General features: G+C 40.3%; 2 protein-coding genes, 2 long non-coding RNA genes and 1 pseudogene across 10 annotated transcripts; 4 read left to right on the forward strand and 1 right to left on the reverse strand.

Moving 5' to 3' along the window:
• Positions 1-6,398: 6,398 nt before the first annotated feature.
• On the reverse strand, positions 6,399-6,791 carry LOC131828041 (small ribosomal subunit protein eS24-like; annotated as a pseudogene).
• Positions 6,792-12,246: 5,455 nt separating this feature from the next.
• On the forward strand, positions 12,247-114,952 carry TPD52 (tumor protein D52). Of its 6 annotated transcripts, none has more exons than XM_059166155.1 (8): positions 12,247-12,480; positions 91,076-91,191; positions 96,221-96,369; positions 97,885-97,986; positions 99,091-99,117; positions 106,655-106,696; positions 108,174-108,222; positions 112,262-114,952. In XM_059166155.1, the coding sequence occupies exons 1-8, from the start codon at positions 12,462-12,464 to the stop codon at positions 112,379-112,381; spliced, it is 624 nt and encodes a 207-aa protein (XP_059022138.1). In that variant the 5' UTR covers positions 12,247-12,461; the 3' UTR covers positions 112,382-114,952. The 6 variants fall into 6 exon arrangements, with proteins under 6 accessions (XP_059022138.1, XP_059022136.1, XP_059022133.1 ...); XM_059166153.1 differs by lacking the exon at positions 12,247-12,480 and adding an exon at positions 30,193-30,312; XM_059166150.1 differs by lacking the exon at positions 12,247-12,480 and adding an exon at positions 76,435-76,695.
• On the forward strand, positions 12,570-20,080 carry LOC131826677 (uncharacterized). The gene is made up of 3 exons (XR_009351701.1): positions 12,570-12,649; positions 16,391-16,459; positions 17,740-20,080. It is a non-coding gene; the product is annotated as an uncharacterized LOC131826677 (long non-coding RNA).
• Positions 114,953-117,161: 2,209 nt separating the features above from the next.
• Positions 117,162-228,001, forward strand: MRPS28 (mitochondrial ribosomal protein S28). Of its 2 annotated transcripts, XM_059166157.1 has the most exons (4): positions 117,162-117,418; positions 139,460-139,641; positions 206,630-206,689; positions 227,716-228,001. In XM_059166157.1, the coding sequence occupies exons 1-4, from the start codon at positions 117,203-117,205 to the stop codon at positions 227,879-227,881; spliced, it is 624 nt and encodes a 207-aa protein (XP_059022140.1). In that variant the 5' UTR covers positions 117,162-117,202; the 3' UTR covers positions 227,882-228,001. The 2 variants fall into 2 exon arrangements, with proteins under 2 accessions (XP_059022140.1, XP_059022141.1); XM_059166158.1 differs by lacking the exon at positions 206,630-206,689 and having other exon boundaries at positions 117,164-117,418.
• LOC131826676 (uncharacterized) lies at positions 124,936-127,362 on the forward strand. The gene is made up of 2 exons (XR_009351700.1): positions 124,936-125,604; positions 127,124-127,362. It is a non-coding gene; the product is annotated as an uncharacterized LOC131826676 (long non-coding RNA).
• Positions 228,002-288,358: the final 60,357 nt, after the last annotated feature.

Below are 288,358 nucleotides of genomic sequence, written 5' to 3' on the forward strand. Positions count from 1 at the left end.
CATGCTTTATAGATTCTCTAATTCAATCTTCGTAAGCAATCCCATGATATAGGCGAATTATTCTCCACATTTCACAGAAGAAGGAAATAGATTAAGGAAGTCCCTCCCCACCCCCGTTTATGAGTTATATCATAGTCCGTGGTGTGCTGATAGCGACAAGCACTCTCAAAAGGGGGAGGGAAAGCTTTGATTTGTAGCATTTACTAGTTTCCATGGCATTAATATGGTCACCTTCAGGCTATCAAGACGAAGTCCCTGAACATAGAATTAGGAAGATATGGACAAAATTTACCAGCTCTATATCTTGAAGATCACTCACACACCAAATACTACCATATCCAACTCTTCAGTGGTCATCTCCCCTTGGATGCCCTCCTGGCTCCTCTAGTCCAGTAGATAAATTATACCTTTCTTACTACTGACAATCTCCGTGAGAATCATTATTGAATGCAGGAGAAGGAGACATAGAATTCTGATTAATATGGTAGTCAGAACTGTGAAAGGTGTGAGACTTTCTCCTGCTTACAAGCTAGCAAATTAGCCCGCCAGAGTTTTGTGGATGTTGTTACAATATTCCTGGATCAGAGACCCAGGGCTTTATTATTCATAGGGAAACAGTCTGAGTCCTGACTCCCACGGGGTGATGTAGAGTCCCGCATGTACAGTGGGTGGCATTACAGGAGAAGGAACCTGAGTCGGGGCACCCAAACCTTATACAGGCAGTAACCTTGTCTGACTTTTGCCTTCAAGGAAACCCTATCCATCTTAAAAGGCTGTAAGCAAACCTGCCCTTTGCTTCAGAGGAAAAACTCTCTGTCTTCCAAGACTGCTCACTATATAATCATCTTTGATTATAGAGATGTGTAGAAACATGAGAGACTCACAAAGAGGTTTCCAATGAGTATGCCACTCGGTTGGCCACTCTGATTAATCTCACTTACAGAGGTGAGGGCTGAAGCCATCCATTTTTATTTTTTTGAAGATTTTATTTATTTATTTATTTATTTAAGAGCGTGACCACAAGCAGGGGGAGGGGCAGAAGGAGAGGGAGAAGGAAGTAGTAGACTCCTCGCTAAGCATGGAGCCTGACCCCAAGCCTGACCCTGAGCCTGACATAGAGCCTAAGCTGGGGCTCGATCTCTTGACCCTGAGATCATGGCCTGAGCCAAAATCAAGGGTCAGATGCCTAACCCAGGCACCGCAATGAAGATTTTATTTTTAAGTAATCTCCACACCCATCATGGGGCTTGAACTTGTAACCTTGAGAACAAGAGTCACACATTCTACTGACTGAACCAGCCAGGCACCCTCTGAATCCATTTAATCTGTCTCACACAACATTTAATTAAGGCTATGAGCCACAGCATTCCAGCTTCAGCAGAATGGGGCCAACCTGCAGTGTCGACCTCAATCATACCCCTAGGATCCTGGAAACAATTAGCTGAACAAATTCCAAAAGCCATCAGGGTGTATCTTACATAGCTTTATGGCTTTCTTCTTTAGTTTCTGTATTGATTTTTCCACTTGGCCCAAAGTATTAATACAGGTGCAGTATTAGACATCATGCAGGCTCTGCCTTGAGCTGCAAAGAAGACATCTAGGGCAAGACTTCCTCGACAACCCTGGCCAAGGAATTGAAGATAAGCTGAATGCTGTCGGGAGCCACGGTGTGTCAGAGATCACCTCAGCTGGAGTCAAGGACAAATTTTGAATCACTTTTTCTAACTGGATGACTTCCATCACAGGTACCGCATCAGTAATAAGCCCGTTAACCCTCGGGAAATTTTCCTGAAGTTATAAAGTCTCAATTTGGAGAGATTTCTGCTGTTGTCTGAGGGTTACATGATCTACTTGTGGTGTTTCCTTAAATACTTAAAGGTCTCTTATGATTAATGGGCAAGTCAACACGGTTTTTGGAGAGAGGCAAGTTACCTCCTAGCTTCCATATAAGAATCATAGTCCCAGGGGTGCACGGTGTGTTCCTGGAAAGAAAGTGCTGTTTATAATTTTTTTGTACTCTAATTTTTAATAAAGATTTTATTCATTCATTTGAGAGAGAGCATGTGTGCATGAGAGAGAGCATGGGAGGTGTAGGGGCAGAGGGAGAGGGAGAAGCAGATTCCCTGCACAGTGGGGAGCTCCATGCAGGACTTGTTCCCGGGACCCTGAGATCATGACCTGAGCCGAAGGCAGACGCTTAACCGACTGAGCCACCCAGGCATCCTGAAAGTGTTGTGTATAATTGTCGAGATCGGGAAGTGAGACCGACACCAGTCAGGGAACATGGGCTGACAGGCCAGCCAGTGCAGCCCCCCAGCTGACTGATGGGCTTCAGGGTTCCCAGTTCAGTTCTGTCAAGGTGTTATTTTTGGAGGGACTGACTAAGAGCGGTCTGTCCAGCCTACTCAGTTTTCATCCGACCAGGCAAGTGGTACTCTTCTGCCCCACTGATGACGGAGTGATGCCTATAGAAGTGGGAGTGAAGAAGACAGCCAGAGGTGTTGACAGGGCTTTCTTGCCTGGGAGGTATAGAAACTGAAGCCGTCTGCTGCCATTTCCAATAGGCTTCTTCTTCTTCTTCTTCATTTTTTTTTTATTAAATTGATTTATTTATATTCAGAAAAACAGTATTCATTATTTTTTCACCATTGGATTAAAGGGAATGGCGCCCTAATGGTTAGAGCCCGAACGGTGGGGGGAGGATGTTAGACTCAACAATTAAACCTAAGACACCTGCAGAAGTTTGGGAGTGGACTTGTGAGGAAGGCTCCAGGTGCAGTTCTAAAACATAAAAACCATTAATGTCCTTCCTCTCCTATGCCCCTTGGATCTTAAATGTTTATTCCACTGCCAAAAAAGCAATGTGCTCCATTCTTTATTTTTATTTATTTATTTATTAAATATTTTATGTATTTAATTGACAAAGATCACAAGTAGGCAGAGAGGCAGGCAGTGGGAGAGTGGGGGAAGCAGACTCCCGGCTGAGCAGAGAGCCTGAGGTGGGGCTTGATCCCAGGACCCCGAGATCATAACCTGAGCTGAAGGCAGAGGCTCAACCCACTGAGCCACCCAGGTGCCCCTATGTGCTCCATTTTAGTAGCTACAAATTTGCTTTATGAATCATCCTTTACCTGTATTTACACCTCTCATGCAGAAGGGGCAGAGGCAAGAAGGGCAAGAGTATTTTGTTTTAGGTTCACAGCAAAATTGAGAAGAAGGTACAGAGATTTCCCATAGATCTGTTACCCTACACATGCGCAGACTTCCTATTATAAGTAAATTTTGCAAAATGTACAGAGACCCATTGCCTCCCTACTCTGGGCCACATGTCTAATGTAGGGGACGTGATGAGCGGTGTACTCAAACAAGTGGTCATTAGCTTTATGATCTAAGTCATGTTAATCCAAAGAGATAGCTACCACTTTACACACTTTTGTGTGTGTGTAAAGTCAAGATATTACTAAGGCCAGGCTGGCTGCCTTCTGAATACACCATTTGCATTTCATCTGTGAGGCTCGGTGGGTCCTTCCTACATTGTTAGTCATTGATCCACGTTGACCCTCCTCAAACTGAGAGGTATCAGGGGAAGAGTCCCAAGGCCTCGATAGGTCAGGCATTCAGTTTCTATAGGAGCCAAATAATTGTTTCTGTTGCTCCTAGTCAGAGGGGCAACAATTCCAAGACCAAAGGTGTATCTTTACAAAGAGGCTGTCTCCCTTTGTCAATGGCTGTCATTGGTGAAATCATCAGAGGGATGTACCGCAAAAGGTTGTTACTAGGGTTGTGTGGTTCCAAGGGAACTAGTATGTCTAGCTTTTCTCTACCAAGATAATTCCCTCTGAACTTCATGTTCATTCATAGTTCAAGCATGTGATATATCCTTACAGATTACACAGCGTCACTGGAAAACATGACAATACATTGAAAAGCCCAAAGGGTCCTAACCAGAAGAACACATTAGCTTCTTTTCCCTACTTTGAACCATGCCCAAAGCTCATTCGCTTAATCAGGACTCAATTATGCCCCAAATCTACTTCATTCCTATTATTGGCAGTTATGTGAACCAGTAATTATCTTTTTTAGTTAAGATACCTCAAGTTGGGTTTGTTTGTTTGTTTCTTTCTTTTGTTTTTTAAAGATGTATTTATTTATTCTAGAGAGAAAGAGAAAGAAAAAAGGGGGAGAGGAAGAGGGAAAGAAACCCAAGCAGACCCCCTCTCTGAGCAGGGAGCCTGACACAGGGCTCCCTCTCACAACCCTGAGATCACAGCCTGAGCCAAAATCAAAAGCTGGAAGCCCAGCCGACTGCGTCACCCAGGCACTCCTCGAGTTGGGCTTCTGTCACTTGCAATTAGAAGAGAAGTGATGAATACAGCAGAAACCTACAAGATATGCTAAGAGGTATGGTTTAAATGTTGAAAGCCATGTGCAGTCATACAAGTGAAAGATTTTCATCCCACGATTGATATGGTCAGTATATTCGGCTTTCTCTGATTGGCACTACTTTGGAAACAAGGACAAAAAAGAAAATAGGAAAGCTGGCAGTCATTAACCAAATCCCGACGGTTCTTGTGTTATTTGCTGTAGAGGTTGTGATTTGGCTTCCTGAACTGGTTGTGGTTCAGAGTTCTATTATCATATATAATCTGACCATTATCCATTTCTATACTCAGTCTCTCAGGCCCCTCTTTTGGTCACGTTTGAGAAGTTAACCAACACGGGGAATGCTTGAGATCCAGATTTTCACCCCATCTCCAGGAGTGAATTGTCCAGTCATGTCCATAGTCAAGTGTATTGAGAGAACATCTGGCAAGAGAGTGACTGAGAAGATAATTTAAAACATGAGAAAATATAGTGGATTAATATCACGAGCACTCTGACAAAAACAGGAACAGTTATTGCTACTTGTAAGATGCTTCAAAACCAGCAACCCCCATTGGTCAACCCAGGAGAAGAGAACAAATCTCATAGGTCTTGAGGATCAATCTTAGAAAGCCAAGTAGCTTTATTCCTTCGCAGGATGCATGGTCTATTTATCTTGCCTGTTTTATCGACCCAAGTGCAGCAAGAAGTATTAATGATAATACAAATGACCCAGGCCTACTCAACAGGGAATCTAGTTATGCTATAGTCTCTCTCCACTTGTGCCAAAGAGTTGTGACTGATCCGTATTGCATCAAGGGGAGAGGTGGTATTATTAATAACTTTTGTCAGAGTTGGTGATAGGCTTCTTACCGTCTTTTTTATTTGTACAATTCCCACCATTGGAAACATGGCACTCATTGTATGTAGAAGGAACGAGTCTTCAGTAAATGAAGGCAAGTCTTCGTTGTCCTCTCATCTTCTTAGAAGTCAAAATTCATCCTTATTCCTTTTACTTTAAAAATGACCCAATTTTTTTTCATCTCTGGAAATTGCTGGATCTTTGTCTTCAGTGTTCTGCATTTCATAAGTACATGCCATGTACTGGGCCCTCAGTGAGCCCTTCAAATCAGAAAATCATGGCCTTCCGCTTGGAGAAATTCCTATTTTTCTGGTGATTTCGTTCTATTTCCTCCATCTCTCTTCTGAGCTCCTTTTTTTTTTTTTAAATGCTGGATTGCTGGAATCTGACTTTTAATCTTCTTATATTTTCTCTGCTATTTTCCAGTTGTTTGTTTTTTGTTCTACTTTCTAGGAAATTCACTTGACTTTCTATTCCATGAAGTGACTTAACACAAATGTATCAACATACATTGATGAGGGTCAGAAAGGCTAACATGAGTCTTACTGAGCCCAAGTCAAGATATCTAGAGGGCTACATTCCTTTCTGGAGGCTCTTGGGAAGAATCTTTCTTTCCTTATTGAGGTTGTTGGCAGAACTCAGTTTTGTGAGATTGTAGAACTGAGGTCTGCATTTTCTGGTTGCTTGTCAGTTAAGGGCTTTTCCAGATTCTAGATGCTACCCATATTTCTTGGTTCATTGGCCTCTTTCCTTCATCTTCAAAGCCAGCAACAATGAATGGAGTCTTTGCCATGCTTCTAATCTCTCCTGCCTCTCCTTCTATTGTGGAATCTCTTGGTCTTCTGCCGGAAAATTTCCCAGCTTCTAGGGGTTCATGGAACTAGATTGGCCCCACCTAATAATCCAGGATAATCTCCCCATCTCAAAGTCCCTAATCTTAATCCCTAGATTTTGTCTAGGTTTAGGATGTATACATCTTTGAGAACCCCAAGTCTAGCACAGGATTTTTAATGTCCACTATAATATATTTAATTTCCAAGAACTCTTTGCTCTTTTTTTAAAGGATTATTTATTATTATTTATTTATTTAATGTTTTTAGTTTATTAATCCTCTCACGAAAAGTCTGCACAAGCACCACAGATAAAGTCACTCCTTCTGTTGTTCAATCTCAGCTCACTTTTTGCCAGTGCCATCATTGGCTTTTGCAGTCCCCCTGACTTTCTTCCTTCTGTTTCTGCGTTCCTTTTGTTGTTTTCTTGACATCTTTTTCTTCCCATACAGGCCATGTCTTGTGAGTCACTTTTGGGTTCATTTTTCTTTGCATAATCCAAGGATTCATCAATCATGCCAAAGCCAGTTGTCCTTCCACCATCAAAATGGACTCTGAATCCAAATATGAATATGACATCTGTCATGGCCCTGTACATTTTGGCTAGTTTTCCCCCAAATTTCTGTCTTAGGTATTGTTGCCTTCTCAGGGTGAAGGACATCAATGACCATCTGCTTCTGCTGAAGTAGTCAGCTGGTCATGAACTTCCTGGTCTGGATAGTTCCTGTGTTGTTCATGATGGTGGCTGAGCTTCAAGCAGGCAGGGAAGGAAAGGGCAGAATTTTTTTTTTTTAAGATTTTATTTATTCATTTGACACAGAGAGAGAGAGACCACAAGTTGGCAGAGAGCCAGATAGAGAGAGAAGGGAAAGCAGGCTCCCCGCTGAGCAGAGAGCCCGATGCGGGGCTTGATCCCAGGACTCCCAGACCATGACCTGAGCCAAAGGCAGAGGCTCAACCCACTGAGCCACCTAGGTACCCCAGGAAAGGGCAGGATTTTATTTATTTATTCGAGAGAGGGAGAGAGAGATAGCTAGAGAGAGCATGAATGAGGAGGGAGAGGAAAAGCAGGCTCCCCACTGAGCAGGGAGCCTGACCTGGGACTCGATTCCAGGACTCTGAGATCATGACCCTAGCTGAAATCAGAAGTTTAACCAACTGAGACACCTAGGTGCCCCAACCTAATTCCTTCTTAGGTAGACTTTCAACCAATCTTCCCAGTTTGAACCCCACTTTCAGTAACCACAGGTATCTGGTGCCAAGTCCTGAGGTTTTTGGAAGTTCTGTAGTAGAATTAGGTTCTTCTTGGCTTTCCCCACTGCTAGCTTAGCAAACAGCTTTCTCAGATCTGCGAGATTCATTATTATCTTGCTGTAGCCTCTTGAATCCTCTTTGTCCTTGTGGACTTATCCCTTTATTGTAATTTTAGTAGCATGGGGAGGAACTAAGAATGAATGAATGTTCATTCAGACCACTGAATTATGACTTTAAAAGGGCGAACTTTATGGTAGGTGAATTATATCTCCATAAGATAAAATTTTAAAGTGAACAGATGTGGGCAATGTGCCATCTTTCTCCCAATGCATGCCTCCTAATTTTAGAGGTGTGACTCGTGAGCCCGAGGAGCCCAGAATGGTGATGGTTTTAAGTGATTACTTTTAAGTGAGAGTTCAGCTAAATCCATTCAGGTGTTCTGAGTCGTATCTGGCCTTGCAGAGTTGTATTTTTGGTGAAAGTGACACAGACTTCGGTTCCTCAGCCCTGACCTTGGGCACTTGCCATTCTAGCCTACACCATTTCTAGAAGAAGGGCACTGGTGCTCTAGAAAACTAACCATGCTTGCGGGGATGAAATGAACCGCAAGTCACTGAGTCAGACGCCAGCTGAAAACTGTACAAATGTTGTTAGTCACTTCGTTATTGAATCCAGATGTGATGACACAGTTTATACCCTACAATAGTCCAAAGGATAGATGAAAATATTTGAGAACAGTGACGGCAGAGAGTCTAGGGCAAAAAGGACTGTGGCTCCCCTCCCCACCCAGCTTCCATGATGTAATTTGATAAACACACAAAATTCAAAATGGCTTAAAAAAACAATACAAGGAAGATTAAGTGGTTTATGGCTTTTCTTAACATAGCCCAGATCAATAAAGTGAGATCACTTTCTGTTAACATTCAGGGATTTACACGTCTATCTTCCATTAGCACGAAGTGCTCTTTCCTGCCAATACCCATTTTTACACGTTTTAAAAGATCTTTATTTCATACTCACAGTCAGTCTTTTACATGGCTGAGAATACAAGATGGTCACGATATTTTGGTAAGCAATTAAGTCTTAATTACCAGACATCAAATCAGTATTTCTCCAAAACCTGATTTTGATTACTCGGGCTTCTGAACTCTCCCCAAGTATATGTATCTAATTTATTTGCATGGTTCAAGCATTAAGAGTCTGTTTTTCTGTTGGAATATGATCACTTTTTCAAAGTTGTGGGGCCATATACCTTTAGTTATTTGACTAATCAGGGAGCCTAAACTGCCTTTAGGAACACTTTGGATTGAGAGAGTTGGCAAATAAAACAGGCCTCCATGAAGAATTTCAGATAAATAATGAATAATTTCTTTTAGTATAAGCACGTTTCAAGTATTATAATGGATATTCTTATACTAAAAATTTTTTTGTTGTTTACCTGAAATTCACATTGAACTGGGTGTCCCATCTCTTACCTGGCAACCTTAGACCCAAGCTACTGGAGACACCCTTGTTGGGGACCCAGGCTGTAGAGACTGTGCAGGGTGAGTAGTCCTTGGTACCAAGTGATCACACCCACCCATTCCTGTACTTTGTTCACAGACCAGGCACTGTGTACCTGCAGCTCCAAAGTCTCCCATCTAAACCTATGTTTTCAGGGCCTTTTCCCTTTTCTCCAAGAGAGTCCTTTTGAGTGCAACCCTAGTTCAAAGGTATGACCATGGGGTGGCTGATGGGAAAGCACGCATAAAGCAGAGATATGTGACTAAGCTGTTCACACAGAGAAGCATGCCATGCCCACATGAACCTGGGACAGAACCCTAGGTGAAAAGACAGAGCCCGAAGAGAAAGCCAGGGCCCTCCATTTGTACCCTTGCTCCAGGCGCCACAAATGTGAGGAGTGGGTCTCAGAGAGCATCTGACCACGCATATATCTGGTGGGCGTTCTGCTGCCCTGCTGATGGGGAAAGGGTACAATGAGGGCAGACAGTCGAAGTTTCCACTTATAATGCAGAGCTTCTACTTCTATCCTTTCCGATATTCTCATTTGCTTCAATTCATCTGCTTTTGGGGAAGTTTCCTTGCATACATTTCACCAATGGATAGGTATTTGGGGAAACAAAAAGTAAAAAAAAAAAAAAAAATTCCATGTCATCATTAACAACAACACTACAAAGTAAATCTAGTGTGTCTCCCCTGTACTGAGTGAGCATTTTTTTTTTTTTAAGATTTTATTATTTATTTGACAGACAGAGATCACAAGCAGGCAGAGAGATAGAGAGGAGGAAGCAGGCGCCCCCCTGAGCAGAGAGCCCGACTGGGGCTCTATCCCAGGACCCTGGGATGATGACCCAAGCCAAAGGCAGAGGCTTTAACCCACTGAGCCACCCAGGTACCTCCTGAGTGAGCCTTTTAAGGGATGATCCAGCTAAATGCACCCAGGTGCTGTGTTTAAGTGCAAGCTATTCTCCAGAGGTTCCTCAGAGTGCTAAAACGTAAGCTCTGTTTATATCAGATGTAACATAGTGTGAGTTGTAAGTACATACTCTGTTTGCCATGGGGAAAAAATTAAGTAGAAGGAAGACATAGGAGAAAAGCAGGCTTCTGTGGAAATATCATGTACTGGGTTGTTTATGGTATGAACAATGCTTATTTAACCTCATAGAGAAAATTAAGTTAGTATTTGCCTAAGGTTTAGGATTGCAAGAACCCACCTATGTTGGTAAAGGCCAGGCAGGAATTTTTAAATGGTACGTTATATCAGTCAGGATTGCTTTTGGCTCCACATAGAAAACCAGCTATAATGGCTTAAAAAAAAGTCATGCATTTATGTTATTTTTGTAAGAAGACACTCCACAATGCCACTGAAGACCCGGATTCTTTCTGCCTTTCTACTCTGCCATCCTTGCTTGTGGCTCTCTTCACATGCTTGCAAGATGGCTGCTGCCCTGCTAGGCAGGAAGGGGGAGGGTGAAGAGCAAGAGAAGACAAATCTGTCTCCTTTTAAAATGATTTCTTGAAGGTTTCAGCTAGCTAACTTGGCTCATATCTCATTGGTCACTAATGCGTCAGAGAGTCATGCCCAGCGGCAAGGGAGCCTGAAGTGACCAGTGAGTGTTTCAGCAGGACATACTGCTATCCCAAACAATATTTGGGTTCTTTTATGAAGGAAAATGGGAAAACTGGATATTGGCTAGGTATCAGCCATCTCTGCCACAGATATGAACAAGCATATACATTCTTAAAAAAACAAAAAACAAAACAACCACACACATAAAACAAGGCATTTTTTCCTTCCAACATACAAATAAAGTCATCTAGCAAATTAAATAGATTCAAATAGAATAAATACTATTTCAACTAACACAATTTTCAAGTGCTATTTATGTGTCCACAAGTTAGTCCATACATTGAGAGATTATCTATCCAGATTTTTATCTCTGTACAATAGATTTAAACAGCAGTTAGTAAAAAATTCTTTACCACATTATAGAATTTTCTGCCAATGTCAAAATTTACTTTACCATTAGATATTAAAAATCATTTTTTAAAAAGCCTCTCATTGTGCCTCTTTGTTACAAACCCTAGATTGTTACTAGATCCAGTATGCCTTGTTTTAAAATTTAAACCTGAAAGCTATACTTACAATGTTTCTTCAATGCATGGTATAATTAAAGGGATGAAAAGATGCTCCAAATGATCCTCAACCTCCTCTAGCTTATAAACTAATAGGTTCTAACTTAGTAGGGCTGTGAAAAAGTTAAGACTATAGCCAGCGGCTGGAGAGATGAATGCCTCCTCTAGCTTATAAACTAATAGGTTCTAACTTAGTAGGGCTGTGAAAAAGTTAAGACTATAGCCAGCGGCTGGAGAGATGAATGCCTCCTCTAGCTTATAAACTAATAGGTTCTAACTTAGTAGGGCTGTGAAAAAGTTAAGACTATAGCCGGTGGCTGGAGAGATGAATGACGGGTGAGTGCCACAAGAGAGAAGGCCGAGCCCCGTGGGAGTAGGAGAAATGAAAGAGAAGATCTCCTCTGGTTGGGGTCCACAGAATAAACTTCACGGAGAAGCTGGAGATGCAGGCAGGAAGGAGCTAACACTTCACTTACAGTGCAGTGGCATGGAGGAAACGTGGAGTCGTTTCAGGTGACTATGGATAATTTTAAAGCATATTAATAAAAGCCTAGTGCGTGTGGAGTACTTTATCCTATGCTGAGAGAAGAAGGTCAAGCCAGAGCCTCCAGGTACATAACACAAATGTTAAGTTGTCTCACTCGCAGACCTAGATGGCCTATGGAGATGACGTACCGCTTCAGAACGACATACTCAAAGTGGCATCATGGAAAACGAGTAAATGCAAAAACCACTTTGAAAACAGAGCGCGGATGACAATGATTAAAAGTGTTATTGCTGGATCTTCGCACTGTTGATCAGTGACTATGAAGCCTTAAAACGCATTCCTAATTGGTCTCCGAAAAACCCGCACTGTCTGAAAAGAGAGATTCTTTGTAATTTTCCCCTTTTTGCTTGTTTCGCTGGTTATTGAGGATACCAGCGGATGTTGTTCTGGCAGCAGAAGTCTGCAAGTCTCTAAGGGAGCAAAGAGCTATTGGCATTTCTGAGTAACCTTCTGGTGTTTTCTACTGGGTAAGTACGCAGGAGCAGGGGCTCGCGGAGGCAGAGAAAGGGCAGCTTCGCTGCCTCCCAGGAAACTTTTGATATTATAAATAACTTGAGGGCGGGACGCCAACGCCGGGCGGGTTGGCGAGCGCTCCGCACGCCGCCTCCACCGTGGCTGCCACCTCTTCGCCACCCTTCTCCTCCCTCGCGGCGGCGGAGTTCCTCCTGGGGCGAACCGGCCGGCCCAGCCCTCCCAGCCGGGCACCGCCCGCCGCGCCGACGTGGCCGAGCGCACAGGTCGGCCGGGTCAGGTGGTTGGGTGACGCCCCGGGAAGGCGCTCCCCGCCGAGGGCGGGCGGCGCCGCCGCGCCCGACGCCTCCGGGGGAGGGGACTTCGCGGGAGTCGCGGGCGGAGGCGAGGAGGAGCGCGGCGCGGCGCGGCGGGCGGGCGAGCGGGCGAGCGTGCGATCCGAGCGGGGCCGGCAGCCGGTTGCGGAGGCGCAGAGGACGCGAGGCGGCGGGCGGGAGACATGGACCGCGGCGAGCAAGGTGAGGGCGCGGGGACGGCGGGCGCGGCGTCTCCGGGATGGGCGCGGGCGCGGCTCCGGAGGGCGCGCGGCTGGGCGCGGGAGCAGGTGCACGGCGTCGCCAGCCGGCGCCGGAGCGCGAGCCGAGCCTTCTTCAAGTTCCATCTTCCGGATCGGGTTCCGGCATTCTGGTGGGGCCCAGCCGCAGGGAGCGACTCTGGCGGGCGGAGCGGGCTGATGGGGCCGCGAGTGCGCGCGCGCGCGGCTGTGTGTGGATGCGAGAGGGGGAGAGAGATGCAGACCGAGAGACCGAGAGACATAGGGGAGAGACCGAGCAGGGGGTGGGGAGGGAGAGAAGGAAAGAAGGTTCTGGGTGGCGGCGAAAGGGCCGGCCAGGCTGGCGGAGTCGGGGCTGCGGACCGTGATGCGCTTTGGGTAGGAGGCGGTGAGACGGGAATACTGTGCAGCTAGCTCTTGTAACTGGTGGAAACTGAGGAACTGACGACAGTGGGTCGTTTCGCCGCTCAGGATGGGAACATGACTCCCCCCCCTGCCCCCCACACTATATTGAGACTTTCTGCCCTCGTCTAGGTAACGTGGTTAGGATCTTTGGTGGCGTCTGAGCCTATGGCGATGGTTTTGGACGTATACGTGTAATATGGGAGGTGTTCCTAAAAAATGTCCTGGTGGTTATGGGTTTATTTTGGGGGAAGGGAGCTTTTCATGGTAAGGGGCGTCTTTTACTCATCAAGGTGAAACCCATAGTCTCATCATTACTGCCTTGGATGCATTTGTTTCTGAGAACAGGATCTTAAGTGAAATTATCTCCACTAGAATTATTGTATAAGAGAGATGTAAACAGGAGGGCATGGCTTAAATATTTAAATATTAAATATTTAAATGTTGCTTCATCGTTGTGATAATAACCCAGTAACTGTAATACAGATGCGTGGCACGCTTTTCATTTTTTTTTTTTAAAGATTTTATTTATTTGGGGGGGTTGGGCACGCGCTAGAGCGAGGATGGGGGAGGGGCGGGGGAGCAGGAGAAGCAGATTCCTGCTGAGCAGGGTGACCTGTGCTGGACCGGGCTCCCGGCTTCATCCCAGGACCCTGGGATCATGATCTGAGTCAAAGGCTGACGCTTAATGTACTGAGCCATCCAGGCGCCCCGCGTGGCACGCTTTTTGAAAGATACACATAAATGGTTTAAAAAAAAAAAAGGTAACAATGTTAAGGTAAATTTTAAGAAGTGGGCATAGGAATTGCTCATATTTTGAGTTCAAACGCAACAGTTTTCATTTTTGCTTATTACTCTTTGCATTTACCTTTATACATTTTATGTAAATGAAGCCATATTCCATATATATTATTTTGTATTTTACTTTTGGTAAGTTGTAGGGATCTTTGGAACTTCCAGCCCATTCTTTCCCCCCACCCCTCAGATTGATCTTACACTTAACATATGAGTGCCTATATTGTAAACATTATATACAATATGTAACTTATATATGTATATATGTACGATAAGTAATACATTATATATTTTTTTATATGCATCCATGTTGTTTAGATTTAAGCTTATTGAGGTTAGAGGCATGTATTTCATCTTTGTCCATGGTAGGGTGACATCGTGATTTGAACATGGTAGATATTTAAGTGTTTGAGGCAGAAAGCTCATATCAGATCTTAAGTATATTGTTAGGAGAAGGCCTAGGAGCCACCATGTAAGCCAGAATTATTCTGTCTTTTAATGAGGGTGTCCGGGATGACAAACGTGTGAACATGCGTATTTGTATCTGCCTTACATTGTCATATTGAACGTAATGGTGTTTTTAGAGTAGCTGTGTTTGGTACTTGTCAAACCAGATTAAGTAGCTGTTTGAGTAGGTGAATGGAGCGACTAATTTTATTAGATTTGGTGTTCTTAGTTTGGCTGGTGAGAATCACAGTCATTAGTACCTCTGTGCTGATGACACCTTATGTGGTTTTTGTAGGACTAGTTTTTCATGTGTGTGTTTAAGACATATTTTATAAGTTCTTTGGCTTATAAGAGGAGCCTTTCTGTTTCTAACTTTCAGATGTTTTCCTCAGGTAGTCATGTTAGTTCTTGTTTTTAATTGTCATTCCTCGAGGGCAAGGGAAATCCATCCTCTTAAAGTGGGGAGTCTGAGAACTCAGCTCAAAATGAAAGATGAGTCACCTGCTTCAGGAAGGTCAGCTGGCTCCCTCAGCTTTGCTGTGTTGCAACCATGTGGCCTTCCCTTACACTTCTGGTTCCATGTGCTTGTCTCTTTTGCATATTCACCTTTTTGTTCCCATGGCACAAAGTAGGTGCTCAGAGATGTTTGTGGAGAGGCACTTGGGTGGCTCAGTTATTAAGCATCTGCCTTCTGCTCAGACATGATTCCAGGGTCCTGTGATAGAGACCCAAGTCGGGCTCCCTGCCCAGTGGGGAGCCTGCTTCTCCCTCTTCCCCGTCATTCATGCTCTCTCTGCCAAATAAATAAAATCTTAAAAAAAAAAAAAAAAAAAAAAAAAGTTTTTGTGGACTGCCAAAGATGGAAAGGAAAAGTGACCAAGAGCACCTTCCGGCTGTTGGAACCTCTGATGTTCTCCCTTGGTTCCCACTTACTCCTGTTCTTTTTTTCTCTTCTCAGTATTTTAAAGGAGCAGAACTCCGTGGTTAGGCAGAGAAAGTTGTTAATAAGGTTGTGCTGGACTGGGAGGGTAAGTTTATAGGTGAGGTCTTTGAATAAACAGAGTGATGGCTCAGTCTTCATTGAATCCATAGTGAAACTTCTGGCTTAAAGGAAGAGGAATTGGGATTGTAAACCTGCGTGTCCATTATCAAATAATGCTGGCTGAAAGAAGGTGTATGAAACTCTTTGATTCTCTCTTGAATTATGATTTTTGTAAAGTACTTAAAGCCACATAGGAACATGTTAAGATTTCTTTAACTTTTTAGTATGCATGGAGTTGGATTTGTCTGTGCCCTAAAAAAAACCCCAAACAAAACCCAACAAAGCCATACAACTCTAGATGTAAAATAAAATACCCGACCTCTTGTCTTAACTGCATTTTTTTTTTTTTTTTAAGATTTTATTTATTTATTTGACAGAGAGAGATCACAAGTAGGCAGAGAGGCAGGCAGAGAGAGAGGAAGGGAAGCAGGCTCCCTGCTGAGCAGAGAGCCCGATGCGGGACTCGATCCCAGCACCCCGAGATCATGACCTGAGCCGAAGGCAGCGGCTTAACCCACTGAGCCACCCAGGCGCCCCTTAACTGCATTTTTTTAATTGAAAATATCTCCATACATATGTGAAGTCGTCAAAATCTTTCCTTTGCTCCCTTTTTTATTTAACAGAGCTATAAAGTTTGAGAAAGGTTTTCCTTGTTTTATATAATGTGTTCTAATGCTCTTTAGTATCTGGCTAGGATTCTTCTGTTTTGCCCACCTTCTCCTGATCCAGACTTTGTACACAATATTCTGCTTCTATTGAGAGCTTAGTCCATGGTAATTGATTTGAAACCTGCCTTAAAAAAGTAAAGATAAATAAATAAAAACACACCATAATCTGCATTATGCCTCTTAAGAGTTTCTACCCAGAAACTAAGCATAACACATTGAATGTGTGTGGTGCTTCTACTTTGAAAGTGTAGAGTAGCGTGCTAACTGGAGGGTACATTGTGTAAAAAAAGAAAAAAAACCCTGGCTTCCTTTTATGGTGCTGAATAAATATTTACACTTCATTTGTGTCTTAAGTTAGTAATAACCTATAGTTCAGCACTATATTGAAGTGGTGATCACCCTACCCGTTAGTGCATTTTATCTGTGTTTGAATTCACACATCTCTCTCTCTCACACGCACACACATGCACGCACATACACACACACACACACACCCCAAAACTTTTTTTTTTTTTTTTCAGGGAGAGAGGGAAGGCTACTGCAGCCAAAAAACTGGGAGAGGAGAAGGCTGCAGGAAAAGTAACACAATGGTATGTCACTGTAATTTCAGCGCTGTAGTTATGCCTTCAAAAATAATAGAACTGTGAGATGTCACTTACTTTAAAGTAAAATAAATGTAGAGATGAGTGGATAACCGTATGGAGGGTATGCTTGCAGATCTCAGGGTTTGACCCACTCCAGTTCTGGGTTTCTTTGGTCAAGTCTCAGCTTCCATCCATATGGTGCTAATGGGTTTGTTGTTGGAATTCACTTCCTGCATTTATTTTTATGCAGTTGCTTGCCTGGTCTCTAGGGCCCAAGCTGAGTGGTAGGAGGGGTTGTGATCTTTAGCAGGATCTCAAAACAGAATAATCTATGCACACAATAAGAGCAGATGTACTCATTATTCGAAACCAGAAAGAACAGCAAAATACCCTGAATTTATGTGTTTCTAATCCTTTTGTTGTAGGCTAAGATTATGTTATTTTCCTTTGGGGTTCATTATTTCTGTTTTAATTGTTGACTGTTGTGAAGTCTCTCTTCTGAGACTCCCAAATTTTATTTGCATTTGGTACAGAAACCATAATCTTAGCCATGCATTTTTATTAGAAAAATATCCAGTGGATCAAATGATTTAATGTTTGGGTGAAGTTAAAAAAATGTTTAAATTAAAAATACTTTTTGGAAGCTGTGACTCTTTTAGAGAAATTGGAAAACAGAGAAAAAGAAAAAGTCACCTGTAATCCTACTGTGAAAGATCATTATTAACTGCTTTATACCCATCCATACATCTATGTGTACTTTTTTCTTTTCTTTTCTTTTCTTTTTTTTTTTTTTTTTAAGATTTTATTTAGGGGCACCTGGGTGGCTCAGTCGTTGGGTGTTTGCCTTTGGCGTGTGATCCTGGTGTCTCTCCGTATTGAGCCCCGCTTTGGGTTCCCTGCTCAGCAGGAAGCCTGCTTCTCCCTCTCCCACTACCCTTGTTTGTATTGACTCTGTCTCTCTCTCTCTCTCTCTCTCTGTCAAATAAATAAAATCTTAAAAAAATATATATTTTATTTATTTATTTGACAGGACCCGCGAGAAAGGGGGAACACAGCGGGGGAGTGGGAGAGGGAGAAGCATTTTTCCTGCTGAGCAGGGAGCCCCATGTGGGCCTCCATCCCTGCACTCTGGGATCATGACCTGAGCCAAAGGTAGATGCTTGATGACTGAGCCACCCAGGCACCCCTCTGTCTATCCTTTTACACAAGTTGCAAAATAATCTCTTATTGAATATTTCATTTTATATGAAAAAAAAATTTAAAAGTTTTTATTTTATTTACTTAAGTGATCTCTACACCCCACATGGGAACTCACAAGATCAAGAGTGGCATGCTCTTCAACCCAACCAGGCAGGCGTCCCTTGTAACTCCTTTTTCACTACTGTGACCAGGTAAATAAGGCGTTTGCTCAAAATTGAAACTGACTAAAAGGTTGCAAAATCTAAATTTTCCTCCCATTCCTGTCTCTCGGGGCGGGGGTGAGGGGGCTATTTCCCTTGGATAGCAATGCGCCATTTTAGCAGGTTCTTCTCTTTCCTCCCAGAGATTCTCCGCATGTAGGTATCCATACACTTACTTGAATATATATGTGTATGGCTGTATTATATAAACTGTAGCACACAAATCCTTTAGCACCTGACTTCCTCCACTTAAATACAGTGTATGTCCTAGAGATTATTCAGCATAGTGTTACATAGAGCTGCTTCTTTTTTTAATGGCTGTCTGCATGTGCACCATGTTATGTATCATAATAGGTGATGTTTGACTTGTTCCCTATTGATGGCCAATTAGTTTTCCCCTGATAATGTTGCTTTTAAAACAAATCTGCTGCAAATCAATTTGTATGCAAGTCATCCGATAAATGTGCCAGTATGTCTGTAGGAAGGATTCTTAGAAGAATGTGACTGTTCAGTTTGGATAGTGCGAAATCGTGCTCCGTAGAAGTGGTGCCAGTCCTACCCACCAGCAGTGTGTGGGCATCTGCTACCCTCCATCATTGGGCCTGGGTGTTGTCACACTTTTTCTTCTCTGCTTATCCTATATGGAAAGAGGGGTTTCTTAGCATATGTTTTATTATATATATTTTAATATGAAGGTGGTTTGGTAAGTGTGAGATCTAGATTTCATTTTTCTGTGAAATGTCCGATCATATACTTTGCCCAATTTCTGTTTTGTTCTTTTTTCCCCCTCGATTGCATTATGTAACCCTTTCTCCACGGTATGAATTGCTAATGTATTTTTTCTTCCTTTGTCTTTTACTCTTTTGACTTGATAGTGATTTTTTTTCCAAGTGGAAATACTAATTGATGGCTGTTGGCATTTTTAGCTTCTAGCTTTTGAATCATTCGTAGAAATGCCATCCTCACTTTGAGTTTCTGTTTTTATGGTTTTATTTTTTACATTTAAATCTTTCATCCATTTGGAGTTTATTTTGATAAAAAGTGTGAGGTATGAATCTTAGCCCTGCCCACCATTGGCTACTTAGCTGCCCAATACCACTCACTGAAAAATGGATTATTCCTGTATTGATTTGAAACACTACTGTTCTCATACACTAAATTTCTGTTTTCTTTTCTTTTCCGTTGATCCATCTCTGCATTCCCAGCAACTAAACTAAGTTGTTACAGCTTCATAATATGTAAAAATACCCAGAAGGGCTGGTCTCCCCTTTACTCTGTCTTTCTTTTTTTAAGTAGGTCCCGTGCCCATCAAGGAGCTTGAACTCATGACTCTGAGATCTGGAGTCACATGCTCCTCCAACTGAGCCAGGCAGGCATCCCTCTATTTTTCTTTTTATTGTTAGATTTTTTCCTAGCTATTTTTGCCAGATTCCATTTCCAAATGAACATTAGAATCAGATTGTCTGGATGAAAATTCAACAGAAATCCTGTTGGCATAGCTTTTCTCCCTCTCTTCTCTCTGTCCCCATTCCCATCCCCCGTTTCTCTCCCTTCCTCCTTCCCTCCCACCCTCCTCTCTCTTCCTTCCTTCCTTCTCTTTTTTCTTTCAGGAAGGAGTGGGAGGGGCAGAGCAGGAGAGAGAGAGACAAAATCTTAAGCAGGTTCCACACCCTGCAGGGAGCTGATGCAAGGCTTTATCTCATAACCCTTAGATCCTGACATGAGCGGAAACCAAGAATTGGTTGCTCAACTCACTGAACTACCGAGGTGCTCCCCACCAACAGTTATTTTTAAAGGGACGTGGGGGGTGCCTGGGTGGCTCAGTGGGTTAAGCCTTTGCCTTCGGCTTGGGTCATGATCCCAGGGACCTGGGATCGAGCCCCACATTGGGCTCTCTGCTCGGCAGGGAGCCTGCTTCCTCCTCTCTCTCTCTCTGCCTGCCTCTCTGCCTACTTGTGATCTCTGTCAAATAAATAAATAAAATCTTTAAAAAAATTAAAGGGAAGAGGGAGGGCATGAGGAGGGAAGCAAAAAATGCATGAGGGAGGTTGAAAGGGTTCTTATTTCTCTGCATCCTCAGCAACACTTGTTATTCTTTTTTTAAATTTTATTTATTATTATTATTATTATTTTTTTAAAAGATTTTATTTATTTATTTGAGAGAGAGACAGTGAGAGAGAGCATGAGTGAGGAGAAGGTCAGAGAGAGAAGCAGACTCCCCATGGAGCTGGGACTCTGGGATCATGACCTGAGCCGAAGGCAGTTGTCCAACCAACTGAGCCACCCAGGCGTCCCTATTATTATTATTATTATTTTTAAAGATTTTATTTATTTATTTGACACAGAGAGAGAGAGAGACGGTGAGAAAGGGAATACAAGCAGGGGGAATGGGAGAGGGAGAAGTAGGCCTCCCTGCTGAGCAGGGAGCCCGATGTAAGGCTCCCCATCCCAGGACTCTTGGGATCATGACCTGAGCTGAAGGCAGATGCATAACAACTGAGCCATCCAGGTGCCCCTTATTTTATTTATTTATGTTGATAGGAGCTATCCTGATGGGTGTGAGGTGATAGCTGATTGTTTTGATATGTTTTGATAGCTGTTTTGATATGCACTTCCCAGATGATGAGTGATATAGAATTTCTTTTTATATGCTTCTTAGTCATCTGTATGTCTTCTCTAGAGAAACTGTTGAAGTCCTTTGCCCATTTTTTGATTGGATTATTTATTTTTGTTATTGTTGTTAAGTTGTAGGAGTTCTTTATATATTATGATACCAAGCCCCTATAAGTTAAGTGGTTTGCACATATTTTCTCCCATTCAGTAGGTTGTCTTTTCACTCTTGGTTGTTTTGTTTGCTAGACCGATGTCATTACCTTAACAAAAAAAGTATTATGTACTTTACAGGGGAAAATGCCGTCTCTTTTTGTTTAAAATTTCTCCATTTACTAGAGAAGCTCTATATGTTATTAGCCATTTTTCTTCCCTGCTTGAGATTGTTACTTGCTCACCTTTTACACTTGGGATATTAGTGTGTTTTGGGCCTTCTCATCATCCCTGCCTCATGCTCTTACTAAATCTTTGTGTTTTGTGGCACATATTTATTTTTCCTGTTTTTATTTTCATTTTGGTTATGTCGGACCTTTATAATGTTTTTACTAACAAAATACAGTATTAAGAGCAAATATTTTCTAGGTGACATTTTTTTGGAGTAATTTGCATGGCTCTGAGTAGCTTTCAGTTCTTCCTTCTCTGTGTCTTTAAGTCTTCTCTCTTATGACACTTTGTAATCAGTACTAAAAATAGGGGTTTTAGGCAGGACTGTTAATTTACATGCCTCAGCTTATAGGCATGGTGTATTTCGTGTTACAGCTGTGCAAAGATAAATGTCAGTTTAAAAAAAAATATATATATATAGATAGACTGTGATCTTGATAAAGTTTTGGATTGGGAGTTTACTGTTGGGATCAAACTTCACCCATTGTATTCTAAGCTTTGTTGGAGGCATTGTGGTATGAAAAGGAACAGATGGTTCAATCAATGGGGTATAGGTATAAAGATAGTAGCTTATCCAACCTACTGGGATCTGTACTTGACTAGAAATAAGGTATCACTAGAACAGAAGAATGTTCTTAACTATATATTCCTAGCACTCAGTCAACTGTATGTTGCAGGCACTCCATAAATATTTGTCCTGTTATACATAATTAATTGGAAGGATTTCTAGCATAGATAGAGTCAGATGGGATTAGATAGAATGGGTAAGGATTAGGGAAGGATAATGGTTTGGTAGGGAGACAAGAATATATGTTCAAAATATGCTTGTGGTTTGGGGCGCCTGGGTGGCTCAGTGGGTTGAGTCTCTGCCTTCAGTTCAGCTCAGGTCGTGATGTCAGGGTGCTGGGATGGAGCCCCGCTTTGGACTCTCTGCTCAGTGGGGATCCTGCTTCCCCATCTCTCCGCCTCGCTCTCTGCCTACTTGTGATCTCTCTCTCTCTCTCTCTCTCTCTGTGTCAAATAAATAAATAAAATAAAAATCTTTAAAAAAAATATGTAGTTTTATATAAAAATCACTGAAAATCTGTAAAGAGAAGCTAAATTGGTACTTTATTTCTGAAGTATGTTGACTGTGTGTGTAGACATATACAGATAGAGGAAGAGACAGTGAGGGTTACATTTCTGTTCTCTAAAGCATGCCGAATGTAGTGCTCAATAAATACTTCCATAAATACATTTCCTCTGTTGTTCTACCAAAGCTTAAATGTGTCCTGACTTTAGGAGGCATGGATGGTCTCAATACATTTTAGAAGTTCTCTTTGAATACAATTGAGAAGGGTAAGGGATCCATGTTGACAGTGGTGGAAAGTACATGCTACTAGTTTAAGCAGATGAGAATTCTGCAAAGAGAGAAAAATGCAAACATTTTGGCCATTGGGGCACTTAGCAGAAGGAAGACCAACCTATCATTTTGTTGGTGTCAAGTGAATATATCACTTTTGGTATATCACTTTAATTAGAACTCAGAATGATATTGGTAATGATGGTGATACCATCAGCTGGCTTTTGCAAAACTCTTATTAATTTTCTTTTGAGTCTTGTAAAGCTGGTGGGTGATCTGTTATTAATGAGGAAACAGAAACTGAGTGATCGTGTCTTCCCTGTACATTGTGCCAGATGAGTGTCATGAGTGTCGTGTGGTGAGTGTCGTGAAAACTTTGTCCCATATCTCTTGTCTCTAAGAGAAACACCAGGAGCCCCAGAAAAATTGAAGCTACATTTGTTAACCAGTTTAAAGTCCCACGGGTACTTCATACTTCTTAGAATCCCCCCCCCCAACTAATTAAAATAAAAGTGGAATCTGAAGGGACACAGCTTCAGCCCTGCATTATAATTACCTGAGTTTTCCAGCTGGGGTTTTTACTGCATCATTTTTAAAAATACTCCTCCTGCTCCTCCTAATACCAGTGATAGCGTTTGCTGAGTATATTTTATATGCCAGGTTATGTTCTAAATGCATTTTTCTGATACCTTCATAAGAAACCCGTGAGCAGTGCTCTTAATATCACTGCTTTACACAGGAAGAAACAGGTGTAAAGGGATAGAAGAAGAACTTTTCCAGGGGCAAACAGCTCGATACAGACATACCTGGGTTTTAAATTTGGGATATTCCGCTATAAAATACATGTCTTTACACAGCATATGATACCACCTAAAAGTTACATGCAGTCTCCTTTCTCCTTTCAAAGGTGTGGTTCAGAAGAGCACCCTGGTCTGGGCTTAGCCACAGAAGGGGGGCACTGAGGGGATGTATCTTTGCCAGAATATGGCTGTGTGTCTGTCCTTATGCAGAGGCACTGATTGTAAATTTTTAGGGCAAGGAGTGCTGGACTTGAAGTTTATATCTGGGTTCAAAATTTGGTGTCCTCATTTTGTGGAGAATGAGATGCTGGATAAGTCACTATACCTTCTGGATGCTGATAATACTCCAGATATCAGAGAAAATTAAGTTAAAATCTGTGACTCGCTCTTGTGCTGAATAGCATTGATTCTGAAATTGAATATTTGGTATTTCCATAAAAGGCTCAGTTTGTGGTTTCCGGTTCAGAGCAAACATTTAATTTATTTAGGGGCAAACATGGTAGGATGCCTGTGCTCAGGCTTATGGGCTAGAACAGAGAAACAGACAAGAGAACTAGGTCCCTTTAGTGAAGTGGGTGTTATAAGGGGGTGTTGTATAATCCATGGAGGAGGAAGTGAGCAATTCCGGTTGGGTCATCAGAAAAGATCCCTGGGGCACCTGGGTGGCTCAGAGCGTTAAGCCTCTGCCTTCGGCTCAGGTCATGGTCTCAGGGTCCTGGGATCGAGCCCCGCATGGGTCTTTCTACTCAGTGGGGAGCCTGCTTCCCTCTCTCTCTGCCTGCTTCTCTGCCTGCTTGTGATCGCTCTCTTTGTGTCAAATAAATAAATAAAATCTTAGGAAAAAAAAAAGATTGCCAAAGTACGTAACCTTTGAACTTGGACTTGAAGGTTAAGCAGGGTTCTTTGTAAGCGGTGAGAGAAAGAAGGATGAAGAAGGGAATTTACGGAGGAGAGTCAACATGGGCAAAGGTGCTGTGGCATGAAAGGGCAAAAAGGTGTTTGTGAATCCTCAGAAATTCCCTGGATCCAGAATCTTGGGTTGTCACTCAGATTTGGGGCAGGTGGGGGTGTGAGCAGTCCTGAGTGCCAGGATCAGGAATCAGGACTGTGTTCTGTAGGTGATTAGTAGGTGGTTAGGTCCGTGGGAGTTCAGCTTTTGAATATTAATTTGGCATTGAATAGAAAGTACTAGCAAACCAGGTAAAGGGTGTCACTATATTCCTAGCTGGTGTTAGCTTTAAGAAATAAGACTGTCAGTTATTTTACCAGCAGAAGGGGTTTATTTGGAAATAACAGAGAGAATTGCAACCCAGTACAGGTAAACTGTGGCAAAACCATTGGGAAGTCCACCAAACAGAGGAGAGGAATACTCTTGTAGAAGTGGGAAGCTGAGAATACTGTCATAAACAAAAATTCTATTGGAGTAAACTGGGAGTACTGTGAAAAAAAAATTTATTTGTTTTAGAGAGAGCAAGCGAGAGAGCAGGTGGGAGTAGGGGGAGAATCAGAGGGAAAGGGAGGGGAAAGACAATCAGACAGACTCTGCCCTGAACACAGAGTCCTGTTCCATGCTCGGTCCCACCGCCCTGAGACCATGACCTGAGCTGAAGCCAAGAGTCCGACGCTCAACAGACTGCGCCACCGATGCACCCCTAAACCGGGTGTTCTATTAAACTGGCTTTCCACTGGCTCAGCTGGGACGTCTCTCATTGGCCAGGCCCGTGGGTGGGTGGGGGGGCTGTAGAAGGAAGCCTTCCTCTTCCTGCTGGGATAGTAAAATAGTATCTGTATGCAGGGTCCTGTCTCTAACTGTTGGGTGTGCAGTTGACTCCAAGAGTGGTAGGGCGGGAGGCCTGGGTGGCTCAGTCAGTTAAGCGTCTGCCTTTGGCTCAGGTCATGATCCCAGTCTCCTGGGATCGAGTCGCACATTGGGCTCCCTGCTCAGTGGGGAGTCTGCTTCTCCCTCTCCTCCTGGCCCCCCAACCCTGCTTGTGCTCTCTCACAAATAAATAAAATCTTAAAAAAAAAAAAAAAAGAGAGAGAGAGAGAGAGGATAGGGCAAGAGAGCTCCCCCTGCCCATCCTCCCATTTTAGGGAGGTTTCCTTTTATTAATTTTCACACCAGAGGTGAGGGTGCTGGATTCCTGAGAGATGGCTGTGTGTCAGATGTCAGGGGTGGAGGGGATCTGGGGGTAGAGAAGGATACAGAGGGGCTTTCAGATCGCATGGAAAAGGACCTGGGATAGAAAGTCTAGAAAGAAGAGCAGATGCAGGGAGGGAGAGAATGAATTTAGTTTGGGGTATGTCACATTTGAGGTCTTTCCAGTTGCCTGGAGCTGCATTACAAACCATGTTAAAACCCAGTGGTTTAAAATAACAGCCTTTATTATGGTCCTAGATCTGTCATTTGGGCAGGGCTTGGTGCGGACAGCTTGTCTCTGCTCAGCCTCAGCCAGGGCAACCTGAGGTATGAGACGGGATCATGAAGGCGTACTCACTCCTGTGAGGGGCCGTTGTACTGGGAAGACCTAAGTAGTTGGGGCTCCTCGGCACCTGTCTCCGTCTTCATGGTCTCCACAATAAAAGCCAATAAGGGTCTATCTGATGATGGTTATTCGCTTGCCTGTTTTGAGTATTGCTTTCTTGCTGGAGACTGTGCCGTAGACCAGACAGCGGGCAGCCTCTGGATGCCCAGCCTTCTGGTGTGCAGCCCAAGGGCCCCAAGGTGTGACTCCTTACAGAGAGGCAGGCAGAAGCTGCTTGGCTTTTTATGACCTCGGGCGACACTTCCTTCCCCTTCTGTAGCTAAGGCCAGCCCGTATTCACGGAGGGGGTAGTGGGGGAGTTGGGGGTGCGAGTGGTGGAGGTGGTGGTGAGACTCCAATTTTGGTGGGAAGAGTGTCCGCGACTGTGTGTGTTTCAAAAACCACTACCCAGGTCTCCTGGGACGATTGTGTGGATGGGCTGGGGAGGGAGATACGGATCTCTAAGAGGAGCCGGGCAGGATATCGAGGTTGGGGAGACATGTGCTACGGGAAGCTGTTAAGTTGCTGAGATGGCCCAGGAAGAAAAGTGGGGTAAAATGTAAGCAGAACTTGGATGTGAATCTTTCAGGGCCGGGAGAGGAAGGTGCAAGTTAAGCCACAGGGAGTTCTACTTTGAACGGCTGTGGAGAGGCAAAGTGGAAGGGGCAGAAGGAGGAGATACTGGCTGGTACTGAGTCCCCACAGTGGGTAATGCTGAGAGAGGTTCATGCTCCGTGGGGAGTGGTGGGGTGGGCTTTGCTTGCCTGTACTGAGTGTTGGTTTTTGTTTTGGAGTGCAGAGAGGGTGGTGGTACTTTGACCTTTGTGCGCATTTGTAAAATGAGAGAAAAAGCCAGAGAGGCCTGGGAGAGTAATAGGCTTTGCTTTTACTGTATATGTCACTGGTTTTAGTTAAGATGCTTTAAATGCAAAGTGCATTTTAATAGTCGTATCCTAGAGTTTGACCTTCAAGGAGCTCAAGTCTGTGAGCAATAATTCACTTTAATGGTAACAGCCTTGCAGAGAGTAAGTGCTTATTAAATATTTGCAAAATGAAAGTGCAGTATTCTCCATTCTCTGGGTGCTAGGAGAGCCAGAGAAGCAATTTTGCCTAGAGGTGACATTTGAGCCAAAGCCTAGTGAAGCTGTGATGATTATCATTATTATTTTTCTTAAACTGGTGATTTCTCAGGGCAAATCGAAGTTGTGAGTGCTCGCTTTTGTCATGGAGTGTCTTTGCTCTGGGATTCGTGTGTGCAGCGTGTCTGGATTTGTCAAATATTCTCTCTCAGATTCTCTTAAGAAATGGTTTTCAGTCCCGAGCGGCAAGTCCCAAACTGGAGTCCATCAGCTGTTTCTCTGGGGTTATTGTTGGAAGGGAAACCTACATTTCAGTTGATTTTTTCATTGATTTTTAAATGGAATGCTCATTCCTTCAGGGATTAAGTGAAAATTTTGATGAGTTGTAAAGATAACGTGACAGATTTCTCATGGTTTAGGGACTTGTATTTTTCCCAGAATTATGATCTGTTCTCAGACTTCCTCTTTTTAGCTTCCAGAAGGGACTCCAGCCCCGGGAGTCTTGCCGTTTTGCTGGTTTGCCTCTGGCTGGGGCTGTGGTCACTGCAGCTGGTCTGATGATGTTTTCCTAGTCTGATTATTCTATTTATAATGGCAGCTGTAGCTGTTAAGTGTGAAAAGCCATGAACTCTGCTGAAACAACCAACTTTTCAAAGTGCACTAGGTACTTTGATAATTCCCTAAAATCCAAAGGGAAGCATAAACCTCAAAACACACCTGTCTTTGAGCTCCCCTCTGTTTTCTCCTGGCATGCTGCGTTTTTCTGTGGGTCTGCCATCCAGCTTTGCTATTTCCCCTTCCTTCAGCTTTTCTCTCTTTTCCTGACTTTTTTTCTTCACCAAATTTCCATTTTCATCTTCTCTTTTTATCTTTCCCCATTTTGGACTATAAAGTGGTGCTCAAGAATTTTGTGGTTCTTGTTCTTTTTATTTTGCTTTTTTACTTAAGGGATTTCATGGATTTATTCAAGATATTTTATGTTTCTTATTAGTGTTTGCTTTTCTCCTGTGGAAATAAAAAACCCCCAAGAAACAGGTTTCCTAGTTTGTTCATTTATTATTAATTAATTTCATTGCTATTGTGATGTTAATTTAGCGCTCTCTTTCTCTCTCTCTTGACATGTGTGTAATGATTCAGAGCTTAGAAAAAATCTTTGAAATTATTAGTCAGGAATTTTCAAAACTCATACCTTATTAGTTTAATTCTTTGGGTTTGTGTATGAATTCTGGGCAAAGAAGAAACATTGAGAGGCTACGTAATTTTTAAAATTTGATGAAGAGGAACTTTTGATTTTTCTTTATCGATAAATTTAAGGAATTGGGAGTTGGGGGTGCGAGTGGTGGAGGTGGTGGTGAGACTCCACTTTGGCTGAACGTGATTATTCAGTTGCAGTTCTAATCCCATGCCATCCCAGCATTTGGACATTTGTCACATTGTCACTTCTACTTTGGGCTGTGGACGTCTTGGCCACCAGCAAGTGCTCCAGCTACCTGAGCTGAGGAAGAGGCTGTGGGGTGGGCGGCCCCGCTGCAGGGCTTTTGCCCACATTGGCGTACATGACACTGCAACAAAGAGCCCCCAGGCACTCTGGCTCCTAGGGTCTGTTCACCCAGTCACCCTTTTGCTTTTGGCAATAAAAAACAGTTTTGGGAAATTTTTGTTTTTGTTTTCAAGTAGGCTCCGTACCCATTGTGGAGCCTGAGGTGGGACTTGGACTTGAGCTCACCACCCTGAGATCAAGACCCGAGCTGAGATCAGGAATTGGGACACTTAACTAAGGTGTTAAGTGAGGTCCCCCAGGAAGTGGGGAATTTTTAATATATGTTCATTTTCCCATTAATACCACTACCTCACAACTGTATTTCCTGTGCTGAACAAAAGAAAAATTTTATGGGGCCCTTCATGGTATGTCTCGCCACAAAGAATGTGGTGGTTCTGCTCTTTTCTTTAGAGGCTGGAAAGGTGATTGGAAGGGAGCAGATGGTGAGATGGGGATGGTTTGGGCCTTTTAGCTTTGGAAGAGTTTGAAATTCTTAGTTCTTTTCAACCTGTATTCAGTGGGAAGGAGGCATTTTATTTGGCAGTGATGCTCTTAGTCTACTCAGTGTGCCCCTGGTCCTAGCCCCAGTTCCGCAGGTCATGGCAGCAAATGCCTTAGTTGAGCCTTCCTTCAGCTCTGCTCAATGTACTCTTCCTTTTCCATCCTACCAGTGAGGGAGTGTGAAGTGTGGGGGCCTTAAAGAATTACCCAGTATCCTCTAGTTTGCAACATTTAACCACCTCTCAATCATGTAGAGAGATTTTATTTTATTTTACTTTAATTAATTAATTAATTTTGAGAGAGAAAGAGAGAGTATGCACTCCCTGGAGGGGAGAGGGGGAGAGAGCATCTCAGGATCCAGGGCTCCATCTCAGGACTCTGAGATCATGACCAGAGCTGAAACCAAGAGTCAGATGCCTAACCCACTGAGCCACCCAGGCACCCCCCGAGAGGCCTTATTTTAAATGGATTTGTTACAGGCATACCTTTGCTAAAATGTAGATTTATTTAATAATACCAAGTCTTCACCGTACGGAATTTTGCCTGCGAATCTTCGTGTTCACCACAGATGAGTGAAATGTCTGCAGGGCGGTCTAGCAGAGGCTTTGGGGCTGTAGTTACAGTCTTGTGATTGCTGTTTTGGGGAGAAGTCCACGCTGGGGTGTGGACGTGCTGGAAAAGAAGCATTCCTCTATCCCTATCTGGCTTGCCTGAGGAAACTTGAACATCTTTTGAGAAATTAGTTTTTTTCCTTCCAGCAGAAGCCAGTGGGCAGCCCCCTTGGGGCTCATGGGGAAGCAGCTACGGCTGTCACTCACTTCCTTCAGTGACCTGGCGTCTCGAGATTCAAGCAGCTGTACGTAAAGTGTTTAGTATTTTCCTGTGCTTTGCAGTAATTCTTTACAGTTTTTGGCCCATAAGTTAAACATCATCTTCGTGAACAAAAATGTATAAAAGCAAAGCACTAAAACATTACTTCAAAATAAAAAGGCCTAGCGACCCCTGTCATATACAGCATCTTTCCCCCACATTTATTTGTTTGGTGTCTCAGCGTCATCCTTTCTTTGAAAATACCTGTTAATTTAGGGAAAGATACACTAAGGGAAACATAAGCTCATTTTAATGAAAGTCAGAACCCAAGTCCAGACCTCATTTCCTGTATTCAGTAATATGTGTCCACTGGCCCTCCCCCTCTCCCCTGCACACACCCTGTCCAGTCACTATTCAGGTTCTTAATCACAAGCATGTCCTTGAAACACAGGCTGCTTTCTTTGGCTGGCCTTCAGGATATCAAGTTTCCTCTGTTCAAAGGGAACCCGAGACCTGCTTGTGCCTGGCTTCTTTCACAGAAGAGATCTTCTTTAAAGCTGGATTTGCCAGTCGCAGTTTTGGTTATTACATGTAGTTGGTGTTTGTGGGGGGACGGTGAGTGTCGAGGAAGGGAGTTTCCACAGCAGAATTTCAGACCTTGACCTGGTAGTGCAGCTGCCTTAGGTTGCTTCCGTCTGCCCAGGCGCATTTGGCTTCTGCCTGCCTGACTCTGTCAGTCACTGTTGCAGGCTGGCCTGGTCCTCCCACCCCCACCCCTGAAGATCAAGGCTAGCCCCTCATCTCCAGATGGAGCTGGAGCGGAGAGTAGGGGAGGACCTGCTTCTGAGATGCGCAGCGGTGTGGGGAGGTAAGGGGTAGAGGCAGGTTCCTGAGTGTTCAGAAATGTTTGTTCTAGAAGCCTCCCCAGGAAGGTTTCCTAGGGTTGCAGCATTCTGTTTTCGAAGACCAGAGAGGTGCAGGCCTCTTGTTTATACTGCAAGCTGCTCATGGGTAAATGCACAGGCCTTCTCTGACCCATATTGACACAAAGGCCATTCTCTCCTGTCTTGCCTTTAACTTGCTTCCTAACTCATTTAGGAATAGATCTGTCACAGTGGGGGCGTATTACAAAATGGTCTTGTCATATAACTTACACCTTCCATGGTGGTCTTTTTCTCAAGTTTTAAGTCTCTTCACTTCAGAGGTACATCGTTTTTTTCTCTATTACTGTTGACATAGTGTTAAATCTTTTCTTTTAAAAAAATCAAGGGGGCGCCTGGGTGGCTCAGTGGGTTAAAGCCTCTGCCTTCGGCTCAGGATGATACCAGGGTCCTGGGATCAAGCCCTGCATTGGGCTCTCCGCTCAGCAGAGAGCCTGCTTCCCCTCTTTCTCTCTCTGCCTGCCTGCTTGTGATCTCTGTCAAGTAAACAAATTAAAAAAAAAAAAATATATATATATATATATATATATCAGATATTTCTGTTATATGAGGCTATAACTTTTTGCTTCATCTTCTCTAGGTAAAGAACCCAAGCTTCTTAAATGGATTTAGCTAAAAATTTGGCCTTGTTAAATGAAGGAAAAAAAAAAAATTGGCTGAATAGTGGGAGATGAGAAGGAAAACTCTGCTTGCTTTCAGGCTAAAAAGAGATGATTTTTCTCTGTACCACGGAGAAGCATGGCCCAGATAATTGAATGGCACACAGCTGTTTCTTTGTAGGTCTGCAGTCACTTTGAGCATGGGGTTTTGCTTGTGTCAAAGAACAAGTAGGTTGTGATGACCTCACAGTATCCAAGAGAATAAGAAAGAAAGAAACCGAAGAAGCTGATGTTCCCGAAACCCAGGACTGAGAATGTACTCTTATTCTGCTTTTACTCTCCAGCGAAACTTGAGTACTTGTTATAGAGGGTGAAACTTCTACTTAATGTTTTATCACAAAGCTAAGGTAAGAATATCTAGGCAGTTTCCGATGTTGGCCCTTTAAGCTTTGTAGGATATGTATCAAGGGTGATCCCTGCATTTTTGACATCAGATCAGCTATATTCTCACTTAAAAAATTTAGATGTGGGAAATCTTTAATTCTTTATAAAATACCACTTGTTTTTATTCTTAGTTTGGAACATAACTTGTAGCAATAATAGGAGATTAAAAGGTTATTTCTTATTGTCATCTCTGAGCTGAAAATTAAGTATATCTAATCCTATTTTTATATTACAGGTTTCCATTACCTTATTTTAAAGTGGATTTCAGAATACACTTGAGCATTTATGTTCATGAATATTGACAGTAGTGGTTGATTTTACTTCGGTGAAGTTAATGAGAAATAAAATACAGGGGTGTGTGTGCGAGAGAGTTTATGCATTTCGGAGGTTCCACAACCTGGAAAGGAGATGTCAAGGCTTCGAGGGTTGGTGGCTACTATCATTTGTCCCTAACATTTGTCACTTAGATTTTAAAGCCCTCTTTCCGGTCTCCTGGGGACTGGGAGAAGCATTGGCCACTGCGGTGTGTGGGGCCAACGAATCAACAAAACAGGACAACAAAAGACTTTGTGACACTTGAGCTTTTCCAAAACAATGTCTGCATTATTCTTTTTTTAAATCTTTGGTAGGTGGCTGTCCATCATACTAGTAGAGTTGACTGTTGTGCACTCTCTGAGCTCAGCCTGAGCTAACTGAGACTCTAGTGAGAGTTCTGGAGTAACATTCATACTTCACTTGTGTTTCATGATTTTTGTGACCGTCAGCATTTCCGTGGCTCATAGGGAACCTCCATTCTCCTATTCTATCAGCTTTTCCTCTCCCGTAAGTGCATGCTTAGCCATTTCTCCAGTCCCCTCCTAGTACCTAGAGTATCTAAAAAAAAAAAAAAGTCACTTTGGATTATGGACGCAATGCATGGATATATTGTCCTTTCAACAGAAGGCGGGGTGGGAGGGTGAGAGGATTTAAAGATATTCCTTCAGAAACCTCAGTTATGAGAGTCCCATCCTTTTCTTAGGGACCTGAATACAGACCTGTGTGACCAGCAGTTCTCAGGCTTCTGTTTGCCTCCAAGGGCTTGCTGAAACAGACTGCTTTACTTAGATGGCTGATTCAGTGGGTCTAGGGTGGGGCCTGAGAATTTGCATTTTTAGCAAGTTCCCAGGTGACGTCAGTGCCGCTGGTTCTCTAACCACACATTGAGATCACTCATAGAATTGATTTTTTGCCTATGTGTGACTTTCAAAAAGGCAGATACTCTCATATCATATGCATGTCTATATTTTTCATCCGCTCTGTCTTGTGGAGAGCTTTCTGCATTACAACACAGTGATCGTTTCTCATTCATTCATTTATTTTTTTAAGAAGAGAGAGTGTGAGGTGGGGAGGGAGGGACAGAGGAAGAGACGGAGAGAGACTCTTAATCAGGTTCCATGCTTAGCTCAGGACAGAGCCCGATGTGGGGCACGATCTCATGACCCTGGGATCATGACCTGAGCTGGTCAAGAGTTAAGACACTCAACCGACTGAGCCACCCAGGCGCCCCTGTGATCATTTCATTCTTTTTAACTGTTGCATAATGTTTCCAACTATAAATATGCTCTAACTTCTATTAATGGGCATCTTGGTTCTTTACAGTATTTTTTTAAACTGTTGTGCATAAATGCTGCACTGAATGTCTTTGTTGATTCCTCCTTGAGGCAAGTATGTTGGTTTAGGATAATATGGGGAAGTGAAGTTGCTGAGCATGTATATATTTTATTATTTTTGTTCTGATTGATAATGTCACCCTGATTCCTTATGATGTTCACCACATTAACACCTAGCCCTGAGTAATTTGTTTTATTATCTTCCCAAGCTGGGGCTAAACCAGAGTTGCTAGGAAAATTGTAAAAATGTGCTGATTGGGCTCTTTGGAAATTCAGCCTGAATTGGGCTTCGGGCTGCTGGCCAGTATTTTTTCACTTTTTGTAGACTTCCTAAAACTGATACTCAACTCTTTTTTCCACTCTCAGTACCCTTGATGGATAAGAATTGCCCTCAGTAACAATGGCTCACTTAGTCAAGTTTCTAGAGGACATAGGTCCAATTGTATCTTTTTATGTGACATCGTCATTAGACTTCTCCGTTCTGGATGTTCTGCCCTCCTGTCAGGCTCTACATGTGGATAACCAGTGTAGCATTTCTTGTGTCTTCCACTTTTCTAAACCAGTTATTCCTCTTTTTCTGCTCTGCCCTGGGGAGTGCCATGTGTTGAGTGAGTTTGGCAGGTTTTAGGTGAGGCTGCATTCACGGATGGGTGGTGGGGAGTAAGTTTGTGTTACATCTCAACCCTGTCTTTGCTAATATGACTGATGAAATAGATGGGTAAAATTAAAATTAGGGGTGGGGAGCTCACACTGGGTTGTCAGTTCCTTGTTTTGCCAAGTCATTAAAATCAACCGACATAAAGCCCTGCCATCTTTTTCTAAGTGTGTGATTTTCAACACCCCCTCCCCCCTCCCAGATCAGGAAGGACATAATCTGAGTCAAGGGCGTTACTTTAAAGTTCAGTTTCAAAAAAAAGTTTTTTTTTTCCTTTTTGGCTCTGGCAAGTGAAAATGTTGATTGAGTGTGGAGTGGTCCTAGTACATAGAGGAAGCTGACATTCCTTGAGTAAAAACATGTGAGGTCTGCAGGAGGCTTTCCTAGTTTGTCGTGCTGCTAATGGTACTCTCCAACGTGCCTGCTGGATGTGGGGTTGGTCCTCGACTGTGCAGCTCTCCTGAAGGAGAAGAATTCTCAGGATCCTTGGTCACCTGTTAGCGCTCTTTGAGCACCTGCTCGGCGCCAGGCACTGAGCAAGGTTCTAGTTAAAAAGAAGCAGAGGAGGGAGTTCTTGAATTTCAGCAGCTCCCAGAGAGGCTTGCTTCGTCTATACCATGCAGACTGCTTTGCCGTGAAGACATGTTCAGATTTGTATGATGACAGCTGTCCTGTGTGCTCACAGATCGCTTGCCATCCACATCTGCTGAGATCGGTCACTTTTGGCTACGAGCTGTGCTTAGACAAGGTTGCTCTTGTATCTCTGAGCATCTTGGGAGCATCTCCTTTGAAAGACAGGAAACACTCTTGTGAGTGCATCCAAATATCTCTTACCTACTTTTGTGCTTTTTTGCTTTGGGATGTGAAAATACCCAATAAATGGTAACGAAATTTGTGCTGATTTTAACAGCAGGGCTCCCCCAAAATAGAGTGAACCTTCTCCTCCCCTAGGACAACTTCAGCAGAGCCCGAGACAGTTGTGTGTTTGGAACCTCATGTGGTGTGTGGAAACAAATTAAAATATTACCCACAGCGTAACTCATTACAGTGTTAATTCTCTCGAAACAACCAAGATCTAAGGGGCTTATTAGGTTTTAAATAGATAGAGTGCTTTATTAGATTTTTTTTCCTGTTACGATTTATTGGATGAGATGCTGAAGAGATTGAGATGACCTAAGAAATTTGAAAATCCTTCGGTTTGATTAAAGTGCACTGAACACTGTGTGGAAGGCAGTTCCACAGCCTCAAGACCAGTTGTGGGTTTATTCCAGTGAACCTGATAGAAAAAGTATCTTGAAGAAAGGGCACTTGGTTCTGAACCATGTGTTCAGCCCATAAAGTTCCCCACAAGACTGCTATCCTGAAATCTAGTAAATATTTAATATGAGGGGAGGCGTCTAAGGCTTTTCCTAGTGCTAAGGGGCTTGCTGCCGTTGCCATGGAGAAGCTGGTGCTGGTCTCAGCTGTGTGACCGACACTGCAGGCCCTTCAGGAAGCGGGGAGCGGGAGCGGAAGGTCACTGAACCTCAGTGAGCTTGGAGAGCGCTGTTGGTTCTGATGAGTATTGATCTGTTTGTTTCTGGTATCCCATACTGTAAAATGTCTACCGTTTTGACTGTTCACTATTTTTTAAAGTACTCGTTTTACTTGGGATTTGGTTTCCTGTTGTAGAATCTGAGGCTTGTATGTTGGTAAAATTAGGATGTAATTTAGTTACTAATTATTTGTATTGTTATCATGATATTCTTCACAAGAGAGAAGAGGATAAAATACTACACAAAACATTTGCCTGACAAGGATTCCTTTCATTTGAAGAAGCATAAATGACCTGGTTGGTTCTGACTGTTCCTTGAACTTTTTTTTTTTTTTTTTTTAAAGATTTTATTTATTTGACAGACAGAGATCACAAGTAGACGGAGAGGCAGGCAGAGAGAGAGAGAGAGAGAGAGAGAGAGAGAGAGAAGCAGGCTCCCCGCTGAGCAGAGAGGCCGATGCGGGACTTGATCCCAGGATCCCGAGATCATGACCTGAGCCAAAGGCAGCGGCTTAACCCACTGAGCCACCCAGGCGCCCTTTGAACTTTTTTCTTTAAAACTAATTACAGAATTTATTATATATAACTTAAATGTTGGAGTTTCTTCCTTAGAATTCACCTTACAGTTAGTCTACAAATAAACTGTGACTTTTATGATTGTTTAAAAATTTAATATGTATATTTCACAAATGTTATGAGAAGATAAATAACATTTTTTTGAAAAGTTTTTTTTTTTTTTTCCTTTTGCCTGCTCTGGTGCCCAATGTGGTGGAATATACTAGAATCTTAATAAACATTTAACACATGTGCTTCATGTTGAAAGTGAAACCATCCAATCCTTAGTAGGCTTTTAATCTTTATATACTCTTAGTCCCCAGAGTAGGTTTTTGTGATGCCTGTAGATTTTAGAAATGAAAACTTTTAAGTGATTGATCAGTTGGTTGCTTTTAATGTGGTGGACATTGCTAATTATGAAGCTTAAAGAAATAATTAGCCTGGACTGTGCTTATGGGTGGCCTCTTGCTATGTTTTAATGAGTTCTGGTAAAAGTGAAAATATGTGTTCCAAAATAACCAGACTTTTTTTTTTTTTTTTAAGATTTTACTTACTTATTTGAGAGAGCAAGCCAAGGGGAGGAGGCAGAGGGAGAAGCAGACTCCCCGCCGAGCTGGGAGCCTGAAGCGGTGCTCAGTCCTAGGACTCTGAGATCATGACCTGAGCTGAAGGCAGATGCTTAATTGACTGAGCCACCAAGGAACCCTCAAATTAATCATACTTTTAATTGGGGCTGTATAAAAGTGAATTTGAAGGTTGTCTTTCCAACCCTAGATCCTCTCTCTCTCTTTTTTTTTTTTTTAAGATTTTCACAAAAGATAAACATTTCACAAAAGATAAGCCCCACTGGATCTCAGCCTTGAAGAGTTTTTATAGGAAAAGAATATTCTTCATAAAAGTGATATGGAGATTGCCTTACATAGGGTAATAAATTCATGTGTATTTTTTTTGTTACCTAACATACCCTAAAACTTAGCAGCTTAAAAATTTAGAGAGAGTATTTTAGAGAGAGAGTGTGGACAGGGGAAGGGGCAGACAGAACTGGAGGGGGTGGGGGGGGCGGTAATCCTCAGGCAGACTCCCCACTGATTGCCGAGCCTGATGTAGGCCTCCATCCCAGGACCCTGAGATCATGACCTGAGCTGAAACCAAGTGTCCGCTGCTTAACTGAATGAGCCACCCAGGCACACCACCTAGAGCCTCTTTCTCAGGATTTACAGCAACAAAGGAAAATAGAGATGACTTGACTTTGGGTTCTCGTGTTAGGGTTTACATTCTGCGATTTTGGGCACAGCTTGTGAAGGCTGGCTCCAGTGAGGGGAAGAGAAGAGGATGAGATAAGCAGCCTTCTAGATGTTTCACATAAACTTGTAGATTGTCTCATTTAGTCCTTTGGAAAGCTGTCTTCGTAAGTTATAGTAATTTACCGGTGGGAGATGTGCAGGCCCAAGAAGTGGATACTTCCTTCCTTGGTCTTACGGTTCCTAAATGTGGAATCAAGATGCAAACCCAGATGGGTCTGCTTCCCAGGTTCATGCTCCGCGACCGCTGCCATCAGCTGCTGGAAGCCTTTGCTGCTGACTCGGTGGGTGGTGGTCTGTTGACTCCTGAACTGCCTGCTTTATCTCACTTCCTCTGTGAATGTGTGAACACATGTTTCCATCAATTATTCCTCCTCCGTTCCCTTCTGGTGGGGTTATAAGAGAGAGTGTAGGGGTGGGGAAAGGAAGGACAAGTTGAGTTCTGCCCAGGACCAGTTTGTTTTTGTTTTGTTTTGTTTTTGCTTTCTTCCTCTTTCTCAGACTCGCCCCATTTTCCGAATGCAGTAGCTGACGACAGCAGGCCTCTATACAGTTAATCAAGTCTTTATTACTGGGGATCAGCTCAACCCTAACTAATGTCCAGTAATATCTCTCCCTAGTTTTTTTTTCCTGTACGTAGGTGTGGGATGGCTGAGAATCCTTGATTGGACTAGGCCAGACTGGGGTTAATGAGAAGATAGAGACCTCCTCTGTGCTCCGGGAGCTAATGGCTTGTGTGGGTTGCAGACCTGTGAGCCTTCACTGCACCATAAGACAGACTGACCTCATTGTTAAAGTGACTCCCTCAATTTGAATTAAGGGAAAGGAGTTAGTAATTCTGGTGAGGGAGAATCCAAAGCATTTTCAGAAAAGATAAGCCCCACTGGATCTCAACCTTGAGAGTTTTAATAAGGTTGTCCCAGGAAAGAATATTCTTGATAAAAGTGGTATGGAGATTGCCATGAATAAATTCATGTGTATTTTTTAGTTACCTAACACATCCTAAAACTTAGCAGCTTAACAAAAACAAAAAACAGAAAACAAAAAACATTTGTTACCTTACATAGTTTCTGAAAGTCAAGGATCTGAGACTGGCTGGCTACGTAGTTCTGCCTCAGGGTCTCTTGAGTTTGTAGTAAAGCTGTTGGCTGGAGCTTTAGTCATCTCAAAGCTTGACTTGGGTAGTCTTCGGCAAGAAGTATCAGTTTCTCACTCCATGGTCCTTTCCATAGGGCTGCCAATGACCTGATTTTCATTGATCCTATAGGGGAGAGAACCCAAGAGCTGTTTTTCATTGGTCAGGCAGATGGTCTCCCATAAAGGTGTATGACTACCAGCAATCATTGAAGCCATCTTGGAGGCCATCTTGTGGCTCACTGTAGGGATGGCCTGGTGTGTAATGTGTGTGTGGAAAGGGGCAAAGCCTCTGTACCTGGAACTTAGACAATGAGGAGTGATATCTGGAAAGTGAAATTGATGTCGATACGGTGTGAGTTCCATGAGATTGAATGTGATGTGGAATTAACTTTCAAACAGTATAGTCTAGTAGGAGAGTTACATTTTGTAGGTAGGTATAACCCCAGGTGGAAGGCAAAATGCGTACAGAGGTATGAGTTACAAATACGGGAGTTCAGATTTGCTAGCCGGAAGCAGAGTCAGATTTGTAGGAGAGGTGGGGTTTGTGTTGGAAGGAAATGGTCCAGGTGTTGCTCATATTGAGGTCCAGCTGTGAAGTTCATCTGTGCCTCACAATACTGTGGACTGCTGTTAACATCTTGATTGATTTATTCTTCCTGCCAGGATGACAGAACCTGTAGTCATTACTGGATTTTAACGTTAAATTTGAAGTAACTTCACTAGTTGACTTGATAATGTTGACCCCTCCAACTTGTTTCTATTTTTGAGCAAGAATGGAGGATGATAGAAATGTTTACTTGCTTAGGGTACTGTCCACTACCCACGTTTTATGTCGTATAAAATTTGTTGCCGGGGCGCCTGGGTGGCCTAGTCAGTTAAGCATCTGCCTTCGGCTCAGGTCACAATCCCAGGGTCCTTGGATGGAGCCCAGCATCGAGCTCTGTGCTCAGTAGGGAGCCTGCTTCTCCCTCTTCACTCTGCTTCTCCCCCACCCCACTCAACTCTTACTCCCTCCCACTCTCCCAAATAAATAAATAAATAAATAAAGCCTTTTAAAAAAAATGTGTTACCATATGTAACCAGTGCATATAACAATAGAGTATTGTGGGGAATTGTGTGTGTGTGTGTGTGATGTGTGTATCTAACTGGGCATCAGTGTTCTGCGTCCTGCACTGTGGTTGTTTTCTGTAGCCATACGGAAGCCTCCACCCTTGTTACCGACAATAGATTACTTTTCAGAATTCATTCATTTCTTTAAGACCATTAAAGCCTTAGGGACTAATGAGTAAACCCCCTAAATACTACCTTACTGTTTGAAAAAGAGTTAATGTTCCTGGAAAGGTGAACTATTTTCTCTGGTTAACAAGGTGGAGCCGGGTGTTCCCAGTGGTTCAGGCTATAATAAGCACTTGGTGAATAAGAAACGATGTTATTCTGGAGACAACTTTTAAGTAATTAGAATTTTACCTCATTTTAATTAAGATTTTCTAACTGTCACCTGTCTCCCCAACCGCTGAGTGAGGCACAGGTACTTCTTGTCAGTCAGGTTCTGTGACTGACTCTGAGGGTGACCTCAGGAGAACCTAGTATTTGGGTTTAGAGAGGGCTCACGTTCTCTCCACCAAACAAAGAACACTGAGAAGAGGCCATGGAACCAGTCTGTGTGTCACAGCTGGACGAGTAGTGACAAAATCTCCAGGGCCTTCTCGTAAAACAAAGGCATGTTTTGTTGTGTGGGGAGCATAAATAGGCTTTTTCTCTTTTTTCTTTTTTTTCCAGTCAGATGTGAAATTGGAATAGCTTAATGGTAACACACAGCCTGCTCGTCGAGCTGTCCGTGCACCTCTCCCGTGAGAAAGTGTGGGTCCAGGAAAAGTGTGGGTCAGAAGAACTGGGCTGCGGGACCCACCTAGGAGACCGTGTGGGTCAGGCACGTGTCCCTGAACTTTAGGCTCCTTCTTACAAATGCTCTGTTATGCCTATCTAGAGGCTTGGAAGGATAGAAAAAAAGCCACTGTATTTGAGTACTTTTAAAAGCCATGAGGCACTATCCAGATACACACTACTCTTTATTGTTGCTTGTTATTTTAGTACTTGTGCTGAATTATTTCCCCAAGGGAAAGCTTTACCTGTCCTTTAAACCGCATGGCCCCAATGGTGGGTAATTATTAACTCTGTTAATCTGGATTACATACTGTACAGTCTTTCGATAACATGAGCATTTATCATTTTAAGTACTCAAAGTTTGCAAGTCTGAAACTCAAAAAAATTATGTTTTTCACAACTACTACTCTAGATGCTGATGGGTATGGGACTTCTTTTCGGGGGTGATGAAAAGTTCTCAATTTAAATTGTGATGGTTTTGGGGGGTTCCTGGGTGGCTCAGTGGGTTAAATTGGGATGGTTTCACAACTGTGGATATATGAAAAATGTCAAAAAGTATGGTTTTTATTGTATGTGAATTATTTGTCAGTGAAGCTGCTATTAAAAAACAAAGCACTGTCCTTAAATGTTTCCTACAAAAATCCCATCATCTCCTCCCTCCCTGCCAGTGTCCTGGACACTGTTGAGTTGAAATCATCCAAGTAGTACAGTGGGATGAAGGTAGAAAAAGGGGCAACAGGGGTGAGGGTAAAACCCTGGGGGGTGAGCTCCACAGGGAGGGCTGGGGAGGGGGTTTGGTTGGTATCTGGGGGGACTTGTGGCAAGATTTGGCCCTGCGGTGTATGTTTGTCAGGCATAGGTCTGGAGGGAGGAAGGAGATACTCCACCAGCGAGTGAGGCTCTGGCGGGGAGGGGCCGCAAATAATCATGGAAGCCGGTTACATGTGTCTTGGGTGTGAAGTTGGGAATGCTGGTATTTTGCAGTGCAAATTCTGGTGACTTGACCTTCAAAATCAGAAGCCCTGTGTTGAGGGAGTAGGCTTAAGGCCAGAGGATGGCTGCGTTTTGAGAAAGTGGGGCAGAGGGGAATTCACGGAGCCATAGATTCTTAATTTTTAGAGTGTGTCGTTGAGTAGCAAGGTGAAGAGCCCTGTCAGGTCCTCAGAGGAACAAAAGCCAGGCAGTGAGGTGAGGCAAGAAGGCGGAAGCCAGGCCCTCTAGGCAGCTCCCAGAGATTTGGTTACAAACTTTGGGAGTGTGGTGTTCAGTAGCCCTTTGGGTTCATTTTTAGTTTTTTCACTTGTGTATTTTTATTTTTAATAAATTTTGTTGAGTATATTTTCGATTTTCTAGATGCATATAGTCTTGTGTTTGGTCATAGTGTATGGAAAGCCTTTTCAGATGTATGATTGCCAAGCAGAAACTGCTCTATTTTGGTCTGGCACCTGCAGAAGCAGACTACTGAAACTTAAGAAACCACATTTTGCTGCTTAAGGGGCATTCAGGTTATCTTCTTGTTGAGTTTTATGCAATGAGGTTTCAGACTAAGGTTTCTGTCACTTTAGGTCTCTTATTGTTCAAGACTGTCACCTTTTGAACACTGTCTTCTGAGAAATATTTAAATTCTGAAGGACAGGGCTAAGCCCTTTGTTAAGAGACAGTATTCACTAGTACAGTAATTAACTACTATGATGATCCTCCTTCTGAAGGCTCCTGACCAACTTATTTTCATGTTTATGGAAAGTAATACATGTTCAAGGCAGAAGAATTCAAACAGTACAAAGGGGAGTACAGTTAAAATCAAATCTCTTCCCCCGTGACTCATTTCCCAGAGACATGTGTTGTCATCAAGCTCCTTGGATGTCCTTTAAGAAGTGGGTAATGGTAAATGTATAACCATTTAACGATCCAAATGAGAATATGTCATACACATTATTCTGCACTTTGATTGTTTTACCTAACACGTATCTCCTTGGATGTTTTTCTTCATCTAACACAGATGGATAAATCTTTCTTTTCTTTTTTAAGAAACAGCTTTATTAGTTAAAAACAAAAACAAACAGGGGAGCCTGGGTGGCTCAGTGGGTTAAGGCCTCTGCCTTGAGCTCAGGTCATGATCCCGGGGTCCTGGGATTGAGCCCCGCATCAGGCTCTCTGCTCAGTGGGGAGCCTGCTTCTGTCTCTCTCTGCCTGCCTCTCTGCCTACTTGTGTTCTCTGTCAAATAAATAAATAAATAAAATCTTAAAAACAAAACAAAACCAAAAAAACCAAAACCAAAATGGGGGCACCTGGCTGGATCAGTCAGCTAAGCAACTGCCTTCAGGTCAGGTCATGATCCCAGAACCCTGGGCTTGAACCCCGTGTCTGGCTCCCTGGCCAGGGGATAGTCTGCCTCTCCTTCTCCCTCTGCCCTTCCCCACTGCTGGTGAGCTCTCTTTTTAATAAATAAATAAAATCTTAAAAAAAATAAATAATAAAAACAGCTTTATGAGGTATAATTTGCAGTAAATAATTTCTATATAATTTTGCCTTGAAATTCAATTGTTTAATGTGTGCAATTCAGTTTTTAGTAAACTTACAAAGTTGTAAAACTACCACCACAATCCAATTTTACAACCTTTCCATTAGCCCTGTGCCTGTTTGCAGTCCTGGCCACCACTAACGCACTCTCTGTCTCTGTAGATTGATTTTACTCTTTTTAACTGCAACCAGTGGTCCACTTTGTGGAAGTACAAAAAAATGTGTTAAAGGTCTCTGTCCAAGCAAATCTAGATTTTTGCTGATGTTTTATTTTGCTGCCTCCATACTTCCTCTTTAAAAAAATTTGACAAGGTTGAAAATTTTGCTGTTGAGCCAGACTTGGTAAGAGTGAGAAGGGGATTTTAGTGAAAGTTGTTTATGGATTTTCCAGTCATTAGCTGGAGGACTGGAAGTGTTTTAGGGCCGGGGTAATTATCTGTATTTGAAAAGAAACTGCCTGAGGTCATCCTGGATTAGGTGGAAGCCTAGGCATTAATGCATATTTTATGCATGTGAGGAATTGGAAATCTTACTTACATGAGACTGAGGGGCAATTTATTATTATTTTTATTTTTCATTGTCTCTAAGTAGGAGGATTTCAGGAGTAGCTGAGTGTTCAGGGGTATATCTTAAGATATATTTTCAAGCTCTGTTTTGGGACCCACTATTGGGTCATGGATTTTAACCAACTGTTTTTAAAAAAAAAAAAAAAAAAAAAAAAGAAGTGGAACAGAATAATACCAAAATGCTATGCATGCCATGCACACTATAAATGGTGAACATTATTTCTGAAAATTCCGTTTTAATTGTAAATTGTGTGTGTTTGTATGTGTGTGTGTATTTGTGATGTAAACATTAGAAACATCAAAAAGTCCATGCCCTAGGAGTTAGTTTTTCAATTTCAGTTAGGGGAACAAATAGATTATATTCTGGCTTTCTCTTCATTTGAGCTGCACTAGAACTCTTCCTGGGGCAGACAGGATGAGAGGCCTGAGGGAGGGTGGTTCATTGAGATGAGCATTTGTTGGATATTGTCTGGAAAGGTGAGCCAAATGGTCTGGGAGAGTAGGAGATAGAAATGAAAATGTTCAAGGAAATTTCCTGTGTGACCACTTTTCTCTATCAAAATATTGAATTGCTTCCAAAGTTCTAATGAGGAGGCTTTGAATACATTTTGGTTAGTTTATCAACTATCTCATTCTGGCTTTTTTTGAGACCGGTACATTTATCTAGACTGAGGAAAACTTTAGAACAATTATGTTTGTTGGATCTGGTGGTTGGAAGTTAATTAAAGGTCCTGTACTTTCATCCCTGCTGTAATCTCTCCAGTGTCTCTTCTCCTTACTCTTGCCCTCATCCTGCTGAAGGGGAATTTATTCTCTTGCCAGGCATCCCCGTTGTTCTCCAGCTTCTTCATGTGGAGGACCTTTAGGCTTCCTGTGTCTGTGGTTTATGGATTGGGCAGTTACGTTCTCTATTTTTGTGTGACTCATTTCCTCACAACTTACCAGCTTAACAAATATTTATTATGTCAAGAATAAGTCAGGAATTTTGGAACAGCTTCTCTGGGTGACGTGGCCTAGGTCACTCACTCATGAGATGTGGTAAAGTTGAGGATTGGGGTAGTCATTTAAAGGCTGAATGAACAAAGGATTCACTTCCAAGAGGGCTCACTTATATAGTTGTTTGCCGAAGGCCTTAGTTTCTGCCTGCGTGAACTCTGGTGTGGATCTGCTTGAATGTCTTCAGGACAACCCTCTGTGGGATCAAGAGAGGCAGAAAGGCAGAAGCCAGAATGTCTTTCATGGGTTGTGGTAAGGACCAAAGGAGGGAATACCTGTACATCATGTAACAGTGTCTGGTACATAGTAAGAACACAGTGTTTTAGTTGCTGTTCCAATTCTTGAAATAATTATGACCATGAATTAGGGTCCATATGTGTCTATTGTTTCATCAACTGTATGGAATACTATGTATAGGGAAACTGTTTTTATTTGTTATTTTTTTATATTTGGAGGACTTTCCCAATCTCCATTCCAACCATAACTTCTAGATCCCTGTGTCTAGATAAGATAATAAAGACTTAAGTCCTAAAAAAATAACAGTGGTCTTTTTTTTTTTTTTTTTTTTTTTTTAAAGATTTTATTTATTTATTTGACAGAGAGAGATCACAAGTAGAAAGAGAGGCAGGTAGAGAGAGAGAGAGGAAAGCAGGCTCCCTGCTGAGCAGAGAGCCTGATGCGGGCCTTGATCCCAGGACCCTGAGATCATGACCTGAGCCGAAGGCAGCGGCTTAACCCACTGAGCCACCCAGGCGCCCAATAACAGTGGTCTTTTTCTTTGTCATTCTTTGCTGAGTTTTAGCTGTTGATGTAAACATTAGAAGCTGTTGTTCCCCCTCATCTCCCAGTTTATTCCTAGTAGTACCTGTACAAGATCTATGTGGTTACCTCAGTTTGACAAATATAGAGAAAAAGGACCAGAGAGATGCGATGATCTGTCCAAAGTCACATAGCTAGTAGGTGGTGCAGCTAAGACTTGAGTTGAGCTTTATGAATTTATCTTCTTTTCCCATGAGCATCAAAGGGTATGTATGGCTGGTTGAACTGCTAGAATCTGAACACCATGAAGTAACTCAAAAGTGGCATGGTAACTAATTACTCGGGGTAACTAATTACCAGGTTATGTTTCACACCTCTTTTCTTCCAGCCCATTGTTAAGTTCCATTGGTAGAGGACTTCCTTATGTGGCACTGTATCTCTTTAAGCTCTCTGTTCCCTCAAAGTTTCTGAAGCAGGGGACCTGTATTTGTGGCTCTGAATCAGTAGGGGGTGGCAGAGAACAGCAAAAGAATATCTACTTTCAGATCCTGTCCTTAAACACTTTGAGGGTTCCTTAACCCCCTTCCCTCTTGGCGCCTCTCCCATCCTCAGCATGGGGTATTGTCCATCCAGGCAGCACTAGTCTGTGGCCCCTGGTCATTGTGTTGTGTCTGTGTGGAGATTGGTTTACAGATCAGTTTGCCCGTAGGAACCTGAATCCTCACAACAGTAGTCACTGTGGTTTCAGTGGTCAATTATGGAACATGTACCATGTGCTAAATGACTCGCCAACATGGAAGGATTTGATCCTATGAGATTTTTAGTCCAGTTTTATTCATGAGGAACTTGAGGTTCAGAGTGTTTACGTTTTAGAATTTCACGCCTCTAGTAAGTGGTAAAGCCGAGTTTGCATTCCTGGTTTTTCTGACCTTACAGCGCTGTTCTTAACTAGGATGCCGGATTGCCTATTCACACAAGACCTCTCCCTAGACCATAGCATTTCCCATCCATCTCGACTCTCATGCCATGGGTAGGTGGTTGCCACAGGGAGTAGCTGTAAGGGCATGTATGGCTGTGACTAGCCACAGAGGACCTGTGCTTTCTGGGTTAAGTCTACTCATGGGTTCTCACTGAAGGATACCTGGTCCCAAGGAAGATCGGATGTGGCCAAATGTCAGCACTGTTGTGCGGGGCTAGAAAAGATGAGCCTCTCAACACTGGTCCAAGCACTTTTTTTTTTTTTTTTTAAAGATTTATTTATTTTAGAGTGAGAAGAAAGATTTGTGATTCAGTGGTGGGGGCATAGAGGGAGAGAATGATCAAGTAGACTCTCTGCTGAGCAGGGCTCATTCCCACAACCCACGAGGTCATGATCTGAGCCAATATCAGGAGCCTGAGGCTTAACTGATTTGCCTTCTTCCCCTGTTTTTATTTTAGAACAGTGGTTTGAGGACGCTTGCTATCCAAAGCTATCTGTTGATAGTACCAACTTTTAACTCTGGAAAATTCAGCTAGAGTCTGATCCTGGTGTAGTAGGAATGGAGGATTTTGGAGACCTATTGATCATTTGGATACGGAAGAAGAGGATTTCACCTGGATACTAGTTAATATTATCAGATTAGTACCTAAAAGTGAGCCTGTCTTCCTTAGTGTACGAGTTAGTACTTATGCTAGGTATTTTGCTGTGAAAAATGTATACTGGGATTAGCAAAGCTTATTTATCAGAATAATAATTTTTTTAATACCAAGGGAAACAGAAGTTGGGCAGAATGGGATCCTTGGGCTGGTCAATCGTCTGTTTCTCCTGTAGTAGGAAGTCATTTTGGAAATCTCGGTGAGTCTGCTGAGTCTTCCTTATTATTCCAACACTATTATTTCTTCTTGGCCTTCGTTTCCTTTTATTTACACTTCTTCTTTAGGTGATCCTTCTCTAAATGAATTCAAATGCCGTTCAGTCAGTGACTCCTGAAAGCACCACTCCTTTTCCCTTACCACCTTCAAGAATTTCTGGAAGACTCTATGTAAGTGGGAAGGGAAAACAAAACAAAACAAAACAAAACAAGACACTCTAAGGACTTGGGAAAACTCTGGGGGAGCTTTGGGAAAAATAGTTTTTTCCTCAATCCCTCCGTCCGTCCTCCTGCCCCCTCTCTCCCTTTCATTCGTTCATTCGTTTGTTCTTTGGGAAAAACAAACAAACAAACAAACAGCAACCCCCCCCACAACCCTTTTATTTGTTTATTTATTTTTAAGTAGGTTCTGGGTCCAATGTGGAGTGTGAACTCATGACGCTGAGACCAAGAGTGCATGCTCTATCTACAACGGAGCCAGACAGGGACCCCAATCACTTCCTTTAAAAAAAAAAAATTGTTTTTCTTTAGCACTTAGATTGAATAATCATTTATTTTGAATGGTGAAAATAGGTTTTTGGTTTTGTTTTGTTTTGTTTTTAAAGATTTTTATTTATTTGTCAGAGAGAATGAGCACAGGCAGACAGAGTGGCTGGCAGAGGCAGAGGCAGAGGGAGAAGCAAGCTCCCTGCTGAGCAGGGAGCCCAATATGGAACTCAATCCCAGGATGCCCAGATCATGACCTGAGCCGAAGTCAGCCGCTCAACTAACTGAGCCACCCAGGTATCCCTGGTGAAAATAGTTTAAACATGATAAATGGTTCTTTTCTTGGTTAACAGAATCATGGAATCAGGTATTAGTTTCCTGTCCTTTAATTGATACTGTAGTGAATTGAAGACTGTTTTTGGGAATAAAATATTCCCAGTGAACTGGATTAAGGTCAAATTCTATCTTGAGGGCAGGCAAGGTTCAACTAACCTCAGTTAGGTATCTCTAAACAGCCCATCTGGTCACTCTACATTTTAATGTTTGACTCCTACCATTACTTCAGGCTATAAACTGGAAAATTTTTTTCTTGTATCTTGCTTGTGATTTCTAGCCTTCATATCGTCCATCTTAACCTAAGAAGGTAACTTAGAATCCCTGCTGTAGGCAAGAAGTCTGGAAGGAACAGCATGTGTAACATCCTGAAGGTTAGTAACTCTTTGGAAAACTGCTCACCAACCAGGATGGTTAGCACATAGGTGCTGGGATTGGTATGCAGAAGCCAGAGGGAATAGGGGGCTAAGGGTCTTATGTGCCACATGAAGGAGTAAACTTTTTCCTAAGAGCGGTGGATAGCCCTTGTAGAGTTTTAAGCTGTGCAGTGACATGATTGGGCTTTTGTTTGCAACTCAGCATTGCAGAACGAGTTAGAAGTTTTTACAAGTGGTAAAAACGAGCCTGTGATATAGACTTTCTTTGCTTTACTTTGTGTCAGTTCTTGCCCTTATCCTTACCCCCTTCTCATTGTGTCTATGCTGAACGTAAACAACCTTTGCAAGCCCCATAGTCATTCCCTCTTCCTTTCAGCAGATGCTCTTGCCTCCTTTTCACCCAGATTTGAGACGATCAGATGTAAGCTCCTCAGCTTTTCGCCTTTAAAGCTGAATCTCTTTCCCTCTTCAGAGCATGTGTGAGCCATCCATCCTCACCCAGGGTAAGCATACAGAAAGAAATACAGCAACAGAATTGGGATTTGAGAGATACAGGGGAATTGCTGCCACTGCAGACCCTAGCTGAAATCAGCTCTGCAAACTATGGAACATAAATTGTGGTTCCTTTGGGAAAAATAAGACAATGACATAAAAAACACGAAGACAGAGTACAAGAGCAAAGAAAAGCTACTGAGCACTTAGGTATATCCCAGCCAACAAATTCTGGTGTTGACATTACTGTCTGTTTGGCATTCTGTTTATAGTACACAGTAATTTGTTCGTGTTGGTACCCTGTCAGATCTTGTAATGCTTATATGCAAATTTCTTTTAAATTTAGTGGATATATAACTTTTAAAATAATATTTAATATAACTTAAATTTTCTAAACACAAATTACACATTATACACACATTACATACTCCAGTGAAAAATTTGTGTAATATTTTGTGTGTGGTTTGATTTTTAAAACAATAGCAATTATTTGAAAATTGTTCTTTTTTTTTTTTTTTTTTAAAGATTTTATTTATTTATTTGACAGACAGAGATCACAAGTAGGCAGAGAGGCAGGCAGAAAGAGAGAGAGAGAGGGAAGCAGGCTTCCTGCGGAGCAGAGAGCCCGATGCGGGGCTCGATCCCAGGACCCTGAGATCATGACCCGAGCCGAAGGCAGCAGCCCAAACCACTGAGCCACCCAGGCGCCCCGTTCTTTTTTTTTTAAGTTCATGTTCTGAGTCAAGCAGATAGGGGTCATAGGAACAATTAAGAACTTTTCACTGGTAATAAACTCATGTATATTTGAGATGAATAAGGAGATGAGAATGAGGAAGTGTTAAAGAGGGAGGGATCTTATTTATACATTTTAATTATCAATATAAATGAAGGAATGTATCAGCCAAAATTTACTTGCTAGTTACAGGACATTCAAGGAAGCCTCAGAGGTTTAAAGTTTTATAAAGGGGACATCTGGGTGGCTCAGTTGGTTTAAGTGTCTGCCTTTGGCTGTGGTCATGATCCTGGGATTGAGTCTTGCGTGGTGCTCCTTGCTTAGTGGGGAGCCTGCTTCTCCTCTCCCTGCTTGTGCTCTCTCTCTCGGACAAACAAATAGACTCTTAAAAAAATATAAAGTTCTATAAAGGATTCTATAATTTATATATTTTTTAATAGTTGGAATAGAATAGTACAAAGGATGTAGTCATTCTGGTAGTATTCTGTCCTTCCTTCCTCCCAAAGAATCCAGATGGAAAAATGATCTGGAGAGATTTAGAAAACATGAAAGGGTGAAAAGGTAATTGTTTTAAAAATTATTACAAATTTGGGTTAGGGGCCTGGAGGAAAAAGAAATGTGACTTGGTAACTAAATAGAAGTATCTGCCATAGAACTTTGCTTTTTAAAATTTTAGCAATGTTACCATGTTTTCATATTGGTATTTCTAGCAGTCTCACTTTAAAAATGGAATCAGGGGGTGCCTGGGTGGCTCAGTGGGTTAAGCCGCTGCCTTTGGCTCAGGTCATGATCTCAGGGTCCTGGGATCAAGTACCGCATGGGGCTCTCTGCTCAGCAGGGAGCCTGCTTCCTCCTCCTCTCTCTCTGCCTGCCTGTCTACTTGTGATTTCTCTCTGTCAAATAAATAAAATAAAATCTTAAAAAAAAATTGTTAAAAATGGAATCAGGCTCTTTCATTCTGTAATAGTTTTCTAGCGGACATAGCTTTCCTTACTCCCTTTATTAATCAACAGTGCTGTAAAGGAATACCCTTATATATGATGTGTCTAGAGTGACAATAATAAATTCTTAGAAGTAGAGTTGTTGGATTATAAGGTCTGTATATTTAACATTTTTATAGATGTTACCAAATACCAGCAAAAAATTTACACTAAGTGTAAATCTTCGGTAGTGAATTAGAATGCCTGTTGTCTAACATTCCAATATTATCAAACGTTCCTGATAGAATTTTTCTTTTTCTTGATTTAAATGACTTTTTTTTCCTTTTAAGATTTTATCTATTTATTTGACAGAGAGAGAGATCACAAGTAGACAGGACAGGCAGGCAGAGAGACGGGAGAGAGAGCAACTTTAGTTGCCTCAGAGAGCAGGCCCCCTGCTGAGCAGAGAACCAGATGTGGGGCTCTATCCCAGGACCCTGAGATCATGACATGAGCTGAAGGTAGAGGCTTAACCCACTGAGCCACCCAAGCACTGCAAAGGACTTTTTTTTTTTTTTTTTTTTTTTAATATAAAGGAAATTAGCTGTTCGGCTCACATAGTCCAAACACCTGTCCATTTGTTATTTGACTTTTGGCTTTGTTTATGGTAGTTGTCACCAAATAAAAGTTTTACATCTTCATGAAGTAGCATCTGTCCATCTTTTCCCTTATGGCTAACGAGTTTTTTTGTCATTTTAGAAAGTCCTTTCCACTCCAAGATTAATTTTTAAAAATGAGGGGAAAAATCCACCTATAATTTCTTTTGTAAATGGAAGAAATAAATGGAAGAGATGTACAATAAAGTATTTCTTCCATCTGGAGTATTTTTGAGTGTAAGGAGTTATGGAGGTAGGGATCAAGTTTTATGATGTATCTTTTCTTGATGGCTAGCACATTGTCCCCATCAATAATTACTGAATCAGCTGTTGTTTCTTTGCTTCTGCAGTTAGCTATCTTGATGGAAACCAGTAACTTATCTTTAATTATTGATAACACTTCTTTTTTTTTTTTTTTAAAGATTTTATTTATTTACTTGAGAGAGAGACAGTGAGAAAGAGCATGAACGAGGAGTAGGTCAGAGAGAGAAGCCGACTCCCCATGGAGCTGGGAGTCCGATGCGGGACTCGATCCCGGGACTCAATCCCGGGACTCGATCCTGGGACTCCAGGATCATGACCTGAGCCGAAGGCAGTCGTCCAACCAACTGAGCCACCCAGGCGTCCCTGATAACACTTCTTTAATGAATTTGTTTGCAGCACATTGAAATTGATGTGAATAAAATGTGTATTCAGGACTAGCATGGCTCCATTTTTTAGGTAGAGAATTTTAGTTGCAGAATTTGAGAAAAAGAACCAAGAGCTCTGTATCCATGCTGTCATACATATCTTAGTTTATAAGTAAGTAGATTTTGTGACTAAGTGACATTCTGTCAATTTTTTTGTCAATTTCATTTCACAGTTCTTTTCACGCATTAATGAAATGATTGTCAAATTACCAAAATCTGTGTAAATGAAGTGAACATGCAATAAGTAGGAGGAATATAATCTATCAAAAACATCCAAGCCAAAAAGGCAGAAAACAAAGAAAGACCATTCAAGCCATCACGTTGGAATTGGAGAACTAACAAGTATTGAACTGTTTTAAGTTGAACCAAAAAAAAAACTGTTTAAATTTATAGTTAGCTGATGAATCAAGTAGATTAGTTGATAATGGTTTCTAATTGTGAATTCTTTTATTTAAAGTCTTTTTGGGGGGATGTCTGGGTGGCTCAGTCAGTTAAATGTCTGCCTTTGGCTCAGGTCATGATCCTAGAGTTGTGGGATCAAGTCCTGCATGGGGCTCAGCAGAGAGAGCCTGCTTCTCCTTCTGCCTACCTCTTCCAGAGTCCTGGGATTGAGCCTACCATTAGGCTCCCTGCTCATCGGGGAATCTGCTTCTCCTTCAGCCCCTCAACCTGCTTGTGCTCTGTCTCTCTATCTCTCAAAGAAATAAAATCTTAAAAAAAAAACAAAAACCAATTTCTTTTAATATGCTGTCTTTTTTTTTTTTTTTTAAAGATTTTATCTATTTATTTGACAGAGATCACAAGTAGGCAGGCAGAGAGATGAGGTTGGGGGGGGGGGAGCAGGCCCCCTGCTGAGCACTGGGGCTCATCCCAGGACCCTGAGATCATGACCTGAGCTGAAGGCAAAGGCTTAACCCACTGAGCCACTCAGGTGCCCCTAATGTGCTGTCTTAAATGACAATGTTCTAAAGAATTTAAAAGCAGATTATTAACTTTTATCTTCAGAAGCAGAAGTATTGGGTGCGTCTGCCTTCAGGTCAAGTTGTGGAACCCCTGTTGGGCTCTCTGCTCAGCAGGGAGTCTCTCTTCTCCCTCACCCTCTCTCCCCTCCCCTCCCCTGCCTCTGTTCTCTCTCTCTTTCTCTCAAATAAATAAGTAAAAACTTAAAAAAAAAAAAAGAACACTTAAAAAATACTGTATTTTATTGACTCCAAAATTGGGATCGGTACCATAGTAACATCTGAGATTAGATGAAATGCCTTAATTTTTTTAGCCTAAAATTTGCTAGAACTTTTGGCCTGCTAATTAATAACCACTTGGAAAAAGAAACACCAGGATTATGTCTCCCTTCCATTTGCGCTGGATTTGCCTCTTCTTTACCCGGGACTCCGTACTCTTCCACATTCTTGTTCCCCTTCAGCCTCTTTCTTGAGTCTTTGTTCTTCCATTCTTCATAAACTGTTACCTCCTGAGTCAGTAGTTTGTTTGTTTGTTTGGTTTTTAAGAATTTTTTTTATTTACCTGAAAGAGAGAATGAGTGCAAGGTGGGGGAGGTGCAGAGGGAGAGAGGGAATCTCATGCAGACTCTGCACAAGCGTAGAGCCCTGCTCGGGTCTTAGTCTCACTGCCCTGAAATCATCACCTGAGCCAAAACCACTGAGTTGGACACTCAGCCGAAGGAGCCACCAGGTGCCCCAGGAGTCCAGTGGTTCTTAATACAGTTGCACCTTAGGATAGCCAGGGGAGCTCTTGAATGACTGATGTTGAGAACCATTGCCTTAGCCTGTGGAACATGCCAGTACCCCTTCTTTCCTCTGTGGTACGGTCTAGGTGCCACCCCATCTGCTGTGTGGTTGTCCAGAGTGGGCAGCTCTGACAAGTCTTCCCTCCTCACCTTTTGGTCAGGTTCAGCTCGTGTAATGAGGCTTACTCCTCTCACCACTTCCCTGAAGTGCTGTTGCTGAAGCCAGTCCCTGCCTGCCTGCCCCTGATTTCTCCTTCCTTATTTGACTGGGCAAAGGGAAGAGGAAGGGAGGGAGGGAGAGAGAGAGAGAGAGGCAAATCAAGAAACAGACTCCTAGCTGTATAGGACAAACTGATGGTTACCAGACAGGAGGTCGATGGGGGAATGGATGAGACAGGTGATGGGGAGTAAGGGGAGCACTTGTGATGAGCACTGAGTGATGTGTGGATACCTGATACCTGAAACTTACATTACAACTAATATTGAAACTAATATTACACTGTATGTTAACTAACTGGAATTTAAATAACAACTTTAAAAAAAACCTGTTTTCCCTGCCACTTTGGATATTCTTCCTCAGAGAATTTCTCAAGTGTTCAGCTGCCTTTCTGTGCTGCTGATTTCTTGGTTATTCTCCTCAGTATCAGGATCTTGTTTCCACCTTCCCGTTTAGCATATCTACTTGGATAACCCATGAACTTGACGAAAATGGAATTTATTTTTCTTCAAAGCTGTTTAACCTCCCATGTTCTTTTGGCACCACCATCCATCCAATTTTCTATGTTTAGAATTCTGAGAGGCGTCTTTTTTTCTTTTTCTCTCTTGCCATGCAGTCATCTAATAAGGGCTGCAAATTTTATGTCATAAATATTTCTCAGAATTTGCCTTTTTCTCTCTCACAGACCACTGGGGTTGCTCCCTAGCTCAGGTCCTCATCCTCATGTGGTTGCTATGTGGTCTTCTGACTGGTCTCCCTTTTGGCTTGTCTGTGCTTGCTTGCTTTTTTATCCTGTCCTCTGCTCCTGTTCTTCACGGGCTTTGGCAAAAGTCCAAAGGTTCCCTAAACCTTACTTTCTGAACTAGCTAATTCACTGATTGTCCTTACAACTGTCATGGCCTTGTTTATTGCCATTCGTTCAGCCCTGACCCTGCTTCCGATTCAATGCCTTATTCCTTCTGTGCACTCTAACTTGGTTTAATCTTGTTTTCTGTTTCATTTTGAGATGAAGTGAGTTGCAGTTAGCCTAGTCCTAGTAAAAGAACTCTCGTGAGATGTTAGTGAAGTAATTTATTTGATTTTCGGGGCGCCTGGGTGGCTCAGTGGGTTAAGCCGCTGCCTTTGGCTCAGGTCATGATCTCATGGTCCTGGGATCGAGTCCCGCATCGGGCTCTCTGCTCAGCAGGGAGCTTGCTTCCTACTCTCTCTGCCTGCCTGCCTCTATGCCTACTTGTGATCTCTCTCTGTCAAATAAATAAATAAAATCTTAAAAAAAATTTATTTGATTTTCAGTTTTCTCATCTGTGAAATGGTAATGATGATAACACATCATTGCCAAGGGATTTTTTTTTTGAAGGCTTACTTGGGATAGTGTTTTTAATACATAAGAGGAATATGTAAAGTAGAAAGAATAATAATGATAAACCCTAATTCCTTTATTATCAATTATATAATTACTAATAATTGAAAAGAAGACCTTCCACTGTGTTTTATTACCCATAGCTCTACAAACTCAGTTGGAAACCAATGAAAATCTTCCAAATAAATAAAAAAAAAAGGATAAAGTCAGACTGGAGCCTTGTCTACAAACCAGGCTGCCCGTCTAAAAGGGGACAAAAAGCGATCAACCAGTGGTTATGTCTGGGCTTGGTGTATTTTGAAATTAAAATCAGGAGTTTATACTGCAAATATAATCTCAGTAGGAACTCCTTGTAACAGAGTTCAGCAGGCCGGGGAGATTACATTGCATTCTTCCCTGTGGCTCCTGAAGTTTCAGGGGATTAGTGTGGCTGGTCTCTGGAGTTGGCTCCTTCTATACAGCGTACTTGTTAGTTTTTACAGTAAAGTGTTTATGAGGATTAATGACTGCATTAAGTAAGAGTGAGCCTAAGACTTTCTGAGAGCTCATTATAAAATCATATAGTCAAAACCTCCACTCTGTGTGACTTTCACCTTTGAATTGAATTGAATAATGTGACTTCTTACCCTGCCAGGGAGAGGAGAAGCTGTCATTTCAGGTGTACTTGGGACTCCTCTCATGTCTTGCCTTTTCTCGGGCTGTGAAAGAGTGGTAGTTTTTCTCTGTTCACCTTAAATAACACTTAGTATTCATTCATTCATGAGAGAGAGAGAGACTTCTTCTTCAGGAGAGGGGCACAGGGAGAGTGAGACTCTCAGCAGGGCCCATGCCCAGTGTGGAGCCGGACTCGGGGCTTGATCTCTTGACCCTGAGATCTTGACCTGAGCTGAAACCAAGAGTGGGGCCCTTAACCAAATCAACCCCCAAGGTGCCCCAAATAGCACTTGGTTTTCAATTGATTATTTGTTTTTAGTGGGAAATAGAAGAATGTTGATCTTAGTTATCTTGGTAATGATCTTGTACTTAGCTGGATATATTCATAAATTTGTGTGGATAGAGGAAGAACAAACCAACATGAATTTGAATGTTTCTTTTAGTGCAGATTTTTTTTGTTTTTAACACCACATTAGTATATCTCTGTTGTGAGGCATATGGTTATTGAAGAAAACCTGCTTACTGAAAAATATTTCCCTGAGTTTTTTAGCTGAAATAATTATAAACATTGTTTTATATTGTTCACTGAAGAGGGTCAGATGACTGTTGATGAAAATACAAACCATTTGGGGCGCCTGAGTGACTCAGTCGATAAGCATCTGCCTTCGGCTCAGGTCATGATCCCAGGGTCCTAGGATCGAGCCCCATTTTGGGCTCCCTGCCCAGCGGGAAGCCTGCTTCTCCCTCTCCCACTCCCTTGCTTGCGTTCCCTTTCTTGCTGTGTCTGTGTCAAATAAATAAATAAAATCTTAAAAACAAAACAATACAAACCATTTTTAAGATTACAGCTGCACTTCACTTGTATACATATATTGTATTTAAGTCCCATTAGTAACTTTTACAATAAACCTGTAATCTAACCCATCCATTTTGTTAAAATTTTAAATTAATTTTAATTTTATTATGTTAAGGTACCATAAGCTGAATTGTTATTATATGTATATGCAAAGTAGGTAAGCTTCCATCTGTTGTAAATATTTTCTTGCCGGCTATGACTTGTCTTTCAACTTAATTGTCTTTTATCGTAACAGAGTTTAAATTTGTATGGAACCAAATTTGTCAGTCTTTTAGTAACTTTTGGATTTTTTATCTTAGAGAAGCCATCACTTACTATGAAAATAGTTTATAGTTATAGGGTAGAGTGTTACCCCTACAGTTTTTCTAACATTTTCATTGGGCATATTTCATATGGAATTTCTGGTGTGAGTTAAGGAACAGTTTATCTTTTCTCTGCTGTACTATTGTCCTATATTAAATTCCTTTGTGTACAGAGATATGTTTCTGGACTTCAGATTTTTCACTGATCTGTATGTTTATTCTTAAGCCCATACTGTGCGGTTTTAATTACCATACCAAACTCATACTCTTTTAAGTTTAAAAAGTTTACATTTTCTTTTATATGGTATAAAATGGATTTTCAGTGAACAACAAGGGATGAAGTAAAAACTGAAATTCTTCTTTCTTTAGTTAATTCTCCAGAGTCTGATGGTGATTTGTTAATTAATCTTACGTTTCTTGACTTTTTTCCCCAGAAAATTTCTGTCCCTGTTCCAGCAAACACACTTGCCATGGGTAAAAATGCATACAAATGGGTCATACTATATGTACTATATAGTATTCTTTACCTTGCTTTTTAAAACCTATAACAACTTTGGGGCACCTGGGTGGCTCAGTTGGTTAAGCAGCTGCCTTCAGCTCAGGTCATGATTCCAAGGTCCTGGGATTGAGCCCCATGTCAGGCTCCCTGCTCAGCAGAGAGCCTGTTTCTCTCTCTCCCTCTGCCTGCCACTCTGCTTACTTGTGCTCTCTACCTCTCTGTCAAATAAATAAAAAAATTTTAAAAAAAACCCAAAACCCTATAACAACTTTATTGGGATAAAATTCTCATGTCATACAACTCACTCATTTAGTGTACAGTTCAGTGTTTTTTTAAGTATACATGTGTGCATTCTCTAATACAATCAGTTTTAGAACATCAACCCCAAAGATACTTCCTACCCATTAGTAGTGACTCTTTACCCCTGCTGCCCCAGCCATAAGCAGCTATAACCTACGTCCTACAGATTTGCCTGTCCTAGACATTTCATAAAAATGGATTTATACATATGTGGTCTTTTGTCACTTGTCTCTTTCTCTTAGCCTCTTTTCAAGCTGCATCCATGATAGAGCATGGATCAGTACTGAATTTCTTTATTGTCAAATAATATTCCACTATAGAGATATATCACATTTTATTTATCCATTCATCAGTTAATGAGCATTTAGAGCTAGTTCTACTTTTGGCTATTTTGAGTACTCCTGTATATTTGTGTGAATGTATGTTTTCATTTATTTTAAGGGATATACCTAGGATTGCAATTGCCGAGTTATCTGGTAACTCACTGTTTAACATTTGAGAAACGGCTAAACTGTCTGCTTAAGTGACTGCACTATTTTACATTCCTACCAGCACTGTATGAAGAATCTAGTTTCCTCATATTCTCACTAATACTACTTAGTACTGTCTTTTTGATTACAGTCATTCTAGTAGGTTTGAAGTGGTATCTCACTGTGGTTTCAGTTTCCATTTCACTGATGGCTAATGATGTTGACTTTTTTCTGTACTTACTGGCTATTTGTATATCTTCTTTGGAAAAATGTTTATTCAGATCCTTTAAATTGGGTTGTCTTCTCATTGAGTTGTGAGAGGTTTTTATATATTCTAGATACAAGTCCTTAACAGATACATGATTTTCAAATATTTCTAACCATTCTGTGTCTTGGATTTTCACTTACACATAGTAGTGTTCTTGAAGTATAAAAGTTTTTATTTTTTATTTGGATTTATCTTTTCTTTTTTTGCTTACACTTCTGGTATCATATCTAAGAAACCATTGCCTAATCCAAGGCCCTGTAGTTTAAGTCTGTGTTTCTTCTAAGAGTTTTATAGTTTAAGTTTATATAGTTTATATATATATATATATATATATATATATATATATATATATATATATTTTTTTTTTATTTAACAGACAGAGACCACAAGCAGGCAGAGAGGCAGGCAGAGAGAGAGGGGGAAGCAGGCTCCCTGCCCAGCAGAGAGCCCGATGTGGGGCTCGATCCCAGGACCCTGGGATCATGACCTGAGCCAAAGGCAGAGGCTCAACCCCCTGAGCCACCTAGGCGCCCCTAAGCTCTTATATTTAAATCTTTTTTTTTTTTTTTAAGATTTTATTTATTTATTTGACAGAGATCACAGGTAGGCAGAGAGGCAGGCAGAGAGAGAGGAAGGGAAGCAGACTCCCCGCTGAGCAGAGAGCCCAATGTGGGGCTCAATTCCGGGACCCTGGGATCATGACTCGAGCCGAAGGCAGAGGCCCAACCACATAGTATTCCATAAAATGTTTTTGACCAATAACATTTATAAATAATGTCTTAAGTAGTATTTTTAAACTGTATTTTGGTGTATTTTTGGTGATACTGTGTGTCTGAGGGGAAATTTTTAGTACTTGATTTGCTGGGTAAAAGGGATGTTGTGTGTGTTACGATCAGTATTAGTTATTGACAGATCTTCCTGAGTTTGCACTCAGTGCGTATTAAAGTTGTTTTGAGTCTTGCCAGCACTGAGAATGATGTAACTTTTGTCTTATTTTGATTTATACTCATTAATGAGATTAAGGATTTTTTTTCATATATTGGCTATTTATATTTCTCTAGAACTAATTTTATATCCATCACTTTTTTATTGGGTTATTGATCTTAACAAATGTTTGTTACATTAAGGGAATTAGACTTTGTGAGATGTCCTCTAAATATGTTTTCCCTGTTCATAGTTTCTTTTAGACTTGTTGGATAGCTTTGTTCTGTAGATGTTCTATATTTTTGTGTGGTTATATTTATCTACCTTTTCCTTTCTGGTTGTGGCTTGTATCAAGTTCATGTCCTTAACTACTGTTCATTGCTGCCTCCTGTGTTATTAGGCTCTGTTAGGCTTAAAGAAACAGATATGCTTGGTTTACTTCAGTTGATGGGTTTTATTGTAAAAATTCATAGAGAATAGAAGAAACCGTATCAGCCAGGTAATCAGGTTGTGATGTTGGGACATAGAGAGTATGGGAATTAGTGAATAGTTCTCTTCTCTGCAGGTAGATTAATAGGATATCCAGAAATTGTCTGCTTGGAGTGGACCTTGTTATGCCATGAATTCAGAGAAATGTTTGAAAAAGCCACCACTTCAGAGGCCTTGGAGAATGGCTGAAACGTGTGATGTTGATGGTTGAAGCTGTATTGTAGGGCAAAGCATTCCTGAAACCAGTGGTATATGAACAAAGGCAAATGCTGATTCCCTGGATTTCTGAGTCTGATTTAAGAGGATTAAGGATGGGGAAAGGTTAGTTAGTATCCAGAATTCTTGAGAGGATGCTTGGACTTTATATGATAACCATTGGGGAGCTACTGAAAGGTTTAGAGTTAGACATTCATTTAATAAATATTCATTTGTGTCAGGCACTGTTCTAGGCACTTAGGGATATATTAATGTGCAAAATAAACCAAACGAGTAAAACAAATTATTCCTCCTATGTAAGTTATGTTCTAATGGTGGGAAAATAATCAATACTCATTATGCATAGTAAGTATGTTATGTAGTGTGTTGGTTAATGTTTGCTATTGAAGCATTAAATAGAGCAGAATCAAGGAGCGTTGTAATGTGTGTGGGGGAGGGGTGGGAAAGAGCATAGTGATTTTAAATGGGTAGTCAAGGTAGGCTTCAGGGAGAAGGTAGCACATGATAGAATCTGGTACTTCATTAAGGAGAACAATCTAGGAAGCCAGGTTCTTTGGCACTGAATGGAGAGAGGGGTTGGAGAGTCTGGAGGCAGGAAGACCACCTGCATGGACTGATTCCATGCTTTAGTTGGAAGTGGAAGTACTTTTCCATTTGGTTGTGTATCCTTGTCCCTTAGCAAAGAAGTCCAGTAGTTACCTAGCCTGATAAGCTCCATTTTGTTTTTTTTAAGTTTAGGAGTGATACGGTTTCTATAAACTGATCTTTACTACCAACAGTCCAGTGTTTCTTTAAGTGTATTCATGAACTTTCTATATCAGAATCATGTGGGTTACAAGTTAAAAATGAGGATGCCGGGGCACCTGGGTGGCTCAGTGGGTTAAAGCCTCTGCCTTCGGCTCAGGTCATGATCCCAGGGTCCTGGGATCGAGCCCCGCATCCGGCTCTCTGCTCAGTGGGGAGCCTCCTTCCTCCTCTCTCTCTCTGCCTACTTGTGATCTCTGTCAAATAAATAAATAAAATCTTTAAAAAAAAATGGATGCTTGGGCCCTACCCTAGACTAACCTTGAAGATAGGATAATGGTTAAGAATGGAAGCATGAGATAGTCTGTTTGGGTTCAAATTCTAAATATGTCTCTTACTTAGTTCAGTCATCTTGGGCAAGATAGATAACCTTTCTGTGCCTCAGTTTCCTAATCTGTAAAATGGGAATAATGATCATGGTACTGATAATATCTGTTTCATAGTGCTGGGAGGATTGAATACATTAATTTATGTGAAGCATTTAGAACACTGCTTTTCACATTGTAAGCACTTAGTTTTAGATACAATTGTTTTTGTTTCTGCTGAACTATAATCTCTGAAGGTGAGGCCAGTTGTAATCTCCATCTCTTGTAGTCACCTTGCGCGGCTCATTTGCCCATGTTCTAGAGGATATAATGTTAATACTTCCAAAGCTATAGTAATAATGTACGGTGATTTTTGTTGGAATACGAGTCAATTAATGTTTTAATTTTCCAGATAGAGTGGTTTATTAGCAACAGATGCCATTGTTTATGGGGTGCCTATGCTAAGCACTTTGTAGGCAGTTTGCAACAGCCCTGTGGAGAGAGGTAGGTATTAGCACACTTTACAGATGAGAAAAACTGAGGCTTATGCTGACAAAGAAACTTGTCAAAGGGGAGACAGCCAGTGAGCTGTGGAATTGTGATTGATGGCCCCCCTCTGCCTGACTCCAGAGCACTTGCCCCTTCCATAACATATCTTCCAGTTATATTCAGCCCTTTTCTTTTGAAAATGTACACTTTACAGTCTGCTGCATTTCTGTGGCTACCTCCAGCTCCATAAAGACCTCGGAACTTGTAGCCCTGGCCGAGGCCTTCCCTGCAATATTGTGAGACACCCCGAGTTAGAAATGCCCAGCTCCGCTGTTCCCTGACACCTGGCTTTCCCAAACTGTGACGTGATACATGGTTGATGTTTTAAGCTGCTGAATTTTGGAATCATTTGTTTAAAAGCCTTAGATAGTTTTTTGTCTGAAGTTCTGAGATGCACCTTCCTTTCCAATATCTTGGAGCCCTCAGCTGTCACACACATGTGTTTCAACATGTGGTTGCCCAATTTACTTCTATTTTGTGCTCATTTGTTGTCTAGATCATCTCTGCCTTCTCCCTATGCCCCCACTAAGTATGTTGTTGGCTGGCTTCCTGGTGCTAAGATACATAGAATACAAAGCATAGCACTGTAGTACTCAGCACAGCACCCAACAGACAGCTGGCTAAGCAGGCCGGGAGGAGGTAACTCTTGCCCATTTCTGAGGTGCCGCGTGGGGAACCGTTTTGTCCCCAGTAGCCTGAAGGAGCCCTGTTTCGGGGAGTTTCTCCATGAAGTGGCTTCTAGTTTCTGTTATAGAAACTCTATTGGTTTTTAGCTGGAAGTGCTGTCTGCCTGCTTTTCTCCCACTGCTAGTTCTGAAGCAGCAGAGTAAACTCTATAAAGAGAAGTCAGTTGGAACAGTGTTTCTGTTTTTGTTAAAAAGTAAGAGAATGTGGCAGAGAAAAACCGTCAGGGCGCCGATCAGCTTATTTAAAGCCGTCATCTTCCGATTGAGACAAGTGTTACCATGGTGTCTGGTCTTTTCTGAGCTGGTGTCTGTGTGTCATCGCGCCCCGTACGCTTACTGCCTTTGATTTCTGCTTCTCAAAACTCAGAGGCCAGATTCCTCCGGAGGATTATCTCGCTAAATCAAATCCTGTTATGGAGGAGGATCTAAATTGGAATTGCTCTCTGTTTTGATCAGCATGCTGGTTAAATGTTTAGAACCCCACTTATTGGACATCCTGGGGTCTCCCCTGCCTCCTTAGAAACCCACAGAAAGCTACAAGGGCTGCCAATATTAATTGTATCTTTGGGCTGTGATGGGTCTGCCATCTTGCTTGACTGTTTTTACTGAATTTTGCCAAGAGGAAAAGACTGAGGGTTTAGTGTGGGCCTCAAACGTGGTGTCTTACTTCTGTATTGAAGTTACCGAAGTAATTCTGTTTCTGTTTAGTTTTAAGAAATGTGTTAGACCAATAGCTAGTTTGCGAGCCACCTTTCACCTGTGGTACGGGATTCTTTGAAAATGCAAGTATACCATATATTTGTAGCTCTTTGGCTAGGAAGCTGATACTCAAACCACTTTTTTTTTTTTTTTTTTAATATATGAGAGGAATTTAACTAGACTGCTCAGGTGATTGTTTACTTTACATTAATAATGGAGTTTGGTAATTAAGTCATTTCTTGCATCATGAGCTCAGGCCTGCCCTGGAAACTATAAATAAGTGTGCTTTGTGGGATGGTCCTTGAGATACTTTCGAAACCTTGGTGATAGTCCAAGCAGGTGAGTTTCAGTGCCCTTGGTGTTCTCCCCTGGGCAGAACAGCGAAGTAAGTAAAACATGTTTGTTGTTGTTTTTTTTTTAAATTTAAAGTAACAGATGATTTTTGTAGTACAGTCATAGGTTAACAGAAATTGAGCAGATAATACAGAGTTCCCATATCCACTTTCCCTTCCAGTTTCCCTTATTAACATCTTGCATTTGTGTGGTACACATTCTAACTATTAAACAGTATTGGTACATTATTACTAACTAAAGTCCACAGTTTACATTAGGGCTCACTCTTTGGGTTGTGCATTTCAGTGGATTTGGGCAAACACATGTCATGTATCCACCATTACAGTGTCAGAGTCAGCTCCACGCCCTGCAGATCCACTGTGCTCTGCCTGTTACCCCGGCCTCCTCTGGAACCCCTGGCAACCCCTGATCTTTTTATTGTGTTCCTAGTTCTGGCTTTTCCAGAATGTGATACAGTTGGAACCATACAGTATGGTTCAGACTGGATCTTCTCACTGAGCAATATGCCTTAAGTTTCCTCTGTGTCTTTTCATGGCTTTATAGCTCATTTCTTTCTTTTTTTTTTTTCTTTTTTTTTTTGCTGCATACTAGTCTAGTGTCTAGATGCACGAGTTTATCCATTCACCTGATGGACATCTTGATTGCTCACAGTTTTTGGTGGTTATGAGTAAAGCTTCTGTGACCATCTGTGTGCAGGGTTTTGTGTGGACCTAAGGTTTCAACTCATCCATGTAAATACTAGGGAACTTGATGGCAGGATCTGAAATGGGTTACTGGCCTGGTGATGATGCCCTCTTGTTCCCTCGTGACTGTTCTCTCACTCACTATGGCCTCCGTAGTGGGACAGCCTCACCAGCCTACCTCTGCCAGGATCTTCTTGTTGTTCACTAGAAACATTTTCTGAACAAGTAGGGACACAGAGGTCTTGATTGTGTACTCGGGAAAGAATATTTAAGATGTTTAATACTATTAAGTATTAATATTAAGATTTTTATGAATATTAAGATGTTTAAATACTTCTCACTCATGGTAGCTATGTTCCCATCTCTCTGCCCAATTGCTCCAATTGGAACTTCTTTTTTTTTATTTTATTTTATTTTATTTATTTATTTGACAGAGAGAAATCGCAAGTAGATGGAGAGGCAGGCAGAGAGAGAGAGGGAAGCAGGCTCTCTGCTGAGCAGAGAGCCCAATGCGGGACTCAATCCCAGTACTCTGAGATCATGACCTGAGCCGAAGGCAGCGGCTTAACCCACTGAGCCACCCAGGCGCCCCCCAATTGGAACTTCTTATTTTAGTCTTTCTGGTAGTAATTTCAAGTGTGAATGACTGTCTCAACCCTTAAAATTATATGATCTTTTTTTTTATTGTGGTGAAATCTGTATCTAACACAAATTTGTGATTTCTATCCACCAAAAGCACATAGTTCTGCCACACTAATTACATTTAGATTGCTGTGCAACCAACAGTGTTTTCTAAAACTTGTTCATCCAGGGATATATGGTCGGTTTAAAGTTTTTAAAATTTTTTTTAAAAGATCTTTATTTATTTATTTGACAGAGAGATCACGATAAGGCAGAGAGGCAGACAGATAGAGAGAAAGGGAAGCAGGCTCCCTGGTGAGCAGAGAGCCTGATGTGGGGCTTGATCCCAAGGTGGGGCTTGATCCCAGGAGCCTGGGATCATGACCTGAGCTGAAGGCAGAGGCTTTAACCCACTGAGCCACCCAGGTGTCCCTGGCAAAATATTTCTATTAGCTCCCTCTAAATTTTGCTGTGGTAAAGACCTCCAAATATCAGTAGCTATCAGCAATCTTTATTATTTATCTAACCTCATGTTAGATAAATATCATTTCGTTTGGCTGGAGCTGAGTCACATGGCCACATCTAACAGTAGGGGAATGTAGTCTGTCTATGTGTGCAGGAATAAGGAAATCTGTTCAGTGATTAGTCAGCAATCTTAGCCATATTAAGTACAATTATTGAATCATACACATAGCTCTTTATTTTGATCTTTCAGGGACAATAGAACAGAAATTGCCTGATTTCATAGTTCTGGATACTTCTTTGGGAAACATTTTTTCTACCGTATGCTCCTTTCCCATTGCACCTTGGATTATCCCTTCCTTTTACCACTGAGAGAATTTACTGGAATGAATAAAATTATATGCTGTTTTAAGAAATAACTGTTTGGTAATGACTTTTTCTAAAAACGAGTCAGTAAGAAGCCTTAACGGTAAGAATGGTTGTTACTGAGATACTTAAAAAAAAAAAAAAAAAAAAAATCCCTGTTTGGCCCTCAGTTTTGAATCAGAAGACTGGCTTACTTTCAAAGTCTTCTAGTTACCGATTTGGTTTCAAGGTAATGGGCTGTCCTTGAATATACCTGTAGCATTGGTATTCTGCTGTTGTCTTGAAAAAGGAAAATATGTGAAATTTGTAATTAGAGATGCAATATCATGCATTAGCCAGACTAGCAGGTTCAGATAGAAATGCTATACATTTTAGCATAAGACTATTCCTTAGTAATAAAATTTAGGAAAAAAATGGGCAATATTTATGCTGTGTGCTCCCCCCATTATAATTAGAAGCAGGCTCAGTTGCCTTAATGTCTGGCTTGGCAGTAGGGTATTTTGAGCATGCTTGGTATACTCTGCCATGCCTCTGCTTGCTGATGATTGAAGTTCATACTCAAATGTTAATTTTCAGTAAGTGCCTACTATTCTAAAACAACTCTCATTCCCTTAAGGAGAAATGTTTCATTGGAGCCTCTAGTTGCTGAAAACAGCCGTGTAAGCATCGTGGAAGTTTTTCCAAATTAAAATTTGATCCACCCGTTCATTTATTTGTTTCAGGGTTCTGACGGTCGGTTGTGTTTATAGACCCCTGCGGAGCTCTGTCAGCAAACTCTGTCAGCAAATGGGAAACATGTTGCTTGGGCGCAAAACCTCTTTATCTTCCCATACTCTAACCATAGAGACCACCCTGCTCTTACATACATCCTTGGTACTTACTCTTGGATGGAATGGTCTTCCATCCCCTTATTACTGAGCCATTGTTCTAGACTGGTTATAATATCCTAATTCCAAACTCGGAGTAATTATCCTCTTGAAAAGGTTCGTCAGTTGTACACCCTGTCGTGACATAGCCCATTTGTCTTCTCCAAACCGGCTTGCTTTGTGCACTGTTAGAATAGCTGGAAAACAAATCAACACCAAAAAGCAAAACCCCTTTGGCTACAGAAATCTCTTATATTTAAAAAATGTATATTTGAAAAGTGCTAAGGCCATGTAGAGTGACAAGTATTTAGAATTTGTCCAATCTTTTATCCTAAGGCCCCCTTAGCAGCTGGTATCTAAAGCAGGCTTCAGTAAACACCCAAGGTTGTCCAAAAGGCAGAGTCTCAGACCCCACCCAGACCTCCTAAGTCAGAATCTGTTGCTTAACATGGTCCCTGGGTAGTTTGTGAACATATTAAAGTTTGAGAGGCTCAGGTTGGAGACCTTCTACATGAGCCTATAATCATAGAAACCACTCATCATTGTGAGGGGCCATCAAACTTGAACTCAAACTGTATTTATAAAGTAAAGTCTGTATGTTGGAAATGAATTACCTGGGTATATGATACATGTTGAGCTACTTTCCGTTGTTTTCTGGTGTGCTAATAATGAACTCTCTTCAGTCTGAGGGCAGTAGTGGCAGCAACATGTCCTGAATGGATGAGAGATGACCTCATTGAAAGAGTGAGACCTTTTTGTATATTTTGGAGTCTGACTTCTGAATCCTTGGTGATAGAAAATTCAGGCATTCTTCAGATTTCTCAACAGGTTGTGGTGTTCTCAGTGAAGGGCTCACCCAGAACCTATGTCTAGAGAGGAAATGGAGTCTCACTGTCATTATATAAGTGTAACTCTGTCTCTCTCTCTCTTTTTAAAGATTTTATTTATTTCACAGAGAGAGAGGGAACAGAAGCAGGAGGAGTGGTAGAGGGAGAAGCAGGCTTCCCGCTGAGCAAGGAGCCCGATGCGGGCCTCAATCCCAGGACCCTGGGATCATGTCCTGAGCTGAAGGCAGATGCTTAATGACTGAGCCACCCAGGCACCCCATAACTCTTGCGCTTTTAATATGTCAAAAAACATTTTTTAGGAAGAAAAAAGGGTCCCTGGCTTGTCTGTTGGACATGAACTTCAATTTCAATTATTTTAAGAGAGTAGGAAAATGTTCACCTAGAATATTAGCTCCTGCCACATGAGAATTTCTTTGCAAGTCAGTGGGGTCAAGTACATGGCTTTGTACTTTGTCAGAACTCCTTTATCACTTAGAGTATATGCATTGAGGTCTCAGTTATTTGAAGATTGTTTGCTAATTTATGCATTTTTCTTCTGGAGAGGGGGTCCCAGAGAGGATGGTGTTTTCTTGTACTGTGCTAAAATGGACTTTTCTCCTCTTAGGGTAAAAAAGTAAAACTAGAGAGAGTAATGGCATTTCCATAGGGGAATATTTCCTAAAATTCTCCTGTGGTTTCTAATCTGAGGGCTGACCACCCTCCTTCCCCCTGCTCCCAAGGGCTAGCATTTGTGGAAGAAAGCCAGAATGATTCCTTTTAGAATTGAAGCCCCCCCCCTCCCCGCCCCAATCCCTGATCTGCCTCCTGAGTCTCTTCATCACAAACATTACAAACACACAAGCCCTACCTTGTCTTCTCAGAGTTCCATCCTTCTTCTCCCTCCACTGGCCTCTACTTATCTGTCAGGTACCATCACTCTGGCTAAAATTTCCTTAAAATAATCCCCAGGATACCCAGGTCCAGTGACTTCTTTGTAAGTCTCTGTAACATTTGGTCTTGTCCACTTCTTTCCTCCTGTTGTCCTTGTGATGTTGGTCACTTGGGTTTCTCTTCCATGGTTTTTGCTTCTACAGAGCATTAGAGCCAGACCACCCAGGTTCAAAACCAACCTTCACCGTTGACTAGCTGTGTGCCCAGGGGAGTTAATTAACTTCCATGTGCCTAGTTTTCTCATATATAAAATAGAGTCAAGGAAAAAATCCTTCCTCATAGGGTTGGTTGGTAGGAAAGGCAAAGAAGAATGTCTAGCGCATAGTTAAAGTTTTCTAGGGATGAGTCGTAACTGTTGTTTCTGCCAACACCACCATCATCATCACCATTGCCATCATGAAAAGGCATTTCCTGCCCCTTGCAGCTTCTTTGATCTGCTTCCTACTTGCAGGTATTCCTGCCTTTTTTCTTTCTTTCATAGGTCTGCTCTTCTCTTCGGTTTTTCCTTGATGGTTCTGGGGATTCCCACATGGATCTCTTTATCCTTGACCTTTTTCTGAGCCCCAGAATCCAAGAGTTTACCTTCAGAAATCTCCTGAGCAATATAAACCAAGCTGCCAAAATGGAGCTCATTCTCTGGTCATCTAGAGCATCCCACCCTCCTTCCACGGCTCCTCTTTTGTCGTCCTCTTAATGCAGCCCCCAACTTTCACAACTCCTGGTGGGGAGTCGCCAAGTTTGGTCTTTTCTGTCACGCCCCGGGGCATCCAGCTGGGTTGCCATACCTGTCTATGATCCCTCTGTGGTGTCTTGCAATGTGTCTCTACTTTTCTGTTCCCACTGTTGTTCCCGGGAACATACCCTTTGTCTTTTTGTTCAGGCTGCCGTAGCAGGTCATCTCTAATGGGGTGGCTTAAACAGCAGAAGTTTCTTTTCTCGCTGGAGACTGGAAGTCCAAGATGAAGGTGCCAGCAAAGTTGACTCTGGTGAGGTCTCTCTCTTGGGCTTGCAGATGGCTATCTTTTTGCTGTGGCCTTATGTGGCTTTTCCTCTGTGCGTCTGAGCTTTCCTGGTGTCTTGGCCTCTTCTTGTAAGGATACTATTCCTTTTGGATTGGGCCCTATGACTCCATTTAACCTTAATTAGTTCCTTAAAGGCCCTATATGCAAGATACAGTCACATTGGAGATTAGGGCTTGAAAATAATGAAATTTGTGTGGGACACAATTCACTTCCTAACACCCTTGCTGCTGCCGATGGTCTCACTGATTTCCCATCTCCTCTCTGTAATCCATCTTCATACGGGGGCAGGAATGATCTAAAAGTACAGCTCTGACCCTCTCCCTCCCATTGCTAATAACTGGAGATGGCTCCCGTTGCTTTGATGCAGTGTGAGGGGGATTACTGCTAGGAGACTTGAGGGCAGTGTCTCTCGTTTCTCAGTTCCCTGCATTCACTCATCCGGAAGTGGAAGAGTTCCCACTCGGAAATGGAAGAGTTCCCACCCCATGGGGCTGTAAGGATGATATAAATGCAAACCGATAGTTGTTTTATTATTACAGAAAATCACGTTCACATTCCTGAGCCTGCCATTTAAGTTCAGCTCCTCCCTCACTGTTACTCCGAGTGTGGTCCTGTGTGCTTTTTGGGTTCCCTCTTCCAGTGTGGGGATTAGGTTCCCCACACCCACACTGAGCAGTTCTCAGACACACCAGCAAAGTTTCCAAGAGCTCAAGTCAGTTCTGACACTGTCTACCCAGAAATAGCTGTCACTCCAGTCCCTTCAACCTCCCCCAACCCCTTTTAGATGCTGGTTATAAGCCCCAGGCTGTTATCTGTGCTTCTGACCTGGCCTTCTACACATTGGAGGTTCCATTTACCTCCTCCTTAGGTCTGAATAATGTGCTAGAGCAGCTTACAAAGCATAGGGAAACACATTTACCAGCTTATTAAAGGGTATGATAAGGGATATGACTCACCAGCTTGATGATGAGATAAATAGGGTGAGGTATGTGAGAAGGGCATGGAGCTTCCACGGTCTCTCAGAATGTGGCAGTCCTCAAAGCCATGCGTTCACCAGCCTGGAAGCTTTCTGGGCTGGGTCCTTTCCGGTTTTTGTGGAGGCTTATTTGCCGTCCTCAAGATCGTGTAAGGCTGCCCTTATCTGATTGAACCTGCAGGTCCTCCAGCCTTCGCAGTGGGCGTGGTGGGGGGGCGGGTAGGAGGGAAAGGGCCAGCCCTCTAATCACGTGACTGGTCCTTTTTGGCAACTCGCAGCTCCCTTTGGTTGGGGTCCTTAATAATGAGAGATACCCATTTCACCTTTAAAGCTCTGTCTGAAGCATTTTCAGGAACTGTGTCTGAAGACCAAACACATGTGCTGGGTGCTGTGAATAACCAGACAGGTATTTCTCATATCGCACGTGCTCGCATCCTCCATCACCTGGAGCCTGTTTGTGACATGGACTCTGCTTGGTGATTACATCCTCAGGTCATTTGAATGTCATGTCTTGGCTCATCGTCTGGTGCTTAACCAGCTTGCTCCTGCTCCAGGAAGGACTCAGGCTTTGGAGGCCGATCACCTGTTTGCAATTCCAATACTTTAACGAATAGGTTTTTGTTTTTTGTTTCTTAAGATTTTATTTATTAGGACGCCTGGGTGGCTCAGTTGGTTGAGCAGCTGCCTTCAGCTCGGGTCATGATCCCAGGGTCCTTGAATCTAGTCCCGCATCGGGCTCCTTGCTGAGTGGGGAGTCTGCTTCTCCCTCTGCCTGCGCTGCCTGCCGGTCCTTCTGCTTGTGCTCTCTCTCTCTCTGACAAATAAATAAATAAAAATAATTAAAAAAAAAGATTTTATTTGTTTGATAGAGATCACGGGTAGGCAGAGAGGCAGGCAGAGAGGGGGGGGGAAGCAGGCTCCCCACAGAGCAGAGAGCCCAATCCCAGGACCCTGAGATCATGACCTGAGCCAAAGGCAGACGCTTAACCCACTGAGCCACCCAGGTGCCCCCAACAGTTGCATGTTCTGTGCATATTCATTGACTGTTAACATGTTACCCCATCTGCTTTATCATTCTTTGTGTACGTATATGTGCACACACAGGATAGTTTCTGAATCATTTGAGAGGAAGTTGCATGCATCATGGCCCTTTACTCCTAAATCTTTTCTGTTTGTATTTCCCAAGAATTAGAGATATTCTCTTACCTAACCCCAGGACAGTTTCAACTTCAGTAAATTTGATATTGATAAAATACTTTGATTGAATCTGCCTTTCCATTCCAGTTTTTCTAACTGATAGCAGTAATGTCCTTCATAGAATTTCTTTTTTCCTTTTGGGGCAGGCCTTCAGGCAGACTGGAGGGGGCACATCCGTGTTGGGGTGGGCAATCTGCTTTACTCCATGTCTACCGATTCCAGTGTTCCTCTCATCCGCAAACACCCTTGCCGACGTACTACAACAGTGTTTAACCAAATCTCTGGGTATTTTGTGGCCCAGTCGGAATGACACACAGAGTCAAGCATCACATATGGACTCCTGGATTTCTCTTTCCAGTGATTTATAATCCACTGCTATTCTTAATTCTATCAGTGATGAAATTGTCATATATTTGGCCAGCTGGAGCTCCTTCCAGCTGCCTGCTGTGTCACTGTGACATGTCCTCAGTGTCCGATATTAGTGACCTGCCTCTCCTACTGGTGATGACATCATCTGTCTGTGTGCCCTGTAAGGCCCCTCCAAGTGAATTGTTGTATGTGTTGGGGAGTTTTTTTTTTTTTTTTTTAAAGATTTTATTTATTTATTTGACAGAGAGAAATCACAAGTAGACGGAGAGGCAGGCAGAGAGAGAGAGAGAGAGGGAAGCAGGCTCCCTGCTGAGCAGAGAGCCCGATGTGGGACTCGATCCCAGGACCCCGAGATCATGACCTGAGCCGAAGGCAGCGGCCTAACCCACTGAGCCACCCAGGCGCCCCGTGTTGGGGAGTTTTTACATCAAGCTCTCCCCTAAATATCCCTTGAAATTAGGGAGAACCTGCTCATACATATTTGAGTGAAGTATTAATAGGCAGGTAGGAACTTAATATTCTTTATAGTCATTTTTACTTACTCCATTTTTATTTGCAGTAACATGAGTCATCTAATGGGTTACTGTTCTGTAGTATGCATCGTATTGGCTGCCCTCAATTAATTTATGAGCTGCTCATGGACTCCCTCTGCTGGCAATACAGCACATACACACTTTTCTGGGGTTGTAGGATAGATCTGTTCTGCCCATTTTCTTTTGGTTGGTTTCTCTCCGATTATTACACAGTTATGGCTCATACAGTACAGACCCTTTTGGAACCTGATTTATTTACTGAATGTATAAAAAAGATCATTTCTTATAAAATCCGTACATTTCTACATCATCATGTTAATGTTTGGATAATTTCCACTTCCGTGAAATAAATCCAGCATTTAAATAATTCAGTGTTAGTAGGCATTTGTATTTATTTTTTTCCTATTTTAGATAGCACCAAAATGAACATTCCTCATACTTAATGCCACTCACGTGTTACTTACTAAGTTGAGCTTGATTAGTGGGTAGAAATGTGACAGGTGTAAAAATACAGAGAAGAGATATTCTAGTTTGAGAAAATGGCCTAAACCAAGCGTAGGATGTTTTCCAGAAACAGGAAAATCAAGTTTGGCTGAAACATGGGGAGGCCATAGTGGGAGATGGTAGGAAAGTAGGTATTATGGGACTCTTTCTAATTCTAACCATAAGTAAGCAGAATAGAAATGTGCTGGTTTCATGGGACGCCCCGGATGGCTGGGTCAGGGGGCTCAGATGCTGCTTCTCCCATCCCTTACTTGTTTCATTTCTCCTTTCCTCTCTGCCCAGACTTGGCAGTGGTTCTCTCACCTTTAGGCTGGAGGAGAAAAGAGACCCTTGGCCCCTCCCAGCAGGCATCGGATAGCTCAGGTTACAGGCATTATTGCTTTTGTCCATGACTCATCCAGTCATCTTCAGGGAAGACCTGTTGTAGGCACTGTCTGGGTCATCCCCGTAAACCAGGGGGCCAGGCTGCGTGCCGGTGCCAGATCTGAAGCCCAAGCCTAAGACAGGGAGTAAGTCGGCACTATGGTAGACAGTCCCTCATGGAGCAGGTTACAGGAAACTCCTCAAGAGAAAGAGTGTTAAATAGAGAGCCCTGTGGGCGTCTTCCCCATATGCAGGCATCTTGCTGGCTGGTCTGCACCAGAACATTCCAGGTGGGTCTGAAGTAGGGTGTGGTCAGTGAGAGAAGACAAAGAAAACGGAAAGCAGGAAAAAAGTTGGATCAACAGCTCCTGGTGGTGCCTCCTTATAGAGCAGGAACACTGGGCAGGGATTTCTGTGAGGTCAGGCCTTGGGCCTCCTCGGGATGGCGCATTTAGGGATGGGAATATGGTCAGGAAAACTGGTGAATTCAGTTTTAGGCTTGTTGATTTTGAAGTTCTTCTCGAATACCCAGTGGAAATGTCCAGCAGGGCAGAACCAAATCTTACCTGGTTTTTCCTACTTTGGGCCAGTAGTTCCAACAGTTGGTGATGACTAGTCACAGATGCAAAGGCTTCCCTCCTTGTTTGGGCTGTGCCAGCAGACACTTTCTGAGTCCCCGCCCTTTCAGCCTCTACCTGTGGGCAGCCTGCTGTCCATTTCCAGAGTCATCTTTGTGAAACATTTTGTTTTGTCTGAACCTCGCTCAAACACCCTCAGCAAATTTTTGCTGCGTGTTCTGTGAAGTATAAAAGTTGTCACTCCAGGTCTTTAACGGTTTGTCTTCAAGCTACATTTCCATCTTTTCTGTCTCACCGCTTCCTTCTACTCCATACACGAATCTTGCATCAACTGAATTTTTGCCATTCCCTTAATATGTCCCATGCTTTTCCCACCTCTTGGCTTCTGTTTTCACTTTCCTTACCTGCTACGGTGCCTTGACTGGGATCTGACTGGAGAACAGCTGATTCAGAGAGACAAGATGTTATAGCAAGATTGTTCCTAAGCAGGTAGGGTAAAAATTGTAGACGGCACGTAAATTCTCCATCCTCATATTGACAAATACGGTGTGCAGCGTCCGCATGAGCCATTATTGGCTTTCTTCATGCCACATTGATGAGAGCCCAAACTTCAGAGTAGGCGTCACCATAGAAAATGCAGTGCCTGCCCAGAGGGGGGAGGATGTGGAGGCACAGGGGGACTGGCAAGGGGACATGTCCCCTTCTGTGTGCTGCAGCTGGAGCGAGTGCTGGGACGAGGGATAGAACCTGGGAGGGCTTCTAAGAAAAGGTGGCATTTCTGCCTGAGTCTCAAAGGTTGAAGGACTTCAGAAGGCAGAAAAAAGGTAGCATCGCAGGCAGAGGGTGTAACATGGATGTCACCGCTGAAGGTCAACGACATGGGACATTTGAGGGCTAGCGAAAAGTGTGGAGGTGGCTGTGGCTTGTGTTGTATGTGTGTCTGTATTAGATTTTGGTCTTAGTTTGGGCTGCTACAATAAATTCCTATAGACTGGGTGGCTTATACCAAGAGACATTTATTTCTCACAGTTCTGGAGACTGGTAAGTTCAAGATCAAGGTGCCAGTTGATTAGATTCCTGGTGAGAGCTCTTTTTCTGGTTGGCACATGCTGTCATCTTATGTCCTCACATGGCCGAGAGAGAGAGCTCTCTCTCTTCGTTCCAGGATGCTAATCCCATCCTAGGGGATCTTCTCCTGGCCTCGTCTGAACCTGATCACTGCCCAAAGGTCCCACCTCCTACTACCATCACTGTGGGTGAGGGTTCAGTATATGAATTTTAGGGGACACAAACATTGAGTCCCTAAGACTTTCTACTGACATTCAGTCCCTAAGACTTCCTACTGCCTGTGGCTCTAAGAAGAAGAAGAAGTATTGAGAAGAACTGTTTTTTCTACCTGTTACTTAGTGACCAAATGTAGAGGGTATTCATAGGGCCAGAGGCCAGTCAACCACACTCTAGGCCAGAGATGTGATACCCATCCCATGCCCATCCCATCGCAATTAAGAGATACTTTGGGTTTTAAGAAGCCAGGCTATTCATTTTTTTACAATAATAATAATCATAATAATGAAGAAACCATTATTTTCCATTTCTAACTTAACAGCATTTATAGTTGCAAATTCTGGTAAATTTTAGAAGAAAAAGGCAGATTTTTTTGTTGTTGAAAATAAACTTTTAAAAACTCAAGATAAAGTCTTGCCAAAAATAGAGTACAACATGAGAAACAAAATAGAAAATGAATCCTAAGTTGAGATGAATGTAGACTGTTTTGGTGCAAAGATGTTGTATACAGTAGACACAGATTTGTTTTTTTAATGACTGAAATATTTTAGGTTTTGTATTTGCTTCCAATCCAGGGAGAGTGTATTTTTATCAGGTCAATTTGCAGAGGTAGAATATGGCCTTTTTTGGTTAATGCTGTGACAGACCATTGCCCACCTAGAGAAGGATTGCCTTTATTTTTACCTCCTTAATAGTAGATGAGCCATTCATTCAACAGCCGCAGAACCTTCCAGAGCTACCCCTTGAGCAAAGGCAATGGTTAACACAGAAAGAATCTGCTAATAGACTTGTGTCGAAGAAGATGAATTTGGTGACTTAGAAATCTTGCTTCCAAGGTCCCTGAGACCCAGGCACTCTGCAGGGCGTGGGCAGCGAGCGGCAGTTAGGCGGCTCCTGCCTGTTTTGGAGCAGGTTAATTGCAGACCTTCAAGGGTGTGGCCACACACCGGGAGGGGGCCAGGATCCTGGGAGCTTTCCCTTCAGAGTTGATTCGTCTCTCGGATGTCTACGTCAGTAAAACCCCGTTTTTCCAGGGAAGGAAAGGGGAAGAACGAGAAAAGGAGGGAAGGGGGGAGGACAGATTGAAAGTTTTGTTACACTAAGCCAGACGTTACTTTAGATAAAGTAATAATGGAAACACAGCTTTATTTCTAGAGGAAGTTGTACTTAGGAGGCTGATCGCTAAACCTGGGAGCTTGGCTTTTAGGACTCTGTTGTAATCCAGGATGGAAAAAAGTATCACCCCGATGGCTTTTGTAGGAGATTACTGACTGGTAATCCTTCCTTGTCCTAGAAGATTAAGTCCGCCCTGGTGTAGTTGTGGTCAGCTGACCGTTTATTAAAAAAAAAAAATGTGGTTTCTTGTAATTGTGCCAGTGTCTGACGTTTGCTTGGACTGTTTGTACATCTGGAGATACTGGTGAACCTGGCCCTCCTTTGTTTACCTGTGAAAGCGCCGCTCCCCTGTGCTGGTGGGTCCATTGTTGACTGATATTAACAGCAGGTGGTGGATAGAGCCCTGAGGGTGCTCCAGATAAGTCATTTATTAAACAGACTTGCTTGTCCTAAGGGTGCAAAGGCTCTGAGAAGGAAATAGCACACCGGGGCCAAGAAGCCAGGGTCTTCAGACCCTGGGGTTCCTTTCTTCAGCAAGGTTGCATGGGACTATGACCAGAGCGACATTCAACTGAAGGGTCCCAGGCACTTATAAAACGATGCGTTCTGCGTTTTTCTGGAGTGGACTGTAGAGAGATGGATTTTGATGAAGATTACCAGTCCCCGTTTGATTTTGACACAGGAGTGAACAAAAGCTATCTTTACTTATCTCCAAGTGGAAATTCGTCTCCATCCGGATCACCTACTCTTCAGAAATTTGGTAACTATTAATTTTCTAAGGTTAAATTTGTTGTAACAAAACTTGGACACGACCTGGGCTTTGTTGTCTTTAAAATTATTAGTGTCAAGAGCTACCATGGTGTTGCTGTGTTGAAACTAGTGAAACAAAGCTGTTGCAGAATCCAAGCAGAGAGAGATGGCTCATTAACTATTTAGCATGTGTTTATTTATACATAAAACTTTGATTTTAAAGGTGGTACTTGATAGACACTAGAGTTCTTCTGATCACTTTGAGTTCATTGAGCTGATAAATCACAAAAAAGGGAGAATTGGAAGGTCTTTGCTTGTGGCCATCGATGTATGGTTTATTAAGGACCCTTCTCCCCTAAGTTTTGTCTTTGTTAAATGAGGCTTAGGCATCTGAGGCCCTGATGGTGTTTAAGGCCCTGCTAGTGGACGTCTTCGATTTTGTTCTGGAGTCCTGAGAGCAGCAGACAGAAATACCTAGGCAAGAGATTTTTTTTTGAAAAGAAGACCTCAGTGTTGCTGTACCTCGGGAAGCAGTCATTCTTCACAGGTGTCAGTATGACCTCGTTCTGAAGGCCGGGTGCTGGCCGGGAAAGTCTTCGTTTATACTCACACAGGGCAGCAGGAGCCCGACCATGTCCTCCAGGCCAGTTCGCTCATTCTACAGGGAAAGCCTGGAGACCACTAGATGACCTACTCTGAAACTTACCAGAAGTAAGCAGATTTTCCTAGAAGTTAATTTTTTCCTTATTAATGAACAATAGGTTTTAAGTTTACAGAGTGGATCTTTGAGAAGGAAGCGGTAAAGGATGCAGCAGGAAACATGCGTCTTAAGTATTTTCAGTTGTGTACATGCCGACAGTAGAGAGTGTGCTGAAGCCACATTCCTCTAACCATTATTTGTAGCTGTAGTGACCTTTGGGGATGGTTTGGATTTCCAGGCGGGGAAAAAATGTTGAAGATACCAGGTTAGAGCTGGTTTCTAAAAGTGGGGACTGGGAAGCAGCTGTTAGCAGTTGGCTGGGAAGCCCTCTCCCCTGCTGCCCTCTCCTTGTCCTGGGGGCCCACCTTGGACCTCTGTAATGTGGGGGATCTCCCCTATGTGTGGCCCCTAAAAGGATGGCATCCTCCATCCTAACTAATAAATCCTACACATAGAAAATGCCTCAAGAGCAACACACGGAGGATGCCTGAGTGGCTCAGTTGGTTAAGCATCTGCCTTTGGCTCTGGTCAGGATCCTGGAGCCCCAGATTGGGCTCCTTGCTCTGCAGGAAGCCTGCTTCTCCCTCTCCCTGCTTGTGCATGTGTGCTCTCACTCTCTCTGTCTCTGACAAATCATATCACTCAGTGTTTAAAAAAAAGAAAAAAAAGCTACACACGATAGGTAGTTCGAGGTGGGCGGCCGAGTAAAGCCCAGGTGACAAGGGGCCATGGAAGCAGATATTGCAGTTCTGTGACTTCAGGTGGATTTTGGTGATTGTGCGCAAGGGTTTGAGATTCATGGAAGGATTTGCCTAGCTTGTTCTCGCTCTCTTCTACTCTCAATTTATCTCTTTTCACCTCCTTTCACTTTTCCGAGTTGCAGTAATTTCTGCCTTTGGATGTTTTCTGTTAAAGCATTTGGGAAAGTTGACAATGTCTCTAGGCAGATTTCAAACAATTTTCTTTCCAATCCCTAATAGCAGTGTAGGAGATTGGGCTCATGATATTAAAAACAAAATTATATATATATATATATATATATATATATATATATATATATATGCATATGCAAGTGAACAACCAAAATGTACCCATTAGTGCTCAAGTTTAGAATTTGCTTTAATTAGAAAAAAGGAGGGGGAGAGAGCATTAAAACAAACAGAAACCACCCAAAGCAGTCATTTAGTAAGAACACCATGATCCTAAAATACCAAATAAAAGAGGATCTAGAACAGTCATCAGCCGGCTCTGTGCCCTGGACCCCTCAGGGCATAAGAAGCCTGCAAATCTCTCTGAGGTGTAGATGGAAGGAATACTGTGTCTTGGGTGCATTTGTACTCTTTGTATTTCTAAGTAGGAGCTCTTAGGACAGATACATTATAAATACATTTAAAAGTTCCTGTGGCTTTTGGTCACCATACTTTTCTTTTTTCCTCCTTTTTAAAAAAAGATTTATTTATTTTAGAGAGAGCGAGCAAGCTGGGGTTGGGGGAGGGTAGCAGAGGGAGAGGGAGGGAGAATTCCTTGCGGACTCTGAGCTAAGCGCAGAGCTCTTCACGGGCTCAATCTCAGGACCCTGAGATCACGATCTGAGCCATCAGGAGTCGACTGCTAATGGACTGAACCATCCAGGTGCCCCCACTGTTCATCTTCTTAATCAGCAGACAAGTAGTGCACAAAAGGGACCGATGTTAAAAGGAATCCTACTCAGAAGGGTTGGGAACACTGATCTGAAAAGCATATTCTTTGATACTTATCCAGGCCATCGTGGGGCAAATGAGAAAGTAATGAGATTTAATCTGTGGGCAGAATGTTCCTAAGAAGCAGTCTGAGTGAAGGAGGGGATGAGGGCCAGTGGCTAGAACAAAGAGAGGTCTTTTATTAGGGATTTTTAAACTCTTTGATAAAACCAGCCCACATCAGAACACCCTACAGGTCATGACCCACAACCCTCATCAATACCAATACCCAATAACCAAAGCAGAATTCTGTGGAAACAGAACTCATCTTGACTATTCATGATACACCCTGATGATATCTTACTATTCCATTTGTTCTTTTTAAAATGCTCATTTGGGGGGTGCCTGGGTGGCTCAGTGGGTTAAAGCCTCCGCCTTTGGCTCAGGTCATGGTCTCAGGGTCTTGGGATCTGCCCACGTTGGGCTCTCTGCTCCACGGGGAGCCTGCTTTCCCCCTCTTTCTCTCTCTCTCTGCCTGCTTCTCTGCCTACTTGTGATCTCTCTGTGTCAAATAAATAAAATCTTTAAAAAAAAATGCTCATTTGGTATTGCTCAATGGATTTCACAGCCCATGGTTTGAAAAACTGATTTATAATTTTCAGAATCTGGAATATTAAGTTCCATTAGGGATGTCAGTCTTTCTTGAGCCACTGTTCTTCCCTGCTGCCTGAGACAGTACCTGACATCCATGGCTCAACAAATGGCTTGATGAGTGAATGAAGGAAATGAAACTGACAAGGACTAATTCACACTCTATCTAGTTCATTTTCCAAGTGTGAACATGGAGGCCAAGAGAGGTTCTGTGAAGCCTCCATGTCACGGAGCTCAGTCAGCCTGCATTGGGTCTCACACTCATCCCTCGGTCTTCACGCCAAGCCAGCGTTTTGTTTTGTTTTGTGTTTTTGATCACACTCTCCTGGTCTCTTTGGGGATGGATATTACGGAACAGGTTTATCATTCCAGGTGTAATATTTCCTTCATCAGGGGCTTTACCGCATATGGTGTACCAGGTTCATTCATTCTGTCTTGGACTTGCCGATTAGCACAGCTGTTTCCCGCTGGTGTCCTTTGCTGCATTTTCTCTTCCTTTCAGTGAACGCCTTTGGAGAGAATTTCCCAAGCCCTGATTATGTAGAACCATTCTTCCTCTTAACATTTTTTTATTTTTTAACACAGAGAAAAACATAGCCCTGTTGTATAAAACACCTTTGGTTATTTCTAGTGACTTCAGAAAATAGGAACAGGAGCCATTTAACAATGTGACATTTTTAGTTTTATGCTGTCATATTTGAAATTCTAAAAACATGGGGGAAAAAATCAGACTGGAGTTCTCTTAGCTCAGAGTCCTTCTTTCTGTCTTGTTTTATTATGCTTTTTGGTTTCTACTCTGTGTTGTTCTCACTTCTTTTTAGGGAAGTCATGATTCTTGAAAGTTAGGCATAATTAATTGTGAAGATGTTAAACAGTAAATGTATGGTTTACAAAATAAAAATCAGCAGAATTGAAATTATGAAGAATTTCCTTATTCCTGCAAAGGAAATATAAGAATGGTAGTGATTTCCTCCTTGGGGATCCCCAAATTTCTCCATGGCTGACCTTTGTTCTCTCTGTGGAGTGTCCTAGTTACTCATTTTACACTTGATTGGGGTTGGGAGGATAGGTGGTTCTGAAGTTATCAACTGAAGGGCGCCCCCCTCCTTTCTATGATGAAAGAGATTTAAGGGTCAGTTCAGGAGTTTCTGGAGGAGGTGAGTAAAGCATTTGGAAATACTAATGTGTTCTACCTTTCTGATCTTTCTTCCCTCTTCCATTCTTTTGGTGAAGTTTGGAGAGGGTGACCTTTTTGGGTGGGAAGTTGACTTCTCTTCTGTTCAGGGCCCTGATCTCTGAGAGGTGAGTTTCCTAAGCTCTCTGAACCCCTCTGGGTCCCAGTTCTCTTTTCCCTTTTGGACCCCCCCACCCCCCGCCTCAGCGCACTTCCATTTCTCTCTAGTGGCCCTGACGCTGCCCAATTAATCTCCCAGGTTCTGGTTCTTTCCCCAAACGGAGTGGGTCAAGTTTCCTCAGCTTTTTGTTCCTGCTGCCTTGATGGACGGCAATTACTCATCTCCTTTTTCTCTCCTACTGTTGTACTGTTACTGCCACGGGTGAACGTGGGAAAATTATATCCTTAAGAAATATAAAGTGTTTATGGCCTGTGCTACTGCATCTCCTTCATTTGAAGATAATCCGTGTCAAATAGCCGGTGTCCCATACCTCCCTGGCATTGATTCCCTGGTTTCCAACCTAGGGCAGTTTCACCCCCTGCAGGCATTCCGGGGGCGCCACTGGAGCCGATTCTGAGGTGGATTCTGAGGTGATTCAGGTTGTCACAACAGCAGTTGGCTTTGGGAAGGGAGGGGACATGCCCCCATGCCACATGGGATGAAGCACAGGAGAGCCCCCTCCACAAAGAATTACCCTGCCCAGCATGCCCCTCGTGCTATGGTTGAGAAGCCCTTTGGTTTTGGAGTTTCTTGAAAGGGGTCTCGCTTGTTTAGGATCTTACTTTGCTGTGGAGATCTCCAGATATTCCTCTGCCCCTGCTGGAACTTCGTTGCATTTGGAAACACAAGCTCCAGAGAATAGGGACCCCAAGCACAGACTTACAAGAGGAGAAATAACTTCATCTTTTGATCTTGTTGGATAGACCACTGAAGACATTTTGAACTCTATGTTGTATCTCTTTGTGTCTCCAGGTTTTAAAAAGGCACGCATGTCCTCTTGTGCCTAAGGAAAACAATCCTTAGAGACTGAAGTTTTTTATTCCGACCCTCGTCCTAAAGCCCTTGTTGCCTCTTTAAAGACTGTGTAAGAGAGGTGTATACGGTTTTATTTCCTAGAGGAACTGCTAGGGCTCGATTATACTCTATCAGATTCTCTCTTGGGTAGGCCCAATGTTAACTAAATAGCAAATATCTTAGACTCCTCCTCTGCAACGTCTTCCCTCCTAAGTGCATATCTTGGGAGCAGCGGACATCATATTCTTCCCTCTGGAGTATCACTTGTGTGGCACCCCCCCACCCCATAAAGGCCTGGTGCTTTTGGCTGTGAACATACTTTGTAACATTAATGTATATGACCTCCAAATGTAACAATCTTTGTATAGATTATGTATGAGACAGAAGTTGTATTTCTTTAGAAAAATGTCATTTCATGTGTTTTATTTTTTTAAATTTTATTAAAAATTTTTAAAAGATTTTTCTTTGTAACAGAGATAGCGAGGGAACACAAGCATGGTTGAGCTGGAGAGGGAGCCTGATATGGGGCTCCATCCCAGGATGCTGGGATCATGACCTGATCCGAAGGCAGACACCTAACGATTGAGTCACCCAGGCACCCCTTATTTTTAAAAAATTAAAAAAAAATTTTTATGTCTGTTTTCAATAGAAAAACCTGTGTAGGTGAAAGCAGTGAAGTGAGAATGAGATATAAAACAAAAAGTTCAAGATATAGGGACGCCTGGGTGGCTCAGTTGGTTAAGCAGCTGCCTTCGGCTCAGGTCATGATCCCAGCGTCCTGGGATCGAGTCCCACCTCGGGTTCCTTGCTCGGCAGGGAGCCTGCTTCTCCCTCTGCCTCTGCCTGCCATTCTTTCTGCCTGTGCTTGCTCTCTCCCCCTCCTCTCTCTGATAAATAAATAAAATCTTAAAAAAAAAGAAAGTTCAAGATATAAGGTAGACAGTGAAGAGAGACAGCGTTCTTACTCCAGCTCAACTGTGTACCTTCCTGTAATTGATTTATTCCGAGAGGGCTAATGAGTGTCTGTGTACCCGTTACTGAGCTGGCCTGAAGATGCAGGATCGGAACATAGCGCTAAGGTCAAAGGTTGCCCAGGCCATCAGGCTGTGTTCTAAGTACAGTCGACATTACAGACTGTTATACTCAGAGCAGGGCCTGGGCATGGATGGGATCCAGGGAAAGGCTCCAAGATCAGGAGACACTTAAAACTGATTTATTGAAATGAATGGGAATGGAAATAAGGAGTGGGTTTCCAGAAGAGAAAATAATATGTGCAGAGACATTAAAAAAAAAAAAGAGCATGGCCATTGGAGGTTGTTGTACAACATCATGAATGTTGTTCACGCCACTGAATTGTATGCTTAAAAATGGGTTAGGATGGCAACTTTTATGTTGTATATTTAACCACACAAAAAATTAAATGGGCAAAAAAATGTATGGGAGGCACTTTATTTTACCTTTTGAATTAATGCATTACTTTAAAAAAGAAAAAAAGGCATGTTTTTGTAGGAACTGCAGCTTGGAAGATGTGGTGAGTGTTGGGCAGGTAAGAGCAGTTGGGGGGGATTGAGTAGGTAGGGTGGGCTCCAGACTGTCAAGAGCAAGAGCCTTACTGGGAAGTGGGAAGCTCTAGAATGATTTAAGGTAAAGAGTGCTATGGTCAGAGTCCTGCCTTAGAAGTTTACTCTGGTAGCAGGGTGGTGAGTGGATTGGAGGGACCGACCATGAGGGAGCTTTAGGGCAAGAATCTGAGCAAGAAATCGCCAGAGCCAGAATAAAGGCAGGAGTGGTGAGTTTGGAGGGGCTTGAAGTAGATGTCTGGGGGAATGAGATGAGGCCATATCTCAGCAGTAAGAAAAATCCTGGGTCGTGTTATAGGAGAGGAGATTCCAGACCAGGGTTTGGTGCTGATGCCTTTTAGATGTCACATGACATCATGATTGACAGCTGTCATGTTGAAGATGCAGGGGAGACACCGATGATGCCAGGTGACAGGGGAGATGGCAGATGAAGGAGCCTACGAGCCATGCTTCATGGGAAGAGGCTGTCGACAGGTAACTAGGAAGACTTGTAGCATATGGAAAAGTGGGGCAATTGCACATCCTTACTGAAAACCTAATACCTGCCCACTCTTGATGTTCACAGTCCTTTACGCTGCTCCACAGAAACCCGGAGAGTCAGGTGGTAATGTGTGTGTGTCGTTTTTAAATATGTAATGGGTTTTGGGGGAACAGGGACAGGGCTCAGTTTCCTAAGGCTGCCATAACTAAGTACTCTAAATTGAGTCACTTCAAACAACAGACATGTGTTCTGTCTCTGTTCTGGAGGCTCGAAGTCTAAAATGAAGGTGTTCCTGGGGCTGTGCTCCTTCTGTAGGGAAATCCTTCCTTGCCTCATCTAGCTTCTGGCGGTTGCTGGCAATCCCCGCCTTCTGTGCCTTCTGCTGTATCCCTCCGGTCTGTCTCCATGATCATGGGGAGTGGTTCCTGGGCTTCTGCTTGCCTGTGTGTCCATGTTGTTCTCTCTAAGTTTCTGTGTCTACATTTCCTTCTTCTTGTAAGGACGCATTGGGTTAGGGCCCAGCCTAATTTACTGTGATTTCATCTTGACTATATTTGCAAAAAAGCCTGTTTCCAAATAAAAAACACATTCGAAGGTCCTGGGGGTTAGGAAATGAAATGTGTCTTTTTGGGGGACACAAGTCAACCTACAGAGCCATCTAATTTCAAAGTTCATGGCTTCAGCTACTCTTGAAAAAAAAATCTCCAGCCCCAATTTCCTCATCTTCTTGAATAAAGTATTTAAATAAAATGATGCAAAATTTTTTCAGATCTGAAACTTTATGAAAATGGCTAAAAAGTTTTTGAATGATAGTTATAGAAAGTCTTTTTTTTTTTTTTTTAAGATTTTATTTATTTGTCAGAGAGACAGAGAGAGAGAGTGCACAGGCAAAGTGGCAGGCAGAGGCAGAGGGAGAAGCAGGCTCCCTGCGGAGCAAGGAGCCCGATGTGGGACTCCATCCCAGGACACTGGGATCACGACCTGAGCCGAAGGCAGCTGCTTAACCAACTGAGCCACCCGGGGGCGTACCAGTTATAGAAAGTCTTGAAAAGTAGTTGATCTTAATTGGGTCAAGGGTCAAAGGTGAATGGAAGGGCAGTTGGGTGGGTGCTCCAGTGTGAGGTGGGACGGGCTGCAGCCATAGCCCGGGGCGGAGGGGTGCTCACCAAATCCTAATCATGCTGTCATTGTCATTGTCGGTTCAAAATTTGTATTTAAAAAAGGCTTTTTTGCTTCTTTCTCCAGTTGAAATTTTTGGGAGGATATGTCACGTAGGTGGGTATGCATGGGACAGGGAAGAAAAACTTGGTTTGAATAAATCTTTAATTGGTACATCAGTCCAAATAAAGCATTATCAAATGCTTTGTTCTTGGCACCGTGAGTAGTAGCAAGATGAAAAGAGGACGGTGGGACATCAGGACTTTATAGTCTGACCTAGGGACGTGGTCAAGACTGAACTCTTTTTCCATTCTTCCTTGTTCTTCCCCACCACGCTTGCTCATCACACACATTTCCGCTGCCTCCGAAGACCGAAGCACTTTGTTTTCCTCCAATTACCAACAAGTTCTCAGAAGCGTGGGATATTGTATTTCATCTCTTCCAAGGCACTGTGGATTTTAGCATGTACCATTAGAGTATTTGTTCATTAAGGGGAAAAATTGCTACAAGTTAAAAGCCCAAGAGACACTGATTTAATTCTACTTAAAATTTTGTATGCTTATTAACACTCTTTTCGATTTATTCAGACACATGTGTTGACCATGACACTCCCGTTCATGTATTTTTTTTTTTTTAGAGTAAACCAAATTACCGTTTTCCTGCAACACCTTCCCATGCATTGCCTAGCTTACTGGAATTGCTTTTCTGCTGGGAATAATCCGTGTCTCGCTTTATTTTCCGCACACAAAATGTTGTGATGCAGGCTTTCTTGAACGAGAGGTCTGTGATGTTCTCAGTCGCCGACACCCGTTTTGCAAATTTTGGAGCACGTTTCCCGGGTGACAGCTATGCCACAAGGACTGCTTAATTGATTGGCTGTTCTTGAGTTCCCAGTTGTAAATGTAAGGGAAAAAACTGTTTTAGGATTGATGGGGCGTGATCCCGCGGTCTGTGTTCATCTTCCCTGTCACTCCACTGGCGGTGGGCCTCTCACCTGGGCTCCTAGCCATTCCTGGCACTTGGTGGGCTCTAGGCTCGCTCTCCACTGCAGAACTCTTCAGGGGGAGACAGGCAGACTCTGCACATCTACAGGAATTAAGGAGGTGGCTAAAATAGTAACAACCAGAAGGAACAAATTATCCCCAATCTCTGATCACTTGGGCTCTGTAATGGTATCCGTGACCTCCAGCTGGGGTCCACACGTGCTCTTACACCCTCGGGGGATGTTGGAAGCCCCCTGGAGAGGAAGCCCCAGCCCTCTGCTTCGAGCTTGTCCTTTGTCCTCCCTGCTCCCTGGAATTTCTCTAAAAGAAAGTGAAGGAGGGGGCGCCTGGGTGGCTCAGTGGGTTAAGCCGCTGCCTTCTGCTCAGGTCATGATCTCAAGAGTCCTGGGATCCAGCCCCACATCGGGCTCTCTGCTCAGCAGGGAGCCTGCTTCCTCCTCTCTCTCTGCCTGCCTCTCTGCCTGCTTGTGATCTCTGTCTGTCAAATAAATAAATAAAATCTTTAAAAAAAAAAAAAAAAAAAAGAAAGTGAAGGAGCAAGAGTTTGGAGTCGGAAAACCTGCATTTTTAATCTCACCTGTGATTCTGGGCAGATTACTAACCGCAGAGGGTCACACTTTCCTGGTGGGGATAAATCGTACTGCTTTCATCAGGCGTTGGTTGTAAAATGTTTTTTTTTCAAAATGAGATAATGTGAATCTCCCTGGTTGGTGGATTAGATCTCAGTAAATATTGATCAGGGCGCCTGGGTGGCTCAGTGGGTTAAGCCGCTGCCTTCGGCTCAGGTCATGATCTCAGGGTCCTGGGATCGAGGCCCGCATCGGGCTCTCTGCTCAGCAGGGAGCCTGCTTCCTCCTCTCTCTGCCTGCTTGTGATCTCTCTCTGTCAAATAAATAAATAAAATCTTTAAAAGGAAAAAAAAATATATATATTGATCATATGTTGTCCCTCTTTGCCATCTTTGAAAAACAGTTTTCCATCAGATTCTGAGAACTATTAAAATTAATGATTGAATAAGAATTTTTTGGGGAGTTCTTACGGTTTTAAGTAATTACATGTTAAAATGTTCCTGTTTCCCAACTTGTGTTGTGAATTAGAAGTCAGTATTTTTTTTTCTCCTAAAGCCAGACTCTGCCTCTACAATAAATATTGCACTCTTGCTGAACATAGGGGGAAATTGGATAATACCTAGAAAAACTAAGGCTCTAAGTTTGGAGAGACTATACATTTGGAAGAGAGATTGCTTTTGACCTCCTCTGCCAGGTTCTTTTCCTTTGTATAGAGTCTATTTTTTTTTCTTTATTTTTAGAGATCTTATTTATTTGACAGAGATCAGAAGTGGGCAGAGCAGCAGGCAGAGAGAGGGGGAAGCAGGCTCCCTGCTGAGCAGACGGCCTGATGTGGGGCTCTATCCCAGGACCCTGGTTCATGACCTGAGCCAAAGGCAGAGGCTTAACCCACTGAACCACCCAGGTGCCCCCTTTGTACAGAATCTTAAGTATTATTGCTTCTAGGTCTCTTACAGGTGTGAGCTTCAGCCCCTACTCTTGTCTTCATCTGTCCTTTGGAAATCAATGATTTTAAGTATATACTTCCAAATCAAGCTCAGTTCAAAATTGTAACCCCACCATGCATTCAGGTGTGTTACTGTGGGCGAGTTGCTCTGTAAGCTTCAGTTTCCTCCTTTGGAACTGGCAGAACTCTGCATCACAGAAGTGGTGTATGTAAGTGATGTAATGTGTTTGGACCACTTAGTTCAGATTTGTATATTATACATAGAATGTACTCTGGTGGTGCTGGCTGTGGTTATTCATAATTCTCTTAAGTCGTGATGTTATGTTTTTGTTGTTTTGCCACTGATTTCGATATCTGCCTTTTTTGTTCTTGTTTTGTGTTCCTTAATTTTTTCATCCCTCCCCACCCTGTTTGGTTACCCTACAACAAACCACACCTTAAAATTGAATTTTGATAATTTGCTGCCACCTACAGGCTGATATGGAAAAAACCAGAACCTGTAATTACTAGTGATTGGGAATATAAAATCTCAAGGTTATCTTGATGTCCTGAAGCCAGCTGTGGACAACTACATGTCCCCCTTTTCTGAGACGTTTGTTTTCCCTGGCAGCCTAACTAAATACTTGGATAGTATCAGAATCTCCCGAGATTGTTTCTGGAATTGGGCAGCTGTGCATAAAGCGTTATTAGTAATTAGATATTACGTTTTCCCCCTTAAGCAGACTTACAAATTAGTATTTATTAAAAAAACATGAAAGAGCCTTTGTTTTTTAAGGTATTGTTTAGCACCAGAGTTTTTTGGGGATTTTTTTTTTTTTTTTTGAGTCCTGTTCTGGTTGGAGACTGGAGAAGTCTGAACAAAACCTTAAAAATAAAATAAAGAATGTTTATAATTAACTCTGTGTGGTTCTTACTGTATTGTCATATACGATACTGCATTGTCATATACGATTGCTACCGTATACTCCCATCTTCAGTCTTATACTGTCTCGTCACGTAATCTGGCACAGGGGATATGTTTGCAAGCACACACGGGCCCTTCTCAGTGATTTCTGACGATACATACCTTATCCACAGTTTGATTTGGCTGCAGTTGGAGTATGAGGGATCCAGTGGAGCAGGGGGTAGGTCCTATAAGGCCTGGGTGCTAAACAATGGGGAATTTTGTCTGGAAAACGACAGGGAACCAACCACGAAAGGATTGGAAGCCAGACAGTGACATGATCCGATTTCTATCACAGAATTCTCTTGGGCAGTCTGAAGATATTTTAGAGGGGGCCTGCAGAAGCAATTACTCATTGAGCTTTTTTTCCATCTACAGATTGTACCTGTCACACCTGGTCTGTGCATTAGAAAGCTTAATCATATTCTGTTTCCACCTCTAGTTCGTGTTGTTTTTTAATTCTCTTATTTGTATTACTTTTATTCCTTAAAGTGTTCTGTAAACACCTTCCAGATAGGCTCTCTTTTGGTACCGTTACGCTAGTGATGATAGCTGTTACAATTATTAGGTGCCATTAGCAGTTAATATGTGACAGACCCTGCAACAGGTGTCTTTGTACCCTGTACCCGATGGACATACAGGCTGTGTCATTGATGCGTATACTTTGAGGTTTGCCGTGGTGCTGGCCGCTTGTTGAACAGCGAGGTTATTTTCCCTCTTTCCTTTCCTGTGCCTGTAAAGTCCATCATCTGCTGCCTGGCATCTTGATCTGGGCGGGAGAGCACATAGCTCTGTGACTGAGCTAGCCTGTCTCAGAAATAACCTAGGGGTGTTGGGAATCTGCGATTGCTCTAATGCCCACTGACAGAAAGAGGCAAAGAGCAGGAAAAGGAGGAGACGTTTCTCTGGTCCCCTGTGCCAGAAATCTGTTGCCAGAGGAGACTGAAAACCCAGACCTCTGAGACATGGAAATGCACACACAGAGCTGTGACTAGGATAAGGCAAGGGAGGCCAGCAGCCACCTGCCTTAGCTGTAAAATTTAAGAGGGCACCAAGATGCTCTGCGATCGAGACCAATAATAGATTAATGCAGTTTTCAGAAAAATTAGAACAAAAGCACAGTGAGCAAAATACTGAACTTTTAAACAGAGACAAGATCAAGAATGGTACTGTGCAAAGCCATTTTGGAGCCTGAGGTGGAAGGAAAAGTCCATGATACTGAGCGCATTTAAAATTTTGATATTTTGTTCATTATAGATTCTTTGAATTAACTTTGATTTTTTCAAAATATTAAAAAAGTATTAAAAAAATTGGGGGGGTACCCCCTTATATTTTGCACTCAACATTTGGGGGGCTGCTCATGGACCCGTTGCATGGGTGACTGGGGAGATGAGAGGGGAGAGTTGTTGAGGATCAAATGCCTCCTTGGCCACTCAGAGAAGTTCTTAAGTTCTTCCTGAAGGACTCCTAGTGGTTGGCTCTGTGCCAGGGGAATGGCTGTACCTTGTTGGTCTTAAATAATGTGGAAAACTTGTATGTTGCTGTTGATCATTTCTGTGTACATTGGGACTTTTAAAGGTTATCTGGGTTTTTATATAGATATATATGTATATAAAAAGACATATGTATAATATATATCATAATGTCTGTGTTACAGATATATACCTATAATATATAAAAATAAAGATACATATAAAAAGACATGTATAATATATATGTCTGTTACAGATATATACTTATAATACATAAAAATAAAGATATATGTATATATTTTTTAAAGATTTTATTTATTTATTTGACAGATCACAAGTAGGCAGAGGCAGGCAGAGAGAGAGTGGGAAGTAGGCTCCCTGCTGAGCAGAGAGCCCGATGCGGAACTCGATCCCAGGACTCTGAGATCATGACCTGAGTCGAAGGCAGAGGCTTTAAACCACTGAGCCCACCCAGGCGCCACAGGAAGGTGTTTCCTACCTCCACTAACAATGGAAAGAACTGTAATAAACTTTATTTTTAAAATTTTTAAATTTCTGTAGGTGTTGAGTTTGTTCAGTTCTTGACTAGATTAAGTGCTAGATTTGGTTAGCAGAGGAAGCTAGAGACATTTACAAACCCCTTTCCTTGTTAGTGTGAATTACTAGTCCTGCTGATTTACTAGGTTAGCATTAAAAGTCCTGGCAAGATCCCATTCACGGCCTGCTCTGACTCTTCCACTTTGCGGTAACTATATTGTGACTGAGCAAAAGAACAGAAGCTACGCCATTGCTGTATTTTCCAAATTCATACTTGGCAGAATAGATAATTGGGTAGTTTTTTAGTGGTAGCTCAGACTTTTGTCCTTACAGGAAAAGCCAGGCCATTTGAAGGTACAGAAAGTTGATGTGTGGGTCCAGTCTAATTGTTTTATTCTCGCGGGGGCAGTGGAGGAGCCTAAAGGAGCATTTTACTTCACATACCTTACAGACATTTTTTTTTTTTTTAAATTCCAACCAGGTCTGCTGAGAACAGATCCAGTCCCTGAGGAAGGGGAGGATGTTGCTGCCACGATCGGGGCCACGGAGACCCTGTCAGAGGAAGAGCAAGAAGAGCTGAGAAGAGAACTTGCAAAGGTCAAGACGCATTCCTTTTGGGACTTTGTGCTTCGCACTCACAACCTCATTTGTGCTTCTCAGGCACATGGTAACATCTCCTCCTCTGTTCCAGGGGAGAGAAAGCAACATACAGTGACCTGTCCTAGAGCTCTGGCATTGGGGAGAGGAAATAAAAGAATGTGATGCTTTCCTGTGAATACAGATATCTACTGGGTGAAGTGGGTCTGAGAAGTAGTCGGGAAGGAGGAGCACTAGTGAACGTGACCTGGGGGGCCCCACTGGGTCTAACACTCTTGGCTTTTCAGCTGCATCAGTGCCTGTGTTCTTCCCTTCGCTGTGCTGTGGATATACGTGGGCTCTTCCAACCTTCTTTCCCTCCCTCCCTTTCTCTTTCTCTGTTATTCGTAAAATTAACCGTTTGAAATCAACCACAGCAGTTAACGCTTTCACAGTCTTTTGCTGCTGTCACCTCTGTGTAGTTTCAAAAACGTTTCCATCACACCCAGGGGAGACCTGTAACTCATTAAGCTGGGATCCTCATTCACCCCCGCCCTCACCCGCTGGCAGCAATAACCTGCTTTATGCCTTGTTTTCTATGGATTTACTTCTTCTGGATATTTTATTTAAGTGCAACCATACACGTTACCTTTTGTATGTGGTGTAATGTTTTTGAGGTTCATTCTTATAGCATGTATTGTGAATTGGTACTTAACTATTTTTTTAAAAAGATTTTATTTATTTATTTGAGAGAGAGAGAGAAGGAGACACACACCCAGCACGTGTGTAAATGTGATCTAGGGGAAGGGGCAGAAGGGGAGGGAGAATGACAAGCGGACTCTGGGCTGTGTGTGGAGCCTACACCGGACTTGATCCCATGACTCTAAGATCATGACTTGAGCCGAAATCAAAAGCTGGATGCTTAACTGACTGAGCCCCCCAGGTGCCCGTGGTGCTTTATTTTGAATGATAGTCCATTAGATGTGTGTACCACATTTGTTTATCTGTGTGTCGATGGAGGTTTGGGTAGTTTCCACATTTTTCCTATTGCAGATACTCAGCTAAGAACATTTATATAAAAATACTCGTTCAAATACCTATTTTACCTATAGACCGTTGGGTATATACCTAGAACTGGAATTGTTGCATCAAATGGTAACTCCATGTTTAACTTTTTTGGGGAACTGTCAAACTATTTCCCACAGCAAGGATGCCATTTTTCATCCCAATCAGCAATTTCTCTACATATTTGCCAACATTTATTATTCTCTTTCTGATTATGGCCATCCTAGTGAGTGTTAAGTGGTGGTATGTCATTATAGTTTTGATTTGTATTTCCCTAGTGACCAGTGATATTGAACATTCATGTGCTTATTAGCCATTTGTGTATCTGCTTTGGAGAAATGTCTGTTCAAATCCTTTGCCCAGTTTTTTAATTGTTTTTGTTGTTGAGATATAAGAGCTCTTTTCCTATTCCGGATATTAGACACTTTTATCAGATAGATGATTAGCAAATATTCTCTCCTATTCTATATATTGTTTTTTCACTTTCTTCATAGTGTCTTAATGCACGTAAATTTTAAATTTTGATGAAATCTAATTTTTCTTGAGTTGGTGGTGCTTTTGGTGTTATATCCAAGAATCCCATTTTCAAAGCTCAGAGCATGAAGATTTACCCTTATGTTTTCCTCTAAGATTTTTAGCTCCTGTATTTAAAATGCCTTTGATCTGTTTCAAGTTAATTTTTGTTTGTGGTTTATGGAAGACATCTAGCTTCTTTCTTTTGTATGTGAATATTTAGTTTCTCCAGTGTGCCTGAATGAATGCTCATGGCATCCTTGTGAAAAATCAGTTGCCATTGATGTAAGGGTTTATTTCTGGACTTTGGTTCTATTACATTCATCTCTGTGTTTAACCTTTTGAGAGTACCACACCATTTTGATTATTATAGCTTTGTGGTGAGTTTTGAAATTGGGGAGTAGGAGTTCTTTACCTTTTTCTTCTTTCTCTAAATTGTTATTTAGGGTCCTTTGCAATTTCTTATGAATTTTGGAATCTACTTTTCTACCCCTGAAATGTGCCCTTGGGGTTTAGATAGGGCTTTTATTAAATCTGTAGCTTGATCTAGGGGCGTATTGGCCTCTAAGCAATATGGAGTCTTCTAGTCACTGAACATGGAATATCTTTCCATTTATTTAAGATGTCTTTAATTTTCCTTTTAGCTGTGTTTTGTTGTTTTCAGTGTATAAGTCTTGTATTTCCTTACATTTATTCCTAAGTATTTTATCCATATGTTATGGATACTAGATCCTTATCAGATATATTCTTTGTGCCTTAAAGATCATTCTTTTATATATATATATTTTTCCATTTTTAAAATGTGTATTATATATATATATATATATATATATATATATATATATATATATAGTATATATACATTGACTTAAGGAATGGTAGCTGTGATGTACTGAGCTAGGTATGTTGGCAGCACAGTCTAACCAACAAAAGTGGGGAATGCACTGGGCCATGGTTTTGTTGTTTTTTTTTTTTTTTTAAAGATTTTATTTATTTATTTGAGAGAGAGTGAGAGAGAACATGAGTGAGGAGTAGGTCAGAGGGATAAGCAGACTCCCCATGGAGCTGGGAGCCCAATGCGGAACTTAATCCCGGGACTCCGGGATCATGACCTGAGCTGAAGGTAGTTGTCCAACCTACTGAGCTACCCAGGCGTCCTGTGGGCCATGTTTTGTTCAGTAAGATTGACAGTGGTCTTTCTCTCCAGCTGTCATTAGGGAAAGGGAAACTTCAGAGGAGTGTTAAGGGGTATTTATCTTTTAAGTCTGTTCTTTGGAGTATCTGATAAGTTGGAGTTGGGCTAGAGAAAGAGGTAGTGGAAAGCTAATAGTGTGCAGTGAGAATTAGCCAGTAAACTGAGAAGTGGAGCCCAAAAACCTGGGTTGAAATTCTGGTTCCTACATTGTTAGTTTGATGACTTAGGGCAAGTCATTGAACTTACTTGATTTTGAACCTCATGCATTCATTGTTGCCTTTTTCTTTCAGAGTCCACTTAAGTGTGACTTCCAAAACTGGTACAGAATGAGAGGTCCTGTCTGACAAGCACAGAGGTCATCTTCATTCTGGACCTGCATTCTAATTATTGCCCTCTTAAGAACTCCCTCTGGGGAGCTTGGGTGGCTCAGTTGGTTTAGCTTCTGCCTTTGGCTTAGGTCATGATCCTGGTCCTGGGATGAGCCCCAAATCAGGCCCTGCATCAGGCCCCACATCCCCTGCTTAGCTGGGAACCTGCTTCTCCCTATCCCTCTGCCTCTTCCCCCAGCTTGTGCACACACTCGCTCTCAAATAAATAAAAATAAAATCCTAAAAAAAAAGAACTATGTTTTGTTTTGCTCGCCACTTCGCTTTTGATTCATTCTTCTCTCCTTTTCTTGAGTAGTATTTTTATTTTGTGTTCTATAAAGATTTAATCAGTGAAAACAGTTTATTTAACAATGCTATATTTTTAAAAAGTTCATTTTATTTTTTAAATTATTTATTCGGGAAGAGGAAGAGCAGAGAGAGAGGGACAAGGAAACTCTTGTCCAATGAGGGGCTCACTATAAGGACCCTGAGATCATGCATGACCTGGGCTGAAACCAAGAGTTGGACACTTAACTGAGCCACCCAGTTGCCCCCATCGTATGTTGATTTCAAAGGCCATGCTGTCTTTGGAATCATAGAAGTGTGAGGTTGAGGCTGAGAATACGGCTTTGCAACAAGCCATGAGAAACATCTTTTGAAGGGTCTTGAATATTAATGACTATCCCACCCTTTCAACTTCCTGGGACAGAAGGTCTCTTCCGAGTGAGGTCTCTTCTCCTTGTTGGTCTGCCTCTTGCCCTCTGTTTTTCTGACTCTGACTTTTTTTCTGCTTCATAAGTCTTTTCTGTTCTCCCTAGCTTCTGCATAGAGTTTTGTCCTCCTCATCTATTTAAGCTATTGTATCTCCTCATCTCACTCTGCCCTGCCTGTACTTCAGGGTTTCTTTATCCAAGTCTTTCCAGCTTCTACTTCAGTGTTAGCTCAGTTTCTCAAACTGGATTTCTGAATGAGAGAGCCTGTGATCATGGAGCATCTTTTATAGCAGGCCCATCACTGGGTGGTGGCCGCTCATTGGGTTGGCTGTCCTTGGGTCAGAGGCCTCCCTCTAACTGTGCAGCTAATTAAGCCTGGTCAGTCAGCATCAAGGGGGTCCACACGGGACTTCTGGGGGGCTCTCTGGTTTGATTTACTTACAGCTGTGGCTTTGGCAGGCCCTGGGATAGTCATTTCCAGTATAAACTCATATAAAATGTACAGGAAGGTTGGATTTCAGTTTGACTTGGCTATGGATATTTGAGTGGAGAGTGGTTTGATTTGGTACACAAATACAAATTTTGTGTGCATTCAAGTGGAAATGTCCAGCTGGAAATACAGACCAGGGGTCAGAGAGTGGATGGCAGAATAATTTGATTATTGTCTGTGTGGAGGTTTGAGCCCTAAGCTTCCAGGAGATAGCAGAGTAAGGAAGTATAGAGAGAGAGGAGAAGCCTAAGGACAACTCAAGATAAAAATACAAAGAAGAGGAAAGAGGGGTACCTGGGGGTACCCTCGGTTTGTTAAGCGTCTGACTCTTGATTTTGGCTCAGGTTGTGATCTCAGGGTCGTCAGATAGAATCTGTCATCAGGCTTCACACTGGATATTGAGCCTGCTTGAGAGTCTCTCTCTCCTTCTGCCCCTTCTCTCTACTTCCATTTGTGTGCTTGCTCTCTCTTTAAAAAAAAAAAAAAAAAGAATGATTATAAAAACAAAACAGAAAAGAGAAGCTCTACAGGAGAGATCAGCATGTAACCAGTTAACTTAACAACATGCTGTATGTTGTTTTTAAAGAGACAAATGAATCAAATGTTTTTAAATGACTCCAGAATTTTGAGTACAGTTTTGCACTAATAATCTTCACTTTTTGAATGACTCTTGCTGTATTTTTGCCCCATCTCCCCTTCCTCATAGGTAGAAGAAGAAATCCAGACTCTGTCTCAAGTGTTAGCAGCAAAAGAGAAGCATCTAGCAGAGATCAAACGGAAACTTGGGATCAACTCACTGCAGGAACTAAAACAGAACATTGCCAAAGGCTGGCAGGATGTGACGGCAACATCTGCGTACGTTCCCTTGATCATAGATTTTTCTAGAGAATGTAAAGGATGCTTTTGCTCCTTTTGTCTGGGCAGGAGAACTGAAAGGAGATGAAGATGCTTCTGTAGCTCTTCTTTGGACTACACAGGGCTCTCCCGCCCAGTCCTCAGGTGCATCTGACTCTTCTCTAACTCTGGTCTTCCACACTGTTCTAGGGGATAGAAAGAAAACCAGCCTTGTCTGTGAGCTGAAGTAATAACATTTAAGTTCCAGCAGTGTTGTATGTTGACTTGCTGGAAATGCGTCAAGTCGTCCTCAGAATGACTGCGTAGGGTGAGAGGTGAGGTAGTCAGAGAGAAGGAAACAGGATCAGGGAAGGTCTGAGGTCACAAAACTCAAAAATGTCAGGGCAGGATTTGAACTATGGGTTGACCAAGTACAGAGCCAGTCTTTCTTCACCCTTCTTCTATACAGCGCAAGACTCGGTTCATCACCTCCGGTGGGTGCTGGTGGCAGAGGCCCACCCCTCAATCTTTTTGTCTTTTTGATCACACAGATTTTGATATGGCGTGACCATCATGCCGTTTTGTGTCCCTGCACACACAGGAGCAAGCTTCTAGGGACAGATTCTGAAGTGCGTTCTTTACTGTCTGTGTCTTCGTTCCCGGCGCTGAGCTGGTGACCAACGCAGTGAGGCTGACAGCATCCTGACAGGAAAGCTCTAGGTGCCCGCCCCCTTTGAGCCACTTTCTCCTACAGAAGTCCAGGGAACTAGTCTTTTGACTGTGTATCACCATAAACTTTTGTTTTTAGTATTTCATCTTGATGGGATAAGTAAAAATGCTGGAGCATTCCTCTCTGTAACGTGAGGATCTTAACCTCTTTGTGGCTCTCATATTCATTTGTTTTTCTTTTCCCTTCACTAATCCCTGAATAGATGGGAAGAGGGAGGTGGTCAGTGATAGCTTTAGGTTCTAGCAAATACCACAGTCAGGTCATGTTCAGTGTCGCACCTTTTATGTACTCTGCCCAGAGTCCCCAAGTCCTTATTCGGTAGCTCTGCAGACCTGCAAAATTAAAAGAAAAAAAAATTCTTGATAGCCCATACAATTTATTTGAATAATAAAGTACACTTGGGCCTTACCTTGCTTCTAATCCCTTTTTAGGACATAAAGTTAAAAAAGGCATGGGAGGAATTTGATTTCATTTTTGTTTTCTTTGGCTTCAGTGGAAAAAGCCTTTGGCTCATTTTCATCTCTTCTCCTGTTTTTGCCCTGTACCCTGATTTCCTTGGCCCTGTCTTCCTAGGCCTCCTTCTGTGTGGCCGTCCCAGGGCGCTGGTGAAGACAGCCCACCAGTGAGGGGTAGGAGTCTGGTGAGGGGGTGACACCCCCGGTGGTTGGGAAGGAGTTTGGATGTTCTGAAGACAAAATTTGTTTTAATTTTCGAGAGCTCTCTGAGAGGTGGTGATTGTGCTTTAAATAATTGCTATTAGAAAATGGTAGCTTAACTTTTCTTTGTTCTTTTAAAATTTAACATAGATACAAAAAGACATCTGAAACCTTATCTCAGGCTGGACAGAAGGCATCAGCTGCTTTCTCATCTGTTGGATCCGTCATCACCAAAAAGCTGGAAGATGTAAAGTATGTCCTCATTTCTCTTTGCTCATTAAGTAACTGAGGCAAATTGAAGTATGTTGTGGTTGTGTTTACCTCCCGACTTTGGCTGTGGCTAATGCTGGATTCTCTTTGCGAGTGAGGGAGGCCACTCCTTCAAACCGGACCTGCAGTTGGGCCTAAATTATTTTAGGTGGAGCCTTCCGACTTTGAGGCATAGCATTCAAAACAGTCATCTTACGAGTACATTTAAGGTTGTTGGAAAATTCTGGTTGTGTACTTTTGTCCTTTTAGTCCTTCCTGACCATGCAGGGTAAGTATGTCTCTCTTAGTTGCAAATGTGTGGTTGTGGGCCGAGCCTGTTGTCCCGCTGGGGACACGTCCAGGAGCACTGCCTGCACGCTTCGACTGAGACCTGCCTTCAGTTCTGTGTGGGACACTGTTAAACACCGTGGTGTGGTGACAGCGTGCTCGTCTGTGTACTGATGTGTACTGACTTGTAAGCTCTCTCTCCATCCACGCTTAGGCCCAAATCTGGATATGGAGCTTTGCTTTTCATTTTGCATTTATATTTTAGATGAGTCTGCAGAATTTTTGTGGCAATTTCGATAAAATCACTTCACAGTGCTTTTGTGTGTCCCCCATCGTGCCGCCGCCCCCTGCCCCATGTCGATTAGAATAGCGCTGAAAGTGACAAACATGGTTTACATTTGCTGTGCTTCTGTTGGCATGAAGATTTTTTTGTTTTACCAACCAAAACCCCAGATTGCATGACTTTGTGTTTTTCATTTGCGGGGAATGTAGCTTTTACAACCAGAATTTGGTTGGTTGAATAAAAGTTTGGCAGTCAATGTACTTATGCTCTATATGAGAAAACCAAATGACTTGCTTATTTGTATCTGGACTATTGACATTCTAAGCATTGTGTAATAAACATAGCTTACTGGGATTCTTTGGACAATTGATACACATCTCACAGGTGCTCTCATTCCTTTTCACGCCAGCTTGTTTGTATTTTACTGCAGAGTCCAGTTAAAACCTTAACACAACTCTTAAAAAGTAGGTTATTTCATTATTGTAGATTTACCAGAACTTCCTTTCTTTTTTAATGCTTACTGTGGCTTCTTGCAGATTGCAAGCCTTTTCACATTCCTTTAGGTAAGGAGAGCTCGAACCATCCCTGCAGCGCAGCTGGTGTCTTAAGACAAGTGTGCTCACATAGATTATCACGCCACGTTGGGTGGTTGTTTGTCCACGATGTACTTTTTCTTGCGTTTGGAGTATCTTTCTCTAGTGCATACCTATTTTTAAGGGAGGGTTTCTTGTATCCCATGGGTAACGGATAAATTAAAAGAATAATTTGACACCGTGGTTCAGGGATATGGAAATGATTTTGACATTTCTTATTTATTTATTTTTGGCGGGGGGAGGTAAAAAGAAGCAGCTTAACCATGGCATACAGAATTCCTCCCTTTTAATGTCTGACTTTGTTTTTGATGCTTTCATTTCTTTGGTGCTTTTGTAAGGATGTTGAAATTCTTCACGTGGGTCCCATTAGGTATCTGTAATAGACTACGTATGTACGCCTCATGATGTTAGCCTCCCATCTTATACAGGTTACTCGGGATATTTTTTTTAGTATGGTAAAATATACATAAGGTAAAGTCTCCCACTACTCTGTACTTTTCCATACTGGTTTTTATTATCTTATAGTTTTTACTGTTTTTTAATTTCGTTCTTAAAATATACACATAAAGAGATTTCATGGTTGCAAAAGGAAAAATCATCTACTAGGCTTAAAAAAAAAAACACTTTAAAAAGATGTCATCCCAGACCATGCCTTTTAGAAGAAATCTTTGTGATGTTGAACAATCCTCTCTGTCTCCCATACAGACTGTTTTATCCAGTTAATAGAGAAAACAAAGTTGGAGGGAGGACTTTTAGAGAGTAAGCAGGAAAGGCAACATGGTAGTCTTCATCTCTGTTCCCGTGAATGCGAGTTATCTTCTCAAGTATTCTGTCTTCTTAAGTAAGGAAATATGTACTTAGAGCTGAGGTCTTTCTGTCCTAATGACACTTGGCCCTGGAATTCAGAGAAAATCATAGGGGTAAATAAACTCTAAATGCTGAGTTATTTAGCGTGAAAATAGTGCTTTAAAAAAAAAATCAGCAGTAGGAGGTGATTCTGTATCTTTGGTATTCAATTAACAATGTCCCAAGTGCTCTAGGCAATCTGTTAAGACCATTTTATCTCAGGTTGTTTGGGTTGAGTGATATTCAGTCACATAATCCATTCTGCTAACATGAGATTGCATTTTGTGGGACAGGTCCAAAGAACATAACCACAAATCAGATACGGTTTTTATATGGAAAGACCTTAGAATCTTTGAGTGGATGGAGTGGGGGATTTTTTTTTTTTTTATCCTTCAGAGCCCATGGTTCTTGGTCATGGTGCTTGGAAGAATAAAGAGGTAAACCAGATGAAGAGTGGTGGGCAGCAAAGCCAAGTTTGTTGAGTGAGAGTCAGTTTTACTGAGGATGAGACAAAACTCCCCAGGAGGGAGGAGACCCGAGAGGGTTATCGTTGGGAGTTTCTACGTCTAGGGGTTTTTATGAGATGTTGGGTTGTATTATTATTATTATTATTTTTTTAAAGATTTTATTTATTTATTTGACAGAGATCACAAGTAGACGGAGAGAGAGGCAAGCAGAGAGAGAGAGAGAGAGAGGGAAGCAGGCTCCCTGCTGAGCAGAGAGCCTGATGTGGGACTCTGATCCCAGGACCCTGAGATCATGACCTGAGCCGAAGGCAGCGGCTTAACCCACTGAGCCATCCAGGCGCCCTGTTGGGTTGTATTAATCTGGTTAATATGCACCTGTCATCCAATCAGGTTTTTGTCCATATGCTCATTTGCCTATCAGGGAGTTGTTCTCGGTGGGAAAGGGTGGAGGGCTCCTTCCAGGGTGTTGTAGAATAATCCTTTTAGGAGCCAGCCCTGGCCCCTGCCTGCCTTTCTTCTGACTTTCCTTGGTTAATAATATAGCATGTATTGATATGTGGAGGTTAAAGTAAGGGTTTTGATTAAAACTTGGAAATTTAGAGACATGAGATTATCTTCTAAAAGCTAAATTTTATAATTTTCACAGGTTAAAAGTTGGCTAAAGTCACGTAAATCATTTCTAGGCCAAGAAGCCCTGATCGTAATCTGATTTAATGTGTTTGGATATCATAAAAACATATGAAGACATATGTACTAGAAATACATAATAGAAAACCTCTAGAAAGAAAGACTACATTTTTTAGATCAGTGAGTCCAGGGAACCGTACTGGCCCCAGAAACTGTTCAGGAGAGGGAACGTGGAAGTGGGTGTTGACGGTTTCAGTCCCAACAGGGCCTTTTCTCCTGTGGAGACTGATACAGCACTTTCTGCCAAGTGCTGGAAATAGCTGGTTAATCCTGTCAACTACCCTTTGTTTTGAATCCCTGCTTACCCAGCAAGCCTGAGGCGATGATTTCTCTCCCTGACTGGATTGTGGATGATTTGCTGACGTGAATTAGATTCGGCAACGGTTTTTATGCCACATTGTCAGTTAATAAATTGGCACTTGGGATTTAGAAATTTGTCTTACACCGGAAGTGGGTGTGTGAGGAGGACGAAGCAGAGGAAATAAGAGAGATGTAGAGATCTGTTTTGAATGCCCTGAAAATTAGGTGTGGGACGGCCAGACATGGGGCAGGGTAATGGGAGGCCCTGTAGGGACAGCCAGCTCCCCCCACCCCCGGGTGGTACATTCATATCCACCCCTCTCCTGTTTACTTATTTTCTACACATACATGCTGAGCTTTGACTCATGATTTTAATTTTTTGAGAGGTATTTTGAAAGCGCCTTCTCATTTTCCTTGGTGCCAGTATTAAACCTCAGTTTTTAGTATTCGAGTATAGTATAGTAATTCAGTAGTCTCTTTATCAGTACCTTTGATATATGAAGGAGGAAGTGCTCATTAACTTTGCCCTTATTTCCAAAGGAAGTTTCTCCTTTTTATGTGTGTCTTTCTTCATAAAAACCTCTACATTTTTTTTGTGGGGGGGGCTCATTAAAGTAACTCCAGAAAATTCTGTTTTGCTGAAAATTTCCACCACTTAATGGGAAAAGAAATGACATCTTCTCTCTCAGAGAGTGCTTCTTGATTAGAATTTGGGAAGCTTTATTGAACTTTTCTCCCTTTCACGCCCATATTTCCTAATTTCAGTTACCACAGTCATTCATTCATTCATTCTTTCATTCAGAAGTATTTGTTTGAATGCTAGCCATGTGCCAGCCCCTGGTCTGGACTGTGTGGTTCGAGTTCCCACTGAAATAATGGTACAGTGTGAAAGTTTTAAATATAATCTAATGTGAAATAAATGTTAACGTGTGTTTCCATTAAAGTCCTCAGTAGTAGTAGTAATAATAATGGTGAATTAATTATGCTCCAGGCAAGGCTCTGTATAGTCCCGCTGAAGGAGGTGCTGTTATTTATTTATTTATTTATTTATTTATTTGATTGAACAGAAGAAACAAAGCCATCGAGAGATTAAGTGGCTTCCCCAAGGTCACACAGCTAAGTGGTTGAAGGCTGAGACTTGAACCCCAGCAGCACCCTACTTCTGGAGCCAGCATTCTTCTTCTCTGCATTGTTTTGCTTCCCCAAAGCCATGATGGTTGAAGAATATGTCCCTCTAGGCACTGCCCGGTGGTTACCTTGGTTTATCACTTTCAGTCAAGGAATTACCAAGAGGGCAGAACGGAATAATACACAGATAGCGCGCCTGGCACATAGTAAGCATTAACTGTTCACCCTGCCCCTCCTTTCTCTGTGTCCTACCTACTCCTTCCTTCCTCCTCATTCCTCCTTTTATGCCGCCTTCTTCATAGTGATTAGGGGTGAAGAGATCAAGTAGCTGGGTAAGAAACAAGGAAAATGTAAAAAAAAAAAAATTCAGTCTTTTGAAAGAATAACTTTTCTAAAGTAAGAGTAAATACAAGATTGAGAAGCATTTAGTGAGAACCTGGTTGCCATATGGTTTCTTTTTTGGTCAGTGTTTTGAGGAGCCCAGATTTACATTACTACTCTTGATACTACACATTTAAGGGTTGCCATTCAAGATGGAAAAATGTTAACAATATTTGCTGTATGGTTGTTAACTAATCCTCACAATGTATCTATTAGAGACCGCTCTGGCCTCCCAGCAACATGGCTTTTTGCTTCTGAAGTTTTCCATAGTTAAACTTAAGTGAGATTGGAGATGTTAGGTAAGTTGAGGCAAGTTGAGCTTTGTGTAGCTTTCCATAGGGAATCTAGGAGAGCAAGAACAGCTGCCCTGGGAATTACAAACTAGCCACCAACAAAATGGAATTTCATCTATATGTGGATTACAGAGAAGTTCAAATAACTGAGTAGATTTGAAATCGCTGGGTACTCTTTGTACTCCCTATCAACATGGCTACCTCAGATGCAGGGAGACCCACACTTTGTATGAATCTGTGTTACTTTGATCTCATTCTTTGTTCAGTGAGTGTATTTTTAACCTTACTGTGAAATACAAAACCTAAAGAAAGGTGCTCACAACCAAATTCAGCTCTGTGATTTATCACAAAATAAACACTTTATCATTATCACTTCCTTGCTTTTCCTTATGTATTCCCGCATAAATATTAAGTATGTGTATTCTTCCCTTTGTCTTTGCGGCTAACGGCTAATGGAAGTTCAACACTAGCAAGTAGGACCCTGAAGGCCTTACAAGAGATGCTACATTGTTTCTTAGATTTCTCAGAGTGATTATTTTTAACATTCTTCAAGTCACACTGCAGAAATCATTGGGGCCGGTAACGTAAGTGCCCCAGATTGTCAGCTTCTGACTTGGTTTTCTTGGAAGGATATTGGTAGTCCTTTCTTGTAATAAGTGTAAAAATCAAACATTTAAAAAGTTATCTGTATTTCCAATATTATTGTTTTCTCCTGTTAGCCTTATTTGTCAGTTTCCCTTTTTCTTCCTGACGTCTCCTTGCATTGATGTTCCACTACCATCTATCTACTTTCTTAATCGGGGGAGACCCCTTGATTAGACTCATGCGTAGCTCTCCACTGCCTTCTTGTTTCCATTCTCCATCTCCTGATAATTCCAGGTGACTTACAATTCCCTTCTTCAACTTTTAGGGCCCCAGGGCTGATTTCTTACATGTAGTATAATCCTGAAGTAACTTGTGCTCCAGATGTTGAATTTACTACGATTAACTTGATGCACTTAGAATGCATTTTATGATTATTTCTTTCACTTTGCCTTTGACCCCATTCCCTCTTAACTAGCTTGTATGTTCAAGGGGGCACAGAGCTCCCCAAATGACCATTGGAAGGAATGAGCTTTTACATGGTGCTTAGGAACAGTGGCTAGGATTAGCTGTGGACTTCTGAAATTGGCAGTTTTGCCACCTAATTCCTCATTTTGTCAATAGTGTGAATTCAGTCTGTGAGTCCCACGAACAAGCAGTTTATCACACATTCAGCTGTAAGTCTCCTCCTTTTGCCAGAATTTGGTAATTTCTGCCAAAATGAATGTTCTAGCGAAGAGTCTTGGTTATGAGGAGCAAAATATTGTGTAAATTAGCTGACCTAAGAAGGGGAATGTTCTTCACAGAAAGAGAATCCAAGAAGAGGAAAGGAAGCAAGTCCTGGACCCACCCAGACTAGGCGTGCTGATTGGAAAGCTGGTAGAAATCAAGGTCGCTTCCAGAAACCAAGGAAACCACTGTTCCTCTCCCACCCGCTCCCCCCCTCCCCCTAACCATCCCCACATGGTCCTCTCTCCTTCCTTTCCTCTACCTCCCTCTGTGCTTCTGTTCAGTACTTTTTTGGGAACTCGCTTCTTTTGCTGTCGTGCAGCTTTGCCCTTCCTGGTCCCATAAAAGGTCTTCCTCGACACCTAAGCCTGCATTACTTTATTAGCTCACGTACTTAGCCACTAACTGACCAATGGCTTAGTGTCCTAATTACAAAATCCCAGGATAAGAAAAGAACCTTAATTGGTCTCTTCTTGCCCCCCCCCTTTTGTTCAGCACAAACAATTTGTAGATGAGCAGGAGGTTAGTTGTGGTTGGGCTCCACTGATCCAGTTATCATCACTTAGGATGATGGAAAGTGGCTGAAGAAATGTGATTATGCAGACAGACTCTTTAGAAGTCTATCGCAAACTACTGTAATTAAAACAATTAGAATTGTAAACTAAGAGGGATGATTTTTATTCCTCTTTGTCCTTCAAATATGGATCCAGCCCACTGCAGTGGATCAAGGAGGAAAAGAATTAGCAAATTCCTCTTAGAGAATAGTCTTATATCCAAGTTATCTACCACTCTTATAGTATAGAGAGAGTGGTGAGCTGTATGGCTCTTTGCTTCTGTCATGTACGACATTAAGTATGAATGTCCAAATATTTTACCAGTTATTTTGATTGTGAACTGCAAGCATATTTTGATTTATGTCAAGATCATACTTCCATGTCACTACATATTAGTGCAAAACTAGATTGCGGGAGCTTCTTTTGAAACGCATTATCATTTGTAAAACAGATTTTTTTGAGAAAACTAAATCACACATGCAATATTCAAATATAATTGAGAATACCTTGGACTGTCCAGCTTAACCACAGGAAAGATTTCCTGCCAAAAGTGCTGTGCCAGTGATCAGAATATTTCAAGGACAGCAATCATATCATCAATTTACAGTGACTTTGTGAGCCATAATAGTAAAGTACTTTCATTTTGTGAGGCGGTCTCTATGGGAGATGGCTGAGAGTAGATAACCTTGAACCTGGGTGGTCAGTGAACCACATTGCCCTAGAGAAGGAAGCTGGTCCTGGTAAAACAAAGGACCAGATGGTATTTGAATGACCATTAAGAACATTTAGTTAATGGGAATGAAATACAAGTGTCTCTTACTAGAAAATTAATACTACTACTAAGGAGTGATCTCTGATCTGACTTGAAGTTGTCAAATAGGTGATTTATTTTGGTCTGATCACAAATCTGTGGGAGAAAGGCAGCTGCTGGAACCCTTCTCCAGCCTCATTTGTGTGTGTGTGTGTGTGTGTGTGTGTGTGCACGCCTCTTTGTGTGCTTCGTTTTTTTGTTTGTTTGTTTGTTTTTTTGAGGGGAGGCGGTGAACATTGAATTAGGAATCAGGAAGACCCAGGTTCCATTCTTGATTCTACTATGACCCTGGGTAAATCATTTAACTTCTGAGCCTTGGTGCTAGATGACCCACAGTGAAAGCACTGGAGTTTCCAAAGTGCTATAAAATGTAAGGTTGAATTATTAGTTCTATCAACCTATGTGATTTAAATTGGCTCATGAAGGAGCACCTGACTGGCTCAGTCCGTGGAGCATATGACTCTTGATCTTGGGGTCATGAGTTCAAGCCCGTGTTGGGTATAGAGATTATTTTAATAAATAAACTAAAAAAATTTTTTGAAAAATTTTAAACAAATTGGCTCATAAATAAAAATAAATTATTTTGGGAATGACTTTGATCCCCTCCACCTCAAAAAGTAGATTAAGTCTTCATGGTGCCAAAAGAATAAGCTTCTAGAAAGAAGGTTTTTATCATGTCTAATCACAGTACTAATTTCATGTCTATCTCTTTTTAATGCTGCCTCTTAGTATCCGCTCCATTCAACATTCAATTAGCATGCCTGCTATGAGGTAAAGTATATTTTTATAAAATGTACTTGATCTTACTTAGTACTTATTCTTTACTTAGATGTTGAACTTGAACTGTCCTGAAACAGAGACCTGGGGTTCTGCTCTACGTAAGCTGAGTGTCCATATCTGTCAGTTTTCATTCACTCTACGTGTGATGTTAAGAGGGTATGAGAGATACATTCAAGATTTGTGATTAAAAAAAAAAAAACTCTTATATTTTGAAAACCCATAATATTGTTTCATATCTTTAATCTGCTTTATTGAAAACATGAACACGACTCATCTAACGAAGCTGCTTTTTCGCATCTCTAATACGTGTCCCACCACATCTGCCTACATTAGCTTTAATTGCTCCTCTTCTCTTCCATCCTTCCAGTTCCACTTCCCTCATCCCACCGTGACATTTGGAGCCAGCTGTGATTTAATTGTATAGTCCACTTTCATTAGGAAACCCGTGCAAGTGGCATATGTTATTACTACGCTTGCCTCTCTAGGGAGGCAGGGGACTTTTAATCATACATGCTTGGCTAAACTTGTAGCAAACTTCAGAACTACCAGGAGAGCTTGTTAAAGCCCCTTGTTGGCTGGGCCTCTCCTCTGGTTTCTGATTTCTGTAAGCCTGAGGTGGGACCTGAGGACTTGGCATTGCCAACAGCTTCCCAAGAGTCACTGATGCATCTGGGGGCCCGCCCCTTGCCACTGGCTGCCCATCCCCACTGTGGGAGGGAGGAGACCTCGTATTCCCTTCTTCACCTTTTCCATCTAGGGTAACATGAAGGATATTTGAGGTCAGGTGAAGTCTGGCAGTTTGGAAACCCAGATGTGAGCAACATAGGTGCTGTGATCCTCCGTAATTAATACAGATGAGTGGGAAGGCCTGTGAAGGCCTGGGATCCGAGTGCTCTGTCCCCCGGGGAAGCTTTGTGATGTAGACGAAACCACATCTCTTCCTTTCGGTCTCCCTTTCTTGGTCTCTAATGCTGCTCCCTGGAAACCAGGATCCCTGTTCATGGAAACTTACGTGGTCTGCTTGTCCTGCTTGGGGATGTGGGTTACTACTGTAGGACTCTGGCCAGGCAACATGGGAATTTAAACTCGAGTTTTAAAGTATAGTACGGTCACCAAAGGTAAAGTGGCATGACTAGATGGGTGAAATGACAGAATCGATGTTCTAGGTGCCTTTGTTCCCTCTCCTCACACATGTACTGGACTCCAACTGTTGTCCCGTATGACTGAGACAGGCCGTTTGTGGAACTGAAGGTGGTGTTGTCAAAATCTTAGACCCGAAACGGATCATTTTCCCTAGTAATGTCCTACCTAATGATTTGTGTGTGTGCCTGCACACACATGTACAGTTTATCAGTCTCTTCTTTGACCGAGAATAATGGTGAAGAGGAATACAGTCAACTAATGACGCCAAGCTAGTGAGTTTTATTCAGTGTTTGTAATAGAACTCTGTTTTTCTTTCTCTCCATAGAAACTCCCCAACTTTCAAATCATTTGAAGAAAAGGTTGAAAACTTAAAGGCAAGTAGAGACGAATAGTGATGTCTTACTTGGTACCTTAATTTTTTAATTTTTTTTGCTATGGGTAAATTATTCTCATTACTCTTTCTTTCTAAAAGTATTTAAAGAGCCTTAATAACTTTATTTACATTATTATGGGTGATATATTCTCTTTTAATCCATTTTTTGAGTGTATGTTGTAGCATGGCAGAAGCTAAATGCTGAAAGGAAATGTAGGATTTAAAAAGCAGTAGTACTCGAGAACTTTGTGTGACTCAAATACTTTTATAACCAGATAAAATTTAATATAAATTTTATTGTAGAAAATTAATAAGTACATTACAAAAGCACAAAAAGTAAGACACAAAAAAGTTGGTCCTATCACCTAGAGTCAGCGATACGTATGTAGTAGAACTATGCCTTTGTGCTTTAAGAAGGAATTAACCAAATACCACAACATTTTCCTGTGTCATTAAATATTCTTCCTCAAAATTAGGTTTAATGATTGCTTACATGTACCCTCTGACAGATAGTGTTTGTTCAGTCCTCAGTTATTAGACATTTAAGATAATGATGGGGATGCCATGGTGATCATTATTAATGATGCATGGTTTTATTTTTTGATGGCTTTGATTTCAGGGAAGGTGGGCATTTTTCCACCACTAGCTTTCTTAATTTGTAAATTATATTATTTTCAAGATTATATTCAAAATTATAAAATCACCAACTCAGGATTACCAGTGGCCAGAAAGGTTGTCTTAGGTCCCATCTACTGCCCAGCCCTTCTCTACAAATTTGTGCAAAGCCAGTATTAACTTTCTTCTTAAACTAAATCTGTTAAGTACTGTAGATGTTTTTAAGGATTAAAGGCATTATCTTAAACCCTTTATATAAATCTGCTTAAAAACAAATATTCAGATTCAGTCTTTCAGAATTGTAACTGGAGTCACTTATTTCTAAATGCATCTTTTTTTCTTTCCTTTTTCCTTTTTTTTTTTTTAAGATTTATAATTAATTAATTAATTAATTAATTATTTTTTTAATAGAGACACAGTGAGAGAGGGAACACAAATGGGGAGTGGGAGAGGGAGAACAGGCTTCCTGTGGAGCAGGGAGCCCAGTGCAGGGCTTGATCCTAGGACTCAGGGATCATGACCTGAACTGAAAACAGACACTTAAGGACTGAGCCACCCAGGTGCCCCTAAATGCTTCCTAAATTGCAGAAGCAGGGGATACTTATGGAATAAAAACCAAACACTCTTCCAAGACCTGGATCTTTTTTTCTTTTACAGACACAAATACACACCTTTTCTCTTTCTACATAAATGCATAAACATTTTTCAGAAAGAATCACACTGCACAGACAGTCCTATAACATTGTTTATTCAGCCCCCACTAGCATATGTACTCTATGATCCCACAGACACAGACACCTGTTCCTTTTACTCACTGATGCTTCTCAAAGGCCTAGAATAGTCCTTGGCACATTGAAGCTGCTTAATACTTATTTGATGAGCAAAATGTTTATCCTAGTCGTTCTTCTAGGTCAGTATGAGACCTGCTTTATTCTTTATAATGCCTAGTCATGTATTTGAAAATAGACTGTACATTGTCGAAGTCAAGGTTTACTAGAATTCAGTTCTCACTATTTGAGGTCTGTTGTGATAAGCCTCGCCTTGAAATCTGCCTTAAGCATTAGTTTTTGAAATGACTGGTTGGAAAACCAGACAACTGTATTCTTTTGCCATTGAAGGTGAGGAGAAAAGTCCAGGTCATATACTACATACTCTCCTTCTGAGTAGATTTAGCTTCTATAAATTGTGGTGAAATTTGGCTTTTGAGACATGACTAGGCACCATTCAGATAAAAAACTTGTAATTTTTTTAAAAAGTGAAGTTTATGAAACATAACCTCAAAAGGCTGTAAAATATGGTTGTATGCTTGGGACGTAATTTAGCTAGATTACATTTATATTCAATTAAACATCAGGTCTCCATGTACTTAGGTTTAGATTTTGGATTGATTCATGGGTCTGAGATTATTGGGCATTTGCTATGTGACAGGGGTAGGCCTCAGAGATACCACAGTGAGCAAGAGACAGAGACCCTTTCTGTAAGATGGGTAGACATTTGAATGGTCAATGAAAATAAAGTGAGGTCAGGTGCCATGACAGGGAGACTCAGGGATGCAGTGGGACCAGTAGCAGGAATGTCTGTCTTGGCCTAGGGGGGAAGATAGGGAAGGGCTTCTCACAGGACACAATAATATAAATGGAGGCTTTGAGGTTGAGGGGAATGTTTGCAGCTTTGGAGCCCTTTTCAGGAATACCAGGAACTTTGCTGTGCTTGTAGGGTAGTGAGCAGAAGATGAAGCTAGGGTGATGGGTAGGCCACACTAAAGTATTTGGACTTGGGGCAATGGGACGCCCTTAATGGATTTCAAACAGTGTGGGTAGTGTATGCTGTGCATTTTGGAAAGATCACTGGTGCCCTGCAGAGCTGAGGGAACGAAGACTGGCGTCAGAAGACTAGTTAGGACAAAGGAATTATGCCAAGATGGTGGTGGGGTGAGTTAAGGTAGTGCCCATGGGACAGGTTTCAGAGATGTTTAGAATTTAGAAATGACAGCTTGAAAGTCGCCCTTGGATTGGATGTGGCACAAGAGAGAACGATCAAGGATTCTCTCCCAGGTATCCGACTGGGCCAACTAGGTAGCTGCTACAGCCAATTAAGGTCTTAAGGAAGAATAGAGAAAGGACCAGTTGTGGAAGGAGTCCTGCATTAGACGTGTTGAATTGCAAGGGTCTTAAACTTTTCCTGTAATAAAGGAGTGTGTTTTAATAAATTAGTAAATATGCAGTGGACAAAAGTCGTGCAGATTTTCCAAACAATTTAGGGATCTTTGATGGGAAACCAAAGAGAGTGAGAGAAAATTTCAGCTAGATTCCAACTGATAATGTGGCTAGTCAGTTACGATTCAACTAAGAGCAGGGGCAAGTTAAACCTACCGTGAGTTGCTTTGTGGGTTTCTGATTAACGTTTCCTAATATTAGTCAGCTGTCCCGTCGGGCAGTAAGGAGATGTAACAGAGAGCATAGATAGGTCAGTGTTGTTAAGGATGAAATGACATAAGGGTTTTGAAAAGCATAAAGTATGATACAAATGTAAGGCAGACCTATTCATACAGACAGATGTTCACTGACAAAATTTCAGGCCAGATAAATTGGAGTAGTGCTTCACACCCTGTAACTTGTCTAGGAAGCCCCTGGAGATCTCTAGAAGGAGGTGGGGAGACTGGGCTGAGCCTACATGTCTAACAGGCTCCCAGGGGGCACTGAGTCAGTCTGGGGATCCTTGCACCACACTGTAAGTAGCAGCACATTAGGTTTTATGCTGTAACTGGGAAAAACAGATCAATTTCTTTGCTTGTCAGATTCAGTAGTTCTTTTCTTTTTTTTTTTTTAAGATTATTTATTTATTTATTTGACAGGCAGAGATTACAAGTAGGCAGAGAGGCAGGCAGAGAGAGAGGAGGAAGCAGGCTCTCTGCTCAGCAGAGAGCCTGATGCGGGGCTCGATCCCAGGACCCTGGGATCATGACCTGAGCCGAAGGCAAAGGCTTTAACCCACTGAGCCACCCAGGCGCCCCAGATTCAGTATTTCTTGAATGAATGTAGCTGAATGAACAGTCTGATGGAGCTAAAGTGTTTTCCAAATATAGACAGACTTCCAATAGATATTTGAGAGTAATAGGTCTTTAGAAGTTTTTTGGACAGATTTTCCTGGGAGGAACGATGAGCAGATGGGAAAAAAGAGGATCGGTAGCATCTACCAATCTGAGTATTCCCGCAGAGGACCCTGCACGGCTTTCTGTTTAACTGCGCGGGAACACCGCAGCAGTACTTGAATTCCGCGCCTATATGACCTTCGCTGGGCTAGCAGGTTCCAGATGGATTTGATCCTCAAAGTAAAATTTGAGTTACTTTTTTGCAGAGTCAGCTGAGTTTATGTTTCATGATGTCTTGTCCTTTTTGAACTTTTTTTTTTTTTTTTTTTTTAAGTCTAAAGTAGGGGGAACCAAGCCAGCTGGCGGGGATTTTGGAGAAGTCTTGAATTCAACGGCAAATGCCAGTGCTGGCGCCCCAGAGCCTCTTCCCGAACAGATGCAGGCGAACCCGTGAGGCCCTCACCTTTGTTCGGCTACCCACTGCCAGATGCTGCAAGCAAGATCCCAAGCACGTCTTGTCAACAGTCGTCGCCGTGAATTTCCACCAGTTGTGCTTTCACTTAGCTTTACGTATTCATTTGACCAAATAGTTTGTGGGTTGAACAAAATAAAACTATCTTCACTCTCTAATGTGCATTTAAGGGCCCTGATTTAGGAAACACTATTATAAAAAAACAATAACAACAACAACACATGTAATCCCTGGGGATCCTCATTAGAATGATCTAAGAAGCTTCAGGTTATCATACTGCTTTCCTCCTTTACAAAATTGCTGTGGATCTGGGATGCCACTTTGATCTTTGTCTTCAATACAATTTTCTTGTCTCCTTCTTGAACCTCTGCGTATTTGATTGTTAACTAAAATTTTCTTTAAAATTTCCTGAATCCTGGTTATTACAAGTTTTGGCACAATTTTCTTTAGCTCCAAGGGGAGAACGACCAGCTACAGAAAATGTTTCTTGAATAAACATTGTTCTGGTAGAAGGTATCTTGTATCTTGTGTGTCTGAAGACAGCAGACTAAGTATAAATAAATTAGCTCGACTTCCAGTTTGTTACAGTTTGGTAAGTGACGACATGTGTGGCAGTTCAGAGTCCTAGGTGACTTGAGAGCAGAACCCTCACATTCTTGTCACCAATTGTGATAATAACCCATTCAGTGTATTTGTTATTATGCCACTTCTCTTGACTTACTTGTCATGAGACTAAATTTCTAGTTTCAGAGTAGGTTGCAAAATAACATTTTGATTCAGGCTGTCTCCTAATTACCAGTAGGTTGGAATAGGAACACTCATCACCTGTTCCATTCAAAAGCTTGACCATTGTTTAGATCTCAGTAGCTGTAAAAATGCTAAAATCAATCACATTAGGGGGAATGTTGCTGTCTTCATATAATTCATTTAGCACCATTTAAAAATGAGCACACAAAGTTGTATGACTAATATAACTTGAAAAGATTTTATACTAAGGGGTTAGTGGTAACTCCTGAGGATTTAATGCATAAGTGATACTGTAGACATTGCCCCTCTACTTTGAAAAAAATGAACCAAAGCCTCTAGAATTATCTGCATGGAGGCCAAGGTACTTTCTTCTAATTAGTTACTTATTTGTCACTATGACCTTTCATTATTCCGTGTATGGTTATGGCCTATAATGTTGTATTTGTTATTTATCAAGCTGTAATTGTTTTCATATTGTTTATGCCAAATGTTAATTGCCAAGCTTGGAGTGACCTGAGGCTTTTTTTTTTTTAAAGCATGACTAGATTTACTTCAGGATAAATTATCTTACGAAAACCAAATTTGAAAAGCCACAAGTGTTGGTTGTTATAAGTAACACGCTGCCATTCTTGATTGCTAGAGTTTTTGTTATAGCATTTTAGATGCAACCAGAAATAATGCTCTATTAAATGTGAAAAGCTTAATAAATTCTGTATATGAGTCGTATAGGTCTCAATATTTATTGTGAGACCAGGGGTCTGGAAACAGCTTGTATTAAATAATCAACTGGTGTCTATGCAAAGAAACAAAACAAAACAAAAAAACAACAAACATAACTTTTTTTTTTTTAACTATCTGCTTTAAATCACTGCTTAATGGTGTTAGACTAACATATATATTATTTCCTTGAAGAGACTTTAAGGCAGTTGCCCAGTTGTTGAAGTGCTGTCCTGGAGGACTGGATCTGTAAAAATTTGTCTTTTTATAGAAATACTGTGGTTACTCATCATAACTGTTAAATTATTTTTTTTCCCAACCAGTCTTTTTTTTTTTTTAATCACAAAATCCTCTTTTCATCACATTGTTTTTTGTGTCCTGCCCTGTTACTATCTTTCACCTTTAGCTGAGTGGAATATATTCAGATCTCTGCTTTATAATGAGAAATGATAGACTAAGGAATGGAAAACGGGATGGTACTATGTGGGTACTTGGTGATGGTCATGAAAGAAATTGGGAGAATGGCTTTTCCAGACATCTACCTTTATTTAATTTCAAATGATTTAATCTTTTGCAAAGAACTCTGCATCTTAAAAGTAGTAGTAAAAAGTAGTGAAAGATTGAATTTAGACAAACATATGGAGGTAGAAATACTATTCAAAGTAGTCATTGTGGAAGATTCAATATTATGAATTCACAGATATTTAAGAAATTTGGAACACAGTGATTATTAAAAATACCAGAGAGGTCCTGGTCACGCTATTGAATTTTGTGTTTGACACTGAAAGAAAACAGTAACTTGAGAGTGAAATCTCAGATGTTCAAGTGAACAAGTGTGAAAGAAGGAAATCCCTGAAATTAACCCATGGAGTTTGTGGAAAATAAAGCAAGAGTAAATTCCAAAGTAAATTATGGAAGAGAGAATTCACTGCATTATTCTTTTAGTAATTCAAACTACTGAAATAGAGAAGGAGAAAACACCTTTAATTTGGAATCACTGTTTCTGGATTTGTTTATCATGAAATGCACACTGTATTTTTTTTTCTTTTTGTATAGTATTTGAAAACAATAAAAATTCTGTAATTTGGGTATGGGTTCTTTTTGTATGTATTATGTGTCAGGGAAAGAGGTGAGTCCATTATTACAACTTTTCTCCAGACACTTGGAAATTTAGATATGGGAAAAAACCCGTAAGTAGCTCTCTGGAATTAGTGTATCAAAACTGAACAAGCTACATGTTTATTCTAAGTGACTATTTGGTTTATGTATGTAGAGATGCTGCATAAGGTCCCATGTCAACACCACATGTGTTTCTTTATAGCTTTTAAGACCCAGATGAAAAATCAGATTTTCTTGCCCATACCAAAGAAACATTTGGTGATTAATTTGCGACCGACCTATTGTAATTGGATTAATTATAGAGACTGTGTTGGGTTAGACTTAATATAAAGCAGTTACCACTTTTCAGTAAACCTGCAATCCTTATACAATTAATGTCCATATTATTCAGACTCTGAAATAAAAATGAACTAAAATCAGAATGAGTGGAAACAACTCTTAGTTTATAAGGGGCAGCAAGTACCTACCACTGCCCGGGATTTCGTATTTAACATAAATGCTACTTGGTGACTAAATTTCTTGCCAACTCTCATACACAATTTTGATTATGGAGTGAGGTGGTTTGGTAGTGTGATTCTTGTAATTTGGTGGTTTTCCTAGCATACAGTGAAAAACACAACACCAATTTTGTTGGAATATTTGTAAGAGGGTATGATTTTTTGCTTTAACACTCCATTTCACCATGCTTTGTTCTTTTTGGTTTTTAGGATCAATTCTCTAAGCTAATGACTTGGCTTTATAAGTGAGGAAGCTAAATCAACCTTAAATTGATGTGCCAGAGGTCAGGATTACAGTCAGAACTAGAACTAAGGGGTTCATGAGGTCACTGGCCAATGCTCTTTACAATTTACCACTTTTTCCTGAAGGGAAGTATAAGTAGCAATTGCCACAGATAACAAAAATGTCTCGGGTAAGACTTCATTAATGGTCAAAGAAAATAAATGGCTTAAGTGCCAAGAAGGGGAACACCCTGGAGTAGAATCTTTCTTAAGCACCCTCGTGAATTTATGTAAGGATTACCCTAATTGGCTAGTAGTACTAAACTGCGTGGTGCATAAAATTACACACCGTTCCAAGGTTAATGTGGAGAGCATGAGAAGGGGGAGGGTTAGAGGGAGAAGCAGACTCCCTGCCAAGCAAGGGAGCCTGATGGGGGACTCAATCCGGGGACTCCAGGGTCATGACCTGAGCCGAAGACAGTCGCCCAACCAACTGAGCCACTGAGGCGCCCCTGTAGTCAGATACTACTAAAAAAGGGCTGTGGTCACATAAAAATTACTTCTGTCAAAATACTTGCAAATGAACTGTAAAGGGCCTTGTCATCTCCCCTAAAATAACTGTGGATTAATATAAAACTGATAGAAGATAGATGGACAGCTTAGTTTATCAACACTTGGTTTTGAAAAGGGTGGGCAAATTCTGGGAATTAACATTGACGAGGAAAAGGGAGAAAATCATGAATGAGGGTGGGAGTCTCTGGTGCACACTCCGAAATGTAATTACTTAGAAGGAATTGTAGCTACCTACAGGTGACAAAAACGTCTTAGATTAATTTTTGAATGTCAGTGGATCTCAGAAGAGGCTGCAAAAGACAAACTTGGACCCAGGATTTCACACAAGTTCACTGAACCCCACTGTGTGCCCGGTGTCAGGGATCCAACAGCCAAGAGTTTACAAATTTGGGAAAGCAAAGAGAAACGGTGTTAAGTAAACTTAATAGCAATTATGCAATAAGCAATTATAGCAATATTAAGAATGCTAAATGGTGCAAAGGAAACCCGGGGAATCCGACAATGTGTTTGGGGTTCCAGTTCTAAATAAGGTAATCACGGAGAACCTCCTGTCCGAGCAGAGACCCGAAAAACAAGCCTTGCGGCCATCCGGGGTTAAAGCCCATGAGGTGGGGCTAGCACGTCCCAGACGTAATACCAGAATTTGCAGGAGGACAAGGGCCAAACGATGCTCTGAGGAACGAAATTCCTGCAAGTCAAAAACACTTTCCATGAAAAACCTAGCAGATCGCAGCCAGTAGAGGACCCCTAGGCACCACCGATATAATTCACCGATTCTGGTATAACCATTTCTCCGCACGCCCGCCTACACAAGCGGCATTACACTTCCGGGTCGCCCGCGCTCCGGCGGAGGGTGGACCATTCGTTGCTCCGCCCCGTGGCCTGCGCGCCTGCGGAGAGGTCCAAGGTCAAAGGTTGCGGAACCGTCATGGCGGCGCTGTGTAGGACCCGTGCCGTCACTGCCGAGAGCCAGCTCCGGCGAGTGTTTCTCCTTTCTCGGCCCTGTCGAGGCGCAGGCACCGAGAGTAGCTCCGGGAGTGAGAGTTCCGATTCCACAGAGCCTAAAATGCGCCAAGGCGGCTTCGCGAGCGCTCTGGAGCGGCATTCGAAGCTGTGGCGGAAGGCGGAGCTCGGGGAGAAGACCGTGAGTGGCGGGAGCTCGCCGGAGACGCGTGGGACCCGGCTGTGGCTGGGGTTTGAGGGGAGCCCGGGCGTGGTGGGTGGCGTGGGAGTCGGGGCGGAGCCTGGGGTAGGGGTGGAGCTAGGATCTGGGGTGTGACTTGGCCTTGCGGCAGGCTAGTCCGAAGAGAGCTAGGGGTTGGTGTTTTTCTCCATTTGTGGTACTTCAGTGCGGGCAGGTACGTGCTGGACCTGCGTTGTCCGCACTCCTTTGCGCCCATCTTCCTGGGTGAGTGCTGGACGGGAAACCAGCAGGGAGCGCTGCCCGTGAGGCGGTCTGGGGCGACTCCTGGGTCTCAGAGACGAAGTGGACTCACACCGGGGAAGGACGGGGTCTCTGCCGGCTAGTTTTTTAGACCCAGGAAGTTCCAGCATGGAGCTTGGCGTCTGGCGTGCAGCGCTCTTTATAAATACTTAATTCAGTGAATAGTTGAAAGAGAATTACTGTCTCTGTGAACTTGAGCAGATGAGTTAACCGGTCAGTGCTTTGCTTTCCTTTTCTGTAAATGACAAAAAAAAAAAAAAAAAAAAAAAAAAAAAAAAAAAAAATTCCACATGTTTCAGGCGATACTTTGTAAAAATAGGGTAGAATTACTGGATAAGTGAAATGGAAGAGATCGGCATAAATACGAGTCACAGTTTTTTATTAGATTCAATAGACATGAAATTGGATGTTTGGCAGTGTTAAATTGTATAAAAATAAACGCTCTCAATTTCTATGCGCATTTCTTTGGAGACCAGCACCCAACAGTTCAGAGCCTGGCAGTGTCCTGGATTATAGAAAACTACCAGGAATTTAGTAGTAATTGTTAATAGTTACTAATGGCAAAACTTTCCTAAAATCCAAGGATTAGAAGAAGCCCGTTTTATTAGTTTTCTATTTGCTTCCATAACAAGCTACCACAAGTTTAGTGGCTTAAGACAACACAGGTTTATTATGTTTAGTGCTGTAGGTGAGAAGTCTGATTGATGTGTCAGTGGGCTCCAGTCAAGGTGTTGGAAGGTTTTGTTCCTCTCTGTAGGTTCTGGGTGGGATCTGTTCTTTGCCTTTCCAGCTTGTAGAGGATGGATGCGATCCTTGACTTACTGCCCTCCTTCTATCATTTTTAAAGCCAGCAACAGTAGATTGAGTCCTCACATCATATCAGTCTGACCTCTCTTCCAGTTACAAGCCTGTTGTGATTACTTTGAACTCACCCAGATAATGCAGAATAATCTCCCTGTTTTAAAGTTAACCGATTAGCAACCTTAATTCCATGTGCAATTTAATTTTCCTTTGTTATGGAAGGTAACATAATCACAAATTCCAGGGATTAGGATATGGACATATTGGGAAGGGGGGTGCATTTTTGTCTATCATACCTGAGAAAATCATAAAATTCTAAAAGGATGCTGGTGACTGACCTGAAACTGACTAATAGATGGATTTAAATTCATCCTTGGTGGATGTGAAGATTAAGTGTGGTAAAGTAGGAAATGTATAAATATAATTCACATTTCCCTTCCCCAAAATACATTTATAGGTAAGGGATTTCCTTATTTCTCATCTTCCAACATTTCTCACTTACACCCCTTCCTGCATGCTTTATTACCACATTCCAGACACATTCAGAAACTACCAGAAAATAATTCTCAACCGCTGAGTTAATTGTGGCAAGAGTGAAATTACAACATCATAGGTAGACTGTTTGAAACGCCATATGGCGATCATACTTGGGGGTTTCACATGGTTAAAAATGTTTGTTTACTGAAGGAAACAACTAAAGTATTTGAGCATGATCTGGATTCCATTGCCTTCCTTTCCCTTTGGTTTTTCCAAGAGGAGGCTGGAGTGTTTCTTGGAAGTCCAGCACAGCTCTTAGAATTGTTCATTCCAGGGGGAGTGGGAGAGGGCGAAGCAGGCTTTCTGCTGAGCAGGGAGCCTGATGTAGGGGTCAATCCCAGGACTCTAGGATCATAACCTGAGCCGAAGGCAGACACTTAACCACTGAGCCACCCAGGCACCCTGAAATAATACATTTGAAATTGCTCTCATGGGCGCCTGGGTGGCTCAGTGGGTTAAGCCGCTGCCTTCAGCTCAGGTCATGATCTCAGGGTCCTGGGATCGAGTCCCACGTCGGGGTCTCTGCTCAGCAGAGAGTCTGCTTCCTCCTCTCTCTCTCTCTGCCTGCCTCTCTGCCTACTTGTGAGCTCTCTCTGTCAAATAAATAAATAAAATCTTAAAAAAAAAAAAAAAAAAAAAAGAAATTGCTCTCAGTCCAGGGACTGCTGCAGAGTAAGCTTTAACTTAGTACATTTTAGCTTTGTGTCCTCAGCCATTTCTCCTCCAGTCTCCTGTCTTCAAGGAATAGTTTCACAGAGAGAGATGCTTCCAGGATTGCACAGTTCTTTGAATGAAATCCCACTGCTTTCCTAAATAATTAATAAAAATTAAACTTTAAGTTAAAAAAAATGTACATGCCATTCTGTTTTTTTCTAATTTAAGGTCATTTGTGATCATTAGTATGTTAACTTGTGGTTCCTGAGTAACATGTGCATACTTCAGAATAAAGCTTTTCCTGGCTTTTTACCCCACTAGAATATAAATTTCAAAGGGTAGAGACCTTGTCTGTCTTGTTCTGTTATATCCCCAGCACCTAGCACAGTGCTTGACCTTTAGTGGGCACTAATAAGTGTTTGCCAAATGGGTGAATGAGTGAATAGTACACATAGTGCATATTTGAACTTCATTGTACCTGGGCTGTCTTTGTTTTCCTTCTATATTTTTATTTAAATTCTAGTTAGTTAGCATGTAGTGTAGTATGGCTTTTAGGAGGAGAATTTAGTGACTCATCACTTACATCATTACAGGTGCCCGCCTTAATAGCCATCACCTATTTAATCCATCCCCTACTCACCGCCCTCTATCCACCCTCAGTTCTTTATCATTAAGAGTTTCTTATGATTTGCTTTCCCCTCTCCCCTCTTATTTTCTTCCCTTCCCACACATTCATCTGTTCTGTTGCCTAGATTCCTAATGAAATCATTTGGTATTTTTCACTTAGCATAATACACTCTAAACCCATCCTTGCAAATGGCAAGATTTCATTTTTTTTTTTTTTAAAGATTTTACTTATTTATTTGACAGAGATCACAAGTAGGCAGAGAGGCAGGCAGAGAGAGAGGAAGGGAAGCAGGCCCCCTGCTGAGCAGAGAGCCCAATGTGGGACTCGATCCTAGGACACTGAGATCATGACCTGAGCCGAAGGCAGCGGCTTAACCCACTGAGCCACCCGGGTGCCCCAATTTCATTGTTTTTGATGGCTGAGTAATATTCCACTATACCACATCTTTACCCATTCATCAGTCATTGGACTTGGGCTCTTTCAGTGGCTTGGTTATCATTGATAATGTTGCTATAAACATTGTGGTGGATGTATCCCTTCCTATCTCTAATTTTGTATCTTTTGGGTAAAAACCTAGTAGTGCAGTTGCTCAATCGTAGGATGGTTCTACTTTTAAGTTTTTGAGGAAGCTCCATTCTGTTTTCCAGAGTGGCTGCACCAGTTTGCACCCTCACCAACAGTGTAGGAGCCTTCCCCTTTTCTCCATATTCTTGCCAACATCTATTGTTTCGTATGTTAATTTTGCCTGGGTTGTCTTTGAATTGAGATGTGTATTATTGCTCACAAACAGTTGTATAGCTAAGAATAGTACATATTTTAGCATTTACATATTAGCATATCAGTTAGGTGTGCTTGTCCAGAATAATAATTGAGGAAGAAACAACTTTAAAAGTAAAGAAACTGAAAATACCAAATTAATTTTAATTAATTAAAGGGTTTATTGGAGTTTTTAGTGGTTTTCTGACTTATATTTATGATGATTAATATGAGCAGTTGAGAGATGTTAAAAGAGATTCAACTTTATGAAGAAACTTCCACTTTTTGAAGTTTCTGGATCTAATGAATTGGAGAGTATCTTGAGTTTACAAGATGAATGAAGTTCATCTTTGTTGTATGGTCAAAATTTTTGAAAAAGTATAAAAATAATATTTGCTTACTGTAAAAAGAAAGTTCAAGTAGCATTGAAGATTATAATGGAAAATGTAAACGCCTCCCATTCCTTTTCCTCACTTTTCAGGCTGGAGAATGTATTTGTTTTGTTTTTGTTTTTGTGTTTGTTTGTTTCTTTCTTTTTTTTTTTTTGAATAGCAAATGAGATCATAGGGAATAATTTGAAAGTGTTTTTGTTGTTGTTGGTGGTGGTTTTTTGGGTTTTTTTTTGAGAACGAGAAAGCAAGGGAGGGGTAAAGGAAGAGGGAAAGAGAATTTAAGCAGGCTTTTTCCAGTGTAGAACCCAACATGGGGCAGGATCTCATGACTCTGAGATGATGACCTGAGCCAAAATTAAGAGTCAAATACTTGGGGTGCCTGGGTGGCTCAGTGGGTTGGGCCTCTGCCTTCAGCTCGGTCGTGATCTCCCGGTCCTTGGATCGGCCCCACATCCGGCTCTCTGCTCAGCGGGGAGCCGTCTTCCCCCCCTCTCTATGCCTGTTCTCTGCCTACTTGTGATCTCTGTCTGTTAAATAAATAAAATCTTAAAAAAAAAAAAAGAGTCACACGCTTAACTGACTGAGCCACCTTACAGGCACCTGTAAAGATTTGATTTGATTTGATTTGATATGATTTTTTAAAAAATTTATTTATTTATTTGAGAGAGAGAGGAAAAACCGTGGAGGGAGGGGCAGAGGAAGAGGGAGAAGTTGACTCCCTGCTGGGTGCAGAGCCTGTCAGGGGGCTCCATCCCAGGACTCTGAGGTCATGACCTGAGCTAAAGTCAGACACTTAACTGAATGAGCCACCCAGGGGCCCCTAAAGATTTTATTTTTAAGTAATTTCTACATCCAAACACAAATTGGTTGGTACTGTTTTGAATTATATTATTCCTGTAGAAGAGTATAAGCTCTGGACTCAGTTTTGGTTTGAATCCTGGTTCTTTCGTCATTTACTAGCTGTGTTTTCTTGGGAAATTACTTAATATCTCTATATCTTCTTTTCCTTTTTCTTGAAAAAATACTTTGTCATGAGGTTGTTATGAGATTAAATGAATTTATTGTTTAAACACTTAGCATAGGGGCACCTGAGTGGCTCAGTGGGTTAAGCCACTCCCTTCGGCTCAGGTCATGATCCTGGAGTCTCGGAATCGAGTCCAGCATCGGGCTCTCAGTTCTGCAGGGAGTCTGCTTCTCCCTCTGACCTTCTCCCCTCTTATACTCTCTCTCTCTCTCAAATAAATAAGTAAATAAATATCTTTAAATAAAAATAAATAAATAAACACTTAGCACAAATGCCTGGTGCTTAGTAAGCACTCAGTATAGTTTAGTTGCTATTCCTGAGAGTTGCTGCTTTTAGGTAAGTATAACTAGGAATATTTTTCCTTATTATATATGTGTAATGTATATTACACATTATATATATATAATTATTATTACCTCATTGAAAAAAATTTGCTTGGTATTCCATGGTATGGATGTAGCATAATTGATTTAACCAGGCCTTCATTAATGAGCTTCTAGGTGGTTTTCTGTTTTGTTGTTCTTTTTTTTTTTTAAATACAGACTGTGCTGCAGTGAGTATTTACATATTTTTTGCATGCTTATGGGATATATGCTAGATCGAAGTATCCAGGCAATTGAGGGTGGTTTTTTTTTTTTTTTTAAGATTTTATTTATTTATTTCACAGAGAGAGATAGTGAGAGAGGGGACACAAGCAGGAGGAGTGAGAGAGGGAGAAGCAGGCTTCCCACTGAGCAGGGAGCCTGATGTGGGTCTCGATCCCAGAATCCTGGAATCATGAAGGCAGACACTTAATGACTGAGCCACCCAGGAACCCCCAGTTTGAGTTTTGATAGACAAACCTGTTTGTACCACCTCCCTCTTAGAGCACATGACAATGCCTGTTTCCTCACCTCTATCCATGTGGGATATTTTTTTCCCATGTGGGGTATTTATGGATATTGAGCTGTCAAAACAAAATACAGAAATTGGGAAATAGGGTTGTTATTCCTCACCACTGATACCAACTTGTGCTTTTTAAAAATTAATAATTATTTTAATTAACATATAATGTATTATTTGCCCCAGGGATAGAGATCTTTGAATTGTCAGGCTTACACACTTCAGAGCACTCACCATAGCATATACCCTCCCCAATGTCCATAACCCAACAACCCTATCCCTACCCCCCCACTCCCAGCAACCCTCCGTTTGTTTTGTGAGATTGAGTTTCTTTTGGTTTGTCTCCCTCTCAATCCCATCTTGTTTCATTTTTTCCTTCCCTATCCCCCAAACCCCCCACTCTGCCTCTCAACTTCCTCATACCAGGGAGATCTTATGATAATTGTCTTTCTCTGATTGACTTATTTCGCTAAGCATAATACCCTCTAGTTCGATCCACGTCGTTGCAAATGGCAAAATTTCATTTCTTTTAGTGGCTGCATAATATTCCATTGTATGTATGTGTATTCCATTCCATAATATTCCATTGTATGTATGTGCATATGTATATGTATGTGTATATATGTATATGTACACATACATATACATATGCACACACACACACACACACCACATCTTTATCCATTTATCTGTTGATGGACATCTAGGTTCTTTCCATAATTTGGCTATTGTGAACATTGCTGCTATAAACATTTGGGTGCATGTGCCTTTTCGGATCACTACATTTGTATCTTTAGGGTAAATATCCAGTAGTGTGATTACTGGGTCATAAGGTAGCTCTACTTTGAACTTTTTGAGGAACCTCCATGCTGTTTTCCAGAGTGGCTGCACCAGCTTGCATTCCCACCAACAGTGTAGGAGGGTTCCCCTTTCTCCGTATCCTCCCCAGCATCTGTCATTTCCTGACTTGTTAATTTTAGCCATTCTGACTGGTGTGAGGTGGTGTCTCGTGATTTTGATTTATATTTCCCTGAAGCCGAGTGATGTTGAGCACTTCTTCATGTGTGTGTTGGCTATTTGGATGTCTCTTTGCATAAATGTCTGTTCATGTCCTCTGCCCATTTCTTAATTGGATTATTTGTTCTTTGGGCGTTCATCTTGTGCTTTTTATGAAAATAACTGCATTTTCACATTTTTTTGACTTCATAATAAGCAAATGCTCTAAATTTGAACCATAAAATAGACTTATCCTAACAAAATACTACCTTTATGACATATATTTTGGGGCTCTATGTAATTTTTATCTATGCATGGTTTCTGCTCAAAAATTTTTCTGTGTGGAAATAAATAGTTCACTGTTACCCAAACAAATCATTGTTTCTTTATCTTTGCTCTTTCCCCAGGAATTAGTTTCCCTGCCTGCAAATTCTATTATAAAAATCATCTCTTCCATTAGGTGTTTATTGTCTCATTAACCAGACGAAACTCCTTTCGAATGTCCTGAAGCTTTGTTTTATATTCCCTTTATGGTACACACACAACTCTTAAGTTATATTGAAGTCATTTAAGAACTCGTTCTATCCTGTGTTTTAGATTGTAGTTCCTGGAGATCAGGGATCATTTTTTATTCACCCTTTATATACGTTAGGGGTTGGATATATATTTGTTGATTTATATTTGTTGATTTATATTAGTATTAAGCCTGTACATTTATAATATCTTGATTGGCCAACTACTGGATTTAACAATATATATGTATAGTCAACTATATAGGTTGAAATTTTACCTGTTGATTTCATTCTTATCCTTAGAGTGCTGACTTCAGTGTGTGTATGCGCACCTTGGAAGTAAGTGATTCTCAGTACGAGCCAGGCAGGTTATCCTCCAGAGGAAACTTCCCCTGCAGACAGGAATTTAATGAAGGCTGTTCATCATGAAATACTTATCCTAAGATTTCACTGAATCTACTAGCTAAAGGAATCTCAAATTTAAATGACCTGAAATGCCATTGTTTGGTATGCGGGTTTGTAGGTGCCATATTCATTCCATGCTCACTTACCCATTTCTGTTTTTCTTTGGTTTATTACCTTTATTACTGGTTTACACAGCTATCTCTTCAATTAGTTTTTTATTTGTTCGGTTTTTCAGGGTAGGGACCAGTTCCTCTCACTTTTGTAACCAACATAACACATTCTTATGTTTAGAGGACTAGGTAGGTATGTGCTAAGTATATTTTTTTAACTTAGATACTTTTCCCTCTTTTTTAAATTTAAATTTAAATTTTTAATTTTTTTATTTTTTTAAAGATTTTATTTATTTATTTGACAGAGAGAGAGAGAGAGATCACAAGTAGGCGGAGAGGCAGGCAGAGAGAGGGGGAAGCAGGCTCCCTGCTGAGCAGAGAAGCCAATTCGGTGCTTCATCCCGGGACCCTGGGATCATGACCTGAGCTGAAGGCAGAGGCTTAACCCACTGAGCCACCCAGGCACCCCCTCTTTTTTTTTTTTTTAAAGAAATACTTTAAAACCTCTGATGCTCTTGTGTCACTTAGACAATAGAGATTTGTAAATGTGTTAATAAGTCAACTGAAGCTCTGCAATAGCAGATGACCTATTTTATAGCCACAAGGTGGCAATAGTTGAGCAAATAATTGGTTTTCTGCTTTGTGACTAATACTCTTTCTTAACGGTAGAGGGTAGCATATGACTTTTCAGCACATTGGAAAATGGTTTGCAAGGCACTACACAGTAGAACATTTTATTCTTTTAAGATAGAGAATAACATTTTACTATTTTAGTTTATGTAGAATACTGGTGTTACAAGACAGTTTATAGTTTTATTTTAGCAATATATTAGGTTTCATGCAGATTTTTTAAAATGTTATTTTTCACTTTTTCATGGATATTTCTTATTGATATTTTTTATTTCAAGATGCTGGAATGTTCCAGAAGGCAGAATATATGAATCAGATATTTTATCCTTTCAGAACACTAGAAAAATCCAACATAAAGCTTATTTAAAGGATTTGTTTTAATATGAAGGGGAAAATTCTTATTTTTAGTGTAAGTTTTAAGCCTACTAAGTTCATAAAGTAGCAATATTCTACAGTTTTATTTAACTTGTTTTCTCACTATTTTATATTGACAACTTTAAAAATTATCCTAATGCTTTAAAAAGGAATTATGTAAAAGTATGTTGAAAAATATTTATGGTTTTAGCTGTGGTGCCAGCTGGTTTTTACATTATGAAATTCTAGGTGAGTTATCCCTAAGTTTGTAAGAAAAATATTTTGAGGTCTTTAGTTTCACAGTGGAGTCTTAACATTTTCAAAGCATATTTAAAGAAAATTACCAGTTAATATAAAAATGTTAAAAAAGTGAATTGAGGTAGGTATAAATCTCTAGGGAAAAGTCAACATCTGTAATATAAATAATACTATACATTTCCTAAAAGAAAAGATAAATATAATCTGAATATATCCTGTAGGTATTTTGTTTCATGGATGGTCATATGATATGATCATACCCTGTGAGAGTCTTTTATGACTTCCCAAGTCAGTATTAATGAATCTTTATTAATCAGAAATCTCCATTCTTTTAAGGTGTTTGGGTTTTATTTTTCTTTTAAAGATTATATTAAAATTTCCTCTTTTAATTATATACTAATTTAGAAAATGTTTTAAAGTGTTTTTTAAGACTTTATTTCTCCTTTTTTTTTTTCTTTTTTTAAAGTAGCTCCATACCCATTGTGGAGACTACCGTAGAGCTTGAACTCAGCAGCCTGAGATAAAGACCTGAGCTGGGATCAAGAGTCGGACATTTAACTGACAGAGCCACCCAGTGCGCCAAAGAGTTTTTTATTTTAAGTAATTTCTCACAACCCCAAGATCAAGAGTCACATGCTGTACCAACTGAGCCAGCCAGGAGTTCCTGTAGTGTAATATTTTTAATAAAATGACTATGCCCCTTAAGTTTGTTTTTATCTGTTGGCATTAAATAATAAAGGAAATAAAGGAAACTATCATAGTTGAGTGGAACGTGGTTTGTAGGGATTTGGGAATAAAACTAAACAGTTGATTCTTTTTGGGTTTTGCCTTGTTTTTTTCAAGCATTCTGTTCTTGGCCACTGGCAGATAATGAATGGTGGACTTCATTCTCAGAAGTCAGCAGTTCAGCAGCTCCTCTCTGGTCAGTTACCCAAATTGAAATGTTGGGTTCTATCAGAAAAGATATGTGTACACTAGTGCACAGTGTTTATCCCAGAGAGATGAAAACTCATGTTCATATAAAAACTTGTACATAAATGTCCATAGCAGCTTTATTTGTAATAGCCAAAAACTGGAAATAGCCCAAGTGTTCTCCAGCTGTTGAATGATAAAGCCAACTGTGGTCCATCCATACTATGGAATACTACTTAGAAGGAAAAAGGAACAAACAATTAATACACAGAACAACTTGAATGACTCTCAGGAGTGTTATGCTGAATGAAAAAAGCCGGTTTAAGACTGTTAGTGACATTCTTGAAATCCCAGAATTATTGAGATGGAGAAGAGATCAGTGGTTGCTAAGAGTTAGAGGTAGGGGTGGTGGTCAGAAGGAAGATGGGGAGTTACAGAAGGGCAACACGAGGGATCCATGCAGTGAAGGCACTGTCCTGTAACTGTGGTTAATACGTGAGTCTTCACATGGGATAAAGTTGTGAAGAACTAAATATACATACAAGTAATTGCATATAAAACTGGTAGAATCTGAATATTATTGGTGAATTGTATCAATGTCGGTTTCCTGGTTGTGGTATCTTATATGATCTTAGATGTTAACCTTGAGAGAACTGGGTAAAAGGTTGGAAGGGATCTCTATGTATTATTTTTTTTAATCACATGGGAATTTACAATGATCTCAAATAGAAATTTTTGTTGTTGTTGTTGTTGTTTTTTGTTTTTAAAGATTATTTCACTAGTCTGCCAGGCCCAGCACTGGTAAGATCAGTGAATTCCATAGTCATGAGCCCATTATCACACATCATTTCTTATAAAATGATTTCTTTGGTTAGAAGCTGCTGTGTAGAATACCAGGACAATGAATAAGGGAGTCTCTAAGTCTTGACCGAAGCTTTGTGGGTAGGAAAGGCAAATCTATATTTAGAGTAAGTGTTTATTCCAGTGATCATATATCACTGTCCTTTCGATATAGAATAGCCCACTGTAACCTGCAGCCAGGTAGCCATATGATAATTTCAGGGAATGATGCTATATTGGAAGCTTGCTATTGGTCTCTCCTGTTGGCAGATTGGTCATTTAGCAGTGGCTATAGCTAAATCAGTATGAGTCAGTGTTTCTGAATGTTTCTGAATCCATGTGTAACCTCCATCATAAAAATTCAGGGACTTGCCACCTTGGTGAAATTTTTCATTGGCTAACAGTCTGGGACATGTTGAGATACCCCCTCTACCACTGAGACAGAAGCACATCCCTGCTGCTGAGCGGCTTTTATTTTGAGTCCATTTGTGGGGACAGGAATAGCTGGGGAAGGAAATTGGCATCCATAGGACTGATTATCATCCCCTGATTATTCACATTCCTTCTGCTGAAGAAATCATTACATGTGACTGATTTATTTTCTCACTCTGCCTATTCAGGGAAAACCGTCCACATATCTCTTTCCCAGACCTTGTCTTGTCATCTATTTCTCATTCATGTCCCTTCTAAATCCCTGACCATCCAGCAAAATCATTAGTCACTTTACACAAATTACTATAGATCTGTATTTTAGACTGTCTTTCCTTCCAGGCAAAGCCATCAAGTACACTGCTCACAGTTCTGCCCACTGGGGGGCTGTTCTTTTACCACTGTCCTTCAGGACCGCTCCAACTCTGCATTATGATTCGCCTAGAGAGGTCTGGCAAAGTCTCCATTCTACATCTCTTTCTGCTACAGAAACTTGAAACACTACCACATCTGCCAGGTCATAAACCCCAAGTGATAGAGTAGCTTGCCTGGTAGTCTGGGCCTATTGCAGAGCTTTGTCTTCTTCTGAGCACCCCCCTCAAAACTGGCTGCTTTTTGTGTTACTTTGGTGAAAGGGTTGGAGAAGAATGTCCAAATAAGGTATTTGTTGCCTCCAAAATCCAAAAAGACCCAGTAAGTACTGTGCGTTGCTCTTAGTGGGAAAAATGGGCATCTTGACATGTCCCAGACCACTGGCCTCCTAGGAATTTCACCAAGGCCCAGCATTTTTGTGAGACTTACTTCCCACCCTCCGGAATACATGTGTCTAGAGTAGTTGCAGTTTTCTGCTTCCGGGTCCAATAGGTTTGTGTGACACACCAACACAATATCCAGTGGAATGAAATGGCAAAGTCCTTTTCGACCAGTTTGACACAGAGCTGGTGAATTGGTATAACCCTGAGGTGTGTAGTCTTTATTAGCAGATCTAGAAAAAGAAAGCATTTTTCAGATCAGTTAGTACATACCAGGTGCTGGGGGATATTTGATTCCCTCCAGCCTTGAAATCACATCTGGAACAACAGCTGCAGTGGGAGTTACCACTTCATTAAGTTTGTGATAATGAATTGCCATTATCTAGGACCTGTTGGTTTTCTACAGGGCCACATAGGCAAGTTAAGTGGGGATGTGGTAGAAATCACCAGCCCTGTATCTTCTAGGTCCTTGGCACTAATCCTTGCGGTGCCTCCAGGAATGTAGTATTGCCTTCAATTTACTTGTACTTTAGGTAGGAGAAGTTCTGGTATTTTCCACTTCTCCTTTCCTACCTTAATAGCCCTCACTCCACAGATTAAGGAACTAAGGTGGGCATTCTGCCAGTTGCTGAGTAAATCTATTCCCATTATGCATTCTAGAACTGAAGAGATAACCACAGTGAGTTCAGGGAATGGGCCTGAGCTCAAACTCCCATTAATCATATGACTCCTCCTCCCACCCACTCCCCCTCTCCCTCGCCCCGCCCCCACCATAAGCCTCTATTCTGAGTGGAAGCAAATTGAGTCTTTAAGAGTCTTTAAAAAAAAATTTGACAGACAGAGATTACAAGTAGGCAGAGAGAGGCAGGCAGAGAGAGAGAGGAGGAAGCAGGCTCCCTGCTGAGCAGAGAGCCCAATGCGGGGTTCTATTCCAGGACCCTGGGATCATGACCTGAGCCGAAGGCAGAGGCTTTCACCCACTGAGCCACCCAGGCGCCCTTGCAGTGCATTTTTTAGCAGATTCCTGAAAACATGTTTTGACCATCGAGTTTGTTAAACATTGGAACATGGGTAACAGAAAAGGGTGGTGCCTTGGATAGATGGAAATTGATTTCAGAAATGTCTTTTTAGAATAGTCAGGAAATACATCCATCCTATGTATTTGGCTTCCAGGAACTAAGATAATATATTCATGTAAACTTTTTTAATAGTGAACATAGCAGATATCTCCTTTTCTGTCTCAAAGTAGAGCAAAGAAGACAAACATTTGATAATTGATTTTAAATGTGATGACTGTTATTAAAGAAGTTGCATAGTACTACAACTAGAAGATATAATACTAAGTGAAATAAGTCAGAGAAAGACAGATACCGTATGATTTCACTTATGAGGAATTTGAGAAACAAAACAAATGAACAAAGAAAAAAGAGACAAAAAACCCCCAAACAAACCCAGATTCTTAAATACAGAGAACAAAGTGGTGGTTGCCAAAAGGGAAGTGGGTGGGGGTGGGGAAAACAGATTTGTGGGATTAAGAGTACGCTTACCATGATGAGCACTGAGTAATGTATAGAACTGTTGAATCATTACATGGTGTACCTGAAACTAATATGGCACTGTATGTTAATTATACTTCAATTAAAAGAAAGAAACTGTATAGGATCTTAGAACATGACATTTAATTCAGTTTTAGAAGTGTCTGATATCCCAGAATGGTTGAAAGTACAGTTCTGTGTATATATCTCCATGCCTTATCTTTTGGTCAGGCAACTTCTGTCTTATTAGAAACCTTTAAAGCATCCTTTGGTCCCAGATTGTGTCCATCTCTCCACTTGCCTCCCAGCATCTGTGAGGGTGTGGCTCAAGCTCATATCAGAGAGAGGGACAGACAGCCACTGATTATCCAGCCTCCTCCTGTAATTCCGTTTCTCCCTGTTGAACATAATTATTCTCCTGCTACTATGGTGTATCTCTATTATAGAGATTTCTAAACTTTTTTTTTCCTTATCATGCCTCTTCACTAAGAAATCGTTGAGCAGGGGCACCTGGGTGGCTCAGTGGGTTAAAGCCTCTGCCTTTGGCTCAGGTCATGATCCCAGGGTCCTGGGATCAGCCCCACATCCGGGCTCTCTGCTCAGCAGGGAGCCTGCTTCCTCCTCTCTTTCTGCCTGCCTCTCTGCCTACTTGTGATCTCTGTCTGTCAAATAAATAAATAAAATCTTAAAAAAAAAAAAAGAAAAATCGTTGAGCATATGTTCCAATATGTACTAGGAATTTGTCCTCATTTATAATGTTTATTACTTTAGAAAATCCTTTTTATATTGTAGAATATTTAAGAATTCCTATTAATAAAATTTTTAGTTATCAAATCCATTTTTTTTCTTTTACAAATGAGAAGACAAATTTAAGACCTACAAGTTCCTCAAGATTTTTTAGCTATTTATTGGCAGAGTTGGTCATAAAACTGAAGTTTCTTGAGTATTTCTGTTATTCTGCTGTATGTCTTCTTTAAGTTTTAAAATAATGTCCTATCTACTTTTTAGCTTCCAAAGCAGCTTGCATTTAAGAATCACTGTTTAGCCATATTATGTAGTTTTGAATAGCAGGTATGGTACTTGCCTGTAAAGTGTGGTAGTTGGACTAGTTGATATTTCATGTTTCTTTTAGCACTAATAGCCTCTAATCCAAGCTATACATTAAATGTCCTCATATGCATGAAAGTTATATATAGTTAATATACATTGAAACTTTAATGCAAATGACAGTACAAACAAAAGGTTGATACCCAGGATCTATAATGAACTCCTCAAACTCAACACACACAAAACAGGCAATCATATCAAAAAATGGGCAGAGGATATGAACAGAGACTTCTCCAGTGAAGACATACAAATGGCTATCAGACACATGAAAAAAATGTTCATCATCACTAGCCCTCAGGGAGATTCAAATTAAAACCACATTGAGATATCACCTTACACCAGTTAGAATGGCCAAAATTAACAAGACAGGAAACAACGTGTATTGGAGGGGATGTGGAGAAAGGGGAACCCTCTTACACTGTTGGTGGAAATGCAAGTTGGTGCAGCCTCTTTGGAGAACAGTGTGGAGATACCTCAAGAAATTAAAAATGGAACTTCCCTATGATCCTGCAATTGCACTCCTGGGAATTTACCCCAAAGATACAGATGTCATGAAAAGAAGGGCCATCTGTACCCCAATGTTTATAGCAGCAATGGCCACGGTCGCCAAACTATGGAAAGAACCAAGATGCCCTTCAATGGACGAATGGATAAGGAAAATGTGGTCCATATACACTATGGAGTATTATGCCTCCATCAGAAAGGATGAATACCCAACTTTTGTAGCAACATGGACGGTACTTGAAGAGATTATGCTGAGTGAAATAAGCAGAGAGAGTCAATTATCATATGGTTATTTGTGGAGGATAACAAATAGCATGGAGTACATGGGGAGTTAGAGAGGAAAAGGGAGTTGGGGGAAATTGGAAGGGGAGGTGAATCATGAGAGACTATGGACTCTGAAAAACAATCTGAGGGGTTTGAAGTGGCGAGGCGGGTGGGAGGTTGGGGTACCAGGTGGTGGGTATTACAGAGGGCACGGATTGCATGGAGCACTGGGTGTGGTGAAAAAATAATGAATACTGTTATGCTGAAAATAAATAAATTTAATTTAAAATAAATAAATAAATTTAAAAAAAGAATACATGGACTTCACATCCTAGATTTTTTATAATAAGTAATACAAAGAAAAATTAGTCCTATGTAGAAATTATTAGTTAGCACTTGATATGTTTATTTTGAAGAACTAATATCTCTATATAATGTCACTGTAAATGTGTAAATTTATGTTAGTATGTACATAAATATGTGTACCATTATTTCTTTTTTTAAAAGATTTATTTATTTATTTTGGCAGGGTATGATGGGGGTAGAAGGGCAGAGGGAGTAGACACTCCACTGAATGTGGAGCTGATATGGGGGCTCGGTCTCATGACGCTGAGATCATGAGCTGACTGAAATCAAGAGTCTGATACTTAACCGACTGAGGCACCCAGGTGCCCCTTTGCACCGTTATCTTTAACTACCTATCAGATAGCCAGTATTCCCTGAAATTTTATGGGTATCATGAACTCATATGTGCAAAACTAACTAACTCTGTTACTGTACTGCTCTTACACCTCATTCATGGCTGCCTTTCTGCCTTACTTTCTGTAGCCAGTTGGAGGTCAAACATCTCCTGTGCTATTTGGTAAATGTCTCTTTTTTCCTTAGGCTATATTCCTATGGCCACTGCTTCGGTGTAAGTCCTTTATCATCTCTATCCTAGCTAACTGGAGGAGACTCTTAATAGTTCACTTTTCATTTTCCCTCTCTCTCTGGTCCATCTTACATACAGCTATCAAAGTTTTCTTTTTAAAACAAGGAACAAGTACTGTTACCCCATTAATGGCACACCTCTTTTGAATCCAATGCCACTTAGCCTACAGTACAAGACTCTTTACAACGTAATGTGAGGGTAAAAGTTGTTTACAGCAAGTTTTTGGCCCCTAATGTCCGTTATCATGTTGGCATAACTCTGTATTCCCTACCATTTTACATATTTTTACATCAAGGTTCGAATAGAGCCTGGTACATGACAGGCACTCAATACTGAACACATTTAATAAAATAAATTAAAGTGATACTGTTTGCTATATTTGTAATCCCTTCACCTTCCCCCATTCCACCAGGACAGTCCTGTTCAACTTTTAGGCCTCAAAGGGAAAAAATGGTACAGTAGAATAACAGGGATACTTAGGGAATCTGAATTCTGTGACTAATTCTTAAAGGAAACAGTCACCTCTAAGGTACCTGTTTTATCTATTACAACTTATAGCTTTATAGAAATATTTTCCATAACCAGGGTTAGACTGAACTCCATGGTATACCCAGTGGGTGACTGTGTGTCTACAGCCTGTGCTGTCTGCATCAGCATAAAAGGAGTTCACAATGTTGTTGTCAATGTGGATTGAGGCTACATTTATTATTTTTAGACAACATTTGACAAGTAAATGAGGAATTCAGAAATGGTTCTTGATTATGATTTTTGAAGGAGAGCTTGTCTGATTACTTGACATAGCATCCAAATAGAATAGTAAGTGTACAATTTAAAAACAAATTCAGGTTAATCCAAGGGTCTTAGGCTTGTGGTAAAATTATTTCACTTACAGAAAATACATTGACTTCTACTGTGAAATGAAGCAAAAATAATGGAACATAAAACAGTATTTAAAATTCAAACAGTATTTGAATTTAAAATCTCTTTTAAAATATAATTATTCATACCCTGAATAGCCAAAGCAATCTTGGAAAAAAAAAAAAAAGAACAAACCTGGACACACCAGTCTCTGGTTTCAAACTATATTACAAAGCTATAGTAATCAAAACAGTATGTTATGGGCATTAAAAACAGACAGACCAATGGGACAGAATAGAGAGCTAGAAATAAACCCACACATAGATGTTTAGTTAATTTATGGCAAAAGAGACAAGAATAAACAAGGGAAAGGGATAGTCTCTTTAGGAAATGGTGATGGAAAACTGTACAGCCACATGCAAAAGACTGAAACTTGACTACTGTCTTTCAGCATACACAAAAAAGTAACTCAAAATGTATTAAAGACTGTGAACCCATAAATATCCTAGAAGAAAACATAGGTGGTAGCCTCCTTGACATAGGTCTTGGTGATAATTTTTTGAATTTGACACCAAAGGGAAAAACAGCAAAAGCAAAAATAAACAAGTGGGACTACATCAGACTGAAAAGTTTCTTATAGCAAAGAAAGGAAACCATCAGCACAATGAAAGTCATCCTACTAAATAGGAGAAAAATATTTACAAGTCCTATGTCTGATAAGAGGCTAATATTCAAAATATATAAAGAACTCGTATAACTCAATAGCATTCTAAATTCTAAATAGACATTTCTAAATTCTAAATAGACATTTCTCTAAAGAAGACATATGGTTGACCCACAAGTATATGAAAAAATGCTCATCATAGTCAATCATAAGGGAAATACAAAGCAAAACTACAGTGAGATATTGCTAGCTATTATCAAAAAAATAAGAAATAACAAGTGTCGTGAGGATGTAGAGAAAAGGGAACCCTGTACACTGTTAGTGGCATTGTAAATTGCTACAGCCACTGTGGGAAAAAAAAACGGCACAGAGGTTTCCAAAAAAACATTAAGAGTAGAACTACCATATGAGCCAGCAATTTTGTTTCTGGTGTTTATCTGAAGAAAGTAAAAACATGAACTCAAAAAGATGTATGCACCCCCATGTTCATAGCAGCCTTATTTATAATAGCCAAGATATGGAGACAGCCTAAGTTTCCTTTGATGGATAAATGAAAAAACTGTAGTATGTATATGTACAGATACATATACATATTGTATACATATATGTGTATGTATATATAATGGGTATTGTTCAGTCATGAAAAAGAAGGAAATCTTGCCATTTGCAACAACATTGATAGACCTTGAGGGCATGATGCTAAGTGGAATAAGTCAGACAGAGGCAGACAAATATGTATGATCTCACTTACATGTGGAATCTGAACAAACAAAAAATAAAAACAAAGCTCATAAGAAAAAAAGCTCGTAGATACAGAGAACAGATTAGGAGTTCCCAGAGGTGGGATGGGGGGTGGGGGAGTGTATGGGGTCAGAAGCTACAGACTTAAAAAATAGGTCAAGGGAATGCAACATGTTGACTATAGTTAATAATACTGTGTCATATATTTGAAAGTCCTAAGAGACCAGATCTTAAAAATTCTCATCACAAGAAAAAAAATTATATTGTAAGTATATATGGTGATGGATGTTAACCAGGCTTATTGTGGTGATCATTTCACGGTGTATCTAGATAACACATCATTATGTTATATACCTGAAACTTTTATAATGTCATCATATTATATGTTGATTGTGCTTCAGTATAAAAATAATTATTCATAATTTTATGAAATTTCTGTTTTAATTGGACCATGGCTTCAACTGAAAGTCTTCCAAAGGTGGTGGTGGGAGAGAAAGACGAGGAGGAGGAAAAGGAAGGAGAGAGAGGAAGGAGGGGCTGTCAACCACCGAAGTGGGGTGATGAGAAAGCAGATTATAGGAAGAAGAGGAAAAGACCGTCTTTGACTGCAAGCAGGATGAGACCCAGAAGCTGATACTCTCCTTTGTCTTTGAGCAGTGCTCTTTTCAGCTACTCTGGTCAGAGCCTTTATGGGTGACATAGTGGCTCCTAGTGGAACTTTACAGTAGCAGCTCTTGTCCCTGCTGGGTTGGTGTGACTCTTTGCGCTACCTCTAGAGGGCAACTCATAGCCTGTGCCTGCGTAGAGTTTGTTTTGCCCTTGGCTCCCTACAAAAAGAGCTATTTTTTTGAGGTGCTTAAGTATCTTTAATATACTCTGTGGAGTTCTAAAACTAGTGGTATGGCTGAAAGCGTAATATTCCTGCTACCTTTTCAGCTTTGTTTGGCATGTAGATTTGTTTTTGGTTTAGGTGAGCACTTGGGTGCACAGGATTCCTTCCCAGTGAGTTTTGACTCACTGAAATCTGTCACGATAACCTTCCTGCGTCTGAGGTACTTGGCATCAGCCAAATGTTTTGACTTTCTTTTCTTTTGACTTTCTTTTTCTTGAGGCAGAGGTCATAAGTTTTTGGTCTTTGGGTCAGAGTTTGTTTTACCAGATTGATAAAGTAAAAGGCTTTTTAAATTTTTATTTTTTAAAAATATTTTATTTATTTGTCAGAGAGAGGAGAGAGAGAGTACAAGCAGGGAGAGTGGCAGGCAGTGGGAGAGGGAGAAGCGGGCTCCTCGAGGAGCTGGGACCCTGATGTGGGGCTTAATCCCAGGACCCTTGGGTCATGACCTGAGTTGAAGGCAGGCGCCTAACTGACTGAGCCACCCAGGCATCCCTAAAAGGCTTTAAAAAAAAATAAACATGGCAAAATTGGGAATTTTATGTTCATACGTGGATTTCTGGCTTTTCTTGGAGAATCAAAAGATGTGGCAGCCCTGGACTCGATTTGCGGCTGCAGCTGGAGCTGTCGTGGCTCTGCCTTTGAGACTGGTGCATATTCTGCTGCTCACCACATCCCCACCCAGCCTTGCATCTGAGTTTGTAATCCTTGGAGTACTACATCCCTTAAAAATGAGTCATAAAATGGTTGTATAGTTTGTAAAGAAAGCATACTATCAAACTCTTAATAATTCTCCCTGAAATAATAGATGTAAAAGTTATTCCAAATATGTGATGTAGGTAGATTAAATTGTTAGTATTCTTCTGTAATTAGCTCTCACAAACAGAAACTTAATAGTTCCCTTAGTTTGAGCCAGAGAATGCACATACGACACCACACACAAATTAAAGACAAGTAGAAGGTATAAGTCTGTACTCATGGATTTCTGAAAAACCATGTGTTTGGAAAAAAATTTGTAAGTTAAAAAAAAAAAAAAGGAGTCTGCATTATAGGTTCAGTCATACCTCAAGTACATTCAATATGTAAAAAGACTCCTAGAAAATGAGCAGCACAAAACAAGAAGCTATTTTTCCTTTGAAATTTTGCGTTAGGAAAAAGAAGAAAATTATAACAAAACTGTTTAAAAATACTATATAGCAAGAACTTATGTTCATCCTGGTAATTGAAGGATCCTTAATCACTTTTATCTTAATCTGTATTTAAACAACAACAACAAAAAAACCCCTTTTTTGGGCTATTTTTTATTGAAGTATAATTAACATACAGTGTCATATTAGTTGGGGTATATGATATGAGTCAGCAGTTCTGTACATTAATGCTCATATGATAGGTGTACTCTTAATCCCCTTGATCAGTTTCACTCATTCCTTCCCTCTCCTACTTCTCCCTCTGGCAACCACCAGTTTGTTCTCTTTATTAAAGAGTCTGTTTTTTTGTTTGTCTCTTTATTTGTTCATTTGTTTATTTTGTTTCTTAAATTTCATATATGAGAGAAATCACGAAATTCCACATAAGAGTGAAATCATCTGATAATTGTCTTTCTTCTTCTGACTTATTTTATGTAGGATTGTATGCTCTAGGTTCCATCCATATTGTTGAAAATGGCAAGATCTCTTTTTTTTTTCTTTTGTAGCTGAGTAATATTCTGTTGTATATTTATACTACATTTTCTTTTTCCATTCATTTGTCACTGGATACTTGGGTTGCTTTTGTTGTAAATAATGCTACAGTAAACTTAGGGGTGCATGTATCTTTTCTAATTGTTTTTCATTTTCTAATTGGTTAAATTCCCAATAGTGGGATTAATGGATCATATGGTAATTCTCTTTTTCATTTTTTGAGGAACCTCCATACTGTTTAGTTACTCACACTAAACTTGAATTTGAAGGCGTTCCCCCCCCACCCCAGATGATCAGTATTAGGAATAAAGTTAATCACCTTCTTGGATGCCCTACTCACATGCTCAGACTCTGAGCCCCCTCTGTCCCCATGGTAGGAGGTTTTGTCTAAGGATAGTCCTTACTTTGCTCATATTCCAGATTCTACTCTGAGCCATGACATTAGCACCATTTCTCATAAGTACTTTTCTTGGTTTCCTCTTCAAAAAGGAAAAGGAGGAAGAGGAAGTTGAAGAGTATATCTAGTTTTTTCAAGGAAAATTCCATTTAAATATTTTTTTCGTATTGCCACAAAATATAAATATACAGCATGTTGACTTTTAGAAGTTTCCCCTGTAAGATTTTATTACATCTATCATATTATACCTTTATTTTGAATTACATGCATATAAATCTCTCCTCTTTTTTTTTTTAGGGCTCTCCAAAAAATGTGGAATCCTTTGCATCTATGCTGAGACATTCTCCTCTTACACAGATGGGACCTGCCAAGGATAAACTAGTCATTGGACGAATCTTCCATATTGTAGAAAATGATCTTTATATAGATTTTGGCGGCAAGTTTCATTGTGTATGTAGAAGACCAGAAGTGGATGGAGAGTAAGTAGAATCATTTCCAGGTGTTTTGAGAGTGTTGATAAAAGTCGAGATACCTCAAAAGTATTATTGAACTTTAATTGGTGATTTGCTAAAAGTCAGAAAATATGTTTTATTTCTCTTCATTATGTTAGTTAGGGAAGGTAGGTGGGATTCATGTCATGTCATTTTAGTTACATTAGGCTAAGTTCATATCTTCTCAAAGCAGCGAGAGCACTTTTAGGGAAGTTATTATCCTGGTAATAAACTATTCCCCGCCATGAAATTAAAATAGGCTTTATAGTGATCCATATTGCTCAGGCCATTTTACGTGTAATCTTTTTTGCTTCTTTCTCAGTTCCACAATCTACTGCTTCTCAGAGATGCCTCCCTTTCTACTTCTTTATGCTCCTTTCCTCTCCTGCTACCAAATTCCAATGCTTTATCATTTTCTTTTCTTATTTTGCATCTATTCTCAGAATTATAATCTTCCCTATTAGAGAACAGAATTCATTCTGTTTATAACTCACAAATAAAGATACTTGTGAGTATAAATATGCACTGGGGAAGCCATTAAGGTAGGAGATCTAGGAGTAGCATATCAAGAGTGAAAGGAGATGTGGAACTAAGATTCTGGGATTGGAAAACAATGGTAAGCAGTATAGAAATTATTTTTCCCATCAGTTTTTATTGTGAACATTTAAAAAATTTCAGTATTTTTGATACCAGGATGCATCTTAGAGTTGATATGTCATTTTAATTGGCAATGTTTTTTATTCCTTTTTTTTTTTGTTTAAGATTTTATTTATTTGTCAGAGAGAGAGAGTGCAAGAGCGAGCACAGGCAGGCAGAGTGACAGGCAGAGTCAGAGGGAGAAGCATGCTCCCTGTGGAGCCAGGAGCCCAATGTGGGACTCCATCCCAGGACGCTGGGATCATGACCTGAGTTGAAAGCAGCTGCTTAACCAACTGAGCCACCCAGGCGTCCCAGTGTTTTTTATTCTTAATAGTACATAAAGTAATGGTGACTCTAGTACTCATTGGTGTCTTAGGATGAATTACAGTGATTAAGAAGTTTGTGATGTTTAAGAATGAGTCATAGTGTAGAGATGAATAGGGAAAGAATCTGCTCTAGATCTAAGAGAGCAGTTATGAAAATGTGTATGTGTTGCTTCTCTGCTGAAAGTTCTGGGTATCTAAAGGTCCAGTTGATAACTGGGCTCAAATGATTCGGAGACATAAACTCATTCTCCCTGAATCTGAATTGGACCTGACAAACTTAATACAAATTTCCTCAGATCAGTGGCATGTGAATAAATATTTAATAATTAGTTCTCCAATAGAAAAGGCCCAGATTTGCCAATTCTGTGGTCTAAAACACTCCCGCTGTGGCCAGTCCTTTTTTTTCCTTTCTTAAAGATTTTATTTATTTATTTGAGAGAGAGAGAGAGAGAGAGAATATGAGAGGGGAGGTCAGAGGGAGAAGCAGACTGCCCTTGGAGCTGGGAGCCTAATGTGGGACTCGATCCCAGGACTCCGGGATCATGACCTGAGCTGAAGGCAGTTGCTTAACCAACTGAGCCACCCAGGTGACCCCTCACTATAGCCAATCTTAAGTTACCAGTGTAATGCCCTGAGTGCAGAGTTGGGAATACATGTACACAGTCAGCTCCCGCTGGCTCTAGCACACCACTACCTCGGATAATCACAGGCTAAACAGTAAGTGCCATGAACCAGGTCATACCTAGGAAAGAAAATGGGCTGCTTATGCTACCTCACATTGAGAGGTAATGGCTCAAGATAGCTTGTCTTAGTATCAAATAACATACATGCTTAGTCAAAAATAGTAAGAACTCAAAAAATTTCTAAGTAGAATAAGTCTGTCAATGCAGATATTAATAGTGCCTTTCTATTGTGTAATGGGTCATTGAAGGGATTAAATCAGGTAATGTATGTAAAGACTTAGATTGGTGACTGGCATTAATAAACAATGCTACTATTATTACTGTTCTTGAAATCCTGGTGATTTGGATTTCTGTGAAGTAATGATGACATTACTCAAGAATTCCTGTTGAGGGTTTTGCAGGAGGCAAGTGTGAAGATAGGTGGTCCTTAAGTTATCCTTCAAGAGAGGCGTCCTAAGCTCTTGGATATTGTCAGTAGTGGTTGTGGCAGATCACTTTTCATTAATAGAAAATATGTCATTTTCTATATTTAAAATCGAAGTACTGTTTTATTTTATACAAAGAAATCTCATCTCCCTGCAATTGATAAGCTTTCATCATGCTCCCATGGGTGATACTCAGGTGCAATGGCCATATTTATTCTTTATTTTCTTTTTTTTTCTTTTAAAGATTTTATTTATTTATTTGTCAGAGAGAGAACGCACAAGCAGGCAGAGTGGCAGGCAAAGGCAGAGAGAGAAGCAGGCTTCCTGCCAAGCAAGGAGCCTGATGTGGGACTCGATCCCAAAACCCCTGGGATCATGACCTGAGCTGAAGGCAGAAGCTTAACCGACTGAGCCATTCAGGCGTCCCGGCCATCTTTATTCTTACAAGCTGACCTAACTTGCAGCCAGAACATCAGTATTAATTTTACAAAAAATAAAATTTACAGATAATTCTGCTGAATTACGAGCATTTCACCAGCTCAGTCAGATTTATTACAACTTGCAAATATAGCATACGTGTTTCCTTATGTTTGTGGTTAGAATTTCGTTCATGATATTTCTTTCATGGGTATTTATTTCTTTGTGGATATTCTTTTATGTATACTGTTTTTTCCCATTTTGTTAAAATTCTAAAACATCAATTTTTTTTCATTAAGTTATATGTTTGAACATAATATTACAAAATGCCTTAGAAACTAGAGTTTCTGATTTGATTCTCAGACGTTATTTCGTACATCACAGAATTTTAAGTATCAGTTTTTGTGATTAGATATTTCTCTAGTAAGTACCATAATACGGTTTGAATTTATTTTATGTACAGTATAGCTTTAAGTGTTTAAATACTAGAATTTGTTGCAATATTTACTGTCTTAATTTTTCATTGAAAACTATACATATACCACCGAAGCACATGTTCTGTTACAGAAATTACTATATAGTTGAAGCCCTCATCTCCACATACATTCCTGCCAGCGAAGCAATCTGTTTAACAAAAGATTTTTGGGGGTGACATGGATGGCTCATAATAGTTTTTCAAGTGAATTGTCTAGCCTGTGGAGCGGTCTCTGTATTAGAGTCTTTTTAAAATTTTTTTACGCATTTAGCAAAGTTAAATGCTTGCATCTCTTTGTTTTTTAGTTACCTACAGTAGTTATTTTTCAACTCCTGCTTACATCTGATTGCCCAGGACCCAATCACTCTCCGCAGAAATTCCCACTTCAACTCCCACATCACTCACAAAATCAATACATTTATGGCTGAGGATCACGAAGAGTGCAGGAGTTGATTTATTTGTTCATCCACCCATTCACTCATTCAGCAAATGTTTACTGGACCTCTTCAGTTTGGCAGGCACTTTCGGAAGGGCTGGTAAACTAGTCAGACTAGCTCTCTGTTCGCATGAAATTGGGGCAACAACTTCTACTGGAGGGACGGAGAATATATAGTAAAGAAGTACACAAATAGGTTTTAAAAATTGGTAATTACATTAGTAAAAAGGGATAATGTGACAAAATATCTGGCAGGTGGAAGATAATAGTAGTTAGGAAAGGGCTTTTATTATTACTTCTACTGTTGAAATCTGAAATACCCTCAGAGTGCATTTTTGTTAATTCTTCTAATGGTAAACAAGAGTCACGGCTTAAATTCTATTCCGCTCTGGTCCTACAGACTGGTAATGTTATTTCTAATAATGTGCTAAGGGGAGTAGTGTACTTTAGTCAAGATTTGGCTTGAATGGTTTGGTTCCTTTTGTTCCCTTCCTATCTGTGTATATACATACCTTAATGGCTATGTAGGTAATAACTACAACTCCCTCTCTGCATACATTGTTTTCTAGGGAGAAACGTTCTATCTTAGCAAATCCTTTGTTGTCCAGTTTTTAATTCATCATGGAAAGGTTTCTACTCTTCCTAAAGTATTTTTTAAATTTCTTGATTTCTATATGTAGAAGTGCTTAGGTTCTTTCCAAAACCCTTCCCTAGGTCTCTTATAGTTACTTGTCACTTACGCTTTGAAAGTATTGAGGCACCTGGGTGGGTCAGTTGGTTATGTGTCTGACTCTTGATTTCGGCTCAGGTCATGATCTCAGGGCTGTGAGACTGAGCCTCACGTCAGGCTCCATGTTCTTTCTTTCTCCCTTTCTCTCTGCCTCTCCCCTTCACTCTTCCCTTCTTAAAAAAAAAAAAAAAAAAAAGGTATTACAGGAAAGTGTCAAATCAGCTTAGTTACTGTTTCATTTACTTTGCCTTTCTACCTGTATCCAAGACAAAATTTGTGGGTGGGAAATATTTTATTTAGATCTATGTGTTGTCTTTATAGTTGGTAGAAAGATGATAATAACAAATGAGAAAGTAATGAGATCGAGCTAGGTCTCTGGTCATCCCCTTTTCATATCTACAAGTTTAGATTACATGATTAGATAGAGCAGCTTTTTGGGCTGGACACATGTTTACTCTCCACCTCCATGATGTCAGGCTGCCTCTGAGCAGATTTTAGGGGGGTGACTGAGTAAGGGCATAACTTCTTGCTTTGGTACATTTACTTAAGAGCCTAAAAGTAAGATGCAGATATTTTGCATAATTTGTTCATCATTCATCAGCCTGACCTGCTTTTTTAAATTCCTTTTGAGAACCATTTTTTTCTCTTCAGTTTGACTTCTGTGTCATTGAATCTGTTTTACTTTAGGACAGTTTCAGTTAATTAAATGCAAAGAAAAATAAGTCAAATTTAATAAAATACCCAGTTTGGCAAAATGTTTTAAGTTTTTCATTATTTTTAAGATTTTTTAAAAGTTTAAAATTTTAATTCCAGTATGGTTAACATACAGGTTTATATTAGTTTTAGGTGTGTAAAAAGTGATTCAGTGATTCAGTATATTACTTAGGGTTCATCGTGATAAGTGTAAACTTTAATCCCCATCACCTATTTCACCCATCCCCCACTGACCTTCCCTCTGGTAACCATCCATTTGTTTTCTATAGTGAAGAATCTTTCTTGGTTTGTCTCATCTCTTTTTTTCCTTTTGCTCATTTGTTTCTTAAATTCTGTATGAGTCGGATCATGTGGTATTTCTCTTTCTCTGAGTGACTTATTTTCCTTAGCATTATATACTCTCTACTTCTATCAGTGTTGTTGCAAATGACAAGATTGCATTCTTTTTTGTGGCTGAATAATATTCCACTGTGTATGTATATACCACATCTTCTTTAACCATTTATCTTTCAGTGGACACTTGGGCTACTTCCATAATTTGGCTGCTGTAATACTGCAGTAAACAGGGCTGCATATATCCCTTTGGATTAGTTTTTTGTATGTGTGTGTTTTGGGAGTAAATACCCAGTAGTGCAATTACTGGATTGTAGGGTAGTTTTATTTTCAGCTTTTTGTGGAACCTCTATACTGTCTTCTCCAGTGGCTGCAATAGTTTATATTCCTACCAGCAGTGCACAAGGGTTCCTTTTTCTCCACATCCTCAACAACACTTGTTTCTTTCATTATTGCTTTTAATATAGTTCATGGTGTTTCAAACTCAGAGCAACTGATAAGAATCAGAAATTATTTTGGTTAACCGAATATTCTAATTAGCTAAGTGATAGCCTTTTAATAAGTTCTATAGCTTTTTTGTTTTGATACTTGTTTTTTATTATACCTTGCTCTATTCTCAACATGGGGCTTGAACTCACAACCCTGAGATCGAGAGTCACATGCTCTACCGCCTAAGCCAGCCAGGCATCCCTGATGATAGTTTAGAGGAACACTTTCAGCCTCTGTCCCAAGAAGCTCTCGAGTTCTGCAGAAAGGTTTCAGAGACTCTTCTGGGGTAGCCGGGAAATTAGACCCTACTTTCAGAGTGGCTCCATCTTCATTTTATACATTACAATTCTGGAACACTTTGTTTAAAGAGTCAGGGAACACCTGGGTGGCTCAGTTAAGTGTCTGACTCTTGATTTGGCTCAGGTCATGATCTCAGACCACAGATATGCTCCACTGAGAGGGAGTCTGCTAGATATTCTCTCCCCCGCCCTACTCTCTCTCTCTCAAGTGAATAAATAAATCTTAAAAAAAAAAAAAAAATGTGTATGTGGGAAATGGTATATTTCTACCACAAAAAAAAAAGTTTGAAAAATACTTCTAAAAGAAAATTCTAGAAAGACATTATATTAATAGTCACAGTCATCAGAGTATAAACTATGGTATTTAAGCATGAATAATAGTATTGTGATCCACTTAGACTGAGTTGCAAAATAGAAATAAATAAATTCAGAGATCTTGGAGGTGTGGATGGGGCCTAATTCTAACAATACCAACCTTAAAAGTTGTAACCATTATATTGTTTTTCTTTCATGTCAGATTGTGACTTGAAATCAGAAATCAGATTATGACAAATTTGAGCGAATGACTCAGGCATTAACTTCTTTGGTAGTTATCATTGCATTAACTGACTTGCTAAATTAATCAACAATTTTCTTCTCTAAAACCCACTGACTGATACCAGCATTGACTGGAAAATTAGAAATCGGTGGTCCTCTACAATATCTGGTTCTTTCACTTCTTCTGTTCAACTATATCTTTAGCTAAAGCTACTTTTGTTTGTTCCCAAATCTGTTTATTTTATTTTATTTTGTTTTTTTATTTGACAGAGATAGAAACAGTGAGAGAGGGAACACAACCAGAGTGAGTGGGAGAGGAAGAAGCAGGGAGCCCGATGCAGACCTCAATCCCAGGACCCTGGGATTGTGACCTGAGCCAAAGGCAGACGCTTAATGACTCCGCCACCTAGGCGTCCCCCAAAACCTATTTATATTGTTAAGTAATTTTTTGAATATTGCATAAATTAATAAAATATGAGTATGGAAAGGATTTTTGTTCTTAAGAAAGGCTAATTTTAATGTTTTGGAAAGATCCTCATAAAGGAGAGGTATTTTTTAAGAAACTATTATTTAATTAGTTTGGGCAAGTAAACCATAAAGATGGGGAAGGGGAATCGTAAAAGTCTGGAAGGAATTGCTTTCCAACTGTCTTTCTGTTCTTGTTTTACTTTAAAGTGGCTGATTCTCCCAGACATTTTAGTAAGGGTATTTATTGCTTATATAAAGAAATCAGTTCAGAGCTCCAGTGAGTGGACCTCTCCTCAGCGAGAAGGCCTGGACCTCTATCAGAGTATTTGCATTATTTGCTAACCTAATGTCTTCACAGTATATGTGTATGCTTTTTTAATGAGTTCTCACTTTAACTTACTTTTCCATGAGCCAATCTAAAGTCAGAGGGCTTCACTGTGACTTAAAAACATAAAGCTCTTACCTGTCTCCTGCCCTTTTTTGAGACATTTTTTCTAATGTTATTAACACAGCACACAAGTTCACAAAATTTGTCCTAGTGTGATCTAAGATTGTTCCCTTTCCATATTCCCATCTGATAAACATAATAGCTAGTTTTTTTGAAAACCTACATTGGCACTCCATATGTATTGTCTGATGGCCTTTCTGGAAAACAGTATGGAGGTTCCTCAGGAAGTTAAAAATAGAGGTACCCTATGACCCGCAATTGCACTGGGTATTTACCCCAAAGATACAAATGTAGTGATCCAAAGGGGCACCTGCACCCCAATGTTCATGGCAGCAGTGTCCACAATAGCCAAACTATGGAGGAAGCCTAGATGTCCATCAACAAGTGAATGAATAAAGATGTAGTATGTGTGATAGGTATATATGTATGTGTGTATATACACACATACATACACGCACACTCAACGGAATGTTAATCAGCCATCAAAAAGGATGAATCTTAGCATTTACATCGACATGCATGGAACTGGAGGGTTTTATGCCGAGTGAAGTAAATCAGTCAGAGAAAGAGAATCATTGTATGGTTTCACTAATATGTGGAATATAAGAAATAGCGCAGAGGATCATAGGAGAAGGGAGGGAAAACTGAATGGGAAGAAATCAGAGAGGGAGACAAACATGAGAGGCTCTTAACTATAGGAGACAAACCGAGGGTTGCTGGAAGGGAGGTGGGTGGGAATAGGGTAACCAGATGATGGACATTAGGGAGGGCACGGGTGATGTGATGAGCACTGGGTGTTATATACAACTGATAAATTACTGAACTCTACATCTGATACTAATCATGTACTTATATGTTGGCTAATTGAATTTTATTTTATTTTATTTTTTTTTAAGATTTTATTTATTTATTTGACAGAGAGAAATCACAAGTAGACTGAGAGGGAGGCAGAGAGAGAGAGAGGGAAGCAGGCTCCCTGATGAGCAGAGAGCCCGATGCGGGACTCGATCCCAGGACCCTGAGATCATGACCTGAGCCGAAGGCAGCGGCTTAACCCACTGAGCCACCCAGGCGCCCGGCTAATTGAATTTTAATTTTAAAAGAAAGTACGGGATATTTTCTCCATTTTCCAAATGAAGAAAGTGAGTCTGTGAGCATAATATGCTGCAGTGACCCAACTGGTAATTAATAAGGCAGGGATTCAAACTTGAGGCTGTGTGTATCCAGCACAGCCCTTGAATGTTCTTTTCACTTTACTGTGCTGCTCTCCAGATCCCACAACATATAGTTACTAAGTATCATAGGACCCTCTGAAAATGGTCTCACATATGAGCCAGTTTTTATACCAGGGACCCTGAAGACAGTGTGGTGGGAAGGCTCTGTGGGAGGTCTGTTGAAGAATTGTAGGTAGCCTGTTATAATATCCTTGGTTGTGGTGTGCATGATCTGATATGTTTGGGTAGAGTTACCACTGATAAAGTAATGATAGTGGGTCCAGGCTTTGTTTCAGAATACATGCATAACATAATTATGGTGAGACCTGTAGTCACAGGATCTGGTTAATGTCTGACAGTGATTGGAGCTAAGAGTCACCTGGCCTGTTATTTGGGAGTGCTTATTTCAAAAAAGTTTATTTTGCAAATTGTAGAAAGTTGACTCTTTACATGTTAATACTCAATTTTTACTTCTTTAAGTGAATTTTTAAAAATTAAAAAAAAATTTTTTTAAATGTTTTATTTATTTATTTGACAGAGGGAGAGAGAGATCACAAGCAGGCAGAAAGGCAGGCAGAGAGAGGTGGGGGAAGCAGGCTTCCTGCTGAGCAGAGAGCCCCATGCAGGACTCAATCCCAGGACCCTGAGACCATGACCTGAGCCAGAGGTAGAGGCTTAACCCACTGAGCCAGTCAGGCACCCCTCAATTTTTAATTCTTTGATTCTTTTTATCAAATGTGTCATCTACTTTCCTTGAACCTTGTCAGACCTAAAGTAGTTTAACCTGCCTTTTGGTCTTTGCTTTTGATGAACCAAGGTCATAAATATAAACATTAATATCTGTGTTGTATTATAATTCAAATATATAGAACTATTGCTCTTTAACTACACAACACTCCCAATTTTGTAGTTTTTGTGTTTTGCCTTTAGATGTCATTATTCTTTCTCTGCTGTTTTACCTGTGTCTCCATTTTTAGCTTTTTTGAACTTTTTAATTTTCTTCTTCTAATATTCTGATGCCCATGAAATTGATCACCAGATTTATTGTGCTTAAAATAAGAGCAGCTGGTATTTGAGGATGACCTCTCAGCTTCTTCTGTAAGTAAAGTGTATGTGCTTTAGCAGATGGACTCTAACATGTGTTTTGACAGCTTCTAAACTCCTCTGCTTAGTTCTCATTGGGTTCTGTGGAGACTTGATGTCACCAGATTAGTAACTTCCTGATAAGTGAAGTGTAACTAGGATGGGGTCTTGCCTGTGTTGACTGCGTGTCCACTGATGCCTTTGATAGGGATTGTCACATCTCAGGACAGTGTTTGTTGAACTAGTCAATGTGCTGAGTGTCTTGAACATGAGTATTTATTGTGGTGGAGACTTTAGCACCTCCAGTAGGAATATTAGTGAAAATAAGATGGGATTACTGGACCTCAAATACTATTTGAGTTGATATCAATTCTTAGATACATTTGTAAGTAAATGGGTAAATTCCCTAAGAGCATTATTAAACCCAGAGTATTGTCTTCTATAGCATTGCTTAGTTTGATTGGCTTGAAATGTACCTGTAGTGCAGTTTGTCATTCTCAAGAATTAAGCTTTTGATTTTATTATTTTTATTGTTTTATAAATTGAGTTTTTATTTTGATTCCAGTATATTTAACATACAATGATATGTTAGTTTCAGGTGTACAGTGTAGTGATTCAGCAATTCCATACATCACCCAGAGCTTATCACAAGTGCCCTCCTTAATCCCCATCACCTGTTTCACCCAGCCCTCCACCTGCCTCCCCTCTGGTGACCATCAGTTTATTCTCTATAGTTAAGAGTCTGTTTCTTGGCTTCTTTCTCTCCCCCACCCCCTCTTTTTTTCCTTTGTTCATTTGTTTCTTAAATTCCACATATGAGCGAAATCATATGGTGTTTATCTTTCTCTGACTGACTTATTTTGCTTATCATAATACCCTTTTGCTCCATCCATGTTGTTGCAAAAGGCAAGATTGCATTCTTTTATATGGCTGAATAATATTCCATATATATCACTCTTCTTTATCCATTTTATTTTTAAATAAACTAGGTCATGTGCAATTTTTCACTGAGTCAGCAAGCATTTAACTAGCAGCTGTCATGTGTCACCTCTGTGTTTAATGCTGTTGATGTTCAAATTAAAGACTCCCTGCTTTCAGGGGGTCTGATTCAGTTGGGGATAGAGAGGTAAATCAATATACATTACACTGTGTAAGTTCTATTTACTGTATCCTACAGGATTGGAAAAGAGGGGATCAGTGATTCTGTTAGGTTGTCAGAAAAGGTTTCCCAGATGAACTAGCAATTGAATTGAGTTGTAAAGGATGAAGAGTAGGAGATACAAAGTGTAACAAGTGCCTGCACTTGGAAAAGTTTTAAGTGAGAGAGAGCCTGCCTTTCTGGGAACCCAAGTGGCTTACTTGGCTTAAGTTGAGAAGAGATGAGAGAGTGGGGAGATGGGCAGGAGACAGATCTTCAAGGGATTTATATATCATTTTTAAAAACTGGGGTTTTGTTCTGAAAGTGATAAAGAGCCATTAAAACACAGACTGGGTTTGTGTTTCAATGAGATCATTCTGGCAGTGCTGTGGAGCCTATATTGGAAGAATGAAATGAGTTGGGCCAATAAAGAAGCTTCCGGAAAGAAGTGATGAGAACATTAATTAAGTCTGAGGGTCAGGAGAGGAGACTTGCATTAGCAATTTAGGAGGTAGAAGAACCAGGTCTTGGTGATTCAGTATGGATAGTGAGGTTGACATTTTGGTGTTTGATTTAAGACATGAATGACTAGATAGATAGTAAGTCTGGATGTATTGGGGAGGTAGAGAAGGGGAATGGATTATATTGATATTTTTGTATGCTTTGAAAAATAAAAATTTAAATGCCCAGATTTAGGTCAGGTTTGATTCTCTCATTCCCACTCATTGTCATACAACTACTGATTAGTGTCAGTTAAGGAACATTTCTCTTTTTACTGAAATATAATATCCTTGTGGTTAAGCCATGCTTATATTTATGGCTAGAGAGCCAAATTCTCTAAATTTTATTTTATTGTTATATTTTAATTTTGATTTTTCAAGAATTGTATATATTTCTCTAAAATCCTTAAGTCCAGTTTTACAAATGAAATATATTTATTTATTAACATGTTAATGAAGATCACGTCTCTTAAAGCATTATTTCTACACTGGCATCTCTATCAAAACACACATGATTGACAGTTCTGAAAATCGAAGAGTTTCAAAACAAGCATGATTGGCAGTTCTAAGGTAACTAGCACGTGCACTGAATATTATTTGTACTTTTGTTTGACACTAAGGTGGAAAAAATGAGCTAATTTCCCAGTCTTTGTTTCTATTTCAGGTTGTATGATATATAGGGTCAAATAAAGAGTGGGTGGATATTGAATGTTTCAAAGACTGAAGTTTTCAAGGTGTGGTGGTGGGGGAAAAGAGAAAATAAGAATTTGAAATAAGTGGTTTTCTTTTTTCCAGAGGACATGGTACACAGTTGAAAAGTATGAATGTTTTGAAATAGATTTGTGATTGAAAATCATTCTATCATATTTTCTTAACAAAGCTCTGCTTATTATTATTATTTTTTAGGATAAAAGAACTTCTATTATATTTAACTTCTTAGTAAGAAGCCTTAAGAATACGTATAAATTATAAAATACGATCCCAGAAGTGTCTTAGGTTCATGAAACACCCATGTCCTCAGGCTTTTTGAATAGCATTAGACTTAAAAACAACAACAAAACCAAACTCACAGATAAAGAGAACAGATTGGTATTTGCCAGAGGCAGGAGGTAGGGGGTGGCAAAATGGAGGATGGGACGTCAAAAGTACAAATTTCCAGTTATAAATAAGCCACGGAGATACGATATATTGCATGGTCACTATAGTTAATGATACTGTGTTGCATATTTGAAACTTGCTAAGAGTAGATCTTGAAAGTTCTCATCACAAGAAAAAAATTTCTTGCATAATTATATATGGTGATGACATTAGCTAGACTTGCTGTGGTATCATTTCACAATATATATGAATATCAAATTATTATGTTGTACACCTGAAATTAATGTTATATATGTCAGTTATTCCTCAGATTAAAAAAAAAAATGTTTTTAATGAAGAGTATTAGAGGTTCTTTTTTCCCCTCTCAGATACATGACATGTTCTGTTGGATTGATTTGTTCTATTAGATTCTATTTTGATTGATGTGCAAAATTGATTTGCTTTGTATAGCATATTCATGTATGTATAGCTGCGTTAGCCCAGAGGTTGTGTATAAACTTATATGTCTAATAGCTTTGCCATATATGCCTTCCCAGAACTGTAAAGGTTAAAAGTGAATCTGGAAACTACTATGGTGGCTGCTTGTTAAGGAATGCGAGCAATTAAGTGTTCCCGCAAAAGCTTTGAAGTTAATATCTTAATAGGATGAAGAGGAGAAAAAGTCAAGGCTGCACTCCCTACAATTGGTTCAGGCTGTAGTTCTATTGACTTAAGAATAAGAGTTTAGAAAAATTAAAAGCTATTTTCAGTAGAAAGTGTGAGTTCTACTTTAGTGTGTAGAATTTTGTTTTAATTTAGATTGCCACTTTATAACATGTAGAAACTCTCAGGGACCCAGGAGTTTGTATTCTGTAATTTGTGGTTAATAGTAAGAACAATAATAGCTAACATTTGTTGAGCCCTCTATGCTAGCACATTACTGAGTTTTGTATGTATTATTTAATCTTTTTATTACTCTATGGTACATGCTTTTAGAATCTTTATTTAAAAGACACGGAAGAAACAAAGGCTATAGAGATTTCAAGTCATTTCCCCAAGGGTAGCAGCTAATAAGTAAGCAGACCTAATATGATATAGCTTCTTACGGTTCATCACTACTTTATACTGATTAAATACACTTCCTGGGTGAGTATGTGTGTGTGTGTGTGTGATTTGTTAATTTTTTCAGCAACTATTTGTTGAGTATCTTAATTACAATGTGCTGAATGCAGTTTAAATGTACTGTATTATGTCTTTAGGAGGAAGCGTGCATAGGGCACAGAGGAATACAGAGGAATATACCGGGATAAATGCCTACATGAGTGATGTGGTCAAGCACAGAAATCAGAGGAGAAGCTGGAGAAATGAAAGTTGAAATGGTTTCATAAAAAAAAGGGCCTCCTCAAAGAGAGGAAACTTTAGCTAGAGTCTGAAAGATGGGGGAGGGGCATTAGGAGATGCATATTAAGAAGACATCTGTGGGGAAAAATCAGGAGTAAAGGCATGGCACTGAGAATGAGCTTGATGAGATCGTGTTAGTTATCTCTACCTGTGAAACATGTTCCTCCAAAACTGAGTGGCTTAAAACAATAAAAATTTATTCTTTCCCACAGTTGCTATGGGTCAGGAATCCAGGAGTGTTTTAGCTGAACGGTTATGGCTCAAGAGTTTCTCATGAAGTTAAGGCAAAACATTGGTCAGGACTGCAGTCATCTGAGGGCTTGACTGAGGCTGGAGGATATGATGCCTTGGTGGTTCCTTCACGTGCCCGGCAAGTTAATGCTGGCTGTGGCCGGAGGTCGCAGTTTCTCATCACATGGACTCTTCATTGGGCTTTGTGAGTGTCTTCACAACATAGTAGTTAGCTTCCCCCCGAGTGAATAATTTAAAAAAGGTTGAGGTGGTTGTGATACCTCTTATAACCTAGCCATGCATTGTCACTTCTGCCTTATTCTGTTCATGAGAAGCAAGTCACTAAACCTAGTCCACACTCGAGGGGAAGGGAATTAGTTTCCACCTTTCAGAGGGAATTGTGTACAAAATATCTGTACATATTCTGTATGTTGTGTACATAATATCTGTACAGATACAAAATATCTGTATACCATAGTGATCAAGAGCCCATGGCTTGGTGAAGTTTTAGAGGGGTAAATGTAATACTTGCTTTGCTAGACAAGCAAGCATCCTTAGAGAATATTCTGAATTTCAGGGGCACCTGTGTGGCTCAGTTGGCTAAGCATCTTCCTTCGCCTTGGGTTGCGATCCCAGGATCCTAGGATCGAACCCCTTTTTGGGCTCCCTCCTCAGCCTCAACAGGGAGCCTGCCACTCCCCCTGCTTGTGCTCTCCCTCTCTCTGTCAAATAAATAAATCTTGAAGAAAGAAAGAGAGGGAGGGAGGGAAGGAAGGAAGGAAAGAAAGAAGGAAGGAGACCCTGAATTTCAAGCTAAGAACTTAGGACAGAGGAAAGACAGCAGAGTGGCTTTTGGTTAGTGATATTTTTGTGCAATGACATCTGCAGTGTGTGAGACGGAATGGTTGCCGCAAGGACGGTTCTGAGACTGTCATAGTAGGCCAGGCAGGGGCTGGCCCAGGGTGAGGAGAGATGGGAAAGGAAAGCTAGGAAGAACTGTTCACAGAAATGACTAGTGCTTGAGGTTTCCAGCCTAAGGGCCTAGACAAACAGAGGTCACAGCAATAGGAAGTTGGGCAGAGTTACTGTTCACAGGGCAGGACATGGAGCTCTGTTTTAGACATGTTGTGTTTTTCTGTAGAGATTTAGCCACATGGGATTGGATTGATGAAAAATTAGGCTGTAAAGTAACAATAGAGCTAGAATTAGCAATTCATATTGGACTATAATTTTCTATATCTTCTTTTATCAGCAAAAATGAAACAAAAAAAAAAAAAAACAAAGGCAACAGCATCAGTGCAGACTTGTGTTTGCACTACATTAAGGGAGGGGGACTGACTTGAAGAAACCTTGCAGTGTTCAGGTTCGGGTATCTTTAGAACTGATAAAGCTTTATTTCTCAAAGTGGAATACAGATAGAGCAGTAACAGATGAGATCCTGGAGAAGTTGCGGAACCTTGCGGGGTATATTCAGTAGATGTTTGTATTACTCGACTTGGACCAGAGTTCTCAAAATTCTTTCACTCGCTTTTAGTAGACTTCCTATTAATTTACCTTCTTCACTCTTAGGCCTCTTGTTCCTCTCCTCCTCCTCCTTAGCAGATAACTTATCTCCTTCTTTATTGAAATCAAGTTCATACATTAGTTTAATCCATATGAAACTACTATTTTTTTTTAAGATTTTATTTATTTATTTGACAGACAGAGATCACAAGTAGGCAGAGAGGCAGGCAGAGAGAGAGAGAGAGAGAGAGAGAGAGAGGGGGAAGCAGGCTTCCTGCAGAGCAGAGAGCCCGATGTGGGGCTCGATCCCAGGACCCTGAGATCATGACCCGAGCCGAAGGCAGCAGCCCAAACCACTGAGCCACCCAGGCGCCCCTGAAACTACTATTTTTTTAAGTAAAATTGTTGAATATCTGATTCAACTTAATATCCATGGATTTCCTATTCTTTACCTTAAATCATCTTTTTCTAGAGAATTTGATAAAATTTGAAACAATTTTACCTTGTTTCCTCTTCAAACTATTGTTCTATTCCTCCCTGTTCCCCAGATTGCCCCTGTATTCCAGATTTCCATTAATACCTCGGGTCAGCCCACCTGGCTTGCCCTCACCATCCTACTAACTGCACATGTCCTTTTAAATTTGGTAGTGCCCCAGGCATGTGCCCAGCAGTTTGCTCAAGCTCTCTCATAGTCCACACCAGTGGCTCTTCCCTTTTCTGAAACTGTCACATACCTTCATATTCTTGGTGATTCTTCTACTTCCCTGATCTTTTTATACATTCCTCCAAAAGTGCTTTATAAAATTTTGGGAAGAAAGAAAGTAAGGCGGAGATACGGTAGTTTTGGGCTTGTCTGGGGAAGTTGAGGAGGGGATATATCAGGAAAAACATAGGGGTGGAGGACAAGGGGCCTTGGTTCTGATTCTATATCATCATTGAAAAGGACTTTATAGGGGGCGCCTGGGTGGCTCAGTGGGTTAAGCCGCTGCCTTCGGCTCAGGTCATGATCTCAGGGTCCTGGGATCGAGCCCCACATCGGGCTCTCTGCTCTGCAGGAAGCCTGCTTCTCTCTCTCTCTCTCTCTCTCTCTCTCTCTGCTCAGCAGGGGGCCTGCTTCCCTTCCTCTCTCTCTGCCTGCCTCTCTGCCTACTTGTGATCTCTGTCTGTCAAATAAATAAATAAAATCTTTAAAAAAAAAAAAGAAAAGCACTTTATATGCCTGTAAGTGGCCCTTACAAATGTCTCCATTTGTATGTATCCCTTTTTCTTTTATTTTAATTGTGAGTAAATTAGGAATTCAGGTTCAACATCGTCCCATACTTGAAAATACAATGCTTTGTTTTTAGCTTGTTTTAATTCTTAAGGAAAGATTTTTCCATAAATATACTAGTTAAATTTCTTTTAAAGTTTTAATTCAGAACCTTAATTTTGGACCTAAAATAGAATACTTTGTATTCTTTTTTAAAATGCAAATTAGTATTAAATAGGTATAATTAAATCCTTAATTAGTACTGATTGAGCACATTATAATGTTCATGTGGATTGTATGCTACTGACTGTGTCATTTTTGAATTTATTAAGCAACTACTCTTTCCTGGATGTATTACCCTTAAAAGCATTTTTCTTTACATATACTACTTTTTTTGATAATAGGATTACCAATTACTTGTTATGGCATGTAGTAGAGAGAACTGTCCATCTTTCAGCATGGAATATGATTTGAGGTTATTCGGCTTTGGGAATATATTGCTGTGAATGCGTATATCTTGAGACTCAACATTTTTGCTAGAGTTAACCTTACCTGAGAACTTTTGTTTTACTCACCATCCATTTTGTTTTGGCCTTTACACTATATTTACTTTTTATTTACTGGGACAATATGATGTGCTCTACTGGTTTAGAAAAGTTAACAGCTAAACATAAATTCTTTAAATCTCACAACCTAATCCAGAAACTGATTTTCTTTTTCTAATTGTAATTGCAAATATTTTAGCCTGACTGTTTCCTGAATGTAATTTATTTAGAAACTTTAATTTTGAATTTAGCTTCTTTTTCAAATACTGTACCTTTGTCATGAATTTTTAAGTTCTTTGTTTCATGTGTTTCACTGAAGGAAAAATCTGAAGTTTGAAGGAAAATGTTCCAGAATTAAAGCTTAGCATATGCTAATTTGTGATATAAGTTCTATATGTGTTAGTAATGGTGATGATGGTGGTGATGATGATGGCTGATTATAGCAGCAGCCACTTCCTGATTTTTAGAACTGTTATGAATGTCTCTCTCCAAAGGAATTTTAAGTCACTTTAAGAAAACAAACATATGCTATATCTTTTGGCAAAAATAATTTTTAAGTGTCTGGCATAGTGCCTTGCAGATTATAAATTCGCCATAAATATTAAGTGTTTAGCTAACAGTAGGGTGTTGAAATTATTGGTTGAGATGTACTATTCTTAGTTTTCTGTTGGTGTTGCAAAGGAACAGAAGTACATTTGTTGAGTAGATATAACTATCCCTGTTTAAGTAAAGTAACAAGAACTGTTAAGAAGAAAAATAAAAGTAATGTTGAATTCAGTGAGAATTTATTATTTTCCAGAATTAGAAATCAGCAGATATCTGTTCTTATCTTCAGAGTTGTCAAATATTGTCATAATCATTATAGTCACTAATTATCACCTGTTAGCTTTTGCCATGTTTTGTCGTTTGTAAGTGTCATTGTGGTTTAAGCCTATTGGCCTTGAAATAAGAATTCCTGCACTTGAATCCTGGCCATATGACGTATTAATTGTGTGATCTTGGACAAGTTACTTAACTTTTTGGAGTCTCAGTTTTCTTGTCTTTAAAATGGGTGAATGAGGGGCGCCTGGGTGGCTCAGTGGATTAAGCCTCTGCCTTCGGCTCAGGTCATGGTCTCAGGGTCCTGGGATCGAGCCCCACATTGGGCACTCTGCTCAGCGAGAAGCCTGCTTCCTCCTCTCTCTCTCTCTGCCTGCCTCTCTGCCTACTTGTGATCTCTCTCTGTCAAATAAATAAATAAAATCTTAAAAAATAAAAATAAAAATAAAAATAAAATGGGTGAATGAGTTGATAGGACTTCCCTCAAATGGTTGGTATGAGAACTAAAAGCAGTTCTCATTAAGTACATAGCACATAGCAGAAGACCTGACAGCCTGTGGCTTAGACATATAGAGGCTTACTTTTCTTGTTGAGAATTCTGGATGTTGATGGCTTTGGGGGTTACTTCAGCAAGTTGAACCACGTCAGCACTGGCTCTACGTTTCTTGAATCCTGGATGCAGTTAAGGCTGCGGGTTTACATATCTGTACTCAAGAGAATGAAGAGAATGGGGTGGGCCTGTTAGCTTCTCTGTCTTTTTTTGTCAGGAAAACAAAAGCTTTTTTAGAAATCTCTTCCATACTTCAGCCAACCTTTCTTTGATCGAGCTAGTATAAATTGGCCCTTCCCTAGCTGCAGGGGAAGCTCCGAAGAAAACAGGCATTTAATCTTTTCATAGTGCGGTGCTGCAGGAGAAGAGGGGAATAACTCTCCTGTTACCTAAGCTGATGGGCTCCGCCCCGTTGCCTGATCCACAGCTGTTGAGTGGTGAGCTGAGCTACAGATCAGCCGTGTATACTGTACTTCAGAGGCCTGTTTCTCCAATTCTGCCCCTCAAAACAAAACAAAACAAAAAAACAAGACACCCACATTACAAGCATTTGAATAAACATTATCCAACATCTACATAAATATGGTTTTTCTTCTTAAAATTCTGTATTTTTCAGAATGAAAATTACTTAATCTCTTTAGGCTGACTGAATAAAATAAAAATATAAAACAAAATGGAAATTAGTAACCAAATGTTTTGTCCATTAGGAATAACTTCTATGATATGTTTGTTTCAAGGAATTTCTGATAACATTTTTCAACTTTCTGTGGTAAAAAAAAAACAAAAACAAAAACCCATAATATGTAATTAAAGTAATAAGTTTTGCCTCTTTCCGTTCTAATTATTATGTTTTAACTCATGGTAAATGAGTTTGTTCTATGCTCATTTCCTAAGGGGTGGTTATCCACTGATTTCATTTTCTGGAAAATAAAATTATGTCACAATTCTTGGAAACTGCATATTTATTTATTTTTTTGTTTTGTTTTTTTCAGAAATGGGGGTGGGGTGAAGAGTGGGTGAAATTAAGGTCATAATTCAAATTCTCTATTCAGTCCTCAGAGACATAACCATTGCTTACTCTTTTATTTTTCTTGTTTATATTTGAGGTAAATTACACTGAATTTTGTAGAGAAAAAAGGGATAAAATAGAGTAACATTTTGAGCTAGGCAACATTATCCACATTTTGTAGGCAAGGGGACTGAGGCCTAGAGAAGTTTGAAATTTAGGCAGAGTCAATAAGCTAGTACACAGCAGAGTTTGGATTGGAGCTGGACCTGTGCCACAGCTCATTGTGAGCCTGAAATCCTGAACAGTCTCCACTTAAGATAGCTCTTTCTGTTTCTTTTAAAATATTTAAGTGACATGTTTATCAAATCTGATATACTTCTATATAATCCTTTTTTACATTTCAACAATTTTTTGTTGTAATAATCTTTTGCAAAATAATTAAGAAACGTAATTAAATATAAGTCATAGTTTATCTTAGGCCACAATTTTCTGGGTTTTTTTTCCTACCAAATCATTTTGCCAGAGATGTTATCAAGTAATATTTATCTAAGTTAAGCTAAATTCAGCCACACCATTGTCAACTATGAACTGTCATTGACTAATAAAACAGATGGACTGTTAACTGTTTGACCTTTCTAGTCTGAATTTCAAAATATGTCTTTTCAACTAATGGCATTGTGATATGTCTATCTACAATTCTGTGTGTAGAGCTCATTTTCAGGTTCATTTTTTTTAATTGGATAATTTGCCAGGCAAAATATTTATAGTTACTTTTTTATAAGAAAAAGGAAAGTTTAAAGAAGTATTTATACATTTATCATTATAAATATCATTAAATACAAATACTGTATTCTTTTACATTAAAATTTTGTCTTACTAAAAATGTATTAATTTCTGCAAGTTTTTGTTCTAATTTTACTGTATGCTCTTCTGTTTATTATAAAGGTACAGTATTGACCAAACCCAACCCAATTAATTCTGTTGGTTTCTTCATTTTATTTTTAAGATTTTATTATTAAGCAATCTCTACACCCAACATGGGGTGTAGAGATCAAGAGTCTCACATTCTATCAACTGAGCCAGCCAGTCACCCCCAGTTTCTTCATTTTAGATTAATACTTTAATTCACTTACTCTGTGTATTAATCAATACAGTGTCAAAGCTAATATTCTTCAGTGATCAAGCCAAATTGCTAAAATAATATTATGTTGTGTTTCTGTTGCTAATTTTTTTCTTTTTGTTTTAACTTGTAAAAGTAACACAGTCTCATTAAAAAAAAAGGTTGGGGGGTGTGTTCCTGGGTGGCTCAGTTGGTTAAGCGACTGCCTTCAGCTCAGGTCAATATCCTGGAGTCCCAGGATCAAGTCTCACATCGGGCTCCCTGCTCAGTGGGAAGTCTGCTTCTCCTTCTAACCTCTCCCCCTCATGCTCTCTCTCTCAAATACATAAATCTTAAAAAAAAAAAAAAAAGAAAGCCAAAACCCCCAACTCAGAAAACAAACCTGTGGGAAATCCCCTAAGTAAGATGATTTTAAAACTTCATAGGTCCAGATTTTTATGTGTGGTGATGGATGTTAACTAGACTTATTATGGTGAACATTTTGCAATATATACACATTGAATCATTATGTTATAGACCTGAAACTAATCTAATGTTATATTTCAGTGATCTCAATTTAAAAAGATACTACTGAAACTCTAAAACTAAAACCTTCATAGGTCCACAAGTCCTTCCTTCCAGTCATTTCATGTAGACGTGGATTGTGTATGGTTTTAATCATATACTCTTAAAGAATTTTGGATCATGAGTTTCTCAATATTATAGCCAGGCATTTTTCACTGGAAAGGATACTTTTGTATTTCACTGAATATAACACAATTTCTGTAAGTGTTTCTGTTTATTAAATATTTAGGTTGTTTCTTCTTTTTGATTTTTCATTAAACATTTAAAAAATTTTTTATTTGACAGACAGATCAAAAGTAGGCAGGGAGAGAGAGAGGGGGAAGCAGAGAGCCAGACGTCTCACATCGGGCTCCCTGCTCAGTGGGCTCAATCCCAGGACCCTGGGATCATGACCTGAGCTAAAGGTAGAGGCCTTAACCCACTGAGCCCCCAGGTGCCCCTGTTTCTTCTCTTTTTATCTAATGACATAGCTGTAAACATCTTTGTGGATAAAACTTCTAAGATTATCTTTTTATAGAGGATTAAGTGGAATAACTTTGATTAAGGTTGATATTTTTCAGTCTTATGCAAACAGATTAAACACTTTATATGTTTATTTATAGGATCTTTTTGTAAATTGTCAGTTTTGTAGGTTATTTATCTGTTGAGATTAAAGTGTCTTCTTGATAAATGCACGTGAGCTTGTGTTTTTTAAGATTTTACTTATTTATTTGAGAGAGAGTAGTGGGAGGAGCAGAGGAGAGAGAGATAGAAGAGCAGACTCTGAAGCAGACTCTGTGTTGAGCATGGAGCTGACTCAGGACTCAGTCTCATGATGCAAGAGTGTGACCTGAGCCCAAATCAGGGGTCAGCTTAACAGACTGAGCTACCCATGCACCCATTGTCTTTTTATTTTAAAAATACTGTTTATTATAGAAGTGATTGACACTTCTTGCAAAATACAAATTAAGATAAACTAATCGAAGAAAACAAAGATCACCTTGTGAAAACATTTTAATATCTATACAACAAGGTTCATAACAAAAAAAAATCTCATTTTTGAATACCATTTAATAACTACTTTCCCCCAATAGATCTATAAATATGTCATAAACAAAATCGTTAAAGGCTACCAAGCCACCCGGGTAACCCCTGAAATCTTCAGATTTCTTTTGGTTAGTGAAAGCAGGTACTAATGTAAGTCTTTGGTAAACCAAAGTGAAGTGATGTAAGGCAAATTTTTGCATAGTGTAATGTAGTGTATGATAACAGTGCATAGCCTGTTATTTTGTTTTTCTTTTTTTTTTTTTAGATAATCTCCTTGATAAACTATTTATCACATGTATTCTGTCATTTTCTGCTTTTTTTTTTTTTTGAGTGAAATAGATTAGGAAATATTAGAATGCATTGTACAGAGCAAAACTATTACTTTTAACAACTTATTTCAATTGTGTGCATATGTATGTGGAAAGGGATCTCTGTGAGGGAGTGGGATTATGATACAAGCTGTTTCTTACTTGGGTAGCCACCCTTTACAATCAGAGATTGTAATGGTGAGGCCAAAGGCAATTATGGAAGACTGTGACTACTGCTGACGAGAAAGGACAACGTGGCTGGTGCAGCAGTGTGATGAAGGTTCAGATTTCTGGGTACCAGCTGCCTGTATCTTCTGAGGATCTTAACCCTTTCTTTCTGCTCTGTCACCCTTCCTCTTGGCTATTTGTCTGCCTGCTGCTGTTCCAAAGCTCTGGACTGTGCTTGGGAGAAACACCAGTAGGGATTAGTGATGCTTGACTAAAGTATCCTCCAGTCTCTGCTTCATGCGTAGTACTCCTAGATACCAACTTGCCCTAGCCTTCCTGAAGCACACCCAATAGATAGAAGCAAAAGCCCCTTACTGTCCAGAATATACAGTTTACAGCATAATTTATAACGTTGTTGTTCCTAAATTGCATACTACAAATCCATTGGGACAATAATTATTACCTTTACAAAATAGTTGTAGAAGCTAGCTTTCGTTTTCTTTTCCAAATCAGTGTATGCATTTACTTTGCCCTGTTGAGCACCCATCAATTTTCCCCCTTCAAGGTAGTTTTTTTCTTCTAATGAATGAAAGTATGTAGATATTACCTAATTAGATAAATTCTAATTTAGTTTTGAGAAAATTTAATCTGTTCTTTTTTATTCATGTTAAGATTTTCCAGTATTTCAGAATGTTTGACATATATCTGTAGCCCATGTATAATATTTTCATATGGCTTAAATAATAAAGGGAATACTTACTACATGGTAACCCTTTTAAAGCTATCTTTCTGTCTGAACTCTGCATCTGAATTTCATGTACTAATAGTTTTGTTTTTAAAAAACATTTATCAATACTCATTTTTTCCCTTCATTTACCTATTAACAGAAAATAAGGAGTTTGTATTTATGATTTGATTGCTTGTTATGATTTTTTAAAAAAGATTTTATTTTAAGTAATCTCAACACCCAACATGGAGCTTGAACTTAACAACCCTTACCTGAAGAGTTGCATGCTCTACTGACTGAGCCAACCCAGATGCTCCTGTTGTGAATTTAAAAGCAAGAGCTTTTTGAATGGTGGGAATGTAAAATGTTCCTTAAATACCTAAATAGAGTTACCATATACCTGGCAATTCTACTTCTAAATATATAATAACAGAAACAAAATGAGGTTATTCATAATAGCCAAAAGGTGGGAACAACCCAAATGTCTACCGGCTGATGAACTGAAATATATGTATGGGTCCATATGATGGAATATTATTCAGTCATAAAAAGTAATGAGCTACATCCCAATACAACATAGCTGAACCTTGAAAACATTATGCCAGGTGGAAGATGCCAGAGTCAAAAAAAACTACATGGTGCATAATTCCATGTATATGAAATGTCCAGCATAGGCAAATTTATAGAGGTGGAAAGTAGATTAGTTGGTTGCTTAGGTGTGTGAAGATGGGGAGAGGGGCTTAAGTGCCTACTTTAAATGGGTGAATTTTATGGTGTGTGAATTATATTTTAAGTTTTTAAAAAAGGAGTTTTGGGGGTGCCTGGATGGCTCAGTTGTTAGAGCATGCAACTGTTGATCTTGGGGTTGTGAGTTCAAACCCCCCTTGGGTGTAGAGATTACTTTAAAAAAACAAAACAAAACTGGAAGTAAGATAAGAACTTCTCTGTGCAAGAATGGCAACATAAGGGAGTCAAAAGACAGTTTCTTTGTTCTGCTTTGTGAACTTGAGCAAGTCATATAGCCTCTGTGGCTCTCCTCCTGTTGTCTTGTTGATTTTTAGAGCCTTCTCAACTCTAAAATCCCTGATTTTAATTTGGGGGGAAATGATCTGATTACAGCTGTGAACAAATATGCACTCACACACACTGATTGCTCTTAGTCAATGGTTTCCCAAATTGCAGGCATGTGGATTCAGTAGGACTAATCTTGCTGTCCTCCTCTCCCTTATCGTGGCTTCTAAAGGAAAGTCCATTGTTTGTTTATATTAAAGGCAGCATTTTCCCAACATTACTATACAGTGCAGTTTACCTCATTTTTTAGCCCAAACAATACATGTGGTGCCACTGAGTCTACTGTGTAATAGCTTTAGTTACTTCTTTATAAAACATGCTAAGAGTAGCCCTTGTTCCGTTGTTAGTCAGAGTATCTCAGCAAATAACCACAGACTTTATTTATAGCAATGTATGTTTTGGATTTATAACATTTTATCTGTTGTAGACATAGTATGTTATTTGCTTGGTTACTTTATAATTGTGATAGTTTCATGCCACCCACTATAGGTTGTTCTGCAGTGGTTATTCTAACCACAAATTAAGGAGTTATTTTTCTGTGGTTCAGTTATACACAAAGATTATATTGCAGGAGTTGCTGGAGCCCAAGTTCTGTAAACAATTTTTTTGGAAGAAGTCTTTGTCTAAGAGACTGACTAGATTGTTGGTACTCAAAACGTTAAAGGAAAGACATTGGAGGAGCAAACCCAACTTGCCAGTGATGACATTGTTGAACGTTGTGCTATAAAATGTCAGAGGAGGAATTTGCCAAGTGCTCTTGGTGTTGGTATATGGCAGCAACCTTTTCAATAGAACGGATTTTAGGAATTGTCCTGTACCTAGAGCTTTGTTTTTAGGCTCTTTGAGATAATAGGCCTACTTGAGAGTGCATTGAGGCACAGTGTCTGTCTAGGAAGATTTATAAATGTATGCACATGCATACATTTTGTATTTAATATTGGAGGGTTCACAGATTCCCCCAACACACCCATTAACCGTTAGAGGCCCATGAACCTACGTTAAAACCCATGATCTGGAGGTCTGGGAACAACATAGATTTTCTCTTCTGGAGTCACTAATGGTGATAATTCAGAGGTGGAGCCATCTGTTCCTTATGGCAGTGTATAAGGTGTGCAAAATGTTGCTGACCTTGTTGGAAGATAGCAGTTGTTCCCATGATAAACAGCATTGGAGTGCCTCACACCACCCTAGCTCTTTTGTTTACTGCTGTATCTAAGCCTGTGCAATAGTAGGTGCTCCATAAATATTTATCGAAGGAATGAATGGGTTCTGCAGAAGAGCTCATTTCACTCCATGTTGTTTCTACTCTTTCTTAATAACTGATATTTTAGAAGCAGAATAAGAAAAATTAGATAGGAGTGTAGCTCATAATGATGTAATATTACAGCAGATGCTCATTTTGCATTTGAGCACATAATTAGCTTTCCTGTTTACCTCTCACCTTGCACAACTGTGATTTATTTTTCTTTTATTGTAGACGACCAAGTTTTTCTATCATTCTGTTCTATCCATGTCAACTATTACTTTGGTAATTAAAGAAAAAGCGGGCTTTATAAGTAGCTTTTGTACTCTTTCTCATTATTTTGAAAACTACAGGAATTCTTGAAATATGTTTTTGGCTGAAAGTTTGGTTTTTGGAAATTTTGTGCTGTGAGAACGGTTTCATTCCAGACTTTTTAGTTCTCTTTCTATAAATTTAGAAAATAATGGCCCAAAGCTAGGGTCAATATTTCCTTTCTTTTTAGAAATTCAGGTAGATATCTAAGATTCCCAAGTTGTTTCTGCTTCCCTGGTGAATGACTTCAAAAGATTTCCCGTGTAAAGGCCTTTTTTTTTTTTTTCTTAAGTAGGTTTAGTACATCATCCTTAGTCACCTTTTGAGAAGTGAAAATAAGTTATATTGAAACTTATATAAATTTTTTTTCTTCTAGTTTTGTACTACAACCAAGAAAGAAAATTCTTAAATTGATTGGCTTAATATGAAAGGCTGGTTCATAGTACAAGAGACAGGAATAAGTTTTAAACAGAAAGCTAGTATTTAATGACCAGTTGCTATACTCCAGGCAAATGCTTTACATGCATTAACTCATTAACCCTCACAATTATGTTGGACACACACTGTTTTTATTCCTCTTTTACAGTGGGGGCAACTGAAGGCACACAGAGGTTGAGTAACTTATCCCAGGCCACCTATTACTTACTTGCTCATTAGTAATTTGCAGAGCCTAGACGCAGACATTTGCAGTCTGGTTGTAGAGTCTGTATGCTTAACCATCACACTAGACTGCCTCTTAACTTCTGTAATCAAGAATGAATAAATGTTAGAGGCAGTCAAGGAAGGTTTCACAGAGAAGGTCACATTTGAACTGATTCCTGAAAAATGACTAGAAGTTCCCAAAGGAGAGAAGAAGGCAGAAATATGGATAGCTAGCAGTACTAAAGGGTTTTGTTTTGAGAGAAAGGCCAGGAAGGGAGAATTGCAGGGTTTGAGAAGAGAAGGGTTAGAAAGGTTGGAATCAGATTGTGAATTGACTCTATTCAAGGGGTTGGATTTTATATTATAGAGCAATTCCATAACACAAATCCAGAGATTGATGCTGGGCTGGTTACCTCAGAATCTAGTGGGAAGTTCATTAAAAAGGCAAATTCCTAAGCCCCATTCTAGAAGACTGATTCGGAAAGTTTAGGATGAGAACTAGGAATCTGGATGGCTCAGATGGGCAGGCATGCTTAGGAGCTCTGCTGGGGTGTGAGGAATCAGTAGAGACTTATAAACGGGGTGTGATAAGGATAGGGTTTTGCTTTAAAATGGAAATTATCAAAGCTAGTACAATACATGAGATTTAGAAGCAGGAAGAACAGTGGGACGCCTGGGTGGCTCAGTTGGTTGGATGACTGCCTTTGGCTCAGGTGATGATCCCGGAGTCCCGGGATCGAGTCCCGCATCGGGCTCCCAGCTCCATGGAGAGTCTGCTTCTCCCTCTGACCTTCTCCTTGCTCATGCTCTCTCACACTCATTCTCTCTCAAGTAAATAAATAAAATCTTTAAAAAAAAAAAGAGGAAGAACAATTTCAGAAAAGAGATGATAAAATCTTGAATTAAGATTATGGTATTGTCGGGGTGCCTGGGTGGCTCAGTGGGTTAAGCCGCTGCCTTCGGCTCAGGTCATGATCTCGGGGTCCTGGGATCGAGTCCCGCATCGGGCTCTCTGCTCAGCGGAGAGCCTGCTTCCCTTCCTCTCTCTCTGCCTGCCTCTCTGCCTACTTGTGATCTCTCTCTGTCAAATAAATAATCTTAAAAAAAAAAGATTATGGTATTGTTGATAAAATTGAGGGGACTGATTAAGAAAATGTTTCAGAGTAAAAAGGGATAGTGAACAAGCAGGAAGGAGATGGAAAAGAGATAAAGGATAATGTTAGGATTTGTAGTCTAAGCAAATGGATGGCTAATCATTCTTTACCTGACAGATGAGCAGAATCATTTTGCCATACTAATTTTAACTCATTTACATCTGTACAGTCTTGATATTATAAATAATAGTATGAAATTATATGAGTTGAGGCAAAACACAATATTTAGTATCGGAAATTAAAACTCAGGATATTAGCAGAGGCTACAGGGAGAAGAGGCTTAGCAATTCTTTCAGAAGAATCTTTCTGTCCTGTGCAAATGTAGAGAAAGTAGAGAGGAAGAATTCGAAGCATCTTGGGGCATCACACTTGTTTCTTGCTCAGGCTGAGTGCTTTTTGCAGTTTCCAGTATATAACAGCACCTTGAGCTACGCCTGACCACCCAGGTAGTGGTCTGTGGGCAGCCATGTTGAAACGATGGCCTTTTCCATCTGAATTAGACCAGAGTAGGTGCCCCACACTGGAACCAATCCAAGTTTCATCCCCTGGAGTTTGGAATTGGCAACAAGAGAAAAATAATTAGTGTCTTCGCATGTGGGACTTTACCATGTAAAATCATGGGCTTTGAGCAGCCATGCAGACTAGAGAACAGAGAAAACTGGTTCAAAGAAAGTGAATTACGCAGACATGTGGAGTGAAGAGAGGTGAGAATCAGGAGAGAGAGAGATCACACTGTCCAAGTCTCTCATGGCTTCTCAGTTTCTGGGCCCAGCCCTTCCTGAATTTGCTTCAGGGTTTCTTAAGGCACTCATGATAATGAATTTGTTTTTTCTCTCTCTCAAGCTAGTTTAAGTTAATTGCTATTTCTGGGAGTCAAGAGTCAGTATCTACACATCAATATTTCCTGTTCTCCTTTTCTTCTTGGCTGTTGTCAAAAGATGTTACCAGGATATGCTGTCAGACATAATCAGGCCTATCAGCTTTGAAAAGTATTTAGCCTTTAAGCAACATACTTGGAATTAGTGATTCAAAATACAGGTCAGGCCTTCATATTTTTGGCGTATTTTTGGTCTAGTTTAAGTGTTTGGATTGAACATTGTTAGAATTAGCACTTCAGAGTGGAGTAGGAAATGCGTTGGTATGCATTCTAACACAAATTTTTAAATTCAGGTACATATCTGATAGTTCTCTAAAATTTAATTCAGGGTTCTGAATTTTACTGTTATTTTCCTTTTTTAAAAATTATTTTTTTTTTTTAATTTTAGAAGGGCAGGCAGAGGGAGAGGGAAGAGAGAGAATTTTAAGCAGTCTCCATGCCCATAACAGAGCCTGACGAGTGGCTCAGTCTCAGAACCCTGAGATGATGACCTGAGTTAAAATCAAGATTAGGGTGCTATATCGACTGAGCTACCCCAGGCACCCCTGTTCTTTTCCCTCTTACTTTCAAATGGTTCTTGCCACGTATTTTAGCCAGCTTATGAATATAGAGAAATTGGAACTTATTCGGTGTCTTAGTCCATTGGGGCTACTCGGAACAAAAATCCACAAGCTGGGTGGCTTAAACAAAACATTCATTTCTCACAATTCTGGAGGCAGGGAAGTCCCCTGCTCTAGGTTCTAGCAGATTTGGTATCTAATGGGGGCCTGCTTCCTGGTTCAGAGACACCTGTCTTTGTGCTGTATTCTCACATGCCTGAAGGGCCAAGCGAGCTCTTTGGGGTTTCTTTTATGAGGTCAGTAATCCCCTTCTTTACACTCATGACCTAGTCATCTCCCAAAGGGCCTGTCCCCTACTGCCATCTCCTTTGGGTGTTAGGATTTAACGTGAGAATTTTGAAGGAATAGAAACATTCAGTCTGTAGCATTTAGGAATTAAGAATGCTTTTAGATGCATCTGTGTAATTGCTCAGCAATATTTAGAAGAGAGTATGTATGTTGGAGTAAAAGAATCGTAAATGCAAGATAGAAAATTTTAAGATGCAAAACTTAGATTATACTTTGGGAGAGCCTAGTTGAGTAAGGTCTTTTTTTTTTTATTATTTTTTTTAATGTTTTATTTATCTGAGAGAGCAGGAGCGAGGGGAGTGCAGGGGGAGAGGGAGAAGTAGACTCCCTGTGGAGCAGGCAGCCCATTCAGGCTGGATCCCAGAACCCTGGAATCATGACCAAAACTGAAGGCAGACCCTTAACTGAGTGAGCCATCCAGGCCCCCCAAGGAAGTTTCTTTCTTTCTTTCTTCCTTTTTTTTTTTTTTTTTTTTTTTTTTTTTTGGATTTTATCCCTTCACTTGACAGACAGACAGGTCACAAGTAGGCAGAGAGTCAGGCAGAGAGAGAGGAGGAAGCAGGCTCCCTGCTGAGCAGAGAACACGAAGCAAAGCGGGTCTTGATCCCAGTATTCTGGGATCATGACCGGAGCTGAAGGCAGAGGCTTCAACCCACTGAGCCACCCAGGCGCCCCCTGAGGAAGTTTCTTAATAAATAGAAAGCGAGATAGAATACAACATTGAACATTATATCAAAAACTAATGATGTACTATAGTTGATGAATTCAAATTTTTAAAAAAGAATTTGTTATAATGAAAAAATATTGGTCACATTTTTATGTACAGCATACACGATTATACTGTTCAAACCAAGTATTCTTTTTAGACAAGAAGTGAACTAAAGCCAAATTGCAGGCTATTGCATAAACTACTTCGTAAAAATTTAAAGTGCTCTGCTAGTGTGTATTAGGCTATTACATAGCATGTTTGAGCAACTTTGCTAAATTATGTATTTCTCATGTACATTTTCATGCTATTTTCTAAATTCCATCATTTCTTCTTTAACTCATGAGTTATATAGACATGCCTTTTTAATTTCTAAACAGGTGAGATTTTAAAATTATATTTAGCATCATTGTACTGTGATCACAGGAAGTAACACAAATTTTTGAAATTTGTTAAAGCTTCTTTTTAAAGTCATGTCTGGACAATTTCTGTAACTTATTCCACTTACAAAACAGTTTTGATGGTGGGTTTGTCTTTCAATTTTTATGTTTGAAATGAGACTATCTTGCCACTTTCATACAAGTTTAAGATTTTCCTATTTTCTAGGTAATTTTTCCCCTTTTTTGTCATGTTGTGACCCTTTATATCATAGAAATATTGAAAGAAGCTCACGTTTTATAAAACCTGACTTCAATCGTCTGTTTATTCTTTGAGTCGCAGCTCTCTTTTCCTTTTTTGCTTTTCTATAATCAATTCAAAATTACTGACTCAGTGATACAATTAAAGAAAATGTTTTTCGGTATTTTAACCACCATGTTTATTTCTTTTTAGCAGAAACTTTGGTCACTTTGCTTGGTTTAACATACTGCTAGGATGGAAGTCCATTACCTTTATTAGTAATTTAATTATAATGGAGACCATTCACAAGTGTTTGTATATGTCTATAGATTTAGATTTTTAGAATAAATTAAATCAGAGCCATATGGAATGAACTTTTAAATAAGTACAAAATTTTACTTCAAATTCTAATATGGTTCTTGCTTGGTATTGATGTTCCATTGAGCAGTATGGTGAGAGATTTAAACATGGGGAGGCATTCTAAAAGTTATTGGAATGGAGACTTTTTTTTTAAGGTAATCACTTATATGCTTAAAGCATCTATCCTCAAGGTAGTTTTTTTTTCATTAATTAACTTCTTTGCATTCTCAGAATCACTGCAGATATAATTAAGATACAAGATTAAATTCATAAGCATGAAACTAATTATGGTTGTGTGGTGATAAAGAATTATGAAAGCAATTAAACAAAGCATTTTACTTTTGACTCCTACTAGCCTGGCTGTGGTCAGTAACTGCCTGTTCTTCTGAAATGATAAAAGGATATACCTTGAGCATATTTTAATTCATAGCACATTATTATTTATGAGGTTGCTGTGGATATTGGGTTTGACTCTATGCCAGAACCTTCTAAGAAAGTGAGTTCTTCGCTAACTGTAAGAATGACAGTACTATTTAGCAAGTTGTTAGAGCTGCTTTCATAAGAATATTAATGAGACAGTGCAGTGTAATGTTTATGAACACAAGATCAGAAGTCAAATTGCCTGGGTTTGCTTATTTAACAATGTATTCGTAAGTGAGTTGCTTAATGCTGTGTCCTTCAGTTTCGTCAAATCACTTAGAATATCTTGCCCCTGGTATAGCAAGCAGCTGTTTGCTATTGTTCTCTCCTCTTGTAATAATCATTGGGCTCTACACTGATATAGATTTGGGGGCAAATTCTAATCATCTACATTTTTAGAGGTTTTAATATTAATAGGTTTGTGTGTCCTATATATGTTACATGTATAGCGTCCATAAAGCTTGAATTTATCTGTTTATTAGAGACAACGAAAAACCTCTGGGTAAAGGGATGTGTCAGATCCTCAAGATCAGTGATCTCTCAGTCATCTGATAAGAATTTTCACTAGAGTCATGAATATAGCAGTTACTCCACTATGGGTGTGGCGGTGGTAGTGTTTGCAGTGTTAGTAGTAGTTGTAAAATTATTGTAGTGGTGCTAATAGCAACTGGGTCTAATGCTCATTGTAGGCAATATTTATCGAATGTTTACATGACACCAGGTCCTCTCTAGGTATCTTGCATGTATTAACTTATTCTATCTTTACAGCAACCAGTGAAATGGGTCCTGTAATCATCTTAATAATAATTTTTTGAGTAAAGAAATGGGTAGACATCCCATTTTACAGACGCAGATTGTAAGGTACTGAAGGGTAATACAGATTCGCAAAGCAGTAGCTGGCAGAACTAGAATTTGAACACACTCTAATTCCAAAGCATGTCCACTTAAATGCAGACTGCCAGCATATTTTGGCTTTGGACAATGACATTTCACTCAGCACTGGAGCTTGTCCCTTGCTTTAGCTAGCTAGGTTTTCTTGGCCGGTATCGAGCAAACCAGTCTCAAGCCTGTGGAAGCTATCTGTTCATAGTCTCCACTGAATTGTCTTAGAATTCTGTCTCATCCCCGGGCTCGGTTCTTTGTTGTTATACCCCCATTATCTTGGGAAGTAGGCCTACAGAGAGATATGTATCTACTTGGACAACATGAAATTTATATGTATAAGGAGTGAAGTACCACTGCCTTCCTTGCTCATGCAGTGGACTCCCTGCCTTTCCACCTGCTTTCTGGCCCTGTTGCAATGGTCTCTGTTGAGGCCTGATCTATATTACTTAAGTTCCCGACTTTAACCTAGTCCTGACGTCTCCTTGCACATAATGAAGCCTTTGGAAGAGAAGCATGATGGAAAAGAAAAAGCCAAACAATAATTCGATCGATAACCGTATTAGTATCAAACTAATGGTGACTATTCCGGACACTCTCAAGAATGCCTTCTTTGTATTTTAACTCTGAAATCACTTTACTCGTGGAAGCTGGGATAGGAGGAGTTTTATCGTGACTTTCCAGTTCTCACTTGACCTGTCATGTGCATATGGATACAAGTGCTGGCCACAGGGAAGAGTGTGGAGCATTCTTCCGCCTTCACTTCCTCGGCTCTTTAGCCCTCATTGAGCTGTGAACAGTGGCTGAGGACAAAAGCTGTATACACTGTACAAACAGAGCACCAAAGCAGCAGTACACTGAGTCATTCTTCGCTCTGTGTGAGAACTGAGGGGGACTCTATTCATTTCCTTTGTGCTGGTGTCTGTCAACAGCGCTGTTTGAGGCAAGGCCTATTGTGCTGGCCAGTGTTTCTTATTGACCTAAGTCTGTGCCTGCTATGTTCCCAGGGTCGAAGTTGCGAGTGAGAGAATGTTTGAAAAGGGGTCATCATAGGCTAAATGCATTTTGCTGCATTGTCATCTGACCTATTAAATCTAAACTGTGCTCTACGTTAATGCAAACAGGTGATTATATAGTCACAGCTGCAGCTATTGACATCTGGTTACCGCCCCACAGGAAACAAATACGTGTCTTTTTGTCCTGTGTCTAGGTTCTTATATGCTGGACATTAATGATTTTTAACTGAAACTAGATCATGGGTTAGGCAGACTAAAAGATCAACAAGGCAAATACTTTAAAATAGCCTCTGCCACAGCTGTTGGCATCTATTTTCCTTCGATAACCAGTGCTTTCCCATGACTCCAGATTGGGTCGTCTTGGTTCAGTTTTCATTTTTAAAGAGTGTTAGTAAAGATACTCCTGTACGATCTCATCATCATACTGAGTCACTTTGAAAAGTTTGCCTCTCGTAACTTCATTTTGCTGGCTCACCCACTGATTTTACCCATTGTGTTTTATTGTCCTTCTCCTCCAGAGGAGGATGGCATTTGCAGGACATCCACGGTCCCCAGTCATGATAAGTACACTGGAGCGAACTGAGCCTTATGGCTATTGATTATTTTAACAAAGTCTATCCTTTCCAGTTTCAGTATTCTAAAGAGCAAGAGTTAGGAATACATCAGTCCTGGAGAAGCACTACTTTTCTATTAGGAGAGGAACAAATGTTTAGAAATATGCTCCCACCAGCCATGAAAATCCATTTACCACTAGAGCACTCTCTATTCATATATTTTCGTTCACCTCCACATAACAAAATAAATTTGGTTATTTAACAAAGTTTATTAAAAGCCTGGTGGGTGTAGGTATTGGGTATAATTTAAAAATAAAAGTCTTTTGCCTTAGTTTTTCTAATTCACTGTCCTTGGTAGCATTATGAGGTATATCAGGAGTGGAATTAATACATGAGATCAAGGAAGACAATTTTAAGACCTTGTAACTTCAAGGTTTTATGTTTTGGCACTTTCTATCTCTTCAGGTTTTGCCGCAGTAGCTCACTAAGTGGATAGTTACAGATCCAGTGGGACCTCGGTGAGAAATCATTCAGGATGCCTGAGTGCCTGGATCACGCTGAGTTTTGAGTCAGAGGCTGGTGAGCTGGGCTCAGCTCATGCCTTCTTGCTGTGTGCCGCTCAGAGTGTGCTAGGGCTGGTTGCTCTGGGCTCCTTGTGAACTTGTAGTGTTATTCAATTCAAAGGATGACAGTTCATCATCACCTCCTGCATACTAGGTACTAGAGATGATGAATAATAAAAAACTTTTTTTTTTTTAAGATTTTTATTTGTTTATTTGACAGAGCTCACAAGTAGGCAGAGAGGCAGGCAGAGAGAGAGGAGGAAGCAGGCTCCCCACAGAGCAGAAAGCCCAACGTGGGGCTCGATCCCAGGACTCCGGGATCATGACCCAAGCCGAAGGCAGTGGCTTAACCCACTGAGCCACCCAGGTACCCCAGAATAATAGAAAACTCTTGCCCTCAGGGAACTCAGATTAAATACTTTATTTTTATTTTTATTTTTTTTATTTTACCATCCTCGCTACAAGCACAATTTTGTGGGTAGATGGAAGCATAGTGATCAAATTGAAAGGAATAAATAGTATAACAAAAAACCAAATACTAAATATGTTTTACCTCTGAAAAGTGGGCCAATAATGAAGAGATATTCCTTTCACTTTAAAAAATGTTTTCTTTTAGTGTTCCTAAGTAAATTTGGCATCTTCTACATGAAACACTATGTGGAATTAAAATATTTACTAAAATGCATGCCAGTCATTGTCTTAATCCTTAGAAATGAAAACTGTTTTCAAATTCTTATAATAAAATCTTCTTTACCAATAGTTTTTTTTTTTTTCATTTTTTCATGCTGCTGTTTTATACACGGAATTATTTTAACAGATACCAAGTATAATCACTTCAAAGACTTTTCATATTTGTGAGAAATAACAAACCATATGCCATCTTGCAGAAGCTTTGATTTGGAAAGAATGTGGCTCTTGGCCAGCAATTAATTAAGCATCTCTTTTGTTTTGGCCATCCTGTGGTGTTGCATAGGTGTGAAAATTTCTGTCTTCATCAGATAGGAATATTCCTATGTATCCACTGTAGTTATTAGGAAAAACAGGCAACTTTGGTGTTTCATCCTACAAAATAATAGGAATTGCAAGTACATGTAATCGAAGCACAAGAAGAAGGAATAAAGCTATTAGGATAAAATGTGACTATGAATTTGGCACTGGATAGCTAAAAGGTGACTCCTGTCACTTTGGTCCATTTAGAATTCTCTCACTGTTGACAGGAAGATGAAGGCTGAACATCTGTAGCAGATGTCTGTTGCTAGAGAACCTAGAATGAGAAAAAGTTACTTAACTATGTGTTGTGTATATTATATAGTGGATACCCTGATGTCAAAGAGAAAATAATTAGCCTGACTAATCAGTTACCTGCGTTTCTCCTAAATCCAGTTTAGAAATTCTTAAGTCATCTTCAAATACAGATCTTCCCTGGTATCAGATTGTATGGGCTCAATTAGCTTACTTAGTGTTCCTCTTATGTAACTTAACTTGCTTCTCACTAGAGCAAAATTAACTTTTTATTCAGGATATAGTAGTTAAACAGAGTTATGGGCTTTGGGTCTGAAGATTGCAATCAGGGAAGGCTGGCCTTAACAGAGAGCTTCCTTTCACCCATTTTGACTATTGTCACTGCTTCCCCTCATTCATCCTCTTTGCTGTTGTTCTTAGCAAGAGACCCAGAGACACTATTGCTTTGCTTACAAATAAGGTTTTATGTTTGATCTTTTCATTTTGTAAAAAAGATAAAGCACCTACATCTTAAAAGGGTGCTTTCTTTTTTTAATGAACTGCAGTGGCTCTGGGAATTTCAAAAGCTTTATAATGTTTTGTTCATGTGGTAAAAAGGATTCACCGCAGACATTGGGATCAAATACTTGGTTTCTTTTTCTTAATGGAAAATAATTTCCCTAAGATTAAACAAGATTAAAATATAGAATTCTTTTGCACTTTATTCCTGGCCCTAATAAGTAAAACCAAAGTGCACATCTATTTTTGGAGCAGTTTTCTGAACGCTAGCTTCAGGTATCAGGTTTCTCGTGTTTTACAGTAAGTAATGGTAGCAAGTCCTGGACTGTTGATACCTGCACGCACTGCCTCCCCCCATCCCTCATTGGTACAGTCTGGTACATATCTTTATCTCTGGGAAAAGTGAAAGCATATCAGAGTGCTTTGCAAATAATTATAGGTGGGTGTAGTACAGGGAGGGTTAACCAGCCGGCATTTTCAGTGGCTTAATTAGGCTCTGGCAAAGAGCCAGGATCAGTAGAAAATGGGACAACCACAGAAACCAGTGGGTTTCAGCATCTTGGCAAGGTCTGAAGCATTCAGCAGCAGTCTGTGCTTGTGCCTACCTGTTGTGGGAAAGTAAGAGGCTGTCCAGACAAGGGACAAAGCAGCCAGGCATTTTCCCATCCAGCTTTCCTATTGTATTTGTCTCTTTAAAAAGGAGGCAGGAATACCTGTCATCAAGCACGACTTCTGTAGTGATTCACTGCTCAATGCTTTGCTCCATTCAGGAAGGGCTAGTTTAAACCCACTGAGGAAAGCCCTGTCGTCTGAGATTGCACCGTGTGGAAAGCAGTGTTCCTTGTAAAGCAGGATGTTGTCAGGATTTGAAGTTTGGGAATGATCCATGGGGAGATTTGGCAGTGTTGAGAAGTTTCAATCAGTCAATGTTTAGACTCCGTGTTTTTTCATGAAAAGAAAGTACTATAGTTTTATTGTTGCTATTATCAATAAAATGAATATTGGTCATAAGATTAGAAGCCTTTGAAATAAAATATTATAAATATGTATTCTTAAATATATTCTTTTTAAAACATAGGCACTAGATTGGTGAAGTATACAAATCCAAAAGGTCAAGGATTGTAATTCAATGTTTTCTACATGTTTTACTAGGTAAAATAAATTGACTTCTATTTGGAAGGCTCATAACTTAAGTTTTTAGGAATAAAGCTTCTATAGTAACCTGCAAACCAAAAATCCATGCTGTAAATGTGCTTGTATTTATATCTGCTGAAAAGTTTTTCTGGATAAAATCATTTCAGGTAGAGGAAAACATTTTGAGTTAGAAACCTCCATCTGTTCCATTTATTTAGAGTTGTACTATTTGATGAGCTTTCAGGAAGAAATTCAACTTTAAAAGACTATGTATATACAATGGAATCTGGTAGTCCTTAGAAAAATCTTCAGTATTCTTTTTATTTAGAAAAGCCAATTTTCCTATAACTCTTAAGGTAGGCTATTTCCCTTAGAGTAGTAATTTTTTTTCATGTTTTATAGCCTTTGTATAACAGAGATTTCTAGCACTTAGCCAGTGATATGTTTTTTGAAGCATTACGTAATATAGCACTATTTCACTACCCTGAGAAAATCAATGACAGTGTTTTGGAGCTGACTTACTGCTACAATTAAAGTCAGGTTAATGATAGAATATTCTTATCATATGATCTCCCTGATATAAGGAAGTGGAGATGCAACGTGGGGAGGGTGGGGCGGTAGGGAAAGAATAAATGAAACAAGTTGGGATCAGGAGGGAGACAAACCATAAGAGACTCTTATTCTCACAAAAGAAGCTGAGGGTTGGGGGTGGGAAGGGAGAGGGTGGTTGGGTTATGGACATTAGGGAGGGTATGTGCTATGGTGAGTGCTGTGAAGTGTGTAAACCTGGTGATTTACAGACCTGTACCCCTGGCGCTAATAATACATTACATGTTAATTTAAAAAATTATTTAAAAAAAAACATAGAATATTCTTAGTTCAGTAAGCTTTGTTGCATTGAAATAACGTGATCCTGTATATTCTGATTTTTTTTTTTTTAATATGCTCATGTGTGAAAATAGGAAAGCATTTCAAGTCTGGTTTGTAGCTGCAGTTGCTAAAGTGCATACTGCTGTTGTTCATACCATGCATTTTATTTTGGTACTCATTTGTAGACAACTTTGTGTTATTTCCTTAACTCACAGAGTCTCCAAAACTAGATTGCAGTGTTGGTATTAAGTCTCAGAGTGAACACTTACTAACTTCAGTTGTGTAATTTGCTCGAATCAAGTAAGCTGAGCAAATCCAGACTAGTTTTGGTAGGCCCTTGGGGGTTAAATTTGAAACATTTCTTGCAAGATCTAAGAAAAATTCACCTGATTCTTAAACTAACAGAATCTACTGTCTTGGTATAGAGTACACATGGCTTTTGTCACTATTTTAGCTGTGTGGACCAAGTAGATAGAATAACAGGACGCCTGTCATTCTCAAAATCAGTTTGTGTTGATAAATGCTCATCAGCAAAGTCTCCAGCCTCCCTTTTTTCATTCAAAAAAAACTGAGCAAAATCAGGTAGTGACTCTCTCAGTGACTCTTTCTCAGTTAGTGACTCTTTCTCAGTCTTTAAAAACTGTTTAGTGTAACAAGTAAAATCAGTTAGCAATACAAATTATTTTTATTTTTATTAAACAATTTTAATTCCTTTTAAAGATTTTTATTTATGTATTTGATAGAGAGTCAACAAGAGAGGGAACACAAACAGGGGAGTGGGAGAGGGAGTCTTCCCACCGAGGGAGCCTGATGCGGGGCTGGAGCCCAGGACTCTGGGATCATGATCTGAGCTGAAGGCAGATGCTGAATGACTGAGCCACCCAGGTGCCTCTAAACAATTTTCATTTTTACTGAAGTGTTGTTAACATGTAATATTGTATCAGTGCCAGGTGAACAACAGGATTTGGCAGTCGTGTAAGTTACAAAATGCTCATCATGATAAGTGTAGTCACTGTCTGTCACCATACAAACTTATTACAGTTTTGATTACGTTCCCCACCCTGGATTTATTTATTTTGTAACTGGAAGTTGGTACCTCTTAATCCCCCTCACGTATTTAACGTATCTACCTTATGCTCCCTGCTTGCCAGCAACTACCAGTTTGTTCTCTATATTTATGAGTCTGTTTCTATTTTGCTGTTTGTTTTACTTTTTAGTTCCACACATAAGTGAAATCATTTGATTTTTGTCTTTCTTTGTCCGACTTACTTCATTTAGTGTAATACCCTAGGTTTATCCACGTCTTTACAAATGGCAAGATCTCATTCTTTTTTTGTGACTGACTAATATTCCATTGTATATTTATACTACATCTTCTTTATCCATTCACCTATCACTGGACCCTTCGGTTGCTTCCCTATGTTGGCTATTGTAAATAATACTGCAGTAAACACAGGGGATACACACACACACACACACATACACACACACACACACATATCTTTCTGACTTAGTGTTTCTTTTGTTTTCAGGTAGACACCAAGAAGTGGAATTACTGAATTGTGTGAATTTTAAGGCACCTCCATGCTGTTTTGCATAGTGGTTGCACCAGTTTACATTTTTACCAACAGTAAAGCTGGTAGCTTAACAACAAAATAAGGCTTTCCATTTCTCCTCATCCTTGTCAACACTTGTTACTTACTGTCTTTGGTACTAGCCATTCTTCTGGGTACGAGGTAGTATCTCATGGTTTTGATTTACATTTCCCTCATATTTTTAGTGATGTTGAACATTATTTCATTTATCTGTTGTACACATATCTTCTGTATGTCTTCTTTGGAAAAATGCTTATTCAGGTCCTCTGCCTATTTTTAATCAGATGTATGTTTTTTGGTGTTGAGTTATATGAGTTCTTTATATATTTTGGATATTAACTCCTTTTCAGATCATTTTCAAATATCTTTTCCCTTCATTAGGTTGCCTTTTCGGTATTTTTTTTAAAGATTTTTATTTTATTTATTTGACAGAGATCACAAGTAGGCAGAGAAGGAGGCAGAGAGAGGGGGGGAAGCAGGCTCCCCGCTGAGCAGAGAGCCCCATGCAGGGCTCAATCCCAGGACCCTGGGATCATGACCTGAGCTGAAGGCAGAGGCTTTAATACACTGAGCCACCCAGGCACCCCGCCTTTTTGTTTTGTTGATAGTCTCCTTTGCTGTGCAAAAGCCTTTTAGTTTACAGTAGTTCCAATTATTTATTTTTGTGGGTTTTTTTTCCCCCTTGCCTGGGGAGACACATCCAGAAAAATACTGCTGAGGCTGACATCCCTGAGTTTACTGCCTGTGTTTTCTTTTAGAAACTTTATGGTTTAGGTCTTTTATTTAGGTCTTTAATCCATTTTGAATTTATTTTTGTCTTTGGTAAGAAAGTGATCCAGGTTTTTTTTTTTTTTTTTTTTTTTTTTTTTTTAAAGATTTTATCTATTTATTCGACAGAGAGAGAGATCACAAGCAGGCAGAGAGAGAGAGAGAGGAGGAAGCAGGCTCCCCGCTGAGCAGAGAGCCCGATGCGGGACTCGATCCCAGGACCCTGAGATCATGACCTGAGCCGAAGGCAGCGGCCCAACCCACTGAGCCACCCAGGCGCCCCACAGGTTTTTGTTTTTTTGAAAGATTTTATTTTTAAGTAATCTCTACATCCAACATGGGGCTCAGATTCATACCCCGGAGATCAAGAGTTGTATTTTCTACCAACTGAGCCAGTCGGGCACCTCGAAAGTGGTCCAGTGCTTAAAAATTATTTTTAAAACAGTTCTGGAGTTCCTTTGAATCTCAACATTTTCTCCTTCACTCAGGTATCTCTTTTTGTATTATGCTAAGTGGGGGAGATTTTCAAAAGTGATGATAACATGTTTCTCTTCTAGCTCTTACTTTTGAAAATATTGCAAAAGATAAAGTTGTAATACAACATGACTGAACCCTGAAAACATAATACTAAATGAAATAATCCAGTCTTCAAAGAACTATATATTATATGATTTCATTTTTATGAAATGTCCAGAATAGGCAAATTGATAGAGACTGAAAATAATGGGGAGTAATTGTTAGGGGTACAGGGCTTCTCTTTGGCATGATGAAAATGTTCTAAATTAGAAGGGGGTAATAATGGTATAACTCTGTGAATATACCAAATATACTAAATCACTGAATTATATATTTTGTATGTTACATAAATATGTAATACACATATCATATATTTATATATTTTATATTATATATTTTGTATATTTTATTTATTTATTTATTTATTTATTTTTTTAAAAAGATTTTATTTATTTATTTGACAGAGAGAGATCACAGGTAGGTAGAGAGGCTGGCAGAGAGAGAGAGGGAGGGGAGCAGGCTCCCTGCTGAGCAGAGAGCCCGATGCAGGACTTGATCCCAGGACCCTGAGATCATGACCTGAGCCGAAGGCAGCGGCTTAACCCACTGAGCCACCCAGGCGCCCTATTTTGTATATTTTAAATGAGTAAATTTTATGATATATGAATTATATCCTAATAAAGAGTTTAAAAAGTTGTAGTAATAGGAAGTATTTTCAAATCATAGTTTTTAAAAATTATTAATATTCTATGCTTACAAACTTTTGTTTTGAAGTTTGATTGGAATCATAGATTTATAAACTATATGCTAAGTTTTGGAGTAGTTTCTTACATAGGTGATAGGTGACTGGCATAGATTTTAGTACCTGTAAGTGGAGTGCTATTCTGAAAATAACCTCAAAATATATAACCTCCCCCAAAATGTACCCTACTTGAGAGGAATAAATCTGTTATATGTGAACTAAACCATTCGCCTAGCTTGATTTTAATATCTTATAACAGTACCCACAATATAGCAGTGTTAATCTATATAGTCCTGAAAGTTGACTACTTAACAGACTTTGTGGCTTCTTGGGCTACATTATGGGGAGAGTTAAAATGCATTTATTTAGCAGACATTTGTTGGTTTTCTAGTGTATGTCAGATACTGTTCTAGATGTTAAAGATACAGAGGTGACCAGAGCATAGTTCCTGTCCCCTAGTGTCTCATCATTAATAGAGTAGACAGATAAAAGCAAAAGCATGCCACAAGCTTGGCAGTGTCATACTTGATGTTGTAAAGATACCGCTCTTCTTTTATATAGCTGACTAGCATTTGGGGGATGGGGAAAGAAAGTGCTGTGCTCTACTTTAAGATGTTTTTTGGAGATTCTTTGAGAAGAGGACTTTGGTCAAAGTTGAAGGGAAAAGAGAATGTGCCAGAGAGAAAAGGCCCTCTGGTTGGAGAGGAGTAGCTTATGCCAAGGTGTAGGGACCAGATGGAAACAAACAAAACAAGCCCAGACCATTCAAGAATTGCAGGTGGTGCAGGTCATCTCAGAGCTCAGGGTTCATGTGACAGGAGCTGCAGCATCCGGAGGGGAGCTGCTCACGAAGGCAAGCACAGGCCTTGTTGCCAAGGGCCTTTACTAAATTCATTATGGAACAGCTTTGAGAACTGTTTAATTATTACTTAATCTGATTAATTTTTATAAGCATCCAATGTAAGCACAAAAAAGAAATTAGGAAGTATTCAGTATAGCCTTTTACTTTTTAAGTGAGGAAACTAAGATCCAGTGACTTTTGTCAGTCAGATAATATGAGGTAAAACGAAGACTAAATGTAAAAATCTTGAGTCCCATTCCAGCAGCTTTGGTCCTATGTTGCTTTCCTTTGGAAAATCGGAGGCTGAAAGGTTTAGTAGCACTCAATAAATGTTAGCTACTCTTGATTTTCAGAAATATATTTTTAATACTGTCCAGTGATAACTAAGAAGTACTAAAAATTGTCATCCTTATTTATGGGATGTCAACATGACACATAAAACAAATATTTCAACCAAAATCTCTGTTTTGAAATTTGATTGGAATCATAGGTTTATAAACTATATGATTGTTTTTATTCTAAGCCACTAAATTTTAAAGTGGTTTCTTATATAGCAATAGAACTGGCACAGATTTGAGTATCTGGAAGTGGAATTGCTGCAGTAAAAATAACCTAAAAATATGGCCTTGGCTTTGCAACCAGACAGTGGACAGAAGCTGTAAGGACCTTGATATGTTAGCGGAAGCTCAAAGGGCATCATGAAGGCTTAAATGTTATTGGAAGTTGAAGGGGAGGAGGTATTTGTTATACATTAGAGGAAAGCTTGGTGACATAATCACTTGCAATAAAATGGAAGGTAGAAAATGTACCTACTGAATCAGATGATCTTGCTAAGGAGATTTCTAGGCAGAGGTGACAGGTGCTACCTAGCTGCTTCTTCTACATAAAATGAGGAGAGAAGAGAGATGAACTAAAAAAAATAAGATGTTAAATATAAATCAGGCAAGATTTCCTGGGTTCAAATATAATCTTATTTTTTCATTCCAAGGCTCTCTGGAGGGTCGATGATTCTAAAATTAAGAAATGGCTTTGGGCAAAGAGATGGAATCCAAGGGTGCTCTCAGGAAAACATGATCTAAAGATGAAGTTGAAGATGTCATTGTAAAACCCTTTGTCAGGACCTCAGAGTGATGTAAGGTGGTGTCTTACAGACTTTTTGAAAAACGCACTCCTAGAAATCTTAAGGGTGTGCTTAAAAGATTGTCTTTCATTAGAAATTAAATAGAGCTTCTAATACTTTCTCTTTCTTTCTTTTCTTTTCTTTCTTTTTTTTTTTTTTTAGCTTCCAGTATTTTTAAGGACATTTTTTCATAGCAGTTGTAAAGGTACAGAAGGGCTAATCTCAACAAGATTTGTGGGTGTTAACTTTGGTATAATGGAGTGAGCCCCTAATACGACTCATAGAAAACTCACAGAGTCCTTAAGAGAATTGTAGTGGAGAAAGCACTGCCAACTTTGACTAAATGTACATAGATAGTCTAAAATGAAGATGTATTTGAACCCCTGGATTTCTGAGGAGAGGGAGAGAACCACTACTTAGCTGTAAATGCAGGCTACACTTTTTGAAAAAGGAAGCATAATTCTTAGGAAGAAACCAAGAACCCAGAGGGCCGTGGAAAGCCATAGAGAGTCATTTATTCCCAGATAGTAGGACCGAGTCCTAAGCAAACAAGTGGCAACGTTGGCTGGATTTCAGAGTTGTTGTGGACTAGAATCTGCTGTGTCTCCTGGTTCCGCCTTGTTAGAACAGAGTGTCTTTAGCAGCTATCCTATGCCTGTTCCACCATTGTATGTTGGGTGTTTATGTGTACAGGCATATAATTTGGTTTTTTAGTTTATAGATCTTCATATCATGAGGAATAGTAATAAAGGATCCATTTCCTTGGAACTGTACTCAGGGACCCTATCTGCACCTAGACTTGATTTAGATGATCAGATCTTGGACCTTGAACCATGGTCTAGTGCCATCGTAATGAATGATACTTCATGAAGATCTTGGAGGAGGAAATGAGTACATTTTGCTTCTTTTGTTGTTGTTGTTGTTGGGTTTTTTAAAAGATTTTATTTATTTATTTGACAGACAGAGATTACAAGTAGGCAGAGAGACAGGCAGAGAGAGGAGGAAGCAGGCTCCCTGCAGAGCAGAGACCCCGATTCAGGACTTGATCCCAGGACCCTGAGATCATGACCTGAGCTGAAGGCAGAGGCTGAGCCACCCAGGTGCTCTGCATTTTGCTTCTGAGAGGAGTGTGAATAATTTGTGAGCAGCATCAGACTGTGGTGATTTTTTAAAATGTCCACAAATTCTTCGATGCTCCTCCCATCTACAGGTGGTGTCTGATTGCCTTCCTTTTGAATATAGGCTTGCCTTACTTTTCACAAATACAATGTGGTAGATGTGACTGAGGAAGTGACATGATTTCTGAGACTGGGTGATAAGGCAGTGCAGTCTTTGCCTAGCTTTGTGTCTTTTGTGATTTAGCCACCATGCCATGAGGAATCCCAGACCAAGTGGAGAAACCAGCTCTAGGTCTGGGTGACAGCCCCAGCTGAGGGCCCAGCCAGCATCCAGTATCACCTGCCAGGCCTATGTCAGAGGAAGCCTTTGAAATGATTTTTAGGTACAGTGATTGACTGTTACCATGTAAGGAGCCTGTGGTGAAAGCTGCTTGCTGGTTTTTCCTTGATAAATTGCTTGGTCAGAGTAGTTATTAGTTTTGGTTGGCAGCTCTTCTTTTTTGTCTTCTTCTTCTTTTTAACATTTTAATTGAAGAATATTGTATGTACAGAGAAGTGTACCAGTCCAAAGTATCTAGCTTAACAAATTATCCCAAAGTGAACACACATATGTTACCACCACCCATTTAAAAAAAAAAAAAAAAAAAGAAATGACTAGTACTTCACATGACCTGCATGTGCCCCTCCCAGTTACTACCTCTTTTCTCCTTTGCGAAAAGTCTTCCTTATCCTGACATCTACTAACATAGGCTAATTTGGCTGTTTTTTTTTTAACTTTATTTAAGGGGAATCATATAGTAGCTGTATTTTAGATCTAGATTATTTTGTTAGCCTGTTGACACAAGCCATATTGCTGTGCATGACAGTAGTATATTCACTTTTGTTACTGGATAATAGACTGCTGTATGACTATACCGTAACTTATTATTGATGAATATTTGGGTTACTTCTTATTTTGATACTTATTGCTGTTAATGTTGTACATGTTTTTTAGTGTATCTGTGTGCACACACACACATAGGAATAAAAATTTGCTGCATCATAGAGTATGCATATATTCAACTTTAGAAGATAATGCCAAATGTTTTTTTAAAAAGGCTATAGGAAATATACTCCTACCAGGAGTGAATGCAAGTCCCAGCTACTTCCCATAGTTGTTATTATCAGTCTTAAAAAATGGTACTGTTACTTCATTTTAGTTTTAATTTGTATTTCTTCGAGAGTGAAAACTTCATTTTGAAATTCTTTTTGTGTATATGTGTGTGTGACACTTAAGTCACTTGCTCGTTTGTCTATAGGATTTTCTGTCATTTTGAAAAAAAAATAATTTGTAGGATTTCATTGTATATTCTGGGTATCAGCCCTTTGTGAGTTATATAGGTTTAAAATATTTTCTACTCTGTGGCTCTCCTGTTCACTCTTTTAGTGGCATCTTGGTAAATAGAGGTAGTAGTTCAATATTTTCATCTTCTGTATGTAGTTTTCTCTGTTTTCAGTGTAAAAATCTCTCCTTACTCTCAAAGATAAGATCTTGCTATAGTTCTGCATGTTTCCTTGTTTAACCATTTACATAGAGCTCTAAAATCCAGCTGGGATTGATTTTAGTATGTATGAGGTAGAAGTCAAATTTTATTTTTTATATGGTTACCTAATTACTCCAGGACCATTTTTTTTTTTTTTAAGATTTTTAAAATTTATTTGACAAAGACACAGCAGGAGAGGGAGAAGCAGGCTCCCCGCCGAACAGGGAGCCCCATGTGGGGCTTGATCCCTGGACTCTGGGATCGTGACCTGAGCTGAAGGCAGACGCTTAACTACTGAGCCACCCAGGTGCTCCACCAGGACCATTTTTTTTTTTTCTTAAGATTTTATTTATTTGTCAGAGAGAGAGAGAGAGCAAGCACAAGTAGGCAGAGTAGCAGGCAGAGGCAGAGAGAGAATCAGGCTCCCCACTGAGCAAGGAGTCCAATGCGAGACTCGATCCCAGGATCCTGGGATCATGACCTGAGTCCAAGGCCCCCGCTTAACTGACTGAGCCACCCAGGCGTCCCCACCAGGACCATTTTTAAAACCCCTTTACTTTCTCTCATTCTATGCAGTGCTGCCTTTTTCAGAAATTAAATGCTACAGGTGAGTGGGTCTGTTTCTAGATTTTCTCTTCTGTACTACTGGTCTGTTTATATGTCCTGCACCAATACCATAGTATCGTAAATATTATAGGTGTATTGGTTAAAACTTACTTTGTAGCCTAGCATGTGGTCAGCTTTGGAAAATGTTTCGTGTACATTTGAATAATAGATGTGTATTCTTAACTCATTGGGCACTGTAGCTGACCTATGTCAGTTGATAAAATACTGTTAATTGTGTTTAGATCTTCAAATCCTTAAAAAAAAAAAACTTAATTTTAAGTTGCTTGGTATGTTAGTATTGATAAAGTAGCTACTGTGTTTCTGTATTTGCCCATTTCTCTACTTACTTGTGTCAGTTTTTGATTTACATAGTTTGAGGGTATATTATTAGGTGCCTAAAAATTTAGAACATTTTTATCTTTCTGGTAGAATTGGTCTACTTGTCATTATGAAATATTTCTTTCTATCTCTACTCATGCTTCACGCCTTTAAGTCTATTTTGTCTTTTATCAATACGCTACACCGGCTTTATTTTAGTCAGCATTCATGTGGGTGTATCATTTCCCATGCTTTTACTTTCAACCTTTCTATGTCTTACATCTATTTAAAGTGTTGCTCTTTTAGCAGCATTTCCTTAGGCTTTGTTTATCCAGTTTGCCAATCTGTGACTTTTAATTGGACCTTTTACATTTCATGTAATTACTCATATATTTCTGTTTAAATCAACATTTTACTATTTGCTTTTCCCGCCTCCTTTTCTATTTTTAAATATGTCCAACAAAGAAAGTAGACATTTCCAGTAACCCAGGAAATTCAGTTAACTAGAGGCCCCATCCTCTTAAGTTTTTGATAAAATCAAGGTTTTGCTGAATATATCTTCCTATTGTATTTTCAAGAAAGAAAAGTACCACACTCTGTATGCGTATTTTTAAAAGTTAAGTATAAAAAATATATATAGTTGACTCTTGAAACAGTCCAGAGTTAGCTGCACTAGCCCCTGTGAAGCTAAAAATTCGTGTATAAAGTTTTGACTCTCTAAAAACTTTGCTAATAACCTATTGTTGACTGGAAGCCTTACTGATAACATAAATAGTCAATTAACACATATTTTGTATGTTACATGTATTATATGCTGTATTCTTACAATAAAGTAAGCTAAAGAAAAAATGTAATTAAGAAAATCATAAGGAAAAGACATATATAATACTATAACGTATTTATCAAAATAATCCACATATAAGTGGACCCACACAATTTAAATTGGTGTTGTTCAATGGGTCAAGTGTATATTATATATAATTATATATTTAATATATAGATTAAGTTAAAATATATGATATATCTTTAATATTTATTATTTATATGTATTTTGTCATTGTTTATATATGATATATATCTATAGGCATATCTATAGATATAGATACAGCTTTTTTTTAATTTAATTTTTTTAAATTTCTTTTTAAGATTTTTAAAAAATTTATTTGACAGAGAGAGAGAGAGAGATCACAAGTAAGCAGAGAGGCAGTCAAGGGGAGACGGGGGAGCAGGCTCCCTACTGAGCAGAGAGCCCAATCCGGGGCTCGATCCCAGGACCCTGAGATCATGGCCTGAGCTGAAGGCAGAGACCCACTGAGCCATCCAGGCGTCCCCTAGATATAGCTTTAATTAGAATCAAATATAGCAAAGGATATGGAGGAAAAGGGAAAGGAGACGCCCTTTTTCTCTGTAGTTCCCTGGCCAGGGAGAATCCAGTTGAGATGGCATAGTAAGGAAAGCTGCCAGTTATAGGCATAAAAGGTTCAAACCTTAGTGTAGTGAGCTTAGTCCTCATGAGACCAGGGAGCCTGTGTCTCTTATGGCACCTGGAATCAGTCTCTCAGCCCTGACAGGGTACCCATCATAGATTGGAAATTTAGCTTGTCTATTCACAAAATAGAAAAGTTGGCGTTACCATCTCTATGAGTCAGGGTTCCCCAGAGAAAAAGAATCAATAGGAGATAGAGATACAGCTATAGATGATTTATTTTAAGGAATTGTCCCACACAGTTGTGGAGACTGGCATGTCTAAAATATGCAGAGCAAGTCAGCAGGCTGAAAACTGATGCAGGAGTTGATGCTGCAGAAGACGTTGTATATGTCTTTTCTCCTTCTTATGATTTTCTTAATTACTTTTTTTCTCTAGCTTACTTTATCTTGATCTTGAGGCAGAATTTCTTCTTCTTCAGAAAACTTGGGGGTTTGCTCTTAAGATCTTCAACTGATTAGATGAGGCCCACTCACATTATCAAGGGTGATTATAAACTGTCGGCTAACCCAGTCTCAACACAATACTTTCAGAGCAACACCTAGATTAGTGTTTGATTAAATAACTGGGTCCTAGAGCCTGGCCAATTTGACACATAAAACTAACCATTATACTATATGTAGCATCAATAGGTGTAGAATAAATAAAGCCACAGGTATTTTTAATAGCATTATTGCCTATGAGATAAGAGAAATGACCACTTGTTGGGGGTGGGGCTATGATAGCAGTGAAAGTTGGGAAAGAGACCAGTGGAGCGGTCACTCTGGTCAGGCATTGTAAGGGGTTTGTGTAGTTGTATCAGGAAGAATGCACAAGCATGTTAATTCCCTTATTCTTCATCATGACTTTCCCTGCCTTCAGCTGACAAATATAAAAGGGACAGATCAGAGAGAAACCGCTGGAAATGTTGCTGCTGGGGAGATCTTACTCAACATAGCACTATTACACAAATGACCATCACAAAATTAAAAGGATGTATCAGCATGTCTCTATCATGCTTCTCTAAACTGATGATCTCTCTGTCTTTAGATGTATCAGTCTGTCTGGCTCTCTATAGTATATAATTTGCCGTCTCTCCCTCAGCCTTTTTTATTTCATTTCTTGCCTCAGTTCACCTAAAAGAAATTTTAAAAGTCATTTTTGTTTCAGTTGTGTAAATGAGATCAATGAATTATTAATTTTTAACTTTTCTTTTATCTAGGAAAGGATAGTTGTCTTACTTCTTACTGTTCTATAACTAGAACTTTACGCATCTGTCCGTACTGATGCAGCTCCAAGTCCTGAAGAGAGTCTTGTGGACACCCTGCCCTTGAGAGCAGTGTACTAATGGAACTGAGAACTCACTGTCCTCTGCAGCGGCGAGGAGAACTGCACACACCCCTTGTGTCATGAAATCCACAACTGGAGGGGCACTGTATTTTTTAAAAGGAGAGAAATGGCTGCAGCCCGCTAACTGCAAGCAGCTGCTGCTTGTTGTCTTCCACTGTGAGAGCACCTTTCTGACAGGTTCTCAGGCTTGAGTCTGAGGTCAGAGCAGGATTATCACAGGAACCCCCTTTGCATTGACAGCTGCTCTGTTGGTTAGTGCACTGACTTCAGCTCCATGGCTTCTGAAGAATGTTTAATAATTTTCTCACTACCAAACGTTTTCCCTTAGAAAGCTGTAATCATGTGTTTTAACTGGTTTTGTTTTTTGCAAGAGATTATAATCCTTCCCGCTCCTGCCCAAATCAAATGAAATGTTTGTCCCTGGGCTACTCTTGTGTGCTTTACCTAACAGATTTATCGAGTTTATCTAATTGTAACTGTTACTATTCAGTCTTCTCTTTATTATTATCTGGGAATAGATAATTTGTCTTCCAGAACTAGTCAGCTCTCAAGAGAGGCCCAATCATTATATTGAACTGATGGTTCCTGTAGCAGAGAAACTCCCCATGGGAAATAAGGAACTCTTTTGAGGGTGTAGGACCCTTACCCATGGCCCGGACTCTGATGCAAGGAGGTAGGAAGAAATCCACTAGTGAGAACTGGGATTTCTTTGTTGGTGTTCTCTGGGATGGTTATCTTGCCATGTGGTGATGAGGTTCCAGCCCATTTGGATTTTATTTTATTTTTAAGGTTTTATTTATTTATTTTGAGAGAGAGAGATGGAGAATGCAGTCACGAGAGGGAGAGAGAGGGAATCTCAAACAGACTCCATGTGAAGTACAGAACCCAATGCAGGACTAGATCTCACAACTGGAGATCCTGACCTGGGGGCTCTCAACCAGCTGAGCCACCCAGGTACTCTCCCAGCACCTTTGAATCTTGACACCAGAATATTCTATAGGAAAAACATTTCTACCTCTACATGAAAACTGTTTAATATCATTCTCTTGTCAAGTTGAGTGCATTTCTATTTCCAGTGGAAATATGTTTGTCCTTATTTTCCATTTATGTGGTATGTAGCTCATTGATGAGGGGCTGGATATTGGAAGGCTGGGTAGGAAGAGAAAGTAGGCTTACTAGAAATGTAGTTTTCTTTCTAATATTCCATGTTAAGTCCATCATGATAGTATATCCCAATTTGTATGAATAAAATTTTATCTGTGATCTTAGAAACTGGTGCAAATAATCTTAAGTTTTAAAAGTGGGTATCTTTGGTTTGATTTTAAAATATGGGCTATGTAATATATAAAATTCACCTGGGGAAAGGGAGGCTGGAAATATGTCATAGGGATGGACAGTTATTTTCCAAGGTTGATGAGCTTGGTTCTTTTGAAATTTGTATTACTATTAAAAGTATATTTCGTATGTGTCAAGGTATTTTCAGCATTTAGAATGCTTTCAGCTGCAATTAACAGAAAACCTCACTTTAACTATCATAAACAATAAGGGATTTATTAACCAACATAACAAAGAATCCAGAGGCGGGGCTGTAATTTAGTTGTGATAAGAGCCCTAGGTCCTCCATCTTTGGAACCCTAGTCTAAGCAGGCTCTCCTACCCAGGCAGGTTTATACTCGGGCATGATCTCTTTACAGTTACAAAATAGCAGTGAGGACGTCAGGAATTGACAACTTAGAGATGCAGAAGTAGAGAAGAACTAGAGAAGTAGGCTTCTCTTTCTTGTGTCTCCTTTAAGAGTAAGAAAACTTTCCTAGTACTTCCCCTGAAGATATTTTTTCATATATCTCCAAAATTTCATTATATGTCTAGGTATAAGATAGTCATTGACTGGGGGAGAGACCACCATGACTGATTCAGACACTATCTTACAGGGCTCACTACAAAATTAACAGGGTTCAGTGCAAACTGAAAATGTGGTATCCAGGCCGGGGGGAGGGAAATTAATCTACTCTTCCCTTGAGCCCACCACCCCGGTCCACACTGCAGAGCAACCACAAGGGATTGCTGCCTGTGTGCCAGGATGCACAGAGATATCTCTAGTGTGTGGGGGGGGGGGTTGGTTGGGAGGCGCCAGCCAATTAACCTGTGGAACATGGCACCATCAGCTCGAGGTAGGAATGGCCACCTTCTCCCCTTGCACTGAGATTCTTTTTTTTTTAAATAATTAAAAAAAAATTTTATAAACATATAATGTATTATTAGCCCCAGGGGTGCACTGACATTCTTTTTTTTTTTTTTTTTAAAGATTTTATTCATTTATTTGACAGACAGAAATCACAAGTAGGCGGAGAGGCAGGCAGAGAGAGAGAGGAGGAAGCAGGCTCCCCGCTGAGCAGAGAGCCCAATGCGGGGCTTGATCCCAGAACCCTGGGATCATGACCTGAGCCGAAAGCAGAGGCTTTAACCCACTGAGCCACCCAGGCGCCCCTGCACTGACATTCTTAAGAGTAGGTGTCCAATCTACATGTGTGCTCAGGCCCCCACTATGGACGGTGGGTGACAGTGGAACATGGACTTTCCCCACCCGTCTTGGGATGGAAGAGGGTAGCTGAGGACCACATAAGTCAGGGCTCCAATACATGTACCATTGTTTCATCATATTTCACTTATAAAACACAAATGCAAAGATAAAGTTCTTCAGAATTTCGGGTCCGCGACCACAGAGCATTAAACCCCAAGTACAGGGCCTTTTGGTGCATGAGGCCTGAGTGACAGCATTGATCATACTCCTATTAAACCAGGGCTAAGATTTCCTTGGGATTGAGACTATGGCCAGCCACCCCTGACAAATATCAGGGTGGCTTCCTGAACAAAATGGGGCTTTGTCAGAAAGGAAGACATGGAACTAAATTTAAAAAGAAAGTTGGGAATAAGTTGGGAATCACCAGTGTCTGGCATTAAGAAGCCATGAACAGAGAAAAGGTAGTAGTTTGGAATATTAGCCCCAAAGTGCAGCTCACAAGAGCAGATGTTCTGAATTCACATTGGAAACTCCAGGATGGGTAGCGGCAAAGATTTATTTATTTAACACTGATTAACACTTGTCAGCTAGTAGGAAAAGTCCCTACACTCAAAATTTTACCTCAGATAGCACAAGACATTTATTCTAACTATATTAGTAAAGGTGCTTTTAGATTTTAGTGAAATTGTTCTTATTTTGACTCATATACCTAAGACATTTAATAACTGTTACATATATTACAGTTTCAGATAAATTTAGCCATGTATTACCTAGGTCATTTCGAAAGAATTATCAGGTAATATTTTTTTTTTCAGGTAATATTTTCAATAAAGATTTTGCTAGAGAATTATGCCCTAATGTCCTAACATATTTTAAATAATAAATTAACTTCCTATTCTTATCATTCTTGGGAGAATTGAGAAGAAAGTCATTGAAGTCATTTTCTGTAGGGCTTAGTTAATTCTCTGGTGAACCCCAGTTGAGAAAGGCTCAGGTACTTTGTTTAATTCAAACTACTTAAAAATAAAGATCACCACCAAAAAATTAAGTAAGCATATGTTTTATTGACAATATAAAAGTGTTGTTTGAAAGAATATATGAAGTATGAAAACCTTTATAGTTGTACCCTTGGAGTACACCTGCAAACAAAACATATCTCCCCCTTCCCAATTTTTATGCTTTTTATTTCTGTTTTCTAAATACATTGGCCAGAATGGTGCTTCTCTTATTAAAAAGCTTTTCTCTGTTGCTAAATTTAAAAAGAAATATAACAGCATGATTTTCATTACCTCCTCAAGTTACAGTGAAATTTATTTTTGAAATTTTAATTTGGAAAAAAGTATTTAGGAAGCAGTAAGATTATAGTGGAAATATATATGTTTTGGAGCTAGACAGATCTTGGTTCAAACCTGGTTCTGCCACTTATCAAGTTATTTCAGTTAAATTATTTTAACTTCTCTGGCCTGCTTAGCTTCTCTTTCAAATAGGGTTGAAAATTCTTGCTTTTCAAAGTCATTAACATTTCTTGAGTTTCTGCAGTGTGCCAAGCACTCTGCTATATGTGTTAAGTAGCTCTAATTCTCAAAACAAGCCTGAGAAGTAAGGTAAGAGAATATGGTTATATCCCAGTGGTAAGCATTTTATACAGGTTACTTGAGTAAGCAATGGAATTGTGTTTAAAATGGAACATTAGGGTCAAGGAGGGTTTTTAGGTTTCCATCTTAAAAATCTTGGATAAGTGAAATTTGCTTTCGAAATTGTGTTAGACCTCTGTGGATTGGTCCCTAACACAAAATAGGTTTAGTAGTTTTAGAAAAATTTTTCATCAGTCTCTTTCACTCTCATTATAAAATGGGGCTTTACAGTGATGTACCTTGTGGGGTTGTTTTAAGGACTTAAGGAGTTAATACTAAAAATATTGACTTGTAATAGCACTTGGCATATATTATATATTTTTTTCTTCTAATTTGCACAGGATTATGTGCATGGACTTGCTTTTTCTTTTATTCTCCCATAGCTTTTTAGACCATGCAGTTTCTTCTATGTAATTTTGAAAAATGTTAAGCTACTCATTTTTTTTTTAAGATTTATTTATTTATTTATTTATTTGACAGACAGACAGGCAGAAAGGCAGAGAGAGAGAGGGAAGCAGGCTCCCTGCTGAGCAGAGAGCCTGATTCGGGACTCGATCCCAGGACCCTGAGATCATGACTGAGCTGAAGGCAGTGGCTTAACCCACTGAGCCACCCAGGCACCCGCTACTCATTATTTTAACAATTAATGTGGTTTTTACATTTATTCAGATAAACATGGAAGTAAAAGAGGAAAGCTTGGGAGCTGCACATGTGCATTGAGTTGAATCCTTGATGTGGAAGTGTTATATACAATCTGGGGAAAACTGGGGTTGGCACAGTAGAGAACATAACTTACAGGAGTATGCCACATTAGAAATATAAACTGCAGTAAAAATGTAGTGTTCCTATAAAATATTAGAGGAGTGGCCAACTCTGTTGAATCTTTCTTAATAAAACTTCTTTTTAACTGCAAAACTACAAAAAATAGTATACTACAGCTTCCTGAATTTCTACCACCTAGAATTAACAAACTCTGACATTTTGGCGGTGATGGTGGTGATTTTACTTCAGACTTTCTTTTAATCAAAGAAACAGATATTAGTAGATTTTTTTTAAAATGGAGGTCCCCTTTTATATAGTTGGGTGAAACTAAACTGAAACAAATCCCAGAATTCTACTGGCTTTCCACTGTTTCTCACTCACATAACACTGCCATGTAACTATTCCTGGTTGGTAGCTGGCATTTCATGAGGGGATATAAAGAGCCAGACTCTTTCCATTTTAGGAATTTACCTCCTTTAGCACATGGTTTCCAAGGTCATGGTGCTCATGCATAATAAGCAGATGGAAAAGTAAAGAGAAATTGTGGAAGGTGCTCACACTGTTTTAGGTCCTTGGTCTTCATGTGACATGCCTCATTTCTGTTCATATTCCATTGGTGAGAAAGAGTCACAGGACCCCATCTAGATGTAAGGGTGCTTGGAAATATAATCCTTTGCCTCCCAGCAAATCTACAAATCTTTAATGAACAGTTAGTTTTCTCTGATATCTTACTTTGTTCAGCTTTCCTGTATTTTATATTTACCTTTCTTTCCAGAGGCAACTACCATCTTGAATATGTAGCATATACTTCAAGTTCTTACATTTTTGCTATGTGTATACATACTGCTTTGTGTGTGTTTTTGTTTGTGTTTAATTTTATGTCACTTTGTAACATTTTGATCAACATTGTGTTTTTGAAATCTAAGAACCTGAGATCTAGTTCATTCATTTTAACTGCGATATAAATATACTCCAATTATTATTTATACTTTTCCCTATTGATGAACTTTTAGGTGGTTTTTGATTTTTAATTATTATGAACATTAAGAGCACTAACATTCTTTATACGTGTCTCCAAGGACAAATGCATTTTTTGCCTAATATTACCTGGAACCTTAAAAGTTGGGTCAAAGACTGTGTGTACATACTCTGTTTTATTAGATACTGCCAAATTGCTCTCTAATGTTTTGACTTCATTTTACATTCAAAGTTTATGGTGGTCCCCATTTTCTCACATATTCATCAAAATTGAGGGAATTTTTAGACTTTATTTTAACAGTCTAATGTGGGATATTTTGATTTGTTTTTTCCTAATCTCTATAAAGTGACATTGATTATCTTTTTAATATATCAGTTGGCCATTTAGGCCCCTCTTCCATGAATTGACTGTTCATATTCTTCCTGTATTTTTTTATTTGTTTATCTTTTTCTAACTGATTTATAGTTCTTTATGTATTCTGCATATTAACTTTTTCCTACATGTGTTACAGATTCCCTCTTTTCAATTTATCTCATGTTTTACCTTTTTCATGGTAACTTGTCATGAAAGGGTTTTAAATTTTGATATAGTCAGTTGTGCTGCCTTTTCCTTTATGAGTTGCTATGTAGTCTTAAAACATGGTCCCCAAACCCTTTGACATTCCTCCATTCAGGGAAGTCTGTATCTCCCCTTAAATCTGGGATAAATGATTCCTTGAACAATAGAATATAACAGAGGTGACATTGGTGCCAGATGTGGGTGCCCAGGCTTTAGGAAACCAGCCTCTTCTATTTCCTGTCTCTTAGGATGTTTTTAGAATATAGCCATCATCCTGTGAGGGAGCCCAAGCCCTGCAGCAAGGTAACATGTAGACGACAAACAGCCTGTATTAATTTGCCATCTGCATGAGTGAGCCGCCTTGGAAATGGATCCTCTAGTTCCAGTCAGACCACCTCAGCGACATGGCATGGAGCAGAGATGAACTGTCCCTGCTGAGCCTTGCCCATATTTCAGATTCTTGAACAAAATTAATGATTATTATTCTTTGAAATCACTGAGTTTTAGGGTAGTTTTGTTATGCATCTGGAATAATAGTATTTTGTGTCTTATCTAGAAAAGCCTTTCTTACCCTGAAGTCAAACAGATATTTCTCTTGTTTTTATTATATTCAAAGCTTGATTTCTCATTTTGTAATATATCTGCAACTTATTTTCCTTATTGTAATAAAAAATAAAATAGAATTTAACATTTTAATCATTGCAAAGTATACAATTCAGTGACATTTAACATACTTACAGTGTTATGCAACCATTACCCCTAATTCCAAAAGTTTTCACCCCAGAAGGAAAACCTGTACCCATTATGTAACTTATTTTTTTGTATGGTTTGATATAGGGATCTAATTTCTTTTTGCCAGATATATAGCCAATTTTCCTAGTACGATTTATTGAATAGCACATTCTTTCGTCCATAAAGGTAAAATGCTTTCTCTCTCTCTGTTTTTTTAAAATTTTATTTATTTATCCGAGAGAGAGAGAGAGGGAGAGAAAGAGAGCACAAACGGGAGGGAGAGAAGGAGAAGCAGGCTCCCCACTGAGCAGAGAGCCTGATGCGGGGCTCAATTCCAGGACCCTGAGACCATAACCTGAGCCAAAGCCAGACACCTAAATGACTGAGCTTTTTTTTTTTTTTTTAAGATTTTATTTATTAATTCATTCATTCACCTGAGTTGTGTTTTTTTGTTTGGTTGGTTTTTTTTAGAGATTTTATTTATTCATTCGTTTAGAGAAAAGAGGAGGGTGTAAGTAGGCGGAGGAGCAGAGGGAAAGAGAGAATCTCAAGCAGGCTCTGCTCTGAGCACAGAGTCATTATGCTTAGGTGTTTTTTTAAGGGTCGTTTAGTCTTCTCAGTCCTCTAATATTTATAAAATATGTTACTTTGTTGGCCAGGCTTTATCATCTCTTTAGTTACTCTCTCCGTGTGTGTGTGTGTGTGTGTGTGTGTGTGTGTGTGTGTGTGTGTATTCTTTTCCCTAATAAACTATAACAGATCTCTGAATGGCCTTCTGCGTGACCAGGATGCTAGGACTTTCCAAAATTACATACTGGCTTCATTGAAACTTTATTATGCTTTATACATTTTAGTGTAAAGTCATATGTTCTTATGCAGATCAGTCTAACTATATTATTAATAAATATGCTTTGATAGTACTAGTCATATGTTGATTTGAAATTTTGTATTTGGCAAGAGAGGTTTTGACTAACATATGGCAGAAAAGTGGTCACATAAGGGAAAATTCTGCCCTCTTAATACCAGCAACTGGCAAATAGAATCCTCCACATTCATGGCTGGATAGAGAAGTATTTAATTTAAAGGGGGGCATCATCTGCAAGGGAAAACTATCCATGCTGCAGTGAACTCCTACCTTTTCTTTTTTTTATGGAAGCCTGGGCAAGTTGTTAAAACACTGTTTAGCCAGTCCATATTTCTTAAATGCTTTTTATTTTAAAAATGGGGTCCTATTTTTAATACTCATGCTAGTTACAGCCCATATTTTCACCAATGAAATTTTCTCTGCCATTTAATGTACTAATTAGCCGAGGGTCAAAATGCAGACAACAGAGGCTCTTACAGTAGCCACACCTAGAATGTGGATTTTTATTATGACTACAATTGACCGCCCTCTAAAATGTATATATTTTAATATTTCAAACAAAGTAAGTTGCAGACATTGTGATCAAGTATAGTCAGTATTTTTTTAAGTAAAAATATTTCCTAAAAGAGAAATATAGATATCAGTTCTGCCTACAGACTTTATTTGGGCTTTTAATCCATTCTGAATGTATGGAAGGAGGTCCATTTTAATGAAACAGGAACAGTCTTGAAAATATTAGTTCCTACCAAAGCATCATAAGCCTCAAATTCTGTTGTATCTTGGTATGATTCTCAGATATTTGAAGCTTTATAACATTGCCAATGTTAGAAAAATCAATTACTGTTGGTAACTTAATTTTTGGATAAAGGGGCGCCTGGGTGGCCCAGTTGTTAGGCATCTGCCTTCGGCTCATGTCATGATCCCAGGGTCCTGGGATCGAGACTATGGTTGGGCTCCTGCTCTGCTGGAAACCTGCTTCTCCCTCTCCCCCTGCTTGTGTTCTCTCTCTCTTGCTGTCTCTCTCTCTGTCAAATAAATAAATATTTTAAAATAAATTTTTGGATACAGCTTTTCAAGGTGCTTTATTGCTTAGTTTGTTAAAATAGAAATTAGGACATATATGTGTTTATAAATAGTGATGTTTTGCTTCTGTGCATAGAATGCTGAGGAATCTAAAAATAAAATTGTCAAAAATAATGTAATATCCCATAAATAAAATAATTTGAAAATATGTGTTATCTGTAAAAATTAATTGTATTTATTCTTTTCTTCATTTCTTATAGCTATTGTCACATAGCACACTCTATTTAAACGGTGTGATAGGCAAGCAGCTGCCTTCACAGCCATTGCCAGTACAGGAGATTTTTCTAGGCCTTTAGCACTCTTCTTTCATCTGTAAGGACAGGCAAGGCAGCTGTCTTTATGTACTGGTGTAGTGTTGGCATGGTTTGCTAAGGCAGCTGCTGGTCTGACTTCACAGCTGGGGAAATAGCACTTGGTATTAGCAACAAAATTTAACAGAAGTATGAAAAAGACAATTGACAGGGGGAAGTCTTTTTTAATCTTAGATCTTGGCCAGTTCAAATGGAATGGGGCTATTGATTCCTCCTAAAAATGTAGATAATTAATGGAAGGATATTGAAGTAGTTTTAATAGAGTTTCCTGGGAGCCTTTTCCTTTTTTTTTCTCCTTTCTTCTCTTCTTTTCTTTCCTTCCTTCTTCCTTCCTCGCTCCCTCCCTTCATTCCTCCTTCCCTCTTTCTTTCTCTTTCTCCTCCCTTCCTTCCTTCCTTCCTTCCTTCCTTCCTTCCTTCCTTCCTTCCTTCCTTTCTCTTCTTTTTCAGAATCTCCCCTTCCTAATTTAGGACTGGGACACACAACTAGGTTTTTGGTTTGTTTTATTCAGATGTGGGCTACAAAGTCAAAATTCCTTTTATCTGTAGACAGCATATGAGGAGTTTTTCATATATTAATCATGATTGTAACAGCTGGTTAGAAAATTTAAGAGTATTTATTAATTTTTTAATATTTTAAAAGACCAGGTAATTAACTTTAAATGATAAAATTGCATAAATACTGGTATAGTGTTTCCCAGAGATCCCAGATGAAGTTCGTGAACACACTTGAGAACTGTTGGGTAAATTCACATTGACCCCCTCACAGCTCTGACTTTAGGTTTCAGGACTGGTCCTCTCAGCTTTGTTGACAGAAATTTCATGAGAGAAACTAGTGTTACAGAACCAGAAAAATGCAGACATTGCCTGCAGTTGGGTATTTAGCCAGAAATTTGGGGATAATTCTGGTATTTTGAGATTCATCCTCATTCTCAAAATCCCAGACATATCAGTCATGTCTTTAATTTGAGGAAAGTCAATTCTTGAAACTGAGCTATGCTGAGGTAGGTATAAAGCACTGTTTTTGCTATTGACAACTTGTGAATCTCTTGAAAATGTGATTTTATTTCTGCCCTTTTCCCACCACACTTCCTTGAGTGTGCAGCCTGGGTCGGCCAAGGAGTTAGGGTGGACTCTGTTGCCATCTATTTACCTGCTTCCTGTGGGATTAAAATACAGTCCCTGCACCTTCTCAACAACTCAGATATGTTCTAGTTTTTACCCTGCAGTTTTAAGTTCACTGTGCTCAGCTGTCTTGTCATCCAGTAGGAAGCTGTGTGCACTACTTGAGTCTTAGATTTCCGGGTGATTTATCCAATTTAGCTTATTTATTAACCTCCTCAACAAATTTCCTTGCCAGCTGACCACATTAAAATAAGTTAAATGCACATACTATGCTTTCCCTTCTTTTTAAAAATTTTATGTATTTATGTATTTATTTATTTAATGCACGCGCACACACACACACACTTGCACACACACACACACACATAGGGAAAGGGGTAAAGGGAGAGAGAATCTCAAGCAGATTCTGTGCTGAGGGTGTGGAGCTTATCCCACGGAGGGCTTGATCTCCTGAGATCATGGCCTGAGCCAAAACCAAGAGTTGGATGCTTAACCAGCTGAACCACCCAGGCACCCCATATGCTCTACCTTCTTCCATAGCAGCTGGTCAGAGTAATTAGCATGAGCCTGAACATGGAAAACAATTTTCCCCTTAATCTCTTTCTCTCTAATTTCTAATATCCAAGTCATAATTTCTTATGCTGAATAATCAAACAGAAGATGCATATATCTGCCTTCTCTTTAGGTCTGATTAAATTGTTGAAACTGTTTTCCAAGTGACTTTGCTAATGAACTTAACTTTTAAACACTTAAAACCAAACCTTTCAAGATTATGCTAGCTAATTTGACTTATTAAAAAAAAAAAAAAAGGTGAGTTTAAAGTCTTGGAAGAGCTGTGTTTCCTTATAAGCAGCATGTTAATTTAGGAGGACTAAGGGCAGGAGGTTTGACTAGGTGACATCTCAGAGAGCCTCAAGAATGTAATTTTTAGACTACATTTAGTTTATTTTGTTCCGCAGATGTCTTTCTTAACAATTTTGTATTGTGGGGAAGTGAACATTGAAGATTTCTGGCTTAAATTTATACAAACACAATGTGTTACATACAGAGAAAATAGAATAGCAGTTTCATCTTTGTAGTATTTGAGCATCTTTTTTCAATTGGTGATCTGAAAGAATAAAGGAGGTAGTGGATCAATATGTCACACTGCCTCATTTGCAATTGAGGAAGGACTAGAAGCTTTGAGGATTTTCATGAAGTTCTTTAAGATTTGATTGATTGATTATGAGCAGAGGAGGGGCAGAGGGAAAGAGTCTCCAGCAGTCTCTGTTCCGAGTATGGCGTCTGATGTGGAGCCTAATATGGGCCTCTATCTTACAACCCTGAGATTATGACCTGAGCTGAAATCAAGAGTCTGAGGCTTAACCCACTGAGCACCCCCCAGGCACCTCTTTCATGTATTTCTTTAAATTATTAAATTTATAAATTAACTACCAAAGATTATATGTCTCACTTTTTCTTTTCTTTTTTTTTTTTTTAAAGATTTTATTTATTTATTTGACAGACAGAGATCACAAGTAGGCAGAGAGGCAGGCAGAGGGGGGGGGGGGAAGCAGGCTCCCTGCTGAGCAGAGATCCCGATACAGGGTTCGATCCCAAGACCCTGGGATCATGACCTGAGTCTAAGACAGAAGCTTTAACCCACTGAGCCACCCAGGTGCCCCTGTCTCACTTTTTCTTAAAGACATACTTTTTCCTAGCTTCTCATTAATCTGATTTAAAACTTAAATTTTATTTTTAAGCATAGGTTTATATCACTGATTTATGTATTAGTAGGAAAAAGATTATACATATTTACAAAGATGGCTTCTTTTCAGGTATTTCAATACTAGCTCCAAAAAATCATGACATATAATCAACATTGTGAGCTTCATTGCTTTTTCACGTGTGAGAAAACTCTTTTCAACAATTCTTTCTACCCCAAGGGTACTATAGATTGTTTGTACTGTCAATACTTTCCTCCGTTTCTTTTGTCCAATACAATGCACCTCCTTGTCCCCTTTTTTTAAGAGTGGTGGTAGAATTTCACCTACCATTTAAAATGTAGATGGTGCATTGTTTGGAAAAGTCGGCTTTGAAAAAATAGTTTAAATCTAAGTGAATTATCACCTAGGTTGTGTGTGTACCTCGACCAGCAACCCGATACTGTGGGAAAACTACACGCAACTTTGGAGATGGTGAAGAAAGAAAGGCTTTGCTGTACAGTTTCTTTTGCTGTGAAATAGCAGCAGGGCTTCTTAATCATTTGTCTGTTGTACTTTCAGAATCTGTAGTATATAACTCATTCTGCAAGACTGATGTCAAAAGCATAATATATAGGAGAGACCTTAGAAATAACTTGTCTAGAATAAGGCTCCTGTGACAACAGCTCTTCAAAACAGAGAAAAGAATCTGAAAATAATGTGACGTTCTAAAAACAGTGGCCACAGAACCTCTGAATTAGAACCTGGTGTTTTCTTCCCAGACGTTTCTGCTTGATATGTATCTGTTAATCTCCCTCCACTTGTAAAGGATGAGAATATCTGTGGATGAGGCCTCTACATCAGCCTTCAGTCCATCATCCCCCAACTGCGTCAAGTCCTTGCTGAGAACGAAGAATTGATATTTCTGGCCCTTTTTATAAAGAGCTTCATCTACCCTTATGAACATGTATTTCTTAGTAAGATTATTTGGTTTCCTAGCAGAGAGGAGCTTAGAAGTGGTTTACTTCTAAAAACCATGTGGGAAACGGAGGCACATTCTGGCATCACAGGAGGAATTGAGAACATTGTGGAAAGACACCAGGAAACTAAAAGGTGCCCTTCTTAAAAGGAGTTTCCTTAACAGAATACATAGTAACAGTTTCTTAATGATGGTGGAGACTAGGCTGATTTTTTTTTTTTTTTTACTACAAAAATAATTTATTGCTTGCACAATACATTTTTACATGCAGTTATGGTCACAATGATCTAAAAGAGCAAGTAAGTATGTGTATCTCTGATTAGGTATACTTTCTGCCTTAAAACCATCATGTAGGCAAAAGGACCAAAAATATAATGGACTGATTGATGGCATAAAATGTTTGATTGCCTGACTGCATCATGATGATACTTAAGGAATCAATGTGTATCTCAGCCAGCAACAACTTTATTGAAAGAGTGTCCTGCTTCCAAATGTGTAAGGATGTGGTGTGACCACAAAAGATGCTTTTTTTTTTTCAGTCTGAGCAAAATTATCTTGAAAGGATAAAAGTATTAATGAAATCAGGTGAGGTAATGAATCCATTCTGAGGAGTTTGTAGAGAAACTCTGCCCTGATCTTTCAGTAAGTGTCTCTGAAACTGATTGCTGGTCCATGTGGATAGAAATGAAAGTCAAAGCAGTAGTCAACACAGAACACCCCAGCACCCTCCTTCCCACTCTCATAGCTGGCTCAGCGTATCCAAAGATTCCTCTACTCCTGGATTTTATGTTAAATGTTTGGCTTCGCTTAATAATTGTAAGTATATATGAACACTATTTTGGTTTTTTTTAAATTTATGTATGTAATCAAATCAGAGTTCCCTAAACAGAAAATCCATTTATATCACTGAACTGATAGTCCAGTTTCTCTAGAAATCAATTAGGTCATAATGTGACAGTCTAATTAATGTACTTTTTTGACAGATTTGCAAAAAAAGTTGTCCTACCAATTCTCCTCGTTAAATTTTTACAAAAAAAATTTTTAAGCTTATATTTAAATTTTAGTTGGTTAACATACAGTGTAATACTAGTTTCAGGAGTAGAATTTAGTGATTCATCACTTACATACAACACCCAATGCTCATCACTAGTGCCCTCCTTAATACCCATCATCTACTCAGCCCATCCCCAACCCACCTCCCTCCATCAGCCCTCAGTAGAGTCTCTTATGTTTTGCCTCCCCCTCTCTCTTCTTTTTCCCCATTCCCATCTACCAGTTTTCTTATGTCAGACACTTCAGTTTGGATTTAACTTGCTTGAACAAGTGGATTTTACCAGTGTCTTTGGGGAGAGAGGAAACACTGGCAAGTAGAGTATTTGTGATCTGGAGGCATTCAGTGCTAAAACATCAACCCGTAATGTGTCCTGTAATGTTAGCATTCAGTCATTTTGCTTCGTTTGACCCAGTAACATAGTGAAAAGAACAAAGATGAGAATCAGAGAGATTAGGGTTTGAATCTTGAGCTGTACTATTCTTTATCTGTATGACTTTGGGAAAGTTTTTTCATTTGGAGAACGGTGATAGTAACATCCACTTTTGAATTGTTTGTGTGAAAATAAGTGAGTTAACATGTAAATAGTAGGGGCTAAATAAAGCTCCATTTAAAAAAAAGTCCAGTGTTCAGTGAAGGGCTATGTGTTTCTGTGGCATATCCCCTACCTGTGTCTTGGTAATAGGTTGTCCACATTTAACTGGGTAGACAAGCATTCCCCACAGTACATTTATTTAGTAATTGAATCAGAAAGTGTCTGTCATTCTTAAAAGTTGTACTATTTGTTGATAGGTCTTCATTTATCTAGTTTGCTATTATGCCTTTTTTTATGAACATGACTTGGTGGTATACTACTGAACACAAAAAACAGATTAATTGGCTTTTATAATAATAATACTTTAAAAATATAACATGAACTCTGCTTGTATATAGTGAGGAGAAATCCAGACCACAAACCAGGTACTTTTTTTTTATTGCTTTTTTGGTGATGGTATGTATGTATGTATGTATTTATTTATTTATTTATTTATTTTAAAGAGCATGCCCTTGGGGCCAGGGCAGATGATAAGGGAGACAATCTCAAGCAGGCTCCCCACTGAGCACGGAGCCTGACAAAGGACTCTGTCTCAGGACCCTGATATCATGACCTGAGCCAAAATCAAGAGTCAGATGCTTAAATGAGTGAACCACCCAGGTGTCCCTCCAATGATGGTTTTTATTTATTTAATTTATTTTTTTAACAGTGCTGGTTTCTAAACACCATGTAGTAAATCAGTATCACTTGCTAGAGTACAGCTCTTTCTCATTTATTTAACAGCTGCTTTGGAAACACTTTTTTTTTTTTTTTTTTTTTTGGCCACTTTAAACAAATTATTTTATTTTTTTCCAAAAGAAATACATAGGTTAGCAGAATCACAAATAGCCATGTAGTTTAAAACTAGTTTACAAAATGTGTCATGGAAAAAGAACAGTGTAACTCAAGGGATCAAGTCCATATTTTACATGGTTTCAGAACTCATAGATTTCTCTTTGTAGCTTTCTGGCTCCTATGCAAGATGTCATAGGAGAGTAAACATATTAAATTTACTGTAAAGACTCCTTTTAAAATAAAAGTGGTAAGTGATTTTCTTAATAATCCAGTTTTATTTTTTTATTTGTATTTTTTGGAAAGCTTTTATTTGCTTATTTGACAGAGAGAGAGATCACAAGCAAGCAGAGGGAGAGGGAGAAGCACACTCCCCTCTGAGCAGGGAGCCCGATATGGGGCTCAATCCCGGGACTCTGGGATCATGACTTGAGCCGAAGGCAAATGCTTAACCATCTGAGCCACACAGGTGCCTCTTTAATTCAGTTTTATAGTGTAAGGCAATGTCAAACTATGAAAGGTAAAAATACACTCTATATCATCTTTGATTTAAGAAATAAAAAAATTCCATTATTTTCCACTTACTCCATTTCTACCAGTAATGACACACACAAATCATAGTTATCTGTTGTTGTTGTTGTTTCAGTCTACTGAAACTGAGAGATGCACATCACATGGACTGGTCTTTCAGGCCATGTAAAGCAGTGTAAGTCAGCTTTATCTTCATTAAACTTTCTGAATTGTAATTTTGTGATTGTCCACTGTTACTTAAAATGATAAACCTTGAGATTTTTCCATTCCTAGTCCTTTAGGTACTAATTCTCCCTTCCTGTTTGTCTCTTGCTATAGCTTTCATGTGAAGTTTTATATGATTTTCAGTGGAACAGGTTTTGAAAACACATAATGTATCTTTTAAAAAATTTTTTATTAGAGAGAGTGCGCACACATGAGTTGGGGGGAGATGCAGAGGAAGGGGGAGAAACAGGCTCCCCACTGAGCAGGGAGCCTGACACAGGGCTCCATCCCAGGAACCTGGGATTATGACCCAAGCATAAGGCATAAGCATCAGAAGGCGGATGCTTAACTGACTGAGCCACCCAGTGCCCTGAACACATATCTTTAAGAAGAAATGAGTTATCCTTTATTTCCTTAATGATAATAAATTAAATTTTGGTATTATTTAAGAAGGCAATAATTTAGGGGCTTTTTACTGGTTCTGAAACTAAGAGCATATTATGAAATAAAGAAACTGGTCATATCACCATGAAATAATACTATTACTAACATTTTAATTTTCTGAGCAAGGATATTATTTTTAGATGATTTTTTAATTAATTGATTTATGTGAGTGAGGAAAGGGACAAGGGAGAGGAAGAGAATCTCAGGCAGACTCCTTGCTGAGCACAGAGTCTGATACAGGGGCTCTATCTCACGATCTTCAGATTATGACCCGAGCTGAAATCAAGAGTCAGATGCTTAACCGACTGGGCCATCCAGGCGCCCTAGCAAGTATATTTTTTTAAAAAGTGGGTTGCCATCATATCTCATTTTTTTTGTTTATAATGATTTATTTGATTATAACATTTTGTATTTTTGTAATATTTATTTGGTCTAAATTAGTTTTTTGGGTTTTTAAAAATTTTTTATTTATTTTCTTTAATTTCTTTTAAGTCTTCCAGAATATCTCATATTTTATAACCTACTCTTTTCATTTATTAACTATATAGTAAGAATACTTTTATCATATAGTCTCTTAAACTATATTTTTATTGGTTGTATAGTATTCCTTGTAGAGATGTATCCTAATTTATTTAACAAGTGTGCTATGGTTAGATACTTGGCTGTTTCTAAATTATTTGTTCTAAGTAAAGGTATAGTAAACATCTTGATGCCCAACTCTTCTCACTTGTTTTGGTTAAAATCCTAAAAGTAAAATTGCTGGGCCAACTGGTATAAATACTCGTTTTACCAAATTGCTCCCTAGAAAGGTAGTACTGGTTTAAAATCCCAGCCAGTCTATTCCTTCACAAACTTAGGTATTCTGTTTTCAAATATTAATCATATCAATAGCGAAAGTATCTAGTTTTAATTTCATCTATTTGATTATTAATAAAATTGAGCATTTTTGTTTGTTTGTTTGGGGAGCAGATAGAAGTTGTGGGCCTAACATGTCATTTATCTCTAAGAAATTCCCAGTTATATTCCGTATTCATTTCTGTCTTGTTGTGCCTTAATTTTTTTTTTTAACTTCTTTAAGCCCAAATACTGATTCGAGGTTAAGGTAAACATAACAGAAGTCTTTACCAAAATATAATATTCTTATGGAACTAATAGCTTATATTGTAAATTTTCTACAGGGTATCTGTCATTTACAAGGTTTTTTATTCTTGAGAATATATTGCCATTCTTTTATATTTTATTTGAATTTATGACTTTCTAAATATAAATAAAATTCTAAAATATTCTGAGAATTGAATAGCCTCTTTGTATTAGGGAACTCAACTTTAAAGTCAGCAATTTTTAGATGATCACAAGTCTAAGATCAAATGAAATCAGAAAACAAATTAACTTTATTATGTGTTCAGGATGTAGACTCAAAGTAATAATGGATGGCAGATGTAGTTGTTTGACTGTCATGTTAAACTAACAAACAAACAAATAAATAAAAGGGAAGAGGAAAGGAATGAAAGACAATTTCCTTACCAAGCAATCACACAGTTTATTGTCTAGGAAATAAAAAAAGAAGAAAACAGAGCCAGTGCTGTGTACTGTGGAGCACACAGATGTTCCTCTTGGCAACCATACAGTAGTAGGCAGGACTGGGGTTTTCGCAGACATAGAATGTGAGCCTTCTTTGTTGGAGACACAGTGTTGCCTGTGGTGGGAACTGCTGCAGTGATGGGAAAGTATCGTCATGTATTGTTGGATTGCTGTGATTTTCAATAGAGACAGTACATTAAAGTAGCTTTGTGGGCAGTGGATTGTTTCAGCCAAGCCTGGCTCGTAACACACTCCTCTTGGCAAACTCTATTTAAAAGGTAGAGCTGGCAGCGTTTTGTGGTCATGGAGCCTGTCCCGTCCTTGGACATCGGAATTACTTTTTGCTAGCACTAGTTTTTAACAACCAATTTATTTACTGTGACCTAACAAAGGAGTTTGCCACTATAAAGCTAGAACTGTAACCACTTTTCAAATGGAACTATTTCTTTTTTTTTTTTAATTTCTTTCATTTTTACAGTAACCAAACTAGTCTTTTTCAGAATTGTTGGGGAAAGTATCTTTTTAATTGAGTTGCTGCTGCTTAGCCTGCTTGTTTGTTTAGGATAAGGTTTTGTTACAGAATAGAAGGTGGAAAACATACATGTTTTATATTAGCATTGGCGTATTTTTTTTAATATATTAAGTACTGTATTGTGAAATGTTTATACCATATGTTTAAATCTAATCACTAGAAGGCAAAAGTAAGTATTTTTTAATTAGCCTGCCACTGTTACCTGTCCTAGTCTTCCCTGTGGTTTACTTGAAGTAGAACAATTAGCTGTGCTGTACTAGATGCTAACAAAGATTTTAACTGTATTTTAAGGTTAAAATTTAAACTTTAAGGATTGATCCTTGAATTGCTTTTAGTTGCCCTCCCTTTCCTGCTTTTATGTTAAATATAACATTGAATGAATTTTTATGGCCTTTTAGTTGCTTAGATAAAGTCTAAACAAGAAAGGAGACTATCAAAAATCATAGAGACTGGAACCCTTACAGTCACCCCTAATTAGATGGGATTGTTGAATAAGAGATTGAGCTAGTATGTTCATGGAGGCCTAGTGCTTGCAAGAGCCAGAAAAAAGTGAGACCCAGAGAAACTAACCAGTAATAGTCTCTTTGTTTGTGAGGAGTCGGTCCTAATTGATTTTAAAGCTCCTGATTCTCACATTTAAGTCTCTTCTGTGACCTTCAGTCTCATCAAATCAAAGCAACATTCATTATCTGAGTTCCTACTCTGTTGAAGGATTCATCAGATATGATCCTTACCTTGAAGAAACCTACATTCTGGTTAGAAAACAAGCCATGTACTCATTCAAAGTTGTAAGTAATGAAAGATTTTAATAATTCAATACTAGAAGTCATACCTCAGAACACTGCTTAAATGGCCAAATGACCTACATAAATGATAATTATTCTTAAAACTCAGTAAAAGGTATATATCTTTAGGCTAGGGTAGGCAGAGAGAAGCCTTTTTCATAGAAATTGGGTTTTAAGGGCGCCTGCATGGCGACTGCCTTAGGCTCAGGTCATGATCCCAGGTCCTGGGATTGAGTTTTATACCAGGCTGCTACCTCAGCAGGAAGTCTGCTTTTCCCTTTCCCTTTACCCCTCCCCGCTGCTGATGCTCTCTCTCTCAAATAAATAAATAAAAATCTTTAAAAAAGAGAAAAGAAATTGGGTTTTGAGGTAGGTCTGGATTTTCTCGTCTGCCTCACTGGTGAATTTCCACTTACTCTGTAAAATTTAACATAAATACCAGTTATTCTCCCTAGGGAGAATGTCGTAGAGAAATGTCCCTGACATTTTTTTCTCTAATAGGCCTAAGTGCATTTACATATACCTCTAGTATAGTATTCCATATTTTGTTATAGTTGCTTATCTCTCCTGCTAGACTTCTGAGCTCCTTAAGATCACAATTATTCTTCATATCCCATGTATCTGTGTGGTATATACAAATAGGAATTCATATGAAAATAACACATTGTTACGGACTGAACTATGTTCCCCCAAAGTTTGTATGTTGGAGCCCTAACCCTTAATGTGACTATATTTGGCAAAAGGACCTATAAGAAGGTAATAAACGCTAAGTGAGGTCATTAAGGTGGGATCCTAATCCAACGGGATTGGTGTCCTTGTAAAATGAGAAGAGACACAGGATCACTCTCTTGCTATGTGTGCACTCAGTAAAGGCCATGTGAGGACATAGTGAGAAGACAGCAGTCTGCAAGCTGGGAGCATGATCTTTCCAGAAGCCAAATTAGCCAGAACCTTAATCTTGGACTCCTAGCTTCCAGAATTGTGAGAAAATAAATGTCTGGTGTTTAGGACACCCAGCCTGTAGTATTTTCCTATAGGAGCCCAAGCTGACTAATACATACATATATAAAAAATAAGTGCAGGAGTAATACTCCTTTGGAAAATTTTAGAAGCCCTGCAACCCTAGATCCCACTGCACATCTTTGAAAACTGTCAACTGTTGTCTGTCTTCGTAAGGATTCAACTCTCTATCGCCAGATTAGTTTGCCTGCCTCAGAGAACCTCACAGCCGGGCCTATGCCAATTATGATAGGAAATAGGTGGTTGTGCACCTGCCTAAATTGTTTGTGAAACTAAGAGGAACACAAGCAGTGTATTAAAGAATCAGCTCAGCTCTCCTCTGATCCTGAATGACTTAGAACCCAGGACGGGCAGTATTATCTGTGGAGCTAGATCTGGTTGCTCTAAGTCTGCAGTTTGGTATGCCAGCGCAGCCTAGATCTCACGGTGCATTTGCCTGTGGACAAGTTCCACCCAGTGTCTTTCCATCCCTGTCCTCTACAGTTCATTTTCCAAAGCACAGCCCAAGCAGTCTTAAACAGAAACCTGATCATGCTTTTCCCTTCTACTTGCGCTTTTCATGAACATCTAAAAAAAAAAAAAAACAAAAAAACAAACCCCAAACCTTTTACATTGGTGTATGAAGCCCTGTCTGGCCTACCTCTCTGCCTCTGGCTCCTACCTGTCTCCCTGTCACCCAGGGCTCCCCAGCCATACTGGTTTTCTCTTGCTTCTCCAATCATGCCAACCTTGTCTCACCTTTGAGCCTTTGCACTAACCGTGCCCCTGCCTGAAGTGCTCTGCCCCCATCTTTACATAGCTGACTCTGCTCATTCAGGGATCCACTTAAATTTGTCATTTCTTCAGAGATTACTTCCTTCACCACCCAGCCCAGTGTCATCCGTCTCCATCGTATCACCTTATTTTAATTTTCTCTACAGCACTGACTCCTCTCTGGTTGGTTTATTGTCCTTTTCTACCACATTGTAAACTCTGTGAATGCTGGAACCCCGTCTTACACACTGGTTACTCCAGCACCTAGAACAGTACCTGCTGCAGCTGGGCTTTTCAGAAATACTTGTTGAGTGACTAAACCAGTGAACAAATGGACAGGTTTGAGTGCCAGATCTAGAGCAAGCAGTCATGCCAGGCCCATCCTCCTCAGCGCTCATACTCTGTTCCCATATGCCTAGTCACATGGGTCCTGCTCTCAACAGAGAGGTGCTCTAGGGTCTAGAAACACACTTGCTCCAAAGTCCAGCTGCTATTGCTTATCAAGATTAGTTAATTGACATCCATCAAAAGTTAAATCCGATTTCTGTGAACAGGGCATCTTTGGAAACTTTTTGTCAACTATTCTCCATCCCCAACAGGCGTCAGCCCCCTGCCACATCAATTTGCCCCCTGCAGTAAACCCTACAGCTGGACCTACATTAATTGTGACAGAAAGTAGCTAGTTATACGCCTGAAGTATTTATTTGTTAAATCAGGGTGTGTCCTGACTAAACTTTTATGGTATTCTCTTGTGCAATCTTGCCAAAAATCCTAGTAAGGTAGGTACTATGGTGATTCCTATTTCACGAAAGAAGATAGCCTTGTCCAAGATTGCATAATGATCATAGAATTGTTCACATAAAATGAGAAAATCAGGAAAAAGAATTGTTCTTAAACACAGTCAGTTTGTTATCCAAGGTTTTAGTTATCTAGTCAGCAAAACTGTAAACTATGGCTTTCTTTAGCTGTTAATATGATGTGACATTTGTTCTCTGAACAGAATATAGCTGCTCATTCATGTTTTCTTAGCAAGTTCAGAAGTTCCAGAATCTTGAGATTTTTTTTTCTCCCATTTTGTAGGCACTGATTTAGAAAGTCCATATACTCTGGGCAAGGGAATCTAGGTGCAGGTAATTAGAATTTGAGAGGGGAACTGAGTGCTTGTCAAAGTTAAGAATTTCTTATTAAGGACCACTAATCCTTTTTGATGTAAAGGGAAGAATTAAATCACTGTGCTATCTTGCACTGCTTTACTTTAAAGACATAATTTATTTAACAATACTTATATTAGTCAAAATGCTAACGTAACACTTCTTACAGAATTTTAGTCTGTTTTCAATGTTGTTTTCTGGGTAGTAAGAACTTTAAAATAATTTCATTATCTAGCCCCAAAGAAATAACCGGAGCCTCCTATCAAATAAAAGCAAAAAGCAAACAAAAAAGCTTTTATTTTAATTGTAATTATAATAGGTGCTTTGATTTTGGTTCAGAGATAATCAAATTTCTTTTTTTGCAGAATTCCATTCCAAGATTTTTGACTTGACAGTATTTTACTCTATTAGCATTTAGAGCAAAATCACTCTAGATACCAATGTTCTCAGAAACAGTATCTTTTCTTAAATCAGAAGGAAAAAAATTTCCTGTGATTTCCTCCATTAATATACAAAACTACCAGTTCTCTTTCCAGCCAACTTTGTTAGAAGCTCTTCTTCATAGTAACCTGAAGTGTGCTAAGTTGGCCATCCTATAATTTCTACCCGTTTTTCTTATTTCTCTTTTTTGGAGGTACACAGAATAGATGCATGAAATAAATATTGTGACCTCTTTAATATTAAAGCCTTTCAGATTCTTCACTCATGTAATAAGATCCTCTTGTTCAACCTGCTAAATGCTTTCCTTCCCTTAATTCATCATTCAACATAGCATTATTTTACCATCTTCTTTAGGATAGACCCCAAATAACAATGACCCTATGATTGTGTTACCCAGGTGGATGACGATTCTCTAGATATAGTCAGAGAAGTGAAAGGCGATTGGGATTATTATGTGAAATACACATTTGTACTAATTCTGCCAAAAATTCCATTAACTTTTGGGGTTGCAAAGCCACATTGCTGACTTTTATTGAGCTTGACCGTAATCTAAAACTACAGTATCACATGAAATACCTTTAAACTAGTTAGTTTTCTTTTATATTTCTGATTTCCAGCTTCTCTAAGCTTCTGTGACCCCAGTTTTTAATTAAAGGGCATGAATTAGAGTGTTTAATAAATATGCCCAGATTTGGAGGTGCAAAAGGCAGATATCAACCAAAGCTTGTCAGTGTCAAGTCACAAGCTCTATTCCAAGTCTAAGGGTCTTTTTAAAACCAACCTAACTTCAGTATTGGCCTGTGATAGGAGTTTTGTCTTCCACCCCCTGAACCTTCTACCCTCCCTCCACCTCCCCCTTCCATCTTCTCTCCTCACTGATGCTGGTTCTTGGCCTACACTGGAGATTGTTTAAAAATTTGAAACACTCTGAATTATATGAAATCTGAAGTATGGGTCCAATTCTTTTATAAAATATTTTCCTTTCTCATCCTTGCCAGCCCACATAAGCTACTGCAATAACCATCTGTTAAGAATTTGGCTTTCCAAGAGTGCCTTGGTGGACACCAAGTGGGTTGAGCCTCTGCCTTCAGCTCAGGTCATGATCTCAGGGTCCTGGGATGGAGCCCTGTGTTGGGCTCTCTGCTCAGCAGGGAGTCTGCTTCTCCCTCTCTCTCTCTCTCTGCCAGCTTGTGATCTCTGTCAAATAAATAAATAAAATCTTAAAAACAACAACAACAAAAAAAGGCATCTGGTAGTCTCATCTCTTGTTGAAAGGGTGCAGAAATCAGGACCAATCTGCTAAAGTAGTTCTATGTCCCACCAAGGTAGAATATGGCTCTTGAATCTGTGGGATTGGTAGGGGACAGGATAGATTCTTTCTTGTTGGTATCCCCTTACCTCATAAAGATATTGAGTAGGTATTTGTTGAAAATTTAATAATACTTATTTAATAAGTAATTAATTTAGAGAGAGAGAAACAAGAGAAAAAGGAAAAAAGGAAACTCTGAAAATGGGTTGGTACAATGAATTTAGAAGTCTTCTGTTTCTTAATGTAGTCAAAAGTGCAGAGAATTAGGAATCTGGAGAGAGAGATTCTACCAGTAGAGGAAATAATCAAAGATGTTTTAGAGCTGAGGTAATGAGATAACATCTGCCATAAGATAATTTTTTGAAGTAAATTTATTCTTGTTGTATATATTAGTGTTAGGTTTTCAAGCACTGTGGAAGTGATTTTGAAATCTTTTGGTCATGAAAATACATTCTTAACTGCAGTAAATCTTACATAGCCAACATAAAATGATTCAGCCCTTTGCTTAGATGAAAATACATATTAATCTCTTCAGTATTCATAATGGCAAAACAACTTTGTTCGTCTCATATTTTTAAAGTGCAGTTCTAATTTTGACCTTCTACATAATATCTGTACCGCATGCACTTGTTAGGAAATTAAAGCTCGAATTGGGCAAGATTCAGCTTGGCCCAGAAACTACCATGAACGATTCATTTGGAATTTGATTGAGACAAAGACTCAGAGAATCTAATTTATGAACACATTAGCCAGTGCTTTTTGAACGAGGTCAGGGGACCAGACCCATTTAAGGAGCTTTTTCCCAAATATGCATGAATCTTCGGCTCTACCTCATTGATTTTGATAGAGTAGGTCTGGGTTGGACCCTTGGCATCAGTATTTTTAGGAAAAGAAAAAAGAGAAGAAAGGGGGGAAAAGTATAAAAAGCTTCCATGAGCAGTTTTATGCCTTCCAGTTCTGACTCCCTGTAGAGTCAACAAATCTGTCCCTATAAAATTATAAGGTAATTTCTGGATTTCATTAGCCCCCCCTCCCTCAGCTCCAAATTCAAACTCAATGCCTTCAATGAGTTTTATTTTCCTTTTGTTTCTTTTATATACATTGAAGATTGCTACTAGACTTGTTCATTTGAACAGTGTTCCAGTGACTTCTATAAATCCATATTTGAAGTTACTATGCTTTCAGTTGTCTCTTAATACTTTATATAAGTATGAATATGGTAAATTCCATGATGGCTAGTATTTATTGAATATGTATTATGTGCCAGGCACATTCCATACCTTATGATGCATGAAGCTTCACATCAGCTTTGCCGGGTGTTAGATATTACCCTTCTTTTACAGATAAATGAACAGTCCATTCACTGAGTCAAAACTAGATCTTTCTACAATGATACAAAGTTCATACTCCTTCCTCTGTTCTACACTGACAAAACTTTTTTCTGGCAATACATACGTGTATTTGCTTAAAAATTATATACCCCAAAATATATCCACTTTTTGCTTCAGAGTCATAATACTAGTTCCAGGTTTGATCCCAGTGTTAGTCATCAGCATATCTGAGGTATCTCAAATCTTGATACATCTTATTTTGTAGCTCTGAGAAAAGATTATAACTATCATTGTTGATTCTGTATGTAATATATTACATTATATGTATATTCTACATTATTAAAAAGTAAAGTTATTAGAACTTTAAAATGTTTCATTTTCATATTTCATAAAATGAATCAGTGCTTGAATGAGACAAAACTTCTGTTTATGGTGACACAGAATACTAACTAGCACAGTAAAAGTTAAAAAGAACTTGGTTAAAGGGAAAAACAAAATCATACATTTATAGTAAAATTACAGAAAAAAATAAAAATCCTTATTTAAGACAATTGCAACTTGAGGGAATGCAGGTTGGTATTAGGAACAATATCCATTGCTCATTGCCATAATGGCCAGTAGGTTTCCAGTTGCGAGTTGATTTGCATTATTTATTTTGGCCTAGTGGATAAGCGCATTCTCTCTCTAGTTTTTTTGTTTTGTTTTTTAAGAGATAATCATTAGTTTTTTTCAAAAGGCTTTTGGTAATAATTAAGGTAGCAGAAGTTCTAGTTATAATTTTGTTTCCCATTTACATCTTCTAACGACCTGGGATAATAAATTAGAACTTGAGATTTGTGCTGCATTTTAAATTTTAATGACTGGAAGTATTGGAGAACTTTAGAAGTTTATGAACATTTCCTACCTTTATTTTGTTAACCATAGCTGCTGTGCTTGATAATACAGTGTGGATAATACAGTGGTGAGAAAATCTTGAAAGACATCTGACAGATTGGACAGAAAGAAGCAATAGACCAGATAGGTCAGGGAAACATGGCAGATGGTATTTTGGAAAAGTGAGACAAATCCAGAATGCACCAAGTAGTTTGCATAGACTATTTAAGGCCATGATAATATTTTATGTGGCTAGTAAAAATTATTTAAAATCTTGCATTTTGTGTAAGTTTAATCAGTTTTGCACTTAAAATCATTTTACATTCTATCAGTTTTCAAATACTTAAGATTGTATGAAAGTAGAACAAAATCATAGAACTGCATAGATCTTTTCTAACACTATGCTTTTTAAAGATGAAGAAAGTGATGTTTACAAAGTTCATTTGAAGAACAAAGTACACACATTTCCACATATGCTCTCTCACTAGTATGTGTGCTTTTGTGCGTTCTGTCTCTCTCTCACACACACACACACACACACACGCACTTGCACGCGCATGGACCAGTTGCTGGCTTCACATACAGATCAACATTACTATGAACATTTGTTTAAATTAGAAAAGATCAAGTTGGTATTAATTGAACCAGTTGAAATATCTTAACATTTCTCTTCAAAAAGGAAAAGAAAAAATTTACTTCTTAAGTCTGAAAACTTAAATGAAGAATTGTATGAAAATCAGAAACAGTTCTAAACTGTTTTAATTCATTGAAATAAAAACATAGATGTCTAATGATTTAAAAAAAAAACAACTCTTTTTAGAACTTCTGAGTTACGATTATAGCAAGCCAGCTAAATTGACTAACAAAGTCAGAATTCCTCACAATATTCAATATTCTCTTTAGATACTAAGGTTTAATCCAAGCCTTATATTTGTCAGCTTTGTATTATTAATATATTTATATCAAAGAACTAGTCACAGGGATTCTCTCTATTTTAAGTCTATGAGAACCATCACTAGCATGCACTGACAGATGTTAAAGAATGTCTGTGGAAAGAATGTCAAAAACCTCTCCAAAGGAAAGTCTTTAAACCATGTCCTTAATAAAGAAATGCAAAACCAGATTTAATTGCCCTTTTCCTAAACAGCTCAGCCATGCAGGCTCATTTACTTCAGCATATGGTCTGAGAAAGTGCACAGTGGAAGAGAGCAGTCATGGTGAAGGCTGGGATTGAATCCATTTAGGCTGGAGTTCACCAAGATCAGTCAGAGGCAGGCACTTGAAGTTAAAAGAAAGAAACACACCAAGCAGTAGAAACACAGGCTATTTTTATTTTGAGTGCGCTCATTGGAGACATCCTATTTGCCTTTCGAGACAGCAGAAATACAAGATTCCTGAAAAAAACTAGTATCTGGGATGTTTTTCCTAATTTAAAAAAAAAAAAAAGTAAAAAACAAAATTGCATGAAGCCACAGAGATTTTTTTTTTTAATGTTGTTATTTGTTACCACTGAAAGTCATCATTTTTCTAATGGGAGGACAGTCAAAATAATGAGTTAGATGAACAGTGTGGCTTGTGTTTTATGTAAAAGGGAAGACATTATAAGCTTATATGAAGTGGTGGTAAATTCTTACCACCCCTAAAGGGATTAAGTTTATAGTTTTTGCCAGAAGTTGCAGGTAATTGAGAACTTGAGAAAAGGAAGAGGAAAAAAAATCTGTGAATCCTTTCATACCACTTTGTGGCATTAGGCAAGTGATTTTACTTCCATGTGTCTTGTTTTTTTTTTTTTTTCCATATATCTTATTTTTATGCCTGGGATATGGGGGAAACTATTTTTATGGAGAACTTAATTATAACCTCAAAATATCTAATAAGATAGTTCAGTTGCTTATGGGTCTAGTACAGTGTCACACGTATAGAATTGAGGAAGAATACAAAAGATAACAGAAAGGAAAGAAGTGTTTGAGGAGTTAGTAATGGCAAACATGTATCTGACTTTATTATTGCTGAATCTACTTAGTGCTAATCTAATTTATTACAACAAATTATTTCAGAGTGCTATCTTTCCTGCAAAACTAGCCTTTCTGCCACAATGTATATTTATATGTTGTGGGACAAATATGCTTCTCAATTTGAAATGGTCTAGAGCTGCACTGTGATGTGGCTTTTTAAATTAAATTTATATTAATTAAGTATAATTTAAAAGTTCAGTTCCTCATTCACACTAGCCATAATTCAAGTGCTCAAACCTTATCTAAAGTGTTTCTGTTTTCACAAAAAGGCATGTTGGGCTGTGGTGTTTGGTATTATGAATATTTTAGTTAAGTTTCTATCAGACCATGTCATTGAAAGATAAGAACCTAAATCATGTATTTTAGATGGCGGACATAGAGGCAACTGATCTACCAAGGCAAAGAGTAGGCCAAAGGTTAAACTATAAAGAAGATACACTTACCACATGTAGCAAAACACAAAAATAAAATGGTGGTATTGTTTATGGTGATATGATTTTTCTGAAACAGTGAACATTCTGAACAAAGTCTTCTGTTCATTTACACAGCAATCACACTTCTGGAAATTTAGTGTATACTTAAACTTTTATTTAAAAAAAAATAACTTGGTATCTTTAGCAGATGTAGTTCTAGGCTTAGATAATTACAAGTAGGTTTTCCACCCACATCAGCGTCTAACACAGATGCAGGACAATTCTGTTGTGCAGAGAGTTCTGTATATTACAGAATGTCTGCATTCCACCCACCCTCTGCTAAATGTCGACCTGAGCATTGTGACAACCAAAAAGTATCTCTAAGCATTTCCAAGACATTTCAGAAAACCTGTGCTTTATGGTGGGCCCAACATCAAGACAGTGGGTCCATCCAGCCTCATACAATAATCATCTTAAACCTGTTTCTTTGTGCGTACTTTTTATTGATTTATCTGTTTTCTTCCATATTTTTAATTTGAAGACATAATGCTGCTGTTTGTCTAATTCTTCTTTAATGCCTGTCCTTACTCATTTCTAATAGGGTAGACTTAAGTGACCAAGGATAATAAAAGAAAATTTTTCCTTTACATTTATTATGAATTTTTTAATATTCTTTTTTAAATTAACATATAATGTATTATTTGCCCCAGGCGTACAGGTCTATAAATCAACAGGCTTACATATTTCATAGCACTCACCATAACATATACCCTTGCCAATGTCCATAACCCAACCACCCTATCCCTACCCCCCAACCCCCCACAGCAACCCCTCACTTTGTTTTGTGAGATTGAGAGTCTCTTACAGTTTGTCTCCTTCGTGATCCCATCTTATTATGGATTTTTATATCCATTAGAAAATAAAGCTGTATGGCTTTGTATGGGTTTAAGCATTAGCTCCATGAGCTTGTGCAGTAACTAGTCCTGGGTTTTCTTAAGAAGCACTTTGGAGATAAAACAGAAGTAATTGGGGCGCCTGGGGGGCTCAGTTGGTTAAGTAGCTGCCTTCAGCTCAGGTCATGATGCCAGGGTCCTGGGATGGAGCCCCGCATTGGGCTCCCTGCCCAGGGGAGAGCCTGCTTCTTCCTCTTCCTGCCACTCTGCCTACTTGTGCTCTATCTCTCTGTCAAATAAATAAATAAATAAACAAACAAATCTAAAAAATGAAACAACAACGACAAAACCAGAAGTAATTATCACAGGACCATGATGTGTCAATAAAATGAGAACTCATTTCTTATCCTTTGAGAGAGATAAACAGACTTAAAATATAGAGCAAGGCTGCTTAATTTTATTTTATTTTATTTTATTTTTTTTTTTTTAAAGATTTTATTTATTTATTTGAGAGCGATCACAAGCAGGCAGAGAGGCAGGCAGAGAGAGAGGAAGAAGCAGGCTCCCTGCTGAGCAGAGAGCCAGATGCGGGGCTCGATTCCAGGACTCTGAGCTCATGACCTGAGCCGAAGGCAGCGGCCTAACCCGCTGAGCCACCCAGGCACCCCTTAATTTTATTTTTTTATAAAGATTTTATTTATTTGTCAGAGAGAGAGCACAAGTAGGCAGAGTGGCAGGCAGAGGCAGAGAGAGAAGCAGGCTTCCCACTGAGCAAGGACCCTGATGCAGGACTCAATCCCAGAACCCTGGGATTATGAACCAGGCCGAAGGCAGCCACTTAACTGGCTGAGCCACCCAGGCATCCCTGGGGCTGCTTAATTTTAGAGGTACATAGATGGCCTTCAGGTAATCTATGAACCCCTTCCACATTGTAGCAAAATTTTGTCATGGGTATCTGTGCAATTTTTAGAAGAGTCCATTGATACAATCAGAGGAATGAGGAAGAACTAGATAATAGAATAATAAAGCTCCATTATAAAAAGAAGACAGAAGAGACAGATTCAGGTTTAGAAAAACCATGAAAGGAGGTAGTTGATTAAGTTACCAGTTAAGGCTACTACTGAATTTAAAATGAAGCTAAAGATTGCTTCTTGGAAGAACAAATAATGAATCTATAGAAATTGCTATCTTCCTCTTCTAAGAAATGGCATATGTGAAAAACAGAAGTAGTTGCATAAAAGTCTTATTAATTCCACCAAAAGTTAATGAAGCAAGAGGGATAGCAGATAGGTAAAATGAGACACCTTTTCCTGCCCCTCCATTTTCCTGAGCCCCTCCTGAAAAGAGTACGAGAGTAGATAAATCACTGTGACCCTTTTGTGATTGACAGTATATATGGTTTTCTTGTTTTTAGTTAGATTGTGGTCAGTGCTGGGAAATGCGGACCGTTCAGTGTGTAGTTCTTTGAATTTTGCTTGCTTTTGTTCAGAGCTATTTTGCCTCATATCCTCACTGGAAATTCATCATTCATTTCAAAAGAAATGGTTTTCATTTTTATAGAACATTTTTGTTACCATCTTTTTAAAGAGAAGAATACTTACACCATTAAAATAAGTAAAATTTGAATCAAAGCAAATATGGGAAGAAAACCCACCTCCAAATTTCCCTTCTGTGGGAATCTTGTATTGATTCAGTCGGAACTGAAAGTGCTCTTATACTCTGCATCACTCCAACATGGAGGACTAGTTTTTGCTGGATGTGTGTTGATGGTGGTGATGCTGGTGGTGATGGTGAGTGGTGGTGATAGCTAACAGTTATGAGCTTTATAAGGGCTCCGGCATGTGTTAATTCAGTTCATGTTCACGATAGCCTGGGACATGGGTTCCAATTTTACAAATGAGGACACCGAAACTGAGCTGAAGCAGCTCAGAGTTACTGTGAACATGTCTAGTTCTGTGCACGTCTAGTTATCTGACTCCAGAGCCCATGTTCTCAGTCACCCTATTGCCTTTTCTGGATTTTTATACTTAGGCCAAGTCTTTGAATAAAGTGACCATTTAAAGGCTGCACAGACAATCTGAAAAAAAGAGTTTACTAGCATATTCATTTTATTTTTTGTTTATTTTTTAAAAGATTTTATTTGAGAGAGTACGAGAGCGAGCATAAGTGGGGAGGAGGGGCAGAGGGGGAGGGAGAAGCAGACTGCCACTGAGCAGGGAGCCTGACTCAAGGCTTGATCCCAGGACCCTGGGATCATGACCTGAGCACAGGCAGATGCTTTACTGACTGAGCCACCCAGGAGCCCCTGGCATATTCATTTTAAATCTTGTTATGTGGAACAGTGGAAACCCAAATGAGAAGACTAAATAATGTTAGTGATTAGTGACTCCAGGACTACAGTACTGGAAGGTTCACCTCAAATTACATTGGAAGAAGTGGAGTTCTCGAAACACATTAGTTATTTCTTTTTTTTTTTTTCTTCTTTAATAACGTATTTCAAAGTTAAAACAAGGATGAACTTCATATTAATTGTATGGCTCTGTTTCTGTTTGAGAAGTGTACTGACCTTTCCATGTCCTAGATTTTCCAAAACAGACAGTCTGAGTGCAGGGAGGCAGCCCCACTGCAGGCCATCAGTGGGCTTTGTTCAAGGAACTCTGTTTAGGTGCATTTCTCCATTATACATTCTTGACTTTCCCTCCCTCCCTTTTTTCCTTTTCTCCTTCCTTCCTTCCTTCCTTCCTTCCTACCTTCTTTCCTTCCTCTCTTTCTTCCTTTCTTCCCTCCATTTCTTCCTTTACTTCATCAATCTATCTAAATGACCCTAACAGTCTATCATCGCTATGGAAAACATCTGTTACTCTTGAAGCTTGTTAATGGTAGCCATAAAGTTTTGTCACAGGTCTTCATTTTACTGGTCTTTTGTGTTTATGTACACTGTCCTGTCCTCCTGCACTTGACTGTATATAATAAACATAATTCTAGGCCAGATTTTCTCAAGTGGTGACCAGAGGAGTCTGAATCAGAATCACCTGAGAAGCTTGCCAAAAGCTTACTCAGCTCCTAAGGTCCACCTCAGATTTGCCAGCTCACTCCCAGGGTGGTTTCCCTCCATTTGCATTTTTAACCAATACCGCAGGTGTTTCTGATGTACAGGAAGTGCAGAAACCACTGTTCCGAAGGCTACATTATGTGCCATGTATACAGATGGTGCTGTGAGAGACAAATAGGAAATCCCTGCCCTTAAGGATCTTATAGTCTGATAAAGGAGTTAACACACGGAAATAACTGTAATAATACAGAATAAAAATGAAGTACCATAAAAGTAGAAACCGCTACTCTAGATAGCAGAAAGAAGAGAGTAAAAGGTTTTTGTTTTGTTTTGTTTTATGTAGTGCACAATGTGTATATTTGGATAATATTTCTTTCAACACACATAAAGGCCTGCAGTTTCCTTTTCTTCTCCTTTTCCATCTCACTGCGTAATTCCTAGAATTTCCATACTTTTTAGAGATTAAGGCAAAGCTTTCATATCATTAAAAGCTGCTGTGTGTGGGTGGCACAGTCGGTTAAGTTTTGTACTCTTGGTTTCGTCTCAGTTCATGATCTCAAGGTCGTGAGTTCGACCCCTCTGTCAGGCTCTGCTCAGTGTGGGCTCTGCTCGAGATTCTCTCTCCCTCTCCCCTTCTCACTCGTTCTCTCTCTCTCTCTAAAATAAGTAAATCTTTAAAAAAAGAAAAAAGGCTACCACATCTAAAAATGGGGACAGAACTTTTGCTTTCCATAAATTACGAGGCATACTGGGCACTCATGGTGTTTCTGCTTTTATTTTAATTAGAGATTTTTATCATTAATATGACAGACACAGAATCACTTACACTGTAAACTTCTTCTTTACTATGACATTGCCCAGAATTGTTTGTCCCTAGTGTTTGTGACTTGTTCAGCTGTTTTTATAAAAAGTCACGGTTCACCTCCTCATGATTAGTTTATAATCTATGAGTAATGCTCCTACAAGTAAGTAAAAAGAAATAAGCAACAATAAACCGTAGAAGAAGAAACCTAACATTTGTTAACCATTATATGCTAGGCACAGTGCCAGGCGGATTTCAGAGAGGCTAAGTAAATATACCAGTCCACACAGCTTGCTAAAGCCAAGAAAATAGAAATGCTAGATCATCTGTGACCTGGTGGCTTTTATCAGCAAGTGTCATATTAATTTATTGTCAGACTTTTGAGTGCCTGCTGCATCAGTACTGGAAAGATACAGAGATAAGTAACAGTGCCTGATCTTGGGGGAACGTACAGACTAAGGAGAAATCAGAGACTTACACAGTAACCAATAGAAGTATGTGAGGGGCACTAACATTTGCAGTCATATGCTAAGTGTTTTCAACATATTATCCCCTTTAACATTCACCTGCAAAATGGTTGGAATCGCTGTCATTGTAGATGAGGAAATTGTGGTTCAGAGCAAGCAGTTTACCCAGGGTTACCCAACTAGTAACTCTCAGGGCTCAGATTCGCATCCAAGTGTATAACCGCAAAACCTTTTTCTTCCAAGGGAATTCCAGTCACGGAGTCTTCATTCTGACAAGGAGAATTCCAAGCTGCTCGGGAGCTACCTTTGATGTATCCAGTTCTACCTAGAACTTAAGAATCAATGGGCTAGACGATAAGGTCAGGTAGTCCTGGCAATAGAAGCCAAAGTACAGAAGAATAGCAGTATGTGGGAATGGATATTAGGCCAAGATAGGCAACCCATCTTGAGAAGCGAGCTAGAAACGTGGTCTCTGAGAAGATCACGTCAGACCTCAAATTTCAGCCAGGGGGTTGCAAGACTTGAAGGGTTAACTTCAAGTAATATCTGTTAAAGAAATGAACAAAACTTGCTAACTGGATGTTGCAGGAAAGGAGGGGAGGAAGGGTCAACCTGAGTCAAAGCTGATTGGATGAATTACAAGTCATGCTGCGAGGACAAATGAAAGAATCTATTAGAACATAGGTTACAGTCCAAGTAATGCAGAAAATAGTGTTGAGCTTTACCTTGTCTATGCACTAACCTTATTTTCCTGGTGGTTAATTCATTTAGAATATGTTCTATAATTGCTGTGTTCTAAGAATATAAAGCTATGCCTCAGTTAATATTCTAGGATATCTCTTTAATTTTTTAAACACATAGGTAGATCTGTGCTGTCATATACACACTCATGTATGCATACATGTAAATATACATATAGGAGGACAAAAAATATGACCAATTCACCGTTTTACAAAAGAATGTTTACTTCTATAGGCAGAAAAAATATGTTTTTAAAAAACCAAATATCCTGGGGCACCTGGGTGGCTGCATCAGTTAAGTGTCTTCCTTCAGCTCAGGTCATGATCCAGTCCTGGGATTGAGTCCCACATCGGGCTCCTTGCTCAGTGGGGAGTCTGCTTCTCCCTCTGCCTGCTGCTCCCCCTGCTTGTACTTTCTCTGTGTGTCAAATAAAGAAATAAAAACTAAAAAAAAAAAAAAAAAAAAAAAAAAAAGAATCTTCATGTTTACTTAATGGACCATTTATAAAGTCCTTCAGAATACCTAATAAGACATTGTGTGGAGACTATTCATTGTATGGTCTAAAGTCCTTTTCCAGTGACTTTTTGGGAGAACTTTGTTTCTTTACTTTCCATTTATGTAAAATTATTTAATTTTAAAATTAATATAGAATACTTAAAGTGCACAAGCATATCTCAGAAATAATGCAGGCTTAGTTCCAGACCACCACAATGAAGCAAATATTGCAATAACATGAGCCAGATGAATTTTTTTGTTTCCCAGTGCATGTAAAAGTTATGTTTACACTGTACGTTAGCCTATTAAATTGCAATAATAGTGTCTAAATTGTGTCTAAAAAGGCAATGTACAATTCACCCTTGAACAATGCATTGGTTAGGGGAGCTAACCCCCATGCAGTTGAAAATCCAGTTATAATTTTGGACTCCCCCAAAACTTAACTACTAATAGTTTACTGTTCACTGGAAGCCTTACTGATAATACAGTCATTTAACATGGTATTTTGTATATTATGTGTATTACATATACTATGTTCTTATAATAAAGTAAGCTAGAGAAAAGAAAATGTTATTGGGACACCTGGGTGGCTCAGTCAGTTAAGTGTCTCACTGTCAGTTTCCGCTCAGGTCATGATCTCAGGGTCGTGAGATCAAGCCCCACCTCAGGCTCCATTCTGGGCAAGAGCTCCTTTCTCTTCCTCTCTCTCTCCCCTTCCCTTGCTCGCACTTACTCTTTCACCGTCTCTCAAAAAAAAAAAAAAAAGAAAGAAAAAGAAAAAAGAAAGGAAAAGAAAATGTTATTGAGAAAGTCATAAGGAAGAGAAAGTACATTTACAGTACTGTACTATATTTATTGGAAAAAAATCCACCTATAAGTCAACCTGTGCAGTTCAAACCCTACGAAGTTTAACTGCATATACTTTTATTAAAAAATACTTTATTGCTAAGAACTACTAACCATCATCTGAGCTTTCAACCAGTTGTAATCACTGATCACAGATCATTGTAACAAATATAATAATAGTGACAAAGTTTGAAATGTTGTGCAAATTACCAGAATGTGACAAAGAGACACAAAGTGAGCAACTGCTGTTGGAAAAATGGTGGCAGTAACACTGATTCCACACAGACTTGCCACAGACCTTCAATTGGTAAAAAATGTAGTATCCGCATAGTGCAAAGGGAAGCATAGTGAAACAAGCTATGCCTGCATATTTCGGATCTTTAAAGATTTTTGGATTTCGGTCAGTAGCAATATTTTCATTTTCCTGCACCTTTTCGTAACATTGGTATTACACTCTTAAAACACTTGATCAAGGAAGAAGGAAAATGAGTTTAAGCTTTCATTTGGTATTATAAAATGTGATTTTATTGACCAAGTGAGCCATAATGCATGTTATAGCTGTCATTACACTAAGTACAGTGCAGTCAAGCCCCAATAGTAAGATCCATATTTAGACTTTTTTCCATTTTGGTTTTGTAAAATTTCCTTTACTTTAAGAGAAGATTCTTCTTTCTTTAGAAGAAAAAAATATATCTGAAAATCTTTTTTTCCCTTTGATATCACTCTCTGATTTTAAAGAATGGGTGACATATTAAAATAAATGTCAGTTTCCCAAGAACTGACTTGTTTGACTTCTGGTTTGGACTATGGTTTTATTTTGCTTATAAAATCTTTAAAAGTCACCTTAAGATAAAAATTCTGATGTATCTAAATCACTTTTCCGTCAAAAACAACTATTTCTGAAATACTGGTATAAAGATTTTTTCCCAAAAAGGTGTATTAACATCTTTATTTTGAGCTGCCACATTAAAAATAGAATTTGAGTTTTACTTTAAACTAGTTGTTGGTGTTATAATATGCAGAATTCATGGAACTGTTTTTCTTACTATTTAGGAAATACCAGAAGGGAACCAGAGTCCGGCTGCGGCTGTTAGATCTTGAACTTACATCTAGGTTCCTGGGAGCGACCACAGATACAACTATACTCGAGGCGGATGCAATTCTCTTAGGAATCCAGGAGAGTAAAGATGCAAAATCAAAAGAGGAACATCGTGAATAAGAAACAAACTTTGCTTAATGGAGTCACTCCTGTTTTGTTGAACCCAGATATTCAAGAATGCAATTAGAAAATTGTGAATAAATGATTGAAAGAAGACACAATAAATGAAAGCTATAATTATAGCTCTTATTCGTTAGAATTTTCTTTAGCTGTTTCTCCCTACCCCTTGCCCCCTGCCTTTTACACCCACTCTTTCCTTTGACTGGGGTAATATAACTACTCTGAGAAATTCTATCATTCAATAAATATGTTTTGAGTGCTTGCTACCTGCATGGCACTGCTCGAAACAGCAGTAAACCAATTAGGTAAGATTGCTTGCTTTGTGGAATTTCCCTTTAGGGGAAATAGAAAATAAATGGGTGAAGTATGTAGTGTGTTAAGACAGTGATATGTGCCAAGGATAAAATAAGGCAGGGAAGACAGAGGACCTGAGTGAACATTTTTCCAAAGAAGACATAGAGTTGGCTAACAGGTCCATGAGAAGAGGCTCAACGTCACTCATCATTAGAGACATGCAGATTAAACCACAATGAGATCACCTCACACCTATTAAAATGGCTGTTATCATGAAGATAAGAAACAGCAAGTGTTGGTGAGGATGTGGAGAAAAGGGAACCTTCTTGCACAGTTGGTGAGAATGTAAGTTGCTGCAACCACTATGGAAAACAGTACGGAGTTTCCTCAAAAATGTACAAATGGAAATACCATATGATCCAGCAATTTCACTTGTGGGTGCCTACCTGAAGAAAACAAAACACTAACTTGAAAAGATATCTGAACCCACATGTTCTTTGCAAAACTACTTACAATAGTCAAGATGTGGGAGCAACGTAAATGTCCATCATTGGATGAATAGACAAAGAAAATGTGGTGTGTGTGTGTTTATATATGTAAAATTCAGCCATAAAAAAGGAAATCTTGCCATTTGGCAACATGGATGGATGTTGGTGTTATTATGCTAAATGAAATAAGAAGAAAGATAAGATGGCATATTATCTCACTTATATGTGGAATCTGGAAGAGGGAAAAAAAGAAAATTGAGCTCATGGCTACAGAGAACAGACTAGAGATTGCCAGAGATGGGAGTGGGGCACGCAGAATGAGTGAAGGCAGTTAAAAAGTACATACTTCACACTTGCAGCTATAAAATAAAGTCACAGGATGTAATATACAGCATGGTGACCATAGTTAATAATATTATGTATTTGAAAGTTGCTAAGAGAGTAGATCTCAAAAGTTTTTATCACGGACAAAAATTTTGTAGCTGTGTATGATGTTGATGTTGACTAGGCTTATTGTAGTGATCATTTTGCAGGAAGTATCTAATGGTATGCACTTGAAACTCATATAATGTTATATATTAACTATGTCTCAAAAAAAAAAAAAAAGCTGGGAAAGGAATTGTGAGGTGTCAGAGTGACAGATTGAAATTTAAGTGTAGTGTCAATGGAAATCCTCACAGAAGAATCTGCTTTTTTATAATGCATAATTTTTATTTTTCCACTGATACATTATTTAGAAAAAACTGTTTTTGGGGCATCTGAGTGGTTTAGTCAGTTGGGCATCCAGCTCTTGGTTTCAGCTCAGGTCGTGGTCTCTGTGTCCTGGAGTTAAGCCCTGCCTTGGGCTCTGTGGTCAGTGGGGAGTCTGCTTGAGATTCTCTCCATCTCCCTCTTCCCCACCCTGTACTCACACATGCTCTTTCTCAAAATAAATAAAATCTTAAATTAAAAAAAAAAATCTTTTCTAAGAACTTTTCTTCTTAATTGAGGTATAATTGATATATAACATTGTATCAGTTTCAGATACACAACATAATGATTTGATATATGTATATATTGTGGTATGATCACCCCAATAAGTCTAGTTAATATCTGTCACCATACATAGTTTTCAGGAATTCACTTTTGAATAATACCTGGAGGAAATGAGGAAGCTAGTACATGAGTCTCTGGGAAGGAGTTTTCTGATGGAGGAAATGGCTAGAACAAAGGCCCTGAGGCAGGACTGTGCCTGCCCAGCTTAAGGAACACAGGAAGGAAGCCATTGTAGCTGAAAGAGGAGTAGGAGATGCCTTGAAGGTCCTGGTATGGATTTTGTCCTTTACTCTGAGATGGAGGGTCTTTGGGGATTCTGAGTTGAGGAGGGATATACTCTGACATTATAGCAGAATCCTGAGTTGATTGAAGATGAACAGCAATAGCAAAATTTATGAGGAGACTTGTAGGTAATTCAGATGAGAGGTGATGGCAGCTTGGGTGAGGAGGATAACAATGCAGGCAGTGAAAAGTGGTAATCTGGGTATATTTTGATGGTAGAGATAGTGGTATTTCCTAAAATTGGATGTGGATTATGAGGTAAAGAGAGCAGTGAAAATGTCTTTTCATCTCTTATGACACCAATCTAAAGGCTAGTTTTAAATCACTGAAGTTGCCATTTATACTGGGTTGAAGAGTGCCCCCCCCCCACCAATTCATGTCCACTCAGAACCTGTGAAGGGGACTGTTCTTTGAAATGGTTTGCAGATGTAATCAAGATGAGGTCATGCTGGATTAAAGTGGGTCTTAAATGTAATATGACTGTTGTCTTTATATGAGGAGGCAAATTTGGACACAGACACAAAAACACAGGGAGAATGTCATGTGACAACTGAAGCAGAGATTATAGTCAGGCTACCACAAGCTAAGAAATGCCAAGGATTCCTGTGTTTTGTCCCACAATTCAATTGGCAGCCCGTTATCGTATCTCTAGTTTTCCTCTGCTCCATGTAATACTCTTTCTTGCTTCACTTCTTTGAATAACATGTCCTCCATTTTGCAGCCTTGATGAAAACCTCCATCACTAAGCAAGAGAATCAGTGCCCCCAAACATCAGTAACCTAATTATACCCAGGTTGGGATAGCCAAGAAAATCCGTTTTCAGTGAACAGTCTTTGTTTCTTTAATAGTAAGGTAAGTATTTGAATCAAGTCAGTACTCTTCTTAGAAGTCAACTAGTCATGCCCAGCAAATGAACAGAACAATGATCTCACAGCGTTTGTGTCAGCTCAGGTCCTGTGGGAAACAAGCGCTAAGAGTAGGAAGTACAGCTCTGGGAGAAAGGTCTGTGAGAGATGAAGGGTGAAGGGGCAAGGGTTTATAGATTTTGAGGCAAGATTTGGTTGTGTAGACATTTATGTATTCCTTAGCAATTGAAAGCTCTCTGATTAATTGAGAGTTTATGTCTTTGATCAGTAAAACTTTAAAAGAATTTTCTCTAATAAATACGGACCACGGTACATCTTAAAAAAAAAAAAATAGTAGACTATATTTTCTGTATATCCCTGAAATTCTTTCTAAATACTAAACCTAGCCTATACTGGGGAAAGCATATTCTGTAGAATCTCTATAGATGGAGAGGTGCCAGGAGAAAGGTGATGGCAGTAGAAATGGCATGCAGAATATGTGGTGACTTGGACATTTGCTAATGCTAGTACGAACTGACTGCACAAGAGATTTTGTGGTGAAAGGGGGAGGCAAGACACCACAGAGGAGGCCATGGGGTTTGGAGAACATAAGGTGACTCCATGTCTCTATCTATCTCTCTGCAGTAGCGGTGAAGATTACTGTGTTTTGTCCCAGTATACACATAAATCCTGCTCAGACCCTAGGCCCTGGCATTCATCTGGAGGGAGATGGCATTGGCAGCCCTACAAACAGGACCTTACAGAGAGGAGAGAGAACACCTTCTCTGGACCTTAACTTGGAGCCATCTAGAGATGCTTATGGGGAACACTGGTGATGGCAGAAGCTGATCTCTGTCTTGAGGCAGGAGGGCGGAAACAAAGCCAAAACAGACGCGAGGGTCCTGAACGGATGAGCGAGCCTTATCTATTTAGCTAAAAGCTCTTTGTTATAGGGGAGCTCTGTGTCTGTCTCTCTTATGAACCATGGAAACTGTGGAGTCTTCCTTGCACATTACAGCCTTTTTACAAGTGGTCATCCAGTCCACGCTGTTTAAGCATCCATGACAGGTTCCTTCCTACCTCCCTAGGCAGGCTTAGAGAATTATTTAGAGATAACCATTGTAATGTTAATTCACCTCATGTGAATAAGTGTTTAATTTCTGGTTTACCAGAGGATCAAACTTGATACTCTCCTTTTTGCTTTTTGTGGAATGTCTTCTCTGGTTTTTCTAGTTCTTGCTCCACACTTGTCAAGTAACATTTAAGTTAGGTTATGTGGAGGCTGATTATAATATCCATTTAATCGATTTTCCAGGACTTTTTTTGGTCCATTAGTCATTTCAAATTTCAGTAACACCAGAGGGTGAATGGGAAAGGGAAAGATGTTAAACAAAGATAGAAATGACTAATGGACCAGACTTTAATTTTTTTTAAAACAAAATTATAGGCATGGAATTACCCTAAATTGTCATTCATTTTGTGGTTCTGTTGGAAATTTACTAGCATATTGGGCATCACTAAATATATCTAAAAGATAGTTACACAGAAACATAATTCAGATATACTCTTATTTCTGAGCCAATAAGTTTGCAGCATTTCCCCACAGTCCTTGTCTCAGCTGCCTGCCTGAATGGAATTCCCACTCCTTTTGGTATGGTTTTGAGAGTTGGGACATCCTCTTTATCTACTGGCTTCTGTGGTATTTACTGCATCCAAAATGAAAGATTTTGTATGTAAATGTTGCCTGGAAAAAACACAGTTATCTTGCTTTCTTTTATTCATTCATTCAAAATAATTATTGCTGTCACAGTCTCGTGCACTGTTTCCAAACCATAATGATTTGAGACCTATAGAGCATGGTAAAAGAGTTGGATTGTTTTTTCAAGCAGGCAATTTTGTGAAGCAAATGGTAGTAATCTGAGCCACTACTTGGTTTCTTAAGATTCCATCTGTCCACAGGATGATTTCAGAAGCCATAAATTCCCTACCTGGAGGCTAAAATCCCATGTTTAAAATCCCGGTTTTCCGTTTCCCACAGGTAGAATGCAGGTGTGAGAATGTAAAATAAGTCACTCTGATTCAGAGAGTTTCCTACATCCTTTGGCTTAGAGCATCTCTGAGTTCTTTGTAATTAGTTTAAAAGAAACAGGGGAAAAGTTAGTCTTTTCAAGTAAACTGCATGGTTCCCTTACGAATTTATACTCAAATGTGTATTTATTTTTAAAAACCAAATGATATGAATATAAGAAATGCAATACTGGGTCAGCCCAATGGTCTAACCAGCCTGTGGTTTCAAAGTCCCATAGTTTTCCATTAATGTTGGCCTCAGAAGTTTGGAGATTTGTTTCAAACTCCCTGCGGTTTTTTTTTTTGTTTTGTTTTGTTTTATTTTTTTTAATACTTAAATTTGGATTTACCATTCATTGATTAAACCTTTCCTGAATTTACTTATACCTACAATGTACCTCAACTAAAGAAACAACGAGTTCCCCAATGGCAAGGGAACCACACCTTACTCATCCTGAGATGATAACAAGGACTAACTACTACAGGGTAGTGAAGAAATGAGTCACTTGCTCCATCACAGTTGTTCTCTTGATCATAAATACTTATATCCCTCCCACATGCAAAACTCACTCACTCCCGTCCCACAGCGCTGCCTTCAATCATGCAAAAGCTCATTTAATCATGGTATCTGCCAAAAGCCTAGGATCTTGTGATCCTTATCAGTATAGGCCAGGTTTGTATTAAAAATAATTGTATGGATATATGGAAAACAAAATCTATTTTTCTAGCGATCTAGCACAGTCGATATTTACCAGAGAAAATTCTTTAAAACATTGCAGACTTGCATAATCAGAGTGATTTCAGCTGCTAGGGAATATGTAAATGTCTACCCAACCAAATCTTGCCTGTAAAACTCTAAAATGTATTACTCAGTCGCCTGTCCCCAAAACATTTCCTGCTTTTCAAAATAGAGAATACCGAACAGGATTTAAAGCTTTCCTTGATGACTCAGGGCTACTATTATGGAAAACAATTTCATGATGATGTGATTTCCTAGGGATTTTTAAGGTGGGTAGGGCTGCTAGCTCCTACTGAATGGCCCCAGAACCTCGCACTCTTTGAATTTTCTTTTAACTTGCTACCTATCACCTCCCTTTCCTTATCAGCTGACACTTTGGGCTTATGTTGGTGTACCTGCTTCTAGTTCCCTTGTTGCTTAAGGGAACTAGTAGATTAACTGTGTTAATCTAATTTAGGGTCGTAGACTAAATCGACTCTCAACAACTACTCTTTTTTAAAAAGATTTTATTTATTTATTTGACAGAGAGATAGCAAAAGAAGGCAGAACGGCAGGCAGAGGGAGAGGGAGAAGCAGGCTCCCCGGCAAGCAGGGAGCCCGACATGGGACTCGATCTCAGGACGCCGGGATCATGACCCGAGCCGAAGGCAGCTGCCAACTGACTGAGCCACCCAGGCACCCCAACTATTCTTTTTTTTTTTTTTTTTTAAAGATTTTATTTATTTATTTGACAGAGAGAAATCACAAGTACACTGAGAGGCAGGCAGAGAGAGAGAGAGAGAAGGAAGCAGGCTCCCTGCTGAGCAGAGAGCCGGATGCGGGGCTCGATCCCAGGACCCTGAGATCATGACCTGAACCGAAGGCAGCGGCTTAACCCACTGAGCCACCCAGGCGCCCCCAACTATTCTTTTTTTTAATTCTCCTGTTCGCTTTAAACATTTTGGCCACCTCTTTCCTCTGCTGTCAGATGCCACTTCCATGTGTGTCTGTGTACTTATCTGTGCCTATCTTAAAAAGCTTGTTTTAGTAGTCTGGAGGAGGATTGAGAGTAATTGTGTAAAACTGTAGAAATGCGCATAAATTTTGTGATATCTCCTTTCTATTTTGGAGCCAGTTGTCCTCATTTACAGAACTGCGGCTGTGTTTTAGATGTTAAAAGTTGTTTCAGGGGCGCCTGGGTGGCTCAGTCCGTTAGGCTTCTGTCTTCGGCTCAGGTCATGATCTGGAATCGAGTCCTGCAAGAGAGATCAAGTTTCTCTTGCTCTCTTTGTCTCTCTTTCAAATAAATGAATACAATTTTTTTTAAAGCTATTTTCAGTCTATCACTGAAAGGAAAGGTTTTAGAAAGAGAAAGCAAATAAGAAAATAGACTATTTTTAAAAATCAATTTCCTTGACCTTAATTATCTAAATAAAAAAGTAGATTAAAAGGATGGTTGGATTCATTATTTCTGCTTTGAAGCCAATTAGTGCTGTGCAGATTTATCCGTTAGAAGGTCATTTATTCTTTCCTAATCATTGTAAATATCTCCAAGGAGGGAATTACTTTTTACTCATTTTTTTATCTTCTGTGCCCAACATAGTGTCAAATACAGAGAAAATACTCATCAATATTTGTTGAGAGTAATTTCCCTGATCCAGTGGCCATAATTGCACAAGATTATCTGTCAGTAAGAGACAGATGAATTGTTCTGCATATTCTGCTTCCTCAGGTAGGAAGCAGGTGTCTTTAGCCATGAGATGGCACAAGTGTTCTAGATGACCTCCCACTACTCTCTTCCTTTTTTTCCTGTCTTCACACCAGCTCCTCACCTCTGCCACCACCCCATGATATCTGAGTAAATGATGTTTCACTGCTTTGTTTTAGAGCTTTGAACAAAAATTAAAAGGTGATGCTACACGGACAAATTCCATGCATACAGATTTCAACCCATCTGAGTCTGGTTCATATCTCCTGGTAATTTTATAGCAAAAAGCTGGTTGCTGGGCCTGTGTGTCCACGTTTAGCATTTTCCTGACCTACAGAGCAGGAACAGGAGGTGACGGCGTGTTTCATCAAAAGGACGCCTCATTATTTTATGTTAACTGTGCTCCTTTATCTCTCTGTTCGTACGAACACGAGAGTATTACTGTGTTTACTGCGCCCAGGAAGAATTTCTTTGAGCAGTTTGAGGAGACTGAAGAAGGGAAGGCAGAGAATTCCGTTTTCCTTTTTTTAGCCTCTGGTTCTTTCATGAACTGCATGCAGGTCTTACACACTTCCAGCGCCCACTGACTTCTTCCTGTCTCTAGGTTCTTTTCCTTCCGTCACTCATAGATAGTGTTTATGCAAGTGTTGACAGGCAGCTTTTTCCTCAAGGATGCTGGAAGGATGGTTACCTTGGAACTAAACATTAGGCTCCCTGCCCAGTACCACAGAAAGTGGACAAGGCGGGGGGACTCTTAAATTTGTCTTCCCAAAGAGCTAATCTCTGCTTTTTGGTTTGAGAACTACTCATATGCTCCCATTCTCCTCGTAAGTGATGGCTTGTTAAACTTTTCTCCACGTATATACACAAAACAGTGTGACTCAAACGGAGTGACTCTTCACGTTGTCCACACCGTAAAACTTCCATCAATTCCATCAGTTTCTTCTAGCCCAAGCCCCACAGATTAAACTGTGACATAGCAGGTGAAATATTGAAATAATGACTAAAGGATTATTAAGTGTGCTTCCTTCCTCAGTCTACTTTTATATTAATTTTTTTAGTAACTTAAAATATTACTATTTACCTAAGGATGAAAACACAAGCAATGGAAACTATGACAGAGGCCCAGCTAGACTCAAGCATCTAACATTGGGCAGCCCTCTTACGTGTGCTTTCATGGGAAAGTTCTAGGGATTTGTTCATTTAATTACTTATTAGAACAGAAGAACAGAGAAGTAGAACTGCTTTTTGCTGTGTCCATTCTAAGTTAAATAGTTAAAACAGCAACAGTGATTTAAGAAACATTTTTCAACGGTCATATATACTTTATTAACACCAACATAAGCTCTGTGCTGAAAACTACTCATTTTTCTGACCTCCAGCTCAGCTTTATGAGGCTGATTCCCTGAGGAATAGACATAGATAAGTGAAGGCACCAGTACACCATAATATGTGGTTTTGAAGGTGACATTAATTATAAATCATCACTTCCAGATGGATATTCTGGCCCCAGAATTTTTTTTCCTACTGAAACAACATTCAAAGATAGTATTTCTGTCTCCGGCAAAGGTAACACCTTTTTGGATCTAAACCTATCATCCTTGTTACGATAATAGAGAAAGTACAAAAGTATATAATTCTCCACCTTAGATTGATTAATTCCATGTTTCTGATATTTTCTGGTCAGTTATTTTTTTTAAGATTTTTTTTAAAGATGATTTATTTATTTAGAGAGTAAGCATGAGCAGGGAAGGGTCAGAGATAGAGGGAACAGCTCAGCAACGTGAGACTCAACCTCACAACCCACATACTTGAGCCAAAATCAAGAATTAAATACTAAGCCAATTGCCACCGCCCAGGCGCCCCTGGTCAGTTTTTTATCATGGGTTACCTCTGTGTTAGGTAACTTACCAGTAATCTTTCAAAGATCTTATCTAAAAGGCATGGAAAAGTATTAGGAACTTTAAAAATGACATTTTCTCACAGTACTTCTAGTGTATTAAGGTTACATTAAAAAACAGGAATATACATTTATTATGTATTATATATAATAACAATGTAACTTTTATATATATATATAAAATACATTTCCTCCACCCTTAACTCAGCCTATCTCTCAAATAATGACCAAAGGATTATTAACTTTGTTTCCTTTCTCAGTCTACTTTTATATTAATTTTTTCAGTAACTTAAAGTACTAAGTTTTCAAGGACTTATATCCTAATTCCAGTAGAAAATGAGTAACTTACAAAAGTTCTACTTTCAGTGAAATCACTGCTGAGTCAGAAATTCATTTGTGCAATAGAAACCCTTCTATCTGACTGCTTTGGGAGCTGAGTAATCTGGATATATAAACACCAGATATTCCAGAACCCTTTTCTCCCCGCTGACCTCATGTAACTGAGGCTGCAGAATCCAGTGTAGCCTGTGCCTGGAAACGCTTCCAGCCAACCTCTCTCTACCTCCCCACCTCTCTTATCCTACTTCCTGCCGCCATGTCATTCAAGCCCCAGACAGTCTGGCTTAACCGGCTTTCCGGGTAGGCAGGACTCACTACAGGCAATTCCATTGTAATACGTGCTTAAAGGAAACAAATAGAATAAGCAGCAAATGGTAATATATTTTACAAGCGGGTATTATATTTTCAGTTTTTCATAGGACTTGTTGGATTTCTGTCCATTTTGTCCTGGTCTTTTCATTTTAGTTTGCCCGTGTTTTAATATTCTCAAAATAGCTTATCTTGAAATCTTGCCTTCCGTTTTGTATAGAACTCAGAAGGAGAATGGCGCCTTTCTGAGAAGCCAAATAACTTTGTGTCATATTGTAACAAACAGAACCTTTACTTGGGAGCAAAGTATCACCATAGTTAAATGCTCTCCAGATGCCTGCTTTGCCACCAGAGTGTAAACAGATATTTTCCAGTCTGTATTTACCTCTTCAAAATGCAGCCCTTAAAAAAAAAAAAAAAAAAAAAAAAGAAAAGAGAAAAAAAGTTTTTCGCCTCCAACTGTGGACAATTAGTATTTTCCTCCATTTCGGGCATCTAAGAAGGATTAGAACCTGGCCTGCCATTCTGGAAACTCTACTGATTGGTTTCACAGTGTGAAAGTCCGCCCGGACTGCAGGGAGTGGGGGTGAGAGGGAGGGGGGTAGCAATCCTTGGACCCATTCCTGCTCCCTAGAGGCTTTCAGTGAGGGAATAAAAAATGAGAAACAAGTAGAAAAGCTTAAAGGTGTAAATTAGCATAATCCAGTATGGAGGCCATCTCTGATAATGTCTAAAGATTCTAGAAATCCTTAGAGCGCTCCACTGTGCACTTAGCAGGGGCTCCTTGAAAGACGCTGCAGACATAACATTTCATCTAGCACTATTCTGGGGAGGAGGAGTACAAGGGGGAATGCAGAGGGCGCTGGTCTCCCTGAGCTTATACTTCCGTGAGGAAACAGATAATTGTACACTTACTCTCAAAAGTAAATATATAAGCACGGATTTGGTAAGTTCCAGAAATAAAAAGCTCAGTTTACATGGGAATGTAACTTGGTTTAGATTGGAGGAGTCAGGGGAAATTAGGGATGGGAAAGGGAGAGAGGAAATTCGAAATAGGGAGAGGGGGCAGGCGTCCAGATAGAAGCACTGCTGTATGTGAAGACCCAGAAGTGTGTGATAACTTGTCTGTTGCAAGGACTGAAGAAAACGCTAATATGCAGAGATGGCAGGACCATCGAGGGGCTAAGTCAACCATGATGGTTTTACAAATTTGACGACTTTGAAACTGCTTCCTTGAAGATAATGAAAAACTTGAGAATTTAACAATTAGTGCAATAAAACTACCACTTGGTTAGGGATAATCTAAAAATACTTGTGTGAGCTGTATTCACGAGGGATTGAGTCCAACTGCAAGTAAGAGAAAAGCCAACAACAGTGGCTGAAACCATGGAGTGGCTTCCCTTTCTCACACAAGTACAAAGCTAACTGGTGGCTGGCTGTTGGTGGCCCAAGGTCTCTGTGATTTTCTAGGCCTTTCCCTCATGACTACAAGGTGGCTACTTGGGCTCCGGTGTCAGTCACTATCTCAACTTTACAGGCAGGGGCAGGAGTAATGTGTGTATCAGGAAAGCAAAATCTTGGAACTTGTCCACAGACTTTGCATGAATTTTTTTGGTCAGAAGTGTCATATGGCCATCCCAAGTTGCCAGAGAAAAGAAAAGTGTTTTCTAAGCTGGTGATCAAAATTGGTTTCTCTTAGTAAGGGAAATGGATAGTGGATGGGCAATTAGTTGTCCTTGCAATATAAGGTTTTTTAGCCTACTTTGTGGTTGGAAATGCTTTTTTCTATATCCATGCAAGTGATTTTGTTACATGTGTTTTATTTATTTTTTATTTATTTTTAACAGATCTTTTTAAAGATTTATTTATTTTAGAGAGACAGTACACTGATGGGCAGAGGGAAAGGGAAAAGGGGAGAAACAGACTTCCTGCTGAACAGGGAGTCTGACGCAGGGCTCTATCCCACAACCCATGAGATCATGTCCTGCACCAAAATCAAGAGTTGGACACTTAACCGAAGGATCCACCCAAGGGCCTCTTTTTACACGTGTTTTAATAAGTCAAGACTTTGGGGAATGTGTTCATCCTTTATAGTCTGAAGAAGTCTGTTGTAAGTATTAACTGCAGTTAAACCAAAATGAATCTTGTGATGAGTGCATTTGATTGACATGTGTGTTTAACACAGATTGGTTTCACTTAGGGCTGCATCTTGTCCTGCTCCACAGACCTGGAGCATTTGCTCTGTTCTCTTCCCCTGCTAAAAGGCAGACAGTCATGTGTTGGCTTCCGTAATCTGTCTGTTGTGGCTTGGGGGTGAAAGAAAACCATGAAATAAACTTTCTAAAGGAGTTAACCAGTTCAAGCTGTATACCATCTATTGTACTTGTGTTTTAGAACTCTAGATTAGCTTTCCCATCAGTATTTTCAGAGATCCTCATTCAGTTGAACATCCTTCTGGGTTGAACTTGAGCCAAGGAAATGATTGGGTATGAATGGTAAAAAGCATGAAGTAGGCATAGCTCGACCAGGAATCTGGGTTGCCATGACTTACTTCTTCATGTATTATTGCAGCTGTTATTGGGATGGATGCTTCTGTTTGGGTTTTGGCACATTTTCTGCCAACCGTGCCCCTTAAGCACTTACCCACATATGGGCATATATGATAGCTAGCCTATATGATAGCCCCCAATTATCTCCACTTTTTTTGTATTCCCATTCTCATGTAGTCACTTCCCACAGTGTGTCAAGGTTGGTCTGTGTGACCAATAGCATAGATTCTACCGGCTAGGACATAAAAGATATTGTGGCTATACCATATGTGGCACATATCAATATGTGGCTATAGCAATATCGAAGAGAGATATTGCTCTCTTCGATCACTCATTCTGGAAGAAGCTGGCTGCCATGTTGTAAAGACACACAAACAGTCGTATGGAGAGGCCCATGAGTAAATAAAGCCTACTGGGAACAGCCAGCACAGAACTGAGATGTTCTTCTATCAGCCTGTGAATGCACCATCTGGGAAGGAGATCCTCCAGCCCCAGTCAAGCCATCAGATGACAGAAGCCCAGGTTGACATCTTGCCTGAAACATCATGAGTGACCCTGAGCAAGAATAGAATGATGCAGCCACTTCTATATCCCTGATGATTCACAGAAACTGAAATATAATAATTGTTTGTGGTTTTTAAGCCACTAACCTTTGTAGTTATTTAATGCAGCAATAGATAATATTTCACATAGCTGTGCTTTCTATCCTGTGGTACCACAGATACTGATGATCTGGATGGTAAGGATCCTTATCCAGCATCTGGATAGATCAAGAAGTTAACACTCCTGAGGATGACCTTGACCAATAGGATGGAAGCCAATGGATATATGGACTTGCTTCCTATCTTTCAGGAGGACAATTGTGGAAGGCATTAAATGGGCTCTTTAGGTGGTCCTTGGGAGGAATCAAGCCCCTGCTTCCCATAGTAGGGTGTTTCTCCCTCTGCTGTCATCCTTTCCCTGATCTGACTTCTCCTCCCTCAGATGAGATCATCCGCACACCAGCCCCTGATATCAGCCCTTCCTTAAGGGAAACACAAGTTAAAATAAAACGTTAAAATAGCCCCAGGACTATGCCAAATGAGAATGTGAACATTTAACTTAATAGATGAGAGCAATGGGCTCAGCCTAGCTCAAGTGGAATGTACAGATTAGAAGCTTGCTTTATTAGAGAACTTCTTTGGTAGTATAAGGCTAAATTCGTTTTTCCTTTTTCTTCTCTTAAAAAAAAATGTGAGCATTTTAGATGATGTCAGCTTTGAAAGTTTCCTAATTAGACGTTTACATGTCAAGGACCCTTATAAGCTCTTTCTCTTGCCATTAATGAGGAGTAAAATAGCTCCTGAAGAAAAAAGGTAAATTGTTCATATTGCATTCCTTCGTTCTCAGAAAAGAAAGCTCATTCACAATAGGCATGATTGCCAAGTTCAGGCACAGTTAAGAAGTTCCTTAGGGCTTTGGTGTTCACAAAGGAAGAACCCTCCCCTGCCCCCCATCAGCCTGCACGGTGGTCTGCCGAAAGAATGAAGGCTCATTGGAGCAGTGTTTTCCTAAGGATAGGGAATTCAAACTTGTTTCACTGTGTAGGGATATCTTTCTTCATCTCTGTCCACATACAATTATTCTGTATATGGCATGTTTTGGGATAAGTGTGGAATGAGTTCTTTCAACTTCACACCAGCCATGGAGCTCCAAGATGGTGAGAGACAAAGGTAACTCTTTTAATGGGTGTTTTAGTCCATTCATATCTTTCTGATGAAAAGAATTGTTATTATGCATTGGATTTCTTTTTCTTAACTAAAAGAGTTCTCTTGCATTAATCTAATTTCACCAACCATCTGAAGTCTTAAGGAGTACCTTAAAGTCATTTGACTTCAAAAATTTAAGAAAGCTGTAAGGGCTGGATTCTTCTGGCTAAGACAGTATTCTTCACCCGTGTGAGAGATGATCAGCAAGAAGATGACAGAACTTCAGTCCAAGTCCAAGTCCACCTGACCCAGACCCAGGCTTAAGTAGCATCCTCACAAGCTCAAATTCAGAGCTGTGATGAAGCTAAAAGCTATTCTGGCCATGAGTAAAGTATGAATATAAATTGGGGTTTTCACATGAAGCTGACAGAATGAGAGCTGATCGAGTAGGAATGAGACAGAAATGAGGACCACAAGAGAGGACTTTGGAATTACAGAAACTGAAACTTTACCAAAGGGCTGTTGGTCATTCATTAGACATTTATGGAGTGCCACAAGGTGCCTGATGCTTTGCTAACTGCATAAAGATGACAAAGGCACAGACCCGGTCCTCAAAAAGCTCAGCCCAGCAAGAAATAGGACTTTGTTTTTTAGAAAAACAAGTGATTCATTGATGGTATCATTTTTGAAACTTTTTCAATGGGATATTTGTAGACCAGGACCGTCGGTAGAGTTAGAGATTGGTACATTCCTATTACATACTCCTCCTTACCAGTAAAATAACTGTACATTCTCTTGTACAGTTGAAATTGAAAGCTTTTTGGAAAGTGCCTGACAAATGTTAAGTCTCCACCAAGCTAGGTGCATATAATGGCTCAAGGTTTCCATTTCCGACTCAGTTGTTTTCCCTAAAGACTCAAAAGCCTAGTTTCCTAGGACTTGCTCTCTTCTCCTTACCGTTCAGTGTTTTTGCCATGACCCCCACCTTTTCTTGTTTCTTCTGATGGCAAGGGAGAAGGGGCTGCACTGGAGCTTGCCCGTGAACTGAGACCCATTGAGAGCTGATCCTTTTGACCAAAGTATCAAAGCAATCCAGCTGCGGATTAAGGAAACAGAAGGCTCTGAAGCTTTGGTTTAAGAGTCAGGTCATGGGACTCTTTGAAGAACTTGAGCTTGTGGAGAAAAAGTACGAAGCAAGTTCCAAATGCACATTCATACTGAGATAGAAGACACAGAAATATAAAGTCAAGTGACGGATTCTTTAGCAAATATAATAACATCCATATCTTAATGAGCGGTATAGCCTTTGATGTAAGTTTCCATGGTAGACAAATGCTTATTTCAATTGCTCAAAGCAATTTCCTTTAGGAATTTCCTTGAAAGTTGGCAGCGCATTCTTTTGAATATCCTCAGTAGAAGGAATTTTATCCTTTAAGAGAGGACTTAATGTTTTGTTAAAGAGTCAAAAAGCCATTTAAAGCCAAATATGATGAAACACTCCCTCCACCCCCAAGTGATCAAGCAGAGTAATACTGTTTGGGACTATAAAGTAATGAGGCTGGCTTCGGCACATGGCCTTAAACGGATGCTGGGGCCGTGCCACAAAACCCAAAACGGTTTTTTGTAGCCGGTTGTGTTAGTTTGCTAAGGCTGCCATAACAAAACTTAAACGACAGCAATTTATTTTCCCACACTTCTGACAGCCAGAAGTTGAGCTCAAGGCATTGGCAGGGTTGGTTTCTCCTGAAACCTACCCTTGGCCTGCAGATGGTCGTCTTCTCGCTGTGTCCTCACGGGGCCTTTCCTCCCCACATACATCCCTGGTCGGAGACAGCCCTGGAGCCTCCTGGTGTCCAAGTTTAGCTCCTAACACAAGTTGTCTCTGAGTAAGCATATCATCTTCCAAGTTCCCTATTCATAGAGACACATGATTTTTACGAGTAAGGATTGGTGTGCTTGTTAGAAGGCAATTTACTTCTGCCTCTGGATGAATGGATCAACAAAATGTGGTATATAGGTACCATATTGCACAGCCTTGAAAAACGAAGGAAATTCTGACGCAGGGTACAACATGGAGGAAACTTAAAGACACTGTGCCAAGGACAAGATTGTATCATTTCCCCTATACGAGGTACCTAAAATAGTGAGATATATAGAGACAGGACGTAAACCAGCAGTTACCAGAGGTTGGGAAGAGGAGAAGGAGGAGTCATTGTCTAAGTGGTACGAGCTTCAGTTGGGGAGGACAAAGAAGTTCTGGAGGTGAGTGGTGGGTTGTTGCCCAACAATAGGAGTGTGCTTAATGCCACTGCTATATGCTTAAAAATGGTTCAAATGGCACATTTTAGGGTGTTATGTATATTTTACCACAGTAAAAATATTTTAAATAATTAATCCGTAGTTGCTGGTCAAGAAATAGAGCCTCAGCCTTCCAGTAATAAATGTGACTTGGGGCACCTGGGTGGCTTGGTCAATTAAGTGTCTTCGGCTCAGGTCATGATCCCAGGGTCGTGGGATCGAGTCCAACGTCAGGCTCTCTGCTCAGTCGGGAGTCTGCTTCTCCCTCATGCTCCCTCTGTTCTCTCTCTCTCTCTCAAATAAATAAAAAAGAAATCTTTTAAAAAATAAATAAATGTGGCTGAATAGGGCCTATCTAAAAATTTATGTATACACCTAGGGGTATAGATTGCCCAGAGACCCACAAAGTAGAATTGTTATAACAAAATATGTAGTGTTTTAATTATTTCTGAGCAATAATTATCTCAGTCATGCACAGTAATAGCAGTTTAGTGACCTGTATGTCTAGCTTAATGGTGCTGTGGGCCACATAAACCTTCCTACCAGGAGTGGCCACATCTCAGGCTTGTTAGATGAGATTGTTGCCCACACCCAAGACCTAATCTGGTTAAAGCATAAAGCGAATTAAATCTAGTTTCTAATTCCCTTTTTTGTGCTCCTCATCCATCTGCTGAAATCTTATTTCCCTTTCCCACTGGGCAGTAAGTGCCTTCCAGTTCTGAAGTTTTCAAGCCTAATCCTCTTGCCATCAATTACCAACCCCACCCCCATGTTTGCTATCCAGGAAGCCTGGTACAATCAACCAGAATTATCCCTATCTTCACCTCTTGCTCTACCCCGTCAAAACTTCCAGTGATCTAATGACCAATTTTCAAAGGGGCTGGGGTTTGTGGAAAGACACCCTATCTACTATACTGGGGCGCCTGGGTGGCTCAGTCATTAAGCATCTGCCTTCAACCTGGGTCATGATTCCAGAGTCCTGGGATCAAGCCCTGCATGGGGCTCCCTGCTCCGCTGGGAACCTGCTTCTCCCTCTCCCACTCCCTTTGCTGTGTTGCCTCTCTCGCTGTGTCTCTGTCAAATAAATAAATAAAATCTAAAAAAAAGAAACCCTGTCTACTATAGAACATCCAATGATTTGTGAAAAGATGGAACTATGAGGAAACTATTTATTCTATCCATAACTTAAAAGGAAAACAAATTCATGCTAAGATGTAAATGACCAAAGGATTTCCTGGCAGAAGGAGATTTCTTAGGCCAGTACTAGAGTTGTCATTTCTTCTTGTGCTGCTGCCCTGGGTCTAGTGTGTCATTTGTCTTTTCTAGACATGAAGGTCAGAGAGGAATTTTATTCAAACTTGGCAGTCCTCAGTTCCTAGCTCTTTACCACAATTCAGCAAACCCACACAAACCTTACTAGAAAGTGAATGGGAAATCATTGCTTCTGTTGTCCATATGTTTGACCAAGATAAGCCTTCTCAGTAGCATTATTCTCTCGTATTTGGAGAAAGGTAATCAAGTTCCTGACCAATGAGGACTCCCTGCACTGGTTTTTCAAATAAATGAAGCCATACCGAAATGGCATTCTTCTGACACATTTTTTAAACAAAAATTGTTCTCTTAAAGAAATGACAAACTTTGTAAAAATATTTGTGTAAGTTGCTTCTAGTTATGAGAGAAACTTTTTCAAATACAGTTCTCTATAAAGTAGATCTTCTTTGGCTTTCCCGAAAGATGTTCAAATTTTTGAAGTGTCTGAGGCATTGCGATACAATTCCATTCTGAAGATCGTCTCATAATGTCAGACCTATGTGATGGCACCACGCTTCAATTATGGCGTATGCAAAATAATGAATATTGAGTCATGCATTCTAAAATGTAAAATTATTCTATGGAGGCAACAAGGGCATGATTTTTGTTCTCTCCTTTTTTACTCCTACCCCATTTCCATTAATAGCAGTGCGTTAATAGGTATCTAGCTGTTTGTTGCTGTTGAGGGTACCACAGTTGTGAATTTTGGAACCGTGCTGAATTTTTAGCCTTTCCAGTATTATGAGTGCTATGGACCGAATTGTGTCTCGCCTCCACCAATTCATATGTTGAAGCCCTTATCCCCAGTGTGACTGTACCCAGGGATAGGGTCTTTAGAGTACTTGAGGTTAAATGAGGTCATTAGAGTGGGGTCCTAATCTGACAGGACTGTAACTTTATGAGAAGAGGAAAACAGAGTTCTCTTTCTGCCTTGTAAGGACACAAGGAGAAGATAGCTGTCAGGAAGCCAGAAGAGAGTTCTCACCAGAACCCAACTACGCCCGAATCCTGATCTGATACTTTCCAGCCTCTGTAGCTGTAAATTTCTGTTCAAGCAACCCAGTCTATGGTGTTTTGTTCTGGCGCTCAAGCTAATACAACTAGCTTCCCACTTTTCACTAGCTTATCTGAGTCTTGGATGAAAAATGAAAGCGGGGATCTCCCCCGTTGAGTATTTAAGAAACAGAAGTGCCTCTGATGCTGGCTGAAATCTCAAGCCTTTGAGAGAAAGCTTTAGAGAGGGGGAAAAAAACCCAAAAACTAATGCAGGGGGCCTCTAGTGAGAATGTAAATATGGCTTCTACAAGCTGCATTTCTAACCTAGTATCTAACAAAAAACAAAACGCCTTTTCCCCGTTTGCTTCACCTCTGTCTTCTCTACTGCTTTGCTACATACAAGACTGATCTTACTTTATCCAGCCCAAGTCTGTGGAACCCTCTCGAACCAGCTTGCCACCTACTAACGGCAGCTTGGGCAACTTTCTGAAATTCCAGAAGCTCGCTTTACCACCCACAAAATATATTGCTGGGGGGACTAAATGAGGTAATAAGTGCACGTGGTGGGTTCCAAGTAAGAGGTGTTGCCCTATGCTTGTTATTAGGGGGAGCCGAGTCTGGGCCTCTACTGTGGATGGGAGCCACGATTCACTCAGGTCTACCAGCTGTGCCCCGTCGCCGAAGTCATCACACGGGTTCGCAAGGCCAGATGCCGCACAGCAATTAGTCGTGACCCCTTGAGCCCCAAAGAGTGAGTGACATTGAGAGAGGCAAGGACCTCGTGTCTTTCCCAAGAGCTCAAGCCCCCTGTCCCGAAGCAGAACGAGGGCGGTGATGAAAGAAGCCGTTTTGCTGGTGTGGGGGTGGACTGGAAAGCCCTTGGCAAGTCGCTCATCCCTGCACCGGAGGCCGTAGTCTAGGCAGGGCGGGCTTGAGGTGGGTCAGCGCGCTCCTGCTGGGCGAGCTTCCGACGACGGGCCTTCCGAGGAAGGGCTGAGTATCTGACTGAACTGGTGAAAACTCCCCCTCCAGGCGCACGGGGAAGGGAAAATCTATAATCATCCGCGAAGACGCACGTCCTTATCCCCGGAGGGCTGACTTACAGCCTGGGGCGGGATCCCCTCGACGGTTCTCTTCTCGGGTTCATCTCGGCCTGTGGGTTTCCCACAAGTGGCACCCGGCCAAGAGACCGCAGGAGTCCGCGGTGCCGGTCGGACGCCCCGGGGCACCAGGAAGGGCCGGGGCCGAGCCCCGCGGCCGCCCCCCGCCCAGCCCTCGCCCCCATCGCACCCCCCCCCCCAATCCCCGGCAGCGCAGGTCCCGGGGCTGTGAAAGAGCAGCGGCGGCCGGCCGGCCTCGCGCCCCGGTTCTGCAGCCGCCGCCGCCCCACACACGCGGGATCACAGGGGAGCTGACATTCCATTTACCGACTGAGCGACTCTGAAAAAGGCCCCTGTGCCCAATTACCGCGGCGCGCCGCCTCCTCGGCTGCGGGCGCCCCGCGCCGGGGCGGGGAGGGGGGACGGGGACGCTGACGGAGAGGAGGGCCCTTGCAGGGGAGCTGCCAGCGGCGTCACTGCAGCGCGAGCCGCGCCCGCCGCACCGCCGCGCCGTCACCTCGGCACCGCGACGCCACGGGAAAGCGCCCGCCGCCCCCGCCGCCCCCGCCGCCCCCGCCGCCCCCGCCGCCGAGCTGCACCGTGTGCCTCCGCGCGCCGGCGTTCTGGCGCCCGGAGTTTCTCAGGACCTTGTTCCTTTCCTTTTTTCTTTCTCTTTTATTCTTTCTTTCTTTCTCTCTCGCTTTATTTCTCTTTTCCTTTCTTTCTCTTTTTTTCTCTTTCTCCTTCTTTCTTCTTTTCCTTTCTTTTTTCTCTTTCACCTTTCTTTTTCTTTTCTTTTCCTTTCTCTTTCTTTCTCTTTTCCTTTCTCCTTTCATTTCCCCTCTTTTCCCTCCCTCCCTTCCCTCTTTCCTTTTTTCTTTCTCTTTTATTCTTTCTTTCTTTCTCTCTCGCTTTATTTCTCTTTTCCTTTCTTTCTCTTTTTTCTCTTTCTCTTTCCCTTTCTTTTTTCTCTTTCACCTTTCTTTTCCTTTCTCTTTCTCTTTTTCTTTCTTTTCCTTTCTTTTTTCTCTTTCACCTTTCTTTTTCTTTCTTTTCTTTTCCTTTCTCCTTTCATTTCCCCTCTTTTCCCTCCCTCCCTTCCCTCTTTCCTTTTTTTTTTTCTTAAAGGAGTGTGCCAGTAGCATATGAGAGTACAATTTTTTTTTTTTTAAACAAGCAAGGCTTGGTGTTCTATGTCCGCCGGCGCCTGCGTCCCTGGGCTTGACTCCGTCTTCCCTTCCGCAGGAGCTCAGCAGCCCCCCGGCGGGCTACCCACCGCCCCATCTGCGTTTGGCCAGTTTTCTCCACTGGAAGACGTTATCTGACCCCTGGCTTCGCTGATGTGTACTTGAAAATGTATAATAAGGAAATGCTGCATTCCGCAGGTCACTGCACGTAAGCAGGAGGCAGCCTAATCACCAGATCAGTTAACCTGTTTACCAGACACCTGACAGGAAGGTGGCGTGGTTGAGTGGAAGTGACAATGGCCTGTACGTCAGGAGCCCGGGGTTATGTTTCCAGCTTTACCACAGACTTCCCGGGCTCTCCTCACTGTGCCTCACTTTCTCCATTGAGAGAGCCTGGATAAAGCGGCTTTGAGAAAGCTCCCCTGAGGATTAGTGAGATAATATCTGTGCAGAGCTCTGCGGTTCTTGAAGGAAAATGCTGTGTAAATACAACTTGCTGAGCTTGTTGTAATCATCACCATTCTCGTGGCTGTTAATCTTGACTTCCCTTCCTTGTCTGTTTTGGCATCATTATATAACCCGATGTGTGCCTGCGTGTGCCTGCGTGCATGTGTGTGTGTGTTTGGGGACGTGAGGGTAGGATTTCGATTCAGAATAACAGTCAACCCCTTCCACACTAGTTAAGCCAGGTAAATTCCAAGCTGGGAAACCCCTGAAGTTTGACAGATTAAAGTAAGGTCTCAGTTTCAACTCCGCTGCCCCATATTTCACATTATTTTTTCTTTCTCTGCTACATTAATTTTAAGAAGACTTCACTGAGCGATCAAGAGCATCAAAGTGAAGTTTAAGGGTTTTTTTTCTTCTTTATCTTTGTGCTTGCTTGCCCATATCCAAATAAATAAGTCTATGTTTAAATAAATAATTGAAAGAGACTTGAGCAGAATTTAATGTTAAGAGATAAATCATTGCACTGAGTGAAGTTAACAGTTGACTGGATCCTGTTCCTTGGGGACAACAGAGTTCATCAATTCCCTCTGTCCAGAACTAAAAGCTTCAGTGTGGGGGATCAGGACAATGACATCGCCTTATCCAGAGAGCATTCCACTCAGCCTAGGAGAATCTCTGACAGGGCTCTCAGTGGTCACCTTGCTTTCGGCTACCTTTCTACTCCTGGAACCTGGTGTCCCCCTGCCCACCACACTCTAAAGCTCCCAGGTCAGAGTGGTGAAGGGCCAGGAAGAAACTTCTGGGCTGATAATGCCTTGAGTATATATTCCTGTTGTGGCATATGTGGTTGGCGCTTGCACTTAAAAAAATAATAATTATATATATATATGTACACACACACACACACACACACACACACACACACAAAGGGCCTGATATATTTGTCATAATCTTATATTAATACTGCTTCATTTCTTTTTTTTTTAAAGATTTTATTTATTTATTTGACAGAGAGAGATCACAAGTAGAGAGGCAGGCAAAGAGAGTGGGGGAAGCAGGCTCCCTGCTGAGCAGAGAGAACCGATGCGGGGCTCTATCCCAGGACCCTGAGACCATGACCTGAGCCGAAGGCAGAGGCTCTAACCCACTGAGCCACCCAGGTGCCCCATTACTACTTCATTTCTAATGCAAACTGTGTTCTAAAGATTTGGGCTAAAAGGGCTGTTCAGGGGTAAAGGGATAGGTTAACTGGGTGATGGACATTAGGGAGGTATGGGTTGTAATGAGTACTGGATATTATATACGACTGATGAATCACAGATCTGTACCCCTAAAACATTGTATGTTAATTAATTGAACTTAAATAAATAAATGGGCTGTTGGGGCACTTGGGTGGCTCGTTGGTTAAGCATCTGCCTGCTGCTAAGGTCATGATCTTGGGGTCCTGGAATCAAGCCCTGCATCCAGCTCCCTGCTTCTCCTTCTCCCTCTTCCCTACCACCCCCCACCCCGCCAGTGCTCTTTCTTGCACCCACATGTGTCCTCTCTGTCTCTCTCTCAAATAAGATTTTATTTATTCATTTGAGAGAGAGACAGAGAGTGAGAAAGAGAGAACACGAGCAGGGTGAGGGGCAGAGGGAGAAGCCGACTCCCCACTGAGCAGGGAGCCCTATATGGGGCTCTATATTTGGACTCCAGGATCATGACCTAAGCTGAAGGCAGATGTCTAATCAAATAGGCCACCCAGGTGCCCTGAATAAATAAAAATCTTTTAAAAAATGTTTTAAAACAACAGGGCTGTAGATTTTTGTGATGTATTTTATCCTCCCAAGAATCAAATAAATCAACTTAATGCCTTCTATCAATCAGATGAAGTTATAGGCAGCTGATAAGAAACACATCTCCTTTTACTTTATTACATATTTTTGAGGGGCCACATGATTAGCAGTAACTCTCACTTTTAAAAAGTCTAAATTGGGTTCAATTCTCTGAATCCCAGAGAAACAGAAACAGGCACCATGAGTCATCCAGTCCATCAACTCAACTGATATAGCTCTAACTTCTCTTTCTCTCTTTTTAAAAAGATTTTCTTTCTTTCTTTCTTCCTTTCTTTCTTTCTTTCTTTCTTTCTTTCTTTCTTTCTTTCTTCCTTTGGTACAGAGAGAGAGATCACAAGTAGGCAGAGAGGCAGAGAGAGCGGGAGAAACAGGCTCCCTGCCAAGCAGAGAGCCCGATAGGACACGGGGCTCAATCCCAGGACCCTGAGACCATGACCCGAGCTGAAGGCAGAGGCTTAACCCTCTGAGCCACCCAGGCATCCCTAACTTCTCTTTTTTGTAAAGCCTCCTTCAGCCTTTCCATCTATGAAAAGGAAACATTTAGGGAAATCTCTAAATATAGCATTGTTGTGAACTGGTACCCTTCTATCTGCAGTATTTGACATACCAAAAATACTCAATTGAAATTTGAGGTGAGTCGTATCAATTCTTTCGAGTATACTGAATTGATCAGAAAAGTTAAAAGCTAAAACTTCTGTATCTAGTTCTGCCCCTAGTGTTCCCAGCCTTGTACAAATCGCTTGGCTGTTTCCTAATAATAATAAATGCAAGAAAGCAGGGCTTGTCAAAAAACTGGCTGGAAGTGATGTTCTTTTATAAGGAAATGCTCTGGTGCAGTAACACCTCATTCAACCAATGATGCCAACCCTAACTCTCAGACACAAAACTATCAAACTAGGAAGCATTAAAAAAAAAAAAAAAAGAAGAAGAAGAAAAGTTCAGGAGGCCTATGCATTAAAGGCTACATACCTTATTCTTAGGAGATTCACATAGGCTTCTGCTCAGAGCCTGTTTGCTTTTTCTTGAAACGTGATTCTAACAGTCTTTGTTTTTTGATGATCCACCACACAATAATAATTTCTGTGAATGGAAATAAGGTTTCAGAAATGAAATTCTGAGATTAAGATTTCATTTGGATGAGTTCAGTTGCAAGGATAGTGGATGGATGTTTCTTTTTTTTAATCTTAATTTTTTTATTTTTTATTTTTTTATAAACGCATAATGTATTTTTATCCCCAGGGGTACAGGTCTGTGAATCGCCAGGTTTACACACTTCACAGCACTCACCAAAGCACATACCATCGTCCCCAATGTCCATAACCCCACCCCCCTCTCCCAAACCCCCTCCCCCCAGCAACCCTCAGTTTGTTTTGTGAGATTAAGAGTCACTTATGGTTTGTCTCCCTCCCGATCCCATCTTGTTTCATTTATTCTTTTCCTACCCCCCTAACCCCCCACGTTGCATCTCCACTTCCTCATATCAGGGAGATCATATTGGATGGATGTTTCTAAAATCAGTTCTAATATTTGAATTTGGAAATATTGGGGGCTTTTTGTTGTTGTTATTGTTTTTCACCTGACATCTAATTTAAAAGGGAAAGAAAGTTCATAAGCTTACCCTGGAGCAATAATCACGAAGCTATGTTAATAGATTGGCTAATGCCAAAGGTTTCCTTACTTTAAGAAAAGATAGATGCAAACCACGATGTGTAGTCCCCTGAAAAATTACTCTGTGCTTTCCCTTTAGTAGGTGATGCCTATTTCCAAACACATTCAAAATATCTCCTTTCTCCAATAACTATGGCTGAGTCTGTTTCTCTGCCTTGCTAATGTGATTAAGTGTTGAGCACCGGCCCTGTTATAGGTGCTCACCTGAGTTATCTTGGTTAATATTCATAATAATCCAATGAGAAAGGTATGGACATATGTATGTATGTATGTATGTATGTATGTGTTTTAGACAAGGAAGCTACAGCTTAAAGAGATAAGGTAACTTGTCCTAGTTCACTTGGGTAGTGAAGTGCTGGAGTTAGTCTTCAACTTAGGTCTGTGTTTTCCAAAACCGGTGTTCCACCATCTGCCTCACCATAAGCATGAGATCCCATTTGTTTGTACTGGCTTATTCATTCCAAGGTCTGGATGCATATCAGTCTTTAAACATCTAAAATTTGTGGGATATATTTTGAGACTCTGAATACAGTGAAGTGTCAGAAATTTGGAATTCCTTTTTTCCTCCTTTTTCAGGAAAGATAAAGATCTCCAGAAATTAAGTCAGGTGTGTGTTTCTCGTGTATCATTGCTAAGTTGCTTGAAATGCAGTTAGGTTTGTCCAATGAACATAAGTGCAAGTTGAGAAATGTGATTGTGTTCTTTCTGCAACTCAAAGAGGGACAATCCCATGTAATTGGACTAGTAGTTGGTATTGTATTCTGACCTAGAAAAAGGATTTGGAGTCTTTTGTAGTTGTGCACTTTCTACTCCTTTGTTTAGAGGTTTGAGAAATTCTGAAAGGTACAATAAGGTAATAACACAAAGTTTAGGTTTGTGAAAAAGAAAATTAGGAAGCACTTAACACAGTAAGCACTTAACAGTATCAAATTTCCTTTTTAAGAAACAAAACCAAAACAAAACAAAAAAACTACATTCCCTCATGATTTCTTTCCAGATAATGGTGTTTGTTCTTCAATGAGCTAACATTTTAACTATTCATACCTCAAAAATAAATAGAGCTCCTTTTCTTTCTACCTCTCTCTCCTTCCAGTGTGTAGTGGGGGGCAGGGAGCAATCAGAAAAAACCTTACAGATTTTACTTAATGTGATCTTTATATTTAAAAAAAAAGGTCTCATGGTTAAAACTGCAAGAGTGAGGCATAAAACACACTCATGAACAAATACGTTTTAAAAGGCCTCCTTTGAAATAGAATTTCTTGTTTGGTTGGGAGCATTTTTTTTTTTTTTTTTGAGTAGGATTATCAATATCTATAATACTACATGAGGGAGATCAATACTAAAAAAAAAAAAAAAGTCATGACAACACATAGCTCTTAGAGTAGAGCAGATAGAGAAAATATTTCTCATAACAATAGCCAAGAAAAGCTTTCTGTGAGAACAGATGTTTGAGATGAGCCTTGAAACATGATGAGAATTTGACAGGTAGAGACAGCATCCAGAAAAGCTATTAGCTGAATTTGCGAAAGTTTATCATCCTTAGAAAGTTTTTCTTTGGGGGAGGGGGCGGGGGGAGTAGTCTTACTACGTTTTAGCCATCTTTGCTTTATCATAAATTCAATTTGACCATAACGGGTTATCTCTCCTGAAGAGGAAGCTTTTTAGTAAGAAAGGTAGGGTCATTTTCAATAACATGAAGTATAAAATAATTCCTGGACAATCAAAAATTCAATTCCACAAATGCTTATGCTGTGCCTAATCTGCCCAGGGCTCTGTACGGGGAAGTAAGGGGAGCAGGCCAATTCCTCCAGGAGCCACGGATCACAGTTTGCTCTGAGAAAAGGAAGTCACCTTTCGTTGAGAGGTAAGGCTGTGATACAAAACAGTTAAGGTGCAAGGGAATGGTGTGGAGGGAGAGAAAGTCAGGCAGAATGGTTTTCTCAAGACCTACGTTGTTGATGGGAGAAAATTGATTTAAGACAAAGTACTAGCTGGAGGAGTTAGTTGGCTTTTATTGGGAGCATTTTCCCAGAAGCATCCTACATATCTATCCATCCATCCATCCATCCATCCATCCATCCATCATCCATCTATCTCTCAGGATAGGAGAGGAAGAGAGAGTGAAGATGGGGGATTGGAAAATGCAATGTCACAGTATCTGGTCTTAGAGATTTTCCACATTCCCCTGAGGCTAATACAAGTCACTGCCAAAACCAGAGAGCAGACCAGAGAAGAGAAGCGAACAGCTAAATAAGAGTAGTTTTCATCCCTTCCCTTTGGTTTCCATCAGAGCATGTTAAGACTAGAAGAGGTATTAGAGAACATCCATCTACTCCAGCCGTCTTCCCATACGTAGGGAAATGGAGGGTAGCAGTAAGACCAAACAGCCGACCTGCGGACGTGGACTGGGGTCTCTGGCTACTGCCTGCTGCTGTCTCCCCCGCACTGTTCCACAAAAGCTGAAAGTCTCACATCATATTTTTCAGTCATGAGAGTGTTGCATTCTGTTTCACAAGAGATACCTTTTTGTTCTAATATCAAAAAATTTTAAGTTATTTTATCCAGTAAAACTGATATTGGGAAAGACCCCGTGGTTTCACATAATTCTACCACATTCCTGCTGCTTGGACCCCAGTTTGAGAAGCCAAGCTCTACACCAAGACACTACTTTCTGTTCTGCAACTGGAATTGTCCCTCGGACCCTTGTGCTATCCAGGAAAATAAAGAATTTTCTTCTTGATCAGATTTCCGCTTTCATGAAGGCCTAACTATGCCTTTTATGAGAGAAGGAAAGCCTCCTGTTCTCTCTATATGGCCTCTGTTCCCAAACATTCACTCTTCCGGTCCACAAACATTACTTGCCAAACTACTATGTGACAGGCAGTGTGCAGTGGTGAACAAGACAGTCAGGGTCCCTGCTCTTGGGGAGTCCTCATCTTTGTCAAGAGAGAAATAATAAACTACAAGCAGACATCCCTGCCTTCTCATCTCATTCTGCATGAAATCCACATCATGAAAAGTTTATGAATCCTTCTGTCTATGCAGTTTAGTTGGAAAGCAAGAAATGATCATAAAATGAAACCCTCAAAAGTAACACATTGATCTGGATGTAATTTTGACTGCCAAGACAATTAAAGCTTTGAGAACTTGGAGATAAATGTTGAGAGGAGACAATATGCTCCATTTCACCCCATGTTTGGAAAGATGAGACAACCATGACCCGGTGACTCGTTCAAGGTCAGTTGGCTTACCAGAACTAGGACTAGAACATGGGCAGAGTCTTCTCACTATAACTCCCCTTGGAATTCTAGGGCCAACATTAGGTTCGGGGCAGTCTAAGCACACAGCATTATCTGTCTCAGGCTCACGGTGGAGTATGTGCTGATTCTGTCGGTGTGGGCTGGCAAAGAGTGTGGTATTGCTCTGACTTCTTTAAGTAGCAGGAAGACTTCCTCCTTACGACTAGAATCTGAGCTGCTCCTCCTTTGAATTTTGATTCCCTGCCTTTCCTTTTAACACTGTGTTAGGTGTCAAGCCCATCGCCAAGAGTAAACAGCTACAGTAGGTGAAGAGGGATTAAGATAGCCCAGGCAACTCCTGAGGCCGGCGCTTTCATGGTTGAACAGACAAGTAGAAGGGAAAAACACGTTGCCTAACGCCTAACGCTGTGGGAGCTGTCTAATGCATTATCTATAGACTAGATCCTTATCTTTTCATCGAAGTGTGGAAGAAAAATGTCTCCAAGCACAGAGTACAGCTTGTGCCTAGACACTCAAAGGCTGGTTATTGTTGAGGATTATGTAAAATGGCTATTGGGAACTCCAAAAAAAAAAAAAAAAAAAATCAAATCACAGAGTTCTGTTTGTTCCTGTTGTCAGATGGAGAGATATGAGCCAGGGAAAGAAGGAAGGAAAGAAAGACCAACACCCGACCAGGTAGCCCTTGAGTACACATATGAGCCAAACCGCTTGACCTTTTAATTACCACAAACCCAGCTACTGTCAGTGTTTGTACCCGAGGAAGCAGGGTTCTCACTGTGCTACGCAGGGCAGGACTGGGGAACTGGGATATGATTTTCGGATTCAGGCTTAGCTACTCCGTGGCTGGAGAAGGAGGTCCTCCTCCCACGTTTCTGTCTTCGCTAACGGCATGTTGTACACGCACTTGCCGGCCGGTGAGTGCTTCTCCCCCTCTTCCCATCGTGCCCGTGATCTGATCCTGCCAGTCTCCCTGCCAAAGCTCTCCCAAGCCCATCTGCTTCTCTCCATGTCCAGGGCCACGTCCAGTCCAAGCCACCCTCGTCGCTCATGCCCAGTTTCTACGATAGCCTCCCAACTGTCTTCCAGCGTCCACTCCTGACTGCGTCTCAAATCCGTTCTCCACTCTGCAGGCAGAGTTTCCTTCTCAAATGTAATCAGTGACTTTTCGCTGTTCTCAAGATCAAATCCAAACGCCTTAATGGGACTCAAAGAGGCCCTACTAGGTCAGTCCTCATCCTGCGGTCGATGCCCTTGTTGTGGGAGTGCCAGCCACTCCAGCATCGGCTCATGTTCTCAAATGTCCCATTCTTTACTGCTTCAGAACCTTCAGCAGGCACTTCTCTCTGCTGGGAGCCCTCTCTCTCTCTCTGTCTATCTGGCTTCAGTAATTAATTTATAATCAAATAACTGATCGGTATTTGCTTAACATATGTTTCATCTAAGAGATCCGCACCCGCAGCGAGGGGACATACTATCTCTGTCTACAGCAGCCAGGGCAACACGCTTGGCATGGCGTAGCATGCAGATTTTGTTGAATGAACGGAAAGAGATCTCTTCCCATCTACTTCTTGAGTATAGAGACTACCCTCTATCCTAGGCCACCACAGGACCTAGTATATCAGAGGCACTAGATGTATTTTCCTCAATGGATTTGAGGTCATCGGGTTACTGACTTGGAAGTGCAGCTTTTACAAGTTTCTCCTGGAGAGCTGTTTATATTTTAGGAAATCTAAATAAGTGAAACTTCAGAGTGATTTTTTTCATAATACTGGTTGAACCTGATTCTAGGTCTTGAAGTTGTCTCTTTGGCTAGTTTTGTTCTTTATCTGCGATTGCTTAGTTAATATGGAGTGGGGGAGCCCGGCTGAGACGGGGCCCGGGCAGGACCTCACAAGGTAACATAACCTCTGCACCATCCTTTTCTGTTCCTCTGGTTGCTCCAACTGTTTCTCCTTGCTGAAAAGCCTTCTAGGACGTCCCTTGACTGTTCTATTTCCAGCAGAGCCTGCTGATTAAGAAAGATCTATTAATGTGAAGCTCTTATTTCCACTCAGTGGTATTTTCACGAATATTCTCTCCTTTCTTCCTCTTCATATCTTCATCCTCCTTCCTCCCACTATCTCAGAACAAGTGGCGTTTTATTCTTTTCCAAAATTTACCCTCCAGCCCTACTCTTAATCCCAGCTCCTCCTGTCTGGGTTAAGACTTTGATCTCTTCATTGTGACTTCTTTTAGCTTCAGTCTCTCTCTCTCTCTCTCCTGGTCTCCTTTTATAGCCTACACACATGCTTGGTCCTCAAAAATCCCTCAAACCTTTACTTTTATGCAAATTCCATCCTCCACCTCTCTCTTCCACCTCTATTTTTTTTTCTTTTTAATTTTTTTAAATTAACATATAATGTATTATTTGCCCCAGGGTTGCAGGTCTGTGAATCATCAGGCTTATACATTTCACAGCACTCACCATAGCACATACCCTCCCCAATGTCCATCACCCCGCCCCCCTCTTCCTACCCACCCCCGTCCTCCCCACCTCTATTTTTTTTTACAGTCACATTCCTCGCAAGAGTTGCCCCCCTCTACCACCGCTACTTCCTTTACACCTGCTACCCTTGTATGCCTTTTGTTAATGCTCTATTATACTCACTCCATATTGTTTCTGACTTCTCTGCTTTAATGAAAAACAAACCGAAACAGAATGTCCATGGTGACCTCCAAAAAGATAAATTCAACGAATGCGTGTGTGGGTGTGTGGGACGTGCTGTAAATATGTATGTATTGTAAGGAGACATCACTCCTGCTCTCCAGGAGCCCAGAGACAGAAGAGCAAATAAGCATCCACAGTATAAGAAAATAATTGCCTAATGGAAGTCCCCATGAAGTATGATGAGATCATGGGACAGCCTACCTAGAAGAGATGATACATGCTTCACTGAGAAGTCACTCCTTCAGCTGAGAGTTGCAGGAAGAAAAGGTGATTGATAAGGTCGCACATGCCAAATGCTCTAAGAGAGTAGAGCACAAATGCGATGATAGAGGAGAGCAAGAGAACTTCCGGAAAGGCGGAGACAGAGGGGTGGTCAAGGAGTTCTTGAGCCAGCTGATACTTGATCAGGAATCCTGACACGTGGATGGCACGTGCACATTTTGGAAGTGAAGTGGCTAAAAAACTGGAAGGATTCCATCTATTTAAAAGACTGAAATATGGAAGGCAAGAAGAGAACTGATCTCCCAGGGGGCAGGCCCCATTGGTTTTAAGGAGTCAGGTTGGATGGTAGCAGCACCCGCACAAGTGACGTTTCCAGGGAATTATCAATTAGGTTGATGACTACCTTTAATCACGGGTGGTTAGTGTTTTTACTGAATAGGGAATGCACACCAAAGGTTAGAGGGGAGGTCTAAGTGTTAGCTCTTCCCTTGCGAACTGTCTCCATCTGCTCCACGCGATTTAATCTGCCCTAAATGAGGGAGGAACAATGTAACTGAACAGGTCCTTCCCCACTCTCTCATTTCCTATGTATTTTACGCATAAAATGAACCATTTTATAAACCCTTTCCCTGCTCCATTTCTTAAACTCTGCCTCTCCTTTCCCCTCTGGGTCTGTTGGCAGACAGAAAGGGAACAATATTCCATTTGTGAGTGAAAAGAGGACACCGATAGAATGGTTTAGAATTGGAAACAATGCCCCAAATAAAGGACTTGTTCTTGGCTTCTCCCTTTCTGCACCCCACAGAGTAGTTTTTGAACTGTGTCAGGACACTTCCCTTCATCCACTGACCCAGGGAGCCAGGAATGGTTTCTGCGGAGTGGTTTTTAAGTTGCGGCCAATGTCACTATCACACGTTAAAAAGCAGAATTGCCCCAAGATACAAATACATAAAGCTAACGTAAGAATGAAACTGATGGGGCGGGGGAGCGGGGGGACCCCTTGGATTTTTGCTTTCTGGCCCCAGGAGGAAGAGTGTGGAGCGTGGGGGGAGAGTTGCTGTTTTTATTAGCCATACTGTGACCACACTGGGATCAGTAGTGAAAACATTACCGAGTGTTGAGTGAGGGCTAATCCCCGTGGGGAGTACAGAGAGGACAAGGGCCTGCCTTGGGCTGCCAGCCACAGATAAACAAGACAAAACAATAAACAGTAGAGGTGAACAAGGCCGGAGGAGGAAGAATTTAATAACCTAGGGCTCTTTTGCCCAGAGGAGAATAGCCCCCTTCACAGGCACCTGCCAAGTCCTTTTCAGTAAACCACAAGACGTAGCGGGGAGGAAGGCTAAAAGAGGTTCTTTATGCATTAAAGCCTCGTCCAAATCACACAGTTTACTGGCTTCACAGGAAGCATTTTGTTGTGTGTCCTGCAACATGCTGTTTGAATGGACTAGACTTCACAAACACTTTATAAATGTAATTTAATTTCGTCAGTAATCTGAATGGGGCAATACCTTTTGTCCTCAGCACGGGCGCAGACTCTGTGAGCTCAGCGCCTGTCACTCGGCCGTGTGTGTGAATGTATGTTTAGATGAGGTCTGAGTTAACAGACACCAACATACAGAGAATTTCAGTGTTCAATCCTTTGAGTTTTGACAATCGCATACACTCATGGCACCAACACTCAAAACAAGATATAGAGCATTTCCATGACTCCAGAAGCTCCCACTGCCCCGTTTTCCGCCTTTCGCTATGCCCCCAGTCCCAACAAAACCACCACGATCTGACTTCTGCCATAGATCAGCGTTGCTTGGATTACATATACATGCAATCGGGCAGCATGCAGCCTTTTGCATCTGGCTTCTTTCCCTTCATAGGATGTTTTTGAGATTTATCCACACTGCATGTGTATCTTTCGTGAGTAGTACTCTGTTCTTTTGTGAGTAGTAGTCCACTGTATGAATATAGCGCAATTTACCCATTGTCCTGCCAATAGACGTTTGGGTTGCTATGCCCATGATGAATAAACCTCTTTTTGTGGATATATGTTTTCATTTCTCTTGGGATAATACCTAAGAGTGAAGTTACCAGTACATAAGGTAGAGGGAACTTTAAAGTCATAAACTTCCAAACAGCTCTTCAGAGTGGCTGTTAACATTTTGATTGCCGCGAGCAGTGCATGAGAGTTTCCAGTACTCCACATCCTCAACAGCATGAATTGTCAGCCTGTTTTGTGTTGGCCTTTACTGGGTGTGAAATAGTATCTCACTATGGTTTTAATTTGCATTTCCCTGATGACTACTGACATGTACTCTTACATGTGCTTGTTGGACAGTCGTATTTCTTATTTCGTGAAGCATCTGTTCAAGTCTTTTTCCCCTTTTCAAAGTAGATTGTTAATTTATAGAAGCTCATTATCTATTCTAGATATGTCTTTTATTGGATATATGTATATAGTTACTTTTGCTATTCTGTGGCTTGTCAATTTTCTTAATGGTGCAGAAAATCTTAATTTCAGTGTAGCCTGATTTATCATTTTTTATAGTCAATGCTTTTTATATACAGTCTAAGAAATCTTTGCCTCCCTCATAGTTGTAAAGATATTCAATGTTTTCTTCTAGATGCTTTATGGTTCTGGTTTTATGGTTAGGTCTATTAAATTAATCTTTGTCTATGGAATGAAACAGAGATCTAATTATTTTCCATATGGATACTCAGCTATTCCGACAACATTTATTAAAAAGACTTTCCCCATTGAATTAGCTTGGAACCTTAATTTTCGAATCAATTGTCCATATATATGTGGATTTATTTCAGGACTCTCTATTAGGGTGCCTTAATCTCTCTACCTATCCTGATTCTATTACGTGTATGTTTGTTTCTAAATTCAGAATTGCACTTTCTACATGCCAGACCCAAGCATATGATTATTGGTAGTATTTTACATTTGTCTAGGCCTTGAGACTTTTCAGAGCCTTTAATATACTTGCAGTAGTATATTAGGAATAGTAATAGTTATTAAATGCCTATTATGTGCTAGCATTGCTGTCTGCTGCTTCTATACATTTTTTAAAAATTTAATCCTTATGAACCCTTTTACACAGGTCTTGTCTCCATTTTATTGCTGAAGAAACTGAGGCATGGAGTAAACTGCTCTAACTTACCTAAGATCACAGAGCCAGTAAGTCTTAGAGCTGGATTTCAAATCAATTCTGATGGTCTTAAGAATTTTTGGTACTATTCTCCACTGGGGATACAATGAGGTATTATAATCTACTCTTAGTCAAAATATGTTCCTTGTAGACACTTTAGAAAGTGTATTGTTTTTAGGTAAAATCTCAACTATATATTTATTTATTTTGGAATGTGCTAATGCTGTTGTTTCCATCTGTACATTGGTAGGGCCTTTGAATTAATGAGTGAAAACTATTAGACATGAAATCTAATTGCTTACTATGTAGCAAAGAATAAACAGAGCGACAAATGAGAATTGAACTGTCAGCATTTCTCCGGAATCTCGCTGACTGGAGAGTTGGAATAGTTTCTTGGGGTGTCCTTGCTCCGCCTGGTTCGGGCCCTGGTTCTGCTGCCCCACACAACCAGTCTGGGTTAACTGGGTTAACATGCCCAGTAAATGAGTAAATGCTCTGAGCTCCCCCTTACTTTCTTAGCTTACAAATGACTCTAGTAAGGTAGAGGTGGGGATCTTGATTGTCCCTGCTTGACGCCACCAACTCTTGAGTTTTAATGAAAACCAAATACAAATAGAGCACCAGAGACACTTTCAAGAGAAGCCTTCTGTAGGAAAACGTGCGCCGTAGTGAAGGGTTTGCTCCCTTGTGTTCTTTGTGAGTTTGGTTGCCTAGAGAAAGAGTTTGGCCGCCTTGGGGTTCATGGCTGGGAACTAACAGCAGCTAGGGTTGGATGATGGAATTGGTCATACCTCTTAATCTGTTCCAGCAGCAAAGCAAGGCAGGGGTCAAGTACGCAGGAGGAGAAAAAGCAACCTGGTCGAACTTGTTTGACTTTCTAAAGGAACCTGAATCATAGTGTTCTTTCCACTTTGAAAATTATTTCTGGACTGTCATTTAAATGTCACCTTAGAGTGAGGAAAGTCTTATAAGCTACCAGACTTGGTGGGGGGGGGACTGGATACCAGTTTAGAATTTTTTTAGCAACAGCCACAGCAGTTGAATTTTCATTCATTCATTCATTCATTCATCCATTTATAATTCAACAGGATGTAATGAACAGGTTTGTGCTAAATGCTGTCCAGTAAATAGTTATAATCTCTGTATTATTATCCAAATTATTTTCTTCTATTCTTAGGGAAATAACATTATCACCCTTGAATGGAATTCAGGTGGCGGAAGGACAGATTGGTCAGGATGTTTTAACAGTAAAATATATCTAGAAAGCAGAATATAATTCTTATGGTTCTGTTTCAATGTTAAACTACCTTAAAATAGTATCCCTTAGATTTTGACGATATATTTACTTTTATAACTCATCGATATTTTTTCATTAAATAGATTGTTACACTACCTTTTTTTAGAGTATCCTATTACTTTTGGCTACATTTGCATACATTATAATAATCTACTTCTTATAATGTGGTGAGTAGCTAGGGTACTGCAAGGCCAATATTTACAGAAACTTCATTTTTTTTTTTTAGTTTAAATATTAACAGTATTCCTGGGCACCTGGGTGGCTTAATTGGTTGAACTCAGGTCATGATCTCAGGGTGGTGGGATTGAGCCCCACCTTGGGGTGGGTGGGGGGGGGTCCCTGCTCAGTGGGGTGTCTGCTTCTTGCTTTTTCCCTCTGCCCTCTCCCCCTGCACACATGTGCACATTCTCTCTCTCTGTCTTTCTCAAATAAATAAATAAATATTTAAAAAATATTAATAGCATTCTTAATTCTCAATATATCATTCATATATATACAGCCGGTCAACTGTATATATATGAATGTAAGCCTGACTGATAAACATACCTGACTTTTTTTTGGGCAGGGGGTAGGCAGGAGCAGTCTTAAAAACTCCTGCCAAGTTTCTCCCAAGTTTCATCAAATAACCATATGCCAGGTCTGTGGGTCAACATTGCTGGTTTGTGGAACTGGCTCTGCTCTTTCATATCAGCTCACAGTCATTTTCCAAAATACTTTTCGGTTTCTAGTTAAAGTAGTGTTGCCACGCCAGGACCCTGAATTGTGGCAGATATTGGAGGCCAGGACCAAGGGACTGCCAAGGCTAGGCTGGGAATGAGACAAGGGAGAGCCAGACCCAGGAACTGGCAAGGCATGGGTGTGCAGAGAAACTAGCAGTTAAAGATGGAGCCTGGGGAATGGGGAAGAGTCCGGGAACACACACATGGTAGGGGTGCCCTGGCCTGTGCCAGTGGTCCAGAGAGTGCTCCGAGAACTGGCTGCAAGGAGCCCTGGCAATGGAACCATGTCTTCCTCTGCCAGAAAGCATTTCCTGTGCTCCTCCCTGGGTCTGAGGCTGTTCCCAGGAGCATTTCCTATGCTTCTTCCTGGGTCTGAGGCTATTCCCAGGTGTGCAGCCAGCGGCAGGGGCAGGGTTCGGCCAGCCCGTGAACCCCTGGCAAAGGGACATGTATGAACCTGCCCAGGGCCATGAGGGCAGGTGTTGGGTGGACAGCAGCTTCGGGCCCTTTACTCCTGGTTCTGGCTCCTTTCAATGAGCCACGCTGCTGTGCCTGACCTGGAGAGTCGTTCTGGTACAATGGTGCCCCTCATCTTCGTCCAACTCTAAGGAGATTAGTTAGTTACAAGGCAGGAAGTTGAATAGCTTTGGGCTTTAATCTCCTGGTTATTCTGGGGCTGTTTGATGTTAGCCCTTCCTTCAGACCAGCCTTTGAAAAGGGCTTATTCTTCTTCTGTGACAGAGAAATGACCAGGACACAACCATATTTTAAGTTCCAAGGGCTCTCACATCTGTTTGCTTCGTGCATTCTCTATACAAATACACAGGGTGGTTTTTAAAGGACATTTCTCTCTTTATTCTCTCTCTCTCTTTAATGTATTTTTGTTTCTTGCTCCTGTTCCCTCGGAGCTCATTTTTATTCCATTAGGACGTAATTGGGCTGGTACTTCAAGTGTGCTTACTCAGTCTGAGGGGTGAATGTAGGATTAAGAACACAGGCAGAGCCTGACAGCCACATTAATTGTTTACTTATTTACTACTTAACACACAGTATCAGTCTGCTTACTGTACTCAGTGGCAGCTTTCATGACATCCTCTAGCCCCACTGTAAGACCTGACTGCCTCGGCCCCACTTGGGCAAATCCAGTCGCAATTGTAGAATCTTTAAAAAAAAAAAAAAAAAGGTGCAAATTTAATGCTTTGAAGAGTATCCAACTAGAGTAATAAAATACTATTTAGGACAAGTTCTTAGGAGATCTGTTCTTAGGGGATCTGTTTTACTAAAAGGAGAACAAACTTCAAATCAACATATCAATGGTACTTAGATGGCACATCAAAGAAGTTCACATCATTGAGAATTTCATGCTTGTACTTGTCTTAAAAATTCTCTGATCAGTTTTATATCATTCCTTTGCTTAGTAAATTCTTTTTTCATCCATAATACAAAAGCAAAATTCAGTTTTATTTCTTTCTATCCACACTACGTATAACTTGATTTTAAACGCATTTGTGTCTTTAACTCCCATATGTGTGCTATACCTATCATCAATCAAGGTTTTCTTTACTAACATGATCTTTTTGTGGATGGTCATACTCTCCTAAATAATCAGTTGAATCTTAGTATCACCCAACAGTGCGGTTTTAGGACCTTAGCGTAGCTTGGCTCAGTAGAAGCAGTAGAAAGTTTTGCTCAGGCCCTTCTAAGTTTCATTTTGATACCAGTTTTAAAAGAGATGACCGGTATGGCTCTGGGCTTAATTGCTTCTATCTTGCAACATTTCCCTTATATTGTCAGAGAGCTCCAGTCTTTTTTTCAATGGGAGACCCAAAGGAATTTCAGCCTACCAGTCTGGGACTCAAATCTGGGTAAGACATTTTAGAGGGAGAAGAAAGAAAAGCCATACAAGGGTGCAGATTTGGAAGAGGAGAAGTGATGTGTGAGTTGGGGGCATCATGCCTGCCTCCGTGTGTTTTAGGGGGAACCCTTAAAGTCCCACCGCAAAAGCACGCTTCCCCAAAGCCTCCAATTAAGCCTCAAAGCACAATCAATTTCCCTCTTATCCAGAGAGAATATTATGTCTTTCTAAGGAGGCGGCATATGGGAGCTACTGGGAAGGCCGTCCAGTCCAATTAAAAGGCAGATAGATCAGAGAGCACGGGACTCCTGAAGCTGTCTGATCTTTTGCCTATGATTTGTCTCAAGTGCCATTGACAGCCCCAACTTGCAATTACCATGCAGAGGCTGGTCTAGCCTGAGAGAGGTCCAACAGGGAGGGAGGGTTTGACCATTTACATGCAGTTAATTATTAAGGGCTGTCAGATGTCAGAATGGGAATTGGTAATATTGTGGTTAAACGCCCACCACATGTCTAATTTGAGTTGTGCCCACTACCTCCAGCACCAGTTCAAATTAAGTCCACATTAATGTCTGATGACTCACAGCTGTGCAGCACACAACTTTGTGCACTGGGGGCGGGGGGGGCGGGGGAGTGAGGGGGGAGGCGGTGCAAGGGGGGATTTGCATATCAGTTAGTGCCAGATAACCATTCTGAAAGACATGCATGTCTCTTTGTCGGAATAGGCATCATACAAGCTAGAGCCATAGTTCCTATTCTTGCCTTTTAAAACCATCATCACGCCTAAGAAAATCTTCATCTAAGTTAGCTTCTTCGTGCACCTAATCCAGTTTTAAAAAGGCATATCCAGGTGAAACAATGTGCATATTGTCCATGGGTCCCCAATAGACCCTAAAGAGATCAGAATATGGCCAAATGAGAACTGAAGTAAAGCCTGTCTCTATAATTATTCTCTATTAAACTTGATGAGAGTTTATATACCAAGCTGCCAAAATACTTTTTTTTTTTTTTAGGATTATGATTTTTGAATATAGTGCTTCAAGTCAGCCCCTGGAGCGATGGCCTTGGTGCCCACCTGCCTACCATTTGGTTAGGGGAGTTCTCCAGGGGTCTTCCACTGTGCCAGTGATCACACAGCAGGCTTCTACCCATCCAGACAGGCAGAGAGCAGGTGTCACTCGGCTTGGAGGGGCACTCTTATGGTGTCCAGGGACTTCGGAAGCTTTGAGAGGGATGGCCGATTTCCAGCAATCCAGAGGGCTGTGCAGGGAACCCCTCATGCAGAAATATTTTGGGGTCCTGGGCATACATATGGTTTTGTGATACATGGTAAGCGGTCAGCAGAAGGAAATGGAAATCGGTAGTTGTGGTCGGGAGCCAGGCAGACACATTGGCATTCTTGTCCTTGGCCTTCCGTGGGCTGTCTTGCAAGAAATGCCACGCTCAGAGTGAAGCTGTGTTAGGCACTCTTTCTTAAGTTCTGAGAAGAACCCAAACATCAATTCTTTATTTATAAAACAGATGGCAGAGACTCTTTAATCAGAAATCATACAATCCCACCATTTATAAGCAAATCGGCATGAGGTCATTCCATAGAAACAAAAAATTCGTGCTCGTTCTTGGCACCAGAGGTGTTTCATTTTACTGAAAGGTAAAAAAAAAAAAAAAAAGATATTGTGAAAAAGAGACAGATGAAGGAAAATCAGGCCTTTGATAAGATGTAAGAATTTTCAACACGGACCAGAGAAGCATTTAGGAAACACAAGTGGGTGTGAGTGTGTCACACGCTTGGGTTTCTTGCTCACCAGATAGCAGGAGCGGTGGAATGGAGACCTCGCTTGGGGCCAAGAGACTATCAGACTGTTTCCATCAGCGTGCCTAAAAAAAGCCTGCGTAGGGAGGCGGCCTCCAGCCAGGAGCAGGAGGCCAAGTGCAGGCCACAGCCTGGTCACTCTGGTTAGTGTTCACTTTCTGTCCTCCAAGTGGGTGATTGGGAAGTCCAAACATAATGATCTGTTAAGGACAGAGATCACAGCTTCTGTGGTTTCCAGAAGCTGCTGCTGACATTATTTTGACAAGAGCCTCAGCTCAAGGGTCACTTAAGTTGGAGCTGTGGGCTTTGTGTCCTGAGGAAACTTCGGAACCGGGGACCGTGGGACATAGTGCAGAGTGTGAGGTTGCTTGCTTTCATCGAGTTTTTTTTGTGTCTGAGCTGCACGGGTGCTTCTCTGTTCATCACTTATGGAAAGCAAAGTTATTTTGTGCTGGTGCCCAGGGACTCAGTCGTGAATGTGCAAACTGCCGTGCTCTCTAAGTAATAACCAGGCGTAATGACTGTACAGTAATCATTCGGCCTTTGGGGGCTCATCTGAAATCCGCCGTGTGTGGAATGACTAACACTCGGATGATGGTACATCTGTTGGCAGGGTCTTTTTTCTTTTCCGTCTATTCCTCTGATTTCCTGTTTTCAGAAGCACTGAATACCCCTGCCTTTCTGCTTTGATGGTAATTTCTCTGTCTTTGGAAACCATAAGTTTGATGAGTTTTTCTATATTCAATATCACATTTCTTAAAAGGCCTGGTAGTGAGTGTGGTAGAAAGATTGGGAAAGAAATCACATTTGTGTTATGATATCTACCAGGTCTTAGGAAAGGGGTCTCACGCTTGGGAAAGTGTAACTGGTCTTCCAAAAATGAGATAAGCAAATAACTTTTACTAAGTGAGAAGGCAGTCTGTAGGAATCCCAGAATGTTCCAGTCTCATTGGCTCTGGTGCTATGCCTGAGTGGGAACTAGTTCCCCAGTCCCGAAGAATGAAGTCTATGGACAGACGTGCTGATGGGGTTGCATTCCTGGTGGGTAGGGATGGAGGGAAGCTGTCACATTCAGCCCAGGCCTTACCATTCCCTTCTTTAGTGAGTTAATTTTAACTCTCTAGGATCCCAATAACTTTGTTGGCAAAATAGGGGAAATAGTGACACCCTCATAAGTTTGTTAGGAGAAACCACTGACAGGGTCCATGTAAAGTGCTAGCCCAGGACACCCAGTACCAGACATTCAGTGAGAACTCAATCCCTGTGCCCTTCTTCCCTGTCTTTTTCCCATGACTTCATGTCATAGATATCTTAATGGCAATATCATTCATTTCAGTTATTATATGTAGTTTTCCAAACAGTTTCATGCAGATGATTTTTGATACTGGACTTCCTGATTTTTTAGCACTTACTGCACAGGACCCTAACTGATTTTTTTAATATAACAATCTGTTTCACATCTGTCTTCCTAGACTATACTAGCTCTTTGAAGGCAGGAGCCATGCCTGCCTTGTTCACTTCAGTATCCTTGGTGCCTACGGTCACCTGACACAGAGGACACACTCAACAGTTCTTCCCAAGCCCTGCTGAATGAGAGAGAGAACAAAGACGAATAGTGATATGTCCATTAAACTAGATGCCTTATACTTTTTCCTTGGAAATCCTTGGGGTGAATTAACCATCAGTCTTAAATATCAGCCTACTCTAGGCTTCAACCCTGCTGAATTCTCTCTGACATCAGGTTTGGGGTACATGACATTGCCTTTATCTTTTCGGTCGTCCACTACCATGCACCCCCTCCTGTGCCTGCCTCCATCCTGTTTATTCAGATCTCAGCCTGGAGGTCACTTTCCATACCACACAAAGTAGGTTAGGTCCACCTTTAGGTGAGCTCTTGTATTTTACCATACCTAACAGGTAGCCTGCTGCACTGTAATCTTCTTACTTCTCTGTGTCACTCTCCAACACTTAAGCTTTTTAAGAGCAAAAAATGTGTCTGTCTCATATGTCCAGAACTCAGCACAGTACCCAACATTTTAAAAAGGTGCTCAAGGGGCACCATGGTAGCTCATTCCATTAAGCCTTGACTCTTGATATTGGCTCAGGTCATGATCTTACGGTCGTAAGATAGAGTCCTGCATCTGGCTCCGTGCTGGGCGTGGAACCTGCTTAAGATTCTCTCTCCCTCTCCGCTCACCTCCCACTCACGAGCACATGTGCACACATACTCTCTAAGGAAAAAAAAAAAAAGGTGCTCAAAATATGTTTGTTGGGATGCTTGGGTAGCTCAGTTGGTTAAGCCGCTGTCTTTGGCTCGGGTCATGATCCCAGGGTTCTGGGATCGAGTCCCACATCAGGCTCCTTGCTTGCCAGGGAGCCTGCTTCTCTCTCTGCCTCTGTCTGCTTGTGTGTGCTCACTCACTCTCAATCTGACAAATAAATAAATAAATAAATAAATAATAAAATCTTGGAAAAAACCAAACCAAAACAAAAAAGTTTGCTGCCTGAAAGTAGAAAGTAGAAAGGGAAAGTCCCATATAAACTCCCTCCCCTTCCATTAATAACCACTTTTATTATTGGCAAAGCAGATCCAATCACCAACTTAAAGGCAATATACCTGTGTGGGTCACTTACTATAGAGATATATGAGTATCAGAGAAAATATATTTTTTTAAGATTTTATTTATTTATTGACAGAGAGATTACAAGTAGGCAGAGAGGCAGGCAGAGAGAGAGAGGAGGAAGCAGGCTCCCTGCTGAGCAGAGAGCCCGATGCGGGACTCGATCCCAGGACCCTGAGATCATGACCTGAGCCGAAGGCAGCGGCTTAACCTACTGAGCCACCCAGGCGCCCACAGAGAAAATATTTTAAAATAATTTAAGTCAGCAGGCTTTTGAGTCCATTTCCTGGCCTTCCGCACTGTGGACTGGCTTTTTTGAATGTGAGAAGAAAACCGCCAGTCTGCCCGACTTCAGTCGCTTGTTGCACCTACATTGCTTGTTTGGATTTCCCATGACCCCGTCATTTTGGCTACATTTTTCCAAGGCAATAAGCACCCCCCACCCCCGCAATCTCTTTGTCTTTCTCTCATCTCCAGCACAGGTGAGCAGCTCACAATACCTGCATTGGGTCTTAGAAAGGATATTTAGGAACCTTCCAAGGCATGAGATCTTCCACAGTCGCTGGGATCTAAGCAACCAGGAACAATCCCCCACTGTTCTCAACTAAGACAAACAGAAAAAAAAGGGGGGGGGCTTGGAGGGAGGAGAAGAAATCCCTGGTCTCTGATAAATAACCTTTCCATATGAAGTGCACATCAGTCTGACATAAGTAATTAGCTGTCAGGTGCTGGGCTTTGCTGTCAGAGGCCAATTTTCAGATTAGTGTTAATTGCAGGGGGGCCTGATGGCCTTTGCTCCCACCCCCGCACCCCTCCAGTGGGCTCCCTTCCCCAGCTTGCTGCCAGTTTGACTGGAGCCTGGAGTAATGGACCTGGCAGGGTGGAATCAATTACTGGCCAATGAAGATTTTCCCACAGGTCTGGGCTTGGGAAAGGAGGGCTCTTCCTGCCGCCTAGACAGCTGGCTTCACTGTCCACTGGGAAGGGAGCCTGCGGGAGAGGGAGGGGCCCTGCTCGGTGATCAACTGCTGACAGCCCATACATTATTGACAGCACTTGGCAGAAATGTCTTTGCTACTTCTTCTTGTCCTCTCTCCCCGTTTTCTGCCTGTCACTGAGTCTTGGTTTATCCCAACATCTTGTTCTCCAAATGAAAGCACAGACCGAATCCAAATCCAATTTGTTTCTGGGTCTCAATTCAAGAGGAAGAAGAAAAATGAAGAGGGCATGGCTTTATGATAGCCTAATAGCAACATTTGGACCTACGTGCTCCTTGTTCAATTTTTTTTTTTTTAATTTGAAAATTGTATTTATTAGGGTTGTGCTCTGTAGGATTTTGGTTCAGTTGTCACCACATATCATTCATGATGGCACCTGGATTTTACTGTCACTTCCAAAGTTTCGCAACATTTCAGGCTTTAGTCAACAGAGGACGCAGTTCACCCCTCAGCTTTGCTGCTCAGCGATAATAATAAAATCTATATAAAAGTGTTTTGCTCTCAGTTACCTACTATGGTTTATGGCGTTAGCTGAAATTTTGAGCAAGAGTAACCCTTTGAATGCCGGCAAGCTGTGCCTCATCTTTTTCCTTCTGCTTATGGTTTTTTTTTTTTTATTAAGCAGGTTAATCAACCAAATAATCCAACGTTGTTTTAACAGTATGATTGACTTTTTGAAAGGCAGCTCTGCACACCGCTATACCACCAATGCTATTATTGACTTTTTGAAAGCAAAGAATTCATATTAGGTAATGTGCCAAAAATTCATTTGCCAATGTTGTAAACATTTCAGAGATGTTTTGGTGTTTGAAAGATGGGTTTAACTATTCAACTTTCCATAAAAAGGCATTAAAACAAGACAAGTGTCCTGGAAGAGTTGTGTAGAAACTATACAAAATCAAAATATTTATATATGAAAATATTTTCTTAATAACCTTCTACTTAATTTTCTTTTTGTTGTTTTTCTTTTCCTTTTACAAAACTAAAACTCTGGCTGAATTCTTTCTCTGTGTGTGTGTGTGTGTGTGTGTGTGTGTGATGTGTGTGTTGTATGTAAAACTTAGGTGGATTTTAGAGGGAGTTTAGCTGTATAATTAAAATAGTCTTTGGTGACCATGACTCAGTTTAAAATTTTAAAAGACGTGGGTATTACAGTTAAACAGGTCCATACCCATTGCGTGACAAGTTTCAGATACTATGCCTGAAAGGTCTCTTGGAAACATAACATTTGGGATGAGAAATAAAAATCTGAGATCCACCTGACCATACTTCCTGTAATCACAGAAACGTGATCCTCGGAGGACTCTTTTCCCCCCTGATCTTTGTCCTAGGGGAAGGCTAGAGGCAGGAGCATAGGAAGTGGAGACAGGAGTCACAAATCCTCTCTCCTATTTTTACTTGGGGCTGGGGGGCAGCATGTGATTTCTTTCAAACCATACCTGTGACAATGTTAAAGGATTCCACAGTGACTGGTGTGACCAAAGTCCTATTGTAAAGTGTCCTGGTTAAGCTCTATGAAATCTTGAATCCCTGGTCACTGAAATTTAAAATAATGTCAGTACTCTCTTTTTAAGGCCACTCCCAAATTATTCTGCCTTGTTTCTATCATGGAGCAGTCTCATATTAATTAGGGCATAGTAGTTCTATGATGTGATTCACTAATCTAATTTCTGCTTCTAGAACATTCACCAAAGTTTGTCTTATGATTTTGTTGGCTGGTAGGTATTATTCTCTTTATTTCGAAGAGTGGAGATAACAGGCTGGGCTAAGGGCTGCTCCTCTGTGCTGTCGTGGTATCCTGACACAGCCACAAGAACATTTATCACATTCTAAGTTCTTATTTTTTGTGTGTCTCTGGTTTGTAAGGTCCTCAAGACCAGGGATTTCCTATTTTACTTATATTTTCAAAATTTAGCACTACAAGGCTATCAGTAAATGTTGGGCAAGTTTTTAAAAAATGGAGGGAGGGAAGAATGGAGAGTGAAGACAAAATGACATTGAAAGGTGGAACTCACTTGCTCAACAATTATGGTGCGTTCCAGTGTGTAGACCAAGTCATCATGAAGATTGAGATTCTTTCTTTTTAAAAAAATATTTTATTTATTTATTTGACAGAGAGAGAGAGAGAGAGAGAGATATCACAAGTAGGCAGAGAGGCAGGCAGAGAGAGGGGGGAAGCAGGCTCCCTGCTGAGCAGAGAGCCCAATGCGGGACTCGATCTCAAGACCCTGAGATCATGACCTGAGCTGAAGGCAGAAGCTTAACCCACCTAGCCACCCAGGCACCCCAAGACTGAGTTTCTTAGTAGTCTTTGTACTCCTAGCATTGCCATTAGACATGGAATTTAAGCTTAGCTCAGAAAGACCCATCACAGATGCAGTGATTTAAAAAATAATAAAGATGGGGCACCTGGATGGCTCCATAAGTTGAGCTTTGACTCTTGGTTTCAGATCAGGTCATGATCTCATGAGTCGTGGAATCAAGCCCTGTATCAGACTCCATGCTCAGCAGGGAGTCTGCTTGAGATTCTCTCTCTCTGCCCCTCCTGCTGATTGCTCTTTCTCTCTCTCTCTTTTTCTAAAAATAAATAAATAAATCTTCAAGAAAACAACAAAACAATGAAGTTAACCATCAATTATATAGTTAATTATGATTTGTTTCTATGACTTTGCAAGACTTCTTCTATAAATGTAATGGGTAAAAACTGCTCCATGACCCTGAGACCCAAGACATTTATTTTATTATTATTATTTTTTAAAGATTTTATTTGTTTATTTGACAGACACAGATCACAAATAGGCAGAGAGGCAGGCAGAGAGAGAGGAGGAAACAGGCCTCTGGCTGAGCAGAGAGCCTGATGCGGGGCTCGATCCCAGGACCTGGGATCATGACCTGAGCCGAAGGCAGAGGCTTTAACCCACTGAGCCACTCAGATGCCCCTCAAGACATTTATTTGTATAAGGACATTAAATGGAGCTTAGCCCTCAACAGTCTTGTTGGACGTACCTCAAGTTTCAGTTTTTGTTTCGGGTTCTCAATTCCTCTCCCCTGAGGTCATCCATGTTTCCTAGGGCTTATATAAGCCAGGGAAGAAATAGAAAAGGGGCTTCAGTCTTCACTTAACATGTTTGCTGAAGTAAAGTTCATTACTGAAGCCCCTTCATCTTCTCCAAGGAAGGTGACTCCTCCAGTATGGGGCCATGTAAGAGTCTCAGGTATTAACTGCAGTCCCCAAAGCCATGGAGCTCAGTGTTGGGTTCCTAGACATTCATCCACTCTGTCAGAGGTGCTGCCCCCTCTGGGGGTGCTGTTTGAGGTGGGCCCAGGATCCGTCAAACTATCCATTGGGCAGCTTGTCATCTAAATTTCAGATGATGGTGTGATTTGGGGGGACATTTCTCTTCTGCCCATTCCTAGGATGGGGATCAAGAGCTATTACCTCCAGGGCTCTTCTTTCAGTAAGGAAGAAGGAAAAATTAATTTTCATTCACACATTAAAAAAAAAAAAATCCCTTGACATGCCAAGTACTCCAATCTTTGATTCAGATGATATGGTCCTGCATAGAGTGAAGCTAAGTGAAGGAAAGAGCTGGCCTCCCGAAATATTGAGTAATTTTGATAACTTGGAAGCATTTTGAAACAGAAACTGCTTCCAGTAGAGATTTAGATAGGTCATTTACAGAGTGGCCATTCTGCGCTGTGAACTCATCTATGCACAAGGGAAATAGTTTTACACGTATTAAATTGCTGCATCTTGACTTCCCTCTTTGAGTTTTTCACGATCTGACAGCTTCCCAACCCTTTAGAAACCAAGCTGGAAGGCAGATTGAGATGAATCCTCAATGACACAATTTACAACCAAGAGGAAAGGAGGATTGTTCTAGGTTCTTATAGTAGCCAGGTTATCCAGAGAAGTTAAAAAAAAAAAAATCTGTCTGTCTATTATCTATCTATCTATCTATCTAACTACCTATCTACCTATCTATCAATATATATATATATATCATAAGGAATCAGCTTACACAATTATGGAGGCTTTAAATCCCAGAGTTTGCAGCTGAGTCAGCGAATAGGAGGCCCAGGAGAGTCAGTGGTTTAGTTCTAGTCCAAGTCTGAAGGACTGAGAACCAGGAGAACAGGTGGTGTAGTCCCAGTTTGGAAGCTAAAAGGCTCAAGACCCAGGAAGAGTCAATGTCACAGTTCAAGTTCAAGCAGGAATAAAAAACTGATGTTACAATCCAGAAGCTGTAAGGCAGGAAGAATTCTCTCTTATTTGGGTGAATTGGTCTTTTTGTTCTATGCAGGCCTTCAACAGATTAGATAAGGCCACCCACTTTAGGAAGAACAATTTGCTTTACCCAAGCTACTGATTAAATGTTAATCTCATCCAATCCCCCCACCCGACCCGAAACATCCAGAATAATGTTTGAACAACTCTCTGGGCACCTTTGTAGTCCAGTCAACTGTAGCTCTTGGCACGCGAAGGCATCTCCTCAAACCATACTTCGTCTCCAAGTAAAGACAATAACATAATAATTCTGCCTAACAAGACACAACTATCCTACATGCAACTGAAGATGTACTAACTTCTTCCTCAAAAGAGGAGGTGAAGTCCTTGAGTGATGTTTATTCTTCTCCTTAATATCCCATAACTTCAATACTAAGATATAAATTTAATAATACTTAAATACTATAATATAAAGTTAATACATCTTATGTTACATGATAGGGGATAAAAGAGAGAGAAAAGCCCCAAAGATATTATTCATAACAACATAAGAAGGAAATACCCATGCAAATTACAGTTTTCAATTTTATAACTGGCCACAAAGCTGTAGCTGGTACTTACAACTATCTCCTTCTACCACCCATTCGATATTCTCTTTGCCTTCAGCAGACACCTCAGTTGATCATGGTACTTTACATAGTAGAATGACTCAAACCTTTATTCCTAAAAGTTCTAGGCCATTAGCAGTCCTGTGTGGATTGGATTATTATAGTTTTCCATTGACCTTATCACAGGGCATGATAACCCTAAGACATTTCCCAGGAGATCTCCTGTATTCTAGGCATACTCCTCCCTACCTCCAGTGCAGAACGATGCTCCAACTTCCCCTTAGTCAGGAGCAATCGCCCCAGCCACCACAGTGACTCCCTTCTTTGCCTGTTGTCTCAGAGGCATGCAGAGTGCAAAGTGGTGGACAGCAGTCTTCACTTTCAGTCCAATAAAATCATTGCTCTGTTTCCTGGTGAAAGCATTCTTCACCTAGAACCACAACTCATAGGCCAGCAGAGCATAAGATTATGGGAACAAGTAGCAAGCATTGTGCTAGTGGGTCACTAGGGTAATAGTAAGCCATACTACACCATTTCTACTCCTTGTTCTTGGACCCATGAACCCTGGAAATAGGACAGAACAGTATATTGGATTCTGATTCTGAGCATACCCTTCTGGGGAACCTTGCCCCAGGCCTGAAAGTTATTACCACCTAGCAGGTGCTATAACTGAGACTTCAAAAAGGCATTCCATTGTTCTGTTGGTTAGATGCCTCAGGATGGTGGGGAACATGACAAGCACAGTGAGTTCCATGAGCTTGGGCCATTGCCTCAATTCATTTCCTATGATGTGGGTTTCTTGATCAGAAGTGATGCTGTGTGGAATACCATGATGTGGATAAAGCATTTTGAAAGTCTGCAGTTGGTAGTTTGGGCAGAAGCACTGTGTGCAGGGAAGACAAATCCATATCTGGAATGTCTATCCCAGTAGGAACAAAATATTACTCTTCCATGATGGACGTAGTCCAGTAGAATTGACCTGCCACCATTGAGCTGGATGATCACCCCAGGGACTGGTGTCATATGGAGGACCCAGGGTTGGTCTCTGCTGCTAGCAGATTGGGCCCCAAGCAATAGCTATGGCCAGACCAGCATCGATGAGTAGAAGTCCACGCAGCTGAGCCACTGCATAACCTCCTTCACTGTCACCATGACCACTTCGTTCATGAGCCCACTGGGCAATGACAGGGCAGTTGGGGAAAGAGGATAACTGATACACACAGAATGTGTCCTCCTGTCCATTTTCTTATTGAAATTCTCCTCTACTGAGGTCACCATTAATGAAAATTCACATGGGACACAAACATCTTCTTCTTCTTTTTTTTTCTGGTCCAGAGTCCACATATCACTTCCTCAAATTTCCTTGTCACAGTTTCCACTCATGTTCTTTCCAAACCCCTGACCATCCAGCCAAAGCATGGGCCACAGCCCAAAGATCAATATGTCATATCTGGCCACTTCTCCTTCCAAGCAAAGTGAACACCCAGGTCCACTGCTTGAAGTTCTGCCCACTGGAAGAGTTTACTTTCACCACTGTCCTTCAAGGGTGTCCCATTGGCTGCCAGGCTATAACCATTCACTTTTGGATGCTGCCTGCATATTATGCAGAACCATCTGTAAATTGGGCCCGAGTCTTTTTTTCTGTCACTTCCCTGTGAACTGAACTCCCTGTGAAACCACGGGTGTAGGCTGGGAGAGAGAAGTTAGCGTAGCAGGAGTGGGGATTTAGGTATTTCAGTCACTTCTTCTTGTCATTTTCTGTGCTTTGCGGGCCTGCTCAGGCTAGCTATCTATCTCTCTATCTCTGTATCTATCTATCTATCTATCTATCTATCATCTATCTATCTGTATCACTTCTGTGTGATGATGGATGCTGCTCTGCATACCTAACTCTATGGCTTAGTGGGTTTGATAACACCCAGTTCACGATGGGCAGCTCACCTGGTAACCTTGCAGCCCATGGTTAAGTGTTCAGTCTCTAGGTAGACTCAGTAGCAGGCCCAGATCTGTTTCTCAGAAGGAGACTAATTATCTGTAGATGATGGCAGATCCTAAGGACCCACACTGAGCTTCCTATGGGGGCCTGCGAACGGCCCTACACAGCATCCCTGTCTGCCACTGCCACTTGGTTCAGCTGGATCAAACAGCCCACGTAGCAGGGCAGCTGGCCCAACAGTGTGGACCTTTTGCAGAACCTTCTTTTGTTCTGGGCCCCCCTCAAAACTAGCACCCTTTTGGGTCACTCAGTAGATGGGCTTGAGTGACACAACCAAATGAGAAATATGGCCTCCTGGGTGTTACACCTCTTTTTTGATAGTAAGATGGGCTAGATACAACAACTTAGCCTTCATCTTAGAAGGGATATCTTGGCATGCCCCACACCACTGGACCCCTATGAATTTCACTGAGGTAGAAGGCCCCTGCACTTTTGTCTAGGTTAATTCCCACCCTTTGCAGACAAATGTCTCTCCAGTGAGTCCAGAGTAGTTGCTACTTCTTGCTGACTGGTCCAATCAGCGTAATTTCATCCGTGTAACGAACCAGCGTGATATCCTTTGGAAAGGCAAGGCGATCAAGATCCCTATGAACTAAACGATGGCATAGGGCTGGACAGTGGATCTCCCCCTGAGGTAGGACAGTGAAGGTATATTGCTGGTCTTGCCAGTGGAAGCAAACCATTTCTGGTGGGCCTTGTGGACAGGTATGGGGGAAAAGACATTTACTAGAGCTATGGCTGCATACTGGAAAGTTTGTCAGTGTGTTAATTTGCTCAAGGATCAAAACCATATCCGTTGTAGCTGCTGCTATTGGAGTCATCACCTGGCTAAGCTTATGATAATCAGTTGTTACTGTCCATGATCCATCCGTCTTCTGCATAGGTCAGTGGGTGAGTCGAATGGGGATGTGGTGGGAATCACTACCTCTGGATCTTTCAGATCCTTGCTGGGGGCACTAATCTCTACAATCCTCCCAGGAGTATGGTATAGCTTTTGGTTTACTGTTTTCTCTGGTAGAGGCAATTCTAACAGCCTCTGCTTGGCATTTCCTATAATCCCGCTCTACAAGTCAGGGGTCCGGTGTGGGGACCTAGCTGCCAAGTACGTCTATTCCAGTTATATATTCCAGAACTCAGGAAATGACCCTGACCAATAGACCATAGCAACATTTTGGGTCTCCTGGAACTAGGGTCAGTTCAGAACCAGCATTCAGTAGTTTCTGGAAGTTCTGATTATTTCCTTTCCCTCAATGCACAATAACCCTGGTAAAAGGCCAGAGGTCCCTTTGGGGGAAGGCTGGGAGAAACATTAATGGTATACATTTTTGGCAGTGGAAAAAAAAAGGCAGCTGCTTTTTTTTTTTTTTTTTAAAGATTTTATTTATTTTATTTGACAGACAGAGATTACAAATAGGCAGAGAGGCAGGCAGAGAGAGAGAGGAGGAAGCAGGCTCCCTGCCGAGCAGAGAGCCCGATGCGGGACTCGATCCCAGGACCCTGAGATCATGACCTGAGCCGAAGGCAGCGGCTTAACCCACTGAGCCACCCAGGCGCCCAGGCAGCTGCTTTTTTAAGGGGCCCTGTCCTCTCTTTCATTCAAGAGGCTTCAAGTCTGCATATTGATTGAGGGGCTGTGACTCTCGGTTTTTATGATTCAGGTTAGACTTTTGTTTCTTGACCTAGAACTTTTCTGCTTTTCCAGATCAGGTACGATGTCAGTAGGCGTCTGTATGAGTCAGGGTTCTCCGGAGAAGCAGAACTGATAGGGCAGTGTGGTTAGAGTCTACGGTATGCCCTGGGTCTACAGGGGGCCTGCTATGAGAGGGTTAGTGGCCTCGCAGCAAAGACTGGGTGGGGCGGGGGGCTGCAGGGCTCGAAGACCAGATGGAGGATGGGGCAGAAACTCAGAAGGGTCAATCCCCAGTGAAAGCCAAAGGGAGGCCAAGTCAGCAGGGAGGGGGCCCCACGCTCTGAGCTGACAAAGAATAGACTACAAGTGGATCAGCTGCAAAATGCTAGCAACAGACACCAGCTGAATGCTCAGGAACCACTCAAGCCAAAGATTCCCCGGCGGAGTTCAGAAGAGCCACTCTGCAGCTGGTCCAGAGAACAGCAGGCCAGTCCTAAGGCCCAGTCATCTTGCCTCTGCGAGGTCATTGGGTCACTCAGAACACCTAGCTTCCCTTCTGGAGAGGAGCGAGGGAGGAGAAACAGAAAGGGAGAGACTGAGCATCGCCTAAAGACCTATTTGAGTGCATGACATGGGATTAAAATCTACAAAAGAGATTTACTTACTGTCTTTCACTTCTTGGCTCCTAGAACAGGCCAAATTAAATCAAATGCAGAGTAAAAAAAGACCTAATTTTCTCTACATAACTGAGTTGAGTGTGAGTACATCTGTGGTCCCTCTATGCCTGTGGCGTTGTCTTGCAGTACCTTGCATCCTCTAAGTTGTGATCAGGCACGTACTGTGGTTGGAGAACACAGAATCACTGCTGTGGGAGTGTGAGCGTGGCTCTTCACCTCCTGGGGACTCTCTTTCCTCATTTGTAAAATGACAGCAGGGGTTGAGATGTTCTCTAATGTTTTTTCCACCCCCTCCAAATTCCGTAACTAAATAAGAAAAGGAGAACATGTTCATGGTACTCTATGGACTAGGCTAACGCTTTTCAAATCTTTCCACCACGATTTTCTAGTGGCAGAGAAGAGTGAGCTTGCACATTTCAGGGTTGTGATGGATATGGATTCAAACATCCCAATGCGGGTGGGAAAGTTCCATATAGTCCCATGCTTTATCTTTTAAAAATGCCCACACATTTCATAATATCTTTCAGGATTTATCTATTTTATCTATCAGAATATATCTATTTTAATATAAAAATAGTGCTTTAAATTACATATCGTTGACTAAAGCTGATGGACTGGAAGAGTTTCCACATTTCCTTTACGGCTTGAATTACTCCCTGCAATGCTGCCCATACCCTGAGAATCCCAGGGTGGGATTGACTTAGGCTGGCATACTTTCCAGTATAGAAGTTCAAATCCTAGACTTAGTGACGGGAAAGAAAATCCCACTTGCCTGCCCCAATGAGAGCTTCAACTTCCTCACATGAAATAGAGTGTCCTAATCAAAACCACAGAGACACCACCTCACACCCATCAGCATGGCCACTATCTAAACAACAGAAAGTGGGGGTGCCTACTTGCTCAGTTGGCTAAGCATCTCACTCTTGATCTCAGCTCAGGTCTTGATCCCAGGGTCATGAGTTCAAGCCATACACTGGGCACCACACTGGGCATAGAGCCTACTTAAAAAAAAAAAAAAAGAAGAACAAGAAATAACAAGTGTTGATGAGGATGTGGAAAAGTTGGAATCCTCGTGCAGTATGAGAGAGAGTGTAAGATGTTGCAGCCACAGTGGAAAATAGCATGGAGTTTCCTCAAAAAAATTAAAAATAAAACCGTAAGATCCAGCAATCCCATTTCTGAGTGTATATCCAGAAGAACCCGAAGCAGGATCTCAAAGAGATATTTACACACCTATCTTCATCACGGCATTATTCACAGTAGCCAAGAGGTAGAAATCACCCAAATGCCCACTGACATATGACTGGATAAAGAATATGTAGTGTGTACACCCCTTCACACACACAAAACAATGGAATGTTATATAGCCTTAAAAAAGATGGCCATCCTGTCACATGCTACAACATGGTTGAACTTGGAGGACATTATGCTAAGCGAAATAAGTCAGTCACAAAAGGGCAAATACTAAAGGATTCCAATCACATGAAGTATCTAAAATGGTCAAAATCATAGACACAGAAGGAAGAAAGAAGAAGAGTCAAAATCCTAGACACAGAAGGAAGAAAGGCAGTTACCAAGGGCTATTAGAGGGGTGAGATAGTGTTTAGTGGGTTTTGGTGTCATAAATGATGAAATGTTCTGGAAATCTGTTGCATCACACTGTGAATATACTTAACACTACTGAACTGTATACTTAAAAATAGTTAAGGTGGTAAATTTATGTGTTTTTTTTACCACAATTAAAAAAAAAAAGTGTCTTTCTTTAGGTGGTAAGGTTACCTTTGAAATAGAACAAGCATGAGCAGAGATCCTGGCCCATCAAATGACATGGTGGACTTTTCTCACGCCCAAACCTGCTTTTCTTCCCCACATACTGCCCCCCACCCCAATCTCATGAAGTCAGAGGACATGGTCTTCATCCCTTTGAATACTGTTAGCTCTCCAAAGTTTAGAAAGTATGTGTGTGCTGGCAAGGGAGGCTGGGTTAATGACTTGCGGAAATTTGCTGCCAATTTTACCTTGCATTTCACATTTTCCAATTCCTTATTTTTGTTGATCAAATTCCGATGACTTCAAAAGATATTGAGGATGAATGAAAATGTAGATAATTGTTCAGAATGATTTTCGGTAGTGTCAATACCTTTACTAAGGACGTTAGGGAATAAATGGGTGTATGCATATGCACACGCGTGCACACACACACACACACACACACACTCCCTGACACTCACATTCACTCACATATGCCCTTATACCGCCCCGATCTCACCCCACAGCAAACATGATGAATTCACATCCTGGAGGGGGTTGGGGGGGAGCGGTGTACCACCAACAAACTCCGACCGGAGGAAACAATTTCAATTCAATCAGAGGCCTCCTGCGGTTGGAGTTTACAAGGAGTGCTGCCAAATCCCACTCTCTTGGCGGACAAACTGTGCAGACTTCAAGCCTGTTGGGAGGGTGAGGCAAGTTTCTTACTTTCAAAAGAGGGTCGATCCAAGATGTTTGTATTATTTCAACACTGTTTTTCCTATGGAGCCGGGGGTTGGGGGGGGGTGGGGGTGGGAAGTTCTTTCCTTGTTCCTGATATTTTCCAGAGATCAAAATTAAAACACAATGCACTAAGAGTAATCAGCAAAGCTTCAGAAGAATTGCGTGTACTTTTGATTTCTATAACAACCCACACAACACGTCTTTAACCTTTAATTATGTACAGAGGTATACAACAGAGCAGGGTGGGTTAGCTCTCAGCACAGACATCAGCTTCCTATTCCTTCCGCGTTTTTTAGCAGATCTTTTGGAGGCTCGTCCACACCAGTAAGTGTTTTTCCTTCACACATTTGCCTCTGACACAGACACAGTCCTGGGGAGTTAAAAAAAATAAAAAAATAAAAAAAGTCATTGCTTACTCTTTGAGAAGTTCTATGTGAGATCCACAACATGGACCCACACACACTTATGAGACGTTTAATTAATCATGCATCCTTTCACTTAACTCAAGCAGCAAGTATTCAGCTCTGCTCTGGCCCAGGCACCATGCCTAGTATGAAGCACAGCGAATTATTCCAGCAAATGGCACCAGCAGCGAGCTTCCAGGCTGGAGGGGGAGAAGTACAAGCCAGAAGATCGATGCTTGGCGGTAGGGGCTGCTTGTGTCTCTTAGGCTTTCTTTGGTAGCAAGGAACAGAGTGCTCCTCCAGTATCTCCTATCAGGGCCATAGGAATCACACGGGAGCAGGACCAGCTTTACCCGCTGGCCTCTGGGAAGTTGTATCACAGTGTAAACATGGGGAAGAGGGTCAGGATCCCCAGGAGCTTGCATAACCCCCCCATGCAACAACAGTTTTGGGGGTGACTACGTTCCTCTGTGCTTCTCCCATGTCTACTCCGTAATCTCACTCCCCTCGTGTATCTTTTCTCTCCCTCTTGGCTCTTACTTACTCATGAAGGCTGCTTACCAATGACTTCCACTGACTGCCTCAGGAGATTTAAATATTATCTTCTCTCTTGTCCTTCAGCTTCTTCCCCTCATACCAAGTGCCCTGTCTGATGTTTCAATGGAGAGGATGCTATAGTCTGGGAAAGTTACATTATTTCTGTCATCTTATCAATCGCTACCCACCTGTGGACTACCTATAGACTGAATCTCCTTGGTTCGTTGCTTCTTTGGTCTTGTTCATTGTGGCCAGAGGGTAGGTCATCTGGCGTGTTAAGCTTTGTGTGAGAGGCACCCAGGGAAACGGACTCTAGGGGGCTCCTGGGCAGACAATTGTCAAGGCAATCACTGTGGACAAGGGCGTAAACACACAGGGTTTTGGGAACACAGAGGAGGGACAACCAACTCAGCCAGAAGGCTCCAAAAAGACTCACAGAGGAGACTACCTTTAAGCAGAGCTTGAGGGAGGAGAGAAAGGTTCTCCAGGGGAGGCTCCTGGGGTGATGGGGACAGAAGTAGAATAACAGGGTCCCAGATGGAAGAAACTTTAGTGTAAAGGTCACCAAGAGGGATGTGTGCATGTGTGTGTGTGTGGTGGTGTTATTATAGTTGTTGGATTGTTTTGATTCGGTTTTAACTCAGGCTGAGAATCTCTGCTTTTACTTTGTGAAAGTAGTAACCTTGATTTATTATGGTACTGATACCTTTGGATTTATTCCTATCTATTATTCCATAATTCCCATTTTAAGTCAATGCGGACACTTTCAGATATAATGGGGGAGAAAATCTGACTGCACTTTTTCTTTGTCCTTACTCTCATTTTGAAATGTACCATCTTTTATTAGAAACCACCCTGGAACAAAACAAAGACTATGACGAGCCATGATATAATAGGGAAATGCTGGGGTTAGGACCCCGGTTATTATGGCATTAAGAAATTAACTTGTAGGGACACCTGGGTGGCTCAGTCAGTTAAGCGTCTGACTTTGGCTTAGGTCATGATCCCAGGGTTCTGGGGTTGAGCCCTGCATTGATCCTGAGTTGATCCCCACACTTAGCAGGGAGTTTGCATGTCCCTCTGCCCCTCCCCCTGCTCATGCCCCCCTCCCCATAAAATCTTAAAAAGAAAATTAACTTGTAGTGTAGAAGTGAAAGACTTGGATGTTTGGTTTTGAAAACACAAACATTAAGTTTTTGTTTTTATCAACGTTAAATATATGCGTAGTTAAAAAGTCACCCCGGTCTGTAATGTTTGTTGAGTGAAACACCAGTCCTCCAACCTCACCTCATCCCTCCTAGCCCTTCTCCAAAGGTAATCACTGGCCTCTTCCAACTTACTCTTTCCATGCTTGCCTCCATGTCTCCAAATATCATGATGGCGGAGCTATACCTTGAGTCTCCCTTCAGTTTGGGGTATTATATGTGAACTTCCGGTTACAGAAGATGAGGATTTAGTTCTCTTTTCTCCTCTCTACCCCCTCCTACCCAGAAACATTTCGTATTCCCCCAGGCCCACCTCTCGAAGTGGTTATATTGCAATACAATGACCCCGTGTACTATTCATAGCGGGACCATTAAGATGAAATGTGATTGCTTTTCTGTAGAATTTCCTGTTTCCCCTGGTTGACAAGTGTTTTGTTTTTCTCCTTTGCTTCATTTTTAATTTGGGGGGAATGGCTTTAGGAATTCAATCCCAGAATCTCCATCATTTGTCTAGTTGACTCCCAAAAGTGTTCATTCACATTAGGTATTCTACTGACTTTGGCAATGCTGCCCCTCTACGCTGGGTCTCCCATTTCCTGTCTGCTGTTTCTTCCTCTTCTTTATGTCTGCTCTTTTGCTTTGCTACAGCACATGTTCTAGCAGCTTCCAGAGAAAGATTGAGTGGGAGATAAATTTTAGTGTTGTATTAGTCAGCTCGGGCTGCCCCAGCAAAATACCACAGACTGGAGGGCTTAAACAATAGAAGTTTATTTCTCACAGTTTTGGAAGCTACAAGTCTCATATGAAGGTGCTGGTCAATTCTAGTCCCACTGAGAGAGCTCTCTTCCTGGCGTGTAGATAGCTGCCTTCTTGCTGTGTCCTCACATGCCTTTCCTCCATGTGTGTGCACAGAGTGCACAGTTGCTCTCTGGTGTCTCTTCTTGTAAGGACACTAATCCTGTCAGATAAGCACCCCATTCTTATGACCTTATGACCTCAATTTCCATAGAGATTCCCCTCTTAAATATAGCTACTTTGGGAGTTACGGCTTCAGCATATAGATTTAGGTGTGGGAAGTAGAACAGGTACATTTAAAAAAAAATCTTTATTCTATTTTCACATTTGGTTGTTATTTGAAAAAGTGGGAAGTAAGAGAAGCCATCGTTGTTTTGGTTGCTCACATGGCTGCTGTTGAGAAGTCTGACGTCATTCTGATCTGTGATCATTAGTACAGGAACTCTCTTTCCTCTCTTTTACTCTCTTTCCCATTTGTAATATTTTTGTCCTCAGGCTAAATTTAAGTGTGATATGTTTGTATGTGGGTTTCTTTTCATTCATTGTGCTGGACTCTTAGCAGACCCTTTTGATCTAGAAACACAGGTAAACTTTTTTGAATTCTTTCTTTCTTTTTTTTTTTTAAGATTTTATTTATTTATTTGAGAGAGCACAAGCAGGGGTAACAGCAGGCAGAGGGAGAGAGAGAAGCAGACTCCCTACTGAGTAGGGAGCTTGACGTGGGGCTCTATCCCAGGACTCTGGAATCATGACCTGAGCTGAGGCAGGTGCTTAACTGACTGAGCCACCCAGGTGCCCTTCTTTGATAGTTTTCTATTTTTGGTGTTCTATTCTAGAACTTTTATTTTTCCCATTATACCTCCTGGGTTGGTCTTCTAATTGTCTACTCTTTTCCCCCCTGTTTTCCATCTCTTAATATTTTTGCACTACTGTCTGGGAGATTTGCACACTTTGTCTCTTAAACTTTCTGTAGGGTTTTTCATTTTGCATTAAAAATTTTTTAAAGCACATTTTTTAAAACCTCTTTTTTTACCATTCCATTCCTGTTTCACAAATGTGATATTTTTAAGTTCTTAGATTTGTTTCATTGAAATATAGTTGACATACAATATTATATTAGTTTCAGGTGTACAACATACTGATTCAACATTTAAGTACATTTTGAAATGATCACCACGATAAGTCTAGTTGTCATCTGTCACCATGCAAATATATTACAATGCTCTCCCATTTATATCCCATGACTTACTTGTTTTTCCGAAGATTTTAATGATAATTTTTAAAGGTTGTTTCTCATTTGTTTCCCTCTCTCCTTTTTTTCTTTCCCCGTTCCTACATGTTCATTTGTTTTCTTTCTTACATTCCACATATGATAGAGAACAAACTGAGGGTTGATGGAGGGAGGCGGGTGGGGGATGGGCTAGATGGGTGATGGGCATTAAGGAGGGCACGTGATGTGATGAGCACTGGGTGTTGTATGGAAATAATGAGTTACTGAATTCTACTCCTGAGGCCAACGTTGCACTGTATGTTAAGTAACAAAATTTAGATGCACAAGTTAAAGTTGTTTCTGAAATTTTTCCTTTCTATAATCTTGAATTACTTTATTATTATTATGAAATTATTTAATTGTAATCTTGAATTGCCTTAAGTAATTGTTTCTCTGTTTGCAGACTCTCTGAAAAGATTTAGCCCTGGCTCCCCTTCCCGGCTTCCTTCTAGGGTTTGCAGACCACACTTTTAAACAGCTGACCTCATCATTGGTGATTATAAGGAGGGAAATTTTAGTAGAACGAGGGGCAGAAGGAAGCAAGAGGGCAGGGGAATGAGGATGAAATGGAAAGATGAAGAAGTGAAGGGAAGCAAGCAGGCCTTTTAGTACACTTGTCCACAGCTGACAGAAATTGGCAACTATCGTTAAATAATTACTGATTACGAATATAACAGTTTATGAGCAAATAGCTCCATTTAGAACAAAGTATGGAGAAAAAGATACAATTTGCTATCTGCATCACATCCAGCTCTGAGTTAACCTTGCCTGCTCTGTCTCTACCTTCATCTCAGACACAGAGCAAACAACCTTCCTGTGCCTTACGGGCATTTCAGATATGCTATGAGCATTCTTGGCTCTCTCTGAGTGCTTTCCTTTTCTTTTTCATAAAGGAGCCTCTGTGTTCTGCTATACGCTCTATGTCA

The sequence above is a fragment of the Mustela lutreola genome, chromosome 3 (assembly GCF_030435805.1).
Source record: "Mustela lutreola isolate mMusLut2 chromosome 3, mMusLut2.pri, whole genome shotgun sequence".
In the NCBI taxonomy this organism is placed as follows: domain Eukaryota; kingdom Metazoa; phylum Chordata; class Mammalia; order Carnivora; family Mustelidae; genus Mustela; species Mustela lutreola.

What these genes read in the sequence shown, in the direction of transcription:
- TPD52 (XM_059166150.1), top strand. Translation starts at nt 76,572, where the DNA reads ATGGATTTTGATGAAGATTACCAGTCCCCGTTTGATTTTGACACAGGA. An exon ending in GATGTGACGGCAACATCTGC is followed by an intron (nt 96,370 to 97,884) that starts GTACGTTCCCTT and finishes AATTTAACATAG; the next exon opens with ATACAAAAAGACATCTGAAA. An exon ending in ATTAGCATGCCTGCTATGAG is followed by an intron (nt 106,697 to 108,173) that starts GTAAAGTATATT and finishes TTCTCTCCATAG; the next exon opens with AAACTCCCCAACTTTCAAAT.
- MRPS28 (XM_059166157.1), top strand. Translation starts at nt 117,203, where the DNA reads ATGGCGGCGCTGTGTAGGACCCGTGCCGTCACTGCCGAGAGCCAGCTC. An exon ending in CGGAGCTCGGGGAGAAGACC is followed by an intron (nt 117,419 to 139,459) that starts GTGAGTGGCGGG and finishes TTTTTTTTTTAG; the next exon opens with GGCTCTCCAAAAAATGTGGA. An exon ending in TTCAGGCCATGTAAAGCAGT is followed by an intron (nt 206,690 to 227,715) that starts GTAAGTCAGCTT and finishes CTTACTATTTAG; the next exon opens with GAAATACCAGAAGGGAACCA.